Genomic DNA, 211246 nt, shown 5'->3' on the forward strand with positions numbered 1-211246 from the left:
TCTGATTCAAACATTTTTCATTTGGAAGTATAAAATTGTCTCCAAAGATGGAAATGATTGATGTCCAAGAAATCACTAAATTGATTGCTCTAGTTGGTATCCAAATTGTGGTGCAAATAGTCTTACTGAAGCCACAGGAAGCTTGCTTAGCAGACCTCCACTGTAAAGATACAGCATGCCTGGGCAGATATGTGTTAGAATGCCTGCCTTCCAGAGGCAGAGTGCTTATATACAACCTGCTTCCTGTGGAGCCACTTACTCCACATAGGGGTAGATGTGTTGACTGGGGAACACAGCACACAGAGGATTATCTGCTCCTGCTTTGACTTTAAACTGCTGTGCAAAACACTTTCCTTCCCTGTGAGCTGTGGTATCCACCATAGTGCATGGGTTCTTTGCATGTGATACCGACCAACAGTAATCCCTCAGTGGCCTACATTTTTCTAAGTACCTACTTGGTGGCCTGTCTTTCTTCTGACAAGTTATAGGGCAAGTGCCTGCTGGGAGGCTCTTTTGGGTCAGTAATAACAGAGATGTTATGAGGGATGAGTTACTTGCTGTTGGTTGCTGGCCTGTGCTAGGCACAGTGATGGACTCACAGAACAGCTGTGCCTCCTGTTTATGCAGAACCATATCTCCAGCATCCAGGACTATGCACTGGAGAATGGTTTTTTTCCTTTGCTGTTGTTTTAATTTTTTTCTTCCTAATATCTATTGTAAATGCCTTTTTGCTTGAATTGCTTTTGAAGTATTCTCCTGGCCTCTGATTCCAGCTGGTGTCTGCTGTAGGATACCTGCGCTCCAAAGGCATCATCCACAGAGACATTAAGGATGAGAACATCGTGATCGCCGAGGACTTCACAATTAAGTTGATAGATTTTGGCTCAGCTGCCTACTTAGAGAGAGGCAAACTATTTTATACTTTTTGTGGGACAATCGAGTATTGTGCACCTGAAGTTCTCATGGGAAATCCGTACGTATCACATGATCCTGGAGTTTACCCTCCTCCTGTCTTGCGTTGTGCCCATAAATGTTGTGATTTTAGGAAGAAGTGGTTTCAGTTTGGGGTGCTTTATTGAGTAACGAGGGTAATGTTCTGGAAAATCAGTGTGCAAAAGGCAGGAAGCTGGAAGATGGACAATAGGGGTCGATTCCACCATTTCAACTTTTGATTGGAGTTTGATGATTCAGAAAGTTAGAAAAATACAAGATAAAGAGGAAGGTCTCAAAAGCTGGAATGCTCTGAGTGACTCCTATAACTTGCTGTACTTATTGAATATCAGGAATAATTACTTCAAGGCGTTATCTGTCTGTTTATATAACAGTGGGTTTCTTTATGTAGCAGTCCTGCTATCTTGGAACTCACTTTGTAGATCAGGCTGGCCTTGAATTCACAGAGATCCTCCTGCCTTTGCCTCCTGAGTCTGGGATTAAAGGCATTCACCACCACCGTCCAGGTTATTTATTTTTATTTTGTTCATTCATTTATTTATTTATTTATTTACTGGTTTTTTGAGACAGGGTTTCTCTGTAGCTTTGGAGCCTGGAACTAGCTCTTGTAGACCTGGCTGGTCTGGCACTCACAGAGATTCACCTGCCTCTACCTCCTGAGGGCTGGGATTAAAGGCATGCAATACCACTGCCCAACTTTATTTTTATTTATGTATATGTGTGTTTTGCCTGCAGGTGTGTCTGTGTAGCATGTTCAGCCTGCAGGTGTGTCTGTGTAGCATGTTCAGTGACTGCAGAGGCCAGATAAGGGTTTTTGATTCTGTCCTGGGTAATGTTTTGTCAACTTGACACAAACTAGAGTCATTTGGGAACATTAATTGAGCAAATGCTCCCACAAGATTGGCCTGTGGTCAGGCAAGCATGTGGACCACTTTCTTGATTAATGATTAGATGGGCTGGATGGTGCTACTCTTGGCCAGTGGTCCTGGATACTATAAGAAATCAGCCTGAGCAAGCCATGATGAGCAAACCAGTAAGGAGCACTCCTCCATGGTCTCTTGTGAGGGTTTGAATGAGATTGGCTCTTCATAAGCTTGTGTTTGGATACTTGGGCCCCAGTTGGTGGAACTGTTTGGGAAGGACTAGGAAGTTTGGCCTTTTTAGAATTGCTGTGTCACTAGAGGCAGACTGAGGTTTCAAAAGACTAGCATCCTTCACACTTAGCTCTCTCTATCTCCTCCTTGCATCAGGACGATGTGAGCTCACAGCATGTTGGGTAGCTTTTGCTCTTCACCATTAGGTACTCTAGCCCTCTGAAACTGTGAGCAATCAAAAGCTTTCTTTTATAAGTTGCCTTGGTTATGGTATTTTATCATAGCAATAGAAAAGTAACTAAGACACTTCTGCTTCAATTCTTGCTTCCAGGTTCCTTTTTGAGTTGTTGTCCTGACTTCTCTCAGTGGTAGTTTGTGACCTGAGACTTAAGATGAAATAAACCCTTTCCTCCCCAAAGGGTTTGTGGTCATTGTGTTTTTATCACAGCAGTAGAAACCCTTAACTAATAAATTGGTGCCAGGTTGTAGGGTATTGTTGTGACAGACCTCATCATGTGTTTTTGGAAGGATTGTGGTGGATTGGACTTTGGACTGGAAAGACATTTGAGTATTCAGAGCTCAGTGAACTGTTCTGTGGGAGCTTGGAAGTTAAGAATGTTGAGAATCATGCAGACAATGAAGGCCTAGCTTAGGAAGTTTCAAAGTAAAGTTTGAGAATTCTTTAAAAACTCTATGGGGCTGTTTGATAATTTGAATAAGCATCTGGTTCTGGTCAGCTCGAGCTAAAGAATCAGCAGTGATTAAAAGACCAGTACCACCAAAGTGAAACATTGGCTTTGGTGGGACAGTCTGTTCAGATGGGGCTGAAGAATCAGCTGTGATTAACAATAGACCAGCATCATTGAGGCTAAATCTTCTGGAAGATTCCTCAAGGTCAGTACACAGAAGCTGTGGTTCAGAGGGGACCAGTGCTGACTTCTGACCTTGGGCCAGCAGCCAAACGTGGCAATATGTAAGAGTCTCCCAAGTGGTATTGGTATTGAAGACACGAAGAAGTCATGGAGAATGGCTGAAGCTTGGCGCCTTAAGAGATCAGGAGAGGCCATTGGTGAAGGGCCAGCATTAGTTTTAGTTAAAGCCCTAGGAGTAATTTGGAGAGAAAGCTGTAGGAGAGAAATTGAGGCTTGGCACCATATGGCAGGGTTAGAGTCCCAGAAGAAAGCCCAGATAGCTATTATTAAAGGTGAGGTCTATGTAGAGTGGAGACCCCAACATTTTAGAGATGCTAGTACCATAGGATGGTCTTCAAGGATAGCAGTAAGAGTGGAGTGGAGGTGAAGCAAGCTGGGTGTGCTGTGGGTGCCAGCGCTGGAGAGGAACTGTACAAGCTCTTGGGAGCCCAGAAGACCGTGAGTCCCAGACATTGAACACGGAGTTAGTTATACTGTTGGAGTTCTGATTTTCTTTTGATTTTATTGAGACTACTCTGGTTCTTTCCTTTCAGTGTAAGAAAGTCATATAACTTATTTTTTGTTTTACAGGAGCTCATGGCTAAGAGACATTGGGATTTTAGAGAGATTTGCATATTTTAGGGAGATTTTGAATGCTTTAAAGAGACTCAACTTTTAAGGACTGTGAGACTTAAAAGCTGGAATGTCTTATATTGTGATATTGGTATTAATATGAGAACTTGGGATAAATAAAAAAAATGTTATGGTTTAATAGTAATGTTTGGTGTTTTAGGTTAACAAATAGTCAGTTGTCCTGGCTAGTTTTTTTGTCAACTGACACTAGAGTCATTTGGGAAGGAGAGAACTTCAATTGAGAAAACGTTTCACCAGATTGGTCTTTGGAGTATTTTCTTGATGATTGATGTGGGAGGGCCTAGCTCACTGTGCAGTGTGCTTCCCTAGCTGAGTGGTCTGATTGCATAGGAAAGCAGGCTGAGCAAGTTAGTCAGCAGCACTCATCCTGACTAGCTTTCAGTTCCTGCCCCACATTCCTGTCTTGGCTCTCCTGATGCTGGACTGTGACCTGTAAGACAAACTCTTTCCTCCCCAAGTTGCTTTTCATAGTGTTTATCACAGGAATAGAGACCTAACTGAGACAGAACCTCTTGGGCTGGAATTACAGACAGTTGTGAGCTGCTCTGTGGATGCTAGGAATGAACCCAAGTTCCCTGAAAGAGCAGCCAGTGCTCTTACTGTGGAGTCATCTCTCTAGTTCCAGCAATCAAAAGCTCAATAATAGTGTTGGGTGGCTATTAGAAGGCCCAATAGGAAGATTGAGAGCAGGAGGAATGATGTGAAGGAACTGTTGGGGCTCAGATTCTTGGCTCTGAGCTCGGGGAAACAGGCTCTGGGGATAAAGGCTGAGTTTGTTGCTCTGTAGTTGGGGAGTCTGTGGGCAGCAGGAGCCTGACCTGAAATGACCTCTTTTCTTGGGACGTGAGAAAAAGAATTGAAATGAAGCTCATTGCCCACATGTGTAGGGACTGCATAGAAATTGCTGATAGTGGTTTGTGCTGTCCATGCAGGGATTGTGGTCTTTGCTACACACTAACAGGTGTGTCTGTATAAAGTAACTTTCCTTAGTCTTTTCACACAATGGTATCTTCCTCTTCTTTATGCACAAATCTTAGTCAGGTGTCTCAGGAAGAGTGGGTAGTTAGAGGGACAGAATGTTTAGCTCTGTGTGGTCTTATAGAATAGTGTGTTGAGTCAGTAGAGAGGCATGGTCAAAACTGGATTTCACATTAGGCCTGATCAGGTCCTGGTTGTCTGCTCAACCACCATCCTACCTTGTGTGAGAAACCTTCAGCAGTGGGGTTAGGGGTGACCAGGACCCAGGCCTGTGTCTTCTCAGGGCACCTTTTCAAGTCACAGTCAGAAAGTGAATATTGATTTAGCTTTCATTGACTCCTGGAGCTTGGTCTCCTTAATCCGCTGTAGCCACCCCCCCATGCTGGGCTGGCCCTTGTGTGCAGCAGGACGAGGCTGTGTGCTACTAGCAGAGAGTGAAGGGGGCAGGGAAACTTTCCCTTTTGGAGTCTCTGTGTGTTCAGAGCTACCATAGCAAGGTGTTGAAGGGACTGTAGTTTCTCTTCAGATCTGATTTGGTTGTCCCTATTCCCGGTGAGTGTCCTGCTCTGGTACCCTCCTGTAGTGGTTGAAATATAGGCAACATTGAAGAAGAGCTACATGTAAACTGGCTCACTCTGCATGCTTTGTATGACTGGGTGTTCCACACCCAGGCTATGACGCTTCCATTTCAGTACTTAGCCATCTGCGGCAAGTGCCTTCCCCATGTGTCCTGTTTACACTGTGCTTTCTGCTCCCTGGCCATCCTTTACAGTCAGGTGTGCTGGTCCTACTTGTGGACCTCTCGGTCAGGACCTTGTCTCATTCTGCATGCTTCCTTCCACATTGCACACACATGTCCATCTCATCAGGCAAAAGGCTTTCTGAATCCTGATTCCAGATTCTTTCTGTAAGAACTTTTTTCTTCCTTCTTGTTTTTATATTGTTCTTCCTCAGGGGTCGGCAAACCATAGGCAACCTTTAGACAACTACCTGGTGTGGCTGGTAGCATGGTGAAGTTAGGATAACACCTCCCCTCCTCCCCCAGGCCTAGTCTTCCAGGCGGCCCTAGTTCCTGATAAACTCCTCCATCCTACCGTTCATTTCTCTGACCCCTCAGCTGTCACTAAACTTTGTTCTCTTGTGTTCCTCCTGTTTGATTTGACTTTAGGTGCCCCTTTCCTCTCACCACATGGTCTTTCCGTAGGGTGTACCACCACTTGTTCTGATGTTGCCTGTGGCCCCTGTTGGCCCTTACTGCCACCAAGTTGTGACTTGCTCTCTGGTCCTCTACTCTCCCCGCCTCTGGGAATCATCCCCCCTTTTCCGGGTCAGTTAGAGTGTCTCTTGCTTGAGGCAGCCCTGTGTGGACTGTGAGAATGCAAGTCTCTGACTGGGGTTGGAAAGCTCTGACATTCAGAGTGGGGCTGACTCGGTGAGCTTTGTACTGAGTGCTCTTGGTTCCTCCTTGCAGCTATAGAGGGCCAGAGCTGGAGATGTGGTCTCTGGGGGTCACTCTCTACACGCTTATCTTCGAGGAGAATCCCTTCTGTGAAGTGGAGGAGACCATGGAGGCAGTCATTCACCCCCCATTCCTGGTTTCCCAAGGTGAGCATGAGCTCCAGGTGGTGAGTGATGTCATTGCCTGAGAACTCAACATTTTGTTTCTGTCTCCTCTTTGTCTATGCTGATTAGTTCTTTTATCATTTTTATTCTAACATTTTGATCTGAGCATAATAATTTTAATATGACTCAAAACATTTTGGTAATTTTTATTAGTGTCCCTTGGATCTTAAAGGCCCTCTTGAAAGTGATATTTTGCAGTCAGTAAGCTTGTCTGTGGGAGCATCTATGAGATCAGGCATTTAACTTAAGCCAGGAGCCACATTTGTGAAGGAGGGTGGTGTCAGTACATGGGGAGACTTGACCCTCAGAAGCTCACATAGAAAATGTCAGTCATACCATGAGCCCTGTGAGCAATTGTGACAACAAGTGGTAATTTGTGTCTGTAATGAAGGCCCAGGGGTCAAGTGGACTTTGGCTTTCTAAGCTTGGAGCAAGTACCTCAGGAGCCTGGATCCTGGAGGAGCTCATGGAGTGGGCAGATGCAGTCAGGTGTCAGCTGGAGCCCCTTCTACTCTAATATCCTGTGGTCCCACAGCACTCACTCACTGGGAGGACCCACATGATGACAGATTTTCAGTCTGTGTCTTAGCCTCTGCTTAGGTCAGACACCTCTGTCTGTTCTCAGAAGTCCAGATAGGGCCTGAACCAACAGATGACCATTCAAAGTAGCAGGAGCTGAAAGTCTTGAGTAAAGGTGGTGGCAAGTTCAGTTCTCAGTGAGGCCTCTTTTCAGCTTGTGGATGGCACCTTCTTGCTGTGTCCTCATAGTGAAGATGGAGAACCAGTCTTTTCTACCTCTTCGGACACCAACTCCAGTCTTTCTCCCCACTCACAGCTTCCCCTAACACCTCCTAGCACCCCACTGCTCTGCACCATCTCATTAGGGGTGAGCTCTTCAACACACAGACTTTGGAGGGACATATCAGCCACAGCAGCCTGGAAGAGGATTTTAGAGCTTCACTAGTGGGTCCCTGCGATGCAGCTGTTTCTGTGGTGTACTGCTCTGCTCCGTGGCTGCTCCATGGCTTCTCATTACACAGCTGGGTTCCTGCTGATGTGGCCCAGAGGCCCTGGCCAACGCATACACACACTTGGAGGAGACAGGGCCCAAATGCAGATTGAGGTTGGGCTCCTGCTAGAGCTCAAGCTGCCTTCCCTCAGAATGATCTGGGGTGCTTCAGTTGCCTGCCACCTTCCCTTGTATGTCACTCTCATCCTCAGCCACTCACAGCCAGAGCTCGTGTCATCATTAGGGTTTCCATTGCTGAGATAAAACACCATGACCAAAAGCACCTTGGGAAGGAAAGCATTTCAGCTTACTAGTTACACATCACAGTCCATCATGGGGGGAAGTAGGAATGAAACTAAAACGGGGCTGGAACCTGGAGCTGCTGCTTGTTAGCTTGCTCCTCATAGCTTGCTCAGCCTGCGCCCCTTCCTTCCCTCTTCCTTTCTCTCTCCTTCCTTCCTTCTCTTATTTTATTTGAGGCAAGGTCTCTGTGTGTATCCCTGGCTATCCTAGAACTCTCTTTGTAGGTTGGCTTTAAACTCACAGAGATCCGCCTGCCTCTTCCTCCTGAGAGCTAGGATTAAAGGCGTGTGCAACCACCATCCCGCTTCAATCTGCTTTCTTCTACCACCCAGGACCACCAACCCACGGGTGGCACTATCTACAGTGATCTGAGCCCTCACTTCAATCAAGAAAATGTCCCACAAGCCAATCTGGTGGTGGCATTTTCTCAATCGCAGTTCTTTCTTCCCGGTTAACTTTGTTGTTGTTGTTGTTGTGGGGGTGGGGTGGGGTGGAGGGTTCGAGATAGGGTTTGTCTGTGTTGCATTGGAGCCTGTTCTGGAACTATATAGGCTGGCCTCAAACTCAGAGATCTGCCAGCATCTGCCTCCCAAGTGCTGGGATTAAGGGTGTGCGCTACCATTGTCTGGTCCAAATAAATTTTGTGTCAAGTTGACATAAAACTAGCCAGCACACCTTGAAATCAGACCACCTGAGGTTTGATTGAGCTGGATCTCAACTTCCACGCTTCCATTTTGGAGGTGATAGATTTATAAAGGTATTCTCTGACAATACCAGGGCAGGCCCTCAAGCCCTAGGACTCCAGGCTGCTTCCTTGCTTTGTGAGAGGTTCTGTGAAGCAGGACACCCTGAAGTCTGAGATGTGTTCCATTTGACTTGGCTTGGTTCCACCTGTGTTCTTTATGTCCTTAGAACTTATGGCTCTTCTGTCTGGGCTGCTGCAGCCTTCCCCTGAGCAGCGGACCACTTTAGAGGAGCTGATCCTAGACCCCTGGGTGACACAGCCTGTGAACCTTGCTAACTACACCTGGGAAGAGGTGTGTCGGACCAACCAGCCAGGTGAGAAGTCTCAGCCTCCCCTCCTCCTGCCCTTTTGTTTGGGATGGGAAGGTGACTAGGCCTCCTTCCGGGATAAGGCTTCTTCCACCACACTGTCCTAGTTACATATACCAGAATCTGTGGCTGGTCTGAAAAATGGGGCTTGACTGTGTAGAGACCCTTAGGTGCCACTTGGGTGTGGCTATGGACCTTAGAGGGAGGATAAGTTCTTTTAGTAACCTTGGCCGGGAGAGATGAGGATGTAGTAGTAGAAGAGTCAGCTGGTTGACTAGTCCCAAGAGGGGTCAGAGTACAGATGCTGACCATGATGCTGAGGGGCTAGACGGGGCATCATGTCTCTTCAGAAAAAGACTCCCTAGCTTCAGAGCTCCTGAGGAACCAGGCTGGAGATTAGCGCGTGCATCTGTGCGCACTCATACACAGTATCTCAGCAGGATCTATACCTCTAGAATATTACCCTGTGGTTTCAGAATCCACTGCCTATCCTCCCCCAATTCTGTTGTTCCTAAACAAAGTATTTTAGAATCTTATTGTTATGTTTTCTTGACCCTTTAGAAACTGGCCTGTTGTCAGCTGCAAGTTTGGAGCTTAGGAGCAGGAGTCCAAGTGAAGTGACTCACACAAAGGATTTCAGTGGACCTCCTGCTCCCAGGGAGGCTCCTGGCGACGAGCACTGCCTGCATCCCGAGGATCCATCTCTGTCAGTCAGCTGAATGAAAGCTCTCTCCTGCTATTTTCTACTTGATTTGGGAAATTGTATGGATTTCAGGGCTTCCTACGAGGAGAAAGAAATTGTGAAGAACTGGGATGAATTCCCCTTCTACAGATTTCTGTGCAAGTGCTAAAACAAGCTTGCAATACTATATATATATATATAGTATTTAGGTTTTAGGTTTATGAAAGACTTGTAATTCATTTTTTTATAACCTTGAAAAAAAGCATTCTAGTGTTCAGTTACTTTGTATTATTAAAGGACTTTAACTTGTGAGCCTCAGACATGAGGAATATTTCAATTCTCTGTTTTGTTGTTTTGTTCTTTGCGTGTAAGCTTGTGAGACAGGATCTTACCACTTAACTGTGGCTGGCCTTGAAGTCCTAGAGATCTGCCTGCCTCCTGCATGATAGGATTAAAGATGTGTGACACCATGGCCAGTTCTTTCTATCTGAGAGTGTGTGTGTGTCTTTCCCACTGACTTGGTATCTGTGACAATGGTGTAGAGTCCATAGAGTTGGCTAGACAAAAATGACCAGAATATTTTCTTTCTTGAACTTTTTCCAAATTAAAGCTACTTAATTAGTTAAGTTACCCTGTCTAGGACTCTATGGGACATGAGAGGTACTGGTTTTCTTCGTTTTTCCATTTCTGTACCCCACTTAGCACGGCTAAAAGAGCAATCTATCCTGGTTTACTCTGGGACTTTAGGCCTGTCAGCCATCTGTCAACCCATAGTATCCTCCCAGCACTTTCAGACATCCCGTGTCTGGCCCAGCTCTACTTCGTCTGTGTGAAAGGCTCTCGGTGAAGGGTGTCAACTCGACTGTGACTGAGGGTTTCCAGGCCCAGTCTCCAGAAGTTGGTGACATTTTAGCTTTTGATTTCAGATGAGCTGTTTCTTAGAATGAAACAAATGTTTTTCCTTGTAGTCTTTATTACACATAGAGCACAAGATATTACAGATTTTTTTTCAGACAGTGTAGTAGGGCTGAGGATGCAAAATGCAGCTTTCTAAGAACCATTTCTATATTAGAAAAAAAAAATAAAGCTTTTTGTTATAGTCTGATGGCTTATGGGTGTTCTTTGCAGGAAAACAAAACCAAACAATACAAAAGCTCTCAAAACCTTGGAGACTAAGGTTCTGAGTTGGCAGCTGATAATTTTCCCTCTTGGAATTTCAAAGTTTGATTCAAGATGCAAAGTTTTGTGAAGACTAAAGATCCTGCCAGACTTTGACAGCAGCCCTGTGTTCTAGCCATCACTTTGTTCCAGTGCTGGCTGACTGATTCAGGTTCCTAGATTATTTTCAAGAAGTTGGAGTGGCATAGGGTTTTCTTAGGCTTTCAGTGTGAAGGCCTAAATGATGTTTATTTAGTTAGAAAGTTAAGACAAAAGAAAGTTTTACGCAGATTGCAACTTTCCTGTCCTTTTATACAACCCAACCCTTCTGTCAAAAGATATGTTTAAATACTTCAGCCCTAGGTCAGTGTGTAGCACAAAGCAGGAATATGTTTATTGATGTATCAGCCTGATCCCTTTTTTCACACAAGAAGCCAATAAACCAGGAAGAAATAAATATAATAATGACTTACGAGTGGTGGGATTTAGGCAGCTGTGAGAACACAGCTTTTTATCTCTTACTGTTCTCTCTTTCTAAAAGGTTCCCAGGCTTTTTGCCCAAACAGGTCTAAGATGCAAATTTAATGCATGCAAATTTGTATGGAACATTCTAGTGCCTCATCTTTATGGGAAATCAGACCTCTGTGCTAAGAGAGCTCTGTTGTTTATAAGTGAAAATATGCCATTGTTCCTATCATTTTGTTACTTGGGCCATGTATTTTTTTTAATGGCAGACATCTTCTCTGTGTGTACCTATGTGAGTTTATATATGTATTACATACTGGGTTGTTACAGTTGGGTGTCCTCTGTAACTTTGAGGCTAGGTCTCTCCCTGTACCTGGACCCACATTTCTTTTTGGCTAGATTGTCACTCAGTAAGTCCCGTTGATCCTCCTGTGTCCTTCCCTCTCCGTGTTGGGATTAAAGGCATGCATGGGGTCACACCTGGATTTTTATGTGGGTATTGGGATCTGAACTGCAATCCTTATGCTTGTGCTGCTAATTGCTGAGCTAGCTCTTCAGTCTCTAAAGACTGGCTTCTTTTGGTGTGTGTAGCCAGGTATTCACGTTGAACACAGAGTTAAAAAACAAAAACTTATATGGGCATGTGTGTCATTGTGTGTGTGTGTGTGTGTGTGTGTGTGTGTGAAGGTAGACATTTGTGGAGTGAGTTTGTTCTTTTACACTTTTACATGGGTTTCTAGGATCAAACTCGGGCATCAGACTGGTGTGGCAAGTATCTTAATTGCTGAGCCATCTTGCTGACCCTAAACATGCATTTTAAAACAATACAATTTACCAAATACCTTTATCTAGGTCTGGATCCAGCTTACTATTTCAGGAAGAATTTGGGGCTGTCCTGAGAAGTTATTGCTGTATTACAGTGTCCACCAAAACCAGTATTCACTTCAAAGGTGAGCTTGGGAGCATGAATTTTGGTTGCTCCAAAAGAGATTCCACTGTGGGTGTAGTTAGATGAAATATTATTAGCTACAGAACAAAGTCATAATCAAGGCATTTACCGGACACATTGATTGATAGGGATAGAGATAGGAAGGTGACTGCAAAGACATTTACCTACAGTATTTTAGGTGTTAACTAATTATATGATTAGCTTTTGGATTGGTGAGAACCAGTGGTGGTCTAAGAATATATTTTAAAGGCCTTCATAGTCACAAAACTGTTTAGTTGGACAGTGAATGAATTTCAAAAAGGCTAAAAGATAATCCATGATAATTTGATTCTGGTCTGCGACATCCTAACTCCACAATTACAGTTAGGTTATTTGACCTTATAGAATCTTCTTTAAAAATTTATTTACGTTTTTTTTCTTTTCATTTTACATCTCAACCACGGTTCCCCGGTCTTCCCTTCACCCAACCTCCCACCCACTCCACTCCTCAGAAAGGGTGAGGTTTCCCATGGGGAGTCAACGAAGTCTGGCATATCAAGTTGAGGCAGGACCAAGCCCCTCCTCCCTGAATCGAGGCTGAGCAAGGTATCTCTCCATAGGGAATGGGCTCCAAAAAACCAGTTCATGCACTAGGGCTTATAGAATTTTTAACACCTGCTTCGTTTTTGTGTTCCGTCTCTCCCGGCGCGCCTGTAAGTGTGGTTTACGACAGGAAATAATGGTGTGAACTTAGCTTCTCCCGTACTTGGAAGGGCAGTTGAGAAACCCCTGTGGTCTTGCTTGTTCCTGGCAGAGCACAGCCGAGGGAAGCTGCATCTGCATGCCGCGGCGCCGGGAAAGAGCCCAGGGGATTAAAAGCTTGGCCGCGGAACAGAGGAACGCTGGCTCCAAGGATTGCGGCGGACACAGACCGGAGGACGGACATTGTGGGCCAGGAAGGACCGCCCCTTCCGGCGATCCAGTTACGTTCGCCGCTGGGGCTCCATGGCTGCTCTAGGAAGGCGGGTGAGATTGCCATAGGTCCGGGAGTCACAGCAGCCGCGGGCGGGACGTGCAGGAGGCCCTGCCGCAGGTTATTTGTGACCACGTCCGGCCGCTTTGTGGCAATAGCGCTCCCGGGTGGTGTGTGCATAGACAGCCTGGTCCTGACATGAGCCACTGGCTTCTATGGAGTTTCGGCTAATGTGGCGGCTATGGGCTTAGGAGACCTGGACCACCATGGCGGAGAGAAGGGAGGCGGGTCGTGCTAGAGAGGTTTTGGAGACCAGTCTGGCGGCCATCGGATGCCTAATTTGTTATGTGTTAGTTAGTCCCAGACACCGAGAATTGACAGACTCCTGCCCAGGAATATTTTTCCTTTAATGAAAGGTAGCATCGAAACAATTATCCTTTGTTGGAATAAGTTTAGGTAGTGCATCTGTCTGGTGGCTTGTCTGCGGTTCAGAATTTTCAGCCAAATATTAATGAATAGGAGTCCTCCATAAAGCTCAGAGTATTGGCTGTGCCGGGCTCCTATATCTTCTATAAGTGCTGTCATCTATATGTTAATTTCCTTCTCTGGAGACCTTTTAGGCCCAGGGGTTTTACAGATTGTTTACCAAAACCGTTAGCTTTTATGGGCCAAGGTCCAAAATACTCGCGCCCTGTGATCTTGTGATAGTTATTATCCCGAGGTGGAACTAATTCTATTTTGGCTCTGTCTTACAGGTTCCTGACTGGCACCGACTAATGACCTGCTCCTGGACCTGTTTGTCCAGGCAGACCCCTCATCTCAGAGACCGTAAAAGGATGGGTCCTTCTTTGTTTTGCAAACTGACTACAGTACCCAGTGGAGAGAACCTTCAAGAGTCCTCCTGTGTTAGACCGAAAACGTATGTGCAGGAACCAGAGTATAGGACACATATTGTTCGGTGTCTTCATGAGGAGCAGAAGACTTTTGTGGATCCTAAGTCCACGGAGCTTGCAAACGTCATCAGTTCCCTCCAGGACATGGGTTTTGATGAAGCCCACATTAACATCTTGCTCAATATACAGCCAAGCGTCCATCCTCAACAGCTGCTGGACATAATTTCAGAATTTCTACTCTTGGGATTGCACCCAGAACCTTTATTTATGGCTTTGAAGAAAAGTCCACAGTTACTGAAACTGTCTCCATTGCAAATGAAGAAGCGGTCCAGTTACCTGCGGAAGCTTGGCCTTGGAGAAGGTAGATGAAGCAGCAGACTTTGTAGTGTGAGAGGAGTCGGAGTTAGTGAAAAAAATAGCCTGCCTTAGTCCAGCCTTCTGATATTGTGACATGACAGGTCATATACAAATGTGTTAGGTTGCATTCCTAGCTATCCTGGGATGCATGTGGTCTGTGGGCTAAACACACCTTAGTAAGGTGAAGTGAGGTTGGAAGGTTCTCCGAGGAGATGTGTGATGGGCCCTCTGCAGAAGGTGTTGTAAGAGGTATGGGGGGAGATTAGTCAGGAGGAGAGAACCAAGGCCAAAACAAGTCCCATGTGTTCTGTTCATTGAGGTCTCGAGCTCCAGAACAGTGGGAACATGAAGTCTGTTTTTGGATGCTTAGAGTTGCTATGTGGTAGTGATATGTGTATGCATATGGGTGACCACTGCAAAAACATCCTGTACAAAAATTTAGACCTGGTGGTGCCAGGTTCCTGGAGAGCTGCAGAGTGGCCTCCTGCTAACTGTTGTCATTCCTCTGGAGAAGGGAGATGGAAATCTCCAGTGATGTCTACCCATTTGACCAGTTTTTATTTCTTTTTATTATTGACTGTTCCTGGTAAGACTTTTACCACCCAAGTAGGGGAGGCTTAGAGTCCACTGTTTGGTACCTCTGTAGGCCTTCTCTAGAAGATGAGCAAAAAAGAAAAAAAGGTTTTCCTGTAGTGTCTTCTGAGTCTAAGCTCAGTATTGAAGCACAGCTTGAGAGATGAAAGCAAAGTGCACACCTTGGCTGGGCGTGGTGGCTGGGCATGGTGGCACGTGCCTTAAATCCCAGCCCTTGGAAGCCAGAGGCAGGCGGATCTGTGAGTTCTAGGACAGCCCCAACTACAACCCTGTCTCAAAAACAAAACAAAAGAAACAAAAAACAAAAATAGCTTGCCCTTTGGAAATTCCTCTTCACACAGCAGTCAAGCAGAGACAGTGACCAACTATGCTGTTGGGAAAAATAGTTAATAGTCTAAGTAGTTTTTAAGTTTCCAGCTATTAAATTTGCCAATATTCCTAAGAAAATTGGTCCAACTACTAAAAGAAGACCATTTACTCCACCTGTCTGGGACAGCTCCTGTTTATAGCAGTTGTCTGGATACAGTTACTAATGTGGCTCACGAGAGGACACTCGGAGGCCAGGTTAGGGATGTAGTGTGGGCTGCTGGATCTGAGAGGACGTGTTTCCACGGTGCTTTATAGAAGGCAGAGTCTGAAGTCAGCAATCCTATGAAGGGAGGTGATCCTTCTGTGTGTATTGTATCTGTGAGTGTGTTTGGTAGCACAAGTTCCGGGGCTTACATGGATGCCATGAGACAACTTTGAGAGTCAGTTGTCTGCATCCACCGTGTGGGTCCTGGAGACTGAACTCAATTTATGAGGTGTGGTGGCGGGCGCCTTTACCCACTGACCGACCCGTCTACCAGCCCCTAACTATTGTTCAGCCCTTGGCTTTCCAGAATACCTGAAGTTACATGCTTTTCTTTTCTTTTCTTACTATCCTACAGGGAAACTGAAGAGAGTGCTGCACAGTTGCCCTGAGGTTTTCACCATGTGCCAGCGGGACATTGATGGTGTTGTGAGGGTCCTCAAGGAGAGGTGCATGTTCACAGCACAGCAAATCACTGAGCTTTTACACAGGTGCCCAGGAGTTCTTCAGGCGGACCCCAGTGAACTAGAGTACAAATTCCAGGTGAGAATGAGTGACTAGACTCTTGACTTCAGATTTTTAAGTTGAGTAAGGTCAGCTTTGTGGACAAGAAGCCTCTGAGTAGAGCTCAGAGCTTCTGTTCTAGAGCAGTACAGCTCAGTTCTTTTCTCCCCCCAAAGCAAACCTGTCATTCTGCTTTACTTCCTTGACAGAGAGGGACCTGGCCCCATTCCAGGTCCAAGTAGGTACTCTGAAATAACTACTATTGAGAAAGCTAAAACTTTCCCACCCTTAGAGTGAGTGGGGGTTTGGAGAATGTGACAGCAGATGTGACAGGTAAGGTCAGAAGCACCTGTGCAGCTGGGAAGGGTGGTACACTCCTTCAATCTTAGCTCAGGAGGCAAAGGCAGGTGAACCTCTGAGTTTAAGGCCAGCCTGGGCTATGTAGAGACCCTGCCTCAAAACAAACAGACAGACAAATGAAAACCCTTGTGCCAGCATGAGGACCAGATTCTGGGGACCTGTCAAAATTGAATGTGCAATGCCCCAGCACCCCTGTGGGGGAGTTGTGGGGTAGAGACAGGCGAATTCCTGGAGGCTTGTAAACCACCTAGGCTGGCCTTTGGCCTTCACAGGCATTCTGTAACATACTCAAATAATTGTGCACTCATACATTTTTTAAAATTCCAAAGCATCTTTGGGTTGGATTTTTCTATACTCATAATTTTTGTTCCCCTGTTTAAAGAAAACTTAACACACCCATTTGTTTTCTGCAGCATTTTTCTCAGCATGAATTTTGAAATGCTTTGAAAACTGTCAGACTTCACACAAGTGTTGGTATTAGAGAGTAGCTACAGGCAATTCTTTTCTAATGTTTTTGGACCAAAGTTTGTTTTGAATTGAACGATAGGCTTTAAGGTTCTCTACATAAATTCCTAAACATCTTTGTATCTTCCAGTATGCATATTTTAGGATGGGACTTAAGCATCTGGACATAGTCAAGAATGATTTCTTACAGTATTCAATAACCAAGATCAAGCAGAGACACATGTACCTGGAACGCCTTGGACGGTACCAAACCCCTGATAAGAAGGGACAGACACAGATCCCTAACCCTTTACTGAAGGACATTCTCAGGGTTTCTGAAGCTGAGTTTTTGGCCAGGACAGCACGTTCCTCTGCCGAGGAGTTTGAGGTTTTTAAAAAGCTCTTGGATAGAGAAGAAGAGGAATCTGAGAGCCATGCATCGGAGGAAGAGGAGGAGGAGGAGGAGGAGGAAGATGAAGAGCAGCTGTGATGGAGGATGGGACAAAAGGGTCCAGAGATGCCGGAGATCATTCCCGTATTCTCAAAGCTTTGGGGCGATCACCTGGATCTTCGAGCATTTTTTAATACTAACACTGGTCATTTGATAGAAAAAAGAAAGAAACTGTTATGATCCACTGTAGATGTAGGTACATCAAACCAAATAGGAGATGCTTTGTTGCAATCTAGTGGCTTCTTTGGAGGCCCACTACATCCTAAATAAAGGACTCAGCTGTTAAAATCCAGGGGATGCCACCCATCCAAGTTTGGTATCTTTTTCTCTGTTGAAATACGTTGGTGTTAATTCTGAAATCGTGTAGAGAAAGAGGTGCTTTCCGGCTCAAGAGTCGCTACGTGTTTCCTTGTGGTAGTAAAGGTAAAATCATGAGAATGTAACATGAGGGTAGTATGTCATAGCACTTTATTTTATGAAAACAAGTAGCAGGTTTTCCACAAAATAGTCATGTTTTTAATCCGACATTTCACGGCCCTCTAACGCGTTCAGTGTACAGCAGAGTGAAAGGCGTTGGTTAGTAATGTGTTTAGTTTTGCAGTCTTTGGACTAGCAAAACCTTCTTCTCATCTGTGAGATGCTGACCCTTCCTGCTTGGGCAAGCTGGCCTTCATGTGGGTTCCTGGCTAATAGCCACTTCAAGGCCTGGTTCTTTGGCCCTTTAGCCTGTGCTGCCATAGTGAACGGGCTCAGAACCAGCACTTCAGGGGCTGTGGGTGGTCTCTGAGGGACTTCCCTTCTGCCTTCTCTGTGATAGATGGAGAACACAGACCCCAGGTCTGATTTTGGTTTGTTGTAGGGATCTTTCAGATACCCTGGCATGGATATCACCCTGGGGAGCACAGTGAGTGTCTTGAGTGCTGTTCAGTACTGGTGCTGGCATGAGGTAAGCTCTGAGGAGAGGCCTGGTTTGATGGAGCTAAGGCTCAGAGGATTGAGGCCTCCTAGGAAGTTTTCCTTCCTCAGGAAACCGCACAGGGCTGGTGATGCAGAAAGCTTTTTTGATGGTAGAGCCAAAATCAGAAATGCTTGGTAATATTTTTTTTTCTACTTAGTGACATTTAATAGTCATGTGAAATCCCTCTATGGGTCTTGTGTTTCCTATATAGACAGAACCCAATGCATACATGGGGATGCCCTGGTTCTCAAGATATCTGACAATCTTTGGAGATTTTTCTGTGTGTCAGGGCCCTGGGATCTTGAGAGTAGACGCCAGCAAAATACCCTCCCTTGCACTGCACATGAATGATCAGGTCCACAAAGCAGTGTCCCAGCTGAGAAACTGCTCCAAGACCTGGCCCAGTAAAGTACTGTGACCGTACCACATTTGGATGGTAAATGGGCTTGACATAATTACTTCTGTCTAAAGTAGAGATCTTGCTGGATCTGAGGGGTATTTTGTGAGGGATCAGCACCAAGGCGCGGAGGCTTTGGACTCACCTAGAGCCTGACTTCAAAGAGAAGAGCATTCACAGAGAAAAGCCGTCATCCCAAGACTCCCATGCAATCAGAGGTCTGTGAGGCAGGCCAACCCCTGGCAAGGCCCTGTCTTTGCCTGTTGGACTCGTGACACAAAGTAAGACACAGCAAGCCGTCCTGTCTACCTCCAGCAGCCCGAGGGCAGTAGAGAAGGGAGATGCCTCGTGGCTGTTCTTGGCCATAGACAAAGCTCTTTGAGAACAGTGATGCTCGTTCTTTGCTGCTCACTCTTCTACTTTGTGGCACTGAAGTGACCTCCACTGTCCCTGAATGTAGGATATTTGGCCTTGGGCTCCATCAGAGCTAAATAGAATGCTAACCCTGAGCTTAATTAGGTGTCTGCTCATCCCGTGTTTGGATTAGCAAACGGTAAGCCCAACAACTCATGATTGCGTCTTCATTTTGGCCCCCAAATAAATCTTTACACCTTGTCAGTCTTCTGATTCTATTGTGACATTTCCCAAATGGACAGTGACTGTTTTGGAAGGACACACATCTGCTTCCGAAAGACGTGTGAGAAAGCAGAGGCATGTGTGGAATGTTACCACAACTTCCTCAGCATCAGCAAGTCTGTCTCCCCTGGGAAACACTGGAAGGATTGTGTGCCAGCTCCACACTCTGCCTTCAGTGGGCTGGGTCCTGTCTGAAACATAGGCTCCAACTGGAAGTGGGAATGTGGCAGGGTTGGCCTGGTGGGTGAGGCTCCTGAGGTCATTACTATAAAGGTTTCATCTACGTTTCCAGCGATGTCACTTGGTCTTGCTAATGCTGTAGCTTCTGTAGCGGGATGGTGGCAGGTCTCACTGTCGCATGGAAGTTGACATAGATGTTTGTGGAGCTGGTCTCTGAGCCCTGTCTTTGGCCCCCCAGGTCTCTGGAGACAAGCCAGTGTGAGTTTTTGACATGAAAAGGAAAAAATTGCATAATGCACAGGCTCAGCAATATTTGGTAAAAATAAATGTTTTTCTTCAAAGTACGTTTTTATGAACTGAGGAGAGGAGGCCTCTGGTTGGTACTGGATCTCCAGTCAGGTAGGCTCTGTTCTCGAGGGATCTTTTTTCCAACCTCACTACAGGAGAAGGCAGCTGCTTAGAGCCTTGTTGAGAGTAGAGTGGAAAACAGGCTGGGTGAAGTGTGTTTGTCTTTGTTGGCCAGACCATCTTGAGGCACGGATTACAAGACGCCTTGGGCCCTGTCTCCAGGAGCCTGCCCGCCCTGTGCCACTCTGTGCTCCCGTCAGTTGTGAACAGAGTAGCGCTTGCTGCTTTATGGTGGATGCATAGCTTAGGTTTCCGAGCAAGGATCTTGGCTCCTTTTCTTCTGTGACGTTCAGGGGTCTTCATGCCTTGATGGCAGCTTGTCCTTCAGGAGATGTCTTTCTGTACAGAAGACCGAGGTCTAGATCTAAGCCAGGTACTGCCAACTGTGGCCTACCGCTTGTTTCTGTGGATGAAGAGTTAATGGGATACAGCCATGCTGTCTGTCTGAGTTGGGTGGGTGCCAGAGAGGTCACGCCATCTGAAAACGCATTTGTCTGCCCTGCCAACTCCTGAGCTGTAGACCAAGTGTCTAAACTCTGTAGTAGTAGTGATTAGCATTTCTTAAGGTCAGTATAAACGAGAGGAGCAGGGTAGAGCTCCTCTGTTTCCATGTGGCCCTTTTTGCATCTCTTGTGAAAGCTGAGTCTTTTCTTCTTGAGGTTTTGAGGGTTCAAGAGACACTTCTCTGATGCTGGAATCTGGGGCGGTTTCCGAGCATAGAGAAGCACCACTGACCAAGCCTGCTAACCCAGGTAATTTGCACACTCACTGCTCACAGAGGTACTGGCTACAGCTGCACAAACAGCAGCCTGGGTTAAGATTGCAGATGCTTCAGGGCTTCCCTTGCAGGAATCCTTGGGTGTGCGGATCTGGTTGTCTATCTTCTAGAAATCTGAGGACAGAGGTCTTAGGGGAGACTGACTACAGCCAAGAACTTGTCTCCTGTCATTTTTAAGTTAGGTTTCAGACCTCATTTTTCTGCATCTTGAAAATTCTTGAGGTGGGCAGTGTTACCAGCACCTGCTGACCCTTTAGAAGCAGGAGCAGCAAACAGACTCCTTTTTATGCCCACTATCTTTCTCTGGGGGCAGCAGGCACTGTTCCCCAGGGGACCTGTATTCATTCTTGCATCGCCAGAATTCCAGCTGGCTGTGATGCAGAGGGTGGAAGTGAGAACACAGGAACCTCTATGAGGACACCTGGGTTCAGCCCGTCCTTTAAATTTGAATCAATAGGCTGCTGGTCCCCTGCTGCCTTCTGGTGATGGCATTGGGTCGTTTTCCTAGGGCAGCCTTGAATGGTGTTTTGTGTGAGTGTGTCTGTCTGTCTGTCTGTGTGTACGCGCGCGCGCATGCGTGCTTCCTGTCTGTTTTCCCTGTTGCTCTGGAAATAAGTGTTCTATAAGTCAGTCTGTGGTAAGTAGCTGGGGATTATTAATTTTTATAAAAATGGGCATTCTGGGTGAGTTCTTAAAAGATACATTGATATTTCAAGTGACGTATTGCAATGTAAATATTTTAAAACCAAATAATGTCTGGACTGACTCTTGATCTTCGTGGGTTTAAATTGCTCACAAGTGTTGGAGGTGTTTTGTGTTTGCATTCTTGGAGGCTGAGGTGAAAGGTGATGCTGTGGAGCGGACAGGATTTGAGTGTTGTCAGCTGCTCTTCATACAGGGTTTTCATAGTAGAAACGGTGAGGATGCAAAGGCCCTGCTGCTTGATGTCCGAGAGCCTGCTGTTCTGATGCCCCGATCACCTTTGCTCATGTCCTATCCCTTACTGTGAGCATTTTTCCTTAGGATGAGCGTTGCCTGGAGCTCCTTTGTTTGTGGTTGTTCTTAGGCCTTTGGGTGACATTTCTCCTTCATGTCCTCCACTGTAGAAGAAAAAGCTGACTGCTGATGTGGCTAGTTTCCAGATACGCCTCTCTCCCAACACAGGAAAAGTGAACTGTTCTGGCTCTCCCAAGGGAGGGGAGTAAATTTTCTTGGGCCAGCCAATCTGTTGTTCCCAATTATGTCACATCAATAGGAAGTCACTGTGGGGCTGAGTTTGGGCTATACATGGGTCTCCACAGAGTAACCCAGTATTTTCCAGACTGTTGTGGAAAAACATCCAATGCCCTTTAACATCTCACAGTTTATACATGGGGAGGTGGGTGGGGCATGCTGGAGCAAGCAGGCAAAGTTTCTTTCATTTCAGGGATATTGGTGCTTAGAATCCCAGGATCCACCCTAACCCCCCAATGAGAGGCTGCATTTAGGATCACCTGGGTGTTACATGACAAGGTTCCCACCCTATTTCACCAGTAGAATGCCATTCATAGGGTTGGGGGTACTTCCTTAGAGCCTTCCCAGCACCCCTAGGGTTGTTTGGCATCCTTGATCCTTCTACCACCCAGGCCCACTGCCCAAAGGGGCCAGGTGATTCTTGTGCCTCGCTGTAACTGATCTGCCGAGAGAGAGAGAGAAAGAGAGAGAGAGAGAGAGAGAGAGAGAGAGAGAGAGAGAGAGAGTTGCCCCTCCCCCTTAAAGTCTCATTTCCACCTGAAAGCAGATTCATATTCACGGCCAGACCAGGTTGTATCTAGAGGGAGGCTATAGTAGGGAGTTCTGGAGCCTTCCTGGTTGGGTCTGTAAGAGCACAGTGCTGAGTCTGTGCCATCAGTGTCTGGTAAAGGACCTCAGTGCTCAAGGTGCTGGGTGTGATGGTGTCTCCAGTTCTCAACAGATCTTGGTATGAAGGAGAGTGTTCCTTAAGATTTCTTCAGTGTTTGACTGTTACTTTGTTTCCTGAAATAATGAAGAACACCAGTTTAGTGAAAAAGAACCTTGTGCGCCTTAAACCCCACCCTTAATCTTCTCTGTTCCTCATCTATAACCCAGCCAAGTCCACATACAGACTGCCCGGCATCTGCCCTCTCAGTCTGGTGGATGCATATGGGGATTGAGCAGAAGTACCCTGGCATTGTGGGAAGAGTGTGGAAGGAAGCAAGCAAGAGCTGCCCTGGGAGGTAGTAACACACTCAGGTCAAGCAGCGCTCCTGGTGACTGCATGCTGCAGCTGCCTCTCCTCAGATTTAGTTATGCAGAGCAAGGATGTGACATGTGGCTTCAGGTGGTCATGGAGATCATACCTGAAGGTGGACTCTCATTGTCGGAACATGATGCTCTCAGTAGAATGTTGTAATAAGAGCGGTGGGGCTGCGTCCCCAGCACCCCAGCCGCCTGGCTAGCTTATGCCCGAAATAACAACACACAAACTGTATTCATTTAAACACTGCTTGGCCCATTTCTATCTAGCCTCTTCTAGGCTAATTCTCGCACCTGGACTAGCCCATTTTCTTATAATCTGTGTAGCCCCGGTCTTACCGGGAAGATTCTAGCCTACGTCCATCCTGGGTCGGAGCTTCATCGCGTGTGTCTCAGAGAGCAGAGCTATCACATCTGGAGAGGGGAGCATGGCGTCTCTGCTCCAGAGAGCAGAGCTGTCGAGACTGAGCTCACTTCCTCTTCCTCCCAGCATTCTGTTCTGTTTACTCCACCCACCTATGTTCTAAGCTATGAGGCCAAGCAGTCTGTTTATTACTTAACCAATGAAATCAACAGATTGATATATGACACTCCCACATCAGTAGAACTTTGAGCAAGATCGTAAACAGCGATGCAGCTTGTGACTACCTTAAACTGGGGGGAAGCTTGGCTGTGAGTGGGTGTAAAAGGATCTTCTAAACTTGCGCTTATACACTTGGGTCTGTCAGTAACATCCTGTGCTTTCCCATCACAGCACCGATTCTCTGTCTGGAGTGACGGCCTCCGGACACCGCTGGGCCTGTCTGTGCCCCCACACGTGCGGGTGTGGGCATCCGTTTCCGAGCAGGGTACAGCCGCACGTGAGGTGTTTGGGCAAACAGCCTGGCTTGCTCCAACCCTGTCACTACCGTTACCCACGCACCCACAGAACTGCACGAGGCAGCCTGGCCCCAGGGGTACCTGCTTGGGGTTTCCTGAGGCTTGTGCTCTCACAGCGCTCTTTAAAGCAGATGTCCTGGTGAACTTTGTAGACTTTCTTATACCTGTTGTCACAAGGAAACTCTGTGAAACCAGACGCCGGGAGAGGCGTCTAACTGTTTCATCTAGGCTGGACAGAGGCAGAGCCCACTATTTTCTTAATACAGTGTTACTGGGGGTGTACGTAAAGTCTAGCGTGCATAAAGATGTATTCATTTCAGGGTACCGTTTCACAAATGCTGACAAACCCAAGGTGGTGAAAGGACTCACTGAAATTTCAGTGACAGGACATTGCTGGGACAGGCCACTTGTCCTGAGGCTTTGGGACGGTCTGACTCAGTGTGCTAGTTAGTGTTTTGTTTATTTGTTTGCTTGCTTGCTTGTTTTGTTGGTCAGCTTGGCACAAGATAGGGTCATATGGGAAGAGAGAACTTTAATTGAGGAAATGCCTCTGTCAGATTGGCCTATAGTCTGACAAGTGTGTAGGAACCTTTTCTTGACTAATGGTTGATGTGGGCGGGTCCAGACTGGTGTGGCTAGTTTAACCCTTGGGCAGGTGGTCCTGATGGTATAAGATAGCTTGTCCAGTGAGGTGTGGGGAGCAAGTCAGTAAGCAGGACTCCTTGTGCTCTCTGCTTTAGTCCCTGACTCTATGTTTCTGTCGTGGTTACGTTCCTGCCCTTCGTAAAGACTGAGATAAACACTCTCCTCCCCAAGTTGTTTTTGGTTGTTCTTTGTCACAATAGTAGAAAGCAAATCAGGAAACCCACTCTTCTGTTCTATGAATGTTTCAAGAACACAGTCATGAAGTCTGGCCCTGGAAGCCTCAAAGGCAGGCAGTATGGACCAGGAGGCCTGATGAAGCCTGCCCATCCCATTTTCTAATTAGCTATGCCAGCAAGCCTGTTTAGCTCCCAAGTCTCCGTTTCACGTGTAGCGGGATATACTCATAGATCTTCTCAGCATTCCATGGGAATGGGACTGTGCTTGGGCCTGTTAGAGTTTCTATGTCTGAGCCATTGAAAAGAAAACCAGGGAGCTGGCAGAGAAGCTCCTGCCTGCACTAGTTGGGAGGCCCGTTTGGAGGACTTCTGGCTGCCAGGGAACAGAGGACCTGGAGTTGACCTTCAGCTTCAGCTACCAGAGAACTGGAGGGGAGAGGGGGCATAGCTGAGAAAAAATCGCATGCCCTGAGAAGAGGGGAACGTGAGAAGGCAGGCTGGAGCATTTGCTGGGAGTAGGCAGTGGTCAGTGTTGAGGAGGCAGGCTCGAGTTGGAGAGGCAGAGGCAGCTAGAACTTGGGGGTGCTCTGGAGTAGAGGGATCCATGGGGGCAGTCTGGAAATCTGCCATGAGAGGTGAGCTGTGCACACACAGGCCTGGAGTCCTGAGCAGCAAGGCCAGACCTGAGCCAAGAGTGCTAAGATCTTTTTTGACTCCAGGAAGATAGTGCCACAGAAGAGGGTGAAATTAGCCCTAGATAAAGTTTCTAAAGCCATCCTAAATCCTCAAAAGGACCAAACTGTAATTGAAGCCTGCCTTGCAGAAAACAAAACAACAAAAATCTCTTTCTTGAAAAGAATTCAAATAAATTCACCACCCAGTAATATGAAACTTATAATGTTCAACATCTGATAAATTATACATTCAAAAAAATCATAAGAACCAAAAATCAAATGAGAGGAAACTCTGAAGTATTTGCTACCTGTTTGTCCCACATGTTCAATAAGCTCAAGAAAAATATCAGCAAAATGAAGAGAGAAGTGGCTGACAATGATAAACACAGTGTCTGTGTTGGGGCTCAGTAGCACAGTACTTGCTGGGCAGCCTTGGGTTTAATCTTAAGACTGAAAAAAAACAGTGACCCCCCCCCAAAAAAAATCTAATCCAACAACCATCAACAAGTATCTGAAGTTGCAGTTGAATTGTTGAATTGGATTGACAACAAACTAGATGATGCAAAAGAGAAGGTGTGTGGCATTGAACACATAGCAATGCAAACTACCCTACAGGAAGCATAGATATACACACATATACACCATTCACAACACTAAGACAATGGAAAGATCTACAGTGACCCGAGGGACAATATTAGTTAAATATATTCATAATCGAGCTCTAGGAGAGAAGAGAAATGGAGGAACAAAGAAGATAAGAACAATGGCTCAGATTTGACAAAAGCTAAAGCCCCAGAAATACAATATTAACAAATTCCAGAGAAGGAACCCTTTAATTCCAGCACTCCAGAGGCAGAGGCAAGTATATCTCTGTGAGTTTGAGGCCAGCCTGGTCTACATTAGCTAATTCCAGGACAGGCAGGACTACAAAGAGAAACTCTACCTCAAAATAAGTAAATAAATAAATACTCAGGGAATAAAAATAAACACTATCAAAACCAAAACACATGATCAAGCTGGCCAGAAACAGCAATAAAGAGAAAATTTAAAAGGCGCCACAGGGATGGAGAAGACATGGGTGGTGACAGGGCTAAATTTGTCAACTCGGTTGCACCTAGAAGCACACGAGGTAGTGAAGAGCATCCTTGGTTGTGTCTGGGGGTGTTTGTTTGAAGAGAAGGCTGCCGTGATGTGGATGGTACCATCCCACAGACTGTACAAGTGGATAAAGGAGAAAGCCAGGGAACCATGCCAGGAGCTCTTCCACTTCACCTTGACCTCCACCATCATGGAATGAAACCTCTATAACCGCGAGCCAAAATAAATCCTCCTTTTTCATTGTGTGTGCCAAGTATGTTGTCATAAAGATATACTTCTAACCTGGAGCGCTGAAACAAGAATCAGAGCTGTCAACTAATCATCCTATACTTAGTAAATATGCCCAAAGTGAGGCTTAGACAAAAGTCTTTCAGACCAGCGAGAGCAGAGAACCATCACCTATGAGTCTGTGTCCTCAGACATGTTCCAGTAAGTTTTCCAGAGAAGGAAAATTATACCAGATGGAATCTTAAGTTACACAAAGGAAGTCTCCTGCTGTAGATGGGAGTAAGTCTCCTGTAACTGCAGTTGTATGCAAGTAACTCAAGGTAAGTGGAGACAAACTGAAGCTGTGCATTGAAAATCCTAGAGTGACTACGGGACAGAATGAAACAATTCTAATCGGTGACCAAGCCAGAGAAGAGGAAAAAGCAATAAGGTTCAGATGGAAAAAAAAATATAAATCGATACATAGATTTAAACCCAGCCACACCACCCATTATGATAATTGTAAAGTGATTTAAACTCTAGTAAGACCAATCAGAAAAAAATATAAGCAAGACTCATCTCTGTTAGCTAAGGGGAGTCTCTTCAAAGATACATATAGGTTACAAGAACAGGACAGAAAGTTTGCTGAATGAAGGATTCTCCTCACATGACGGGGGCATCTAACAGAGGCAGGCTCTGGTGTGACCAGAAGAGCTGGAAGCTGGAGGGCTGGTAGGTGCAGACATCAGATTGCCATTGTGGGTCCAGGGTCAGTGGTGGTCAAGGCTGCTTCCCCAAACCCATACAGATTAGGACCTTTGACCTCTTCCCTTTCTGTCTAAGCCTGGCTTTGCTTCAAGCTTGGGGACACTTTCTGCCTTTTCCTTCTGTTCTTTCACCTGCTTCCTCCTCCTCCTCCTCCTCCTCCTCCTCCTCCTCCTCCTCCTCCTCCTCCTCCTCCGAGCATCCAGAGGGGCTTGAACAGCGTGGTCACACATCACCGTCTGCACAGAGCCCTTTAGGATCTCTGCAGTTCATGGGGAACAAATGCCACAGTCCGTCTGAGGGTCTCCAAGATCCCAGGAACCCCCCCGTCTTCTGCTCCCAAATTATTCTCTGCTCTGTTGGCCTCTGTTCCTCAGACATATTGGGCACCTTGCAACACATGTACCTGGTGTCTGGAACATTATTTTCTCTCTGATAGCTCCACCTCCTCCATGTCTGTTCAGTGTCCCTCTCCCATGAAGCCTACTCCTGTTCCCTTTATTCCTTGTTCTCCTTGTCTTACGCTTTTCTCTCTCTCCCTTCCTGGGCACTCTCTGATTTCTCCTATACTGTGAAGAGATGTGCCTTTGCTATGGCTGTCCTCATCTAGAGCACAGGATCTGGCTCCCTGAGTGCCTGGAACAGCCCAGCACAGCAGGCCCTCAGACACCTGACCCAGAGTCATGAGTGCTATAGCAGGTAGGGTCTCAAGAGATGAGACAAGTAGTCCTTCCTCCTGGTCCAGGTGGAGAAACCGCGGCAGGAGTGATTTGCTCACTGCCACATCACGCTGGGGTAGCAGTAGAGCTGGGACTGGGGCTCTCATGTGCTGATTGATGTTCGGGCTTTAAGGGAAGGAGGAGAGTCAGGTCCTGGGACTGTGTGAGGGCTTCCATGCATGGGACTCAGCCTGTGTTCTCTTTAGTCAGTTCTTGGGCTTCATGGGCTGGACAGACAGTTCAGACAGAAATGGCCCAAGCCAGTGCCTGCAGTGTCTGTCCCTCGGGGGGGGGGGGGGAGGAGGGGATAAAGTCACAGCACCAGGGCACAAGGGCAGAGGCGGAGCTGACTTACACGTGATGGCAGACATCTCCTTCCCAGACAGGAAACGACTTTGTCTCTGAGAACAGCCGTGTGCAGGGGCGAGGCACTTTTTCACAGGCTGTGTGGCACAGAGGAGAAAGAAAGGCCAGCCTTGAGGAGGAGGCTCTGTTTCTGTCTCTCAAGAGAGACCTTTGCCTGGAAAGAGCCCTGCAGCCTGTGTGAGCCTGGGGATCTGTCAGCTACTTTCTGGACTTGGGGCCTTGCCTCAGGGCGCTCAGTTTCAGCAGGTTGGTTTTCCTTAAGGTTCTTGTGGCCTCGGAATTATTTTATGTCTTTGTGGGAGCTTCCAACACTTTTGGTTCTCAGTCCAAATATGTTCCCTCTCATCATCAGTCCAGTGCCTGAAATGTTTCCTTGCAATCACCACCCATTCCTGACTTCCTAGGCTCTCTCCTGGGCAGTGCCTTGAGTAGCCCCATGCACCTTGTGGTTGGTTCATGGTCCATCCCTCAGGTCCCACATCCACCATCCTTCCTACCTGGGCTCTTTTGGCTCCTGCCTTGTAGTCTCTCAGATTGGAAGCCCTTAAGTATAGCCAGTTTGTATGCTCAGCCTCCCAGGGCCAAGTCCCAGGTCACTGTGTCAGCTGCCCTGAGGCCAGTAGCCAGCTCTGACTCACCAAGCTCACAGTGTCTGCCTTTGAACCCAGGTCTGCAGTCACAGCTGTGGGCATTGGCACCTGGCACACAGGTGCCTCCATTCTGACAGGCATCTTCTGAACAGCTACCAAGGGCACCTGGGAACAGGAAGGCAGTGTCAGCTTCAGGGCCTGGGGAGGCCTGCTGGTCCTGCAGGCTGCATCTCCTGGTAATCTGGCCCAGTACACAAGAACAGCTGTCATCAGCGTTCTTGGTTTCAAGTTGTCCCATCTTTGTCTAACAAGAACCCTTTCAGGTGAGTGAGCACAGTTCCGCCAACTCTTATGTCTGACACAGTGGATGCTGGGCTTAGTCTATATCTTGCCTGGGTCTGAAAATTGCCTTTTTCCTGCATTCGTGGAAACATGTGTGGAGCTGACACTCAGCCTGAGCTGTCCTGCCTAAGGCCTTTCCGGTGAACAAAACAGGATATTAGGCTTTAAAGAATGAAGCAAACCAGGTATGGTGGCACACGCTTGTAATCCCTCTTGGGAAACCGAGGCAGGAGGATCACAAGTTAGAGGCCAGCCTGGGCTGCGTAGAGAAACCCCATGATTATCCAGTGAGTCTGTTTTATTCACTCCCAAAGCAGCAGGGTATCTTCAATACAGAAACAAATCCAGACGGTGGTGGCTCACACCTTTAGTCCCAGTACTAGGGAGTCATACACTTTTAATCCCAGCACTAGAGGGAATATAAATGGGAGGAGTGAGAGTTTCTGTCTGCTTAGTCTGCAGTCACCCAGCCTTGGCAGAGGTGAGACTTCTCTAGTGGCTTGGCTGCTTTGCTTGTCTGGTTTTCAGGTTGAACCTCAATATCTGCCTCTGGGTTTTTATTGTTCATGTTACAAACCATCCTCCCAGTGTGCACAGGGCACACACAGGGTACACACTGGAGCTGGTACAGGTGCCCCTGGGCTGGGGAGAATATTGAGTTCAGGGATCAGTGGCCCTGTGGTTGCAAATGTACCCTCTGGTACTGTAAGTGCCCTTACTAGGGACAGGTGTCCTTGGAGGGCAGAGTTTTCGCGTGAGGTGACCTTGAGGGTCACACTCCCACAGGTATTCAGGTCTTCTTTGGAGCTGGGTGAACACAATCTAGACCCTGATGTGACTCAGAGGAGAAAAGAGTTCTGGGTCCTAGGCGATGGTGAGATGGCTCAGAGGTTAAGAGCACTGGCTGTTCTTCCAAAGGTCCTGAGTTCAATTCCCAGCAACCACATGGTGGCTCACAACCATCTGTATTGAGATCTGGTGCCCTCTTCTGTCCCACAGGGATAAATGCAGGCAGAATACTGTAATAAATAAATAAATAAATAAATCTTTAAAAAAAAAAAGGATTCATCCATAAAACTCTCATCCATAATCCCTAGAGGGATCAGAGGGAGGACAGAGCAAGAGTCTGACGATTGAAGGAGCAGGCATCTGTTTGTGCTGCCGACTGCTAGCCCAGAGGTCCGGAAACACACGCTATGCTGTGTGGGGAGAGCAAGCTGATCAGATGGTACAGGCTGAGTAGCCCTACAGGTTGCCAGATTTGGGAGGGCATCCCTCAAGGCAGGACTTGCTCAGTGGGTACTCTTCACTGATTTGCCTGACTCAGTACCTCCTCTCTGAAGTGAGGCTGGGTGCATCCCCAGGGCAGGTGAGGGGCGAGGTGTGGGTGGCTACTGGGAAGAGGCAGGATGGACTCGTCTTTCCTGGGTTGGCCCTGTTCTCCTGTCCCCCTCACTCATGACGCAGGGGACTGTTTTCCAGATGGGGTGCCCAGCTGCCCCTTGGGCAGAACCTGTGCCTCCTAACTTCCCACTGTGGTGTTCTCACTGTGGTAGCTATGAAGAATAGCCAGCTCCCGTCCCCTCCAAACATGTGACTTACTTTCTGGGTCCTTGCTGCTGTTCCTGGATAGCTGGAGGGCCAGGCGGACCTGCTCAGGGGCCTCCTCTGTGTTCTTGAGCGGCACCGGAGTGGTGGGTTCTAGGAGAAGCTAAGGGTGACCACATGGCCCTTGCTTCATGCCTAGGCCCATCCCTGCCAGCTCACCCATTGATGCTACACACTGGCAAAGAGCACTGTGGTCCCAGCCCTGTCTCCCACTGCCCCTCTGAGAGACATGCTTTCTACTTTCCAGAGCTGCCTCCTAAGGGGGCTCCTTGTCATGTGGCTGGCTGAGGTGTAGGGCTCTCTCGCTTTCCCAGGCTCAGGTTCTCCCTGCTTCCTGGGTGGGTAGGTATATTTTCTTCTTTTTCAGCATTTTCAGCAGCCTGGACTCTTGGCCCCAGCTGCAAATCACCTCTACAGAAATTAATCTGCCCGTAGGCATTGCTGTTGCCCCGTGTCTGCAAGTCTGATGACCTCTGCCTTGGTACTCCACATCTCAGCCTGCCCGCCAGCAGGCTCCCCTCTCTCACAAACTTGGCTTGGTGTTGTCCTTTTGTCATGGTCCCCCTGCTCCCCACTGCCCCTCCCTCCCTCCCTACTCATGCCCTCTGCTCCCCACCCTCAAACATTCTCAGTCACCAAGGAGCTGGGGAATCCCATGAGGTTCAGTGGCTGGCCTCTCACAGGCGACTGACTCCTGGAGTGCCCTTAACTTGGTCAGCCTTCCCACTGTGGATGGCAGGCTCCTTTCCTGCTACCCTAGAAGTCTAAAACCTTACACACGGTCAGGATCGTGATTGCTGGTGGAGCACTCACAGGCTAGTGCAATCTAGTTTTAAGGGCCTCAACATATTTTACGCCACGGGCAAGGGCAGTGAGGCCACTAGGGTTGATTACCAAGTTGGTGCCAGGAAGTTTGCAATACTCACGTGATCTCACAATGACTGATTTGCTGGGTAAGCCACCAAACCTGGCACTCACTCTTGCTCTTCCGTCTACAAGCTCTGAGAACCTGCAGACAGGGTAGAAGGGTCAAGGGTTGAGCACAGCCTAGGAACCCAGGGCCGGGGCTAGCATGTGTACCTGGGCGGCTGAGTTGGTGTTTCAGGGGCACTGTGGTCATTGAGCAGGCGCAGCTCTGGAAGGCGCACAGGGGCCGGTCTGTTTCTGAGCATCCGTAGATGGTGTCCTCCCTGGTGCCAACGTCTGTCAGTGCCATCCCTGGAGGCTGCAGAAAAGGAAGGAGAAGAAGCCACCAACTAGATCGCCTGGTGTCCCTGTCTCTGCTGCAGGAAAGTGGCAGCTCACACCCGGCTCTGCTTAGGCAAGGGCAGAGAGGGGTACAGGTTGCCCAAGAAGTGATGTGGGAGTCTTCTGTTTTGTGTTGATTTCATTGGTTAAATAAAGAAACTGCCTTGGCCCTTTAATAGGACAGAAAATTAGGTAGGCGGAGTAGACAGACAGAATGCTGGGAGAAAGAAGCTGAGTCAGGCAGTCGCCATGATTCTCCGCTCCGAGATGGATGCCCATTAGACTCGTCCCGGTAAGCCACACTCAAGTGGCAATACGGATATTAGAAATGGGTTAGATCAATATGTAAGAGTTAGCCAATAAGAGGTTATAACTAATTGGCCAGGCAGTGTTTAAAAGAATACAGTTTCCGTGTAATTATTTCGGGTAATGCTAGCCAGGTGGCAGGACGCAGCCCGCTGCCGCTCCAATCACAACAAAGAAGCCTGTATCATCTGCTATATCCTTTTTAAGCAGAGGCCATGCATTTGTGCTGCAACAGACACGCTGGCCTAGAAGGCCAGCTCCCTGACACGCCCTGGCAGAGCCTTCATCTGCTAAGCAGATTGGATTGACTCACAGCCTTGTGAGTCAGCAGTTTTCCTGATGGGCAGCTTCAGGCCTTGTCACCCTAGAGTGTCTTTCTGCCTCCTCCTTTATCTGCCCCATCCTGGCTCTGACCTGTTGTAATGACAGGCTCACAGTGAGACCCCACCTGGCTTTCTACCTGGCAGGTTTGCCTGGAGCCCAGCTAGTAGAATGGCAGGGTTGGGACTGAGAATTAGCATCGCAGATAAGCACTGTATCAGTGGCTGTAGTGTTCACAGAGTAACCTCCTGGGCTGGGAAGAGGAAGGAGGAGGGGCCTAGGAAGACTTCCATTGCCCTGCTCTTAGGTTCGGCTGCCTGTCCTCTCACTGTGCTCAGCCCCGCTGAAGCTTTTCACGCACCTTGTGTGAGGTTTGAGAATGTAATAAAGGGCACGAGGGACACTTATGGGTTCCCGCAGGGCGCCCTGTCACCCTTGGGACCTGAAAGTCCCACCTCAGCTTTTCGCTTTTGCGCTTCTCTGTCCAAATGTCCCTTCCTATCCTCCCAAAGCCACCTGAGGTCTCTGGCCCCTCTTGTGCTCATGTTCAGTGACTCCTTTTGGGTCAGGCCTGGTCCTCTTCCTTGTTGCCTGCTTGGTGGCTCTTTCAGGATGAGGTCCTGCATTTGCTGCCAAGGCTGCCTGGATTGGATTGGTGAAGGCTTGACAAACATGTATTTCCAGATTGCTAACCTTGTCAATTGTCCTTTCTTACCCATGGGTAAAAAGTCACCATTCTTGTGCCTGTGCCTCTATTCCCAGGAATGGCCCATGCCAGTTGTCTATTCTGCCTCCTCTGGGCAAGGACACCACACCCCAAGAACATCAGGCAGCAGCTGTGGGTCTGACCGGCTCCCAGCCCCCTCCTGTCAGAGCACTCACAGGTGATGATGTAGAGGTGGGCAGGCTCGCTGTGCAGCTGGCCCTGCTCCGTGCTCTGCACAGCCGTAACTGAGAGCTGGTACCGCCGACCTGGCAGCAGGTCCCGCACCGTGTAGGACACCAGCTTCCCGTTGGGGATGTAGCGGCTCTTGGTGCTCTGACTGGTGGTCACATTGATGACATAAGCCTCCAGTGAGATACCTGGAGCGGGGGCGTCCCATACCATGTGGGCAGAGGTGTCTGTGACTCGAGAGGCAGTCAGGTTCGCTGGAGGCAAAGGCCCTGAACGAGGAATGGACAGAGGGAGAAGGCAAGAGTCAGGTCAAAGGGCATCTGGCAAAAACATCACCTAAGATCTGAGAGGGATCAGGAGCTGCATCTGAAACCAGCCTTGGTTACTGGTGACACTGTCACCCTGGGAGAACATGGGGAACTTGTAAGCAGAGGGCTTCTGCCTTGGGGAAGAAATCTCGGGGAGGTCAAGGGCTGGGCTTATAGTATAAGGACACTTTGGAAAGGATAAAATGTCAGGAGGGTGACAAGTGTGACAGAGGACTGCAGGGAGAAACTGTGCCTGTCTACTTACGGGTCCACACATTCAGTGGTGCTGAGGCCAGGCTCTCAGTGGGGTGTTCGGCTCCCCCAGGCCCACTGAGGGTGGTTAGCCGCACAGTGTATCTTCTTCCTGGCAGCAGGTCCCTGACAGAAGGGGGCAAGGAAGAGAGGGACATATAGGGGTCTGTGGCTAGTTCTGTGTGACCAGGAATGGGGTATTTTGCTGCTAGTGGCTGAGGGCACCTCCATGAGGGGCAGATCAGCGGTCAGCCCTTGAACTGTACTGGTCCAGGGTTGGGAGGTTTCCCCACTACCTAGTGAAATGAGAGAAGCATCTGGACATAGCCACAGTGTGGTCAGAGGACAAATGTTCAGATGGGAAGTCCACAAATGGGACAACCCAAGAAAGTCTGTGTGGATCCATGTAATGGCCATGGTCTGGCTTTTAGAGCAACCTTCAGAATGCTGGCAGGGCAGAAAGAAACCTCACTCTAAGTGATAGGGGTCTCTGTTTGCTGCTTCTGACCACAGAGGACACGGGGGTCACAGTTGTTGCCCCCCTCCACTGTTGCTAGACCCATCGCACCCAGTGATGTAACATCCAGAGAATTCAAAAGCCAGTGCCCCTCTGCCAACTTCAATTTTCTTTTCTTCCTATTTGGGGAGCCAGGCATTAAGGAGCAGGGTATTCCAACACCAGCTGCATATCCAGAGGAGATGGGGAAAGTGACCATGCAAGCCAAGGGACAAAACACTTAAAACCAAAACAAAATGGAAGAGGAGAATCAGTCCTGGAGTTCTGCATCTCCTGGTTCAAATGCGCAGTTTTAGTAAAAACAAAATCACGATAGAAGAATGGCACATTCAAAGAGAAGAGAAGCGGTCAGGAACTGCCTAAGAAGACATGATGCAGATCTACTGACAGAGACCCAAGCAGCTACATCGGAGGTAAGGCCAAGATGGAAGGGGAGATGTGCCGCAAGACGGGAGCACAGTCTATAACAAGTGGACTGAAGAGACAGGCGGTCTGCAGAGAGATGAAGAAAAGAACCCAGGAGGCCATGAACAAAGACAGCCTGTCCTCAGCACAGCTGGACAGGTTTGCAAGAAGGAACAAGAAGCTTAGGAAAGAGGTCTTGAGAGGGCTGGGAAGGTGGCTCAGTGGGTAAGAGCACTTGTTCTTGCAGAGGGTCTGGGTTCCATCCCCAGCACCCACATGGTGGCTCACAACCATCCACAACTTCAGTTTTAGGAGTCCTCTCTGGTACAAGGTGCACAGACGCTTGTGAGAGCAAAACACTTATCCACATAAAATTAAAAAAGGTAAATCTAAAAAAAAATAAAAAGATTGTTTGGACAATTCTGTGAAGGACACGCCTACAAACCTAGAACAAACCTGGATTTTAGGGCATTCTTATACTTTCTGGGGTACTTGCAATGCTGTCAGAGTACTACTGTTTGTAGTGGCTTGGGGCTACACGAGGTAGGACAGTACACACACACGCACATGCACATGTCCCCAGTGAGGCTGGCTCACTCAGGCCCCAGCCCCACTCAGGTGAAGGATGGTAAGTGTATGGATACACAAACAACACCTTGAGCCCTGTGTTCCTGAGGCAACTTCTCTTACCCAAATGTGAGTCGGTCCACACTCCTGTCCACCTCAGTGGACTGGGCCACTGAGGCCTCAGGGTAGAGGATGGACACTCGAACCCTGCTGACAGTAGCATGCTGGATCCTGTGGAGAGCCCACTGCACTGAGATGGCATTGGCTGAAATGTTGGTGACCTCAAAGTCTTCCACAGGGCGGGGTCCTGGAGGGCCACAGGATGCTCAGTTGATGCCACATCTCCTGCTCCTCATTGCCCAGCCCAGTGCCTGCTCCTTTCTACCTGATCTCTGATCTACCCAATAGGAAGGGCAGCCCTCACACAGAAGATGTCCACTAAACCATAGGTAGGGACAGGTTCCTCCCCTGGGCAGCGGTGGCCAGGACACCAGGAACTCACGGGTGCGGGTGAGCAGCGCTGCGGGCCTGCTGATGTCATTTTTGTTGTTGGTGTTTCGTTTGACGGAGAAAACAGAGATATTGTAGGCACGGCCGGCTGCTAGTGCTCGCAGCTGGTGAGAGGAGCGGCTCCGGTCCACGAAGTCTGTGCGCCGGGAGGATCCGTCCGAGGAGGCGTAGGTGACCGCGTAGCCGTCCAGCACCTGTCTGGCCATGGTGCCCTCAGGTGGGCTCCAGGAGATGGAGACCCCACTCTCCTCCACCCTCTCTACCCTGAGAGCTGTTGGTGGGAGGAGCTCTTCAGAGTTGTCACCAAACACAAAGAAGGTGCAGGGGTTAGACTTTAAGCTTGAAAGAGCAGCTCCCCAGTCAAGTCACCTAGATTGGTTCTGGGGCTTGGTCACCCAGCCCATTGCTGGCAGGGAGACTTCTCATTTGGGCTGCCATGACCCTTGGAAGTCTGTGTTTCCACATGTGTGGCTGTTGGTACCACCTCCCTGCTCTCAAGAAGGGGACCTAGGTCAGCATCTGTCTGCCCATCTTTCCCACTTGCCCCCTGGCCTACCTTCTGGCCCCCTTGCTCCTCCATCCTCCTTCCCGGAGCTCCTGGCCCTCACCTTTGGTGCAGTCCTTGCCTGTGTAGCCCACTTTGCAGGTACAGCTGTGGGACCCGTTGCTGGCCAAGCAGTAGCCGCGGCCCCCACAGGGGCTAGAGAAGCAGGGGTCACTCACTGGGGGGGGGGGGAATAGCAGTGAGAAGGGGAATTGTTTTTTCTTTTCTTTTTTTTTTTTTTTGTACCTAGGCCTTTTATTGCATAGGTGACGTAAGCCGGGGAGGAGTGGGGTGGTGTCATGGCATCTGCTGTCTCTCTGTGCCTTGTATAGCTAAGTGCTACCTGCCAGGCATTGCATAGCCTAAACAGTCTTGGCTCTAAGTCGGTGCTCCCATCCAGGAGGGGCTCTGTTTCAGGCTGAGATAGAGACCATTCTAGAATGGACTAGAATGCTGTCCAGTAGTACTCTGGTGCTGGGAGCAATGGTGAGCAGGGATAAGCTGCTACCAGTACCAGTGCCAGGAAAGGCCTGGCTGAGGGACCTACCATGTGCTAATAGGGGAGAGAGTTCTCCCCAGAAATGACAGTGAGTGTGGGTCCCTGGGGCTGTAAGCTCGGCCTCTCCAGGGACAGCAGAGCCAGTTAGGGTGGATGTGGAGCTATGGACTGAGCCTGTCATCCTGGAAGTGGAAGTGGAGGAAGGTGAAGGCAGCAAACAGGGCCACCAAGGAGATCAGAGGGCTAGGGAAGGGCCCCCAGTGGGCAGAGAGGCCTGAGATCCTACCTGTCTCGCAGTGGTAGCCAAAGAAGCCCTCTGGACACACGCACAGGTAGGCCCCACCACCGTCCTCACACCGGCCTCCGTGCTGGCAGGGGCTGGAGGCACAGGCGTCCACCTCTGGAGAACACCCAAAGGGTTGGCCCGAGCTGCAGGGAGGGACTCTGGGGGAGGGAGGAGAGTACAGCGGGAAGAAGGGATAGGGGGGAGGCAAGGAGCAGTGGCCAGGAGAGGGGTATGGTGCACCTGTGGGTAGGAGGGGCTCTCGGGGATCCCTCCCACCACCCAGTTTCCTTCCTCCCTCCAGGTCACCACAGCCTTGGGGGGTTTCTTTCCCTGGGTGGCTTGTCCAGCAAGAGGATGGCTCCTGACTTCCCTCCGATCTCCTAGCAGCCCTGGTTCTGTGGGACCCACCTGAAAGAACCCTACCTGTTTCGCAGTGGACTCCAGTGAAACCTTCAGGGCACTGGCAGATAAAAGCTCCTGGGAGGTCCCTGCAGGAGCCTCCATTTCTACAGGGCTGTGCTTGGCACTCGTCTGTCTCTGCATAGACAGGGGATGGTACTGGCTCATGCTGGAGCTCCCTGCATGTCCCCCAGGATTCTAATTGCTCCCTGACGATCAGCAAGGCCCTGAGGTCTCAGTCCCAGGGGTCCCAACTCTGGACCACAGCCTTTCTTCTGTCACTAACACTTGTTCCTTCTTGGTTGGTATATTGCCTGTCTCTAATGAAGCATCCCTAACATCCTTGTGGCTGCTTCTGTCCTCCATGCTTGAATGCGCTCTAGCATACAACTGGGAACAGCTCCCAGGCTTTGCCCTTCCAGAAGCCAGCGTCTCTGTTTTGGGGCTTAGCGCCCCACTCAGGCACGAGGGATGCAGGTCTCATCCTGTCATATACTGGTCAGGCCTCTGCTCTCTCCAACATGTCCATCTCCTCTGCTCCACCCCCAGGCCTGAGTCTGATTCCTAGGCCAAGGATTTTCAGATGAGCTCTCAGTCCCCAGGGCAGGAGGGGACAGAGACGTTTTAAAATCTATCCTGACCATAAGAATGATCTTCCAGAGCCAGAGGGGATGGGATGGTTACTTAGGCAGAGCTCTGTCCAAGGGAAGGAGTGGTGGAACGAGGCAGCCATGCTGGGGAACCCCAGTGTCTTGAGCAGACCTCTTACCTAGCTCACAGTGGACTCCTTCATACCCTGGGCTGCAGAGGCACTGGTAAGCAGCGGTGAGGTCCTGGCAGGAGCCTCCATGCAGGCATGGCTGAGACCGGCACTCATCTATTTCTAAGGAGAGATCCCAAGAACAAAGCAAGGCAGCCATTATTACTCTAGATGCAAATGGTTAGAAAGTAGCATCGAGGCCCGGGACAAGTTTACAGTACCCCTTGATGCTTAGGCCAAATCAGGGTCATCTGTAGAGGTCTCATGCCCGGCTCTTAGCTACACAATGACTGGGGTTGCTTCTGAACCACTCAAGAGTCTCCCAGAAAACCTGCTGGACCCACAGCCTCCCAAGCTTGGCAGGAAATGCCTTATGTCTGACCTTGCTATTTCTGTCTGTAGCAGACACACGTGAAACTAGCATGTTTCGGGGACAGTTTGTAGCTTTAAAACAACACCTGCTGCTTTTAAATCGGAAGTTGTGCTCCTGAATTTGAATGTTCGATCTGAGAAAAGTCTAATGTCACACTTGAGAAGTAAATAAATGGTGGGGGCCGCAGAGACACTTCAGCGCTTAAGGGCACCTATTGCTCTCACAGAGGACCCAGGTTCGGTTCCAGCACCCGCATGGTGGCTCTGTAACTCCAGTTCCAGAGGATCCAGTGTCCTCTCTTTGCCTCCTCGGGTACACGCATGGCGTACACACATAAATGCAGGCAAAACACTAACACACGTAAGGTAAAGAAATCTAAACATCATTTTAAGAAAGAAATCAATGGTGGTGACTAGCAGTGCTGGGACCAGAAGCCAGAGTGATACTTCCCATCGGCTTACAGGTCCCTCCCTGCTGTACGACACCCAATGTTTGTCATTTCTTGGTCTCTTTAAAATTATGTTTTAAACTTACTTTTGGAGACAGGATTTCACTATGTAGCTGTGGTCAGCCTGTAACTCTTTTTGTGAACTAGTCTGGGCTTGAACTCATAGATCCTCCTGCCTCTGTCTCTGGAGTATTGAGATTAAAGGCGTGTGCCACCATTCCCAGGCCTCAAATCAGTTCCTAAACTTTTTTGAATTACCTGAACAAGACATGGCTTTGATTTTGTTGCTTCTGAACTTTGACAGAGTGCCATGATTGGCGTTCTTTCCCACTTAACCTTTCATTAGTGGGAGACCTCCATATTGTGTGGGTCCCTGTGGTTCACTGCTGCCTCTGCTGTTAATGCTCCAAAGTTGATTGTATCATACTTCTTATTGACGAACACTTGAGTTGGCGCTAGAGATTTTTTTTTTCTCTTTCTGGTAACTACAAAGGCTGCTGCTGTAAAAGTTCTCCAAATAACCTGGTGTAGATAGGTGAGTTTCTCAGGTTTACTATGTTAGGACATAGGCTGTATTGGTAGTCAGCTCAACAAGCAAATTGCCAAATCATTTCCAAGCGTTTCTGGCAACTTTCTAGTCCCTCTAGTGACGGATAAGACAATTTGTTGTCCATGTTCTCACCAACAGGCTTCCGGACTTCTCAGATGTGGCCAGCAAAATGCATCTAGCAGCTTGATTGGCAGTTACATTTCCCTGATTACTGCAAAGTAAAATGCTCATTTCCATGTCCGTTGGCCTCCTACAGCTCTTCTTCAAGTAGTCTTGAAGTTGGTCCTCTGTCTGTCTCTGTCTTGAGACCTCTCTGACCTATCTATAGTCATACATACACATCCTCTCGCTTTCTGTTACTTTCTTCAAAGCTTTAACTTCCTAATTTTTACATACCCCAATTTGTCCATTTCTTTCTTTCGCATGTTTTTTTTGTGGTCCAAGGAATCTTTCTGCCTTCAAGCAAAAAAGATGTGAACCAATATTTCCCACACAAAAGTGATATGTAAGTCTCTGTCCCTCCCCCAGTCAACCACTGTTATTAATGACTGGAAACAAATGCTGTAATCATCAGATGCATACCACGTTATTCTAGCTGTCTGGAACATTTTCCCCATCTGCTTTCTCTGCACCTTTTAGCCTTAGCTTTCACGTAATTCTTCTTACACACGCAGAGGCTGTGGCTCCGAAGCTGCTGCGCACAGCACCATTCTACAGCATTCTCCAAATGTTCCCGGTGAGACTATGGGAACTGGACTGTCCTACAGCCTGCCTCATTTCCTGTAATCTCATTCACCTGTGGGCTGTGTCAGCAGCTTCTCTGGTAGCATGTGCTTAGGGTTTTCTGTGCACACAGCTGACCCCTCCTTTCCTTGCTGATGGCTAAGCCTTCTATGGCAGCGTCTCACCTTAGCAGGACCTCTTGGACAATGTGGGAAAGCCATGGCGGGGTGGCCTTTCCCTGTGGTGGGCATCCTTCCACCATTAATCTTTGTTGGCTGTAGAGTTTTCATGGATGCTCTTAATCTGACTGAGGAAAAAAATGCCTTTCTGTTTTTAGTTGGTGAGGAGTTTGTTTTATCATAGCTAAGGTCTGCGGGGAGATTGTCCTGGAGCAAATGAGAATCACATGGTTTCTCCTGTTTCCTAATATTGTGAATGTGGATCAACTTTCAGATGCTGTGCCAGCCTTTGCTCCTGAGATAATCCGATTTGCCGAGAGAGACATTAGTCTTTTTTGTGATACTAGGTTTGATTTAGTAATATTTCATTAAAGTTTTTTGTCTTTATCCTCAGGAATATTAGTCTATTATCTCAAATTTTATAATGCCTATGTAGTTTGGAATTAAGGCAATACTATTCTCAACAAATAGTCTGTCATTTAGAAATTATTTTTTCACAATTTATAATTCACTTAAATTATTTTCTCTCTGATTTGCAGTTTGTATAATTTTGTTATGCTGTGATTGTTTTTCCTACTGTGTCTATTCTGTTGGAAATCCAGTTTAAACCAGCCTATCCCAGTAATTATCATAATGTTGCATTTTCAGTTTAGAGTCTCTATTTTGTCATTTAAATTTCTTTTTTATCTCGTTCAGCTGGATCCTTCCTTTCTTTCTTTCTTTCTTTCTTTCTTTCTTTCTTCTTTCCTTCCTTTTTTTTGTTTTGTTTTTTTTTTTTTCAAGACAGGGTTTCTCTGCGCAATAGTCCTGGCTGTCCTGGAACTTGCTTGGGAGACCAGGCTGGCCTTGAACTCACTGAGATCCACCTGCCTCTGCCTTCTGAGTGCTGGGATTAAGGGCATGCACTACCATCCAGCTGTTTCTTTCTTTCTTTCTTTCTTTCTTTCTTTCTTTCTTTGTTTTAATAGTGTAATAGTGGCATTTTAAAGTCCTTGCTTGTGAGTTCCAATATCTGGGGCATTTGTAGACCTGTTTTAATAATTTCTTTCCTAGATTATCTGTTGTGATTTCTTGTTCCTCCAGCATAGGGTAAACACAGTACAGACCTAAGTAGGGCATTTCTTCCCTGGGCTGGAAAGCTGTTCTCTGCCCTGCAGCCTGCAGGCTGATCTGCCTGCCTCTAATGTTACTGGGTCATTCACTGTTGCTGGAGGCGTCTGGGGGTTAGTTTAAATTCTTGAGGGCTGGAGCAGGCCTCTCCTGATGGGTTTCAGGTCTCAGGCTTGTGGGAGAATGGGGTGGCTGTCTTCAGACCTGTGCGGGTTTCACAGGCATGTGGCAGGCTGTGTGAAGACTTGCTCTGGGACTTCGGCATCTCTGCCATCGCCGCACTGGGCCGGCCCTACGGGATTTGCCCTGCTTTGTGGCTCATCTCCCCTTCCCTATCACCCCTACTCAGGGTGGTTCCCTGTCCTGAGAGAAAAGTGCCAGCAGCCTCTCTGACATAGGAAAGGACGCTTGACATTCTGGACCGTCAGTTCTGAGAGGTTCACAGGCATGAGTCTACAGGTCTCATGGTGTTTACCTCCAGTTCAGCCAGGGTGATTGTCTGTCCTCACCCAAGTGCCCCTGAAAAGAACGTTCTCTCTCCCCTCTGACACTGTTGTTGAGAAGTCTGATGCTGAGGTGATTCCTTCACCATGCTGTCCCCCCTGGCTAGTCAAGGTTTTACTGTTACCCCCATGATATTCTGACATCTCTGGCTTGGTGCTGCTGCTCCCCTCCAGGCTCTACACTTTCTTTGGTACATAACCTGCTCCTCTTTTTTTTCTGGGGAAGTTCTCCTGACTGTCTTTCAACTTACTGACTTATTCTTCATCAATATTTACTAATAAATTACGCTGGTTATTTTAACTATTGTGGTTTAAAATCTCATCTTTCTACTTGATTTCTACTGATCCCTTTGTACATGGCCAACGCCATATGACCTTTTGCCTACTGTCACTATATACGGTGCAATATAAAATGTGTACAGTGGACGAGTATCCTTTTATGCTGTGTAGCCATCTTCTCTATTTCTGTCTCCACTGATAGCTGCCCCATGGACCCATGGACCCATCATGGCTTTTGGAGGCTGTGCTTCTCAGGATCTCTTTTCCTTGCTGGAACCCTCTTCTCTCCAGGGCTCCATACCTGGCAACATGTTCGGGGGGGGGGGGGGAGTAGAACTGAGAGAGGCACCATGCAACTTGGGAGGGCAGGATAGATGCCTGAGGCCAGATCGGCCTCTTCAGAACTCTTTATCTTTGTGGGGCTACACAGTGGGTGGGCTTCTCCAGGCATTTGGGAAATGGTAATTGTCGTAAGTGCTGTCCCAGTGTAGGTGTCGTGAGAACTGCCTTATAATCACACGGTTCCTGATGGCAGATGCCATGCCCTTGCAGCCATGGTAAGAGCTTCACAGGATGACCCTGGAGAGGATGCTGCTTGGAATAGCATTCCCTCAGTGCATAGGTGAGGGCTAGGATTTTGCTTAAATGCAGCTTGATTCTATAATTCTGGGTGGGGCCCTGAACTGAGATCTGCTTTCTTCGGACCCTGCGCTTGGATTAACTCTTGACCTCAGCTACTTTGTCTGCAGTTGTGGGTCTGCAGCTGCTGTTCACTCTGTTCACGGTCTCTCCGAGGACAGGGATGCTCTAAATAGGACTAGCGCAGAACAAAGCTGATAGCAATCACCTGTGTCTCCACAGGATGTACAGCCTCCATTTACAGAGGAGGTGGGGGAGGGGCTTGCGTGCAGGCTCTATATAACTGCATATGGCTGTGAGGGAAAGGTGTTGGCCCTGCCCACCCATCCCTGAGGGCCCACAGAATCACCAATGCACTGGGGAGGCTGACTCCAGACACCTTGTGGCTGGCAGACACGCATGTGGCTGAGAGCAGTCAGGCTGAAGCCACGGTCACATGTGTACAGGGCCACTGAGCCCATGTGAGTCCCATTGAAGCGCATAGTCGCATGCTTCACCTCCTCAGGGCGACCACAGTCCACCTCTGCAAGAGAACATCAGCATTCCCTGAGCGTCAGCATGTCCACTTAGTCCAGTCTCTATTCTATCCATGTGACCAGGGAGGCCTGATGTCTACATCACCTGCTCAAGGGGACAGGGCTTGGTTTCTGGGGGCTGACACCTCTGAAACTGATTCTCCCTTTCCCACAGTAGTTTGAATGAGAATAGCCCCCATAGGCTTATAATTAAACACTGGGTCCCCAGTTGGTGGAACTGTTTGGGAAGGATTAGGAGGTGTGGTGTTGATAGAGTTTGTATCACTGGAGCCAGGCTCTGAGGTTTCAAAAGCCAATGCTATTCCCAGTTAGTTTTCTCTTTCTGCCTCATGCTTGTGTATCAGTAAGCTCTCAGCTACTGCCCCAGCACCATGTCTGCCTGCTGCCATGCTCCCTACCGTGATGGTCATGGACTCACCCTAAGAACTGTAAACTCCCAATAAACCTGTCTGTAAGCTGCCTTGGTCATGGTGCTAGGTCACAGCAGCAGCAAAGTAACCAGGACACCCTCCCTACCCTGCCCAGCTCTTAGGGGATCTGCAAAAGATGCCACGCTCCCAGCCCACCCACCTGGCTCTCACCTGCCTGACACCGGTGTCCTGTATACCCTGGCTGGCAGTGGCAGAAGAAATCTGCTCCTAGATCCTCACAGGTACCCCCATTCATGCATGGGCTCCGGAAGCAGGGGGAGGGGGCTGCAAGAACACAGAAGACCCTTTTCACCATGTTTCTCTCGAGGTCCTCGGCGTTGTACGGAGGCATGCATTGAATAGAGGCATCCCGCGTCCTGTACTCAGCTCACCGCCTACCCCTCCCAGCCCAGTTCTGCCCCTTGATCCAGTTTTCCCATGTGCCCAGGAGAGGATCTCTGCCTTCTGTCACCTTACCTATCTCACAGTGACGCCCAGAGAAGCCTGGAGGGCAATCACACTTGTATTTGCCAATGTAGTGAAAGCAAGTGCCACCATTGTGACAGGGACCAGAGGCGCAGGAGTCTGGCTTTCCTGGAGGCAGAAGATACCTATCACAGTCAAATGTTATAGACACCAACCTCTCCAAGTTCCCACTGTCCCAGAAACAAGACTTCAGGAAGGTGTTCCTGAGAAGCAGGTGTATGGCGGTCAGGGCTTGGCCAGCTGGATTCTGGCTGGCTCGGCCCTCGCTCAGAGCATGTCCCTCACCATCCACCCCTGCCCTGGGGCCGCACCAATCTCACAGTGTCTCCCGGTGAAGCGATAAGGGCAGGTGCAGTGGTACTCATTGCCTGTTTCTTTGCATGTGCCCCCATTCCGGCAGGGCCCCGAGCTGCAGAGGTGTGGCCGGGCTATGTGCAAAGACAGAGAAAGACGGTGAAACGTGGGTCAGCCTCCTTAGCGATACAGAGTTCCTGTTACTGTACTCTGCTTTTCCAACCCTTTGGTAGGTACTGGATGGGCCTGAAGTCAGACCTGCTTCTCAGCTATGCCCCAAGACCCAACATAGCAGGAGCTAAATTAGCCAGGTTTAAACAAAGCGTGGGTGAAGCTCACAGGCTGTAAGCCCTAACCCTGCCGGTTCTCTCTTTACTGGAGAATTGAGCCCCAAGTCACAGCAGACACATACAGGACCCTTCCAGAATCTACTCTGGACCCCCAGCCACAGAATTCACAGCTCTCTGGGATATCCTTCCCAGAGACCACACCCTCTCCAAGCTAGGCTTACAGGGACAAGTGTCTCTGTCTCATCATTTCTATGCCACCTTAGCAAATGCACAGGTCCCCCCTCAGAGCAGATGGGGTTTCAGGGGTAGCCCTCTCTGCTACTTCAGGGACGGAGGCAGTTGCGAGGGTCTCAGACACCCCTGGTACACAAAAGGGGAGGTGATATGGGCGGCTCCTCATATATCCACTATGGTCTTGGCTCTCCCAAACAGCCAGGCTGTGGGATGCCCATAGCACCGCATCAGGTTACAAAGTCAAGGGGATGTCTGAGATGCTTGGTTTGTGAGAGTGTGTGTCACCGTGTGTTATTGCACGGAAGGGAAAATGGTGGAGATGGCAACACCTCCAATGCTTTATGGAAGAACACTTAAATTCTAAGTGGATAAATGTAAAATGTCTGCATCCTCTACGTTAAACTAAATTTAACAAAATCGGAATGGAAAAAAATTTAAGTTCAATATAATCATTCTAAAATCTATTTGGAAAAATGCTGAGGGGAAAAATGAAGCCTCTTGAGAGGCATGCAAACCAGTGACGAAGTGCTGTGACCAAAGTGACGAAAAAATTAACTGTCAAAGACGGCGAGGCACATGCTGCCCTAGATGGAGCAAAGAGCTCCTTGGAGCAAAGAACCCAAGGGAATCTCCGGGGAAAGAGAGAGAATGATGAGACAGCACACCAACAGCTGTGGGCTAGCGGGCTTGCGGGCTGGGAGCTCTCCGTGGTGCTGACGGCGGAGACAGGGACGGCGCACGCCCCGCCCCCTCCTCACCCGGACCCGCCCCGCCCCGCCCCGCCCCCAGCGGCGCTCCAGAGCACACCCCGCCCCATCCCTCACCCCACTTCCCTCCCTGTCCCGCGTACACGTCACCTTTCTCGCAGTGCCTGCCGTGGAATCCACGGGGACACTCGCATGTGTAGGAGTCGTCGTGGGCATCACAGGAGCCTCCATTAAAGCAAGGGTCTGAATCGCAGGGTGACGGCAGAGCTGGGGGAAGAGGGGAAATGCTGTCCTGGAGCATGGGTCTGCTAGGGTCACCTTGACATCCCTTCTGGCTGAAACCAAGGCCTCTTAAAATATATTCTGCGTGAGTTGCGTCTGCATTGCTCACCTTAGCCCTAAGGCCTCAAGCTCCCCGCCCCAGTTTCTCCTGCTCTTTGATTTTAGCAGCATTCAAGCTTCCTATCCAACAAGGTATCTCTGACCCATAGCACTTAACCGATCAGTGCCTTTACACTAATGGTAGTAAATGCATCGGTCACACAAAATTGTATGCATTAAGGGCTGAGGGACGGTAGCTTGTGGTACTGTATCTTTGTCAAAATCTTTTCCCCCAGGGAGTGAAGGAGACCCCTGCAACCCATGCAAGTGAAGCTGTCGTCATCTCTGTTAATCCTGGCTGTGTGGCATCACCTGCACCTTCTCCTGCTAGACCACTGTCCAGGATCCCTGGTGGCCTGCCCCTAGCCACTCACAGTGGCTGATGTTGTGGTCTGTGTGGCAGACGCAGAGGTAGCTCCCGCCGTACTCCATGCAGTAGCCTCCGTCTGGACACTGCGTGTTCATGTTGCAGGGTGTGGCTGTGACTTCTGCGAAGGAAGAAGCTCCTTCAGTGCCCACTCACTCCCGAGGACCTTGTTTCCTTGACGAAGGTGCTCCCCCACCTCCAAGACCCAGTGACCCTGCTAATGATATCCAGGGATCCGGCAGAAAACCTACCAAATTCACAAAGGAGCCCGAAGAAGCCCGGAGGACACTGGCAGAGGGTGGTGTTGGCACCCAAGCACCTGCCTCCGTTCCGGCACTCACAGTCATTGGGGATTCCTGCATGGGGACAAGAGAGAAGCTTCCATGGGTGAAATCTTCTCTCTCTTAACCCTGGCCAATCCTACGTCCCCCCCCCCCTCCCCCGCCAAACAAAACAACTGAGCACACACACACTCACACATTTTTTCCCTCGTAGAGTTTCCTGCATGTATAACCCAAGGGAGGATGTTGCCATAGGCAGCCCATCCCCCACTTCTCCTGCCCCAGCCCTGGGACACAGCCCCGGCAGCCCCAACATACTCTCTGTGCAGTCCAAGCCCATGAAGCCTTCAGGGCACTCGCACACGTATCCCGGATCCGCATCCACACAGGTGCCCCCGTTCTGGCAGGGGTTGGAGAGGCAGGGGGAAGGCACTGGGTAGCTTCCTACGAGAAAGACAGTGGTAAGTAGCAGCCACTTGAGAGAGACGAGAATGCCGGGGCAAGAGCAGCCATGGCTGCTGGATATGGAAGAGAACCTGGCCTCTGTGAGTTCTCACATTGGGCGTCTCACATTCTGTTCTTCTGAGTAGATCTATGTTTTTGTCTTAGATCATTTTCTTCTGTCTAAAGAATTTCATTTAACATCTCTCTCTTTTTTTTGTTTTTGTTTTGTTTTTTGAGTCAGGATTTCTCTGTGTAGTCCTGACTGTCCTGGAACTCGCTCTGTAAACCAGGCTGGCCTCTAACCCAGAGATCTGGCCGGGATAAAGGTGTGTGCCACCTCCACCCGGCTTCTTTAACACTTCAGGAGAAAGGCATGCTGTTGAATGCTTCTGCAAGCAGGTATTCATCTCTCCTCGGTTCTGGAATGTAGTTCTGTAGCACTAGGCTGGTGATGCTGGGCTTGCCTGGCTCCTAGTGAGCATCTCCTGTTGTTCATGCTTCTCTAGACGTGAAACACTTCTGTTGACTTATGTTTAGAAAATGGTTTGCTTTTATTTATGATTACATGTATGTCACATTTGTTCAAGTGTCAGAGGCCAGACGAGGGTTTCTGGAACTGGAGATGTAGCTGGTTGTTAGCACCATGGATGCTGGGAATGGAACTCAGGTCCACTAGAAGACCAACAAGAGCCCCTAACTCCTGAGCCATCTCTTCAGCTCCATCCACTGCTCCTCTCAGCGGCTTTGAAGATGAGTTCTTTATCTCTAATGTCCAGAAGACTGGTCATAGTGAGACTCTGTAGAGTCACGTGGATTTCTTAAAAACCTGGGATACAATTATCATCAAATTTGGGAAATTTTTGGTTACAACTACTGTTTGTGTAACTCCCTCCCTCATCTCCTTCTTCTTCTCAGACTTCAGATTCTGATGCCAGATGTTCACGTTATTTAACAGCCCCTGGTGCTCAGTTATTTTTTTCCAGTCTTACTCTCTGCATTGTCTGTTGTTTCTATTTTCTCTCTCATTGGCTTTTTGTTGTTGTTGTTCAGTGTCTCACCAGCTGTTACTACTACCAGTTGGACTCTAGAAATTCAGACACAGTTTTCACTGCTAGCAATGTTAAACATATCTCCTGTTTCCTTGCCTTAACAGTCTTGAGAAGATTAATCCTATTTTTATTAGTTGATTATTTGTGCCTAGTAATTCTTTCATCTGTCTGTAGGTTACTTTACTTCTTTGAATTCATACCTAATGACTTCACTGAGGTAATTTTAGGTGTTGGTTTCTGTCAGATTCCTGTTATTCTGTGGTAAATCTGTAGGATTTTATTCTGCACACAGTTAAGGCTTGGGGTCCGCTGGTCCTTTTGCATTTCCTTCTAAGGTTTACTGGGGACAGGTCCAGGCCGGTATAGTCCTCTAGCAGCTTCTTCCTCTCTTCCACAGTAGCTCCTGCTCAAGAGAGGCTCTGCTCCACCCTGGCCCAGGGTGTGGGCTCTCTGAGCTCCACAGCTCCTTGGATTTCTCCCCAGCCCTGTTGAGCCTGAGGAGCTGCTGGGTTTCCTGATTTCCAGTGGTTTTTTGCCAGCCTGCTAGAATCCCTGGCCCAGACCCGCCAAGTCAAGACAGGGGGCCTCCTGCTGCCAGGATCCTCCCCTCCACCAGAACTCCGACTGCTCTGCTCCCACCTCCCCATTTAAGCTGCTGTTGTGCTGGACTGTCCTCCTCAAGTCAGAGGGACTGGTCACTTGGGCCACACGATGGCCTGGAATAGCCCAAGCAGGATCTGGGGGAGCAAGGATAGGGCTTCTCTAGGGTTGATAACTCTGTGCTGTGGTCTAAGGGCTGAAGACAGCAATTTTATAGATTTTGTCTGGGTTGCTAGCTGTTGATTGTGAAAGGGGAATTTCCTGGGTAGCTAACTAGCAGCAGATTAGATAATCTGATTTTGTTGTTGTTGTTTTTTTTTTTTGTTTGCTTATTTTGGTTTTTCAACACAGGGTTTCTCTGTGTAGCTTTGGAGCCTGTCCTAGAACTCACTTTGTAGACCAGGCTGGCCTTGAACTCATAGAGATCCACCTGCCTCTGCATCCCCAGTGCTGGGATTAAAGGTGTGTGCCACCACTGCCCAGTGACAATCTTTTTTAAAAAATATATAATCCTGACCAACTTCTTGTAGTTAGACCCACTGTTTATACTTGTAAGTTTAACAAGCTTACTGTACTAGTATGTAGAAGTCTCTATTCTGTTTTGATTTTTTTCCCACCCCACCACACTTTTTTTTTTTTTAAAAAAAAACCAGTATCATTATGTTGCTCTGGCTGGCATTTTAACTTTTGGGCTCAACTAATCCTCCTCTGTCAACATTGTTTTTTGGCATAAAACAATATTTCTTTACAAAAATAGAAAGCAGTCGGGCGGTGGTGGTGCACGCCTGTAATCCCAGCACTCGGGAGGCAGAGGCGGGCGGATCTCTGTGAGTTTGAGGCCAGCCTGGGCTACAAGAGCTAGTTTCAGAAACTACGGAGAAACCATGCCTTGAAAAATACAAAAAACATAACAAAACAAAACAAAAATAGAAAGCACTTGCCGGGCAGTGGTGGCGCACACCTTTAATCCTAGCACTCGGGAGGCAGAGGCAGGCGGATTTCTGGGAGTATGAGGCCAGCCTGGTCTACAAGAGCTAGTTCCAGGACAGGCACCAAAGCTACAGAGAAACCCTGTCTCACAAAAAAAAAAAAAAAAAAAATAGAAAGCACTTGCCTGTTTTCTGATATAAATTTAGTTCACTACACCGATCTTTCTATAACTACTCAAGCAAGGCAGTTATTGAACCAAATAATGGGGATTTGAATACAGTCAGAAAGTGAGGGCAGGGTGCCACTCCTGCTTTCTGCTCTCAGGCCTTCACCAGGGCCTGGCCTGGCCTCTTGCTGTGGCATCTGACAGAAGCCATCCATCTGGGTCTTCCTTGTGGGTAAACTGTGAACCCTAAAGTTAGCCAGAGACAGGGTTTCTCTGTGTAACAGCCCTAGCTGTCTAGCTGTCCAAGAACTAGCTCTGTAGACCAGGCTGGCCTCGAACTCACAGAGATCTGTCTGCCTCTGCCTCCCTGAGTGTTGGGAATGAAGGTGAGTGCCACCACAGCCCGGCCTTTTATCGCATTTTTACACCATGCTTTGCAATCTCTAGTTGGCTTTGTCATTGATCTACCAAGGCACAGCCAACATTTAAAACATGAGGTAGGGTAGAAAAGAGCACACTTGGTCCCATGTGGCAAAGGCCAGTTTTCTGTCTGTTCCCTACAGCTCTTCAGTGCCAGGAAAGAAACAGTGCTAAAGAGCATAGAATCCTGAGTTGAAAACACGGACTTGGGAATGGTGTCATCTGCTCCTGCGTGTTCTAGATGGAGACCAATGCTCAAGGAGGAAAAGACCTACCCAACCTGGTTGCTTCCTGCTCTGTCCATTTGGTGGCTCTGGAAGGGCTGAGAAGGGGGGGGGGGCGGGAAGGAAGGAACCGGGAGTGGCTAAAATGACAGCCACTGTACAAGCTGCAGTCACGGTGGAGGGGGATGTGGCAGCTACCTGTCTCACATCGAGGTCCCTCGAAGGGCTCCACACAAACACAGCTGTAGTTTCCAACCAGGTCAACGCATGATCCTCCATTCAGGCATGGGTTGGAGCTGCATTCATCCACATCTTGGGGCAGGAAAGATATGGGCTTAGCTTAAGCCAGACTGTGACCATATTGAACCTCAAGAAGGGAGCCCTCCCAAGCACTACCTGCCACCCAGAGTCCCCGACCTCCCATCCTGTGTGTAGGCCACTCACCTGTCTCACAGGTGGCCCCAGTATACCCAGCCTGGCACACACATGCTGCGGAGCTGCTCTCTGCCTGGCACTGGCCGCCATTTTGACACACTTTGTTGTCACAGGGAGACTGGGCTACAAGTAAGGATGAGTAGACAGGGTATTGGAGGCCTGATGAGCAGAAGTGCCTGAGGACAGGCACTGGGCCTCACCCTTGATAGCTATAGGCTCAATGAAAGGGGATCCTGGTTTGATGTGGGAGTGTCATATATCAATCTGTTGATTCCATTGGTTAAGCAATAAAGAAACTGCCTGGCCCTGATAGGTTAAAACATAGGTGGGAGGAGTAAACAGAACAGAATGCTGGGAGGAAGAGGAAATGAGCTCAGACTCGACAGCTCTGCTCTCTGGAGCAGAGACGCCATGCTCCCCTCTCCTGGGCAGATGCACGCGATGAAGCTCTGACCCAGGATGGACGTAGGCTAGAATCTCCCTGGTAAGCCACCTCGTGGGCTATACAGATTATAAGAAATGGGCTAGCCCAGGTGCGAGAGTTAGCCTAGAAGAGGCTAGATAGAAATGGGCCAAGCAGTGTTTAAATGAATACAGTTTGTGTGTTGTTATTTCGGGCATAAGCTAGCAGGCGGCCGGGGTGCTGGGGACGCAGCCCTGCTGCTCTTATTACTACACTGGTTGTCTCTGGGGAGGTGACAGGCTGGGAGGAAGCCTGGCTAGGGCAGTATCCAAGGGTACCCAAAGCTCTGTATGAATTGGTTCTCATTCAGCAAACCTGGAACGGAGGAGGGGCATGGATGCTGGACAGGATGTAGGGAGAATGGAACCAGCTTCTGCCATGCATCCAGAGTGCTGCTGGGACTTGGGGCTTCCAGCCTGTCTCAGTGGCTAAGGAACGGCTGCTGCCCAGCTCGGCTCCTGTCCTCTGGGGCCGTTCTCACACCTCATAGGCTGAGTCCTCCCTGGACAGCATGGTAGCATCCTTCACCCTCGTCTGCACAGTAGCTCCCACACCTAGCTCTGCTGTCGCAGGGAGGGCAAGTAGGGCCTAGCCCCTGCTTGAGGAAAAGCTCTTTAGCCCGGAAGGTGTTCGACCAACCATGCTCTGGTTTGGGCTGGAACAATGTAGCCTTGTCCACAGCGGACAGCTGAGGGGTCACTGCAAACTCCTCTTCCCAAATGGAAATCCCATCTTTGTCTGCACCAAAAATTACATTTCCTTTTCATTTCTTTCACAAACTCGTTCCTTCATGTATGTGTGTGCGTGCTCATTCCTTCATGTATGTGTGTGCGTGCGTGCGTGTGTGTGTGTGTGTGTGTGTACAATCTTCTTAGTGTCATTCAACTACAGTTTTCTCAAGGAAAAATGTGTGTGTGTGTGTGTGTGTGTGTACCCTGAAATTTAACATTTAGCTTCTTGTGACCATGAATCTTGATAGGCTTGTTTTTCTAGACCGAGGTATTGAGATGGAAGCTATTTGAACACACGTTCTGAATCCTATGTTCTTAAACTGTGCATTGCCAATCCCATATGTGGCTGCAAAACTGAAACAAGATATTGTGAAAAATTTGCAACAGCAAAGTACTGCTGACTGCATAACGAGAAATTCAAAATGAAATGCATCCTGGCTCTGAGGGGGGTCTTGGCAGTGTGCACTGTGTTGACTCTCAGCTTCAGGGCTGCCTTAATGCTGAACACAGCGTGTACACTCCACACCCCACCTGCCATCGTGCAGGGCAAGACCAGTGAACAACCCTGCCTGAAACCCCTCACCAACCACACTTTTCTTCTAGTGCAAATACAATGTCTTATGTAAGCAAAGGCTTTCGGTGCTTACCTACTATCCTTCCTCAGCACAGAAGTATCAAATTATAGTATTATCTTTGAGTTGTGGGATCTTAGAGAGAACTCGACTTTCTTTTCTTTCCTTCCTTCCTTCCTTCCTTCCTCCCTCCCTCCCTCTCTCTTTCTTTCTTTCTTTTTTTTTTTTTGAGACAGGGTTTGTCTACAGAGCCCTGGGTGTCCTAGAACTCACTATGTAGTACAGGCTGGCCTTGAACTCACAGAGATCTGCCTGCCTCTGCCTCCCTATTGCTGGGATTAAAAGCCTGAATCACTATGCCTGGCCTGAGAGTTTGAGTTTTTTTTTTTTTGGTCAGGCTTGGAAGTTGCCAATTTAGGGTAGGATGGCAGGATGGCTGACCAGTAAGCTCTAGGGCGCATCTTATTTGTCAATGGATGGATACAAGTACCTACTAAGGCACCTGGATCTTGAAGATGGGTTGCAGGAATCCATCTCAGGTTCTTATGCTTGAGTGGCAAGTGCTTTGCTGAGCCATCTCTCAAACGCCATGAATTTTGGCTTGGGACCAGGGCTGTTTTCAGCATTGCTGATGGCACTAAACATACTTCTGTCACTTTGTACTATACATTTATGTGAAGCAGTATTCTTATCATCGATGATTATAAAATCAAAATATTCATCAGCTCTGAATTACTGAAGATGCCCTGCATTATCAAATACTCAGCCACAATTTAAATTTTATGTAAAAATAAATAAGCACATATACCTTGTTAGTATTCAAATTTGAGGGCACATTTTCTTTCCCTCTCCTTATTTTTTGAGAAATGGTCTCACCATGTAGCCTTGGCTGACCTGGAACCCTCTATGTATACCAGGCTAACCCCAAACTTATAAAGATCTACTTGCCTCTGCTTCCTAAGTTCTGACTTTAAAGGAATTCACCACTACTCCTGGCTGCTTTCATCTTTAATCAGTGGTAAAAATTATATGTATATTTGGTAGTTTAAAGATAAATTTCAATATGATTTATCATCAGTAAATGTTTGATTTATATAGCGATTTTGTGTACCTATATATCTGGAAGTGCATAAAAATTTCTTTAGCAAAAGGTTGGTGCGTAGAAAGAGTTTAAGGATCCTCATTACAACACTGTAGTAGTATTTTATAATGATGGCTAGATGATGTAGGACACAATGGGGGTGAAAGGGGGTGCCTGTTTGGCTGAGCTGGGTCGGGTATGGTGGTCACAGTATTTGACATTCAGGGGCTGCCTTGGAATAGCCCACATGGTGATGCTGGAGGCTAGAATGCCCACTTTCTGGGACAGTGCAGAGCAAGAAGGAGGGCTCTCAGGTGGTACCAGTGGACAGTAGGAACCCGGAGCGTGAATCTATTGGGGGACGCTTCAGATGAGCTGGAACTGTGAAAACAAAGAGCTCCAATGGTTGGAAAGCAACAGTGGAGAAGCAGCAGGACCCGACCCTGCACCTGCCCAGATTGTGGCAGCCTTGGAGGGAGCAGTTGGTTCAGGGCCAGTGTGGCAGAAAGCCTGTGCTCTGTGAGCATGTGCCTTACCCTCCCCATCTGAAAGCTATCCCATCTCACCCCGGAAATCCTCCACCTTCTCACACCCAGAAGACTCCTGACTCTGACCCCGGCCAGTGCAGGACCTGGGCTCTCATCTATTCTGAAGCATTGGGGACAGGAAGCCTGTGTTTGCTACACTCACCCATATTTGCTCCTGCCCACACCATAAGACATCGGGCTCCTGCGCTCCCTTGTGACAGAACTCTCTAGGCTGCCCACGCTGGTGCCAAGTCCTTCTGCTGTCCTCAGTCTCACTCTCCCCTAGCTGTGTGTCTTGTGTCTTGCAGCTAGCAGGGTCGGTGCCTTCTTACCTGATTCACAGGTGAGTCCCTTGAAGCCGACGGGGCACTGGCAGCTGAAGCTGTTGACACCGTGGGTGCAGGTCCCACCATTTTGGCATGGGTGGGAGGCACACTCGTTTACATCTGAAACATGGAGCAGGCTGGGGCCTCAGTAGAGGAAACTGTGAAGGAATTGCCAGGGCTTTGGGTAGGGGTGGGGGACAGACTAAGCCCCGAACCCAGACAGGCCTTAACTTAGAGTGGCTAGGAGCAGCAGCAGCAGCAACAGCACTCACTGCCACATGGCCATAGCCTTAGACCTCCATCAGTTTCTCCATCACAAGCAAGGAGACCTTGGCCCTCAGTGCCACCGTCAGTATCCCCTGAGCCTGGCGTGATGTCGTGCAGGGCAATCAATGGGCACCTTGTCCCTACCTGGGTGCCAGTGACTCACCCAGGTGGCATCTCCGCCCTGTGAAGCCCGCGAGGCAGGAGCAGGTGTAGGAGGGGTTGCCTGTGACGCAGTCATCGATACACTTGCCGCCATTGAGGCACGGACGCAGGGCCAGGCACACAGAGGCTGCGGACACAGGAAGGAGCCCAAGCCTCAGGCCACTGCATCAAGAATGTGGGCAGGAGAGTCACCTGCAATGGCTACGTCTCCCTTCCCTCCACCAGAGGGTCAGTTTAGTGACCATGACATTGGTGACCGTGCATCTTTGTGTTCGGTTTCTGGGTCTTTGAGCTGGACCCCAGTTTGCCTGCAGGTACCCTTGCCAGGGTCTCTTGCTGATTGTTCTAGGCTTAATGTCCTAGGCTCTGACTCTGGCTTCCTGTGGAGACAGACATCCCCAGAATCACCTGCACCCACAACTCCTCTTATCTCTCTAATCCTTTCTACTTCTACCACGGCCACTTCTAGGGCTGCTCAGCTACCCTCCTGGTTCCTACACGTGTAAAATGAGAAGCTGTCACAGCCAGTGTGTATCACAGCACAGGCTCTTAAGAAGGCCTCCCGGGGTTCCCCTGAGACCTCAGCAACCCCCAAACTCCATTCTGTAATTTCTGGCTGGGCTCCTGAAATAAGAGGTTAATCACAAATAGGCAGGAGATGAGAAAGTCTCAAGGACTCCAATCGCCTATTGCTAGGAGGAGGACTCCAGGGAGGACTAGTGGTCCCCCACACTCTTCAGACTGTGGTGTCTTCTGATCAGGGAGCTTACCTTTCTGTCAACTGGGATGATTTAGCAGCACTGTGCTCACCTGGTCTACTTGAAATTTGGCTGCTCTTTGCAGCCATGGCCAGAAGCTGGGTTTGCTTAGGAGTTAGACTTCCATGCACCAGGCGCCACCTCTAAGGCACCGTTCGCCCTCCCTTCTGAGCAATCTCACGTTTCTATAACACCCCACAATTGCCCCCGGGGCTTGCAGCATAGCTACATCCCTGCTCCTAGACGCAGCACAGTACCAAGGCATCTCTGCTGCTGTTTCTTGTTCCGTCTTATCCCATAGACCTGGGGGCGGTGCTCTGCAATGGGGGGGGGGGCACCTGGAAGGATCTGGTGGGATGCTCTCCTGAGAGTCCCCCTCCAGCTGAGCTGTAACAGCTTCAAAAATATGGTCTGCCCATACGTGCCCCTTGCTCCTCTGCCAGAACCTAATACTCCAGCCTTTGGCAAGGGACCTGACCCAGCCCCCACTGCAAGCAGCACCCACAGGCCCACTTGACTAGGCCAAGGTCCTAGTATCAGAGCTGACTGCTGGCCAGGAGCAGGGCTGGGGCTGCCCTGGGGTTCTGCCTCCTTAAGTGTTCCACTTGCTGCTCTGGGACTGGGATGGCATGGAATTCAGCTCAGCTTCCCAGGCTGGCCTACTATGTACCCAGCATGTCAAGTGTGTGCCAACTTCCCCCTTCCCAGCCCTGCATGTCCTGAGTACACTCATCCTCATCTCCCCTCCACCCCACGGTCCCCCTGACCTGTGGCTGCTCTGTGTAATTTCCCAGCTGAGTTCTCTTCAGGGGACTCAGTGCCGAGGAAAAGCACCCTGTTCTGTGGGCTCATCCACATGACCAACAAGTGTGTGTGTGGGTCCCGGCAGGGACATGTCTTCAGCTTGGATTTAGGAGGGTTTGTGATGAAGGGATCTACTGGTCAGTCAGCTAGTGTTTTGACACCTCTGCATTGTGGACAGGGTGTTTCTGGATATGGTACCTTCTAGGGACCACATGGTGGTAGAGCTGGGGTTCCTGAGTGGGTGCATGGTCAGTCTGTGCTACCAGGGTCACCTGACTGCTTGTTCTACTAGACCAGAAGGACCATACGAAGCTCTGGCTTGTCAGTACCATCAGGCCTATGGAGGTCCCGGTCTCCCTCCCCTCACCCCTGAGATGGAGGCAGGGGTGGGATGTGGGCAGAGACCCTACTCTGGTCCTCTCCCGGAAGACCCAGATCACCTGAGGCACGGGACAGGATGGGCTGTGGGGCAGGGGTGGGTGGATGGGGATTTAGGGAGGTGGGGGATAGGTTCTAGCCCCTGAGCCCCACCCCTACTGCCACAGGGTTCCTCAGCCCTCCCCTCCCTGAGCCTCTTACTTGTATGGCCGCAGCCCCCCACGCGCACCTGGGCATCATCGATTCTAAACGCCCAGCGCCCGGGCACGCCCACGTTGGTGGTGGTCTCCACCTCAGCCATGTCTGCTGTGCGTGACCCAGGGATGTTGAAGTAACGGTGCCCATCACCTGCGTTGAAACCTGCCTGGGAGCGGGGCAGAGAAGGAGGCAGGTCTCCTTATAGTCACTGAGGCCTCTCTCAGGATGGCCAAGTCAAGGATGGTGGAGGGATGGCCTTGTAAACAGAGGACACGGTAGATGCTGGGGTCTGCTGACTTCAGTAGTCCCTCCAGTCAAGCGTGGTACTCGACTTCCTCCCTAGCTTCCAGCACTCACACACTCAGCATCTAGGCCTCACCTAGGGCCCATGGAAGTTTTGCCCCAGGAGAAAGTTGGGGACCAGAGGTGAGTGGAGGAGCATGGCTTTAGGGATGGGCACAGCCCTCCTGACACATTTGGGACAGAGACCCTTATCAGGGAGGAAGGGATAAAGGTACCAGGGGCTCTTGTGGTTCTGGGCACTGAGAGGCCTGAGGGACAGAGTCACCGTGGCTGCCACAGATTGATCTCTACATAGAAGTGGAGGGGAGCAGGTATCTGCTACAGTGGATGTCTGCCTACCGCTTCTGCCCATGGTACCTTGGCGGGAAGAGCAGGGTGGATGCCAATTCTAGCCTGGCCTACCTGGGCTGCGATGCCTCCCAAGCCATCAGCATCACCCCCGCTGCTGGCGTGTGTGCCTGTGGTCCACAGGATGGCCTCGTAGTTGAAGATGGTGAAGGAGAACCGGCCATCGGTGATGAGCACTATTTGGAATGTGTTGACCTGCCAGGAGAAGGAGCCAGCTGTGACTGGCTGCATTCCCTGTCCCACATCAAAGGCCATTTCTCTTCCAAATGCACAGTCAAGCAAGGTAGGATCATGGTAGTTTTGTCTATCTCTACAGCCTACCCGAATGTTGAGGGACAGGGCCAGAACACCTGGAGCAGACATGGTCCCCCGCTACAAGGGGCTCAGGCTCCTGTAGAGGCTGAAGCACTCCCTCAGCCAAACCCACAAAATCTCTGTGGTAAGAACAAAAACGAAGAGGAAAAGCAGTTGCTAATATTAGGGTTTTTTGGACCTTTACTCCATGAATATTGCTGAACAGTGTACCCCAAGAAGGTATTTCAGACTGGGGTGAAGAAATGATCTTGGGACATATGGGAAACTGAAAAAGGGCAAAGCTAGCATCCTGCCCCGCTTCACACCATGCATGAAAACAAATCCCAAATCCGTATTCTTTTTTTTTTTTTCTTTTTTCGTGACAGGGTTTCTCTGGTGCTTATCCTGAAATTCTTATAGACCAGGCTGGCCTCCAACTTACAGAGATCCTCCTGCCTCTGCTCCTGAGCAGGGATTAAAGGTGTGTGCCACCACTGCCCGGCTCAAGTACGGTTTTAAAACAAACATCATAGAATTCCTAGAAGAAAACCCTGGGTAATATGTGTTGCATCTCAGAGAAGGACTTCTATGATGCTTATTAATAGCAAAAACCAAAAGAAAGATGAATACATTTATGGACAAAAGTCTCTGAGTGGAAAAAGTGTTGTTATATTAAAATGTTTGGAGACAGTAGCAAAAAAATGTATTCATAACATACAGCAGATAAGACTGCTGTTATCCTTCATATTCAGAAGAACATAGAACAATAAAAATGGACCATAAGTATTAAGAAAAATTGGAAGAAGGCATGAATAAGTACGTTAGCTCTAGCAATGATACTAGAAAAAATATCTAACATCTGTAGAAGCCAAAGATGTCTAAGTTTTAAAAAAGCATTCCTTGATTTGCCTGCAGTGTTAGCAAAGAAGAAAAATGACAGAGCGCTTATCTGGGATGCAGAGAACGGGCACCTTCAAATGGACGCCGGCAGGAGACCCTGCAAGGGCAGCAGCCTGTTCTGGAGATGTGTGTCGCAGTAGGATCTCGAAGGGCCATGCATAAGGCACTGGTAGTATGGGAGCCCCCCTCACAGCCCAAGGTTGTCTCAACCATTGGGAACAATAGAGAGCAGAGCGGGAATCATTCTCATATAAAATTTGGCAGGAGAGAGTAAACAGACGGATGATAATGCTTTGTGTGGGTGGCGGGAAGGGTGACGATCGCAAAGGTCAGTGGTCGGGGCTGTAGAGCAATAAAATACACAGATCCACCTGGTGTTGATGAGCCTTCCCAGCAGGTGCTACCTGGACAGACTGCACTTCTGAGCATATCCCAGCGCCTGCTGTCTTTGTTAGGGGCCCGTATAAGCCCCACAGTGTTGGCTTGTCTTTCCAGAGCTGCTATCCAGTGCTTGGGACACTACCTGCCACCCAGAAGGTGCCCTTACCAAAGCCCTTTTGAAAGGCCACTTGCATCTCAGGTTTTCTTTCTGTGTGGCTCAGTATCCAGAATAGGCCTATGTGTAGTAAGTGCTGGAGAGTACCCATCTAGATGGGTAACAGCAGCCAACCACACTCACCAAAGACAAACGGAACAGTCAGGTATGTCGGCACACACCTGCAGACCCAGCACTCTGGAAACTGAGGTGAGAGGGTCAGGAGTTGAAGGTCATTCACACCTACGTAGTGAGTTTGAAGCCAACCTGGTTTACATGATTACCTTACTCCAAAACAAAACAAAACAAAAAACCCCAGCAGTTGTGCTGGTGGTTCAGCCGTACAAGTGCTCGCTACACGAGTGTGAAGATGAACATCCAGCACTAGTACACACTGGAACATGGCCACACTTAAGCCTGTGTGTGCACATAAGCATAAGTGCTGGGGTGGTCGAGACAGGGGGATTGCTTGAGTTTTGCTGGCTGCTAGCCTAGCCCAAAGTTTACCGCTAGCCCCTGTCTAGATGACATAAGGGATAAAATGACACAGAACAGGACATCCAATGTCTTCCTCTGGCCTGTCCATAGGCGTGCACACTTGAAGATACATGCGTGATATACCTCTCTCTCTCTCACGCATGCACGTATGCACGCGTGCACACAAAACAAACCTACAAGAACCAAACAAACAAAAAATATCCCGCCAAGAACAGACCCTCCCTCCCTCTGCCCCACCCTGGGACTGTTCGAGAACCAAGCCATTCCAATAGAAATCCTCCTAGCACCTATGCAGCTCCCTCCTGCCAACTGCTTTGCTGGGCCTGGAAGGGCGAGGCTCTGTCCTCCTCCACCCTGGCCCTGTGATCTCAGAAAAAGGTGACACAGCCTTAAGCCCAGAGTCCTCTCTGGCTGTAGACCGTCTATACCTGGCCTGCCTCGGCAGGGTCCCAACTACACAGCCTCCCTCCCAGGCCACACAGCCACCTGGACTCACGGGGGAAGAGGAGCTGCCTCCAAAGAAGGTCACGCGGTACCAGGTGGCAACAAAAACCCAGGTAGCAGAGAAGTCCGGGAGCTCAGGAAAGTACCGTCTGATGTCCTCTGTGGCTCTCTGTAGCGTGGCTGGGTCAGTGGCCTCCCGGTAGTAGACGTCGCCTGCACGTCGGTTGTCCACATCTGCCCAGAAGGCTGCCACCACACAGCGGTCTTTGGCAATGGGGAAGGCCACAGGGGTGAACTGAGAAACCTCCTTCAGGAAGGAGATGATCCCGTTATTGTTCACCTGTGAGGCAGAAAACCAGGACAGGTATGGACTGGGCATTACAGAAGGTGGTCAACCCAGCGGCGTCTCAGTTGCCCTACCCCCGGCATCCTTAAAGAGGGATCCAGCTGGCAGCCCCTTACCCCTGGAATGGAATCATGTGGTCCTGCTCTATCCTCTTGTGCAGGTCTTATGCTCAGGGCCAGGCTCTGCCCTGCTGCTAACAACCCAGGTGTATCATACTCTAGCCAGAGGCCTTGGGAGGTGGGTCAGCATTCTTTCATTGAGCCAAGTGCATGAGAGTAAACAGGAGGCTCAGGGGCCAGCATGGCTTGGAAAGTCATGCCGTGTGTTTGGACCTCAGGATGGGCAGGAGGCTCTGGCCCCAACTCTGCAACTCACTAGCTAAGCAGTCTGCGACAATTTAGCCTGCCTCTCTGCATTCTGGCTTTCTCACCTCTGAGACTTGGCTATACTACCTGCCATGTGTTAAAATCGTTAAGTCAAGGGTGCAGTTAAGAGGGTAGAGACCGTGTGAATGGATCAATGCCTTTACGCAAGAAGCCCAGGGTCCCTTCTGCTACATGAAGACACAGCAAGACTCGCATCTATGAACAAGAAGGCAGGCCTCACCAGCTATGGATTCTGGTAGTGCCTTGGACTTCTCGGGCTCCAGGACTGTTAATTCATTCCTATTGCCTCCAGGTTGCACAGTGTAAGATACTTTGTTATAGCAGTCAGGTGGACTGCAGCTAACTCTGACCTCACAGGGTGTCAGGCAGTGGTGCCTGGGCATACTCTGGGCTTCATTCTGAGGAGACCTGTACTAGCACTATACAGCATCATTTATATCACAACATTATTAGCAATATCTAAACATTGGGAGCAACCCAAGTGTCTACTGATGAACAAATGTGTCAACAAGACGACATAGCACATGCAAAGAATGGGGCATTGTTAAAAGGGAAAACACCTTGACATGCGATAATGTGGATGAAATTCAATAGCATCCCGATGAGTGAAATATAAAGATAAATACTGCGTGAATCCATTTACTCAAAGCCTCCAGATCATTAAACTCACAGAGGTGGAAGGAAGATTGGTATTTTTCATGGGCTAAGGAAGGGGGCAATGGGGAGTTGTTACTTAATCAGTATAGGGTTTCAGTTTTGGAAGATACAAAGATTTGCTTGGATGGGTGGTGGCTGTAGGGAGGGATTAAGGTCCTGAGTGGATGTGTATTGTTGGCATGGACAACCCTGATGCCTCAGATCCATGGAAGCAGCAAAGGCTTCCTTGGGTCTGAGTACAAATGTTGACAATGTGTGCAGAAATGTGCGCTCGAGATATTTACAGCCCGAAGACTGCTCTCCTACAGAGACTGCTCCTACCAAGATGAGCTAAGCCTGCTTCCTGCTCAGCTGTATACAATAACCTCAGCTCCCTGTCTATAATAGACATGCTGAGCTTCTAGGGTACTGCAGCTTCTCCATCAGATAACCCAAGCCGTATGACCTCAGCTCTCTGTACATGCGTCTGTGGTTCTGTCCTTTCTTCAGTACCTTGTCCCTAGTCAGGGTTGTGAGACCCAGGCTGTGGAAGAGCATGGCAGATGGTAATGGTTAACACAGCCAATTAAATGCCCGTTAACACTGCTGAACTGTTTATACCTAACATTGAGGCTGTATATTTTATTACAATAAAAACTGGGAGGAAATGGTTGTGATAAAAAAAATCTTGATGATAATTATAAAAGAAGGTATTTTCAACTGGGAAGTGGTGGTGCATGCCTTTAATCCCAGCACTCGGGAGGCAGAGGCAGGTGGATCTCTGTGAGTTCGAGCCCAGCTTGGTCTACAGAGCAAGTTCCAGGATAGTCTCCAAAGTTACAGAGAAACCCTGTCTCAAAAAACCTGAAAAAGAAGAAGTATTTCCAAAGCCAAATATAACAAGGAATCAAATACATATAATAAAGTAATGAGATTTCAAAATAGATTTGATGCAATTACAGAAAAGCAGTGGACTGAACCCAAAATGTCAGTTAAGAAACTCTCTGGTTTGAGCTCAAGGATGATAAGATGGAGGAATCAGAATAAAGGTGAGAGGCACACAAAAAAAAAAAAAAACCAGCACAAACACCAGAGAGAAGGAAAGGAGACAGACAGTGCGAGAGCCTTCCAGGATGGATGAAGGACGCGGAGCTGTACATTCAAAAACCTCAGGGATCAAGTAGCTGGGAAAACAAAAAATAAAGCCACACTGAACCCGTGCTAGAAAAGTAGGAAACCAACTGCAGGAAGCCATTCTGAAAGAAGAGAGCTAACAAGTCAGGGGCGGCTCATGCGCAGACAGCTGACTTTTCCTGGGAACTATGGAAGCCTGAGAACAGTGGAGTTACGTCTCCAGCACACCAGAAGACAACAGTGCCAACATAAAGCCCTAGACTCAGAAGTTACATGAAGGCAATTCACACAAGCAGTAACAAAGGCATACCTAGAAATATAGACCCATACTTAAAGAAGTTGGGTCAACTTCAAGTTGGCAGGAGATGTAAGGTCAGAGATTCAAGAAGGAAAGAAGGAAGAAGCCAGAGCTTAAATCCAAGTGGACAATGATCAAAAGGAACACTGTGGTTAATGAACTAGTGAGGAAATCTACAAATTAAAACTCAAGACAGAAAAAGCATAGAGACTGGAAAAGGCATCAAACTGAGGTCCCCTCAGGCCACAGCTGTTTCAGTGGGGAGTAAAGGTACAAGGGGGCCTATTAATGACTCCTGATGTATTAAAGGTTATCTGTACCATCTGGAGAATCGTTGAGACCCCAGGGGCTGAACATCCTTGATGGAGAGAGATAAGATAGGGCAGTTAAAATACTCAAAATATGATGAAAAATATTAAGGATGGACCAGATAGAATGGTAAGGGGCAGAGACAGAATCAGTTGTCAGTCAGAGGGAAGGAACAGCATGAGGGATAGAGATGAAGACATCTCTTCCAGCCACACAATACGTTAAAATGAATTAGAGGTTCCAGTGAAGATAAACCAGATGCTAGCCAAAGGACAGCTGGCACGGTTGTATTATCATCAAATAAAAGAGACCATGAGGGCAAATGGATCACTAGAGGTGAACATAACTTCACACCCATCAGGCAGATGCAATGGCTTTACACCTAATGGGGTCTCAGTAGATGAGAGGGCAAATGGGAATAGGCTACTTCGTGACCACGGTGGGGCATTTCAGAATGTCCTCTGGTAAAATGTTTGGTCAAGAATATGTGGGCCGAGGAGTAGCCTGACGGGGGAAGCGTTCACTGTGGCCCTGAGCCTAGACTTTTGCTGGAAACAAGAATGCCAGTCCCTGTCGGCTATCGGCAAGGTCATTTCCTTGGATTGTGTTCGCAGAGCGCAGCCTTGAGAGATGAAATATTGTCCTCTTGGGGATGAAGAGCAGGCTTGCGGTAAGAGCCAAGCTTCTCAGCTAAGAGAGCAAACCCACAATGTGCGAGGCATCCACTTGGGCCTTTGCGCTGTCCCCAGACACTCAGTAAAGTAGTGCAGACAGAGGGACGCTTTACGAGGCTCACACGGCCTGTTCTGGATGGACAGTTACATGGAGATATGGACGCGGGATAAGTTACTCATGGTTATCAAACTGGGGTTTTGTTAGGAAGATGTGACTTACATTAGAAACAAATTTATTTATGGTTAAACTAATTTTCTTTTTCTTTTCTTTTTTTTTTTTTTTGTTTTTTGTTTTTTTGAGACAGCGTTTCTCTGTAGCTTTGGAGACTGTCCTGGAACTAGCTCTTGTAGACCAGGCTGGCCTCGAACTCACAGAGATCCGCCTGCCTCTGCCTTCCGAGTGCTGGGATTAAAGGCGTGCGCCACCACTGCCCGGCCAGTTAAACTAACTTTCATTAATCTAAATTACAATTGAGGGAGAAAATCCCCAGTACACATATATAAGGAATGCTGAGAGCAGGAGAAACAGTCTTCCTCAGGGAGGAGCACACCAGTTGCTCATCCGGTACCAAATGGTCAGCCCTCAAAACTTAGATACAAAAATCATTACAGAGGCTGAGCAGGTTGTAGTTGAGTATTTAGGAATATTTATGCATATATATATATATGTAACAACAATTAGTGAAAAAGAGAGGCCACTAATTTGAAAGAGAGCAAGGAGGGGTATGTGGGAAGGTTTGGAGGGCGTCTGAACCTGAAGCTCTTCATCCTCTGGGATTGGCCATACCCAGCTGTAAAAGAAAACAATCTCCCATTCGCAACAACATGAGCTGAGCCTGGATGACCCCAGGAGAAGTGAAATAACCCGGGTCCAGAAAGACAACTGCCACATGAGTTCATGTGTGGAATCTAAAAACACCAAACCCACAGAGCAGGGAGTAGAAGTATGGCTTTAAGACCTGGAGAGTGGACTGGGCGTGACAAGCAACAGCTGAAATGGTATTCTAGTCTTTATCATTTCGTTATGTAAGTGCTCCAGTCCAGTGGTGCTGGCTGCATTAGAAATACAGTATCGTTTGCTTGACACTAGATTACCTCCCGCCTGTGGAAGCCCACGTGAAGGAATGCTCACGGCAGTCATTCTCGACATACCCCAAATCGCTGCATCGCATAAAACCTGAATACATATACTTAGGTCATTTTGCCAATTTTACTTCAATAAAGCTGCAAATTTTAACTAAAACAAACCCCAGAACAGCCCCGACTGTCAAGCACTGTAAAACACATAAATATCTCATAGTCTGTTCTGCCAGCCACACGGTAACGACAAGGAGCAGACAGTGCCATCAGGAGCAGGGACGAGCCACCCTGAACACAGTGAGGGAAGGAAGGTGGCATTTGCTTGTGGCTGGGGTAGACTGTGGAGGGGCCTTGTCAATGCTGTGTGCAGGGGCTGGACAGGAGTGGCTGCCCAGAGGTGGGGTGCAGGTAGAGTGGGCAGCTCTGGACCTTTTCCGGAAGGGAAGACAAGCAGGGTCTGCGTTACATTTCCTTGTTCTTAGCACACATCAAGAATCCCTTTCTGACTGTTCTAGAGAAAAGACGTAAGGGTTAGAGGACGCAGATGACAAAGGCAACTCTGCCTGAGAGGAGGCCAGTGTCTTTGGGACTGGACTTGGATGACCAATGGAGATGGGCTACCTACAGGGTGTGGCCCTGCTGCACTGCCCCTCCCCACAGCCACTCACTCTTTCAGCCACTTCAGCTTCCTGAGTTTTCCTTCCTGCCTCAGGGTGTGAGGTTTGCCATGTGTACAGAAGAGGCCTCTGGCCTTTGTGGTCTCCTATGTTCCACCCCAGACTGCTCTTCTTCTCAGGGTAGGAGCAGGACCAGAGCTGGGGGTGCGGGTGTCCAGGAAGGAGGCAGAACAAGCTGGCGCTGTTCCCCTGCCAGGACAGGGCAGTACCAGGACCACAGCCAAGCAGGTACTGGGGCCCAGATGCTGGGCTGGCAAGCTCGCTTTCCTGGGCAGAGCTCCGTGGGCTTCCTTTCTCTAGATGGAGCCCATGAATCTCTTGTGGAGGTACGTAAGGCCCAGGCCAGAGATGTAGGGAGTGTTTGGTAGCCCTCTCCTTCAGGTCCTGAAAGATGTCAAGTTTATTATAGTTTTTCTGTACTTCAGTACCACTTTGTGAAGCATGCAGTGCAGCATGGAAAACAAGGAGAATGAATGAGACTTGAGTCCCTGACTGATGCCCTTGGGAACTGTGGATGCCAGGCATTCCTACGTGAGTAGCCATCATGTATTGTCCTGGCTTCAGAGGTGACTACCAGACAGTCTGCTGCTTGGCCACTGGCTCCTCAAAAATCCAATCATGAGTCCAGATGTTGTCCCAAGACCCATTTTGATACTCATCCAGACACCCGCAGAAATGCTAGCTCCCCCAGGGAGCCTGCCACCCTGGGCAAGGAGGGGACCACGTTCTCTAGGGATCTGCAGACTGAGGGTGCTACTACTACATGCCTGGCTTTGGTTCACAACCATGGCCTTTCCCAGCCCTTCCCTGAAAGTTAGGCAGGGCCTTCCTGTTGGCCACTCCCAGGTCTCCTCTGGGACCTGCAGCTTTGGGGTCAGTTCAGGAACATTGTCTTCTCTTCGGGCTGAGCACCTGTTTGTTGTTGAGATTAAACAAGGCTGCCACCTGGATGTCACATCACAGTCCAGCGTGGGTGACAGAGGTCCCAGGAGGAGCTTTCAGGATGATTGCTGGTAAAGTCTGCAGTGGACAGAGGTGAGTACAGATGGCCCCTGCTCCCCAGGGGTGCCCTCCCCTCCTTGACTGTAGCTAGCTTTACCAGGAGCAGGCTGAGATTTCCCCTGGGGAAGATTCCTTGTCAGTAGTCCAGCTGCCCAGCTGCCTTGGGAGGCCGGGAGGTCTCAGGAAGCAGCAGTGACCATGAACACTGCGGGAGGTGGAGGAGGCGGAGCATCCTGGATGGCGTGGGGCTGCCTACAGGCCAGCAAATCCACACTCTCCGGTTGCCTCCCCCCAACCCCCATTTCCCCCCCTGGCTCCTGCCGGAAGGCAGCCCTGGCTGAAGGAAGCGGAGAGGCAGGGCTGTTGGCATTTCCGACTTGTTTGAAGTCAGGAACGTGGAAATGGCCTGAGAGACTAAGTGCAATGTGGCCTGAGCCTGGGCCAACACCCTGGAGTCCAAGGCCAGAGGCTGCTCTGGGTAGGGGCTCTGGCTTACCAGAGAGGCTGCTCCAGTTATGCAAACATCAGATCAGAGAGGGCGTCACCTGGGTTCCTTCCTTCGCTCTCCCAGCCCAAATAACAAAGCTCTCCGGACCCCAGACTTTTGACACTTGTTTTGATGACTGTAGGCATGTCATTCATTTCCTGGCAGCTTTCTGGGTAGTTAAGATTCCTTCTGCAGGCACAGTGGGGGCTGGTGTCCTGGGCAGCAGGCAGGGAGGGCTGCTGTGTGAGCATCCTTTCTTCTCAGCCATGGAGGGAAGGTCTCCCCACCCCACCCCCAGCAAAACACCTTGGTACAGGGTTAGGCATCATAGAGCTGTATAAGTGGTTGTGAGAGGTACAGGAGAGTCACTAGGGACAGTCAAGATAATGTCCAGGAGGAGGGGTCCTTGGAGCTGCGGTCTGTGCTCAGGTTGGGAGGGGTACATCCTTTCTCTTGCCCTCTGTCCTCAGTTACCACTGTCTGATGATGTAGAACCTGTACTTGGTGTAAGTTTGTGACTGAGTGTGGTCAGTGATGCTCTCGCTCATGTTCTGTCTCCAGCTGTCTCAAATTGTCCTATGTAAATGGGGCCATTGTGTCACCTTCAACACACCTGGCCAGATGCTCTTTAAATTTCACGTTCAGCAGGGCCAGAACCACCCACCCTGGACATGCCCGGCCAGCGAGTTATGACTGTACCTTGCCTGGTGTCCAAACCTTCTTTTGTGTCTGTCCCTGGCTAGGCCACTTGCCTCCTGTACTCTCTTGAGACTTTGGGCCTTGATGGCCTTCCAGCAGCGCTGTGGCATCCATGTCAGAGGTAGACTTTCCAGGTCAAGCCTGTGGCCTCCTGCTTCCCTCACAGAGCTGGGACTTCTTGGTACAGTGGTCCTTCCCCAGTACTCATCCCCAGTGGGCCTCTAAGGCTCCTGGGCCTGCTCTGCTTCCTATCCTGCCATCTAGCAAAGGTGGCAGATGTCTGCCCAAGGTCAGTCTTACAGGCTCAAGGGGTTATGTCTGACCCTTGACAAGCTCCATACAAGCTCAGAGGATAGCGTGGGCTAGGCAGACCTTGGTGTGGAAGTTCAGGTCCAGGGGTCTGTCTAGAAGCTGCCTCAGTCTCTCTCTTTGTACTCCCAACCAGGCATACAGAGCCTTTAGGAGACACAAGCATGTACTGATTCCCAAGTGCAAGGGGGCAGGGCTGTGGTTGTATACAGTGGGGCTTAATAACGGAAAGCTGGTTGAGCAAATAATTTGCCCTGATTTGTAAAGAAGTGTATTCACACACACACACACACACACACACGCACACACGTCAGGCTGGGAAGATGGCTCAGTGCTGCCTCAAAAGCACAAGGACATGAGTTTGATCCTCAGAACCCACATTAAAAGGCAGGTGTTGTGGCATGCTTGTCATTCCAGCACTGGGGAGGGTAGAAACGGGATCCCCAGGGCTTTCTGGCTAGGCAGCCTCACTTGCTTGACCTGCTGTGTAGACAGCTTTCCTCATCACAAGCACACCAGTAATGTGTTGTACAAAGTCACCATAATGTTGTTGGTTGATGAGAATTTTTCAGCTCTACTTATCACCCTGGAGGACGATTTCTGACATGATTGCATGGATGCATATGTACACACATCATGCCTACATAGCCACATCGGGATCCATTATCACAACGCATACAGAGATGTAGGTACTGCGTGTTTAAAATGATCCATCCAACTCAAACCTGACACAAAGCCACCCTTTATTTGTGCTTTCCTCCTCTCTGAATCTGCAGTTGTCATCTCTCACAGTGATGCTCACTGTCCCATTTAGTTTTGTCAACTTGACACAGCCCAGAGTCATCTGAGAGGAAAGCCCTCACTGAGGAATTACCTAGACCTGAGAGGCCTGTGACCCCATGTGGAGATGCGCTGTCTTGATTCCCAACTGATGCAGGAGGGTCCAGCCTGGTGTGGGCAGTAGCAGGACCACACCAAGGCAGGTGGTCCTGGGATGTATAGTGAAGCTGGCTAGGCACGAGCTTGCAAGCAAGTAAGCCTGAGGATGAGCCAGCAAGCAGCACTTCTCCATGGCTCCTGCCCTCATGGCCCTTAATGATGGATTGTGACTTGGGAGCATAAGCTAGATAAATCCTTTCTTCTTCTAAATTGCTTTTTTCTTTGTTAGTGTTTCATCACAGTCACGGGAAGAAACTACGACATTCACATTATCCTCCGTATGTTTACCCCTCCATTAGTCTCAGAGCTACAAACACATACCTCAGTGAAGCACAAAACTACATCCGGAATTCCGTTATTTGTTTACTATTCCTTTTTAGTTTATTTTTTCAGGCCTATGTACAGTCAAAGTACTTCATTAAAATTACTTTCTAAAATTAGTACTGAAGCAACTATTATAAATATAAGACATCAGTGGAAGGAAAAGAGAAATAAAAGATGCAGAAATAATCCAAATAAAACTATGAGTAAAAAAAAAAATAAAACAGTTGAGGGCTAGGAGATAGCTCATTCGGTAAAGAGCTTGCTACACAATGAAGGCTTGAGTGTGAGCCCTAGAACACACATAACAGGGCTGAGTATGGTGGCTCACACTTATAATCCCAGTGCTGGGGGAGAAGGAATGGGTGGCTCCCTAGGGCTTCCTGGCCATTCAGTCTAATTGAGCTGGTGAGCTACAGGCCAATGAGAGACCAGGGTTCACTCTGGTCCACACACACACACACATGCACACACACACGAACACGGATGCTCACTCATACTTGTGAATGTGTACACACAAACAGATGAAAAAGCTAAAATAAAAATACATTGAGTCAGGCATGCTAGCAAATGCCTGTAATCTTAGCACTAGGGCAGCTGAGGCAGGAGGATTACTAGTTCCAAGCTAGTCTAAGACATATAGTGAGATCCTGTCTTGAAAAACCAAGGGCTGAGGATGTACCTAAGTGACGGAACATTTATCTAGCATGCCCAAACCCTGTGTTTAATCCTCAGAATTGAAAACAAGGACAAAAGCAAAACAAAGGCCACTGAATAATATGAATAGGAGGCCTGCAGATCAGACTATCAGTGACCGTGAAAACACAGCAATTAGAAACACCTCAAGACCTAGCTATACCAGTGGTAACTCTTGGGCATATACCCAAAGGATGCTTCATCTTATTGCAAAGACACTTACTCAACCATGTTCATTACTGCCTTATTCATAATAGCCAGAAAGTGGAAACAACCTAGATGTCCCTTGATAGATGAATGGATGAAGAAAATGTGGTGCATTTACACAATGGAGTATTACTTAGCCGTTAAAAAAATTACATCATGGAATTTGCAGGCTAATTGACAGAACTAGAAAAAAAAAGTCATCCTGAGTGAGGTATCCCAGACTTAGAAAGACAATTCTGGTAAGTATTTGCTTATATGTAGGTATTAGCTGTTAAGTCAATGATAACCAAGCTACAATCTGTAGAACCACAGAGAGTAGGTATAGAGTAAGGGGCTAGAGGGCACAGATACTTGTTTTAAAAAAAAGGGGAAATAGAATAGATAAGTATGATTGGATATGGGGGGGCTGGAATAGGAGGATAAGGTGAGGAGGGGAAGGAGAGAGGGGATTGAGAATGAGACTACAGAAAGAGATAAAATTAAGAACAATTTGAAGGATAGTATGGAAACTTAATACAGTAGAAAGCTTCCTAAATACACACACACACACACACACACACACACACACACAGAGAGAGAGAGAGAGAGAGAGAGAGAGAGATATTTCATTTAGATTACATTCATATATATATGTAATCTAAATATATATATATATATATATATATATATATATATATATATATATATATATAGTGATATATATAGTGATCCCCAAATGATGGGGAGACAGAATCTCAACAGGACATCTCTTTGTCACCAAATGAAGCTTCCAGTGCTGGGATTGGGATCCCTAATATGAGCTATTGGCCAAAGGTGGCCCATGGGAATCCCCAAACAATCCAGGCTATTGCCAAGACAATAAGTTGCTCTCCATAAGCTGACAGCAAGGCCCCATTGTTGAAGACAATACCTGCCCAACTCATTGGACATAGAGAGTTCGAGCTGGTGCCTACAGAGAGCCTTCATCTCTACATGCTAGTGTCTTTGGTACAGGAAGATAGTCTGCATTCTCCCAAAAGAGAAACGTAAACATCAAGCCAGCCACAAACCCTTCGATCTACGATGGTGTCCCGTCTGCAACAATAATGCTAGAGCAATGGTGGCACAAACCTTGTGGGAGTCTCCAACCAATATCTGATTTGACATAAGGCCCACTCCATGAGATGGAGCCCAAACCTGACACTGCTCGAGTGACCAAGAACCAGAGACTGGATAGATCGATACCCAAGGGACTTAGGATAAAACCAAATACTACTGGTCTAAAAAAGTTGTAGTGATACAATGACTCCTAATAACATTCTGTTACAAGCACAAATCAGTTCCTTGCTCAGTCAGCATCAAAGAAGCTTCTGAAGAATATGGGAACAAATACAGAGACCTACAGCCAAACATTACACAGGGAGTGAAAGACTTTGGAACGTTTGACCCTAAGTAGAATGTCTCCATCAATTCTCTCCTTTCAGAGCTCAGGGAACACCATAGAAGAATAGGCAGAAAGAACCAGAGGAGATGGAAGACAGACAGACAGGCAGACAGACACACACACACATACACACACACACACACATTGTGGGATATTTGATCACACTGTGAACCTTGAGTTTGCGTTAATTAAATAAAACCTTGGGTCAGGAGGCAGAGCCAGCAACTAGTTGGCAGGAAGTAGGCATAGAGAATTAGAAGGAGTCTGGAAAACAGAGAAATGCACAGGAAGTAGTAGGGAGGGACTTTGGTTTGGTGGTCTTTGGTTTGGGATGGAAGGAGAGGCTCTCACTTGCTGGATAAGGAGGAAGGCCAATTGGCTGCTTCTCAGGCCTCTCTGAGCTAGCAGGTTTTCACCCCAGCATCAGATTCCGAGGTCTTTATTGGTAAAATAGAACGACAGAGACTAAGTTAAAAACTACATCTTGCTGCATGCAGTTCTGGTGGAAAGGGGAGTCACGCCTAGGCTTGGCCTGAGCAGCAGGAGAGTGATGGTGGAGCTGCAGTCAGTGGCTGAAACAGCAGTAGATTCAGGTGCGGTCGCTGGGCCAACAGTAAAACAACACACGCAAAAAATAAACAAACAAAAAACAATAATGAAAACAAACCAACACCCTCTAAATCAATATGACCAGAGCTCACATGAACTCAGAGACTGAAGCAGCATGCACAGGGCCTGCCTGGGTCTGTACCAGGTCCTTTGGGTTTATATTATGGCTTCCAGTTTAGTGTTTTTATAAGATTCCTGAGTGTGTGAACGAGTGGGTCTCTGATTCCTGTACCTTCTCTTGGGATCTTTTCCTTCTGTTTGCCTTTCTTATCCCACTTCAATGTAATAGTTTTTTTTAATTATCTTATTACATTTTATTATTATCTGTTAAGAGCTTGTTCTTTTCTAATAAGAGGCAGAAGGGGAAATGAACCTTTTGGGAGAGGAGATGGGGGAGGAACTGGGAGGAAAAGAATAAAGGAAAGTCATAATCAGGATGCAATATGGATTATATGAGAAAAGAACTTATTTTAAATAAAAGAAAGAAAACAGAAAACAGGAAAATGAAAAAAAGAAAAGAAACATCCCAAACCAGGTCAGGGAGAGGGCTCAGAATTCTGTCCCTGGAGCCCACATGGTGGAAGGAGAGAACCGACTCCTGCAAATTATCCTTTGGCCTTCAAATGTGTGCTATGATACGCGCCCATTTTCGCAAATCAATAACATGTAATAAAAAAATTCTACTGAAAATAAAGGGCCCAGGGGAAGGGACTACCAATGATAGAAGAACATTTCAGTGAGCTCTGGGCAGCAGCACACAGTAGGAAGTGCCCACAGTGAGTCTTCAAATGAGGGCAGCAAAGGACAGAAGAATTCCTTGAAGATAACAGAAGTTTCTCAAATTTCATGAAAACCATATAACCACAGGCTGTGAGTATGTATGTATGAACCTTGAGCAGAAAGGTTAAAAATACCACAGTAACACACCTGAGAATCAAACCACTGGGAAGCAGGGGCAAAAGGGAAATCTTGCAGTCAGAGGGAAGAAGACATGTTAGACCCCATCCAGCCACACGAGAATGGCAGGAGCCATTCTGTTAGAACTGTGCAAAGTCAGTGGAACACTTCCTTTAAAAATGGAATGTTCAACCCAGAATTCTACAGCCACACTGCAGACACAGCTCTCAAAAGGAAGGTGAACAAACCCATTTCTCAGACAAGATAATTTATGCACATCAAGTGAACACTACAAGAAATGTCACAGGAAGTCTTGCTGGAATAGTGTGAAATGGGAAGGCACTTTTACATAAGGAATGAAATCTGGAAACAGCAAAGCTGGGTAAACAGAAAAGACTGTCTAATTTTAAAGTCTCTATAGATGACAATTGGCTGTTTACAGATAATATTAGCAGTGTATTATTTGGGCTTCTTACCTATGTGAAACTATGGCAATAGCATGCAGCAGCATGGGGAAACAGATGGATGCTATTTCAAGGTCCTGACATTGAATGCGAAGGAGTGCAGTTCTATCTGAAGATAGAATGTTGGCCAAAGGGGTCCCATTTGCTCCCCAACATTCTAGACTAAGGCTGTTGCTCACTCTCCATAGCCTGATGGCAAGGTCCTACTGCTGAACACATAACTTACATCATCGAAGATGGGAAAAATTGAGCTGGTGCCCATCTAGGATCTTCACCACTGCTGACTAGTACTGGCAGTTACTCCAAATGCTACTAGAGGAGAAAAGTAATTAATTTCACATGTGAACAGTAAATCAGGAGGCTAAGCCAGCCATACTGGTAACCGTTATCAAACGCAAACACTATAAAGGCTTCCGTTGAAAAAAGAGAGACTGCCAGGCTGGATAGAAAACATCCAACTTCACGCCCTTTTGCCCTTAACAGGAGAGAGAATGAAGGCCACCATCGGCATGGTGCTGTGAGCATTCTGGAATTTGGAACGAGAAGTAGCACCTGCTCTGGCCAGGCTGCCGCTGTTTGCGCTATCATTTCTATACACCTGCTGTCCTGGCCTTTGGGGTTGGGGTTCACATCTTAGCCATAAGACAAGTGTCAGAGCCACATTCAGAGAAGTAAAGAGGCAGTGCTTGGCAGTGAGGGGCCTGTTCAGGAAAGGCCTCTTAGAGGAGCCAGGCAAGTGCGGGAAGGGGAAGAGACACGGATCTCATTGGTGCTCTCAGCTCTGCTGTGTCTACAAGTAGAGAGGGCAAATGGTAAGGAAAGTTAGGAACTGGGCATCCAGTGAAGATACACTTGCAGGGGACAGAGCCTGGACTACAGTGACTGCAGATTCTGAGAAGTGGTCTAGGGAGCAAACAGGACTTCAGTTTGGGTCCCCCTGTGGGGGCACAGTAAGAAAACAGCTGGATACGTCTGAGCCCTAAGTTCAGCTTCCTCACTTGCACGTCTCACTCACAGACTGGTTCTACTTTCCCAAGTCTAGCCCTCTCTGTACAGGACCCCTGGCTACCAGCTCTGGCCATCTAGAAAATCCTCTCTAACCCAGGCCCAAGTACAAGCATACAAGGAAACCCTGGCATCAGAGGGAGAAATCACTGTCTTCTATGCCAGAGCCAAACCGAGGCTCACAAGAGGAACAATAAGTCAAAGATGACAAAATTGCATGTAGAATATGAAAAGAGAAGAAGGAGGAGGAGGAAGAGGAAGAGGAGGAGGAAGAAGAGGAAGAGGAGGAGGAAGAAGAAGAAGAGGAGGAGGAGGGGGAGAAGGAGGAGAAGAAGAAGAGGAGGAGGAGGAGGGGAGAAGGAGGAGGAGGAGGAAGAAGAAGAGGAGGAGGAGGAGGAAGAAGAGAAGGAGAAGGAGAAGAAGAAGAAGAGGAGAAGGAGGAGGATGAGGGGAGGAGGAGGAGGAAGAGGAGGAGGAGGAGGAGAAGGAGAAGGAGAAGGAGAAGAAGAAGAAGAGGAGAAGGAGGAGGATGAGGGGAGGAGGAGGAAGAGGAGGAGGAGGAGGAGGAGGAGGAGAAGGAGAAGAAGAAGAGGAGAAGGAGGAGGATGAGGGGAGGAGGAGGAGGAAGAGGAGGAGGAGGAGGAGAAGGAGGAGGAGAAGAAGCCGCCGCTCTGGCCTGGTGTCTGCAGGGGAGAGATGGACTGTGCTCTAAGGGTAGGAAGGTCAGCACCTCTGATGGTGTGGAATCAAGCCTTGCCTCAAGGGTGTGAGAACTGTTGTTCTGGTCAGCAAGAGTTCGAGTCAAGCTGACTATTAACTGTCTTTCTCACCTTTGGGCTCACCCTCTCACCTCTAAATCCTTGCCGTTTTCCCACCCCGGGCTCTATAGTTCATGCACTGCCTCCAGAGTTTTCCCAGAGACCAGTATAGTAAGTAGTTTCTCAGGCGCAATGGTCAGGGAAGATCAGAGCCTTAACATGGCTGGAGGATGGGTGGAGACGGGTTCCTGGAGTGCCAGCACCCTGTTGGCTCCTTCACCCTGCTCGGGCTGGATACACAGCTGGGAGGCCCCTGATGACACTTCAGTCACTGTACCACCTTAACAGACTCCCGGCCCTTGGAGGAGCCCAGCACCCTGAAGGACGTGGCTCACATGGCTCTCCCTTAGAAGCGGACAGGTTATAACTGCTACCCAAGGCCACAGCGGGGGCTCCCAGTGCCAAGCGAGACACGATTCAGGCCCGGAGGGCCATATTGCAGCTTCAATCTTTACTAAGTGTCTGGCAGTAAAGGTTCCAGCCAGCAGGCAGGCGGTGGGCAGCACCCCAAACCCACCAGGAACTTCTTACCTCAGGAGCTTCAAAAAAACCTCAGCAATAACGTGTGCGCTCAGTAATTTCCGGGCCAGCTGCTATGGCACGAGGAAGCAGCAGAACATAAGGTCCTTCCCAGATAGGGGCCACCCTCAAGCTAGATCTGTCATGCTGGGAACATGTCTGCATTTCTCTAAGCCAGTCTCATGCAGGGCACTTCTGATTCCCACTGGGATGTGGGGTAACACAGAAAATTGGGGCATGCGTTCTTTCACTCATTCCTTCAACAAGCCTACTTTTAACCAAGCTGTGAGGGCAAGGAGAGCTTCTGACGCCATCTCTTGCTACGTGGGGTTGAATGAGGGCCAGAGCAGGGGCATCCTCTCAGCCTGAGGGGCCTGGGGACACTCAGCAGACACTCTGCTCTTGAGCCAAGGCCTCCTTTGCTCCATATAACCTTGACAGTCACCTACCCACATGCCCTACGGGCTGTTTCGGGCTAGATAAATGGGCATGGCTTCCTGAAGAATTCCACTTTCTTTTCCACTGAGCAGAGGGAAAGGCAGGGTACACTGTGCACACTGTGTGCACATCAGCGGGTGTTTTTTTTTTTTTTTTACAGTGTATGTTTTGGGGAGAGGCTCCTGTAGGGTGCATGTTTTCCTAGGAGCCAGAGGTTGGTTTCTCATGTTAAGAGGGTCAACCATTTCAATAATATTTTCACCTGTGATGTGGGAGTGGAAAATTCAAGGCTAGCCAGAATGCTCAAAGAACATATTGACAGGGATCTGTTAGGATGAGTCTTCACGTTCCTGAGATGTACAGGCGGCCTCTTTCTGCTGGAGAGTCCCTGAGCACAGTTCTTCCTGTCTACAGCTTACAAGTCCCAGGCCAGAGGGATTTTCAGTGATGGCTGCCTCTCCTCTCGCTCCATGCCCTCCCTGTTCATGTCACCAGACCCTGCCACCAACGTGAGGAGGCCATTCTGAGTGGGCGCAAGAAGGCTGTGGAGTGCCACCATGGTGGACTGTGTGGGTTGATGCTGGCAGCTGTGGGGATTGGTGTTTTGGAGATGGTGGTGGTGGACAGGCTGGTGGACAACGTTTCATGTCAGGATGAGAATGCAGACTATGTGGCTGGTGATGGAGGCATTGCTCAAGATGGTGGGGATGCCAATATGGGGCTGAAAGAGGCAGTGCTTGTGGTAGAGGTGAGGAGCCAGTGGTAGTACTGATAGTGGAGGTCGTAGTGCTAATGGTGACTGGCATTGTATGTGGCAGAGGCTGTGGTTAAGAAGATGGTGTTTTAACTGTAGACCAAGTTGGCTCAGATGTTTCTAAGCTGACTGGGTGATCGGGTGATTCAGAAGACTTCAGGACTAGCGCTAAGTGGTCACTTCATCACAGCTCATTACCCCACCCCACCCCCTCCCCCGCTGTGCACAAGTGGTCGGCTCAGGGTCAGACCCTGGGAACAAGGAGACTCAGGCTTTGTTATCCACTGACACCTTTCCTGCATCCGTGTTGGGGGGTGGGAATTACCTTCGGGAGTCCCATTTAGAGGGTCTGAGCCTGGATGACCAACCTTTGGACTAAGAATGGGAGAGAGGCGTAAACCCCTCCACACTGCCCCTAGCTGCCAGCCCTGCCCAGCGCAGGTCTTCTACAATTAAGCATGTCAAGCCAGAATTCCTTCTGGCTCTGGGCCTTGGGTGTTAACTGCATGTGAGGCTGAAGTGGCCCAGAGAGGGCTGAGACCATCACAAGCCAGATGCCCCACTGGGAAAACTGTGACCAGAGGCCATATACCCACTGCCACATAGCTCTGTGAAGGAACAGGAGCGAGGGTCCCCACTTGGTAGCTCTGTGGATGCCTGGCGAACAACTCTGCCAATGTCCCAACAGGTCGGGCCATGAGCCGGAGGGGCGCGCCGCGCTCCTCTGGCCTGGCTGTCGCCTAGGTGCCCTGGCGGCTGCTCGCCCCGCCCTGCCCACGCCTCTCCAGCCAGCCGCTGTCCGGCCTTGGCGGCGGGAGAGAGGAAGCGCTGTCCTCATTCCACCTCTGGCTGCTGCGGTGCCAAGATGCTGGCTGCAGCAGCAGCGGGAGTTGGGGAGGAGGGCAGCGACGCCCTCCCTGGAGCCCCCTCGAGCTCGGGGTTACTCACGTAGAGTCCGGAGTGCTCGGCGCCGAAGAACGGGAAGGGCACCGAGAGGGGCTGCAGCCCCGAGCCGCCGTCGTCCTGCTTTGGGGTGACGGCGTCGCCGCGCTTCGTGCCGAAAGGGTAGAAGTCGGCGAGGGGCACCGCAGAGCGCACCCCGCGAGCCCCGAGCCCCAGGGCTGCGGCCAGCAGCAGCGCCCATGCGGCGCCGCGGCGCATCGCCGGGCTCTGAGGGCGGACCAGGGTGCTCGGGCAGGTGGCCGCAGTCACCGCACGGCCAACTGGCCGCACCGTCGCCTGTCGGCTCTCGCTAGCTCGCTCGCGCTGCACTCTGGGCGCAGCGCTGCCTAGGAAGGAGCGAGGCAGGACCGCGGACCGCCGGCCCACCTCCGGTCCCAGAGTTTAAATAGTCAGCCTTGGCGGCCACCCGGGAGGGGCGGGAAGAGGCGGGGTCATGCAAATAGTGGCAGTTTTAACTTGCTGGTCTTGGCGGGAGGGAGCCGGATCGAGGTCTCCCCGTTTCTAGGCTCTTAAAGTCGGACTAGTTCTGGGTTGGTTCTCCCTCCAGCCCCGAGACCCCCTAGCTTCTGGAGCTCCCTTGCAGTTGGGCATTCATGAGGTGAGGGACTGCCTTCTCTAGGCACCAGCTTGGGGCTTGCCCACCAGGGGCGCCTGGGCTAATCCAGCAGTTCTGAAGCTGACTGGTTGCCCTAAGGCCTGATTTTGGACAGGTTTCCTGAGTGTCCTCTGGGTCCCTGTCTGTCCAGAGCATCTTTCCCTGATAGAATGTCAGTCTGGGCCCACTTTGTCCTGCAGCACTTAGATGAAACAAGTGTGCCCACCACACCCCAATCCTAGCCTAGGTCACCAACTTTCAATGCCAGATGAAGCCTGTCCTAGGGTCTGTTCCTTATCTGGTTTCATTGAAGGTGAACCTTGGGCCTGGGAGACTTGAAGACTTACACAGCTTTCTCCCTATGTAAGGGTTTTTTTTTTGTTGTTTGTTTGTTTTTATCTGAAGGGATCAGACACCTATCACAGCTGGAAAGTATCAGGGAGACCTGTGGGATAGGCCAGTATCAAGGCCCAGGGGCACATCAGTTGCTATGGTGCCTTAACCTTCCTTGCTCATCATGAGAATTGCTTTTTAAGTGGCTGTCCTGCCTTAGGAGTGCAATCTAATCCATTTCTGTGTCCCCAGAATCACTACAGGGATTTGACTCCTAGGGCCTCAGTCCCCACCTTCTTGTCCACTCCCACATCCTGCTATTGGGTGACGTATAGCTATAAGCCAAATCTGGGATCTCCAAAGGCAAGATGATTTCTCTCAAAGAGAAGAAGAAGATGAAAAAAAAAAAACCTGCAAGAGTAACAGCTGCCATTACTGAGATTCTGGGTGGTTTTATGCTGGCTTTGCGTTTTCCGTGTTTCCTGAAATCTCTCTAACAAGCGTGTGCTGTCTTTCAGTTAGAGCAAGGAACATTACATGCTATTTTTTAAGATATAGCAGAGAGTTCTATGTGTGTCAGTCAGTGGTTCCTAGCTTATACAGATTCTGTTCTCAGCAGCCTTACCACTGTGATGTCAGGGACAGGCACTAAATTTAAGGACATCTTTGTTTGCAATGGCAAGAGCCTGAAAGTGACCAATTCCTTCCATCCTAGCCTAGTGCCTGGCTTGCCTTGCTCTTGCCCATACACCTCACTTTGTGTGGCGATCCCCTTTTGCAGAGGGATAAACCAAGGCTGGAGACGGGAAAGGTTCACCTCTACAGTTAGCTATAGAAGATCAGCCCCTGGTGACAGAGGTGGCGCACGCCTTTAATCCCAGCACTCAGGAGGCAGAGGCAGGTGGATCTCTGAGTTTGAGGCCAGAGTGAGTTCCAGGACAGTCAGGGAACTACACAGAGAACTGTGTCTCTAAAACCAAACCAAACCAAACAACAACAACAACAACTACAAAAGATCAGCCCTTGGGCCAGGCTCCTGGATTTAAGAGTGCTTTGTGGGAAGTTCCCTGGCTTCACTGACCAGGCCAAGTCAGTGTCATCAGGACCAGGCCTCTCAAGGCATCCTCTAGCCCAGAGCTTCCAGCCGGCTTGGTCACTATACCCGGTACCCAAGAGCTCTATCTAGCCTCTTTGTTGGGTTCCGCGCCTGCTAGGAAGCTCCAGTCTCCTCTCTCACATGGAAATGCAGTCCCAAGGGTGGAAGTTTAGGGGAATACAGATTAGCCTTCCTGCCCCTGGGACACTAAACAGAATCTGTCACTAGCCAGCTCTGCTGTCTCCAACCGTGTACAGCTTTGCTTTACCCTGAGTGCCCGGCCCCACCTCAGCCCTGCCACCCTTCCCCCACGTAGGTGCCTCAGAGGGTCCCAGCAAAGCCCCACGTCTGGATTTGGGCTAGGGTCAGCTTGGGAACTTCCGGGGTGCCTCAGGACTCAGCACACTGCCATGTACACAGTGTTGTTCAATAGATCCCTTGATTGAAGACCATCCTTCCAGGCATGGAAAGCAGTGGGCAGCAAGTGGGGTCCGGACTGCTTCCCACAAGAACCCCCTGACCCGCTGCGGGGTAGAGGACACAGGCTGATCTCAGAACTGGGCTTGTGGGGAGGTACAGCTGCAGGCTGGGTCCTCCGATCTCCATCAAGAGAGGTGGCACTGACCTCTATCTCCAACTGGGTGCCCTGTGCAGACTTTCAGTGAGGCTTGGGAGACAGCGTTTGGGGGTGGAGTGGGGCTAACACAGACCTCACTGTTGTTGCTGGGCATTATTTCACACACACACACACACACACACACACACACACACCCCACACAAAGACCCACGGGCAAAAATCGAGGGGAAAATAGTTTTTTTTTTTCAGGTGCTAAAAATATTGTCAGGAAATACTTTTCAGCAACGTGCTGTTTTAGGTCCCCCCCTGGACTCAAGGGCGCCTTTGTCTCTACCACAGAAAATCCACATTTATCACAACCAAAATCGTTTTATCAAGCAGGCTCATGTTCTCAGGAAACTTGAGCCCCCCAAGAGGCCTGTGACACTTTAATTTAGGGCCCGACTGTGTGTGCCTGTTTTGGTGGGGGAGCCCCAGAGCCACCCACCAGATGTTCAGGCCTTAGGAAACCGTGAAGGTCAAGATGGGGAACACTATCGTTGTTCTGCTTGGTCGGGGGGATTGGGCTAGTCAGCTCGTCCCACACAGCGGGCCTGAGGCTGCCGCCCACCCCTGCCTCTTTCCGCCTTCCCTTTGGATGTAGCTGGAGAAACCCACGCTCCCCTGCAGCAGCTCTTTCCATCACGCGGTCCAAACAGAAGCTCCCTCCTCACTAGTGACCCTTGACTGTTCCAGGATGGGGTGGGAGAGGCCTCAGGGCCCAGGGCAGGTGGGGCCCTGCTCCTGAGGAGAAGCACATAGTGTACCCACAGGTGAGACTAGACAGTCCGCCTAGACAGAGGGGAAGGACGCCATACCTGCAGAGCATCTGCACGTGGGGCCTGCCAACCCCAGTGCCCATGATGTGACCTTTGCTATTGATGCTCAGCATGTGCTCCCCAAATGGCTACAACTTGCTTTGTTTCAAGCAAATGGGAACTGAAAAGGCCAACGCAGGTGAGGCTCAGGCAGAGCTTTCCCACCTGCTTGAGTGGGCAGTGATGCAGGAATTGGCCTATGGGAAGCTCCAAGTCCACTCGAGGTACAGGGTGGCCAGGAACACGTGCAGATGCAGGCCTGGGCTCCACCAGGTACCTTGGAGGCCAGCTCCTTCAGGGACAACTCTATTTCCTGCTTCCTGAAAACCTAGGCAGCTGACACAGGATAGGCCTGTAGACCTGGAGAAACCACAGCTGATAAAGTCACGCTGCTGGGATATTTTTTAAAGGCCTTGGGAAAACTCCGATGACATCGTGCCAAGGAAAACATTTGGGAAATAGCATTCGGAGCAGCGTGCCCCTTACAACCATCCTAAGTGTGTGTTCTGGAGGCGGGAACAGCTCAGGTTTCCCCTCTGAAGGAGTGGGGTTCGGATCATGTGCGGCGGTGTGATCTTTACTTGCCTCCTGCGAGGTTTTATTTTCTCGTATAACAATCTTCCTGTCAGGTACGGATCACATATTCCAGATGGTCTCCAAAGACTGGATCACCCAGGAATACTGCAGGAACCTCGGTTTGTGTGACAAACTCCGTGATGCTCTGCAGTGACCAAGTTGACCAGTGACATTTCTCAGATGCATCGTCATCGTCACACCGCACGGGATGTATTTTTAAGAAAAACGTCAGCGTTTTAGACATCTCAAATAAACAGGGCATGTCAAGTGCATCCTGCTCCAGCATAGTCAAGAGGAGCCTTTGCCTCCTGCTCCAGCTCTGACGCTGACCAATCTTGGTGTGACACTGAGCTCTCAGTCTGGGCCCAAGCCCTTCTGTTCTGTTTGTCTTCTCCCTACACTGACCTGAGAGGCTGGTAAGGCCAGTGGTTCCAGACTGGGGCATCCCAGGGGTGGGCGTGGCCGGAGCCCCCGGGTCAAGAGAATAAGGATGTTAGTACCCTCAGTATGTCCCAGATCCTTCAGTGGAGGTTGCACGATGGCATGTGTCTGTCAGATTTTGTGTTATCTCTGGTAAGAACCGGATCAATGCCTGATTCTTGGCCGTCTGTGTGTATGTGTACCTATTTGTCTGTCTCTCTACTGTGTTCAGAGCCCCAGGAGATAACTCGCCTGTATTTTGTGCTCCTCAACCCCTGGAGGGGATGAGCAGGCAGAGGCTCATCTCTGGAGCCACACATGGGTTCCAGGTCTAACAACATACGTGTTAACTCCAGGCTCTACGAGGAGCCCTGGGGCACCACTGTGGCAGGACCAGGCCTGAGGGCCACTTTCTCATTTTCATAGACATCCAGAGAGCCTGTACAGATTGCTCAGGTTAGGGGCAGAGCTAAGGCACCCATCTGAAGTCAGCACCTCTCAAATGGATGTTGGGATCCATCAGACTTCGTACAGGCCAGGAACCAAATGTGGGCGGTCCAAAAAAAAAAAAAAAAAGAAAAAAAGAAACTGCCTGCTTCCCTTGGAAGTGGGACTGGGTATTTCTAATACTGAGGTTTCATAACCCTTTCCTCCCAGACTCTGGGGAGGACAAGAGCCAGAAGGCTGGGTCCCCCACCACCTGCATAGCCTGAATCGTTCACCCCAGCTGCCTCCTTCGTTGGCCTCACCTCTGCCTGTCCTCTTTAGTCTGCGTTCCTGTGCCTGCAGCTCCACTGGGCAAGGCCCGAATGGAATAAGCTGTGGGGTCCTGGGTTTGACCAACAGATAGTTACCTATCTGATCCTGGCCCAGCTGCAGCTTCCTCACCCCCACATGCTGGTCTCAGAGCGTGGCTGGGAAAGCCTTTCACAAGCACCAGCCCTCTGCTCAGGGCAGGAGTCACCAGACTCTGACACACACAAATGTGCACACGCCTTCGAAAATGTTTAGAGAAATGCAATATATTCTTTAGAAAAATCCCTTTTCCCCAAATACATTCTTTTATGTTGAATAAGTAACAGCAATATTCCCCGCAGTGATTCAAATACTCAAAGCGCAGCATTCTCGAAAGCCCTCATTGTACTCAATGTTCTTCCGAGCACCCCGTGTAAAGGCCCCAGATCACCAGGGAGCACCTTGGCTGGACCACAGCGTCTTTCACTTTGGTGCTGAAAAGTACCCAGACCCCTCACTGCTAAAGCATGTCCTCAGCTTCCAGGTACATTTACAGGATACCTCCTCAGCTGGCAGCTTCAATCCCACTGATGTCCCCGGGATACCAGTGAGCCCTGCGAGGACAGGAAGAGGCATTGACACTGCACGTGGGCTCCTTGAATGAGCAATGGAGGAGCTCCCTGGCCTCCTGTGCCAATCGCCAGCTTCTGGGTCACTCTTGGATCCTTGAGCAGGGAGAGGTCAATACTATTCCAAGGGAACTACAGCCAAGGGAAGGAGGAAGGTGAGGCCCAAGTAGAAAGCCCCACTTTCTCAGTCCTGGATGGGTCAGGCCATCCACTCTCAGTGTTGGCTGGTGCCTGGAAACCGTAGGTGGGCATAGAGCAGGCCACCTTTGCCATCGCCCGCTTATCCTTTGTCCAGGGAAGCCACTGCCAAAGGGTCCTTGTGCTCTTCCTTTCAGAGCCTCAGGATCTTTCTTCACACGGTCTTCAGTGAACCAGCCTGCTTCCCACCTCGGCTGCGCAGGGTCTGGTTCCTAAGTTCAGCCAAAGGTCTGACAGGATGACTGGTTTTAAGTCTGGCGGTCTTGGAGTCAACGACAGGCTGTCATACACCTCGGCCACAGCTACATGACTGTGACTGGATGAGCTCCAGGAGCTCTGGCCTTTCCTGCCCCATGCCAGCATCCTTGAAGATGCTTTGGGAGGTTTGAGCAGAAGCACAAGTCGTGGGGCAACCTGCACCCTGTGGTGTAGGCAAGCATTTACCAGGCTCACAGATCACCTAGAGGTACTGGAAATGCCATTTACAATGCCAAAGAGCCTGGGGAAGAGAAGCCATTCTGACCACTGCTGAATAGGAGAGAGGTTTACAGATGCCATCAGGTGAGGCAGGAGCAGGTTCCGGCAAAACGATGGCCTCGGTGTCTCCATTGCACCAGAGCAGGATTCCCTACTGGCACTTGCCAGCACTTTTTGTGTGGAAATGGGAGATGCTGGAACAGCTTCTTATCTCCCATGGCCAGCAAGTCACGGACTTGTAGCTGAGCCATTTCCAGCCACCTGCCACGGCACCGGGACTGCAGTTCCTGGATGTGGAAGAGTCTGTGGCCTCTGGATATGGGGTGTGGCCGCTGGCCTCGCAGGACACTGTGTTTTTGGCTCTTGCCAGTGGAAATGTTTTCCATGTGTTTCCCTGTGTTTACAGATCTGAGGGCATGGAATGCAGCCCGTGGTGAGGGAGCTGGTCTGACAGGGCCCGGTCACCAGTGCTTGGCCCAGTAGCAGGGCCAATGTGGGAATGGATCCCCGGGCTGTTATGGGCTGAGGGGTGGTCAACGTGCCTGCTCCTTGCAGCAGGAAGGAATATTAAAGAGCAGTGACCAACAACGTGGTCCAGCCCAACCTATGTGTTCTTCACAGGCAGGACTTCTGCAGTCTGAGGAGGAGCTGAAGGAATAGCATGCTTTGGTTGGTAGCTGCCTGTATGTGCATCTTCTCACGACACACCAATGCTTGTTGAGCTTGCCGCCCCCCCAAGTGGGCATAGCACCAGCTTCCCCAGTAGCACAGGGCTCTAAGCCCCCCCCCCCCCAGAGCCTGCTGTTCCGGCTGGTTGCTGCAGGCCACCCAGCACAGGGAGGTAGCGAAGGTACTGCAGTGGAGGCCATTGCTTAGCTCAGAATGTCTAGTCACTGTGGGCCTGCTGCTGTTGCCGCCATCCTGCCTCGTCCAGTTGCTTCTTCAGGCTAGCCACCTGGGGACACAGGAGAGCTTCAGTCAGGTGGGAAGTGACCCATGGAGAGTTACGTCAGGAAGGGCTTGGGGAGGCTGCAGCCCATAGCTCCCAAGGGAGTGTGCGTGGGCTAGAAACAGTGGGTAGACAGGCAGAAGGACTCTTTTCATCGGATTAGGCCCGCCATGATGGACATCGGTGAGCATCCTATGAATAGTGAAGGGGATCGTTTTTTCTGTTAAGGCCAGAAATATACTTAGAATGACTGGGTTAAAATAAGCATTGCTAGTGGGGCACGAAACTAAATTGACGGTAACGCTGGGCCGTCACTTGGCCTCTCTGTATCTCCGTTTCCTTTTCATAAAATAAGGGGTTTTGACCATCAGTGGTTCTAAGGTTCTTATGACTCAGTAGTTCAGCTATGGGCTGCGGCAGGCTCAGCACACAAGTACTTGTGTGCGTGCACTGTAGGCACACTCCTGAGGCTCTGTGCACACATGTACTTGTGTATATGCACTGTGTGCACACTCCTGAGGCTCTGTGCACACATGTACTTGTGTGTGCACAGTTATGTACACTCCTGAGGCTCTGTGCACACATGTACGTGTGTGCGCACAGTTACGCACACTCCTGAGGCTCTGTGCACACATGTACTGTGTGCACACAGTTATGCACACTCCTGAGGCTCTGTGCACACATGTACTGTGTGCACACAGTTATGCACACTCCTGAGGCTCTGTGCACACATGTACGTGTGTGCGCACAGTTATGCACACTCCCGAGGCTCTGTGCACACATGTACTGTGTGCACACAGTTATGCACACTCCTGAGGCTCTGTGCACACATGTACTGTGTGCACAGTTATGCACACTCCTGAGGCTCTGTGCACACATGTACGTGTGTGCGCACAGTTATGCACACTCCTGAGGCTCTGTGCACACATGTACTGTGTGCACACAGTTATGCACACTCCTGAGGCTCTGTGCACACATGTACTGTGTGCACAGTTATGCACACTCCTGAGGCTCTGTGCACACATGTACTGTGTGCACAGTTATGCACACTCCTGAGGCTCTGTGCACACATGTACGTGTGTGCGCACAGTTATGCACACTCCCGAGGCTCTGTGCACACATGTACTGTGTGCACACAGTTATGCACACTCCTGAGGCTCTGTGCACACATGTACTGTGTGCACAGTTATGCACACTCCTGAGGCTCTGTGCACACATGTACTGTGTGCACAGTTATGCACACTCCTGAGGCTCTGTGCACACATGTACTGTGTGCACAGTTATGCACACTCCTGAGGCTCTGTGCACACATGTACGTGTGTGCGCACAGTTATGCACACTCCTGAGGCTCTGTGCACACATGTACTGTGTGCACACAGTTATGCACACTCCTGAGGCTCTGTGCACACATGTACTGTGTGCACAGTTATGCACACTCCTGAGGCTCTGTGCACACATGTACTGTGTGCACACAGTTATGCACACTCCCGAGGCTCTGTGCACACATGTACTTGTGTGCGCACAGTTATGTACACTCCTGAGGCTCTGTGCTCAGATGCACTTTCCCAACCCACTAAGCTGCTCACGTGCTGATGCTCTCCCCATGACTCAAAGGACAAGTGTGGGGCCACCACTGCTAGCTGCACACAACAGGCAGTCTCTGCATGTCCCTCATGCCTGTTCAGGGTCATGGCTACCTCTGACTGGAATTATCCTCTCAGGGGGCAGGGCAGTGGAGGTCCAGAACCCACATTCTACCACTCATTGATCTGTGGATGACCCATGGAGCCACTCATAAAAGGGCAGACATACAGCGTACGCTAGGAATCAAGGCTCCCAACAGAGGCCATGTGGTTACCCTTGGGGTGCCATGGGGGCAGGGGCCCTTCCTTTTCCCTTATGCAGCCCTGCTCAGAGGACAGGGGCTGCTGGCCCTACCTGCCTTTCCAGGACCATCACCCTCTGCTGGTGTATCTGCTCACGGGACTCTAGAGCCTGTGTGGCCTGCAGCTGGGCCTCGTGGAGCCTCTCGGCCTCAGCTGCCATGTCCCGTTGGTGCTGGGCAGCCAGCTCTCGGAGCCGCTGGGTGTGGGCCTGTTCCAGCTCAGCCATCTGGGCCTGGAGTGAGAACACAGGCACTGAGGGCTGCTGGGATCCTGGGGTCAGGTCCAGTGGGATGCCCCACCCTACCTTTGGGGCTGCACTTCCTGTCTTGGCCCCACTGCTTTCGGCTGGGGTGCTGGCCCTGGCCCAGAACCAGCAACAGACCTGGAGCTGGCATACATACTCAGCCCTCAGGTTTTGAGTCCAGGCCACCTGCTAAGGGTTTTGCTGGGCTGGAGCCCAAGCCACAGGCCCCAGGAGTGGGCCTTAAATCTGTGTGAACAGCATCCCAGGTTCCCTTGGAGGTCACTGAATTTTGATGATTATTCATCCTCCCTGAAGGTAGTCAACTGGAATGGGGGGTGTCCCATGGTGGAAGGGGAGACCGAACCCTCAAAGGGGCACAGGTTGGTATCAGGCCCTGGGCTTAGAAGACATATATGGCTCTATCCTCCAAGCATCGATCCTCCATTCTGTTTCTTGTGCCATTCAGCCTGGCTCACAAAGGGCCGCACCAGTCCCTCCACTCCTAAAAGACTGTCCCTAGTGCTGACCCAGTTCTGTCTGGAGCTCTGAAGGGGTCTCTGGTGGATTTCACTGTTGTCTCTCAGTCTCAGCTTGGCACTTGTCACGGATAGTCACCTGTCTAGCTGCCTTTTCTGTACGCGTACCTGTACACATAGGTGACATTCACAGGCACGAGATACGTGTGGGCCCACCCCTTGAGGGCCATACCATTTGAACCTGCCCCAGGTTTACCCCCCAAGCTTGCATACCATAGAACACCATTGACTCAGCTCACCTGCAGCTGCTGGCTCTGCCGCAGGGCCCCGTCTACTTCCTGCTGTAGGCTGCTCAGAGACTGGAGCAGCAGCTCCTTCTTGGCCCCCAGCATTGCTGTGTCCTCCTCCTTCCTCAGGGTCTCCTGCTCTGCCTGCAGGGAGAGGGAGGCAGAACCGTGGTGGAATCTAGGGTCTTTCTGGAAGAAGTGCAATATTAGGTCAGACATCCCTCTGGAGAGTAAAGGGCGCTTCTGGGACGGAGTCCAAATCTCCTGGTGGAGTCGGCAACGGTACTACCCCCTGTCCAGGTCTACTGGCATCTGCAGCCACAGTAGGAGTTAAAGAGAAGGGGCAAGTGTCTGCCCTGTTTTGGACCAGCAGAAGTTCCTGTAGTGATCTTTGGTAAGGGATGTGGCATTTGAAGATCTATGTCTCTACTTCTTACAACACTCCCTCAGGCTTCTTGAGCCCTACATGCCTCTGTGCCCTTTTGCAATGCACAGGACCTGCTAACTGCACAGCCAAAGCCATGGATTTGACTATGGTCATTGTCACAGTGCCAACAAGCCTGTGTCAGAGTGGCATAGCTCTCTCTGCCATCCATCCTGGGACAAAGCCCTCTTAGTCACTCACCCCCAGCAGGGTGGATACAGGCTAGGAGGAGTAGCCTGGAGGTTAGCTGTGAGACATAATCATTTTCCATGTGGAGGTCAGGGATCCTTTAATGCTGCAGCTGGGACCTCAGGAAGACAGAGCTGATGAAGAATCCTCTCCTTTGAGATCAGCAGAAGCCTACCTATTCAAACCAGTAGCCTGGAGTGGCTGCATGGTGCTCTTGGAAACCTAGGGGATCCTGGCTTTATAGTCTCACCGGGCCGGCCATCACCAAGGCAGGATCAGAGCCAGTCTGCCTCTGTGGTCACTGCTATGCCCGCCTGCTGCTGGCCTGCTGGGGTCATGTTCCGTGCCATGCAGTGCCCTTTCCAGTGCTAGAAAAACCCACTCTTGTCATCTGGGGCCTGGAGCCCACGCGAAACTCTCAAGGACCTTGGGATATAGTGATCTGTTTGCACGGGCAAGGTTATAAGGTCAGGGTCTGAGCCCTAAAAAAAAAAATAAAAACTTTCTTCTTCAGCACTGGGAAAAGCAAAGAGTTCTCTCCACTGAAAAGGGAACCCTGTTTCTTTAAAAAAAAAAATCTAGCTACACTGCTAGAAATGCATGTTATAAAGAGAAGAGAAAAGTGAAATCCAAAATAAATAATGTTCACATCCGGGTTTCCCCTCCTGAGACACCAATAAAGGGTTTATGGGTTTGTGGGCCCCTCACAGCTGACCTCCTGCAACTAATTAGCTGTTCCTGCCCTCCCCCTCTCAGGCCCCAAGGACCCAATGCTGGCATTATGCCCATAGCTTGCTCTGTTACCCCTAGGCAGTGCCACCTCCCCTCGCCCTAGCAACCTCCGGGAAGACACGATCCTACTCCCCACCCAGGCTCAGGCTGGGAATAGCTCATCTTTCCCTCCAGCAGCTACAGGAAGACTCCGGTGACTTTATCCTACTGATGCCACCTTCCCTTTGTGGGAGGGCAGGTGGCCTTTTACGGAAAAGCTGGTTGGTGGCTTTTGTAACTACCCTGGCCCTGCTGGCTCCTGTACCCTGGGCAGGCTGGGGTGGAGGGTGAGTCAAGAGGCCTTGAGAGGGGCAGCCTACCTTGGAACCCATGCCTGAGGCCCTCAATGTCTCAACTCAAACATTCCTGGCTCCGCTGTTTTGCAATGCAGACCCCAAAAGCCCCGAGTAATCAGGTTGCTGATGCTACTTGGCCAGCCTGGGATATTTTTTTTTTTTTCGAGACAGGGTTTCTCTGTAGCTTTTTGGTTCCTGTCCTGGAACTAGCTCTTGTAGACCAGGCTGGCCTCGAACTCACAGAGATCCGCCTGCCTCTGCCTCCCGAGTGCTGGGATTAAAGGCGTGCGCCACCACCTCCTGGCCAGCCTGGGAGATTCTGTCCTTCCCTCCGGTCTTCCACATGCCATCACCTCCTGACTCCCTGGGCCTTTTCTGTCTTGGAGAGGGCAGCGAGGGTATCAGAGCTCTGTGATCACAGACTAGCTCGGTGCTCTGCGAAGCTAGCTTGAATGGGCCGTGTGGCTGTGTCCTGCTCCTTCCTGCTTCTTTGTAGCACAGTGGACACCGGGCTGCAGTATTCTGTCTTGTACCCTGACTTGAGCTGAGCAATGACCATCCCTAGCCCTACACAGCATCAACACTGCCCCGGTCTCATGGCCTGCCTGTCTGCTCTGCTCTATGCGAGTTCAGTGGTACTTTCTATGAGAAATGTGGTGTGTGTGTGTGTTGGGGGGGGGGGGTTAGGCTATGAATATGGAGAGAGGTTTGCAGAACTGATACAGCACATGACATCCTCAAAGTTGGGTGCTATTTCCACTGTGAGCAGGACCCAGGGACCCAGGAGGTAGCTCATTTTGGGGGCAGAGCTGGCCACAAAGTCAGGGGTGGTCCAAGGAGGGTGTTTCACCTCCCTCAACGACAATCAAGATGGGTGCATTGCCACCACCAGAGGTCTCTACAAGGTGCTTGGAAGCTTCGAGGCCGGCTCTGAACTTGGCACCATTGCCAAGGCAAATGCAGACACTGAAACCTGCTGGACCAATCTTTCTTTTTCCCAGCATCCGCTCTATGGCCATCCGTGGATCTTCCCCCACTTCTTGCAACCCTTCCCTCCGTCTCTGGGAATCTTTTCCGCCTCAAAACCAATACCTGTATGAGGCGCGTGCGCAGCGCCGCGAGCTCCCCCTGTAGGCGGGCCCGCTCGGTGCGCAGGGAAGTGGTTTGCTCCCGTAGGGCTCGCCTCTCTGCCTGCTGGGTTGTTGCAGTTTCCCGTTCCCTGCGACTCTGCAGGAGCACCTGGGTGGAGAGACGCTGCATGTGTGTGGGCCAGGGATGGGGATCCTTGGCCTCTTGGAGCCAGGCAGTCTGTCTGAGGACGGTCTTGGGCTCAGCTTATTGTTTTCCCCCAAACCTGCTAATAACCTCTCCCTCTGGAGGTGCCTACTGTATAGCAAGAAAGTCAGTCCTCTCACTCCCTGTGGTGTCCTTCCAACGGGGTTTCCTGCCTGTCATCTGGGAAATGGATGTTTCTGGGTCACTACAGGACTTCACACTTGCCTCTGGCATCTGCCTAGGCTTCCTTTTTTTTTTTTTCTTAATGAAAACATTTAATTGTGGTGGATTGCTTACAGTTCAGAAGTTTAGTCCATTATTTTCTAGGTGGGAAGCAAGGTGGCGTGTGGATAGACATGGTGCTGAAGAATGGCCTGAGGGGTCCTACATCTTGATCCCGTCGGCAACAGGAAGTGATCTGATTCACTGGGCATTGCTTAAACTTATACGAGACCTCAAAGCCAGCCTCCACAGTGACACACTTCCTCTACCAAGACCAACAAGGTCACACCTCCTAATAATGCCACTCCCTTTGAATGTAAAGTATTTTTTTGTGGTTTTTCGAGTTTCTCCTTGTAGCTTTGGAGCTTGTCCTGGAACTTGCTCCTGTAGACCAGGCTGGCCTCTAATACATAAAGATCCACCTGCCTCTGCCTCCGGAGTGCTGGGATTAAAGGCGTGGGCCAGCCCCTAGGCCTCCTTTTATACTGAAGAACTTTTTAGGTATTCAGATGCAGCGTCTTGCCACAGTGAGCAGGTTCATTGCCTCCTGGTGACAGGTAGACCCTTTCCTCCTGGGGTCCCTCCTCCTGAGGTCCCTCCTCCTGGGGTCTCTTACCTGCTTCAGGGGCTCCAGCTGCCTCCCCTTCTCTCTAAGGCTCTGTCTGTGCCTGCTGCTCTCTTCCAGCGCCTGGCGCAGGGTGTCTACTTGCTCCTAGGAAGAGAGAGAGAGAGAGAGAGAGAGAGAGAGAGAGAGAGAGAGAACACCTGAGAGTCGTGGCGTCTGCTGGAGAGCCTGCAAGGACATGGTTGAGGATAATGTGCTGTGCTTTAACTCGTCAGTGGACGGTGCAACAGCAGAGGGATGGAGGACTCTTTAGATGTCCTTTGGCTTCATTAGGAAGGACAGAACAGGGCTGGAGAGATGGCTCAGAGGTACTGAGTTCGGTTCCCAGCAATCATATGGTGGCTCATGACAACCTAGAATGAGATCTGGGGCCATCTTCTGGCATGCAGGCATACATGCAGACAGAGCACTTTACATATAACAAATAAATCTCTTTTTTAAAAAAGGACAGAGCAGGCTATCAAGCACCCTAAACCTGTTCCTTGGGCCCCAACTGATGGGGAATTGAGGGGTGTGTAGGTATGTGTTCATAAGGCTTGTGTATATGTGTGTAGGTGCTTATCCCTATACATGGGGAAGCTAGAAGGATGTTGTACATCGTCCATGATTATTCTCCACCTTAGTTTTTTTTTAATTTATTTTTGTTTTATGTGTGAGAGTATTTGCCTGCACGTACATGTGTGTACTGCACGCATGCCCGGTGCCTGAGAAGGTCAGAAATGAGCTTTGTTTGACTGGATTCCCTAGAACTAGAGTTATGGAATCACCATGTGGGTGCTGTGAATCGTATATATACTCGGGTTCTCAGCAAAGGAAGCAAGTGCTTTTAACCCCCGAGCCATTTTTCCAGCTCCTCCTCAATTTTTGAGACAGGGCATCTTACTGAACCGAGAGCTCCTTTATCCCACTAAGCTGATTGGTTAGTGTGTTCAGGGCTCCACCTGCCCCCTGCTCAGTGCTGAGGTCACAGACACACCCCTGTCTACTCTGTGCTCATTCACCTATCCCATCACGCTGGCCACCATGGTTTTAATATTCTCCAAAATTTTGTTAGCATATCTCAGATATCATCTACCTTGTAAACAGACAAAACCAAACCAAAAGTACCCAGCCAACAAACAGCCGTCAAGCCCACACAGACATAAAGATGCACATGAAACTGATTCAAGCAAGCTGTCTTCTGCTGCACCAGAGCCCAGCCCCTCTAGCGAGCATGTACACAAGGGAGCCCCAGCTCAGCTGGTAGAGTGCATGCCTAGCATGCATGAAGTGCCACGTTTGATCCCTAGCACCACACAAACCAGGCACGATGGTGTTTTCCTGTAAAGGAAGTACTAGGGAGATGGAGGCAGTAAAATTAGAAGTTCAAAGTCACCCTTAGTTAGGTACTGAGGCTAGCCTGGGCTACGTGACTCTGAAAAAAAAAACCTACCAACCAGATAAACAAACAGAAACTACTGCAGGGCACACAGCAAATCACAGCTAGGGGAAACTGAAGAAGCTCAAACACCAACTGGTCACGCATTCCACATTCACAAAGTAGAAAACAGAAAAAAAAAACCCAATATAATAGAGATAAGAGTTGATAAGAGTTGAAATGCATAGATGAGATGCAAACGAGAGAAGAGATAAAAGTTGATTATTTGAAAAGACAGACTTTGAATAAGGCAGATTAAGAATAACAGACTAGCAACGTAATGGTTAGGGACAGCAGGGTGTATGGGTCCAGCCATACCTCCACCCAGTAAACCACTGTACACATGCAGGCATTCATGTAACATATTTGCACCTGTGTGTAAGCCATCTGAGGTTGAGGGTGTTGAGCAGATGTATATACAGGTTCTTGGCATGCCTAACTCCCAAATGACAGCGACTGATCCAAGAAGTGGCAGAGACAAAGACTGGCCCGGAATGGAGATTAGCGTGCACAGCAGGAGCTGTAGGGTGGAGTAGGTACCCTGTCTTGAAAAGCTGATTCCCGTGCGGTTTCTATCCCTCCATTGATAGACAAGGGCAGGAAGCGCAACAATTCTTTTTACAGCATGAAATATTCTTAGCACAGATAAATCCAAACAAATGTGACATCATTAAAGGATTACAGCTGCAAACATTTGACAGCAACCGTGGCCTCATGTCTGCGGTGTAAGCCCCGGCAAACGTGCACCTCCAAGGCAGGCCAGGTGCCTCCGGACTGGAACCCAGAGCTTGGTCCTGAGGCTTCCGTATGCTGGCAGGAGAGAGAGAGAGAGAGAGAGAGAGAGAGAGAGAGAGAGAGCGCACAGTGGGCTGTGTAATGCCAGTGGAGTTGTTCAGGGTGTGCTTGCCACAGGGGAGGCCTGGGCAGGAGTTCAAGAACTCTTCAGGCACTGCTGGGACTATGGGGCTGTGACCTGGTGCCACAGAGAACATCAGTAGCCTCTCCACTGGGGTATGAGGAATGTGCATGGGGTGGGGGCGGCAATTCTTGGTTCCTCTGCTCGAAATCTTATCCAGATGCATGTGTCCTGGTGTTGAATGGATGCATGTCCTCATGCTGCAGACATGGCTGGACATACATGGCTGGACATACATGGCTCCCTGGGGGTAGTCCTATGTGTCCTGTTATTCTGCTGGGTCCCTAGGACAGTCCTCTGTGTCTGCCATTTCGCTGGGTTCCCTGAATAACCTTTGTGTCCCATTTTTTCTCTTGGGTCCCAGGATAGCCATGTGTGCCTTGTTGTTCGTCTAGATTCTCAGGGCAGCCCTGTGTGCCCTGTTGTTCTGCTGGTCCTGGAGTAGCCCTGGCAACGGGAAGGAGTTGCTCTCAAACAAGAGTTGTACTGTTTGCACAGCACAGCCTACCATTTAATTAGAAAAATATGTTTTTAATTAACTTTTTCTTGACAAACACATTGGCTTATGTGAACCAAGTGGTCGGGGGGAGCAGGGCAGGGGGGAATCAGTCCGTGAAAGTGAAAGAAGTTGTAGAAAATTCAGGACTTGCTTTGGAATATGCCCTAGGTTTGGCAGAACCAGGAGGGCACTAGGCCAGCCCTGTGGGGGCCGGCAACTACCCAGCTGTGGCAAGGGGGGGCGGCACGAGGAAGCCATAAGGGTAGCCATGTCCCCAGGTCTCCAGCTGGCCAGGAACAAATGGTACTTTTCTAGGGTTACGGGGAAAAGATGGCATAATGTTGATATGTTCTGCTATAAAAGCAAAGTGAATGCTTCATTGAATCGAGAGGTGATTATGGACAGGGGAGAACAGAGAGACACAGAGCTGCCCCCTGCACCTTGAGGGTGGGAGGCCCCAAGGGGAGATCTCCCAATCCCAGGTAACCTGGTTCGTGTGGATGAGGTGGTCCCCTGTCCCCCTCAGGACTCCACCCTGGCAAGTTTGAAGCAGAGGGCACCTCTATAACAGTGTTGCTGGGGAAGCAGGCCTTTGTCTCTTTGTTCCCAGGATGGAGGGTCTTTGGAAGGGGGAGACACTACTCTGATGCAGGCCATCAGGGTTTCCTTCACCAAGGGGGACGCTGGAACCTTTCTCTGCCTTTCCCTTCAGCCTAAGATGTCAGGGTGGAGTCACTGACTTCCCTCTGGTTCTGCCCCTACTCTGATTTCCAACAATAGCAGAAGTCCGCTCTTCACAGCTAGGCAAAGTTAAAAACAAAATCTGGAAGAGTGGTGTTCAGAGGGGTTAGGTTTGAGGCCCTCTCACTAAAATGAGTTTTGTTTTTAAGGTGAGGTGGGGCAGGAGCCAAAGTTCCAACGAGCAGAAAAATGCCAGTCACAGCCCAGGGTACAGCGAAGACTGATGACCCAAGTTCTGGATTTGGGGGAATGGTGATAGGAAGGAGAAGTGGGGGTCAGGGGCCAGGAGTCTAACTTAGGACCCAGGATCAGGAGACCTGAGTTTAGGACGAAGCACTGAAAAGCGAGTGATAAAGAAAAGGGTTTTGTTTGTTGTTTGGTCTATTCTTGTACTGGAGATTGAGCCTAGGGCCTTGTAAACGCTAGACAAAGGCTCTACTACTGAGCCATATCCTCAGCCATTTTCCTGGACTCAGGATTTTACCATGTTGCCCATGCTGTCCTTGAACTCCCTCAGTGTTTTAGTTCGATGCCCTTGAACTTTCAATTTTCCTGCATCAGCATCTGGAGTGGCTGGGGTTACAGTCCTGGCTGAGATGTTTCTGAAGTGGGAAGGATGTGAGCAGAAGGCAGGGAATTCCGCTCTCCTGGTGGAGAAGGCTCACAGCAGACAGGCAAAGGAGATAAGAGGGGCTGTAGCAAGCCAATATTTTGGTAATTCACACAGCCCTGCCTGGCTTGGAGCTTTCTTGTCATATGAAGCAGGTTGCCTTTGAACTTGTGGCAATCCTTCTGCTTCTGCCTCTGGAGTGCTAGTTTCACCACCACACCCAGACTTGGCAACGTATTTGGATTTTAAAGACAAGTGAGCCTTCTGGCTTCTACCTTAGAGAGAGCCCTAAGGAAAAAAAATCTGCAAAGTGTCAGTCACATCTTTAAAACACACCTGAGATGCTGCTCAGAGAGCAACAAGGAACCTGAAGTCTAAGAGAAAGCAGATCCCTCCCAGGGGAACAGGGTCACATGGTGCTTCCTCACCAGTGACGTCATCTGGAGTGGTCCATTGAAACCACGTACCAGTCAGGTTCCGAGGGACCCTTGCATCACCCCGCCATGCTGAGATCTATGAGGTCGCCTAGCAAGGCACTAGGTAGGGGGTGTGAAGTCTACACATTTGTGAATGGGCTAGCTTGTTGCTCAGCTCCATCCTGTCACATAGGAGCTTTGAGCTGGGATCAGAAGAGGAGCAGGAACCATCCTGAGTTGCCTAGCTCACACTACCCTTCTGTGAGTCAACCCAAGAGGGCCCATGGTTGGGAGTCCGAGCCCTGGAAGCTAAGTGGTACTTGGTCCAGGTCCAGAACCTCAGTCTTAGAATGGCAAGGAGCTGGACTTGGCCTAACAAGCCTGGAGGGCCTTCTCCAGGGCCTTTGGTGGGGATTCTGCCAGCTCTCCCCTGGAGAGGCCCTCTGTGCCAGTGCTGTCTCAGGGAATGGGCTTCCTGCACGGGGGAATTTAGATCATGAGCTCATGGTCACGAGCTGCAAAGACCCAGGAAGCTGCTGGCCAAGTGCAAGTGCAGGCTGTAGTGACTAGAAAGCTTGGGTCTGCAGCAGGAAAGGATGTGGGAGCTCAAAACACAGTGTGGGATGTGGTGGCAGGTGTCCACTCTAGAGGACAGACAGACAGATCCTCGGTACCAAGACACAGGCAGAAGGAGTCTAAGGAGACAAAGATTCACAGGGCATTGCCCGGCAGTGGGAGGACCCCCAACCACAACCAGCGATGATCACCCTCGAGACAACCCTAGAGAAAGACCTGAGAACTGAGGCCGGAAGAAGATGAGAAAACAAAGAATGAACTTCCTTCTTGTGGATAAGAAGAAAGCTCAGAGAAGTGAGCACGGATGCACTCCGAGGAAAAACCGTGTCTCATCACGTGACACTTGTCAGGGGGGTAAAACCCCTGAAAAGGGAAGGATGGATAGAAATAGCTGGGAATGAACATAAAGGGCAAAAATGCAGAAGCTTAGCTGAGCAGATAGCGTAATGAGGGCCCCGTTAGACTTGGGTCAGGTACGACTGAGGACACAGTATTTAACTGGAACGGAGGCCACTCTCCTCCATACACTAGTGTGGGACACTACCTTAGGAGGAACATGCCATTGAGTCTGTGCTGAAGATCCACAGAAGCAGCTGATAGTGACACAAAGAGGAGCTGGACAGATGGCTCAGCAGTTAAGAACCAGTAGCTGCTCTTATAGAGCCCCTGGGTTCAATTCCCAGCACCCACGAGAAAGCTTACAACCATCTGCAACTGTAGTCCTATGGGATCCGATGCCCTCTTCCAGTGTGCAGATACATATGCAGACAAACATTCATTATGCATTAAATAAATAATAAATAAATCTTTAAAAAATAGTGACAAAAAGTCATAGTAGACATAGTAGACATCAACACCCTTCTCTTGGCCTGGGGAATTCAGGAGAGACATCACATTGGCAGAATATCAGTCTTTGTAACTTTGTAAAGGTTTAGAAAGCCCCCTTCCAAGTGGATAACCCAAAAGCGATAAGCTATTTTCAGCTCTGCTTGGAGAAAACACACACAAGTGAACATACATGTAAAATAAAACTGACCTAGCCCAGCAGGCCAACCAACCCTGGCTTCTCTGATCCCTCATCTCCCGAGTACACAAATCCTGTCACTGTTTATCTAAGCCATTTAACTGCAACCAAGGCCATTGTCCCCATCCATCGATGTGGGGCTATATTAGGAGGAACATGCTACACACACACACACACACACACACACACACACACTGCACAGCGGCTGTGCCTAGAGGGGTCTTTTTGAAACCTCCTGGGCAGATGAGGAAGCTGTTCCTGGAGGCAGGAGAGGCTCTCTCTTCTGCTTTCTGTCTCCCTCTTTATAGGCTGAGGGAGGCCCCTGCCCACCTGACTGCTCTGTGCAGAAGTCCCCTGAGGATGGCTAGACTCCCCTCCGCCCCCATGATCCCCGTGTGGAGAGAGGGAATGTAGGCCTGAGTGAGACTGGTGACCAGTCTGGCCTAGCAGTTGCCTCTTCGGTTGAAACTTAGAAGCCTGTGAACCCATGATGTTGAAAGGCTATTATTCACTTGCCGCTCCCTCCTCGGAGAGATACTTGGGGACAAGTGACCTGCAGTTTTTACTGCGTTCCCCCGTTCCCACCCATGGTTGCCAACTTTATCCTTCTGGCAATCGACCCAGGGGATCCCATTTTCCCGATACTTGGTGGAGGCCTTCCAGCTGGGTGTGTTCTTCCCTACACATCTGGGCCTGTCCAGAACATTTGGGAAGGCCTCAGCTGAGCTCTGGAGTCCCGCCCCTGACCAGGGGAAGCCCAGCATTTTCTGCATTCCTTCACCTGTAGTCCATGGTAGAATCCCTTGACTTGAGCGGGCGGAGGGAGGCCAGAGCCAGGTCCTAATCTATGGCTTGACTGCTCCCTCTCTAGGGTTTCTAGGCCCCATATCCTCAACTAAAATGGAAACTCCAGCAGCTACCCATAGCACAGTACCCAGTATAGGAAAATGTACTTGAGTCCCACGCAAACCTTTCTGTGTCTGAGTGTCGCAGAATAAGAAGCAGCCCAGGAGCAACAGCCAAGGGCCCCATGAGGATCTCAGAGCCAAGCAGGACCTCCTCGTGCCCGCTTGTGGGACCTCAGATAAATGGGTGGACCTGGAAGGCAGGAATCCAGTCCTAGCTCTGTCCCTTGCCAGCTCTGCCCCCATCAGAAGACCTCAGTTTCACCAATCTGTACGATAAGGTCTAGGACCACCTCAAAGGTAACTGCGCTGGGGATGGGCCCAAGACCCACGTTCTGATGACCATCTGGTTTGTCAGTAGCAACGTCACAGGAGTCTTACCTGCATCCTCCGCCTCTCCTGGCTTGCAGCTCGTGTCCTTGCCAGATGCTCTGCTTCCAGCCTCTGGAGTGCCTCCTTCTGCAGGACCTGAGTTGCCTGGGCGCCATGCAGTGCACTCTCTGCCCTGCGTTGGCCTGGGGGCAAAGCAGTGTGGCTTGAGGCTCCCAAGCTTGGCAGATCTATGGGGTAACTGCCACTCGGTACTGCCCCTCCCCAGCTCAAAGACGGCAAGTAGATTCAGTGAGTTGAGGCAAGGGTCACCGGGGTGCAGGGATGGGAGAGGTTCCCTTTCTCAGCCAGGGGTGCTAAGAGTGGTCCCGGGGCCTGATCGTCTGACCTTGGGTCACTGCTCCCTGTACTTGTCTTGCTTTCTCTACCTATCACCCTTCCCTTCTTCTTTCTTGGGCTCTGGGCTGCCACTCCCCCACATACCACATACCGCCTTTTTTAAATGGGAGCAGTAAGTTTAAAATAGTGAGGGGAGCCCCAGCAAAGGGCCTCTCTGAGGAGGTGACAAGGGGAGTCATGTGACTTTCTGGAAGGGAGGGTGCCATGTAGAGGAGGGCACAGTTGCAGCTGGCCTGAGGTGGAAGTATGGGGGGGAGGGGATGGTGAGATTCAGCAGGTCCCAGAGGTCTCTGGAGTCCACCCCTCTAATAGGAAATCATTACTGAGAAAGGTGGCATCGAGTCATCCTGGGGACTGGGTACAGTCCCAGGTCTACCCCAGAGCCCTCCTGAGACCATACACCAAAAGTGGCTAAAGGAAGGGCCATGGAAGGGCCCCCTCATAGGAAGGAGAGATCCACCTTCCGCTGCATCTGCTAGGTCCCTCTGTAGCTGCTCCACACGGCTCTGTAGGTGGATGAGCTCGCTCTCTGCCTCTCTCAAGCGGCTGCTCAAACTGGCAACCTGGATGCAAGAGTTGTCCTAGGCAGAAAGAAAGAACTCAGCAGGGTGAGTTCTGGCAGGCAAGAGGGAGGGGGCAAAATATTTACTAGTGAGCTGGGTGGCCAGGCAGGCATCTTCTGATCTAGCCCCTAACATATGGAACAGAGTTGTGAAACCATAAGCTGCAGGGAAGCCAGCTATGGTGGATGGCTGAGTTTACACACTACCTTTGGAAGGCATAAAGGCTGGCTTTGGGCAGAGCCTGAGGAGCCTAAATTTGGGGTCATGGATATAAAGTGGGGGAGCTTCCAGGGGTGGCCATAGAAGGCTGGAGCAGTAGGCTAAGGATTAGAGCTGAGAAACTTGCCCCCAGATCTAGCACTGTGGGAAGGGGGAGCCCACAGAGAAAAGGTAGACAACCCCTGTGGTCTCTGTGATTATGGTCTGTCCCAAGCTCATCTGTTACCAAGGAAGTCATAAGGGGACAGCTACTGTGTCCCTGGTGGAGTCCTGGCACCAGGGGCATTGGTTACTAGGAGGAGAGAATGCCTCCATGTGAGAGACTGTGGGGAACACTCAGGTGTCCTGCCCAGGTGTGTAATGCAGTGTGTCCTCAGACTCTAGAAGCTTCAGGAATGTGAGCTCCAGGGCACTTTCTGCTAGCTACCCTGAAGGACAGAGTGACCTGTGCCATGTGAGGCAGTTGGATCTGAGAGATGGTGGCATTCCTGGTGTTTGTCTCCACAGGGCAGTCTGAAAACTGACCACAGAGTGTTTCCCAGCATCTCAGCAGGCCCAGAAATGGACAGACACATAGACAGAGGTCTTCAGTGAGTGATTAAACTCCTCCCTGCCTCCCAGAGTCCCTGGGGGTATATGCCCATATGGGTGTGGAAGACCCGAATCCCTTTTACCCGCTCCTGCTGGGCTTCTTGAAGCTTTTGCACCAAGTCCCTCAGGGCATCCCTGACAGAGGCCACATCTATGATCTGCGAGTCGGGGTCTCCAGGTACAGGTGAGGACCATCGGGATGGAGAGTAAGATCTAGTAGGGGTACTGTCCCTTTGTCGTCCAGGGCGAGTCTGGGAGCTGCCTGCAGGCGGTGAGAGCCCAGGGAATGTGGGTAGGAACAGACACATAGATATCCTGTCTGTAGGAGCTGGGAGCAAAGCTATGGTAAGCACAGACTCCTAAAATGGTAAAATGGAAGCACAGACTCCTAAAATTGTTGGAACTGCTCTGGCCTCCTTATTATGTGGGTTGTAAGGCCTAAGGAGAGGTTGGGGTACTCAGGTTGGGAACAGAACAGAGCCGAAATCACTGACCTGTTGTGGGAGAATGGGACCTCTCAGGAGAGGCCATGTGGCTTTGGCTCCAGAGCCCTAGGCCACTGCGGAGTGTGGAGCACAGTCGGCCCAGCTGGGCCTCTGCATTGTGCCGGGCACCCTCAGCCTGGGCCAGCTCCTGCTCCAGGATGTGGACCCGGCTACAGGCATTGTCCAGGCTGCCCTGGAGGCTGTCCGCCTGGCTGCTGGCCTGTCGTAGCCTCCTGGTGAGTTTGCGCAGCTCGGCCCGCAGGGTCTGTTCAGCCCTCTGGCTCTCACAGAGATGTCCCTGCAGCTGCTTTGCTCGGGCCTCCCCTGCTGCCTCGACTTCGGCCAACTTCTGCTGTAGCCCTAGAATCTGTAGGAAGGACGTTGGGACTCAGATGTAGGATCCAACGTCTAGGCTGGTTGAGTCAATGGCTCAGCCAGGCCAGGAGGAAAACCCTGTTCTACATACCCCTTGAAGCATCATTTCAAGACAGGTTTTAGCTAGAAGGCACCCTAGCTCTGTCTCCTAGTGTTTAGCAGGTGGGTAACCCAAGCCAGGTTAGGACTGCCACCTCAGCATCATGGTGTATCTGTTAGCAGCAGAGAGTTCTGCTGGCAGCTGTCTGCAAAACTGCAGCTAGCTAGGACCACAGACTGGCTGCCCTCTCCTGCTAGGGCCCCACCTCCGCCACTCTTCTTCACCGGCTGCTTCAGAGCCCAGTCGTGACCAAAGCATGCTTTGTTATGTTTCTTGCCATGGGACAATACCTGTGCTCCACATACTCACGCATGCACGAGCTGGGAATGCACAGGCGTGGGGAAGACGGAAAGGCAGCTTGCCCCTTCCCCTGAGCCAGCAAGGGGAGCCTGGCCTCATGTCCCTTTCTGGGTGACTGCATCCTAACAATGGCCCTATTCACAGAAGGAGGTGTGGGGCCGAGGTCATTCTGGGTCGCCTGAGCTTGGGAGCTAAGCCCCCACATTCTAGGCATGACTGGTGTTCAGGATGGCCAGGCATGCAGTTCGGGTACGGAAGCTGGGGACTGCTGGGCTCAGAGGCATGCGGTACCTTTAGTACACTGAACTACAGTCCTGGGCTGTGATTAGACAGTGTCTTGGGAGCTGGCCTAGGGGCTGTGTGAGTCCAGGGTGCAGGGGTGTGTGTGCAAGGGTTGGGCATGTGTGATGTGAGCAGGCAAGGTCTAGGCATTAACTCCGTGTCCTGAGGCCTCCCTACCTGGCTCCTGCCCAGGACTCTGCCTAGCACCTGGGCAAGACTCGGCTCTTTCCTAAAACAAATCCGGGGAAATAAATGAGTTACAGCTTAACCAAACCCCTTGCCCTCAGATCCCTTTTGCCCGCCCCTTGCTGCATATGGTCAGGTTATCACGGGGACAGCGGATGGAGACAGAAATGGACATCAGGCCTCTTTCCACCAGTCCCTCTCATTGCCTCCTGCCTCCCCCACAGGTGTTCCCATGGACCTTGTCTCAGTTCCCGTTTGTACCAGAGCTCGGTGGTCCCCCTAAGAAGGGCAAAAAGCCTTCCTACCTCCTTCTGGGCACCGTCACGGGCAGCCTGGGCCTCAGCTACCTGCCTCTGAAGCTCCAGTGCCTCCTGCAGGTTCTTCCGTCGCTGCTGTGCATCCTGAGAGACTTGGGCCCGCAGCTCGTTCACCTCCTTCCTCTTTCTCAGGTTCTCAGCTTCCAGTGTCCTTGTCTAGGATGTAGGGGCGGTGCTGAGGGGTCAGGAACCCAGCAGCCCCCATAGCCCCTGCCTCTTGTCACATGGTCTCCGTTTAGGAGCTGTCCACATTCGAGGGGCCTCAGTTCAGGTCAGAGGGCTTGGGATCTAACCTCTCCTACTCTGCAGACATACACGTGGGACTCCTCTTTGGGGGTGCTGACTTGGGAGGGTGGGAAGCAGCTGTGTGTTGGTTATAGCTCCTCCTAGGGGAGTAGCTCTGGTCAGTGTCACTCTATGGCTATGAGACAGGGACAGGGGAGGAGGACCTGGGGCAGCCTGGTTGGGTGGAGGTCCCCTCACCTGTCTGTGGCGCTCCTGGAGCTTCCGGCGGGTATCCGTTTGTGCCTGTTCCAACTCCTGCAGCCTGGTCCTCAGCTCGCAGGCGTCCTTCTGAGCTGCTTCTTGGGCCTCCTGAAGCACCAGCAGCCTTTGCTCCTGCTCCTCCTTGGACCGCTTTAAACTAAGCAGGCCACAGGCTGACTGGACACTGGGCCCAGAGCTCGTCAGACAGACCCTCCCCAGGGAGATGCTATTCTTTGTGTGTGCCCTATGCGCTGCCCTAAGACCTGACCTCTGGAGGGCTCCCGTTACCCTTGACTCAGAGTCTATCCAAGTCTTAGTACCAAGAAGTGCACCCCTGTCCACTTTCACTTCTCAGCTCCTCTTTAGCCCCACCCTCTTTTACCTCTCTATCAACCCCCAAAGACCCCTTGTCCGGCCCAGCCTCCTGAGCCACTCATAAGGACTCCAGTTCTCTCACCTGTTAAGTCTGCTGAACGGGAACTCCTTGAGGACAGGAACAGGTTGGCTTGGTCCTTAGCCTCCCCGAATAAACTAGCATTTGTAGGCATTTTAATCTGGGTACCTGAAGGTTGCTTTCACTGTCTTTCTGACCCAGCTCACAGGTTACCCTGCCCTGCACACTCTCACTATGGCCTGGCTGAATAGCAGGGCTGTAGGCTCTTCCCATAACTATTATATAGGGTACCCGTCATACCCTGTCCTTACCTGGCCTTCTCTTGTTCAGCCCTGTGGATGGTGGCCCGCAGCTTGGTGTTGGAGTGCTGCAGCACATCCTTCTCTTGAGCCTCATCGTCCAGTGCCCGGCGGGCCTCCAAGGCCTCCCTGCGGAGCCCCTCACAACTCGCTTCACTGTCCTGAAGCTCTTGGCGCAGTTCAGACAGCCGTTCATGGGCGATGTTCAGCTGGGCCTGTAGCCCCTCAGCCTATGGGAGAAATGTGCTCTAGTGACCAGTTTGGGGACCCGTGGGTGCACAGGCAGCTGCTCCAGGGACCAGAGAGGGTACAGGATTCTGACTCTAGCTGGATACCCCCCCCCCTCCCGCAGTCACCCAGCATTTGCAAGAGAAAGCAGGTGCCCAGGGTACAAGGCCCAGATAGCTTTCGCCCTGACTGTTCCTGGAGCTAGCTCCATGCTATGTTCACCCTGTAGAATACTGAGATGTGGATTGGGGTTCAGCAGGGCCTTCCTGGGGTACAGTTTTGTTTACACATAGCTTTTGACTTTAGATATTTTTACCTGCTAACCTGGGGCCTGCTCCTCCCTTTTGATACCTATATAGGTTTTGGGTCAGCAGCCCGGCGCTTAGCACCAGCAACTACATAGTTGTGAGCTCAACCATCCTCTCCAGCCTCTTAATAGTGAGGGAGACAGGGGAGGGGGAGGGAGAGCTCAGACACCTGCGCTCTTTGAATTCTCTAGCAGACTCAGGGCTTCTCAGGCCAGGCTGCTCCATTGCTGAAGCAGGAGGCGATAAGCATCATAGGAGTCTCCAAGGCAGGGGCATGGATACCCTCAAACATAAGGGAGGCCACTTAGTACCTCTGTGAACTGACCCAGGGAAGGCAAGGGGTCACAATGTAAGTTCCCATCTCCTGCTGGCTGGCCCATGGCCCAGAGGATGACCCTGTCATTCTGGAATTGAGGATAGGGCTTTCACACTGCAGGGGTACTAAATCCTGGTTTCCTGCCCTGGGGCATAAAGCATCTCTGGGCACCCACGTTCTATATGGAAGGGTCCAGAGAAGGGCCAGTCCACTCTTAACTCCCAGGCTATGGGATAGGGACTTGCTGAGGCTTCCCAGTCCCAACCTACAAATCTGACCAGAAGCCTCAGAGAAGGCTCCATCCTGGCTCTCAAGTGTCCCTGGGGAGGAGGTGGAGGAAGCCAGCAGGGACATGTTGAGAGAGGAAGCCACAAGAACTCAGTGATGTTGAGTTGCTGGTTTGCCAAAAGCAAACCCCTCTCTGCGAGCTGTTTTCACGGGACATTGTCCAGGCCCCCGGCCGGCCCGGCTCCAGAGTACGCCCGCTGTTATTGTTGTTCTGTTTTTGGGAAGGGCCAGGGCCTCCCCACTGCTCCCCACCCACCCCCCACATGTGGGAGCCACAACCGTGCAGAGCATTTTCCGCTGAGCTCAGCAGAATCCACCCAGAAGGTCAAGGACCAGAGAGAGGGCCTGTCCATCATAAAAGGAGCTGCACTCATTTCCCGGAGTAGGAGAGATGAAAATAAGCAAAACAAATGGGGGAAGGGCCCCCCTGCTGCCAGGACACCTCCTCCCCCGCTGTCCAGCACCCCCACCCACCGCCTCTTGAGGACATCCATCCCTTTTGCAGGAATTTTACAGCCAAATCGCTTAATGTGATTATAATAATTATTTCTTTACTAGAAGTTGTATAAACAGTCTCTTTTGAAATTTCCTGCAGGGAGGCAACTCCAGAGCTCTGCAGGGAGGAGGGCAGCAAGGCAAGCAGGGGAGAGGTGACAGCGGGGTAGCCTGTGTGTGCATTCATGCATGCATGCATGAGTGAAGGTATTCATGTGTGCTTTGTGCACACCCAAAGGATATGTGTGCATGCATATAGACGTATGTTTACACATGTATGATGGGTGTGCTTCTAAGTATGCATGTGTGTTTGCTCTTCATCTACATGCACATGTATACGCTCCTCGATGTCTGTGCTTTCGTATGCAAGCCCTGCAAGTGTGTGTGAATGCCTTAGGTGTGCCTATGCACACTGCTTAGTGTGCACATACCAGCGTGTATCTGTGTTCATAGATGTGTGCTGCCTTAGGTTGCACGAGATGTGCACATATGTGCATACAAATCGGAGGTTATCAACATGTAGGCTTCCATGTCTGTGTGCATATTTACATGTGTGTGAACCCCAAGAAGGTCTGTGAGAACATGCAAGCTCCCGCAGTTGAAAGTGGGGGAATTCTGAACCAACCTGACCCCCCGGGACACCTTTCTGCAATCATTTCTCTTTTCCACTCCATCCCCCCACCTTTTCAGACTCCCGTCACTCCTTATCACTTTCCGGGGGGCTTCCTTACTGAAAACTTGACTTTGCTGTGAGGTTCATATCCTTCATCTGACCAGAACAAAGAGCCCCCCTCCCCTTGATCCTCCTCTTTCTGCCCCCAGTTTTGAAATTACACTTTGCTTCTCCATGTGGTCGCTGACCAGGCCTCGGCTTTGAAATCTGTTGGAAGGAGCCCGTTCTCTTTGGGGCCAATATAAACAGCCCGTCATGTTCAGTCATGCTCTCTTCCTCTCCCGGGCTCTTGGCTGGCCCCTTGGGGTGTGCTTGGGGAGGGAGAGCCCCTCTCCTCACCACACCAGGCCAGCTGCCCTGCCTGCCAGCCTTGGCACACAGCCCAGAAGCTGTGAGGCCGCTTTGTCCCCACAGGCCCCACCTGGGTTCTGGCTGACCCCCCTCCATCCTCAATCCACATACCCTCCTGCCCTTGCCTCTCCCAGGAGTCCCCAAGTCCTGTCAGAACTCCTCAGAAACACCTTTCCATCCGCAGGCCATCCGCCGGCCTGCTGGGCCCCTGCCTGGCCTAGCCCTGGCCTCTTCTGGCCCCGCCCAAGACTGTCCCCCATCCTGTTGTGATCATGTGACTCCCGGAGCCTCTGTGTGAGGATCAGGGCCCATGATGGTCCCTGAAAAATCCCACCACCATCCGACTTCTGCCTCTCTGCCCTGCATATTCTAAACTCAGCTTCACGCCTCCCCAGCACCATGCCTCTTGTACAGGCTCCCCATGGCTGATTAGGTGGATAGATGTTTAGATAGCATCTCCCACCCCTGTGTCACAGTGGTCCCTCAGGCAGGCTTGGGAAGCCATCGTACAATGACAGCTCCCTGTCTCTGACTCCTGGTCTCTGAACTGTGTAGAGGTGAAGGTTAGGCTGGGGAGAACCTGGAGCCCATGCCATGGTTCTTATCAATTGTCCACGGCTAGTATCCCTGGGTAGCCAGCCTCTGACTATCCCAAGAGGAGCACAGATGCTCTGTGGTCTCCCTGGGAGGAGGCAGGACCAGTGGTAGCCATGACTGGGCCTCACATCTACCTGCAGCCAACTACAGCAGCTCTGCTTTCTCTTAGCCGTGGCTCAGTTCTGTCCTGTCAAGTCTCTCAAAGCCCAATCTATCACTTTGGGCTAGAAATGATGCTAGGCCATAGCTCGCTTTCCCCAGCTGATGTCAGGAGCCAGGTACCACTTCACCCCTCGGAGAGATGCCCCTGGTTGCCGAGCCAAATGGGGAAGTCCGTTTGACTCTTGCTGGTCTTGTGGCATCTTCCTTTCTCCTGCATCCTTACCCTCTCAGGACCATCTCCTCACCTCTCTCCTCACACTGCTCCGCTCGGCTGCTGTCTCCCGGAGCTTTTCTCTCAGAGTTTCGGCTTCTCTCTGGTGGGTGGAGATAGCCTCTTCCAACTGGACCTGGAGAGTCCTGAGCTCTTCCGTCACGGAGGTGATGGTGTCCTGGGGATAGAGGGACCACTGGGTTTCTGGGAGGCTGGTCTGCGGCCCGACTGCCAGGCCATGAGATAAAACACGTGGTATAGATGCTCTGAGGTGAGGCCCATGCCCACGGCTCTTCACTTTCCTTCTGGGATTCCCAAGCCATCAGCTCGTGGCAAGTGAGTGGACAAGGCCTGGCGGGGGAGGGAGTGCAGTGGCTCAGGTGTCCTTTTCTGTTTAACAGTCCTGTTTAGCCCACTTTATATGGAGCCCACCACTGGGGTCCTGCCCTCAGTGGCACTACGTGGGCAAGCAATGGATCTGGGGCTGAACCTCTACCCCGGCGAAACTTTCTGCTACTCAGGTCACCCAGGTCTGGCTGGTCCTGGGGCATTCACTATGGTCAATGTCGGGTTGGCATGGAACGGGACTGGACACTGCTCACCACGTACGTCCCCGTCCACCTGGTACCCAGTTTCCTGAACTTTCCAGTGGGTAGGTGGCAATAGGGGACAGCTATCATCCTACCATCTATAAATAAATGTGCTCTAAACGTATGTGTCCTACTTCCATATGTCGAATGCTGCCATCATAGCCTGGCAGCTGTGCTGTGCCAAGGAATCAGTGCAGCAAAGGTCTGCTGTTCTGTTGCACCCACCACAGACTATTTCTACAGACCGCTGAGCACCCAGAGAAGACTGAGGTCCTCTAGGCACCAGCTCCTGGGTTCAGTCTGAAGCAGTTCCTTGTCCAACGATGTTACTCTCCTCACCTTGACAAGGCCCAATGTCCCTGGTTAGGATTCTTCCCCACTCACTCTGGGCCTCATCCTAGGCCTCATCCAAGTTCTTGCCCAGGACTGCAAAGTCTCATATTTGGAAGAAAGCATTCTTTCCCCGTGATAGGCTACTGTGCCTGATAGGCTGGGGATAGAGACATCTAGGCAGGTGGTGTCAGGGCCCCTCCAGAACCTGCAGTTTTACAGCGAGGCACCAGTGATCTGTGGAGGCCCCACCCCCACACCTGCATTCTGCAGGCCACCACCTGGGGTTAAAGCTACCATCTGGGGTAGAGGCTTCCATCTGTCCCACCTCTCGCTCTGAGCCTTGGCTCCTGCTCTCCTTCTCAATGGGCACGAGTCACCTAGGATGGGCCAGGTCAATGGTTTTGTGCCCACATGGTCCAGAATTGCTTGCTCAGTGAGGTTGCGGTTCCCTATGAATCTTGGGGACCAGCTCCTGGAGGCAATGATGACTCAGGCCAGTAGGCCCCTCCACCCATCAGTGGCTCAGTGCCATGTCACCCCACAGCTGGGGTTCTTTGGCTGTACTTCCCCTCTCTCAGCGGGTTTTAATTTCCATTTTCTAAGCCGAGGTGGCAAAAGAACCCTTAATGAGCTCCCAGAGGAGCCGAGCTGGCTGGAAGGCCTGGTCCCTAGCCCAGGGGGAGATTTGGCCAGCGTGAGAGAAGGCTCCAGAAGCTGCAGAGGCTGGTCTATGAGGAGGCAGCAGCTCCCTGGGTCTCAGGATGCTTTTCTGCCCAGAGGGCAGAGATTGGTAAAGGTGCAACTTGGAAAGAAGATCATAGCCATAGACTCCTCTGGGACCATGCCAAGGAAGTGCTGTCCAGCCCTAGTGAGGGACTGGGGGTGAGAGAGGACAGAGCAAGAGGAAAAAGAGCCAGGGGAAGCTTCTGGAGCCTGGGTACCACTTAGGTTGTCCTCATCTGTGATAGGGGGTCAGGATATGTGTGCTGGGGTGGGGGGGGGGAGTCATATCTAATTGCCACACCGTTTCCTACTGCACAGCACTGGGGACCAGCCCCTGCCTACTTCCACCAAAGCTACCAGACATCCTCCCCAAGGGTCTGCGACCTCTGTGCACCTGCCTCTTTCTCCAGCTGGGTGATCTTCTCTCATCGCCCATGTGGGTAACAAGAACAGATCTCCGACAGTCAAAGACTGGCCACAGGAAGATTAGTAGAATGCCTTCCCACAACTGGGCTATATTAGAACTAGTTTGAGCACAGCAGGCAAGGTTTGTGCTATATAGACCAGAAGGTGGGGACATAGGCCTGGATCTACTCCTCTCCTGGCTGTTGCCATCCAGTATATGGTCCAGCCTGGCCCTCCTGTCAGTCTATATCAAGTCCTGGGAGCACCAGGCCAGAAGAGTCTCAGTGCCCGTAGCCAGCACAGGCAGGGGCCAAGGCATAGAGAGCCATAATCACTTGGCTACTTCTGCCTTTGAGATGGTGGTTTCTCCCAGAAGGAAACTTGGAGGCCAGGGAAACATGAGACTGAGGAAGACACAAAGAGGAGGGTATACTTCTAGAAGCAGGTAGAATGGGGGTATTTTGGGGGCTCTGCTAGGACTTGCTTGGCCCTACAGGACCAGGCAGTCATCTGTCCCTTGCCTGGGAACTGTCGTCAGTGGGGCTCACCTCAGCTTGCGCTTGCTGGTGCTGGGCCTCCTGGCGGGTCCGTTCCAGCTCTCTGTTAGCCCCAGAGAGCTCCTTGCTCAGCAGGCTCTTCTCTGCTTCCTTCAGAGACATCGCCTGGACATGAGGAGACAGAGAGCTTGTGAGGGAGCTGAGGAGTCGGGGAGCTCAGCAGAGCTGCTAGGGCTCCCTGTCTGAGGCACAACAGAATGAATGCCATGTTAAGTTTCCTGTCAGGCTTACCAGTTTTTGTTTGCAAACCCTGCCACTGGGCAGGGGTGGTCCTGAGCTCAGGCCTTTACTGGCAACATACTCCTTCACCCTACTCTCCCCTTTGGGGGTTCAACAATCCTTCATGCCGCTCCCACTTTTCCATGGCCAGAGGTCTGGTTCTCACTGGACAGACTGGTGTTTCATGATTCCCTATCGTCCCGGTTACTGCTTCCTACAGTGATCACGAAGAAGCTGCTGATGGCACTAGACCCCAAGGATGTCTGTCTCACCGAGGGTGTGAGCAGGACACAGAAGCCAGACTTGGGGAGACCCAGCTCCCCGAATGGCAGGACTGGAAACAGCCTTCAACCATGTCCCAGGCGTATCATTGGTCATGCCAGGCAGAGAAGTCCCAAGAGCCTCGGATACCGGCACAGGGAGAGTTCTGGTTGGTGAATCCAGACAGGCTAGGAGTGTGATGGGCCAGTCCCACTGGCAGCTGCACTCAAACTGGTGACCTGGCTTGTCCTGAATGAGATAAAACTACAGCAGCATGCACAGCACATTCCTGATGATCCAGTCCTTCCCCTGACTCTCCAGTTGTGGGTCACGGTACTTCTCACACTCGCGGCGAGGCTGGTCAGAAGTAGGGGTAGCGGGAGAACACCCCCTTAGCTTCCAGCCACCATACATCTAACCCACGGCAGCTAGGATGGGTTGCATCACTGAGGAATTGAAGAATGACAGTAGTCCCTGAAGAAGAGGTGGCAAGGCAGGAACGCCACTCTCCATGTTTCAAAGAATTAAAAAGCAAACAACAACCCTTTGCTCCTCACCTATCCTCTCCCTGTCAGAACGCATGCTTGCTTTCTTCTGCCTCATTCTGGTAACCCGCCCACCCCTGGCCTGTGAGACCATTGAGACCTGGGGCCTTGATTTCCCTTCTTGCTAATGGACATAGCAAGAAAATACTTGTTGAAATCATAAGCAAAACTTCATGAAGGACAGAGTGTGACTTTCACTGCAGTGAGGTGAGCAGGCCACGGTTCAGGCCCAGCAGACTACAAGAGTGGAGAATTTAGGGGAAATGGTCCTTCATAACCAGTTGTCTTGTTTCTTTGAGGCCTGGTCCATGCAGACTCTCTCTTCTTGCCTGAGGTCTCCTGAAGATTGCATTATGGTTGAAATTGTCAGTTTCTTCCAAGAAGTGTGGCGTGCAAGTTCTGCCTGCCAGATCTTCCCCACCGGGCACTGTTTCTTCATGTTGACATGAGGGGGAGCAGATGGTGTGGGCAGAGGGCCAGGGAGAGGCCCCTGGCTGCTGTGGTGACCACTGCCCACATGCCTGGCTTTCTGGATTATAGCATTGGAACACAGTGTTATTGTGGTCTTGCTGTGGGTCCGGGGAAACCATTGGAGGCCATCTTCTCTGCTTGTTCTCCTCTTATTGACGCTCCTCTCTTGGTGCTGTTTCTGAAGCCAGGAAGCTTCAGTCAGATGGGAATAGGTGGTGTGGCCTGGTGTGGCCTGGTGGGTGGTCTCAGATGGCAGTGAGGGTCTGTGTTGGGCCTTGACCACTGCCCCAGATAGGTTGCTTCTTTGAGCATCTTCTCATACACCCATGGGGATGATGTCACTGGATCCTTCACAGGTGCAGCTTTTTCGGCTTTAAGTTCTCTGTGTCCTCTCTGAATTCAGCCTTGTTACCCAAACCCCCTTCATATTACTCCTGCTTGGAAACATCTATGTTTTCTATTACTTGAACCTGGTGCATAGGGCCTTCAGGGCTCCTCTGCAGTCCTTGCCATTCAGTTTGCACAGCTCCTGGTGCCCATATTGACACATGCATCCCAGATACTACTGAATGCTCTCATCCAGCCTCTTGCTCCCATTTCCATACCCTGCTCCTCTTGCAAGTCCTTAGCTTCCTCTAGTATGGGGCACAGTTAAAAATCACGGCTCCCATGCCCAGAGTGTACATGGGCAGGAGACCAACATTCTCAATTTCCTACTAGTCAAATAAGCTTATGAGGCTAGAATGTTGACAATCAGTTCATTAGAAACACAGTCTTGTCACAACCCCTACCTCTTCCAGCCACCTACATTCTGTCCTTGCAATTTGTGATCAGTGCAGAGAGATTATCGTCCTTGCTCACTGTGATGGCATGCTTGCGTGTGTGTACTTGTCTGCTCAATTTACTCAGCAATGAATTCTTGAGGATGGCCCAGTTCCTTGGAAAAGCCTGGGCTCAAGGGTAACCCCGTGTCTAGACTTGTGGCATGGAAGAAGGCTCAGGTTGGATGAAAGTTGTGCGGCTGGACCTTGCAGATAACGGGGTGACTGGCTGATCAGGTGAGAGAGTTGACAGACACATGGATGAAGAGTTGGGCGCCTGGGTAGATAGCTGAAAGCATGGCTACTGAAAGGGCATCTCAGTGGGTAGATCGCTGGCTGGCCAGGGAAACTGACAGAGGGATGGCTAGGCAAATTAATGGTCAGCTATGTGGATGGAGAGCTGTGTGTGTTTCTGGATGGCCATGGATGTAAGCAGAGGTCAGTGAGCATAGAAAGAAAGATGGATAGTCAAGTAAGTAGAAGGGAGATGGATGAGTGGAAGGACATTCAAGTGTGTGGATGGGCAGGTGGATGGATGTGCGAGGAAATATATGAATATATAAGTGTGTGTGTGTGTGTGTGTGTGTGTGTGTGAGAGAGAGAGAGAGAGAGAGAGAGAGAGAGAGAGAGAGAGAGAGGGGTGGTTGGTTAGATGACAAATGAACGTGTGGCTGGATGGTTGATATACGGGCATGTGAATGAACGGATGGGTGTGTAGATGGCTGGGTGTGTGGGTGTGTGGATATCTGTTCAGCAGGATTCCCATGGCAGCTCAAAGCTGTGGCAGCCTGGAAGGGATGCATCTGCATGGATTGCCACAGGTAAGGACCCCAGTTCCCATGCCACCATCACCTGCTGCATCTCATGCTCCAGCTGGAGGAGGCTCTCATCCCGCTCCTGCTTCAGGCTCTGAATTTCTCCCTCCAGAGCCTCCCTCTCAGCTGTACTTCTTGTCACCAGTTCCTTTTGCCGTTCCATCCACTGGGCAGCCACCTCCTTCTCCTCTGCCAGGGATAAACTGAGGGTCTCCTGGCCAAGGCAAAGGGTAGGTTGTGAGGTCAGGACTGGGGAGACAGGTAGACACTTGAAGCTCTGAGATTTATCAACCTCCTAGCCCCAAAGAGCTCGGGATCGGTGGTCCAGCAATCAGTTCTCCCTTTGTCTTCTCTACAAGATCCCCCAGATCTTCCCAGAAGCTGGGAAGAGCCTCTCTGGGTCTCAGCATCTGCCATCCCATAGTAATCTAGCAGATCTTAAGATGTTCCTGAATCTCTACCAAATGTCACTGGTACAGGGGCATGGACATAAAGATGGATGAGTATATAGATAAATGGCTGGCTGGCTGAATGGATGGATAGATGGATGGATGGACAGGTAGATGGATATACATATAGATGGAGGGATGGATATATGGATATGTGTTTGGATAGACAGATGGGTGCGTGTCTATATGGGTGGGTAAATGTGTGGATGGATGGATGGATGGATGGATGGATGGATGGACGGATGAATGTATGGATGTGTGGCTAGAAGAATGGGATGGAACAAACAAGGCCTCCAGGAACACATGACCCTAGTGGTACAGTCTGACAGATGTGAAACTGTTTGGTCTCTATAGCAGCCTGAAGCCAGGATAATGGATCTTCAGGCTCAGTTCCTTCTCTGAGCAAGAGCCTACTCAGCACATCAGCTGCCCCTCCCCCATACCGTGCAAGGCCTTCCCTGCCAGGTCCCTCCCCCTGTTCTTCCACCTCTGCCTGTTGGGAGGACATGGAGGACACAGCAGACCTTCTCCCTCTGCAGCCGTGCCAGGTCCTCTCTGTGGGCCAGTCCCTGGCGTTCCAAGGCCAGCTGTGCCTCCTGCTCCTGCTGTGCGGCCTGCTGCTGCAGCTGTCCCAGATCCTGCTGCAGCTTTGTCTCTCGAACTTCCCAGTCACCTCTCAGCCGCTCCATTTCCACTGTGAAGTGTCAGGAGTGTCAGATCACGGTGCCCTCTATCCTTTGAAGACACCCACTTAAGAGGTAGTTGCCTGCTCTTCTAGCACATGGTGGGCAGTCCAAGCAGGGACAAAAATACTGGGAAAGGGTGCAGGGCAGGGAGCCACTATACCATCCCTGTGACTGCACCTCAGGTCTGAGCTCAGAGTCGGCCACAGCCACAGAGCAGAATGGGCCAGGCAGCCCCTGTACATCCCACACAAGCTCTAAGCCCTTGGGTATCCCCTTACAGGACCCAGGGAGGGAGAACAGCACCTATAGGGACTGAGTTCACCCCTACAGTGACTTGGGGGTCAGAGAGGGTCCACCCACTGCCGCACCTTGCAAAGCCCTGCGAGCCAGCCGAGCAGCCTGGGCCTCTCCTTCTAGCTGCTCCTGCTGGGCCTGCAGCTGTGTTACCAGCTGCTGAGCCTCAAAGAGGCTGTTCTCCAGAGAGTCCCTCTCGGCCCTGTGGAGAAGCATCAGAGAGCGGGCACGTCACCCACATGGTCCCGAGGTGTCTCCTAGTTTGAACATGTAAGAATCAGTTGCACTCTACACAAAAACACGTTTCGGGCCAAATTAAAAAAAAATCAAATTCAGAAACAAAACAAAATAAACAAGTCATCGCAGAATAACTCTGAACTGTAAAAATAGAACAGATGCGGAAGATACTTTAATCTTCTTAAGCCTGCCACGAAAGCCACAATTAAAGAAAAAATAAAGAGGCCAACAGATCTGGATATGCTTAAAGGAGGAAGGGGTGGTTTTCCATAGGAGAGATTCCATACATAAAGTTGGAAGGAAAGGGCAGGTAATGAAACCCATCACTTCGACTGCTAACTTAAGAAGCTGGTCTTTAAAAATTAAAAAAAAAAAAAGATGACAAGGGGAAGAATTGGAAGAAAACCTGTATGTACTATATAAACATAGGGGTAAGCATCCATCCTATGTAAAGAGTTCTTGATAATCATTAACAAAGTCAGCAAAACGAGAAAAGTAACAGTTACAAAGAACGCTTCAAACCAAGACAAAAGCGCATAAAACGTACTTTACCATACCATGAGAGAGCAGAGCCCAGGGAAATTCAAAGTACAGCCAGGCAGCGTCATTAACCACACACCAGATTAGCAAAGCACTGCAGGCAACATGCCTAGCGGTAGCGCAGCAGTGGTGGGGGAGACTATGAGTGCTGACTTCACCCAGGGCAAGACAGGTTGCTCACCATGGCTTTACGTGGGGCGGGAGCCGGATTTGATTGGAATGCCAACCAACGGGAAACTGTTGTAGGCATGGTGGTGCGTCTAACGCATGCAGCATCACACCCTTGGCAAGGGAGGGGTCACCCTCAGAACAACCAGCAGAACTAGAGTGTTGCAGGCAGTATGATCCACTGTGGGAAATGCAGCCCAGCTTTGAAGGCAGAGGCCACCATTCAAAGGTACGTCTTGGAGCGAGGTGTCCCGCCCCACAACAGTGCCCGCTCCCAGGGGGTGGGGGTGAGGTAACTGCCAACAGCTTGACTTCCTGACTGTCAGCTGACAGCGATGTGTCAGCCCAGAGCCACCAGCATGATTTGTTCCTGAGCTTTGGTGACACCACGAGCACCCAATTTAATGTGCATCATAACGCGACATCAAGGTGTGCTCTCAATGGGCGAGGGAGGCCACTGCCCCTGACCAGTCTGAGAGTTTCATCACAGCTCCTGTGTTGTCCTGGAGAGCACCAGAAGCCTGCCAGGCCTTTCTGCTGTGGGAGGGAAAAGTTCTCTGGGCCCAGGCTACAAGCTCTAGAAACCTCAGAGTCGGCCTCGCCATAGCCTGCCCCTCTTGTTAACTACACATTTTCCACTCTACGAGGGAATATGTCCTCTGCTGAGGTGTTCTTCTCAGCTGTGTATGGAGAACATCCTTCCTCTGGGCTGCCTTGAAGGCCCCTCCTAGAACTGTACCTGGTTTTGTCTAGGGGACGTGATCTCTGACCCTCTGGTGTCTGTTTGCTCACCACCTGGGAATCTGAGTGTGTGTGCAGTTTCTTTTCCCAGAGTCCCAAGAGCATCTCACTGTGGTTGAGCTCACGAGTGGAAGCCTGGTGTTACAAGGGAAAGGCATATGTGGAGTGGGCCAGCTGCGCGGTGATGTACAGGTGTATATATCACATATATATAGATGTAAACCTGGCCCATCTCACTGATGAGCTGCTAGTATTCTGTGAATGGAGAGAGGTTTGGTTCAGGCATGTCCCCAAGTGGCCCTGCCACTAAAACCAGCCATCATGGTACATTGGTGGTTCTCAGGGCTGCCATATGCAATGGCTCTGGGTCCAGAGGTCAAGCCTGGAGCCAGGGGAGTGTGGGGGCGGGGCCCTACCCATGGAAGACTCTGACCAGGCTCATGGAAGTCAGGACCCACTCAGCTCTTGCCCACCTGGGAAACTTCCCCCAAACTTGCCATTTGGATGTCTGCACCAGCCTTTATTCAGAAAGTTTGGTTCTGAGAAGTTAAAGTTCCCCATGGCCCTAGTTTCTGGAGTTCCCGGAGGAAGCCAGCCCTCCATGGCTGAATAAGCTCTAGAGAGAGAAAGCACCAACCAGCCTTGGGTCCCTGCAGAGGCTGTGGGACCAGTCTAAGCCACCACTGTTCTTGCCTCTGTGTTCCCACTCTAAGTTTTGGATGTTGTGGGCTTCCCCGACCTCCACTGTCAGGACCATGGTTCCCTGGGTGGACCCTTCTCCAGGCTGCACAGTTTTATCTCTCTGGTTCCCAGAACTGTAAGGGAATAGCCACTGGATAGAAGTTCAGGCAGACTCTCTTGCTACCTCTAGGTGTCTCCCTGGGAATGAAATCTCGGAGGCACTCAACAGACGGAGGAGGGGAAGGATCTCTGAGGTCCTAGAAGCTTCTAGACACAGTCGACCTGAACTCCTCATTCTTCAGGAAGAAATTGCATATCTTTCTTCTACTGGTCTGAACTGAGTTTCTGGTCTCATAGGGTTGCTCCAGGGCACCTCATCTAATACTGAACCATCTCAAAGGCCCAGTGCCTCCTCTCTGTACAACCCATAATACCATATACTGACAGCAGACATGCCCTGCCCTATGCCACTATGTCTATGTAGCACCCCTGAAATCATAACCCCATGGGCTGTCTGAAGGCAGGATCACGAGAGGTGTGCCCCGACTAGCGGTCTCACTGGTACCTCAGATCGGCTGCCTCCTTAGTCACAAGCTCACTATGTCTTTCCAGGGCTTCCTGCTTAGCCAGTAGTTGGGTCTGCTCCTCCGAAAGAGTGTTCTTCTTGTGGAGAGCTTCTTGCAGAACGTCCATCTGAGCCTCCTGATCCTGCAGGCTCTGTGCCAGCTGCTTCTCCAGGGCCTGTTTCTTGAAGGTGACCTAGGGGAGGAAAGAGGGACCGTGGGACAACGAAGAGAGTGAGCTAATGGGAAGACGCTGCGGGAGGTGAGAAGGCACAGGAAGAGGAATGCTATGCAGAGTGGCATGGAGGTGACCGTACAGAAGGTGGGTAGACATGAGAAGCATCAACACCCATCAATTCACGTATGGACACTCATCAAATTGCATATGAACTTTCCAACAGAGGGAGTGGCCACTCTGAAACCTTGGTGCACTGTGACAGAACTGGGTGTTTCTAGGTGAGAGCCAACTGTCAGTCTCAGTGACAACCTTTGCTAGACTGTGAGTGCCCAGGGAGCTGGACGTGTGGTGTAGGGGTACAGACGCAGCACAGGGTGGAGCCTGGTGTTTCCACTAGGAAGCTCAACAGAATCCAGACAAGACCTCTGGGAGCCTTGCAACTGCAGAAGCAGCAATGTCTAGAGCAGCGGGGCTCTTGAGGCAGGGAACAGCCACTTGGGCCTCTTCTCTCCTTGAGGCATTTGCTGATTTGTAGTTTGGGTTGGGACGATTCTGAGGAATTCAGTTACCAAGAACACCCCAAGTCTTATTTGGTTCCATTGTCCACAGAGGGCTTGACTCGAGTTGTAACTGTGAGCCAACTATGGGCCACTCCTGCAGAGTAGGAGGCAGGATCTAGCTCAAGGAAATGGGTTACTAGGAACAGGCCACAGTCCCTTTTGTCATTCCCTTGCTTCCTGACTTCTGTGACGTAATTGTCACTACTTCTTTCTCTTTTTCGTCTTCCACATTTTTATGCCAACATGATATTCTGTCTCAAAACTGGCCCAGAAATGTAAAGCCAAATGACCATGGCCAGAACCCCCTGGAAATCAGGGTCCCAAATGCAAGGCACTCTTAAATGTCCTTGTCACTCTTTTATTGCTATGAAGAGACATCACAACCAAGGCAATTCTTATAAAAGAAAGCATTTAATGGGGGCTTGCTTACGGTTCAGAAGCTTAGTCTAATATCATCATGGCAGGAGCATGTGGCACTGGAGAAGGAGCTAAGAGCTACTGATCCTCAGGCAGAGAGAGAGAGAGAGAGAGAGAGAGAGAGAGAGAGAGAGAGAGAGAGGAGACTGGGCCTGCTATGGGCTTTTGAAACTTCAAAGCCTGCTTCAGTGACATACTTCCTCCAACAAGGCCACACCTCCTAGTCCTCCTAATGCTTTCAAACAGTCCCACTCCTTAGCTACTAAGCGTTTAAACATATGAGCTTATGGAGGCCATTCTCATTCAAACCACCACAACTAATATGTCAGATGCTTTGCCACAATGACAGGACAGTAACTCACCCAGCAAGGCAACCCAAACATGGGGGTCCCTTGAAACAGGGCCTGGTCAAGTGAAGATTAGCATGGAAGACAGCACGTATTAGCTCCTACCCCACCCTGCCCGACTGGGCTTCTTACACTCTGATGCTATTGGAGTCACCTGGAGGGTAACTGAAATCCATATTTCAAAGTCTTACTGAGGGAGGGTCTGACTCAGATGGTCACAAAGCTTGCGTTGTTACATACTTTGAGATCCATGAAATTGATATGAAATGGATGGAAGGCCTCAACCAAGGCCACATGAAAACACAAAAGGCGAAATTTTGTCCTTAGGAAAACTGCAGGACATAGGAAATACTGATTGTAAGATAAAGAAAGCCTGGCCTGGTGGCTCATTCATATAATCCCAGCAGTTAGGGAGATTAAGGAAGGAGGGTTGCTACATTTGAGGCCAAGGTGGGCTACATAGTGAGTTTCTGGCTACTGTTTCAAAACCAAACCAAAACAACAAGTCCACCACAACAAACAGAACAATGATTAAAAATGTAAAAGAAATTTGTCAAAGTTAAATCTTTATGTTCTTCAAAAACACCATTAATAAAATGGAGCTGGGTGATAGAGCACACCTTTAATCCCAATACTTGGGAGGCAGAGGCAAGTGAATACCTGTGAGTTCAAGGCCAACCTGTTCTACAGAGTGAGTTCCAGGATATCCAGGGCTACACAGAGAAACCCTGTCTCAATAAACCAAAAAAAGAAAAAAAGAACAAGAAAATGGAAAGATAAGGCACTAGCTGGAGAAATCATTCACAGTACATCTGTCTGACCAAGTACTTGTATAAATATATATGAAAAACTCCTATATAGACCAAAACACAAAATCTACATTTACAAAACACGCAAAATCCTAAAAAAGACACAAATTCAACAGGAGCCTGAAAATGTGCCCAAAACACCACTAGTTACCTTGGAAACAGGAATCAAAGCCTTAGCATGTAGAGTATCACACAGAGAAGAGCTTAAAAAGTCAAATGGGTGATATAAAATGCTGACGAGGTCAAGGAGCAGCTGAAATGCTAGAGCCACTTCTGAATCAGCACACTCCTTCCCAATGATCCCCTCATCTTCATTCTTTGTATTAGCTCAAGAATACTGAGGAATGAGTATACAGAGGTTTTCACGAGTCTTGTGTCTCCTGCCCAAGCCAGAAATAGCACAGGTGTGCAGAAGCAGTGAGGAAGGAGCTGTGTTTATACCTACCACAGCGCGCAGTTATGTTCAAAAGCAAAGAGCTATGCTACATGCACTTACATGAATGAGTCTTACAGGGTGTGTGAAGAGAGAGAACCTTGGTACAAGTGACCCACACAGCCAGTACAGGGTACTCCATGTCGGACAAGAGGCTCCTGGGACTTTAAGAATTTGAGCAAGAACTGGGTAGCCTATGAGGGAAGCTTTTGGACTGGTGACTGGTCATCCACAGGGCATACCATTGTCAACTCATTGTCCTGTCTGTCACCAATACTACATACTGATTATACCTTACCCAAAACGGGAACATTATAAGAATAAGGGCCTGAGAATGGGGAGAGGTCACACTGTCCCACATGAAACAAGGATTCCTGGATGTCACCAGAGGTCTGAGACCCACCAGAGACACAGTTTCTGCACAAGATGTATTGTAAAAGACCAAAATGGCTTCAGACTCAGTCCACACTGAGTGATTCTCCTATAGCTCAGTGGGTGAAGAGTACTGTGGGATAATGGTCTTGTATCCTGTAAAGATTTGTCACTTGTATTGGTTTAATAAAATGCTGATTGACCAGGCAGGAAGTAGAGCAGGAAGTATAGGCAGGGTGGCCAGACTAGGAGAATTCTGGGAAGAGTAAAAGCTCAGTCTGCAGTCACCAGCCACATGCAGAGGAAGCAAGATAAGAATGCTGTACTGATAAAAGGTAACAAGACACATGGCTAAACATAGACAAGAATTATGGGTTAATTTAAGTTGTAAGAGCTAGTTAATAATAATTGGCCTGAGCTAATAGGCCAAACAGTTTATAACTAATATAAGCTTCTGTGTGTTTTGTTGGGGCCGAATGACTGCAGAACTTGGCAGGACAGAAACTTTTGTTTACACCTGAGTTCAACCCCAGAGCCAATGTTGAAAAAAATCTGAGTATTGTGGTATGTTCTTGTAGTCCCAGCACTGGGCAGAGACCGAGGAATCCCCCATGGTCACTGATCAGCCTGTCTAGCTTAGTGAGCTCCGGACCAGCAAAAGATCCTCTCTCATGAACAAGGTGGAAGGGGCTGGAGAGTTGGCTTAGCTGTTAAGAGCACTGGCTGTTCTTCCAGAAGACCCTGGTTTGATTCCCAGTACCCATGTGGCAGTTGACAATTATCTGTAACTCCAGTTCTAGGACACCCTCTTCTGGCCTCCACAGGCACTGCATGCAGGTAGTGCACAGACGAGGTCAAAACCCTTAAACACTTTAAAATAAAAAAAAAAAATTTAAAAAGAAAAAAAAAACCAAGATAGATTACATCTGAGGTTGTCTTCAGACAATCAACACGGATATATGCACTATGAATGCACACACATGTGTATGTACATCTGTACACAAACATAAAACAACCCCCCAAAGATATTCAACAACCAAAAGACAGGAACTAAACAAAAACACAGATGTTTAAATGATGAGTGGGAGGCGAGTTCAACTGTGAACACACAGACCAAGTCCCAGGGGCCAGAAGCAGAGCCCCATCCCAAACGTGGAGAACAGGTCTGACTCAAATCTCCCTTCTACAAACTCCCTTCCCCTGCTCACTGAAGCTCCCACAGGGATCACATATGCCGCTGGTGGCTCCTCCATCCTGTAGGTCCTGATAACCTCAATTCAGGCCCCCATGCTTGTGTACCCAGCTCTTTATCCCCTGTGCCCTCTCTCTACCCCTTTTTAGAGGTACAACCAGCAATAGCAAGACAGATGTGTGACTGCTCACTGCCTGGTCTCACCTGGTTCACCTGCTCCCGAAGCTGGGCACTCTCCTGCCCAAGCAGGGCCACCTGCCCCTCTAGATGTCCCTGCTTTTGCTCCAGGTGCCCGCAAGTCTCCTTTAGACTTCTCCGCTCAGCCCCAAGGAGGCCTAGCTGCTGCTCTGTCTGTGCCAGCTGCTCCCTGACGTCGGCTTGCTCCTGTTCCAGAATCTTCTGCTGCTCCCGAAGCTGGTCCCGCTCCTGTTCCAGCTGCAGAGCAGGCAGGAGGGCATTTAATCTGTGGACCACAAACCTCTAGTCCCCACAAGCCATGTAGGCCTTCCATGGAGATGCTGCGACCCCTACTTCCAGGTTGGCCAGCATCCGTGGTTAGGGTCTGCTTCCCATCTCTAGCACCTACCCTTGGGATGGTGGTCTCAGTCCATGTAGGAAAGCGTTCTGAGGGATGGATGACAGGACAATCCCACAGAGAAGGTTCAGGGGCACCTTGGGGAAACTGAGGCTTTGGCTCTTGCCTTACCTGAAGCACCAGATGGTTTAGGGTGTCTTTGTCCTGGGAGAGCCTTTCCACCAAGGTAGTCATCTTGGCCAGTGAGTCCCGATGCTCTATGCCCTCCGACTTCAGCCGTGCCACCATCATTTCCAAATCAGCATTGCTAGATTCAGCCTGCAAAGGCATGGTGGTCACTCAGAGTTGGCTCTGGGGAGAGGCTTCAGATTCCTCCCAGGAGAATTAAGGTTCTGACTAGAGTTGGTGACTGGTGGCCCAGGGAGGATTGGCTAGAAGACGTGGCCAGAAGGGTTGGGAGGGCAAGGTGTCAAGGGTGAGGCTGGTGTACAAAGGTGGTGACCAGGAGCCCTGGTAGTGGACCAGGCTGTGTGGGTAAGGACAGAGGCAAGGACGATGTGTGCTGGGACACATACCCGGGCCAGGGCATCACGCAGGCTCCCCCTTTCAGACTCCACGATGTCCCTCTGCAGCTGCATTGAGTTTAGTGCCTCCCGGGCTGTGGCCAGCTCCTTCCTGAGCCCAGAGACCTTCTCTTCCAGCTGTTCCAGGCGGCCCTGACTGAGGCCCAGGGCCAGAAGGCAAAGTCAGTGGTCTCTTCAGAGATGCCCCCACAAGACTTATAGGCAGGGAAATTCTAACAAACCCCTTTAAGCCCAGGGAGCCCCAAAGCTGCATGGTGCCCCCCTTGAGAGCAGCCTTTGGCTGTGTGTCTGGGTAAGGTATAAACATGGGAGGTTTGTATACATAGGGTCAGGCATTGGGCTGATAGAGGTGTGGGGATATGGGCTGTGTGATACCCTGCCCGCCCCCTGCCCCTGACACATTGTTGGTGTCTCACCTGTGGTCTCACAGTCTAAGAGACCCTGCCAGCCTGCAGCCCCTCTAGGACCCACCTGGCCTCCAGCTCGCGCAGGCTCCGCTCACTCCGCTGGATCAGCTCGGCTTTCTGCTCTGCCCGCAGCAAGAGGCTTCTCCGCAGCTCTGCATTTGTGACCTCCAGCTTCTGTGTCTCTGCCTCCCGAATGTCTGCCTTCGTTCTTAGCTCCTTCATTGTCATCTCCAGGGCCGCTTTCTCCCTGGGAGCAGGAGCAAAGGGAGAGGCTGCCTCGAGCCATGCTTCAGGGGGGAAGCCCCTGAGGCCGGCAAGATTTACTGGAATGGGGAGGGTGGTCAGGGGTGAGTGGATATGGATCAATAGGGTATGTGTCCGTAGAGGTTGGGGCGGGTGCAGATCCTCAGGGGTCTCAAAGGCAGATGGAGTTCAGGGAAGAACAGGAAGAGGAGTTGACACTGTGACCCAAAGCCTCAGGCCCTCACTAGCTGGCTGAGATGACCTGGCTACTCTCTGGCTAGACCAGCCTTCCCCTTCCCTTGCAGGAGCTTAGGGTCCAGCTCTCTGCCACATAGGCCAAGTCTGGGCAGTCGTCATAGATCTCTCTCTGCACACAGGTAATGTCCACCCCATCCTTGCAAACCTCCACCATAGAAGCGACACCTCCCTGGCTATTATCTACCCAATCTGTCCCTCAGCCCTCGAGTCTACACGCTTGTGGGTCCTGAAACCGCTGTGCAGTGGCCATGGAAGTCTGGGTGCTTAGCCACGCTTCTCTTACCCCGTCCTCTGAATATCAGATCCCATTTCCTGAAGGTCATTTGGATCTGACACTGCATGGGCCCATTGTGTCCAGCTGATATCCTCCCAGCATGCCCCCTGCCGCTTCTGCTCTGCTCCAGCACCCCACAGTCACCCCATCCCACGTGGCCTCTTGTGGCCTCTGCTTTTGGAGATGTGGATAGACCTCCTTCTGTGACATGGCCCTGCCTGCCCAATGGGCTCACCGAAGTCTCCCTATAGACTGCCCCACATAGTGCTGCCTTCCCTCTGGGAAGGCCTCCCTGCCCTCTGTGATCTCATTACTGCTGCCTTTGGGTTTCAGCCCCTGAGTAAGGCTGCCCTGATCTGCCCACCCCTGTGCCCTCCTGCTCTGTGTCTCCCCAGGGCAGACTGATTCATATTCTTTTTGTGTGTCACTACACCTAGTGTAGTCTGCTTGGACGAGATGTGGAGGATGTGTGGTCTGTCCCCAAACTGTGGTAAAGGGGGCATAGTTGTCCCTGCTCCCTGGGACATTGGACATCTCCTTCAGGAAGGTTTCCAGACTCACGGCTAACACCTGGTTCTTACTCAGCTTGCATCCAGTAGATCCCAGAGATTCCCTGTACACTCCATGGCCCTGCTTCTTTCCAGCCCCAGGTCTAAGAGTCCTGTGTAGAGAGTATCCTGCACTCTATTGTGGCTGCAATGGAGCCATGGGAGCCACAGGGTATGTGGAGAGTGGGGGTTCTTTTGGCCATGGTAAAGGGTCACCGGTAGAGAAAGGTCATCTAGAGGGGAGTCTGGGGCAGGGGTGGTAGGAGGACAAAGGCTGCATGAAGCCAGAGCTTCTGGGGATGGGATATGGGCCTGGGCCTGCAGAGAGCTTAGGGCATGTGCAAACGGTGCTTTTGATGTTCAGGGAAGGGAAAAGCCAGATCAGGTATAGTATAGGGGTCACGAAAGAGGGAGAGGAGCTACCCAATCCAGGCAAAGGGGGTGCAGAGTGAGGGGTAGCCTGATCACCAGAAGGTCTTCCCTGGAGATATGGCATTTTCTCGCTCCTCCTGTGAGAGCTCACAGTACTGCCCCGTCACACCCTGCCACTCCCATCACCTTTCCAGGAGATGGATAGATGATTGGCAGTGCTGTGCCTCCTGCCTTTGTGCCTCCAGCTGGCCCAGGAGATCCTCGTGCTCCTGTGCCCTATCCTGCAGAAGTCTCTGTGAGGCCCGCAGCTCCTGCCGGTACCCAGACAGCTGCTCCCGCAGCCTGGCTGCCTCCTCCTGGGAGGACTCCAGCCTCAGACACAGCTCCTGCCCGGGGTAAAAGAATCATAGTGAGCACCAACGGCCATCCAGAGCTCCTCAATTCTCTCAGAAAGGCCTCCCGACCCCTGAAGCCCCTTCCCAGGCTTTGGAGCTCAGTCAGGGGCAGGCTCGATGGAGACCTGGCCACCAGCCCCACCCCCAACCCCCCCGCACCAGGGCAGGTTGTGAAAAGTTCCATAAAGGTCAAGATTTGTGGCTCTGGTGACCCCGTGGACCGTGGTCACTACCTGCTCCCTCTGCTGCCGCCTCTCAATGGCGACTTGCACTGCCTGAAGCGCAGAATCCAGGCGGCCTGGAGAACCGCTCAGTGTTGGGGACATATGCCGGTGGGGTGACACAGAACGAGGGGGGCTTCTCAGTCGTCCCTGCACCTCCCTGACTTCACTGCTGCTGCTCCAGGTCAGCTCTGGACACATTGCGTCTGACTGGGCCACCTTCAGGTCATACAGAGAGGAGAGAGTACAGGGCCACCATTAAACAGTACCTTCTGGATGAGGATCAACAAAAATCGATGCTCCCAGAGGCCTTCTGCATCCAGGAAGACCATCAGGCAAGACCATACCTCCTTGATGCTGGCCAGGACACGGTGCAGGGCTTCAACCTCATCCGTCAGTTCATCTACCACCACTTGGCCCCCACTGCGCTGGGATTTCTGTGGACAGAGAGCCCTGAGTCGAGCAGATATGCCCCCATGGCAAAGCACCCCAATCTCCCACCCCACAAACCAGTCTCTGGATGTCCGCCTTGAGTGTCAAGATGGATCCCTCTCCTTCTTCCTTCTGCTTAGAGAGCTTCTCTATCAACAGGGTCTGCTCTGAAAGTCTGGAGAGAGATGGGGTGATGATAAGGGGCCCTGAGGGTGCTGTGGGCCCATCAGGATTCCTCCCAATGGTACAGCCTCCACACAGTACTAAGGCTATGCCTCAGTCCATGTCCTGACTGGATGCTTTCTCTGCTATAGAACGCTGAAAACTTTTGCTATCTTGAAGGTCAGCTGTCATGGCCCACGCTCTCACTCCGACTCAGATCTGCAGCCCCGTGTCAGAATGCTGGGTGCCATCACCCGGAAAAACTGCAACCATCTTAAGTCCATGCCTTGTGGGCATCCCTGCACTAACCAGCCAGAGCCCAGGGCCCACCTGGCTTGGAGCGCCACCTTCTCAGCCGCCCAGTGGCCCTGCATCTGCAGCATTTCCCTGGCCTGCTCCCTCAGCCGCTGCTCCAGGTCACGGGTCACGCTGCTGGCTGTCAGCTGCAGGTGGGAGTCGAGGCTCAGGCAGGCCACGTGCAAGCGCTGGGCCGTCTGGGCCATGTCCGCCTGAACGTCAGCGAGACCCCTGGAATATAAGAGTTGTACCTTGACTGAGCCTCATGACGCTGCTGGGAGTTTAGGACCCAGGATGTTGCAAGCCAGACCTCAGAGTTTAGGACCCAGGATGTTGCAAGGCAGGCTTCAGAGGGAGAGGCAGGTCACATGAACAATGACCATCTTCAGGAGAAGCCCTACTGTATGCTATGAATTGGCTTATATATCATAGAATCACCATGACATATATATATTTGGATGGAGCCAAAGAGGAGTGAGCAGGGATGAGTCTGACCAGAAATGAAAACTTTGAGTAAGACACTGGCTTCTGGGCCTTTATTTCCTCCTGTGTAAATGGGGGTACGATTGCATGGAGGGTAACTGGGCATGCCTAGGATCGCCACGAGGTGTTCAGAAAGGCCTAGATGGATCCCCGAAATCCTGTGAAAGCCAGTGTCCGCCCTCCCACACATGTGCCAATGCCCTGCCCTCATTTCCCCTTCTCTCCTCCTCCCTCTCTCCTCCCCAGACGTCTGCCTTCCCAGGGGGCAGCCAGAACCAGCACAATTGCAGCCCTGGAGGAGCCAAGTCCTACCACTCAGGCGCCATGGGGTGGGGACTTCTACTTACCTCTCAGTGGATGCCCGGAGCTCAGCCAGGTGTGTCTGCAGTGCTTTGGCTTGTCTCCACAGGGGGAGGATGTCCCGAGGCTGTCTCAGACCCAACCTTTTGGTCTGATAATAATAAGAGGTTGTGTTTACTAGGCCACATCCCTTCCCACTCCTACCGTGGGCTGCAAGGGGAACCTGGATCACCTATTAGGTGTCCAAGCCTCATATCCATCCCATGGGCTTCCCAAGGCCACATGGGAGACACTGCCATGTCCTCCAAGAGAGGACTGTTTCCAGATCCTACCATGGCAGCAGGGAGTATTGTCCCACAGGAGAGGGCATGGCAGGGCTACTGAGAACCAGGTCTCCCCAGAACAGAAAGACTCCCCCAGGTCCTGGTGCTGCCCTCTGAGGGACGAGCTGCTCCCCTGTCCCCTTAGTGCCATGGGAGGTCTGATGCTAGGGGGTTCTACAAGATATGCAGGACCCGTGCCCTGCAGGGGCTAAGAAACTGAGCAAGAGCACCCAGTAGAACCCTAATGCAGCCAGCAGCAGAGGAGTTAGCAGAGAAGCCAGGCAGGAGGAGGAGGAGGCAGCTGGTGATGGTGAAATACATGCCCATCATAACATGTGCCCACAGCCTTTAACAAACAGTGGGGACCAGAAGGCTCTTGGAGTCTATATGCTACCTTCCTGTCATCATATCTCACTGTGTCCTGTATGCTGACCTCTGGGACCTACAGAGTTCTCTGTATCAATTGCTCCGTTATAGCTCTTTGCAGGTCCCTGCATGATTTAGCTCTACCTAGGACTCTTCAGCATGGCTTTCTGATGGACACTCTCCATACACCTGTCTAAAAGCCACACCTCTTCCTGTGTGAGGCCATTCCTGACTCCAGCAGACCCTGCGTCTGAGCCCTCTGTGGGTCCTGATCCCAGGACCACGCTTCTGTACACCTTGGGACCCAGCAAGGAACACTTGATTGTGCTCTGTCTCATCCCAGAGATGAGACGGACTGGCTCCTGTCTCATGGGAGCATGAAATTCTAGACCTTTCCTCTTCTTGACAAGGCTGAGTGGGCGAGCACAGGGAGCGCATGCAGCCAGGACATGGTGCAGGCGAGGAACCCAGCACCAAGTAACTTCTTTCTAAAAGGAGCAACTTCATCATCTGTTTCTGTACTCTGGGGAGCTGAGCAAAGGGGGGGGGTCTTCTCAAACATGTGGACATCCAAAGCTGCACTCAACACATTAAAGCTGAGTAGACCAGAGAACAAGACCTCTGACGTGCCACAAGCACACGCTTACACTTTCATCCTGTTCTCATATGCCAGCACTCACAGAGCCACAGACACGCAGATTCACATGCACACAAACATACACCCATACAAACATCACACCGCAACACACTGTACTCAAACAGCTCTCAGAAACTCACTCACATGTCCTTACACACCCAGATGTCATTCACCACAATGAGCTCCCGCGTGCACACTTACCACACGCCCACACATGCACATATACACAATACACTCATATATCCACATATACAAGTCTCACGCATGCCATACACACAGGCTTACACACACACACACACACACACGCACGCATGCACACACACACTGTCTTGCAGAGAAGCTGCCTGTCTAAAATGTTAGAGCAAATAAACAAAAGAAACAGCTCTTCCCTGTGTCTGCTGTGCCTGGAACCACGGTGAAACATCATGTAGCCTAAATGCACACAATGTAGATTTTTACAAACGCACAAGCCGAAAGCCCATTGCAGTGTGGCCCGAAGAATACTGGAGCCCCTAGGCCCCCATCAAAAGCAGTTAAAAATCCTTTCTGGAAAAATCCTGCATTCATCCCAGTTTCAAAGAATTTTCAGGAAGTTCCAAGGAAAATAACCAGCTCCCTGTTAGAGAATCAAAGATCACCAGTGACATAAGGAGACAACGCTGAGGTCAGCAGAAACAATCGGCTCAGACTCAGGCGAGGGCAGGTGGTGGAGCATCAGACACCAAGCACCACATAGCTGCGTGGGATCCACACCAGCCAGGGAAGGGGATGTTTACAAAAGACTCAATCTATTCGCCTAAAGATGAAGTCTACTGTTTGTATTTTAAGTCACGGAGGCAGAGCCCAAGGCGATTGAAAGTTAGAAGGGACAGTGATGAGTAAGAACGTGAGTCTGAAGAAATTAGTCTGGCTCAGGGTAACTTAGAATAATTCTGAGCACTAGAGATGGTGTAAGATTGACACAGACCCTTGCTGGCATGAGAGGAGGGGGAGGTGGGCATAGGTAATACTGAAAGGGTTAACGGTCCTTTCTGGGCATGAGGAAGGACAGAGGCTGGATAACCCTCAAGCGGAATAAACAGGAAGAACCCACACTGGGGTGTGTCATAGAAAGCTGCAGCCTGCCAAAGTCAAAACGAGGTGGGAGAAGTCGCCTGAGCAAGGAGACCAACAGTCTTGTGTCGAGTTAGGGTCAGGGGAGGTCATAGCCTTGTTGGCAGCAGCAAAGAGTCCAGAGGCAGAGCCCTTCACAGGCCTGAGAGGAAGGACCTGACCCATAATGAGCAAAGTCAAGGTGACTGTGGACACTGCTTGTATAACACTGGGGAAAGCCACTCAGGTGGGTGGCACGAACCACACCCAGATACATAATGTGGGCAGGGCAATGGCTGTTATCAGCCTCAGCAAGCCTATTCCCAGACCTTCTGGGATGGCAGACCCGGCTCTCTGGTGCCTGCTCCTCACACCTTAACTGTCACGGATATCCTCCTGCAGAAGTGGTAACAACAGGTGTGTCAACTGTAGTTGCTGCCAGTAATGACAGGTGTGGGACAGGGGACAGGGGGCAGGGGGGCCTCTATGGCTGCCTTTCCTGACCTTGGAGGGCAGGGCAGTGATGGCCTCTCTGACATGGATTTGTTTGAAGGGACTTATGAGGACCCAGGCCCAGGGATTTCCCTCGGCTCCTGCTTTCATACGGAGAGCGTCTAGCCGGGCGGTGGTGGCACACGCCTTTAATCCCAGCACTCGGGAGGCAGAGGCAGAGGCAGGCGGATCTCTGTGAGTTCGAGGCCAGCCTGGTCTACAAGAACTAGTTCCAGGACAGGAACCAAAAGCTACGGAGAAACCCTGTCTCGAAAATCAAAAAAAAAAAAAAAAAGATGAGCGCGTCTATTCTTCAAGTGACTTCAGAAGGGAAATCTTGCCACTGGTGAGTGCAGAGCACTTGGATGTGCATCCATACCCCACTGGAGCAGGGCTATCTAAGGACTCCTTTGGCTTCAGTTGTAGAGTGTCACCTCTCCAAGACCACACCCTTCTCAGGAGGTCCCACGTCCACTGACAGATCAGTAGACCAGACCCAGATACCTCCCAAGGCCTGTAACCTTATTCCCTGAGACTCCACTTCGAGTGGACAAGACTCTGGGTCTCTGGTGGTGTCTGGCTAGGAGCTTAAGATCAGCTGTGTGACACAGGTCCTTTAAGCAGCCTCTCTGTGCGGCCAACAATGTCCCACATCAGAGCCAGGAATGACCCAAGAACCCTCCAGTCTTATTCTTCTTTCCCTAAGGGGAGAGGGGACCGAGCTGTCCCTCATGACACAGACTGCTGTGACCAAGCAGAATGGATGGTGAGGTCTCCTCCCAGGAGGGATTGTATGAAGCCAGCATCCCCCTGACTGCTCCTTGCTGCCCACCTACCACTGTTGGCTGCAGGCACCAAATCAGACAGGCAGAAGCAGGGACAGGCTCTGGGGACCAGCGACATACCTCCTGCCGCTCCAGCTTGCCCTGCAGGCGGAGCAAGCTGTGTGTTGTTCTGGCCAGCTCCCTTGCCAGTGTGTCATTGGCCTTCTGCATGTGCTCCAGCTGTCCCCGCAGGAGGGTGTTTACTTGGGAGAGGCCCATGCTCCTAGATGGACAAAACCCACAGCTTCATGTGTGGTGACTTCCTAAGGAGGCACACAGAGCCCAGGGGGTCTAAACCGGGGGTCTAAACCAAGCACTTAAACGGTGCCCTGAGGCTCCCGCGCTTGCTCAGGTGCATGCCCCTGCCTGTGCTCCCAAGTGGCACCGAACACCTGGAAGGAGCCCCACATGAAGCCAGCATCAGAAGAACTCTCCCCAGGGCCAGCTCAGCATCATCTTTCCTTCCCGAGACTCCTGTTCTCCCAAGTTCTCCCTTACCCCCAGCCACTCCTTTCCCTGTAAGAAATTTATAAGGTACAGGAGGCTCAAAGGGAGCCTTGGAGGGGCAGGCTGGGAGGATCTGGGCACCTATGGGAGACGCTAGCCATCCTGTCAGTTTTTCAGACATCAGGCTCCCCAGGGGCTCTTCTTCCCCCTCAAAATGGGTTTTCAAAATGCTCTTCAGCATTTTCTCCCTCCGCCAGATTCCTAGAGGATAAGCCAACCACAGGATGTTGGTGATGGCGAGATCGGCTCAAGTGGGGCTCTAAGGGCTGTTTCTGGGACTGGGGTGTGGTGCATTCAGGCCAAGTCTGAACAAAAGGGCCTGTTGACATCAGAGAGGCTTGGAGCCAAGAGTTCTGCAGTTGTGGTTGGCGTGGTAAGGGGAGCTAGAGAAGGGCACCCAGGATTGTGTACGCCAGTGGGTCATGGTTGACTGTGGTAACCCACCAACAGTGATAACCAAAGCGTCCTGGCATCACACTCAGGGAATGGGGTCAGGGAGCCTCTAGCAATGGCTGTGCCTTGGGGAGCTTGCCCATGAGCCCAAACCTATTCCTGCAGTGGGTGGGGAGGAGTGAGCAGATTTCCCCTCAGTTGCTCTGGGCCTGACATGGATGCTCCCGTGTCTAGGGGGTGGGAATATATACTGAGGAGTGTGGGCAGAGGACGACAAGGCCATCTCTGATGCCAGCTGTCACTTGTAGATGGCCTCTCTTAAGAACCCTGGCCCCAAATTTGGGATATTAAGGCTTCAAGCCTTTCTGATGTCTTTGCTCCCTGTATTCAGGGGTAAAGATAATCACTATTACAGAGACTAGGAGGCGTCTCACTCACCCAGCAGTGATGAGAGGGCTCTCAGCTCTGTACTGTCTGTGCCCTGGCATGTGCCACAGGGAAGGCAAGGGCAGGGAATCTACAGACTGCCCTTTCTCTCCCCTCTCGCTCTCCCTGGCCCTGAGGGATGAGAAGCTGTATGTGAGGATATGGGAATGGTCTCCGGTGGAAAGCAAGGGAGAGCAGCATGGTACCCAGCTCTGCTTGACAATGGCCCTTCCTTCCAAGGGTCCTTCCCCTGCGCCAATTTTCACAGTCAAAAGTTAACTCAGAATAGCTTTGATGGGTTGGCCAGTAGCTGTGAGGCAGAGTGAGGTCTGCCACCTCTGGGATGATGGCCACACTCCTGCAACCCCGATAGCCTGTCCATTGGGCCTCACCTCTGCTGTGAGGCCTCCAGCCGGCTAAGGGCCTCTTCCAAGTCCATGCTATGCTCCAGCTCTGACTTCCGAAGCCGGGCCTCAGTGGTATCCAGGCGGGCCTGCAGCTAGGAAGGAGTGTGAACCCACCTGGTCCACCTCTCTTTAGTCATCCAGGTAGGGCATCTTTGACATAAAGCTCACTCTGGGCAAAGGCAGGAGACAGGGCCTCCCAGGGGCCTGTTCATACCCTGTTTCTCTGTCCAGTGCCTGTGGCCCACAGAGGAGGGGGAAGGGAAGCATACTGGTTGAGCGGATGATGCTTGGGTACTATTAGACTTGGGAATACTATGGAAGTGGTGGGACCGTAGGGGGCAGGGCTCCAGAGGTCCCTGGAGACACTTCACCCCTGGTGGCTGGGAGCAGGGACAGCTGAAAAGCATGGGGCATGAATCTGGGCCCTCTGACCTGGCCTATTTCCCAAGCTGTACCTCCACTCTCAACCCCCATTCTTAGGAGGTGGGAACTAACTCACATGAAGCCAAGTCCCCTTGTTACCAATACAGAGCATTATCCCAAGGGGTTAGGAAAGTAGGCTGGGAATGACGCGGGAGTTGGGAAGGCATACCCAAGGCCTACTGCTCAGAACCACTTGGCCATTACAACAGTGGGGATCTGAACCCAGGGCCTAGGAAGTCATGGGGTCCAGGAAGTTCTGGGAGGAAAATACAAAGAGTAGCAGGGCACAGTGATGGGACACAGGACTGGCCGATGGCCAAAGACCTGTTTCTCAGCCACCAGCAGTGTGACAGTTGGGATCAGAGGACTCCAACAATAAGGCATTGTATTGTCATCTGGGGAGGACATGCTGGACACCCCTCGCCCAGTTCCCCCCGCGTGCTGGGGAAGTAGTTTGGGGCAGGGTCTCCTGGCACCCCCATCTAGCTGGCTGAGCTGAGCTCTGACTCATAGCTTATTAGTTTACTCCTCTTTGGAAGGACATCTGCAGTTTCTATTCCCTGAAGTTCCTTCCCAACACCCCCCCGCCCTGTGCTAGAAAGATCCCTACTCCCAGAATGCACCAGGGCAGAGGCTCACAGGAAGAATAGCCTCATGGAGCTCCTGAGCCAGTCTTTCTTAGAGGGATTCTAGGGATGGAGCTAAAGAAAACAGCATTTCCCATGCTTGGCGGAAAGGGCATCAGAAAACTGGGACCCAGCAGCAGGTGGACACCTTAGGGCTAATGTGGTTGTACTTGGAGGCATGGCCAAGGCATGGCCAAGCATGGCAAGCCTTTGGTTTGTCACAGTTACATGCCATAGGACGAGCAGATCCAGGGCGGGGCTGGGCCTGGGCATGGTTGTAAGGCATTAGTGTGGTGGTTCTCAGCCTTCCTAATGCTGCGACCTTTGAATACAGTTCCTCATGATGTGGTGACCCCACCAACTATAAACTATTTTCTTAATATTTAATGACTGTAATTTTGTTACTGTTGTGAATCATAATGTAAATATATTATGTGCAATATATCTGCGATGCACCCCCCCCCCAAAGGTGGGCACAAGAACCATTGTGTTGGGGAATACTGGCCAGGGCCGGGCCTTAGTTTCCTCATCCTGCCTGCCACACAGAGCTCAGGCTAGGTCTATAGATGGCCCAGTGGTCGATCCTAGGGAGTCAAAGCCCCCACTCTTCTCCCTTACCATGTCCTATCCTTCAGTTCTGCTTCTGAAGCTCTCGTGACTCGGAAAGGATAATGTGTACAAAGGGCTCTGGTCTGGACAACGCCTTCGCTTTTCTGTTCGAGTTTCTTTATCTTCATAGAAAAGGCATCCCCTAGCCCACAGGCATCCCCCAAACCTCTGGTTGAAGCCTCAGAGGTCACCTCTCACTTGTCCCATTCCGAGGCCTGGTGGTAAGTAAGTGCATGAGAAAGGGCTAGGGGCTGGAGCAGAAATGTTTGCCCACAGACTCTGCCTGGGGGCTGACGCCAGCCCTTCCTGGCACTTTCTTCTGTTCAGAAGCTGGCTCTGTGATTATGATTGACAAAGCCTTAGGACCAGCGGGTCATCATTGACTGGGTCACGCCACAGAGCTCCTGGAGCAGACATACTTCTGAAGGGGACATCGGCTTCACGTGCTTATGTCTGGCCTCCATCTGTTGCCCAGGTCCTGAGACTAACTGACGGCCCCACCACTATAATCACCAGTTCTGGGAGGTGGTCCCTAACAAGGGCTCTATGGGGAGCACTGGACTGCAAGTACCAGCTGCACACTCACCCTCTGGCTGACCATGTGACACCTGCTAACCAGTTCCTCCCGCTCAGCATCTGCCTGAGCCAACAGGTCCTCCAACCGGGCCAGCTCCTCTTGCAGGAGTTCGCTCTCCTCCTGTGTATGGGTTGTAGTAGCTGGCAGCTCCCGCAGCCCTGTGGTGAGCACAGCATTAAGATCAGGCCAGGGCCCTCCTCAAACACCCTACTTCTAGGGCCTGTACCAACAGGAGAGGGCTTCCATGAGGAACTTCACTTCCTCTCCTGTTACTAAGCACCCTTCCTACCCTTATTGCCTTTGGTAAACATCTTTAACCTTCTCAGACTCATGCATGGCCAGGCCAAGTCCCTACCCATCAAAACATGTGTGGGGACACTGGGTACCACCCATCATGTCTGGGTCCTGAGCAGTAGTGGAAACGCTGCTTTTTGGGTAGCAGGACCCTATCACCAGAAAGATTGCTTTTCCAAATATGCAGTGGTGTTTCTCTGTTCTTTCCCAACAGTAGCCCGGGGCCATCAGAAGATTAGACAGGCCCAGATTATGACACAAAGCGGCCATCAAGAACCCCAGCAGAAGTGAGTCATGAGCTCAACTGGGGGTCAGGGAGCTTGACTCCTATTTGGCCTCCATGCAGGGATGGATGGACTCCTCGGAGCCTATTCCTGCAGTGTGATGGTAAGGTGTGTGGGGGGCTGGATGGAGGGCAAAGACAAAGTCCAGGATGTCTGGGCTCAACTTAAACTGAAATGTCAACCTTTAGGATTTTCACTCTGGCGGGGAAAAAAATGAAGATGGATAAAATCAAGACACAATGACAAAACGGTGTCACAACACAGAGATCACCCCCATATGATAACAGCCTTGTAGCTATCTGCATGACTCCTGGGGACCTAATGGCGAGATTGTTTACCATTTGGGAAAAATGGGGCTAGGAGAGTCTGGCATGGGCAGCAAGGGCCACAGACAGTCCTAACGGTGTGGCTCCCTAGGGCCAGACCCCAGTGTACGGCTCTGAGGTCCCACAGGTACCTGTGCAGCTTCAGCACTCTCACCTGAGAGTGGCTCTTCCACCAGGCTGCTTGACACGATCTCTCGGATTCGGGCTGGCACAGGGGTGGGTAAGGCCCGCTGGCTTTCTCCACGGACAGTCAGTGCCCGGTCCTCCTTGCTGGCCATGGGGCTTAGGATGGTGTCTTCCAGCTTCTGAAAAACACCCAGAGCTCTGGTTCATGCAGGCTCTGAGCGACTTGCAGGCCCCTCGCGCAAGCTCACTGGGGTCAGTAGGTGACACCACACCGTCACTTCCATGTAGCAAAGACTCCTGGGGACAGCAAAGTGGGGCGTGGCTGGCCACCCAAGCCACATGCCTTAAGTCTCCCCATTTGTAGGCTGGCATTGTGCCAGTCGCAGGCCGTGCTTTGGCAGAAATGAGGTGATCAAGAAAATGGCCGTTTGAGAGGATTCCTAGCTTTGGTCCGCGCAGCTCACCTCTAAGCCTTTTTCTAGCGCTACGCAGATTGGGCTAAGTACTGGGCCAACTCAGACTAAAGGGCGGGCACTTTCTCTAGTCACTCAGTAGAAAACATGAGGCTTGGGGTTGACTGACCGCAAGCGTGTGGCGCTCTTTCCCAGCTATCTAAGCAGCTTGCTGGTCACTCTTCTCGAGTTAGAGCAGTCTCCTGTCTCCAACCCTCTGCTGTTGCAACATCAGAGCCAATAAAAAGCTCGTTCTGGAATGGTTTCTTTGTCCACATTGTGGTCTTTAGCATGAGCAACATGGGCTGGGCTGACTGAATGAATTAGAGACAAGACCTCAAGCTTCTAAGTCTTAGCAGAAGTGGAAGCGGCTGCATTGGAGGGTACAAGGAGCCAAGAAGCCTGACACCTGGAACTATGAGCCACTCTAACGCCGGGCATGGCAACTGAAGTGTTCAAGACAGCAACTGAGGGCAGAAACCCAGAAGTTAAGAAAGCTAACAAGAGGCGCTGGTGAGATGGCTCAGAGGTTAAGAGCACTGGCTGTTCTTCCAGAGGCCCTGAGTTCAAATCCCAGCAACCACATGGTGGCTCATAACCATCTGTAATAAGATCTGGTGCCCTCTTCTGTCCCACAGGGATACATGTAGGCAGAATATTGTATATATAATGAATGAACAAATCTTCAAAAAAAAAAAAAAAAGAAAGCTAACAAGAAAGCTAGAACTCAGTGAAGAGCTCGAGGGTGGAGCCTAGACTTGGTAGACTGCAAGCCCCAGAAGAATTTCGGAGAGCTGCCGAGGGTTCCAGAGGCAAGTTGGGGTACCTAGAACAGAGGACACCGGCAGGTAGTCTGAGCCCAGAGCAATGGACCTTGGTCTCAAGCACGCAAAGCAATAAACTTCTGACTGAAGGCTTGGAGCCATAAGCATTTGGTCCCAAGACCTCTGGAAATTGAGGCCCTAAAACTCAAGGTCATCAATACCATGGGGAGCAGCTTCTTGTCTACCCATGATTCCTACCTAGACATGGTCGTTGGGCTCTCAGATTCTCAGCAACATTTTCTTGTAGCTGTGAGGCAGAGTGAGGTCTGCCCCCTCTGGGATGATGGCCGCACTCCTGCAACCCCCATAGCCTGTTCATTGGGCCTCACCTCTCCTGTGAGGCCTCCAGCTGGCTAAGGGCCACAGTGGGACTCCCCAGATCCCTTTCCCACCTAGAGCTCCTTCAGGTGACTCTCAGCAGTCTCCTGACTTCTATTTTCCAGCCCCCACCGACAACCTTTTCTATCTGGAGCCCTGCTGGTTCTGCCTCTCAGGCCTGCGTTGGTGGGGAGGTCCTGCTTCTCCAAGCGACCCACCTTTCTTACCCATACCTCCCCTTTCTACTCGGAATCCTGAACATCTCTGTGGAGATAAACCAGGACTTTCACTTAGTCCTCCTAAATATAATGACTGCCCCCCCCCTTTCTGAGACAGGGTTTCTTTGTGTATCCCTAGCTATCCTGGAATTCCCTCCATAGGCCAAGTTGGCCTTGACTACAGAGATCCGCCTGCCTCTGCCTCCTAAGTGCTGGGATTAAAGGCCTGTGCTCCTGCCCAGTTGACTCCTCTCTTAGGTTAGTCAGATTGGAGTCACCCCAATATCCAGATTCTCCAGGGCCCGGGACAGGGCCCGTCCTGGTCCCCCAAGGATCCTGCAAAGGTCAAATGCTGCAGATGAGTGAGTTCAGGGCCCGGCTAGTCTGCCCCTCAGGCTGGGCAAAGGCTTACTTTCTCAAGGTTTTGCACTTACTCCCCTAGGTGGTCTTGGAAGGTGCCTCCACTTTGCTTTCCTCCAGAGGACCTCCCAGTCTTGCTCTGAGTGGGTGGTAAACAAATTTCCTTGGGTGCAGCAGCTCCACTGGTGAGGAACAGAGCTCTGCTTGCTACATCTTCCCAAGACCACCAAGGCCTCGCCTGCTTTTCTAGGAGTTGGAAGCACCCAGTCATGGCTGTCCTGTTTTGCACAGGAGAAACCTAAGGCCTAGTGGGGCTAGCAAACAGCACCCCAGGCCCCCAGATTAAAGACGTGATGCTGGCTTTATTTAGAGGTTCCCTCCAGGCCGGAAGGACCCTGCCTCCCCTCCCTCCTCTCCCCGGAGCATCAACGGCGCCACCCGCTAACGGGAAAGCAGCGGTGCAGCACAAACTTGACTCATTCCTAACGTTTACAGAGGGTCACTTATTAGCCGGGACGTCCCGAGAGGCGCTGGGGGCGTAATAGGTTCCAGCTGTGGCCGGGTGCCTGCGATGGGTCGACGCCCAGCCAGAGCAGGAGGGGTGCGGAGGGGGAACGGGAGGGGCGCGTCCCTGGCAGCCCGCCCTTCCCTCCCGCCTCTGGTCCCTAGCGCGCGCGGGAGGATTGCAAGCGGGGGCCGCCCCGCCTCCACACAAACGGCTCGGGGGAGGGGCGCGGGGCTCTGCAACATCGTGCAAGGAGGTCTGTGCTGACCCGGGCTTGAATCTCGTGGGATCTTACCCGGGACCGCCCTCTTCCCCATCCCAAGTCTGGCCCGTGGTGGGGAGTGTGGCTAGGGGAATTTCCAGCGTGTGCCCCACAGACTTTGTCCATGTTGCCACCAGCGTCCCCCCAGGCCTGGGTGGGTAACCATCTCGAGGACCAGGATCTTTCCTATCCAGCCTGGTTCGGGGGAAGGTTCTAGCAGGACCTGGAGAGCCTCTTGGGGGGGATCCTCGGACTGTGGGAAGGACGCCAAGGTTTGGCAAAAGGGACTTCCATGGTCACTTTCCTAAAAGACATCAGATTCAGATGAGCTGGTTCACGTTTTCTCTTTCCTATTGCCTCTCACGTTTGCTCTTTCCTATTTCCTCTCAGTGTGTTCCCCAACTCAACCTATGCCGAAGACCCCAGGGAGGCCACTGCCCCTGTAGGGTGCCTGTGGGTTTGTTTGAGACAGTGGGGACAAACTCCATTGTCTCCTATTCTTCTGTGGTTGTGTGGAGGGAGTCCCATCAAGGGGACTGGTCTCTTTACCTCACTCTCTGAGTCAGAGCAGAACTCCCTTCTAAGAGAACTGAGGAGGGGTCCCCACTGTGCCATCAAATGAAAGGCGACCACGGATATATCACGCCATCATCTGTGAAGTGATGGAGATGAAATTCAGGCCATCCTGGATTTCAGGGCTCCAGGGGCTGAGTGAAGGCTGAGGTTCAGGTCTGGAAGGGAGGGAGACAGCACCAGCTGCCTACACCCCCGATAAGAGCCCCAACACTGCCCACCATCCCTGGTCCCCTGGGAATGCAAACTGCTCAGATCTTCTTTGTAAACTGGCCTCCCCATCCTCCTGTGGCCTAGGAACCCCACACTGCACTTTTGCCCTTGCCTAGAGACAGACTGAAATGGGGAGTTCTGGGGGTGGGGGTGGGGTATACATCCTCCCCCATTCTTGAACTTGACTCAAACATTGTGGGGGGACAGCAGTTGTTGTAGATGGGGGGTGGGATGAGGTCAGGGGCAGGGCTCCAGCCCTCCGTGTATGTTCATATCCAGGAAAGGAGCCTATCACAAGGATGGGCTCCAGATTAGGGCCCTGTCCTATCCTCCGAGGCTCCTGCCCCACAGCCATGACCCTTCCAGATTTGGGATGGTGATCACCCTGAAGGGGAATCCAGGCGACATCCAAGCACAACCTACTGCTAAGGACCGGTGGGGAGCCCAGACTCAGAGGAGCATGGCCTCTTTCAGCTCTCAGGGCTCTGCCAGGGCTGCTGTCTAGGTTGGGCAGGAGGAGGAGTCAGAGTGTGTTCACTGCAGGAGGCTTCTTGAGCAGGGTTTGGGGGGCCTCTCAACTGTGGCTTCCAACAGTAGAGGCAGAACAGAGCACACAGGGGCAGGCACCCCAAGGGGTCCCAGCAGGTAGCCTGGCACCTTCTGGGATGCAGGTAAAGGATAAAAAAACAAGACAAGGCAAAACACACAAACAAAACCCATTAAACCCTCCAGGGGTGTAAGAGGGCTGACTTCTACTCTCCCATCTGAACCAGAACCAAGCAGGGACTGCAAAGGCATGCGTGGGAAGCTCCCACTACCCCGAAGTTCCCCTTGGTGGACTCCCTAGGGTCCTCTTACAGCGCCAGCAGCACTGCCCCACTCCCTGAAGACCAGCAGGGTCTTCCTGTGGCAGGGCTGGTGTGACAGAGAGACAAAGGGGGTCAATAAGCAGAAAGGGCAATGCACGGGAGCTCATTCACAGCCTCTTGCTCATGACTGTGGTCACAAACAGAGGGACAGTCTAGGTGCTGGTACCCCAGGGTAAGAGCAGAATGGGTTTAAAAAGGACCTTGGCCACTTCAGGTTTGGAGAAAGGCAGAACTCGCCCATATCTTTTAAATAAAGAACTCAGTAGCAAGCAGGACAGCCCCCCCCCCCCCAAGTCTCCGAGGGAGAGGGCATTCTACAGACGAGCCCAGTGGGATGCTATCTCAGGCCCTAACCTAGGCAGCAGGCAGAACGTGGCTGGGTGACAAGAGTCCTGGAACCGAGAGCTATCCTGTATCTATCACAGTGCAGTACAGGGGTAGTTAGGCTTGCTGCTAATGTCTGCATGCTGAGCTCCAACAGTGCCCCTGTGTGGCCCCATCCAGTACCGCAGAAGGGCTGCAGGGCCTACCCAGCTGCTGGAACTCCGGCTCCACCATGAAGGACAGTAGAAGACGCTATGACAGTGTGTGAGTTGAGGCAGGTTAGATTGTTTGTAGTTCCTTAGTGCTGTCCACTGTCCAGGAGCAGACGTTTTTAAATCAGTTATCTCGACTTGGAAATTCTGCCCTTCTCCCTCTGGGAAAGCCTGGGCTGGGCAAGCTTAGCACTGCTGACAGGGTCTATGTTAGGACCGAGACTCAACCCTGGGTCCCCAGATACCTGTGAGGCTAGTTTTCTGGATAGCCAGGTCTCTGAATAATCCTCTGCCTTGTGTGCACCTGGTTGGATGTCCATGGACCCTCCTGCACCCCCATCAGTGAACTGGCCTGGTCAAGAGCAGGCCCAATTGTAGGCGCAGAACACTTTGTTCTCCTGCAGAGGGTTTGGTCGGTACTGCTGGACTTGGTACCTGTAATGCCTACTCCTGTGTCTCACAGGCTGGCATTACTTCTGTTTTGATTGACACCCCTCACTCCCACCCCTGACTGTACCTGTCAAGCTGGGGTATGGGCATTGCCCCTGGAGCAGACACGTCTAAAGTCACGAGGGGACTAGATGTTGGCGCAGGGGCTGAGGATGAAGGGGACAACGTATCCTTCTACCCCTATCACAACGCCTGCCATCCAAACAGGCTCAGACAGGTTCCCAGCACAAGTAATCGGGAGCCGTGTTGGAATGGCCAAAGGGATGAATCACTACCTACAAAATGACTCACAGCAGGGAATGCTCAGCAGGATGGAGATGCTGTCTGTCTTATCTGCTCCTCTGTCCTGACACCTGCACAGGCGTCCTGAGGAAGACAGCAGGCCTGCAGAGCATGCAAAGGCCCAAGATAAAGAGAAAGGGGCAAGAAGTAAGGAATCAGGAGGAAGCAGAGAGAGGGGAGGTGGGATAGACATGGCAGAAAACTTGAGTGTCATTGTCAAGGCTTGGAATGTTCTGCTGAGGAGGGCAGGGTCTGTCTCTGCAACATGGGTAAGAGAAGTCTGAGTAGAAGATGTGGTCCATCTGGTCAGTGCAGAGGCACTGGTGTCTGAGCATGTGGCCCTGGGAACAGAGCTAGTCGATGTGTCCTTCCCTAGCTGACTTGTGGTTAGCACCGTGGCCAGCCCACATTTGGGCTACCATCAGCTCCTGTCCTTGATGGCCTGCTCTTCTGGGACCTCACACCCTTGATCTTAAGAGTGAGGAGTGACTTTGAAAGGGGAATATGAGGGGGAGTGGCTAGGTCCCTGGGGATGAGAGCTCTGGATCTTTCTGCCCACCCCAAGACATCTGGTGATCTAGTACTTCGGTCCCCGGGATATAATCAGTAGTGTTTACACAGGGAGTACCCACAAATGCCCCAATGAGGGGTTTGGTGTGGCTGCAGGGCTGGGGCCAGCATGTACCCCAACAGGGTGCTTCAGCTCTCCCCGACATCATGTTGTGAATTTCCCCGAAGGAGCCCTTTAAGTCAGCGTCAGGTGATGCCCGAGTGTTAGCAGCTGTTTTGGGGAGACCTTGGATTTAGCTAGCCACTCAGAGGGCAAAGGGCTGCCTACGATGGTGTCTGACCTGTTTTCTCCTGTAAGGCTAGGCCCTAGCACTACCCCTGGGTAGCTGGTATTAGAACAGGCGGGTCCAGAGCATTGACAAATCGGCTGTGGTCAGCAGTTAAATGAGTGGTGGATGAGAACAGTCCCTACAGCCAATGTCTTGCTTTAGACACATGCGTTTGCAAAAGAGAGTGGGAATGAAAAATAGTGGAGTCGCTGAAAAATAATTCAGGTTCCTATGTATTTAGCCCTGGATCCCTCAATTCTTCTAGCACAGACCCCACAAAAATGAAACCAGAGACCCAGGCATTTGAGCCTGTATCCCAGTGATGCTTTTAGTGGTCCATGGAGGAATGACTTAGTGAGCAATGCATGGTCCATCCACAGGAGAAACTGTCCCTCAGCCATGCTATGACCTGGGAAGACCTTGAGAAGACACTATGCTAAGTGAAATAAGTTGACAGACAGTTCCGTCCACGTGAGGTTCAAAGACACAGAGACAGGGAGCAAGCTGATGGCTCCCACGGGCTGGGAGAGCTGGCGTTTAATGAGAATGACAATTTGAGAAGATGAAACTATTTGGGGGCTGTATAGTGACAAATGCCTTTATAAGACTGGCCTGTATGCAAGTCTTGTGGGGTGTTGTCTGGATTAATGATGGATGTGTGAGGGTCAAGTGCATTGAGGACAGTACCACCCCTGGACAGGCGGTCCTTCATTATATAAGAAATCAGGCTGAGCAAGGCCTTCTTCCCCCAAAGCCTCTGCTTCAGTTCCTGCCTCCAGGTTCCTTCCCTGACTTCCCTGAATGATGGATTACAGCAATAAGATGAACCCTTTTCTGTTGTGATCCCACTGCCCTCACTCCCCCTGACTGACAGTGGAACTTCCTTGTGGTTTGTAATTGACAAGGATGTTTGTGTTCTTTCTGGCCGGTAGGTCTCCACAGAAGGAGTAGAGATATAAAAGGTTGCTGGGCAAAATAAAGGTTGCTGTTCTTCCACCTGAAAAGAAGCCTCTCTGTCTCAATCCTGGCACCCCCAGCAGTCTTGGCTATCCAGGCTGAGCTGGCCACAGCACTTTCCTCCCCAATATTGCTTTTGATCATAGTATTTTATTACAGCAATAGGAACCCCAACTAAGACTAGAGTCAAGGAGAAGAAGAAGCAGGTGATTCTCAGGGAGACCCCCTCACCCTGGTTAGTCCAACACTTTCTTGTACTTAAGAAGCATGTCTTAAGTTCTGGACACCTCTTTTTCAGACCCTTTGGGAAGCAGAGGTGGCTGCTCTGTCTGCTTCAGGTCCCATGATATTAAAAAGTCAGAAGCTTATGAGCCACTACCCTGGTTCATGTCTTGCTGCTACGGTGAGCCTGGCCCTGGTATAGATAGAAATGGGGGTCATTTAGCTCATGGAGCTGGAGACAGGGCCTCTGACGGGTACTGGTGAGGTGCCTGGCTATCGCTCAACATGGCAGAAGCCGTTGTGGTGGGCATATGTGTGAAAGAAAAGAGTATATGGGATATGGAAGGAAGGAGCCAGAGAGTGCAGGAGTTGGATTTGCTGCCTTTTTTTTTTTTTTTTTTTTTTTTTACACAACTCATCCTGGAAGGAAATGGGGGCCAGAAAGAAGCCACCAATCCCTTCTGGGGCCAGTGCCCTATGACCTAAACACTTTCCACTCTTCATTACCGTCACCCCCTAGACTTCCAGCTCGTGAACCCTTTGGGGGCACATTCAAACCACACCCAAACCATAGCAACAGCTTTTGCCAACAAATATGAAAATTTATAATGGACAAGTTCCCAGAAAACTAGAACTTAACCCAAAAGAAACAGTTCGAAAAGTTCTATGCCGTTAAAGCAACCAAGTCAAGAGGGGGGACTCTTCCCACACCACTCATATCACCTGGGTCTGAGGGGACTCAGGAAGCTCCATCTCCTGGTGCACAGACAAGCCCCTCATTTCATATGCAATTTTAGGGGTCTTTGAACTCACCAAGTCAGTGGGCCCGCCCGTCAGGATCAAGCTCAGGGCTCCCAAGCCTGGTCCTTGTCCCCAGTTCTAGCTCTCAAAAAGCCTGGGGGGCTGGGGCTCTGGGGCACTGTGCAGAGGCTGTTGTGGGAGGGTGTGCAGATGAGGCAAGGGAAAGGGGACTCTGGCCAGAGGAAGAGGGATGCTGAGGAGCCCTTCCCGTCTCAAGAAGCAGGTTGAGGTCAAAGACCATGCTCCTGGTCATATAGGAGGCTTCCCCCACTCAACCTCGGTCCTTCTCTGGATCCCACAATTTCCTGTATGTAGCCAGAGGAGCTGGAGGTCCCTAGAGTCCTGCTACAAGTCTGATATGCCTATCTGGGTATCTCATGGCGCCTTCCTGCTGCATGCTCACCTGATGTAATTGCACAGAGATCTCAATCACAGCTGTGCAAATAGCGGGTGTGGCCTGGCAGACAGAACAGTCTCACCAGGCTCTTTATGACTCTTAGGTGACAGCTTCCCAGGGACAGTGGGATTAGGTGCAGGCAGAAGCCCCCATCACCCATGCCCAGAGGTGTTTGCATCACTCTGGGTTTCTCCCTCAAGTACCCTGGCATACACACGGCCACTCACTTCTACCTTGAAGCCTCAAAGGAGCCGACCAGGTCCTTACAGGGTGATGCTCAGATGTGCTGGGCTGGGAGTAGTTTGTGAGCTGTGGTGTGCTGACCACTCCTTCTGAACCCGTCATCAGTCTTGCTCTCAGGACTCAGCCTGAGACCCTGCCAGGTAGAGCATGCAAGAGTGACCTCCAATCTCTTGTCTTGTTGCATTAGCTAACCTATTTCTTAATTACACTTATTGATTTGTGTGCGGTGTGTGTGTGTGTGTTTGTGTGTGTGTATGTTTGTGTGTGTGTGTGTGTGTGTGTGTGTGTGTGCAAGCCATAGGGTATGTGGGGAGGTCAGAGAACAAATTTTGGCATTTGGACCTCTTTACCACGTGACTCCCAGGGATCAGACTTGGGTCATCAGACTTGATGGCAACGGTCATCACCCACTGAGCCATCTCCTCCACCCCAACTGGCTTTAGTACTCTGTGTCACGGTCTGTCCTATGTGGGCAGATGTGTATGCCTATGTTGTGCAAAGGTGCTACTGTGTTATTTAGCCACTTGTCACCTTCTGTGCAGCTACTCCTTCCAGGGGATCTGATGCACTGTTTACCTAGGACCACGTCAACACCCTGCAGCATGGCTTTGAGGGGCTGAGAGCCAGATTAATGAGTGCTCTGAGTCAGCAGGACCATCTGGGGCACACTGCGATCCCCAGGGGATGAGCACTGCCTGGCTGGCGTGGTTGGATGATGACAGTGAAGGGCAAGCAGGATGTGGAGGCTTGGGATGAGGGACAGCAGGACCGGCAAGTAGATGAGCTTTGAGGAATGGGAGGTGGCAAGAGGACGGGGATGTGGGGATGGATGAGTCCATCAGTGCTGTTCTGCAAGCAAGTTCCATGATGATAGAAATAAAACTTCTGCAGCTGACAGAGTGGGCATTGGGGGTCCCCTCAAATTGAACTCTCCCTTCCAGCTCGGCTCCAACTGCTCCCATACCTGGCTACCAGAACAGAGGAGCGCCTATTCCCTCCACCTTGGTGTGCAGGCTGCAAGCCCAGGGCTCCAGGGGGCTGTCCTTCTGAGCCGCTGCGCCAGTCCAAAGGTCTGCGCTTACATGCTCATATTCACTATGAGCACGTGCTGCGCATGCCCCTGGGAGGTGCAGCAGCCTTCCCTGCAATGTCCTATGGAAAATTGCTCTCAAGACCTGCTCTCCAGGGGTCACCAAGGGCAGCCACTTCACTGACCTGGATCACGGTGGCCAGCCCCAGCTGAGACTGCTCAGTGCTGTCCCCGTCTTCAGGGTTGCTGGAGGTGGAGCTCATCCTGGCTGAGAGCAGAGCCCCTCAGAGAAGCAGTGCCTGGACTCCTCAGCACGTCTCCTCCTTGTGCCTCCCCACACCCGTGTGCAGTTCCTGGGGCCACTCACTATGCTGGTTCTGCCCTGTTGAATTTACTTGCTCCTGGGCACCCAACTGCCCCACCTTGATTGTGGAGACCACACACCAAGCAAGCCCATGAGTGTTGCTGCGGCAACCAGGACGCCGAGGGCTGGGTTTCCCTGGAAATAGGAGTAAGGGCTTGTTGTGAGGATGAAGGAACACTGTTGGCCGAAGCCGTTTCCCTGGAGACCTGGAGTGAAGCTGACCCGAGGGCGGGACTAGCCTCTTCCTAGAGCCCCCATTTTCTGTCCAGAGAGACTGTTTGTTTGCTGACCACACCCGAAGGTGCAGATTGTTCTCCATTCAGGGTCACAAACTGACTTAGGTAATGTGCCAAAGAACTTTATGATCAGTAGTGAGATGTGTGTTATGGATGTCTAAGGATGGGGGGGGGGGGGGACAGAGCAAAGGGGGCTCCATCTTCTACATGCTTCCCCCTTGGAGCCTGGCAGGTTACCTGCTCTGCAGTGTGCCCTGCTAGACTGTACAGAATCACATCTCTCACCGGTTATCCTGTTGGCACAGGTCTGCTTCATACTCTTATCGGCACAGATTCTCAACCTACTTCTGAGACCTTTTGAACTTTGCTGCAGCCTCTCTGTTCATCTGTGCTGTAACCTATGCATATGCATGCAGATAGAGAGATATATTTACTGCATAGTACGTGATAGCAATGTTAACATTAGTAATTAAAATTGGAATAACAGAATCTGCCCTCCCCTTGGATGGGACGACCAAGGAGGGTGGAATTGTATGAAAAATGTATGTTATTGAAACTGCTAAACCTGTGTACTTATTGTTATTCAATAAAATTTGACATGGAAAGCTCAAATATGTTTTCTTTGTGTGGGACACACGTGCTTTTCTGACATCGCAAGCTCATGGCAGTGAGGCATCTTCAGAATGTCCTAGGACTAGGAGGGCTGGTTCTCAATTGGGGCCACCCTGTTCCCTATTCAGGCATACTGTCTGATCTCCAGTTTCAGTCTCTAGGTCCTAGGATGCACTCTACAGCTATCACCTTGGTCTGTCCTCCTCTGGGCGGTCTGAGAGGACCTTGGCAGTGTTCACCAGTTCTCCCCTCTTGGCCATGCACAGAAGCCCAAGACCCCGCCTCTGCATCCACCCCTGATGCTCTGTGTGGTCCATGAATGTAGCTTCTGGTATAGTACTGTTAATGGCAAGGAGAATCTTCATGGTCAGCTCAGAGCATACTCTATAATGAACCCTGTGAGACTGGCCATTGAGGATAGCGGGGCTCAGCAGGGTCTCGTCTAGTCCTGACCCTCCCTCCTAACAGACTGGACTGTTGGACCCAGTACCCTGAATCTCCTGTCCTGAAGTATGGGGAACGAGTTCCACCATAGTTGTCAAGGACAGGCTCTGGCCCTGTTGTCCATCCTCCTAACATGTGGCTGATTTGCTTCTATCTGTGGCCACCTATCTGGCAGGCTGTTCGATACTTCCGTACTCGTAGGGAGACTCCTTTTCAGAGGGGCGTTTGTTATCATTCCTTGCTCCACACCTGAAACCTCACCTGAATCAGCGCCAGGACACCGCAAACCCTGGATTTCCAGTTCCTTGGTGGACAATTCATAGCTCTCTGGTACTGAACATGAGCATTGCCACGGCTGGCCTCAGATCTGCATAGGCACAGACACCCTGGTGATGGTGGGAGGTTAGCCTTGGTACCGAACAGGGTTGTAGTGAACCAGAAGAAGTCCAGTGCACAGGGCACTTCCTCCAGAACCTACAGGGCATGCACTTCTGACAGCAAAGGGGCTGCACCCTGGTCAGTCCAGCCTTGGCTACCCTCGAGAATCACTCCCTGTGAGCAATAGCTGCCGCCTCTGGACCTGTGAGTTCAGCACGTGTGGTGTCCACCCTGTCTCCGGGGCACAGAGCCACCAAAGGGACAGAGACGGCCACAGACAGCAGGTCAGATTCCAGAGCACTTCCGGCCAGACAAGCTATCCTGGGGCTGTGAAGCAAGGACAGGACATGGCATTCCTTTGTGACCTCCACCCTCTTCACAACAAGAGTTGTACCCCACATGAACTGTGCTCAGAGGATGTCAGAGCCCAGCAGGGCTAGGCATCAGGGCTCCTTCAGAGACTGAATGACACTATCCTCATTCTTGGCCGTTGAGTGAGGTGGAGAGGCCAGGACAGGGTTGGGGTGAGGCTCTGGGTGCCCAACCTTCACACAGAAGGTACATACAGGTTCCCTCATGAGGACTTCCAATGTCCCTTTCCTACTCCAGAAAGGTTTGGGTCAGGGTGGCAAATTATGACATTCATAGTGCCAGCCGATGGCATAAAGAAGAGAGGGATACAGATAAGGATGACCTGAGGGCTCCCCTGGGCAGAGGAGAACCTTGCTCTCTACCCGCTCAGTGCTCACCTGGCCCGTTCAAAGGATGGTGGTTGGTGGATGATCTTGGATCATGACTGCCAGGGTGGCTCAGGGACCCTGCCCTCTGTCACCCATTCTCAAGGAATACCAAGATACTACCAAGAAGAGACTGCCTTTAGTGACAGGAGAGGGTGTGGGGCTGCTGCTCATTCCCAGTTTGGCAAGGACCACGGCGTAAAGAAATGAGGAAGGCCCAACTCACCGGATCTGGTCGTGACTTCCTGGATACAGCCAGGCAAGCCCGGCTGTCAACAATAACAGATAACTTGAACTTCATAAACATTGAAGCGCTTCATACCTCGGGGCAATATTAAGAAAGAGAAAAGACAACCGCCAGGATATTATGTGAAAAAAAAAATACTTGCAAATCGTCCATCTGACAGAGAAATAAAATCTAGAATATCTAAAAATTTTCAAACACTCAGCAAATACAGCACAACTTAAAATTGAAATAAAGGACAGGAATAGATATTTCTCTGTTGGACACATATAAAAGGCTCGCGAGCCTACAAAAATGTTTGACCTTACTAATTATCAGGGGAAAACTGTCCCGACAAATGTCACACCCATTAGGGCGGCTGCTGTTAAGAAAGTAGAAAAGTATGTTGATGAGGAGGTAGATTAACTGGAGGCCTTCAACGCTTCTGGAATGTGCAATGGTGAAGCTGACTGAGAGCAGCAGGGTACTTCCTCAAAAATCAAACACACGCCACGTGATCGAGCAATTCCACATCTGGGTGTGTACCCAGAAGAACAGAAAACAAAGATGGAGAGATCTGGCCTCCATGTTCACAGCAACCGAGCGTCTGCTGGCGGGTGAATAGATAAGCCACATTTGGCTGTGTGAACAGCTGGATGACTGCTTCGTGTTTAGCGGAAGGGACGTTCTGACACAAGTTGCGGCAGGGATGGACCTGGAGGACGTCAGGTTGAGTGAACTAAGCCAGTCATAACAAGACAGGACTGTGCAGTTCCATCTCTACGAAGCTCCTAGGGCTGTCATATTGACAGAGGCAACCGTTCTCCCCATGCTGCTGTAGCTGACGAGGTGTGCAAGGGGCTAGTGTCTCATGGTGACACAGCTTCTGCTCCAGAAGACAAGAGTCTAGCCGGGCATGGTGGTGCACGCCTGGCTGCTCAGGGGTGTCCCCGTCTGACAGAGGCAGAGGCAGGTGGATCTCTCTGAGTTCAAGGCTAGCCTGATTTACATAGCGAATTCCAGGCCAGCCAGGGATACACAGTGAGACAAGGTCTCTAAGAAATGAAGGTAGATGGTAGTAGTGGTGGCTGTACAATGTGAACTTTTTTTTTTAAAGATTTTATTTATTTATTATGTATACAACATTCCTTCTATGTATGCTCGCATGCCAGAAGAGGGCACCAGATATCACTACAGATGGTTGTGAGCCACCATGTGGTTGCCGGGAATTGAACTCAGGACCTCTGGAAGAGCAGTCAGTGCTCTTAACCTCTGAGCCATCTCTCTCTCAATGTGAACTTTTTAATGTCACTTTAATGCATACTTTAATATGGTTAAAATAATAGACACTATGCTTATTTATTCAATAAACCCCTAAACCCAAACCCAACAACAGCAAAAAATCTTTCTCGTGAACACAGAGGCAAAGGGAGACCTAGCAGAGACGGCACCCACAGATTCTGAACCCAGAATTGGCTAGCTTCTAGTTTGTCCTGGGCTGATTAGGCGGCCCTGGGTCAAGCAGAATGGCCTTGTGTACCCCAAGTGTTGAGGTGCCCCACGTTGTGTTTCCATGGCCTGAGAGGTCCCCCGACACTCCCTTTTACCCTTATTCTGGTACCCCTCCCCTTTGTCTATCTTTTGTGTCCCATGCTCCCCTGAACAGGTGACACAGTCCCATACCCCCACCTGCTGAGTACCGGGGCTACTTGGACCCCTATGTAACTGAGCAGCAGGCAGAGCTCACAGTGTCCCCTTGGGGCAGCTGTGGGGTGATCGTGAGGACATTCTGAGGGTGGATGACAGTTGGTGATCCCAGTCTTGGGTCAGTAGAGCCCTGTTGAACATGTCCCCAGTAAATCACTAGACACAGAAGAGCTGCACATATTATAAGTTTCCTACATAGGGTGTCAGAGGTGCCTGAGGCGCAGATCATCTCTCTGATAGAGGCCCGAGGTTAAGTAACAAAGGGGGCGGTGGAGAAGGTGAAGCAGGGAGACTGTACTGACACCCCTGAACTACAGGGGTGGGAGGAAGGAGCAAGGAAGAATGCAAAGGATGGATGGGAAGATGGTCTACTTGTGTGGCCTTGACACCTCCTCTGTGTGGACAGACACTGGGCAGGTGAAGGAAGAGGTGGGGCTGAGCCTCCCTTTCTTGCAAAACCTTCCCACCTCGGGCCCTGATGCTCGCATTATCTTTCCCCTGACTAAGGAACGAAGGGAAAGGAGAGGCCAGCATGGTTTTGTTCTACGGCTTGAACACTTTGTGGGGCATGCTCTGGTGTCCTAGCTGTGTGAGGGAAAGAAACACCCGGAAAACAGTAGCTCCAGCTCCTGTCTGGAGCCTCTCGGACATCCGTTGGTGAAGCTAAGGCTCCTGGGAGCTACCGTCCTGCCTGTCCCTCGGTCCCCGTCTGCCAGCCCTAAGCTTGGATTCCACTGCTCCAGTCCCAGCAAACGCACACAGCGGGTCAGCTCCAGGCTGTCAGTTGAGCAAACCCAGCCTTGAAGACATCTAGCAGACTGATCTTCCCCGTAGTTCCTCCCTTACCTCCTAGGACAGTGGTTCTCAGTCTGTGGGTCATGACCCCTCGGGGGTCAAATGACCCTTTCACAGGAAGTCACGTATCAGATAGCCTGCATATCAGATACTTACATTATGATTCCTAACAGTAGCAAAATTACAGTTATGAAGCAGCAGCAAAAATAATTTTACGGTTGAGGGGGTCACCACGACATGAGGCATTATATTAAAGGGTCATGGCACCAGGAGGTTGAGAACCACTGTCCTGGTATGCCTGTGGACATCTGCCTTCTCCTGAGATCCAGCTTGGTGACAGACACAATGGACCCTGCTCAGCTCTGCTCTTAGCTGGGTGGCTAGGGTTTCCTGGGCCTGCTTCCATGCTGGAGCTCACGCTGTTGACGCCATCTTGTCCTCCAGACCATTCCCAGCTCTTTGTCCCCAGCTTCTGCCCTTCCTGAAGTGTGTTGGCCTCCAATACTTGCTTATCCCACAGATGATGACCGTGGCGTTCTCATAAGCACCCTTCGGTGGGCTGTGGGACTGGCATGTGAGCCAACAATGACTTCAGCTGCTGTGAGCGTTAGGTCACTAAGTTGTAGACAGTCCTCTCTCTTGTTCTGACCCTTCTCAGTGGGCACACACATGCTCCACCTCATGGAGTGGGGGCAGACTGAGCAAATAAAACGCAGGTCTCTCACCATTCCGTAACAAGGAATGCTTATGACCTTCTCGCATGTCCAGCGTGAACCTCAGAAATCCCGACTTAGCTGGGTGCTGTATGCAGTATCAGTTATCCAGGCCGGAGTTAGACCATGATGCCACGTAGCAGGCAATGGGTATAGCCTGTGAGAGAGGTCTAGGGTTTGTTCAGCATGGTGAGCCCCGCTGTTCCATCTGAGATCCTGAACTACCCATCTCGTTGTGGTCAGTTGCTTCCCCAGGAGAGACCTTGTGTCAAGGGTCTCTGGGTAGTCAAGAATCTACTGGGCATTGTCAGAGTGCGAAGGCAGCTGGGAGCACATATCCTGTGATCTCGCATTCTTGGTCAAGGACTCTGAGACCAGAAAGGACAGTGACTCCCTGTGGATCACGCAGAGGGCCTCTGAACACATGCGCCTGGGAACCTGACTTTCTGTGTCCATGTCTGAGTTTTAACAGGTAACAGCCTCTCTGGGCATAGGGATCCTGTCAGACCACAGAGTTCCAGAGAGAATAAGCACAGCTCACAACAGAGGAGGGGGTCCATCCCAGAATATACCACTAACGCCAGTAGACCTCAGTGGCCTTTCTTAGGGTACCAGGCGGTGCCTGCCTTCTCATGGGCTTCCCTGTGGTCATTGCTGCAAATCCTGGAGGTTGGCACAGAGCTGCTTAGTAGAGAGTGGAAGTGGTGGCCCGGGAAGTCGATGTGGCCATGTAGAACTGGCGGAAAGGCTGTGAATGCAGGAGCCAGGTAGCTGAGTCCTGGTGTGATGGTATGTGCCCTCAGGTCACTGGAGAGGCAGCCAGATGACAAGGACCTTAGGCAGACCTTGCTCAGTGGTAGCTGAGTTTCCCTGAGTGACTTTAGGAGGCTTCTGTGAGGTTGGGTGGGGATCAAGGCTAGGAAAGCCCAGACTTTTCCAGCACACTGTGGCAGCCTGAGAACTGGCCACTTGCAGTGACAGAGCCTGTGTGGCCCTCACGAGGAGATCATGAGGACTGGGAACTTTATTTGGTGGCCTTGGATGCCACCTCAATATTCCTCAGACTGAAGGCAGAGGAACATGAGGTAGGCGCTCTAGAGGATGGGGCAGAGGCAGCTTGATGCCACGGAGGCAGCTGTAGCTAGATCCAGAAAAACCCCACAATGCTTCCTAGAGTCCTCTGAGGGAGCTCAGCCATTTTTACCCTGATTCAGGGCTTCCAGGTTCTGTGCCCAGGAAGTCAGGTCTACTAGGGAGACCTGGTAGCCCAGGGGACTCACAGTGGCTCTGGGCAACATCCATGCAGAGTCTACAGCCATGGGCCGTGTGTAAAATGTTGAGGCTGTGTGGCGCCCGCACCTCATACTGAAATTCATTCTATGCATCCATTTAGACTGGAGGGTCCCCTCCCTGCCAGCCACTCCCAGAGCGCTTGGGAATTCCCGAGGCACCGAATCAGTGTGCTTGTCCCTGTGCTACACTGAGAGGGTGAATCGATACATTTGTGGTTGGCCCCGTCACCAAGGTCTTGTGAAACCCATGGGCTCTGACAGCTACACTGACCATCTGGCTTCCCTGTCTCCTCCATTTCCCCTATTTTACATACTGTTGCACTGGGGTATGAAGGGTGCTAGACTTGGGCCCTTCCTGTAGGTCCCTTCAAAGTCAAACACAGCCACCATCTCCACCTTCCTCTCTCCACTGCCTGCTTGCTTGTGATGTCTTTAGACATCCAAGCAGAGCCCAGGTCACGCTCTTCTTCCCTGGCCACCTCTCGCAGGGCTGACCATTCGGTATCAAGACCAGACGGAGAGCACGCGGAGGAGAATGATAACGACACCGCCCCAGTCATGGGGAGCTTTCACTATCCTCTAGAAGAGCCAAGGAAGGAAGGACCGAATTTTGGCCTGCTGGGCACGCCAGGTTGCAGAGGGGGAGGGGCAGCATAGAGGGTGAGAAGCTTAGGCAGCACCTTGCTTGGGGGTGGTCCGGTCTCCTAGGTGGCTTGAAGGGACTTGTGTGAGGTTGTGTGGAAAAGCCCAGGGTCGCAGCAAGGAAGGAACTGTCTGGCCTGGTGCATCAGAGCTGGGCTATCTAGGGCTGCAGGGCCTACCTCTCACAGACTGCGGTGCAGTCGGGGAACTGGGTGGGGCAGAGAAAGCAGTGTGAAGGGCAGAAGCAGCCCTCTGAAACCTGCACAGCCTTGGAGAGGGTGAGCTGTATGCTGGGCAGCCCAGCATCCAGAGCTGCACTAGGCTGTAGGGAAGCCTATCTCTGTCACGAAGGCTCACAGGTCGGAGCCCCTCAGAGGCTCTGAGCAGCCACTCCAAGAAGGGTGGTTTTCCTATCCTATCATCTGGTAGCTCTGACTTAGTGCAGATGGCTGGGGTCAGAGGTCATGCATGGTGTGGCTGCAGAGATGGAATCTCTGTGACACCCATGGGGCTGTCACCTAGTTGTCTGTTTGCAGACTAGAAGCTGAGCTGCTACCTGTGCAACTGGAGCTCCTCTAAGGGCCAAGGGTCGCTAGGGGCGGCTCCCTCCTGCCTGTCTGGACTTGTGTGACATTGAACAGGGAGGAGACAGTGGGCAGGGCGCTGGCAGGTGGCTCATAGGGTAAGACTTTCCAGCCATGAGGTGGAGTCAGAGGCCGCTTCTCTCCTAGAAGGCAGCAGCTCCTGGCCAGGTGCGTGCTAACTCTTCTCAGAGGGAGGCTGGAGGGATGGGACAGGCACCCCGAGGGGCCGAGCTGGCCAATTATATGAATGACAAATGGAGAAGGGATGATTTACACTGGTATCTGGGGAATGCTTAGGAGGTACTACCCAGGTCAGGCCTGAGTCTTGTTCCTCTCGCAGCCGCCTTAGAGAGGAGAGGACCCAGACAGAGTGGGGAGGGGGGAGGGAGGCATGAAGCATGAGAGACACCTGCCCTCCTCCAGGTTAGGCCACTGTGTTTTGAACCCAAGGTTCAGGAGGGAGTAGGGAGGGAGGAGAGTAGTAAGCAATTGGGCCTCCGCCTCCCTGGACAGCCCCCTGTGATACTTTTAATTGTTAGGTACTGACTCACCCCACTTCAAAGGCCTTGGCCTTGGTTCAGCTATTTAACCTGCTGCACAGCGCCTGCCCCTCTGGAACTCTGCCTGTGGAGAGCTGAGCCCTACCTGCAGCCCTTCACCTCACCTGGGCAGGTACCGCTTCCTCCTCGCCAGTCCGCACCAGCTGAAGAGCCGTTCCCAAGGGCTCCTAGGCCCTGCTGACTACTGCTCAGGGATGCCTGCCCCCTGTGTCTTTGCTCCAGACATGACCGAGCAGGTGCCCCTGTGGCATCACTACCTGTTGGCCATCCAGTCGCGGGAGTCACCCCGTGTCCAGGACTACCAGAGAGCAGAGAACATCCTGCTCACTGTGCTGGAGCGTGTCCATGCCTTGGACCCTCGCTTCCTTGTCGACTATTCTCGAGACCTGGAGGCCTTCCAGTTTGCGCTGCGCTCCTCAGAGGACCCGCTGGATGTGGAGGTGCCCCTGGGGGTGGACGCCGAGGCTCTCCTGGTTGAGGAGTCAGAAGCCACTGAGCCAGGGGATGGCCCTGCAATCTGTCGCCTGGGTGTCCTCAAGGAAGCATCTGGCCTGGAGCCATGGATGACTGATGATGTCTTCAGCGCCTCCTCAGAGAGCAGAGACAAGTGCTGTGGACACATTGTACCCAGTAAAGTACTGTGTGTCCTTAAAGATCTTCTGGTGGCTGCTATTGTACACTGCAAGCACCACAACCTCGTCCCACCAGGTAACGGGGTGGGGAGTGGGGAGGTACTCTGCACGTATGTACAATATGTGTGTGCATGTATGTGTGTGACCACTGTGTCGGAGGGCTCAGGGTTTGGACTGGCCCATGGGGTCTGCATACAGGTTCCTGTGTGTGTGTGTGGTGTGTGTGTGTGTGTATTCGCTGTGCATATGAGTACAGTGTGAGTTTCATTGTGTGTTGGGGGCCCATGTGTGTGTGTTTGTGTGTGTGTATTCCTTGTGCATATGAGTACAGTGTGAGTTGGCATTGTCTGTTGGGGGCCCCGTGAGCCAGGAGACTTGCTCTGGCCCCTGAACCCCCAGACTCCCTGAGAAAACAGGTTGTGAATCACATGTGACCTGTTTCTGCATGGTGCTTTGGGGAAGACATTTTAACGAATGTCACTTTATAAATGTCTGAGAGTTTAGGACAAGCTGTGGTTTTGCTGGCTAGCTTGCCACAAAGGGTCTCTGGCAAGGTTTTAGGAATTTACTCTGCTACCTGTTACAGTCTGTGCTGGTGATGCTTAACGCCTGTCCCCACTTCAGCCTCGGTCACCATCGGTCAGACTGTATGTGAGTCAGGATGCAGACACATGCTAGTGTGCATGTATATGCGTATGTGGAGGTGTGAAAAGACACGAGGACACATGTGAATGCGTACATGTGAATGTGTGCCTCTATATATACAGGCATATGTGCATGCCTGCTCCAATTTAGGACTGAGATGCTAACTGGTACATTAAGACCCAGACTGGGTATTTTCAAATATGGCAAGGAACCCAGCCTCAGTCTCTTGTGGGACATCTTGTTTATATAATCCGGGGTATCGGAGCTTCAGGTAGGTCTCAGCATGACCAGAACTAACCAGTCTCTTTACACAAAGGTGACTTCAATAGTAGGTACAGCCTGTGATAAGCAAGAAGATTGGGGACCTAAGTGAAGACACTTGTCCTCTTGGGTTCAGGTATTGAACGTCAGGTTGATAGGGCATTGGAGGCCAAAAGAGAATGTCCTGTTTTTCTTGGAGGAGACAGACACATGATGGTGGCAGATGCTATTTTCTCATATGTTTGTCTTCCCAAGTCAACTTCCTGGTATTTATACTGTGTCGTCAGCGAATGGGTAGTTGCCTCCCTTAAGGGCAGTAACATGCCTGAGATCCCTAGTGTGTGGAGTCTGGGCCTATCTGCATTTCCAGGGACAGTGGAGCCTGGGGCAGTGGACTGCTGTTCCTTCCCAGGGCCCTGGGAAAGGGTGTCTAGCAGAGCCCACAGCTGGGCACCTAGGTTTCAGTCTGGGCTGCAGGACTCAGGAAGCCCTTGGGCTCTTAGGCTTCCAACATTAGGGGTCAGCTTCTGCAGGCAGTCCCTCCCAGACCTGCTAGGCCAGGTGTCCTGGAGCAGACTGACCTTCGGGTGGCTAGAGACTGTTATTAAGCGTCTGGTGTTTTGCATCTCATTGGGCATCTTACATGGTCATCTCTTGAACCCTCTAATTCAGCAGGACCATTCCTGCCTTTTTGCTTGACCTAACACAGTCATTGCACTACCAGCTGGACCTGGCTTCTGCAGGCCCCACTCTTTTGCTGAGGCACAGACCTATGGGGTAACTAGGAGATTTCCAAGTTACATCAAGTTGCATCAAGGACAGTGCAAACCTCTAGGCCCCACATGCATAACCAGATTGCCTCCTGACTGAGTAAAGAGACCCCATAGCCTAGGCCCATTCCTGCTGCTGTGGCTGAGCTGGGCCCATGGGACATTCCAGGCATTGCTTCCAACACATACCTTAAAAGGGAAGCTATTGCTGGTGACAGGGTTCAGCCATCCACTCCCTGGAACCGGTGAGACCAGCCAGGCCTGGCTTAGAGGTAGCCTGCTGAGAACAGGTGTGGCTGGCTGTCTTCCAGGTTGCCATTTCACAAATAAAATGTGTGACTAGAGGAAGACAAGGAGACATTTAAATGCTGAGCCAAGAGGGTCCCCTCCCTCTTCACGGGGAAACTGAGGCTCATGCAGGATGGAGGATTCCAGAGGTTGCCTGCAGATCATGGGAGCTGAAGGGATACACAGCAAGGCCCAGCTCTTTCCTTGCAATGGGGACTCTGTTACAAGGCTTGGGCTGGGGATTCTGTTTTGAGCACACCCAGCTCCCAGACGATTGGCTGTTCTGGCCTCTGACCCAGGTCCCTCAATGGACATAGACAAATAGCGCTGGGGTAGGAGGGGAAACAGTTCCACCCTGAGCCTGTGTGATGGCGTGGGTGTCTTTGTTATCCCCCTCATTATCTCTGTTGCTGACTTGTTTTGAAAGAAAGGGAACGCTGAAGTAGAAGGCTCCTGGATACACCAGCATCCAGCCCTGTCACTCCTGAATGTTCCCTCTTAGGGGGCCTAGGGGTTCATGATAGGGACATGAGCTCTGGGTGAGGTCTCAGTAGGGAGAGGAGAGAAAAGTCTCTCAGCCATAATGTGTCATTCATCAGGTAATGGAGGTAACCAATTCCTGGAGTGTTAAGTAGATACAGACCTCATCATACAGAATGTTCAGGCTGAGCCTGGATTTCTGGGTCATGGCAGCCTGGAAACGGGGTCACCTAGTACCTCCTCTCAGGATACCAGGGCCTTTCCCAGCATGGGCAGTTCTCTCCCATGCACTTGATCCTAAGCTTTTCCTGTCCTTTGTTGCCAAGTCCCACCTGTCTGGTAGGAGGACCAGCATGCATGCATGCATTGGTGGCTCTGACCTAAGCTGTTAGGGAGGCTCTTGGTGTAGGGGATGCGATGGGCACAAACTCACCAGCTCCTCAGCAGAGGTCCAGCCTGGGATTGATCCCCCTAGCTTTGTTACTACTCAGGTGAGCTGGGTTATCATGTCTGTTCTCCCTGGCCACAGCTGGCTGGAGCAGGGATATGAGTCTGTAGACACTGCAGGTGACACTATAGCTAAAGGCTGTCCTTTGGAGTTATCAGTGTCTAGCGGGTACAGAGTCCCTGGAATGGGATGCTAGGCCCAAAAGCACCCTGTTGACTTTCCTTAAAGACTGGAAAGGTTCGGAATGAAGCAATGAGATGTCTTTATCACAGCCATCTGCCAAAAGAGCTGGCTCTGAGCCGCCCAGGGAGGCAGGGGAACTCCACCAGTCCTGCTCCTCACACTGCAGCTTCAAGCACCATACATGTCCAGCGCTTCTCCTTGGGACGTAGTCTTTCTCCTGTCTCCAGCCTGGACACTGAATGGAGCTGACTTGAGCAGAGGTGCAACAGACAGGGGGCAGATCCCACAGGTCCAGGAGGTGTGAGAAGCAGGCTCAGGCAACAAGACTGAGGGAGGGGCCTAGCAGACAGAAGGCTCTTGAGGGAAGGTGTTGGTATGAAGGATGCTGTGACATAGCTCAGCTGGCATTGCTCCATGCGTAGGGTTGTGCAATGGTTCCTATGGAGCCGCAGATACCGGGAAGGGCAGTCATGACAGCAGGGAGGGTGTCCCAGACCAAAGCAGGGTTAGGCCCAGAAGAGGGGAGCTAGATTGATGGCAGGTTGTTGCAGGCTCTCTGAATGCTGCTAACCTGAAGGAAGGGCAGCTGCACCTGTCCCTGCTGGTGTCCAGTGGCTGGAGGAAGATCCGCTTCAACGTTGTGCCTGTGGTGAGGAAGAAGCACAGGGTGCCTGCCTTGGAGCGGGCCCAGTTGAAGCCTGGATTCCCTGAGGGCATCTTGAGAAGAATTGCCAGCCACGGGGTGGACCTGGTACCAGCTAATGCCCAGCACTGGAGGTAAATGCCACTCTGGACCTGAGGGAAGAGAGAAACACCTTGATGCTCCCTGAGCCTCATGCAGGAGGATCTGAGGGATTCTTGCCTGCTTCTGCCCTGTGGACATCTGTGTCATGCTGAGGTTTCTAGAATCTCTGGGGCAGTTCTAGAGTTTAATGAGTCACAGGGAGCTTTGGGGAGGACATGGCTGGGACATCTTCTGCACAGGAGGTGACCAATAGCATAAAGCTGTGGTGAGATATCAATGTGGAAGGTGGTGTGGGAGGGGGTCTTTCACCAATAGCCAGCTAAACTCTAGCAGAGAGGTTGTCTAAGGTCCTCACACAGCGAGGATGCTCCCACAGCAAGGATGTTCACAGTGAGGATGCCAATACATGAGAACACCCATACAACAAGGATGTTCACACAGTGAGGATGCTCACACAGCGAGGATGCTCATACAGTGAGGATGCCCATACAGTGAGGATGCTCACACAGTGAGGATGCTCACACAGCAAGGATGCTCACACAGCAAGGATGCTCACACAGCAAGGATGCCCATACAGTGAGGATGCTCACACAGTGAGGATGCTCACACAGCGAGGATGCTCACACAACAAGGATGCTCACACAGCGAGGATGCTCACACAGCGAGGATGCTCATACAGTGAGGATGCCCATACAGTGAGGATGCTCACACAGTGAGGATACTCACACAGCAAGGATGCTCACACAGTGAGGATGCTCACACAGTAAGGATGCTCACGCAGTGAGGATGCCCATATAGTGAGAACACCCATACAACAAGGATGCTCACACTGATAAAAGTAACTTGGGCTTGTTAATACCTTTCACTTGAGGTGGCATTGTCAGATTTACAGAGCCCTTCTCAGAATGTTCTCCCACTTGAGATGTTTAGTTATAGATGTTTCCTTCCATGTGCCGGCCCTTATCTCCAGCCCTGACTTCTTTAAGTCCCCTGAAGCCTGTGAGTTCAGTGAGGGCTACTTGCTACCAACTCAGTGTCTGTGAGAAGGTGAAGAAGACAGAAGCTCAGCCAGCAGGACTCAGGGCCTGGGATCCATCCAAGACTGACATCCCTGGCACCCCCCTATAAGACCATAGTGATTCTGCTGGGGGACTTACAAAATATTTCCATGCCCAAGGTGCTGCCATCTTGGAACCGAGTTGCTCCTTATAAGTGACATTTATAAGCTGCTGTGACATTCTGAAGCTTTTGCAGAGCTCTGTGGGTCCCATACCCTGCATCCTTGCTGAGTAAGCACCAGCCCACCAAGGCAGATGAAGGGTGGGGCCGAGTAGAATATGGCCTTCCTGTTGCCCCACCTCTGCCCACCCTTTAGGACTAAGGCTCACAGGGTGTGGAGTCTGGTTCAGACCCAATGCTGGTTCAGCAAACACAGAAGTGAGGGCCTGTGATGTGCTGGGCCCTGTGCTAAGGGTCCTAGATGAAGAGCCTCACATATTCTCCACCCTCTGGCTCCCATGGTGGGCAGGGGACTTTGGTTTCCCTAATACACCCTGGAGTGGAGCCCACACCCCCCTGCCAGCTTGGAGCGCCACCAAACCTCAGTCTAAATAAAGGGTGGGCTGGCTGAGGTCTTCCACAATCCCTGCAATCTTTGATGGGGAGTCTGAACCACAGATGTTCAAGCTAGCAAACAAAATCAGCTGCTAAGAGAGACATAGGTCATGGAGCCCCAGGATGGCCACAGTAAGAGAATGACCCCCCTATGGGACTCACGAGGTTCTAGTATTGGGGAGCAGCCACCGCCTGCTTTTTCTTTTGGGTGGTACACAGGGTGCTGGGCACTGTGAACCCCAGACCTGACAGGTGGGTCTGGCTTTCAGGATCTCCACTGGCTACCTGCTCAGCCGCCTGCTTGGTGCACTAGGCTCCTTCCCTGGTCACCGCCTGGACAGCCTCTCCATCCTCGACCGGGTGAACCTAGAGAGCTGGCGAGGTAGCAGCCAGAGCCCCGGCCTAACTTTTGACCACTTGAAGGTAGGCACGGTAGCTCACCACCTGCCTTGCTCTGTTGCTCACATCTGTGACTAGACAATAGAGGGCAGGGACCCCCTGGGTGTGTCCCTCACACCAGCTCCGTGATGAGCAGCCACAGGTACTGTGAGGACTCCAGGTTCACCTGAGGAAGAGACCACAGCCCACGAGGTCTCGTAGGCATGGCTGTAGAGTGGTGCCATGGTGCTGGCCCCATGCTGGCCTTGGCCATTCCTAGACAGGTGTCATGGGAGGACTTGCAACGGAAACGTGACTGGGTTGGGCCACACAGGGCTGGACCTCTCCACGGCACGATTCCTCTCGTCAGATTCCCCTATGGATTGGCGCCAAGTGGGTACCCATGGGAGCACTGGCTCCCTTCCTATGCTCCCTGGGGCAGGACAGTCACATCACATCTACATCCTGCTATGGATGAAGAACAAGTAAGGTTCCATCACCCCTAGCCCACGGGGCAGTGAGAAGCAAGTGGGTAGAGCTGTGAAGTCTTGGGATCCCCCCCCCCGGGGTGTGTGTTCACGATAAAGAGGACCCTCTGCTTGGTCCGTGTTGTCAGATTCTGGCTCTGGGGAGTCAGTCTGCTGTCTCAGGCCTCTGCCCAAGGTGGGGATCTGGTTTCCAGTGGCCACTGGGGTCTGATACACAGAGAATCCTAGATAAACTGAGAGATGAGGAGGAAGACAGTCTGAGGACCCAGAAACACAGTTGGGTAATGGGGGTGGTAATCTAGTAAGGACCTTGGAGCAGAAAGGAGGAGGCGGAGGAGGAGGGAGAGGAGGAGGACTTCTAATGCCCTTAGGGCCAGTCTACAAAGATCAGTGGAGGGGCATGGAGGAAGCCTCAGGAAACCCGAGGGAGTTCTGAAGTTGACCAGAGTTCAGCAAAGGCTGAAAAGGGAGGCCTAGAGGAGAGAGGGAGGGGCAGAGAAGGTGATGGGAGCTCCAGAAGCTGCTAGGGTGGCAGATACCAGAGGAACTCAGCATTGGAGATGTTGAGGAGGGTTGGCGGATGTGAGCTGGCGCAGGGCTAGTGGACGGCAGGTGGTGGGAGCCGCTCCAGCCGCCCCTTGACAGGTCTGACTTTGTGTCCTGCAGACAGTGCTGTTGTGGGCCTCTGTGCTCTTCCCAGCACCCGAGGACTGGATGGACCTGCAGGGCGCCGTGTACCGTCTGCTGGTGGTGCTGCTCTGCTGCCTGGCTACCAGGAACCTGCCCCACTTCCTGTACCCGGAGCACAACTTGCTGCAGGACAGCGGCCTGGACCTCGGCACCATCTACCAACGTGTGGAACACTTCGCCAGCCAGCCCGAGGAGTCCTTACGAATCCATGTCACCCACCTGGGCCACAGCCGTCCACCACGCATTGACAATGGAGTCAAGGCACTCCTGCAACTCCCTGCCAGTGACCCTACCTACTGGACCACTGCTTACTTTGATTTTCTGCTTGATAAGGTGGGTGCAGTTGTTTCATGGGGGGGAGTGGCTTAGAGTCCTGGTCTTGAACCCTGACCACTCTCTCCCAGGTCAGGAACTCAAGGATGGCTGTGGTAAAACCAGAGTTCTAGGAGAGGCCCCATGGGTGTAAGGTTCTCTCTGGAAGTAAGGGCAGAGTGCCTGAGATTGCGCCCGTGTTCCACAGAATTATCTTAAACCACCCAGAAGATGCCCAGAGCCCTCTCTACTTTGGGGCTTTGACTTTCCCTGGACCTTCTGGGCTCAATTTCCTGTGTATTGCTGGACTTGGCATTTTGAGAGTCACACCCTTTAGGACCTTATGTTCTCTGGCCTGCTGTTTCGGGGTGTCTACAAGCTGTCCCTTCTACACCTATAGAGCCCATTGACCCCCAACAAAGGCAGGAACTCGTCCACCCAGGCCCGAATACTGCCTCCAAAGCATGCCTGACATTTCTCGGTCAGGAATGTGCAGGGAAAAAGCCTTCAACCACTGTTAGTGGGACCTCCCTGGGAGAGGGGTCATTCCTGTGTCAGGGATACATTGTGTGAGATAGGGCTGTTGGAGGACGGGTGCTGGGATGGTCCACGTGCCGGGGTGATGGACCAGGTGGACACTCACAGGTAGGGTGGTCAGAGAGGATGTCTGAGACAGGTGCAGCCTGGCTGCCTGTGACCCTCTGTCCCTGCCCACTGCAGTTCCAGGTCTTTGACATCCAGGATAAGGACAGAATCTCAGCCATGCAGAACATCTTCCAGAAGGCCAAGAGCATGGGAAGCGACCATAACTGAGCTGGGCGGGCAGGTCCAGTCTCTACCAACCTGCAGAGCTCCCTGGAACTTCTGGGAAGGAAATGGGGAATCAGAGATATTTCTTTGAGTGACTGGTGGAGGGACTTGGTCCCTAAGGACTCATGTGCAAGGGATGGCTGTGAGACTCCAGCCTGGCACTGTGGTCTTGAGGCAGCTGCCATGTTCCAGACTGGGACTGTGGTGGGTGGTTGTTTGCTTCCCAGAGACCCATGGATCCATCCATTTGACAGTCAGAACAGATATTGCAGGAGACAGCAATGGGTGTTTGCTTTGCCTCTGCTCCACACAACTCCTGGGATTGAAATACTGTGTGTTCATTGTTGAATACATTCATGCCCCCGTGTGCCCTGTGGAGAGGACTCCCCGCTCTCTGTATCTTTTTGCAAATATAGACTCCTAAGATTCTGAAAGCCTTGAGTGCAAAGATGATGTCATTTTAAACCTTCTCCACCCTCAGGTAGGGATTGTCCCCCTGGACAGATGTCGTTACTCTCCAGGTCAGAAGGAAATGGAGCTAGAAGAGGGACTTCCACAGCCCCCCTTACCCCTATACTGGTCTGACCTACTGCTCTGTCTCTGGAGGAGTGTCTCCTGTTCCCAGAATCCCGTGATTCGTGTCTTCTTATTAGCTTGAAGCAACTTCCCTGGAGCCCCAGCTCAGAAACATCTCTTCTCTATTGTCTTTGGCCCTTGGTGACATTTACTCCTTGACTTCAGAACTGCAGACTGCACCCCAGGCTCTGAGGAGAGAATCCAGGTCCTATATGTGGGCAGGTCATCCAGTGTCCCAGTGTCCTCCAAGGACTGATAGCATTGTCAGAGTATAGCTATACAATGAGCAATGCTCAGAGCCTCTGCATGTTGTGGGACCAGGGCCTGAGCTATCATCAGCACAAGGGAAATAGCATGTTGTCTCCAGAGTGGGACTGAAGTCGACCCAGGCCCACCCTGGCCACCTCCTTGGGGATGAGTACAAGTCACAATGGCTGCACTTAACAGAGATGAGAGTTTATGAGCACAGGAAAGGCCAAAAGGACACAATTTTTTTAGACATGGTCTTACTATATATAATGCATGGGACTCTCTAAATAGGCCAGGCTATCCTCAGACTCTTAGAGATGTCTGTTTCTATCTCCTGAGTGCAGGAATTAAAGGTGTGCACCACCACACCCAGGTAAAAGTTTTTAGAATTATATTCTGCATATATATTTTGCTTATACTGGTGTGTATAACAATGTGTGTGTGTGTGTGTGTGTGTGTGTGCCTGCGTGCACGTGCATGCGTACACACATGAGTCCATGGTTTATGTGTGAAGGTCAGAGAACAACTTGGAGGAGCTGGTCCTTTCCTGCTCCTATATGGGTCAGTCCAGGGATGAACTCAGGACTTCACCCACTCAGCAATCTCATCAGTCCTCGAGGGAATATATTGAAACTATCCCTAGTCCACTTCCCTTTAGATAGTCTACCCAAACACATCCAGAAGGGTGTAGGAGCAGAATGCAACACTCCTTAAAGTGTACCTCAACGACCCCAGTAAGAACCAGGTGGACTGCAGTGAGCATTGGGAAGATGCTGTGGTAGACATGTGACCTATGGTAGGACAGGATGACAGGGCCTCTGGAACGTGATCTGTAGGCACCAGTACAGGAGGCATACCCTCTCTGGTCTCATTAGAAGGGAGGTCGAGAAATGGTGTGTTGGAAGAGGACCGTGTAAGATCTAGGTCTGGCCAAAGCTAACCCTTCTGCTCTGGGCACGAGGCTGACCGTGGGAGAAACGCTACAAAAGGGTTCTGTGATGTTACCATGCAGATCAGGGCCAGGAAGGCTCGCTGGCAAGTTCTCCAGTGCCTTACACAGGTGTCCAACTTTTGACATTTCAATATGACAGTATGGTCTACAAATGAGCTGGGTTCCATTCTCGTGGTCCGTGGGCCACAGGTTGGACATGCTTACAGGCTTACAAAATGCCCTCATTCCATAATTCAATCAGGGCGAATCTTTGTACCTTCTCAAGGTCAGCCACACAGGCAAAACCCTTGGGCTCAGAGGCCCAGCATAGGCTGGGACTTTGTCCTTCCTGCTTTGGTGCTTGGTGACCTCACTGGATCTTGAAGATTCTCTGCACCTCACCTACAAATGCCCATCAACTAAGTGACTATGATGATTATCACTTCTGAGTGGGAACAGTACACACATGGCTTCTACGGCAAGTTTGTGTTGTAGTAGGACCACAGGGTCAGTGATATGTGGAACCCTGCAAGCCCCAGCAAGGAGCCGAGGCCCTGGAGCAAGGGATTGTCAAACACAACAGGAGGAGCCCGATGCACCATGTGACCCTGTTCCCACTGCCACAGGCCCCGTGTGCCTTGGCAGGGGTAGAAGACGATGAATGCAGCATGGATCTGGAGGACAAAGGATGCGGTCTATCTGGGGCCAGTCAAGCAGGCCGAGGAACAGATAAATTACAAGAACAGTGGCTTGTGCATCTCTGTCATCACGCCTGATGACCAGACCTCCCCCTCACCTCATGCTGGCCTTGGTGACTTCTCTGAGCACTCAGAGTCCTGGAAGGCAGCAATGAGGAACGGTTTTCCCAGAAACAGAGCTTCAAGACAAAGAATTATTCCTTAACTGAAGAGACAAGAGGCCCATGGGAAACACGCAGAAATAAGGAAATTACAGGGGTGAAGGTGACTGCAGATGACATCCAAAGTAAGTCCTCAGGAAAGCCCAGAAGTCCTGAAGTTAAACAGTCTTCATACCCCACGAGGACTCACGGGACATGTGGGCATCTGGAGATAGGGACGCCCCACTCACAGTACCTGATGGGAAAAGTCTCCATACCCCATGAGGACCCACAAAGACGTGTGGGCACCCGAAGGGAGGTATAATCGCCTCCCTCTCAGTACCTGACAGGAAACAAATCAACAAGTGTGCAGCGCTCCAGAAGAACTGTCACGAGCAGCCTGACTGCTTCTGGAGAAACCTGCCCTGCTCAATAAGAGTGGGTTTTAGTGCATTTACACAGAGCTAAAATAAATACACAATAGTCTCTCTGATCTCAATAGACACAAATTTAAAAATAAAAACCGAGTGGATAGTTTGAATTTCCTCCAAATATTTAGAAATTATAAAACATAAATCAGAATAATCTATGGTTCTAAGAATAAGTCCCAGGAAAAAAAGTCATCAAATATTTTGACTTGGGCGGCCATGGAAACACTGCCCATCGAAGCTCGGAGACAAAGCTGAGGCAGCGCTTGGAGAGAGGACTTTAGCTGGAAACGTCTAGAAGAGATGCTGCATTTCCAAATCAACTTCTTACGCTTCCGGTGTAGGAAGCAGGAAACCAAGAGATGGGCAAGAATTACCAAAATCTCAAAGAAGGGCCGGTGAGATGGCTCAGCAGATAGGAGTGTCTACTGCCAAGCATGGTGACCTGAGTTCAATTCCCAGGACCCCCACGGGAGGAAGAGAAAACCAACCCCTGCCAGTTGTCCTCTGGCCTTGACACATCATGGCATACGCACACACACACACACACACACACACACGTACACAGGCACAAAGAGAGAGAGAGAGAGAGAGAGAGAGAGAGAGGATAAATAGAATGTAGAAAAGTTTAAATGAGTAAATTAAGACCACAAGAGATCAAATGAGGAGCACAGTGCAGTAGACATGATCAGAGGACAGACGACAGAGAAAAGGCAGGACAAGCAAACACTGCAGTTTTGAAAAGACAGATAAAATCAATATTTCTGGCAAGGCTGATGAACAGGAAAAAAAGGAGAAAATACACGCCGCCAATAGAGAGGATGCTGAAAGAAAAATCGCTACAAATTCGTAGACATACGAAGTCCATGAAGGGACGCTGTGAGTGACTTCGTGCTAGCACACTTAGCAGCCGAGATGGAAGCTAACATGCCATGGGTAGTACAATTCTCAAAACTGACGCGGAAGGAAGATGACATCTAAAGGACCCATATCCAGTCAGCTCTCAGGAGGCTGAGGCAAGCAGAGGGCAAATTCGAGGCTAACTCAAGCTATGTAAGGAGACCTTGTCTCAAATGGAAAAAGGAGGGAGACAGGAAGAAAGGGAAGGAGGGAGACAGAAAGAAAGGGAAGGAATGAGACAGGAAGAAAGGGAAGGAGGGAGGGACGGAAGGACTCACACGTGTTGAAAAAAGTTTTAAATTTCTCTGTTAGGAAAGTTTCCATCCGTACGTCCTGGGTTGCTGAATTCTACTAAACACATGAGGGCGAGAAAATATTTCTATTTCCAGATAAGCTTTATCAGAAAATAACAGAGAAGAAAGTGTTGTTTAAATCATAACCATAATACCTAAGAAGTCCTGCACAGTAGCTAAGGGTGGGAATGTTGTGAGATCCCCGCTGACAGCAAAATCAGTAACTGCGGTAGACAGGAACTACAGAATACCTGCTCCTGGTATCATTTATAAACTGAATACACACACACCAAATAGATAAAATTTTTAAAATTCAAATATTCAACACTTTCTCTAAGACTAAAGTTCTCCTAACCATTTTTTTTTTTTTTGCAATGGCTTTATGATCCTCAGCAAGGTGAGGAAGAAAGCCGGCGGAAAGGGTACACGTTTGAAAAGATGTATCAATGTCCTCATTCAGAGGCAACTTGATTATCTACTTAGAAAAGCCAAATAAATATACAAAGAAGTCATTAGAAGTATGAGCCTAGCAAGGTCAGTAAATGTAAGACTAATATAAAACACCATATTAAAAAGAAACAGTTGGAAATGAAAAAAAATAAATACCATTTATAATATCAGTAAACTCCTTAGAAATAAATTTAACAAAAAGATATATGCAAGACCTCTACAGTGAAAATCTGAAACATTGTTTACAGAAATTTAAAGTCATCTAAATTAATGCTCATGAATTCAAAGTTTATGGTATTTCTAAGATTCCTACTCTTTATCCAATCAAAATTCCAGAAAGCTATTCTGTAGAAACAGACAAAATAAGCCCAAGATTCATGTGAAAATTCAAAGGTTTTAGAATGAGAAAATTCTCTGCGGGTGGGTGTAAAGAGGAAGAGAGAAAGAGAGATTGCAAGATTGCGAGATTGCTTTGTATTCAGACTTACTGGTGGCTTCACATTTTGAGATAAGGTCAATTGACTTAGGACCAAAAAAGCAGGCAGAGTAGAATAGACGCCAGAAATCAATCCACAAATACGTAGTTGATGACATTTGCCAAGCTGGCGGGTCAACTGAATGGAGAAAGCAAGGTTTGTTTAACAAGCGTATCGTTGGGACAACTGGGTACGGCTATGGATAAATGCACTTTGCCCCATGTCCACACCATGGAACAAAGGATAGACCTACCCTGTCACTCCAAAAGAAAAGACAGAAATATCTATAACAGCCTCAAAATAGAGAAGACCTCTGGAGCAAGATACAAATAGCTGAGATCACAGAAAGAAAACTCATAGGACTTTGCCAACATTAAACAGACCCGCTCTTTGGAGCCATCAGTAGGAAAATAAATAGGTGAGCCATAGCACAAGGAAACTCTTGGCACACAAACATCTGGGTCGAGGATACATTTTCTTTTTCTTTTTTCTTTTTATTGTTATTATTACTTATTTCTTTTTTTAATTAATTAATTTATTTATTAAAGATTTCTGCCTCCTCCCCGCCACCGCCTCCCATTTCCCTCCCCCTCCCCCGATCAAGTCCCCCTCCCTCATCAGCTTGAAGAGCAATCAGGGTTCCCTGACGTGTGGGAAGTCCAAGGACCACTCACCTCCATCCAGGTATAGTAAGGTGAGCATCCAAACTGTCTAGGCTCCCCCAAAGCCAGTACGTGCAATAGGATCAAAAACCCATTGCCATTGTTCTTGAGTTCTCAGTAGTCCTCATTGTCCGCTATGTTCAGCAAGTCCGGTTTTATCCCATGCTTTTTCAGACCCAGGCCAGCTGGCCTTAGTGGGTTCCCAATAGAACATCCCCATTGTCTCAGTGTGTGGGTGCACCCCTCGCGGTCCTGAGTTCCTTGCTCGTGCTCTCTCTCCATCTGCTCCTGATTTGGACCTTGAGATTTCAGTCCGGTGCTCCAATGTGGGTCTCTGTCTCTGTCTCCTTTCATCACCTGATGAAGGTTAATATTCAGGAGGATGCGTATATGAAATGCAAATCAAGACAACTTTAAGATACCATCTTACACCTGTCAGAATGGCTAAAATAAAAAACACCAATGATAGCCTTTGCTGGAGAGGTTGTGGAGAAAAGGGTACACTCATCCATTGCTGGTGGGAATGCAAACTTGTGCAACCACTCTGGAAAGTAGTATGGCGGTTTCTCAGGAAATTCGGGATCAACCTACCCCTGGACCCAGCAATACCACTCTTGGGAATATACCCAAGAGAGGCCCTATCAAACAACAAAAGTATATGCTCAACTATGTTCATAGCAGCATTGTTTGTAATAGCCAGAACCTGGAAACAACCTAGATGCCCTTCAATGGAAGAATGACATACATATTAGACTACTGCTCAGCAGTAAAAAAAGAGGATACATTTTTCTAAAGTCTATTATGGAGCTGGAGAGACAGCTCAGTGGGTTAAGTAGTCACCAGGCAAGCATGGGGACCTAAGTTTGGATGGCCAGCAGCAGCATAAGGGCTGGGTACAGCTGTGCACACCCATAATCCTGGGAAGGGGCAGAAACAGGTTTGCTGGGCAGTCAACCCAGCCGAAATGTGAGTTCTGGGTCCAGTGAGAGTCGCAGTCCCAAAATTAAGGTGGAGAAACACGGTGGAAGACATTCCAGAGTTTACCTTTGGCCTTCATATGCACCTGTGTAGACAAGTGCACCCCACCACACACACACACACACACACACACACACACACACGGGAACTCAGTGACTATTACAAACCGGCAACACAAAGAGGAACACATACTGAGCGAAATATTTGAACTGACACTCCTCTAAAGAAGGTTTGCAAGTGGCTAGCAGCACAGTCTCCAGGGGAGGGGACACTTTAACTCAGTTAGTTTGACAGTTGCTTAGAACAAAAGGATGCCAGTCACCTGGGCAAGGATGTGGAGTGACCGAAGCTCGTAGGCACAGTATCTCCTAGTCGAGGTAGCCTGCAACTGAGATCCTTGTCATTTTCTCAAAATAAGTGAAAGCAAACACCACACGAAGCCTTGAATCAGGAGGCCCCTTCTGCTGTGTTTATCAAAGCCCCACACTGGAAATGAATCAGGTGTCTGTCGTCACTGGCAGGTCAAGAGACAGAATTTCTACAGTGCGGTCATGCACTCAAGGACAGTCAGGCACACGTGTGCATAAGGTCCAAGATGCTGGGCAGGCTTTCATCAGAGAATGTGTGTGGTCCGGGGTGCCACAGCTGATCTGCAGGACCAGAGCCAGGGGATCTTCCACTGGGTGATTCCTGAGTCCATTCTCAGCCAAACCACTTGTGTACCTTAGTGTGCCTGCCTCTCGGGAGATCAAGTCAAGATAGGACAAAGGCCAGACTCCAAGTGATCACCTGGCCCTGGGTATTCTGAGCCCTGAGCTCTTCTGAATCCTCTCCAAGAACCCCCTCCTTGCTCTGCTCTAGGCCCCTGTGTGGCATTGATCACAACTCTGCTGTGACTGTGTCTGGTGTCTCTTAAGACTGTCCCTTCTGGTAAGCAGGAGCCACAGGGCTCTGTTGGCTCAGGAACCTATCCCACAACTGTGACCAGTTGTACTAGGGATGTGGACATAGCCAGGCCAACCATTCTCTGCCAGGGGGTGCATACCTACTGGCAACCTGGTAAGAGGGGGCTCTTCAGCCTTGGTAAGAGGGGTGCCCTCCAGTCTTGGTAAGTGGGGGGTTCTTCAGCCTTTGTAAGAGGGGCACCCTCCAGCCTTGGTAAGAGGGGGACTCTTCAGCCTTGGTAAGTGGGGGGTTCTTCAGCCTTGGAAAGAGGGGGCCTCTCCAACCTTGGTAAAAGGGGTCTCTGAGTATAGCTGCTGAGTGTGCTACAGGTCTGAGTATGCTGGACAACTGAGCCAGAAGTGAGGTTTAGGAGACAGTGAGAGCAGGGAACTGGGCCTCAGGGGTCCCCTCAGGTGAATATCAAACCTCCGTGGGGAGGGCCAAGGATGTGGGCCTTCGTGGTTATGAGTTTTGTTTCTGCGTGTTTGCAGGTGTCTTGTTTTTATGAGAGGGGTTCCTTGTAGGTTCACTTGAAGACAGCATTATGAGAATGTGTTTGGAGACTGAGTGACATCTGGAAACTGAAAGCAGTATCCTTAGACCCGGGCAAGGATCTGTGTGTGGGTTCCAGAACAAGCGAGTCTCCTCAAAGGGCCACACTGGGGCCATACAGGCAGCTGAGGGGCCCCAGTTCTCTCTTCCACACCCAATTTGACACAGAGAAGAGGCGTGACTGGCACTTTATTGATTCTTCCCAGAGGGCAGCGGCCTCTACACCGCAGCGCTATTGGATGGTGATTACCACTCTGTGTAAGGTCCCATCTGGGGGGGAGACGGGCAGCTTCACGCTGTTCCTTCCCACCTCGCCAGGCTGTGTCAGCAGCTTTGCGTCCCCAAGCCTGGTGGCCTTGTACTATCTTTTGGTTCCTGTGATACTTCCAGCCGCTTCAGGAGTGCATAGTCCGGTGAAAGTTTGCTCATAGCTTGTTCTTAGGACAATGTTGCAGGGCTTCTCTCAGGGCCTTGGCCAGGAGGTCCACATTCTCCGTGGTGGCATTGGAGCCCATCAGGCCAATCCGTAGCACCTGGCAGGCATGGAACAGAAAGATGTCAATCTCTGTTTGTAGCCCCTTCCCCAATAGGAGCTGGTCAGGGTAGGGTGTATTTACCACATGGGAACACCATCCATCTGGTATGCAGGAGGGAAGTGGTTTCATGCATGCCACACAGGGGCCAGAGCCAGCCTTCCCTTCTGTCCCCAAAACATAGAGAGCCCATGGGTGGGACCAGGGAAGGTCCCTCAGCACACAGAGTGAACCTGGTAAAGCTGATGTGTGACTTTCCTATTGTGTGGAGAGGGTTGAGGATATTCTACCTGAGGTGCTGTTCTGGGCCCTGCAGTGACCCACACAGGTGGGGAGCTCAATACAGGGTGTCTAGTGCCTCTGGTGCTCCAAGCGCCTCCTCACCTTCTCCTCAGAGGGCCCAAGGCCACCAGAGATTTCAATGTTAAAGTGGTCCAGCACGTAGCTGACGATGTCCCTCCAGTTGTAGCCAGCAGGCACCGTCACCGTGGTGACTGTGGGTAGCCGGATTGCCTGCAAGAAGTGCCAGGCTCAGCCATGTAGGAGGAGGAGGAGGAGCCTCTATGATGAAGCTCAGGTTTCTGGACCTGCCCTGGCTTTTAGAATCCAGAGAAACTTGCCACTTGGCTGGTGGCTCCTGCAGGGAGGGCTCCCTTGGCAGGGAACAGGAGCCATCTGGAGATTGCCAAGGGCCTAAAGGGGTTGCCCCCAGCTTTGGGGGGCTCAAGTCCCACTGAAACATGGCACTTGGTCTCAGCAATCGATGGTAGCCTCACCCTCCCCATTGGACTAGTGTCTGGGTCAACTGGCGGGCTCCCCCTTCCTTTGGCCTCCTCACCGGGTCCTTCACAAAGAGCTGCAGGCCCAGCTCCTGCAGACGTTTATGCAGATACGCTGTGGCTTCCCTGTGCCGTTGCCAGGAATTCTCCAGGCCCTGCGGGAGGGGGGGGGGAAGGTGGCCATGACCAGCAGACATGGTGGAAGCCCCCCCGGCCCCAGATGGTAGGACCCACAAGGCTTTGTGGCATGGGTATACTGAGGTAACTTCTAGAATCCCAGGCCCTGAGGAGACAAGAGGGTCTAGGCTTGATCAACTTGAGAATAGCGGATATTTTCTGGGTCTGAGAGGGAGAGAGGTGGGTGCCAGCCTCCAATGGGTACCCAGTGGGCTCTGGGGAGATAGGCAGGACACATTTCAAAGTATAGGCTGCACTAGGGGAGGTTGGGATTGCGGGCCATACAGGTCTGGTGTGATCAGTCAGGTCCTATTTATTCTGACCATGGACCTCAAGGAAATGTGATGCATGACCTCTAAGAGCTAGTCCTGCCCACTCGAGACCCACAATCACCTCCAGGTCACATCTTTCCAATCAGCTCCTGCCTCCATTGGCCACTGGTTCTGCTCAGCTCCTTAGCACAGCGATCATCAGGCAAAAGCTGCCGGAGTCCACTGAGCTAACCTCTTTCCCAACACTCTTCCTTCTTCCGTTTCAGGGTCTCAGTATGTAGACCAGGCTAGCCACAAACTCTTAATCCTGCATCAGCATCCGGAGTGCTGGCATTACAGGTAGGGGCCACCATGCTTGGCTCCCCGTGACTTCTTTCCTTTCCCTGTCCATCTCAACCCTAGCCCTTGCTCCACAGGGATGTCCCCTCAGTTCAGAGCCTAAGCCAGGGTGTAGGTGACCATTTAGATCACGGGTCACCACATCTCTAACCCACTCCTTATGCAGCAATTTTTTTGGGGGGTGGTCCTAAGAACGCAAACATGATAACCATAGCCCAGGGCCTCATCATGACCTCTGTGGCTAGCAATGGTCAATGAAGGACATCAGGACCCAGAGGAATGCCGTCAGACTTTGGTGGGTGTTTTCTGTCCTGTGACCCTGCACAACCAACTGGGCCTGTAGCCCACACTTCACCTCCATTTCCTGAGACTGGACTCTGTACTGGACACAAGCCCTGACCCAGTCACACCCAGCTGGCCTAGAACCTGCACATGCCTGCAGTGTTCCAACCCCTTCTTGACTCTCCTGAGTGCTGCGGTGGCCCGGTGTGCCCCCAAGGTTTAGGTGGAAACTATCTTGGCTAGCGATACAGAAGCCACAAGGGGTGCTGGCTTGTGTCTGACGGTGGGGTTTATAATGAAACCTAAGATCGCTGGGCATGGTGGTACCTGCTTGTAATCTCAGAACTTGGGAGGTAGATGCAGGAGAATTGGGAATTCAAGGCTAGCCTGGAACTCAGATACATAGTGAATTTGAGGCCAGCATGGGCTACATGAGACTTTAATTTAAAAAAAAAGTCAGAAGCCAGAATAACCTTTTCTTACTCCACCTGGCTCTCTGGCCCAAGTGATGCCTCAGATACGCTAGGATGGAGTTAAGTGTAGAACCTGGCCTTGAACTTAGATTTTCCAGTTTCCAAAAACTATCAGCTGAGTAAATCTAACTGTAAAGCACTCTGCGTGTGGCTTTCCGTTAGAACGACACAAGCTAAGATAGCCATTGATTTACGGAGCAGCGGCTGCACACACCCCGACCCTGAGACCCCTCTCACCAACCTACCTCTCAGAGCCCCCACTCTATTTCAGGGATTCCCCCTCTTTCAGCCTGCCCTGTGCTCTGCTTGGTAACTGAAGGGTCAGATGAGGGTGTCTCTGTCTGTCCTGGGCTCTGTCTTCCCAGTCTTTCCATAGTGCTCCACCCTCCTTGCCGAAGAAGCCATTCCTTCCCTGGCCCTCCTTAGAAGAACTCCGTCTTTCCAGTTACACTGCAGCTTATCCTACTGGGAAGCCTGGGTCTGTTGGCAAACAGCTTCACTGCTGTCTCAGGAACCCTCTTGCCCCCTTTCTCCAGAGCAATCTGAGGGACTCACGGGGAAGGAAGAATCCCACAGGTGCCCAGTCTGAGGTGCACACAGGTTTGAGGGCCTTCCTTCTCTTCCCTTTCTCTTTCTCCTCCCTCACCCCCCACCTCCTTGGGCAGAATTCCCTCTAGTACCTGCTCTGAGATGAGCGCCAGACTCTCCCTCAAGCAGTATAAGCTGATGACAGGCGTGGTATGGTGAACTCTGAGGAACAACAACAACAAAAGCCTGGTCCAGTATCATGGGAGGGGCTGGGCCAGGAGCTGATTGTCCCATCCCAGCATCTCAGCCTCTATGGCAGGAGCCAGTCGTATCTCAGGGACACTTTCCTGTTTCAGAGTCACAGAGTCAAGGATACCAGAGAGGGAAGGCCAACATAGAGCTTGGCAACATGAAGGGAAAGGGGAGAAATACAGAGTGGATCCCCTTGCTACCAAGATTCTATGTTCCCAGGAAGCCAACATTGGACCCTTTGTGCCCACCAGCCTAGCTCCTTCCCTGTTCCTCCTTGGGAAGAATTCTATCTTCCCAGTTCTGGTTCCCTGTCTTGTGTTTAATACAAGACCCCTTGGGATTATGACCAAGATAGTCTATGGAATCTCTGGTGAACCTTCCAAGAGAGGTAAACTGAGGCCTGAACTAGGAGGATATAGCGGAACCAGGTGTAGAAAGCTGATGGAGGACAAGGATTATGGAAATGGTAGCAGAGGGTGTTTATTGAACCCGGGCCTCTGGGCCAGTGACAGGTGAGGCCAGCATAGGAGTTTCCCACTAGAGCCTGGCAGCTAAAGGCGCAAAGGCATGAGATGGAGAACTGGCTGTGCATGGCTGAGAGGAGGCTGATGCACAGCTGGCACAGGGCGCAGCCACCCTGTTACCCTCACCCCTGGCCCTGCCCGACACTCACACTCTGGTCTTGCCCTCACAGCCCCACAGCTTGGCCAAATACGTGATGTCCATGTAGAAGGAGACCGGCTTTGTCTTCCGAGAGTAGACCTTGTGTCTGGGCAAGAGAAACTCATCTGAGTACCCGTCCCTGGCTTTGGGCTGTCCTGTGCCACAGATGGGGTGCAGGGGCAGAAAGCCTATCATGGAGCTTGAGCTCTCAGGAGCTTGTGAGCGTGTTCAGGCTTCCCAGCCCTATGTGATCTGAATGGATGTGATTGTCACGTGGGTACCTAAGCCCTCTGCCCCCACCATGCTTAGTCTCTTCATTCCTTCCACTTCTGCCCACGGGTTTGTCCTGCCTCATTTCTCAGGGAAACTGAGGCCCAGACTTGGGTGGCACACTGCTTTCCCAGGTGGAACTTTCTAACCCTTCGTGCCTCTCCGGATGAGCTTCCTCCCTCTCTAACCAGCTCTCAGCCCCCACTTTCCCTATGGCACCGCTGGTGTCTGCCATGACAGCCAGGAAGAATTCCTGACCATACCAAAACTGACTCCTTTGGGTTGGGACACCAAGGCTGGTTGTGGCTGATGGTCATAACCCACTGGGGTCTCTCTCTCTCTCTCTCTCTCTCTCTCTCTCTCTCTCTCTCTCTCTCGTGACCCTGTCTCTCCTTCCAATCCCACTGGCCTGGCTCGGGATCTAGACTGCAGGAACCTGAGATGATGGTGGAACTGCAGAGTGAAGGATGGTTTGTGCCTGTCTCTGGCAGTTCCTGTGCCGGCTCCAAGGAGCTGATCTGGGGGTGGAAGGGTGGGTGCTGGGTTCTGAGTATTCAGACACATTGGATCAATCACCCCTTAGCCTGATACTGGGCGCCTCCAGAATACCAGCCTCTGATCCTGCCCACAACTGGGCCTGGATGTGTTCACCCCTGCCCCCAAACCCCCCTGCTCCCACCACCCTTATCCCAACTACCACTACCCTACAAGCCAGTTTTGAACACATCTTGGCTTTTAGGACATCCCAGCAGGGTGATCAGGGAGAGGTTTTGACATGGAACCTTTCCTTTCCACCCTCCAAGGGTCAGGGATACCCCATCTGCATCCACACCCCAAGGTGAGGTGGGGACCACTCACTTGGCCTTATCACTGAAGGAGATGAGGGAGATTCCTGGTGGGGCATTCAGGACCTTCTGGGAGCCAGAGTACAAGATGTCAATGCCTAGGACGGGGATGGAGAAGGGGATGTCTGAGATCTCACAGAGGAATTTACCAAATAGGTGTGTCTGTCCAGTCCAAACCATGTTCTGTGACTGGAGTACCAAGTCTCCACTGATAGTCAGAAACTAGGAGGCATATGGGAGAGTCCTGGCTTCAGGTCTCAGATGACCCCAGGCCGGAGCCTCTTGGCATGGCTTCTCTAACCCTGTGAACAGCCAAGCCTGGGCAGCATAGCATGGCATTCAAGGGACGGCGCCGACACCCGTGACACTGGACTTGCTGCATCTGATACACAGGGTCCCACCTTTCCTCCTCCTGTCTGCTCCTACTGCAGCTGGAGTGCCTCCCAAAGACCCCCAGAGTAGCAGCTGACTCCCGCTGTATCCCCACACCCTGTCCGGTGGCCTGGCAGATACTCAGGCTGTCGATTCGCTTCGGAGTCTGTGTGGGATCCAAGGCTGTGGTGGATGTGTTGCTGTGCTGCCCCCAAAGGCGTATGTGTTGGAAAGCTTGTCCTCAGCATGGTATGGGAGGGCTGGGGCCTCTGAGAGGCCCAACCTATCGGGAAGTGATTGTGTCCCTGGTTGTCTTCGGGAATCCACCCTGCCTAGTTCTTAGGAAAGGGGCTGTTATGAAAGAGCGAATCTTTCACTTCCTGGTCTCTGGCTTCTCATCCCACCCTGTGATGGCTTCCCCTTGTTTACTGTGTTGCTGTCTTCCATGAGGTGACGCAGCCAGGACCCATGCCAGAAGCCCTGCCACGCTGCTTGGACTTTCTGCCTACCTAGCAAACATCAAGCTACAAAACTTCTTTTGCCAGGGCCTGTGGAGACGGCTGTAAACTCAGTTACGGTCCAGCAGTGGGCCTACAGGAACTGTCAAACTGAGCCTTCTGTAGCCTCGGAGTCTGCCAGCATGTGTGACCTGGAATATGGGAGCAGGTCATGCTCTTACCTTGTTGGTCCATGTAGATGGGGACCCCGCCCAGCGATGCTACAGAGTCTACCAGGAATAGGCACTGGTACCTGGAGAAATAATGGGCATTGAGGCAACACAGTGAATTAGAAGAGATTCTGGGGTGGGCTGGAGAGATGGCTCAGTGGTTAAGAGCATTGCCTGCTCTTCCAAAGGTCCTGAGTTCAATTCCCAGCAACCACATGGTGGCTCACAACCATCTGTAAAGAGGTCTGGTGCCCTCTTCTGCCCTTTAGGCATACAGACAGAATATTGTATACATAATAAATAAATAAATATTTTTTTTTTTAAAAAAGAAGAGATCCTGGGAGTTCAGAGTTCAGCTGGGACTAGGTGTCTGGTGGGGTAGGGGGGCGGGGGGCAAGGGTGGAGCAAGGGAAGGGCAGCAAGGAAACAGGAGGGGTCCCTCTCACTTCCTACATGGTATTCCCTCCCTAAAGCAGCTCCTTGAAACCAGAAGCAGCTGTAGGGTTGAGCAGGCATCTATATTGGGGCTGGGTGGCTGGGTCACAACCCAGGTGGCTCTGTTGCAGGACTTCTCAGAGAATGATGGGAGTCAACCAGGGTTCCGAGTGCTAAGAGCCGGTGCAATCCAGCAGCACAAAGGTCTGGGCCTCCCTCCACCAATAGCTGCACACTTGGCCAGCTGCCACAAACGCACAGCCTTTAGAGGCCAGAGTCCACCTCTAGTAACAGCCAGTTACGTTCATTCTCTTCTATCCAGATTTCCTCATAGAACTATGTAGGCACAGCCATGGGCAAGGCTTGAACCCCATGGTCTAATTGGGCTTCCTGCATGGGCAGGACTCTGTGAGGGATTCTTTCAGTGGGGTCCCTGCCCGCATGGGCTCCACGTCCCTGAGGCCAATGGTGGATCTGCATGGCAACCCTCTACGGCTGTGGAGAGGTCTGTGGCCAACACTACAGACAGCACTCCCGGCTTCCAGAGGGGCTACTATGACCTGGAGCCGTTCTCCTGTAAATCCCTGTGTGGGGGTGGGGAAGAAGTGCAGGCAAGGGGAAGCTTTGGTGCCTGGGGAAAGCAGGCTTTGAGATGCACACACACTGTGGGTCATCCCAGCCTTTGCTGGCCATGGGCCCCCCAAGGTCAGTACCACCGTGGTGGCATCTGGCGAGAGGGTGCTTGGTCCAGCCCTTGTATCCTCGCCAGATAAAAGCTGAGCACATGCATTCAGCCTGGAGCAAACTCTCTGCTGTCGTGGGACAGTGGCAGGAAGGAAGGCAGAACGGGAGAGTTGGGATACCTTGCCACCACCATCCCCGCAGCTTCCTGCCAGCATCATCCAGCCAGGTTATAAGTTTTGTTCCATCCTGGTACTGGCACCCTAGGCCAGACTCACCTACGGCAGAGCTCCCCAAAGCCGTCTAGGGGTTGCATCACACCAGTGGATGACTCCCCGTGGGTCAGGAACAGCAGTACTGGTTTGTGCCGGGCCAGGCCCTGAGGGAGAGAGGTGACAGCTGTGTGTAGAGCTGATGGGGACCTCTCCCTGGATCAGCTGGCCCCTTACAGAGGGACATCGGCGTGTGAGGATCGTCCACATACGACCAGCTCCCTCCAAAGTGGAGCAGGCCAATGTAGCAAGCAAGAATGCGATGTGCCTCACTCGCTTCCTGTCAGTGTGTGCTGATGGAGGGAACCGGGTGGAAGGCTTTGCCAAGAAGAAAGAGTGACTGGCATCCTCCCCAGTCTTCAGGTAGGTTGGGACTGACCTGACCTCGCAGGGAGGGGCTGGCACCCTGGATTTCAGTACCAAGTTGTGCCTCCCTAACCCCACACAGCTTGCAGCCACACTGGCCCTGCCCACAGGACTGCGTCCCAGACTTCATTTTCAGTCAGAGGGAGGCTTTCCACCTGTCTCTAGGTACTGGCTTCCTTCTTGTGGCCAGTCCTAGACACTAACACCCAAGTCAAGCAAGCCCCAGGTCTCAGCATCTCAGCCCAGTACCTCCCACCATGACTCAGTTTGCAGTACCTCCTCCACCTCCCGCAGTGTGTAGTGTTCTCCAGGTTCCTTGATCATCTGGTGCACACGGGCTCCTGAGGACAGGGGCAGAATGGGTTGTGAATAAGAAACAGGGTGGGGGACCCCGTACATGCTGTCTCCCAGGTGGCTGGCTATTCCATAGAGGGAGTGGGGCATGCTCTGGGAAGGCTGCTTTTTGCGTAGATGCAGCGCTGTCCTGGCCTCCAGGGCTTTGAGAAGTCCCTCCTCAGGCTATGCACCTGAGGCTCTTGGCAGCCTCACCGTAAAGATGGCATCTACAGAGGTCACTCTGGGCACAGCAGATGGCATGGGAACCCACCTGACCCAGGTGTAGTTCCCAGATACCCCATGCCTTTGGGTGGAAGACTGAGCAAAGGATAAGAGGATGATGTAGGTCTTGACCTTGCGGGTCTGGTGACACCAGTAACCAAGCAGCTGCCCTGCTTCTTGTCTATGCCACGTGCACCTGCTCACAACAAGGGTCCTAGCAGGGGAGGGACCTGAGCCACTCAGGTCTCAGTGAAGGGCAAACAGGAGCCTGGATGACCAATGTCTCCTTGAGTCCCTAGCCCTGTCCTACCCTGGCTACTTATGAAAATGGTGGCCGAGGGCCTGGAGAGATGGTTCAGCTGTTAAGAGCACTGACTGCTCTTCCAGAGGACCCAGGTTCAATTTCTAGCATCCATGTGGGCAGCTCACAACTGTCTGTAACTCCAGTTCCAGGGGAATCTGGCTCCCTCACACAGACACACATGCAGGCAAAACACCAATGCACATTTAAAAAAAGAGAGAAGAAGTCGAAGAAGAAGAAGAAGAAGAAGAAGAAGAAGAAGAAGAAGAAGAAGAGAGAAAGGAAAGAAGGAAAAACAAATGAAAGAAAGAAAGAAAGGTAGATAGATAGATAGACAGACAGACAGACAGACAGACAGATAGATAAAGGCAAATGGTGGCCTATCAGGAAGCGGCGGGAGCTCCATACCCTCCTGGGCCCTCTGGCTGTCCATCAACACTGTGGTCATAATCTTGTGAACCATGCAGGCCATTTGCAAAGGCCGGGGTCTACCAGGAAGTCTGGGAGCACACCTGTCCTCTTCCATCTCGGACAATAAAGGGACAACTGTCCCTAGGTCTACATTTTACAGATGAACAAGGTTCTAAGATTTGGGGAGGGTGTTAGTCTCTGAAATTCTAGTCTTCCTGAGGTCCTCTAGAGCTCAGCCCGGGGGGTCTCCCAGCAGCACTTCATCCATGCATTCCAGAAACAATCTTGTTCTAACTGAAATGTCAGTCTGCATTCATCTGCTGGGGCAGGAGAATACTCTGATGCCTGCCTCAGGGAGGAGGCATTAGGGCTACAGGAAGGAGTGCCCAACAGGATGGCACAGGCCTGATCTGTTGGAGACAGCTTCTGGATTCCCTCAGGAGGCCAGGCCACTGGAGGGATAACATTGGAGGCGGAGGAGGAACACAGTGTTATAGACCGCTCTTTCCCTTACCAATGCGCTCAGCGATCTCTGCAGCCCGCATTCCCCAGATGCCGTTGGCTCCCACTAGAAAGGAGTCCCCAGGCTCTAGCAGGTTGAATAGGGCAGTCTCCATAGCACAGTGTCCCGAGCCACTGACCACCAACGTGAGGGGGTTCCTGGTCTGGAACACATACTGGATGCCTTGCTTGATCTCGTCCATGATCTAGACAGTATGCACACAGGTGAGACCCTTTCCTTTGCCCGTCACCAAGTGATCACCACCCCTAAGCTGAGGCTGTTGCCGCCAAGGCCTACCTGAAACATCTCTTTCTGCATATGGCCAATCATCCTTAGCCCTCCGGCTGCCAGCACTCGAGGAGCCAAATTGGAGGGCCCTGGACCCAACAGGAGCCGCTTAGGAACTGACAGGGGCTTGCTCAGGGCCTCTGGGGGTGGCACCAGCAGCTGGTGTGAGCCCATGGTCCGTACCCAACCTGCAGCTCTGCTGCCCAGCGTCACACTGGTCTTGGTCAACATCCGGAACATTTCCCAGTTAGCTCTGCGCTGGACTCGGAGGCGAGGCCTGGCTGGTGAGTCCCTGTTGCTCCTGCCCTTTTATTGTCAATTTAACCCTGATCGATGTTTGTCCTTCAGGATGAACTCCCGGGACAGTGGAGATGTTGAACCTTCTGTAGGGGGCGGGGAACCTCTGCTGTCCCGTCAAAGAATAGCAGTGTGACGTCACACCCTGCTCCCTCGGTGCACACGCAGCCCAGTCAAGAGTTGTGAAAGTTTCTTCAAGAATCAGAGAACAGGTGCCTGAGGCCTGTAGGACTGAAATATTGTAACTACCACCTGAGCAGCCAGGGTGGGTGGGGCTGCATTCCAAATCAACTTCATTCACTTGGTGCATGGTGTAGGACTGCCCTCTGCAGCGGGGTTAGTCTCCTCAGATGGGGTGGGATTTGAGAGTTCCTGCCCCAGTCATGCTGGAAAGCTGACTGGATTAAGAAAAAAAAAAGAGCACTCGAAGTTGGGTATGGAAAAATGGAGGGGCTTGAAGAAGAAATGGAATTGGAGGGGAGGGAAAAGGGTGGATTTGGTCAAAACACATTACACACATGTAGGAAATTCTCAAGTAATTAAAAAAAGAATCACTCCTTAGGTCAGAAAAATCAATCAATAAATCTTTTAAGAAGATTCCAAAGACAAGACACCATATGTTTTGTTTTTTATATGTTGCTAACTAAAAATGGTTCATTGCAGATATATGTTTATACTGATGGGCAAATCTGTCCATTGACTCTCAGAGGTTAGAGAGGGAGAGAAAATAAAGCAACAATTACAGAATCTTATAATGCCTTAACTACAATGTTTTGTTCATATTCTGCCTTCCAGTGAAGGAATATCTTTGTCAAGAATATGTGTGCATGTGTGTGTGCATGCACTTATGTGTGTATGTGTGTGTGCATGCACATATGTGTGTATGTGTGTGCATGCACACGTGTGTGTATGTGTGTGTGCATGCACATATGTGTGTGTGCATGCACATATGTGTATTTCATTCACATTCATAAAACAGGGTATGGAGGCCCAGAAACCGTATGTAGCTTGTGGACCTTGGCTTGACTGATGGGTAGGTGGCATTTCAACAGATGTGTGTGTGTGTGTGTGTGTGTGTGTGCGTGTGTGTGCGTGTAGATTCCACCACACCCTCCCTCTCACCCTGAGACGCTAACCCTGCATGAAGCCATGGAGATGACATGGAGACATGGAGACCTCCACCTCCTTCATGCACTCACCAAGACACTACATGGAGACTGTCACCTCTCACGGTCCCCTCCACGCAGTTACCCACACGACTATACCTCACACAGCTCATGCATCCACACATCAGCTCTCACACTCACGCACAGACACAGACTCATAGATGTTCCACATGCTCACCCTTACATACGTGCCAACTCACATACACCAACTCTCACACTCACACACTTGCACAACCACACAACAGCTCTCTCCTCTCCCTCACACGAGCGCATTAACTTCTGTATTCACACCAGCTCTTATACACACACCAATTTAAATGCATTCTTACACGTACACACCCTCCGGCTCACCTGCTGCAGACATGCTGAAATCTGATCTATTGGGCATAAGGACTTCCAACAGCCCCCCTCCCCATCGTGCCCCGTCAGAACTCTCTGGAATCAAGTTTACACTCACAACCAACCAGCACGGGCAGAGCTCTCTCTGCTTGCCAGGACAACATTCAGAAAGGATAAATGAAAACTCGGATTTCTAAGGAGGAGGAGTCACCCTAAACTGAGGGTCCTGGGAAGTATAGAGGCTACATAATCCCCCTTCCCTGCTTTGAGGAAGTGAGGCCCTGTCCCCCTTATCCCAGCATGAGAGGAGGTGGGGGTGCAGCCGCTGTCCTCTGAAGACCAGGTTTGCTGACAGCAGTGGTTATTTCTTCACGGTGCTCAGGAGCCAGGCTGTAACCTCACAGGACCCGAGGCCCCTCTGATGGGGCAACCCTAGGCTTTGACAGCTGAGGTCACATATATCCAAACACAACAGAAGCCAGCACAGTGGCTCCAGGAAACACTGGTGCCCCAGGGACCTGCTCCCGAGCTGGACAGAGCAAAGGGTACAGGACTGACTCACAGGCATCAGGGTCATCCTCTTCCTTCATCCCAAGTGCACTCAAGCAATCATCATCAATACCCTTATCATCATAGAAGCCCCTGCCTCCTAAGGGACAGCACCCCCACTCAGATCAACTCCTGCTGTAGCTTCCAGAGAACCTACTCCAGGTCTATCAAGCCCCAATCCCAGAGACTTCCTGGACCACTGTCTTTTGTAGCTTGTTGGGTCTTGGGTGGCTTTATCCCTGTCATTTCTGTTAGGAATATTTCTTAGGACGAGCCTCTCCGCCAATGCAAATAATACCAATCAGACCGAATTAAACCGAATTAAAGATGCCCATGTTTAATGCAGTTCTCCCGGGTGGCACCAGGAAAGCATGGTGAGGAAAAAAGAGAGAGAAGGGGAGACCATTTGTTCATTCTTGGGGGGGGGGGCAGTTTAAGTAACCTGTAGGAGTGGTCTTGACCTTCCCTGGGGAGAGTTTACCATTTGGTGGGCCTTCTTGACCCTCCCTGGGGGGGGTCACCATTTGATGGGCTTTCTCAGAGGTGGAGTTTGGACTAAGGCAACTCCCAGGGGAGGGGGCTTGAAATGGAGTTTCCTGCCCAATATTCCATAGGTGGATGCCGGGGCCTGGGATGAGACCCATGACTAAATATTTCAAACAATTCCCTCGCATTCTTCGCTGCCCATCCAGCAGATACACCCGGGCTCCTGCACACAGTGGTCTTTCTGCCTGGAATGTTTGCCCCTTTCTTGGCTCTACTCCCTCTTGGAATCCTGGGAACTGTCCCTTGCTGGAACTTCTGCGTGCTTTTGGATAGCCTTCTTCAGGCCAAGGGCACCTCCTTCAGGCTACATGTGTAAGCGTGACACCATGCATTGACCACCTGCCCCTTCCTACCAGGACCCCCTGGTATGCTCTGCACAGCTCTGTGTGCCCAGGATGGCTCTTGGGAGGCACAGAAAATGGAGGGACAATTTGAGGGGTGCGCTTGCAGCCCCTCTTGAGCCGGGAAGGTGTGCACTTTGATCAGGGCCGAAGCAGGCTCACCTGTGCCGACAGAGCCAGGAGCCAGAGGAGCTGTTGCAACCCAGGGAAGGCGTTGTCACAGGCCTCATACTGATTGGGAGCTGGGGCACTGACAACAACAAACATCAGAGCAGGTAACGACCTCGGTTTCTATGGAAATAAGGGCCACCTGGGCCTGGCAGCTCCAACTTCCACGTCAAGCTGGAAGACGCATCCTGGAATGGATGTGTCAAATGGGAACCAAAAGTGTGTCACCCATGGGCCTTGGCCCGCCGTGACCAAGGGTGTGTCCAAGGGTGGGTGTGTCAGATCCACATTAGAATCTGGGTGACTGGGGGGGCCCCAATAGGGTCCTAGGTCTCCAGACAGAATCCCCAGGGGGTCCAGCCCTTGCCACTCGGTACCGTGATCTGAAACAGTGAGGACAGCTGCTCTGGCCTGCAGGTCCAGAATTTGCACACTAAAGTAGTGTGCTCTGTGACCCTAGAGTGTGCCACGTAAGTTATAATGTCGTCATACTTCTCTTCCAGGCTGCCCGCTCCTGCCAGTACCTCCGAGAGGCACTGTTCTGGGACATCCAGGCTGGAGTGACCGATGTGACCGAAGAGTTCATTTCCCTGACAGCCAGCATAAATGCATGCTGCAATCAACAATATTTAGTTATCAGTATATAAAAACAAAACATGCAATATTTTGTCTTTGGAATCTTGTGAAGATTTATTTATTTACTTTTCTAATCTATGGGGGTGACTTAATTACCTGAGAATTTTATACACTCATGTAATACCCTTTGATCAAATCCATCCCCTTCCTCTAAGTTCTAATTTCTCCCTTATTCAATCCCTTCCAAACCCACAGCTTTAGCTGGAAGGGGAACTCATTGTCTATGAGCCAGCTGAGGGCTGAGCAGCTCTGCAGAAGGCGAGGGTCCAGACCCAAGATGCCCTCTTCAGGTCAGGACCTGCATGGCAGGCTTTTGTCTTTGTCAGGTGTGTGCCCCTCAGAATTGATTCCAGCAAGCAGCTCCTGACCTTCCCGCCAGCCCTGGGTGTCTATTTTGGAGGGTGGTGATAAGCACCACAGGTCAATGTCCTGGCACCTGTGGAATTTGACACAGTTTTCTCACCCGTACTTGGTGTTCAGGACACGATGCATTCAGACATGAAATGTGGACACACATGCCCGACTCAGCATGGGAGAGAGGGCAGTGGAAGGTCTGAAATCCACTTAGATAAAGGAACACAGATCTTTTCTGAACTGCGGTATCACAACCTGACTTAGGGTCTCAGGGTGGGTATCAGGGGCCCAAGGGTGTGGGATGGAGTTAAAGGAGAGGCAGGGGGTGGTGGTGATGCAAAAACTGTTACAAGACAACTTAAACCTTCAAAAGAGACTTGTGCGACCTGTCTCCCTCCAGGCCCCGTAGCTGGACTTTTGTTCAGGGCGTTGCTCCCACCCATGGCCTCTTACCCCACTATCCTGCCTTGTACAACCCTTGCACATCTGGACCCCAGAAAACCTTCCTATCCACATCTGTATCAATTCTCTCTCTTCAGAAGGTGTCTTGGGTCACAAGGCAACTACAGGTTCAAAGTAGGAACCAAATCTCCCTCTTGGACCCTATCTCATTCCTTATGCCACCCCTGACAGCTTAATGGACTTGGGGGCACGCCTCCCTGGACAAGGAGTAGGGGGTCTTCCTTAGGAATCTTGGTACAACCCACAAACTCTGAAAGCTTGGGAGCTGGAATATTAGGGGTTTTCCAGGAGGCCACCAGCATTCCTTTCCTGGCCTTACTGGTCTAGGCTTGTTTCATGGGTGTGGCACAACCTACCCAGGTAGAGTAGGGGTTCCTAGAACAGGAAATTCTCCACCCTATCCTCAAGACCCACCCAAATCCCCCACTCCAAGGGCTGTGAAAGGAGGCTCATTATGGGCTGGGAAAGTGTGGGCTGGCCTCCTGGACGCGGTGGTGTAGGGAGGGCCATGAAGGGTCATGTCAACCCTCCAGTCTGAGATCTAGACACAGTGTCCTTAGGCCTAAAGCAGGAAGAGACACTCAATTCCTGAAAGTTTGGTGGCCAAGAACCACAGAAGATGTTTTTTGCTGGATCTCCACCCTCACCCCACAGTACATCTCCACTCTTTTGTGGCCAGTGATATAGACATATACTGGAAGGCAGAATTTCCCAAGGTACCTTCCAGGTAGGTAGGCTGGCTGTCTCAGCCAAGTAGCCACATCCACAGCGTGCCCACACATGCATGGAAGCCAGCATCCCAGTGCTGCCCAGGAAATGGGAAAGTCCACACCAGTCTTGGTGGTTATGGTCGCATCCCTCAATATGTGTTCTAGTCCTGACCCTTGACGTCTCTGATGGTGACCTTGTGCTTAGGTTTTCCAGATATGGTAAGATGGGTTGTTCTGCATGGGTCCTGATCCTATGGCAGTAACCATATAATAGAAGGGAATTGGGCATGCACATGCGCACACACACACACACACACACACACACAACACAGAGACTTACATACACTCACAGATATACAGGAAGCCACAGACACACACAGCAACATGCAATGCCAACTCAGAAGCCAGGTGAAGGAGACACAGCCTAGGACAGTCGCAATCACAGAAAGTACACGAAGCAGGAAAGACACTGGTCTGGAGCATCAGAGACAGCCTGCAGACACCTCGATCTTGGACAGCTTGGCGTGTCTCATCACAGCCACGGGGGACATTAGCCAGAGCTAGAGTCTGGTCCTTCCTAGGGTTTTGTCATCAACACCCGTAAGCATGAGCTCAGGTGCACTGCGGCTTGCCTCCTGGGTGTCCATCCCAACCTCCACCCTACCTGGGTTGTCAGGCCTCAGTGGCTGAGGTCTCCAGGGTTTTTCCGTTTCATCTTAACTCACAACTCACATTTAGCTGCCCCTCTGAGGGCCACCACTGTTGTTCTCATAGCCTCTCACTGTTCTTTTCCTTCCCAGATCCCCTCCCCCAGAGACTTCTGAAACTTTGAGACAGGGACACAGGGAACACACAGGGGTGGGGACAACTCCTCATTGCAACTCTTGTGTTTCTCACAGACCTCTGAGTGCTATGCCAATAGAAAACCACAGTGAGACTGGACAATGCCTCATGGCTGCCTGCCAAGTAAGGGCAGGCTGAATAACCAGATAGGTGCTCTGCCACGCCCAGCCTCGCCTCCCGAGCAACTCCCCTCCTCCCCTGTTTCTGTGGAAAGGTTTCAAAACTTTTTATGGGGCTGTGAAGGCTTCTAATCCTGAGAACTATGGCCTGGCCCTCCAGCCCTTCTGTGCCTGACCATTTGAAACACTGAGGGACACTGTCCAAGAGTCAGAGAATCAGATGCACTGTCTTAACCTGCACTGGGATCTACAAGGTGTGTGTGTGCGTGTGTGTGTGTGTGCATGTGTGTGTGTGCGTGCGTATATGCATGCGTGTGTGTGTGTGTGTTTGTGTGTGTGATGGCTGGTGGTGCCTCAGGAGCTGGGTGCTGTCCCAGCATCTGAGGGATTTTGAAAGATTGACAGATACTACTTGAGGGAAGATGCTGGGACTCATTGTTCTCTGAGCTTCCTAGCCTCTCCTGGGATCTTCTAGTCTTCCTTTGGGTCCTCTGCCTTCCCTGAACTCTCTTGACCTTTCCTAGACTCCACAAACCTCCCCAGGCTCCTCTGGTCTCCTATAGGATTTCTCCTTAGTCTTTCTTGTTTCCCTTGGACCCCCTTTTTGGCTCCCCGGTTCCTTCCTAGGCTCCCTGGTTCCTTCCTAGGCTCCCCTGATCACACTGAGACCCCTCTTTTGGTTCCCTGGTCCCTTTCCAGGCTCCCCTGGTCTTCCTGGGATCCTCCCCCCACATCATTCTTTTGGCTCCCTCTTTCCTTTCTAGGCTTCCCTGGCCTCCCTGGGACCACCCCCTTTTGGCTCCCTGTTCCTTTCTAGGCTCTCCTGGTCTCCCTGGGGTTCTTCTGTTCCTTCCTAACCACCTGCTCGCCTCTGGTCTTCTTTGAATCCCCTGACTCTCCCTAGATTCTCCTGAGATTCTTTTAACCCTTCCTGATCTGCCCTGAGACCCCCTGTCTACCCCGGGCTCTCTTAGGCTTCCCTTGGGATCCTCTGACCCTCTTTTGGGTTCCTCTAACTCTCTTAGGTTCCCCTGGTCCTAGTACCTCCCTCCTTCCTCTGTGGCTTGAACTTTGTACGCTTTCCTTGTAATAAGTCACAGCTGTGAGTGGATTGTTCTCGCCAATTAAAAGATGTGTACATCTGTTCTCACAGTCGGGTAAGACCCTGAGAAACACTATGATTCTGTGCCAGGAGACTAAGGCCTCAACAGAGCCGGCACCCATCTGGCACCCACGTCAGCAGGGGTCCTGAGAAGGTCAGAGTGCCGGGTATGGCAGTGCAAGACAGTAGGGCTCAAAGGGATGCCCGGGGGAGCAGAGGCTCAGAAGTCCATGCTTGAACTCACCCTACCCAAGGAGCTATCAGCCAGGGAACAGTAGAAGATAATGTGTGCTCCCCCTCGAAAACAGCGACACCCAGTGGCCACACTGCAGCAACTGTGTGTACCACACCCCTTTCCTCACAGGCTTACAGCCTCCGTGCTCCCTCTTTTTTCTTTTTGTATTTTTAATTGTTTTTATTGCAGTATACATTTTTCTCTGCTCCCCTACCTTCCTCCCCTCTCCCCTTCTACCTTCTCCCGTGATCTCCACGCTCCCAATTTACTCAGGAGATCTTGTCTTTTTCTCCTGAAGAAAAGTTCCAGACAAATACATGAGTTATAGGATATTTTGCACAGGCTTTTTAAAACCCACCGTGACGAATAGAGGAAAGAAACGGTTTGAAGAGTTTGTTTTTCTCATCGTTTCAGAGGGTTCAGCCCACAATCAGCTGACTCAAGTGTGTCTAAGCCTGTGGTAGACAGAACATCCTAACCACCACCATGGAACAGAAGAACCTGCTCACACTGTATGGTGGCTGAAGAAGCTGAGAGACAGACAGAGAAGGACCTAGGAAAGGAGAAAGTCCCCTAGGAACATGGCCCTGTTGACCGCCAAAGGTTTCCATCAATCATCAATGGATTAATCCATTGATTATGTCAGAGCTCATGATCCAAATTTTTCTCAGTGACTGGGTCTGCTAGCGAAGGACACAGAAAAGTCCAGAGAGGACCTGCACCTACGCTAGCCCTGCACACAGAGAGCCTTGACCATGGCATACAGTCGCAGATCCTGCAATTGACTCACTAGTGTCAGCCTGGACTCTGACCTTCTACGTAAGGAATGCTGAGCCCAGTGGCAGTGGCCTCTGGCAGGCACAGTCTGTGAGCAGACAGAGGTGTGAGGTAGTGACAGGTGACGTGGCTCCTCCCTCACCTCACACTGACCCAGCAGGGCCAGGGTTTGGCAAACAGATATCCGGAGTCGAGTAAGTGGGACAGAGAAGCAGTCACTCGGCCTTCACTCCTGGGGGGAGGAACAGCCTCTAGAGAGGAGCAAAGGCGATTGGGACACGGGCAGCAGGCCAGGATCTAAGCCAGGAATACGCCTTCATGATGAGGACTGTCAGGAACAACGGGCAGACCGGAAAGGGCCTGCAGGGGCTCCGGCCTCCAGCAGAGTCACTCCAAGTAGTCCAGGTGGCTTTGGTGGGTTCAAAGCCCTGGGGAGGGAGGGGCTTTCGGACATGGCTGTGGGGTTCAGATGCCTCCTGCCCCTCACTGACATGGCTATGCTGCAGTCTCCCAGAGTCCTCTCTTTCAGTGTTTTACCCATCATCCCCTGGCTTTTGTCAGGGTATGGTGGTGTGAATGTAACTGGTCCCCATAGGCTCACAAGGAGCTGCACTATCGGGGGTGTGGCCTTGTTGGAGTAGGTGTGGCTATGTTGTAGGAAGTAAGTGTGTTTCAGTTCACTTCCTGCTGCCTGAGGACCAAGATGCAGGGCTCTCAGCTCCTTCTCCAGTACCACGTCTGACTGCACACTGTCATGCTTCCCACCATGGTAATAATGGACTAAATATCCGACCTGTAAGCCAGCCCCCAAAAGATGTTCTCCTTTACAAGAGTTGCTGTGATCATGGCGTCTCTTCCCAGCCATAAGGACCCAGGGGATTTCATCACAGCGACAGGACAGAAACGGAGACACCTCATCTTCACATCACAGACATCTTGAGGAAACTGGATCAAAGCTCCCCATCACTGGCCCACAGTTTTGTCTTATCATCCACAGTGGACTCCCCACAGTATCCGGTGCTCACCAAATCTTGGTTCACGCCTGCTGGCTCCCCGTAGCTCAAATGAGTCTTTGACTCGGTTTCATCCGTCTCTCACATTTCCCACACAGCCTGTCTGAGGAAGGCTGAGTCTTCCTGCTGCGTGTCATCCGCCCCACTGGTGACAAGTGCGCGGGGATTCCTGTCACCCCTACTTTGCAGTCACAGCCAGATCTTGTGCAGTGTGGATAAGAAGATACTTGAGGGTAGGAGCCCTAAGACAAGTTGGCAAATGGACCCAGGAGTAACGTTCCCCTGGGATAGGGGACAGATATGCCAGTGTAGACAGGAGAGGAGAGCCAGGCCTGAGCCCATGGGCTTCAATCTGTTCCTTTCTGCTTCAGTTTCCACGCTAGGGAGAGACATCGAGCTATGAGGTGTCCACTTGAGTCAAAGCCCGAGATCTATAAAGTCCTCTGGCCCAGGGGAAGAATCAGCCCCGCTAGGAAGCAATTCACCACAATGCCTGGTCAAGAGCCAGCTCCAGGATGGGGGCAGGTGTGTGGGCGAGGCTGGGATAATATTCCTGTCCTCCATCCTGCTGTCCTTGGCCTCCAGAGTCAGCCTCCTCTCTCACCACCAGAACCCAGACCTCCTGTCTCAGAACTAGAAGACCAGAGACTCATCACCATCCAGAGGCTGAGCTTCAAGCCCTTACACCACAGTCTGAAGTCACAGGATCCAGCTACCCTGCATGTGGAGGACATCCTTGTGTGGCTGCTAGAACCTCAGACAAGGCATGTTGGCTGCCACAAAGCAAGGCCCCAGACCCTTTGAGAGAGACCTTGGCTCTGTCCATTTAGAAAGAAATCACCACAGAACTCCCACAGGAAGCAGAGTTTCAGAATGTTCTAGACCAATCTCTGTGTGCCCTGTCTCCAAGTTCTACAGGTCCTGCTTAGCCACACCTCATAGTTTCTAGAAGAAGACCTCCTACTTGTCCTCCCTGCAGGAGAAGACACTGATGTCCAGCACAGGGCGGTGACCTTCCCAAGGGCATCCTGAGAATGGGGTAGCAGTCAGCTAGGGTAACCTGGATAGTACTGGAGTGCAGGCTAGACCTCTCCACTTGAGACTCAGGGTCCTGTGTATGTCCTGACATGCCTTTGACAATGCCTTGGGGTTTCCCATCCCCAGGAGGTCAGTTTCCAGTCACTGTGCTGAGACACCCCCTCCCCCAGGAGGAAATTTGGAGAGTGGGTGGCAGGCCCAGTGGGATGTACTGCTTACAGATTTGACTCTCTTTTTATCATGTGTCTCCATATACTAGAGTTCATCCCTTTACTCGGGTATCACACTGGACAGGCTACGTGGAGCCTTCTGACTCAGTGAGCTCAGATCATGCCTTCACTGGATCCCAGCTGGAAGGTCTTTCCGGTTCTCCTCTGCTGTTCTCGCTCCAGGACATGCCTTAGTTTCCAGTATTCCCAGTGAGTCCCTGACTCTGACCCTTCTTACCTCCCCTGCCTTTCTCCCCTTCGCACCTTGGGGTTGTACTTGGGCAGGAGAAGGGGACCAGAACTGGTCCTGGAAAGCAGTGACCAGGGACACCTGGAGAATGTTTTGTGAACCACAGCGCCATCGGCTGTGGGCTGGTCGCCCTTAGACATCCTCCCGGGAAGCAAACAGGAATCGATCTCTAAACTCCTTCCTCTAAGGTCAGCCTTTCTTCTGCCAAGATCTAAGAAAAGACTTGGTTCCAGCGGCTTCTGCTGGCAGTTGGGTTTTGCATTGTCACCGTCTGAGCCGTGAGGTTGGACAGGATCCTTGTGCATGGCGTGTGGGTGAAAGTGGCACGAAGTGGTACCCAGTCCCTTTGATGGAGCCCTAGGTACTTCCTGGTTTACACACAGAGAGATCAAAGCTGGAGAGACAGAGCTCTTCCCGAAGCCAGGAAATACCATCTGGAAGTGGGGATGGGGAGGGCTCAGGTATGCCTTTCCTGGGGGTTTTCCAGTGTGGGCTCTGAGGAAAATCACTTCCTGGCTCCATAGAAGGGGCTAAGAGGAGGTAGGGCCAATAGCTCATTATAGATGGATTCCGAATTGTCAACACGACCTTCCACAGGGCAGGTGCTAGAGGCCATTCTGACCAGTGGACCACAGAGGATGGGCACAATGAATCCCCTGGTAGCTGGGCTTCTGAGGATGTCTGATGGAGTCTGATTCCTGTCTACAGATGAGGAGGCCAAGCCTATGGGGAGGGGATGCACCCATCTTGTCCTCCACCCTCGGCCGTGCACAGCAGCTTCCTCTCTCTGTCATAAGTTGATGCAGCATGTGTGTGTGTGACATTTATTTGTTGTTAGATTTATTCTGTGACTTACAGAATCCCGTTGCTGGTGTGTAAAATCTGCCTTCTGCATGTTCATGTGTCAAAACGTTTTGAAGGTCAGAACTGCACCCATCTCCAATTTAGTAAACGTTAAGGAGTTAAGGATTTCCTCACTTTTGCCTCAGACCTCCTCATCACTTTTTTTTTTTTTTGTAAAGGAAACGGTTGTCAGTTGCTGCAGTCACCAGCCAGTGTGGCGTTGGCAGGAGGAAAGCAAACGGATCGATGGAGCAAAGTTTCACCAACAGACGCAGCACCACGGGCAGGCCCTAAGAGAGGAGTGACGCTGTGACAGAGAAAGGCGTCTTCAGTGAGGGGAGGGGCCGAGCTTTGTCATACCGCGTCTGTGACTCTGACACCGGAGCTTATGGATGGGTTGCCAGAAGATGACACTGAGGACGTCTTTGTATCCTCGGGGACCAATGGTGCCCCCCCCCCACACACACACACAAGAGGCACTGCGACTAACCATAAAGGGAGAAAGTTGGGCTTCGATACATTGAAAACTTGCTCACCCAAAGCATCATCAACAGAATAGAAAAGTTACAAACTGGGCTGGCAAGAAGCTAGGCAGGCAAAGGCGCCTGTCACCATGCTGGAAGGAGAGAACTGACTCCTGGGAGTTGTCCTCTGACTGTCACATGTGTGCTGTATGTACACATGTCCATACACACACAGAGAGAAACATACCGATATATGTAAAAATGTAAGACAAGAAGGTGCCAGCTCTGTGTACCTAGAGGAAGGAATGTGACAGCTTTTTCCGAGTGAAACATTGTTGCTGCTTAGGAAGTTTGAGAGAATAAAGACATTAGCAAAGCGACCAAACTCTAGATCAACCAGAAAAGACACCAGCAGCAACCAGAAAATGCAGTGGCAATGATGGGAATACCAGGTAGGAGGGGGAACAGCCAGTAAACAGGAAAACACACACAAAAAGATGCTCGGTCAAAATCAAAATTCGGGGCTGGCAAGATGGCTCAGCAGGTGAACATGTTTGTCACCAAGCCTGGTGACCTGGGTGTGATGCCCAGAACTCACACCACGGAAGAAGAGAACTAACTGCTTCAAGCTGTCCTCGGACCGCCACACACTGTGTGTGGCGTGTGCATGCACTCACACACACAAGTAATAAATGGAAGAATTTTAAGCAAAATGGAAAATAAGATGCTGTCTCATTGCCCATGGATCTGACCAGGCCCAGGTGGCAAGCCGCTGGCCAAGGCTGAGTACCACACACCAAAGGACCAAAGAGTGAAGATGTGCTTTCCAAAAGACCCAGTGGTCCTGCTTCAGCAGGAGAGCAGTGTGCACAAGGATGTTCATTGCTGTGTTAGTGAACATCCCCAAATACATCAGCATGGAAGAGTCCCTCGGCAGAAGACTGGGCAAAGGAAGTGTGGGTACTCATGTTCTTAGCACAGTACCCAGATAAATTCCCCACGCAAAGCTGCATGGTGAGTCAAACAGCCAACCACTCCCCTGCCACTCCCCAGCCACTCCCCTGCCATGTTTCACTGCAGACCATGCAGTCTGTCATTTCAAGACTTTACATCATCATAAATATGTAATAAACATTATTTAGAAACCACAAGCTGGTAGAAATATTGATAGCCCAAGTAACTAGTGAATGCATTATATCTAGAATTTGAATCTTGCAATTCAGACATAAAAAGACAAAAGTCCAGGCGAGGTAGCACATGGCTTTAGTCCTAGCACTCAGGAGGCAGAGTCTGGCAAATTTCTGTGAGTTCCAGGCCTGCCATATTTATTTGGTGAGACCCCAGTTCAAAAAAAGTTGGGGGGGGGAAGAAAAGATAGGTGTTCAACCTTCTGCTTACAATCAGCAAAACCTGGAGCAAGCCTTTCACAAAAATAATATTCACACACAAATAAAAAGATGTATATGAAAAGGTTCTCAGTTTGTTGGTCACAAAAAATTCTCAGGCTTATTAGGAAATACACCCTATGGAATGGAAAAGTCACCATACGGACAAAACCAGCAAGAATGTGCAGCACCTGGAACCTTCCAGAAGGGGTGGACATTTTGATTTTGATTGAGCATCTTTGTGTGTGTGTGTTCCTGTTTACTGGCTGTTCACTCTCCTGCCTGATATGGCCATCCTTGCCATTGCGTTTTCTGGTTGCTGCTGCTGGCTTTTCTGACTGATCTAGTGTTTGGTCACTTTGCTAATGTGTTTATACTCTCCAACTTTCTAAGCAACAACAATGTTTCACTGGAAGAGAGCAGTCCCATTTCCTTCCTCTAGGCACGCAGAGCCGGGACCTCCGAGACCTTCTTGTCCTCCCGCTTGAGAAGAACAAGCACTGTATGTGGATGGTGAGAGTGGCCAGAACAGGAGCTTAGCTTTAATTTTTCGGAAACCCACTGTCAGTCATTTCAGTTCCATCCATTCATCATTGCCATGCATTTACTGCCTCATGCACTTATTAGGTACCTCCTTTTTAGAAATTGGCATGTAGTAATTGCATGTATTTATGAAACACAGCATGCTAATCTGATGCATTCAAGATTTAGCAGTCAAACCAGGGCAGTTAGTATTTTCCTCTGTAATATTTATTCTTTATATTTATTATATGTACATATTCATAGTATATACACACAAATATGTGTAGTATGTATATAATATGTAACACATATATGTATGTATGTGTATATATATATTCATATACATGTATGTATATACACTTTTATTACAGCTGTCGGTTGAACCCAGGGTCTTGGGCATGAAAGGCCAGCATTCTACCCCTGAGCTGTATTCCCAACCCAACATTTATAGTTCCTCTGCGTTAGGAACACTGGGCCTCTTGTCTTCTAGTTCTTTATACAATATACAATAAGTCATTGTAACCTATAGTCCCACATTGTGCTGTGGAGTAGAACAGTGGACTTTCCCCTTCCCTTCTGTGTGAATGGTCACCCTGCCTCGCTCTCCCACTCCCCCGTGCCTTCCTGGCTTCCGGGAATGCTGCTCTGTGATTTCTACCAAATCATCTTCAGCTTCATTTATGAATGTGAACACGGAGTGCTTGTCTTTCAGTGTCTGACTTGTTTCACTTAACAAATGGCATTTCGTCCTCTTTTTTGAAATTATATTTAGCCAAGGGTGACCTTGAACTCCTGCTCAGCATGCCCGCTTTATGCTGTGCTGGGGTTTGAGCTCAGGATTTGGGGTGTGCCAGGCAGACATTCTACCAAAGGAGCTTCATGAGTTTCACCTTATTTCCTCCCCTCCCTCCCTCCCTCCCTCCCTCCCTCCCTCCCTCTTTCCCTTCTTTCCTCCCTTCCCTCACTCTGTGTCAAGCTTGGTTGTTGGTTACTATTAGATTTAAATGAGTCAGCCATTCTCAGCCCCCCCCCCCCCGCCCCAGCTTCTCCGAGGGCTTATGGCTTGCTTTCTCCTTTCTGGAGGGGCTGTGTCCCTCTGAAGTGTTAATAAGAATCTCACTTTCATTCATTTCTGAAGGACTTTCTTTGTTCCTTAAACCCAGTAAAAATGTCAACTTCCCAGAAGTTGAACTTTTTTCTCAGCTGTGCTCTTATTATTATGGGCTCAGAAACCAATGCCCTGTGTAGTTTCTCTGCTGACATCTTTTGAGGAGCAGCATGATTAGTTAAGATGGCATCAGTGCTCCTGGGTTCTAGAGACTGCCTGAGCATGTCAGAGAACTGCAGCTGGAAACACAGGCTACTGCAGATGCCATCAGGACTGCGGACTCCCAGAGAGGGGAAGGCTAGTTACTAGTACCAGCCTGGAGGCTCAGGGATAAATCCATTGCCACATTGTGGAGGAAGAGGCTTAAGATCCAAAGCTCTCTAGCAAGAACTGAAGTCACCTGAGAAGGACTAAGCAGAGGTGGGTTGAGGAGGCCCAAAGGACCTGGGCTACCACACTCTGGCACCTCTATAGTGTACTCAGCACATCCCAGCCACTCCACAGGGTACCCAACACACCCCTGCCCCTCGAAAAGGTAGCCAACACACTCCAGCCCCCAACAAGGTACCAAAAACACCCAAACCCTCACAGGGTACCAAGCACACCATAGCCTCTCCTAAGGGTATCCAGCATACTTCACCTCTCCATGGGTTCCCAGCACACCCAAGTCACTACACAGTCTACAGAGCATACCCCAGCCCCTCTATAGGGTATTGAGCACACGAGACTCCCTCCACAGAGAAACACAACAGACCCCAGCTCCTCCTCAGTGTTCCCAACATATCCCCAGCAACTCAACAGAGTATCAAGCACACCCCAGCCTCTCCACAGGGTACCCAGTGCATCCATAGGGTACCCAGCACACTCCAGCCTCTCCACAGGGTTCCCATTGCACTCCAGCCACTTTAGAAGATATCAAGAACAACCCAGCACATCTGGAGAGTACCTAGCATACCCAGCCCATTCCACTGGGTACCCAACACAATCAGCCCCAAAGGGTACAAGGAACACCCCTGTCCCAACACAGGCTATCCACATATCCCACCCCATCCACAGGGTATCCAACACACCTCAGCCCTTCCACCAGGTTCCCACATGCCCAGTCCTTCCATAGGGTACCCAGAACACTTTAGTCCCACTACCGGGTATCCACTCACCCCCATAAGGTACACAGAACACCTCTGTCCCAACACAGGGTGTCCACACACCCTATCCCATCCACAGGGTACCCAACACACCCAAGTCCCTTGAAAGGTTACCAACATACTTCACCCCTCCCAAAGTGTTCCATGTACACCCCAGCCCCTCCACAAGGTATCTAGCATCCCCCCAGCCCCTCTTCAGATAACCCAACATACAACAACCCCTCCACAAATTACCCAACACACCCCAGCTGCTCCACAGATTACCCACACAGCCCAACCCCTCTACAGGGTACCCGCACACCCCAGTCCCTTCACAGGTTATACAACACACCCCATCCAATCCACAGAGTACCCAGCTCACCCCAGCCTTTCTACAGTTTTCCAGACACCCCTGCCCCTCCTCAGGGTACCCATACACCCCAAATCCTCACCAGGTTCCCACACACCCAACCCTTTCATAGGATACCCAGAACACCCATGCCATTCCACAGGGTACCCAGGCACCCCATCCCCTCCAAAGTGTACCCAGCACACCCCAGTCCCTCCACCAGGTACCCACACTTCCAGCCTCTCCATAGAGTACCCAGAACACCCCTGTCCATCCACAGGGTGCCAAGCACACCCCAGACCATTCAAGGGTACCCAGTACACCCTAGCCCCTACACAGGCTACCTAGCACTCCCCAGATCCTCCACAGATCAGCCAACAAACCCCAGTCCCTCCACAGAGTAACAACACACCCTAGACTCCTAGACTTCCACTGGGTATGCACACATCCCAGGCCATACATAAAGTATCCATCAAATGTCAAACAATTCACTAGGAACCCGGCACACCTCAGCCCCTACACAGGCTACCAAGCATACCCCAGCCCCTCCACCAGGTACCCACACTTCTAGCCTCTCCGCAGAGTACCCTGCACACCCTAGCCCCTCTACAGGGAACCCAACACACCCCCGCCACTCCACAGGAAACCATGCATACCCCAGGCTTTTCACAGGGTACCCAGCACACCCCAACCCCTCCACAGGGTACCCATAAACCCTACCCACTCCAAATGGTACCCAGCATACCCTAATTTCACCACAGGCACATCCCAGGCCCCGCAGGGTACCAAGCATACCCCAGTCCCTGCAAAGGGTACCCAGCACACCCCAGATCCTCCCCAGGGTACCCAGCACACCATATCCCCACCAAAGTTGAGAAAATGCCTCCATGAGATCCAGCGGTAAGGCATTTTTTCATTTAGTGATTATGAGGGCCCAGCCCATGGTTGGTGGTGCCATCCCTGGACTGGTGGTCCTGGGTTCTATATGAAAGCAGGCTGAGCAGGCCAGGGGAAACAAGTAAGGTCTTCCATGGCTTCTGCATCAATTCCTGCCTCCAGGTTCCAGCCCTGCTTGAGTTCCTGTCCTGTCTTCCTCCAATGATGGAATATGAGCTGAAAGTGCAAGCCAAATAAACCCTTTCCTGCCCAACGTGCTTTTTGGTCGTGGTGTTTTGCTGCAGCAATAGGAATCCTAAGACAGATTTCATTAATCAAGGTTTTGTTAGGGACTATTTGTTCACCGAGAACCCCCGATGTACTCAAATCTAGTCTTCATGTTTAAAAAGATTCCCATTTCTTTTTCCACTGTGTTAAAAGAGAGTTTCTTCATTATTCGGTATAATTTGGATATTCAGTATAATTTGGATAAAAGGAATCTATTCTTTAAAGTGACCAGACCTTATTTTAAAAACTTCTGTAGGAAACTCTATTTGGGGGTTGCTTATATTTTAAATCCAAACTCTTACACAAACTTTTTTTCCAAAAGGAAAAGCTATAACTGGGTCCAATCAGTTGGAGTCTTTCTTTCTTTTTTTATTTTATTTTATTTATTTATTTAGTTTCGAGACAGGGTTTCTCTGTATAGCACTGGCTGTCCTGGAACTCACTCTGTAGACCAGGCTGGCCTTAAACTCACATAGATCCGCCTACCTCTGCAACCCCCTCCCCCCAAAAAAGTGCTGGGATTAAAGGCATGGGCTACCCCTGCCCAGCTAGAGCTAGTCACTTTTTTATGAGGTCATAACTATAAGGTCAAACTGGTCAAACAAGCAAAAAAAAATCAAAACAAAAACAAAACAAACACCAAAAAAGAAACCAAACCAAACAACATCCTCCCACCCCAAAGATTATTTTAAATATGCCAAATATAAAATAGCTCAAAGAGAACAAAAACTCTAACTACACAGGGAGCACAGCCTAGGAAAAGCTGAAGAGAAGGGCTGGCCTGCCACAATGGCCGGCAGTGGGGCAGATGCTCGGAGCCTAGCAAGCAAGCTAGTCCTCCGAGGTCTCCATTTCCCTATGAACCTTTGAATCCCTAAAGGCTTTTACTGTTCAGTCTGCGAGGCCTCATCCCAACCCCACTGAGCAAATGAGAATCCTCAGAGCTCCTCAGGCTCGCTGGCACTTCAGAAATCTGTCGGACCAGCAGCCAGACACTCAATGCAGGCAGGACCAGGCCCAGGCTGCGGTTTACAGAGCCCTGCGGCTCTCACGCCTGGTGGGGCCTGCCTCGCAGTCGCTTAGAGCCGCGGTCCCGGTGCTCTAGCGAAGGGCGGGGCAGGGAGTCTAGCAAGTACCAAAGACGTTACCATGGCAACCAGGCCTCCTGTGGGGCATGGCTTGAGGGGCGTGGCTCGAGACAGAGCCTGGTGGTGGTACCGGCTGGATTCGCCAGCCAGCATCCTTTCAAGCTCCAGATACACAGGCTAAATCCAAGTCTGGGACCTCACAGCTAAGCTGTCTTCTTCACTATGATTGTGTTTTCCTTGATCTCTACGTTTGTTTTTTGGTTTTTCTTGCATCCTAAGTCAAATACTATTTCAGCGTCTTCATTGTCTATACTCTTAAACTCCAGGGATCTTTCTGAGCTCCGCCCCCTTCTCTGCAGGGTGCAGGCCCACCTCCTGACCCGCCTAGCAAGACGCCCAGCTGGTCTTCCCTTAGGCTAACCTGGGTAAGACCTCCCATTCGAAGGTCACCTAATCCCTGAACGCTTCCCCCTTCCCCCCAGACCTGAGCAACAGCTGTCTGGGTGCCTCGGTTCTCCCCATCCTTGGGCTCAGCTTGGGCAGAACCTCCATGTTTTACTTTCTCTTGGTCAGCAACCTCTGGAGGGTTGTTCTTTTCAGACTGGGAGCTTGGGCTCTTCTGATGAGCTCTTATTCTGACACGTGGTTGAGCCTTTAAAGTTTTATTAATTTCTTTTATATTATAATACAATTACATTATTTCTCCTTCCCTTTCTTCCTTCCAAACCCTCCCAATACTATGCCACCTCTCTTTCAAATTTATGGCCTCTGTTCTTATTAAGTGTTGTTGTTGTTGTTGTTGTTGTTGTGTGTGTGTGTGTGTGTGTGGACATCACAAAGGGAAGTCAAGGCAGAAACGCAAGGCAGGAACCTGGATGTAGGAACTGAAGCAGAGGTTACAGAGGAACACTGCTTAATGGAGCACGCACACACACACATACTGCTAAATACAAGAATACAACCTGTTTAGTCTGTATGTGTATTTATGTTTACAGATATGATCATTTGGTATCGAATAAACACTTGCTATATTCTTTCCTGGGGAAAATTATTTCTCCCACTCCTGGCGTTCTTAGTGGTCTGTAGTTCTTTTGTAGGGTAGTGGCCTCCAGGGTACACCCCACCCCGTCCATATTAGCCTGTGTTGTTTTTGTGTTGTTGTTTATGTTTAGGAAATCATGAGTCCGGCTCAGTGAGAGGGAAATCATGCCTGGTACCAGACACCTAGTCAACTCTCCAGGGCGAGTGAAGTCATGGATCTTGGAGGAAAACATTCAACCACCACTTTGCTAAAACAGTACAACCCAGGACTACACCTTCTAAGTATTTGTTCTTATTCCCACCTCTCATTAAGGAAACTTCTCTTCACAACAAATGGAGAACCTTACAGAAACCCACAACCAATCAAAACGCAGAGTTGTGGAACTCTGCCCCAAGGGATATATCTACAACATAACTTCTGTGCTTAAGGCTCAGAGATAATGGCAGAAGAGGGGTCAGAAAGATCGTAAGAGACAGGGGATCGGGGACTTAGTTCTGCGACTAAGTCTCCTATAGATATCAGATGCTGTCTCCACGGCCCCACCCACGTGGCTGCCCAAGCATGGGTTGAACAAGGACAACAACAATAGGGATATTGAAGTAGGCGGAGAAGAACCTTCATGTCTCAACCTACACAAGGAACTACAGACCAGCAACTAAGGGATGCTGAGTGTTTGAACCTCATGGCGTACGATCATAGACCCTAGACACCAGGAATTTTATATGATTCAACATATTATCTGTTCATCATGGTTTGATTTTTATCTAGATGTCTGAATCTCTAGCAAGACATTTGAAACTTTGCCTTGTTTTATTGGTAGACTGTTTTAGCTCTGTAAACTCAGAATACTACTAAAGAATTATTTGCCTTCGTCAGTACTCTTAAGTTTGCTGGTGAGGAAGTGTTATATCGGAACAAAACTTCAAACTTCAAACAGCAGACAGAGGGAGATTACTTATTTAAAAAGTGAAATAAAGATTGCCACCCCTCGCTCCCAGCAGGTTCTGTAATCTTGCCAACCTTAAAAACCCAGAAGCAAGGTTACCTATTCACAGGACAGATCATTACAATACCTGTCTCTAAATAATTCATCAAAACATTCTGGTGTGCTAGGTAGTTTTGGTTGACTTAATACAAACCATAGTCATCTGAGAAAAGGAACCTCAGGTGAGAAAATGTCTCAGTCAGACTGGTTAGTGGGCACATCCATGAAGCACTTTTCTCGAACAATGATTGACGTGGGAGGGCCCAGCCAGATGTTGGCAGTGTCACCCCTGGGCAGGAGATTTTGGGTTGTATGAGAAAACACTCTGAGCAAGCCATGAGTAGCAAGCTGTTAAGCAGCGTTCCTCTGTAGCCTCTGCCTCAGTTCCTCGATCCAGGCTCCTGCCTTGAGTTCCTGCCCTGAGTTCCCTTCATGATGTACACGGAGATAAACCGCTTTTCTCTCCTTATTGCTTTTGGTCACGCTGATTGTCACAGCAACAGAGAAAGAACTAGAACATCTGGCCATTTTTCTATATCATCGTATGCTGTCCACACATACACACACTTGTTGGCCGCTTTGGGGATGTCACCCCACTTCGTCAAGCCACTTGATGACGAACATCTGCTCCGTTTTTGCATCAACCAGGGCACATATTCTTGTCTACTCAGGGAAATCTTTGCATAGAGAAGAGGCACAGAGCGGGGAGCAAGGGCAAGCACAGTTTAAATGCAGATAGATCTTGACAAGCTTTCTCTAGGGGAATGGCACCACTGGCGTGTCCTGGAGTCACAGTGACAGACAGCTGGCTCTGCTGAACGTCACTAGACCTGCTCATCCCCAGAGGCCATATAGATCTCACTGTTTTGATCCGAATTTCTCTGTGATGGTCTTTTTGCCTGGAACTCATCTATTTTCTTTATGTAAGAGGCCCGTCTCAGTGTTTGTCCATCTGTCTGGGGAATTACATGTATTGTTGTTTTGCTTGCTGTTGACCTGAGCAATCTTTTCTTACAATTAGGAAATTCTTGTCGCCTTTGTGTGTGTTGAAATGGTCTTTCTGGTGTATGGTGACCTTTTGGATTCTGTTCTTGGCTGGGTTAAATAGATGTTTAGGCATTTTTTTTCCCTTCAGCCCATCTATCTTCTTTAGAGTGTTCAGATTACACGCTATAGCCTGTGTTCTCTACTCCATCCAACTCCCTAAATGATCTTGCCAGGGATTTATCACTGTCAAGTATCAGGTGGAGTCCAGCTTGATATCTTCATACAGGTCCCACCCACTCCCCCAAACGATACCTTCATCATACACATCTGATGTTCTTCATGCTCTCATCTTTGTAACTATCAGAGTTTCATAACGTTTAGGTGTTTTTGAGACAAGCTGTCTCTTTGTAGCCCTAGCTGTCCTAGAGAGCTGGTTGTGTAAACCAGGCTGAACTAAAATTTACAGTAATCCTCCTGCCTCTGTTTCCCTAAGGCTAGGATGACATTGCATGTCCTCCCAGCTGGCTTGTGATTTGACATATGAGTGGCAATTCCTCATTAGGATTTTTTATTATTATTTTTCCCATGTAAAAATCTGCCGTATTTTATTAGGGAGTCTACTGCACCTGTATTTTGAACTTGTGGGAGTCCTACCTTTTCACACCACTGTACCTCTTCACTAAGCTTTAGTGGACTTTTACTCTTTTTTATAGTCACAAATAACTGCATCAAACTCTCTGTCATTACAGCTTTCCACTTGTCAACCAAGCTTTCTAGATAGATCATTACATCATCTGACAATAACAATTTTGCTGCTGCTTTCCTGATATTTTTATCCTGTGTTTAAACAGGAAAAAAAAAACTCTGTGTTTTTCTTTACAGCCAATATCTCTGGAACTGTAGGGGTGAGATCATTCTACATCAAATGGTTCTTCAGCTTGCCTGCCACCGGCCAAGTGTCCCGCAGCTCAGCTTAGGGATTACCTAAGCCAGAGTGAATCCCCACAAACTCTGACCTGGCTGTAAACCAGGGGCTCCCGATTCCTATCTAGTGCTTTGGTATTTTCTCTGACAGTTCACAGAATTCAGAGCAACCTACAGGTTCACTTATGTGTTATTAGGACGTGGTAAAAAGCCAGGTAAAGAGGTCATAGGTGAGTCTAGAACAGTCCTGGGTTCAGAAGCTCCTGCCCCATGGACGAGGGTGTGCCATCCTTCTGACTCACGGATGTGCTTACCAATCTGTGAGCTCCCCACTCCTGTATCTTAGGGGCTTTTGTGGAAGCTTCCTCTCTTGATCTGTCTCGGGTGCCAGGACAGTGTACCTTATGCAGGGTGGTTTATAAACAGAACATTCTTTTTCTTCTTGGTTTTGGACTAGAAGTCTGAGATAAGAATGTCAAAAGAGTCATTGTGTCAGATGAGAACCTGACCCTCACGTGTGGGGATTTCCTCACGGTGGAAGGTACTTCCTCGATCTTTCTCACGTGGACATCATATTGGTTACATGTCTCATCCCTGTGGCCAAATGGCCAACTACAGCAATTTAAAGAAAGGAAGATGCAGAGAACGGTCGTCTAGTTGTGACATCTGTCATCTCATTGTTCATGATGCTTAATTCAGCTGATCTGACTGACTAGGTGGCCTCCCTCGCTACTCTGCATGTCCCTCTAGAAGGCTTGGGCTCAGCTGAGTGGGACAGCCTTCCCTGACAAGGAAGATGTTTCTTCAGTGCAGGGCATGTTATAGGCTGTGATCTCTCTCTAGAACCGCCCAATAAGCTAGGGAGAATAAAAATGTTGGTCTGGCTTACTGTTTGAGGGAATACAGGTCAGGGAAGGCATGCCAGTGGTTGGCTCTTTCGTGACTCAAGTCCGTGGCCAGGTCTCAGTGGATCCAGAACCTAGAAGCAGACAAGAAACAAGGCAGGTTCCCAGGCTCAAGGAATACCCCAGTGGATAGTGATATTTATGTTTTCATAACTGAAGCTTGCCTGAATATTAGAAAAGCAAAACAACTAAGCCACTAGAAAAGGCTTACCTCCACCAAGGCAGGGCAACTGCAGACAGAGAGCTGAAACTCTGTCTCCTCCCATTTTATATTCCCCTTTACTGCTGGGATTTAAGGCGTGACTCCCTAGGACTGTAATTAAAGGTGTGAGCCACCACCACCTGGATCTGTTCCTGCATTGATCTTGTGTAGCCCAGGGTGGCCTTGAACTCACAGAGATCCATCTGCCTCTGTCCCCCAAATCCTGGGATTAAAGGTGTGTAACACCACTGCCTGGCCTCTAGTGGCTTAGTTTTACCCTCTGATCTTCAGGCAAGCTTTATTTGTTAAAAACATAAGTAAAATATCACTGTACCAGTGTCCCACTTCCTTTAGCTAGAACCCTCTTTCATTGGGTTCTACAACCTCCCAAACCAGCTTGGGAACCAAACATTCAGACAGACACACCTGTGGGGGCATTTCATGCTCAATGGTACCAAGCGAGAATCTCATTCGTGAGGGCTCCTCTCTTCTGACCCAATTCCCTAAGACTTTCCCCCTACTCTCTTGTTTTATCCAAGATAGGGGTTTCTTTGTGTAGTTTCAGCTCTCCTAGAACTCACCTTGTAGACCAGACTGGGACTGGCCTCAAACTCACAGAGATCCACCTGCCACTGCCAAGGGCTGGGATTAAAGGGGTGAGCCACCACTGTCTGGCAAGATTCCACCTCTTAATATTAGCTCACTGAGGGTTAAGTCTATCTGGATGACCTAAGAGAATACCTGAAACAGGTGTTAAATAGGGTGGGGGCAACATTGAGTCCGTTGTCTTCATCAGTAGGTGTGATCCGCTATTCACTCACTTTAGCCTCTTTATCCTCAAAGATAAGGGGCTGAGGTTGAAGGTTTCCAGCTCCCAGCATGGCTTAAGCTTTTCATGACAAACCTAGGGCCTGAAACTATTCAAGAGCCCACCACATTGTACTCACTGGAGCAAAAGACATTCCATTGTCCTGGAAGGCTCAAGAAGAGAACCCAGGTCTTGGAACCAAAGATTTGATCGGGGAGAAAACTATAGAACAAAAGATGGTTCTATACTCAATAAGTTATAAGAATTTTAGAATGTTTGATGGACAGAGATGGATATGAATATATTCTCATGTCACATTTTCTTCTTTCTTCTAATTCTCTGGGTTGATATTTGAGTTGAAGCAAGAGTGCTCATTCTTAGGCTAATAGGAGTTATTTTCTGTCTCACTATTTTAAGTCTTATTTACATGGTTTTTGCTGTGTGCCCAGACCCAGGCTCAGCATTCATATGTGCTAATTCATTTTGCTTCTTATGCAACTGCCTGAGGGTGGCCTTTTCCCATCAGCAGAGAAGGACTAGCCCAGGGGCTGGCACCTGTGGAGGTTACACAATTAATGGAGGGTTGGGTTGGCTTCTACCCAGGTTGTTCCAAGAATGAAATTGTCCAGTGAGAACCTGCACAGCTTCTCTTTTCTCTAGTAGAAGAGGTCAGCCTTCCCCAAAGGAGATATTTATTTTTGTACTGGGCAATGAAGCCAGGGCTTTATCCAAGGTAGATAAAGATTTGCTTAGCTACATCCCCTAGGCTTGACCAACTCAGTCCAAAGATTTAGCCATGGTGTGGCATGTATTGTAGAGCTGGATTCTGCCCAGTCATGGTGTTATTATGGTGTCAGCATTCTCAGAAACCCGGCAGGGGTCACTAGGGCCTCTCCACCAGGCATCATTGTCGTTCTGACTTCACAAAGGGGTTTTATGGGCAGCCTCCTTTTTGTAGGTATAAGTCACTTTTGTCAGCACCAGAAGGTTCTCGACTATTTTTATGATTAAAAGAGTGTGACAGGGCTGGAGAGATGGCTCAGTGGTTAAGAGCATTGCCTGCTCTTCCAAAGGTCCTGAGTTCAATTCCCAGCAACCACATGGTGGCTCACAACCATCTGTAATGAGGTCTGGTGCCCTCTTCTGGCCTGCAGGCATACAGACAGAACATTGTATACATAATAAATAAATAAATATTTAAAAAAAAGAAAGAAAGAATGAAAGAGCG

The 211246-nt window shown here is 50.8% G+C and overlaps 6 protein-coding genes and 1 long non-coding RNA gene across 12 annotated transcripts in view; 4 read left to right on the forward strand and 3 right to left on the reverse strand.

Moving 5' to 3' along the window:
- The window catches only part of LOC121433463 (PAS domain-containing serine/threonine-protein kinase-like), a 35369-nt gene extending 26008 nt beyond the window's left edge, over positions 1-9361 (forward strand). The window contains exons 14-17 of the mRNA XM_041631891.1: positions 774-973; positions 6060-6193; positions 8436-8582; positions 9138-9361. Coding sequence (XP_041487825.1) covers positions 774-973; positions 6060-6193; positions 8436-8582; positions 9138-9295 — 639 coding nt within the window. The 3' untranslated portion in view covers positions 9296-9361. The remainder of the gene's footprint in view (positions 1-773; positions 974-6059; positions 6194-8435; positions 8583-9137) is intronic.
- A 3450-nt stretch (positions 9362-12811) lies between these two features.
- Positions 12812-17695, forward strand: LOC121433341 (transcription termination factor 4, mitochondrial-like). Of its 4 annotated transcripts, none has more exons than XM_041631706.1 (4): positions 12812-12835; positions 13538-14036; positions 15556-15740; positions 16657-17695. In XM_041631706.1, the coding sequence occupies exons 1-4, from the start codon at positions 12815-12817 to the stop codon at positions 16993-16995; spliced, it is 1044 nt and encodes a 347-aa protein (XP_041487640.1). In that variant the 5' UTR covers positions 12812-12814; the 3' UTR covers positions 16996-17695. The 4 variants fall into 4 exon arrangements, with proteins under 4 accessions (XP_041487640.1, XP_041487643.1, XP_041487641.1 ...); XM_041631709.1 differs by having other exon boundaries at positions 12824-12902; XM_041631707.1 differs by lacking the exon at positions 12812-12835 and adding an exon at positions 12846-13353.
- A 4325-nt stretch (positions 17696-22020) lies between these two features.
- Positions 22021-79390, reverse strand: LOC121433465 (sushi, nidogen and EGF-like domain-containing protein 1). The gene is made up of 31 exons (XM_041631892.1): positions 79178-79390; positions 61155-61442; positions 58486-58626; positions 57784-57946; positions 55644-55769; positions 55220-55333; positions 51523-51636; positions 51277-51390; positions 47564-47689; positions 47216-47320; positions 46972-47085; positions 46367-46483; positions 45003-45119; positions 44683-44799; positions 44377-44490; positions 43609-43782; positions 38465-38578; positions 37720-37833; positions 37297-37410; positions 36576-36689; positions 35960-36256; positions 35581-35764; positions 33982-34094; positions 33396-33677; positions 31719-31863; positions 31565-31647; positions 30633-30731; positions 28737-28853; positions 28088-28175; positions 23530-23612; positions 22021-22329 (listed from the first exon to the last, which is right to left on the reverse strand). Exons 1-31 carry the CDS (start codon positions 79388-79390, stop codon positions 22304-22306), a joined length of 4230 nt encoding a protein of 1409 aa, XP_041487826.1. The 3' UTR covers positions 22021-22303.
- On the forward strand, positions 67568-83299 carry LOC121433466. Its single transcript, XR_005972317.1, has 3 exons — positions 67568-67677; positions 77890-77984; positions 83280-83299. It is a non-coding gene; the product is annotated as an uncharacterized LOC121433466 (long non-coding RNA).
- Positions 83300-86571: 3272 nt separating this feature from the next.
- On the reverse strand, positions 86572-148652 carry LOC121433538 (putative ciliary rootlet coiled-coil protein 2). Its single transcript, XM_041632003.1, has 32 exons — positions 148575-148652; positions 138067-138217; positions 137018-137166; positions 134759-134865; positions 133122-133263; positions 129354-129457; positions 128557-128754; positions 128143-128239; positions 127980-128069; positions 127645-127851; positions 127203-127402; positions 125386-125568; positions 124906-125050; positions 124502-124648; positions 124000-124230; positions 119490-119683; positions 116632-116759; positions 116102-116271; positions 115166-115342; positions 111988-112101; positions 109423-109566; positions 105772-105989; positions 105064-105223; positions 104569-104736; positions 103030-103387; positions 102619-102797; positions 101623-101743; positions 100815-100948; positions 93321-93416; positions 92300-92446; positions 89540-89671; positions 86572-86640 (listed from the first exon to the last, which is right to left on the reverse strand). Exons 1-32 carry the CDS (start codon positions 148650-148652, stop codon positions 86572-86574), a joined length of 4938 nt encoding a protein of 1645 aa, XP_041487937.1.
- Positions 148653-157216: 8564 nt separating this feature from the next.
- Positions 157217-166755, forward strand: LOC121433332 (protein mab-21-like 4). The gene is made up of 6 exons (XM_041631691.1): positions 157217-157284; positions 157656-158384; positions 161935-162160; positions 164012-164165; positions 165275-165631; positions 166331-166755. Exons 2-6 carry the CDS (start codon positions 157871-157873, stop codon positions 166421-166423), a joined length of 1344 nt encoding a protein of 447 aa, XP_041487625.1. The 5' UTR covers positions 157217-157284; positions 157656-157870; the 3' UTR covers positions 166424-166755.
- Positions 166756-174870: 8115 nt separating this feature from the next.
- On the reverse strand, positions 174871-185241 carry LOC121433333 (serine--pyruvate aminotransferase, mitochondrial). 3 transcript variants are annotated; one of them, XM_041631692.1, is made up of 11 exons: positions 184974-185241; positions 184689-184881; positions 183181-183245; positions 182545-182645; positions 181163-181233; positions 180125-180209; positions 179007-179102; positions 178234-178303; positions 176070-176165; positions 175616-175744; positions 174871-175231 (listed from the first exon to the last, which is right to left on the reverse strand). In XM_041631692.1, the coding sequence occupies exons 1-11, from the start codon at positions 185202-185204 to the stop codon at positions 175124-175126; spliced, it is 1245 nt and encodes a 414-aa protein (XP_041487626.1). In that variant the 5' UTR covers positions 185205-185241; the 3' UTR covers positions 174871-175123. The 3 variants fall into 3 exon arrangements, with proteins under 3 accessions (XP_041487626.1, XP_041487627.1, XP_041487628.1); XM_041631693.1 differs by lacking the exon at positions 176070-176165; XM_041631694.1 differs by lacking the exons at positions 175616-175744; positions 176070-176165.
- Positions 185242-211246: the final 26005 nt, after the last annotated feature.

The sequence above is a fragment of the Microtus oregoni genome, unplaced genomic scaffold (assembly GCF_018167655.1).
Source record: "Microtus oregoni isolate MIOR12 unplaced genomic scaffold, Mior012 000038F_ref0000394, whole genome shotgun sequence".
In the NCBI taxonomy this organism is placed as follows: Eukaryota; Metazoa; Chordata; class Mammalia; order Rodentia; family Cricetidae; genus Microtus; species Microtus oregoni.

What these genes read in the sequence shown, in the direction of transcription:
- LOC121433341 (XM_041631706.1), top strand. Translation starts at nt 12,815, where the DNA reads ATGGCTGCTCTAGGAAGGCGG. An exon ending in TGGCTGCTCTAGGAAGGCGG is followed by an intron (nt 12,836 to 13,537) that starts GTGAGATTGCCA and finishes TCTGTCTTACAG; the next exon opens with GTTCCTGACTGGCACCGACT. An exon ending in GAAGCTTGGCCTTGGAGAAG is followed by an intron (nt 14,037 to 15,555) that starts GTAGATGAAGCA and finishes ACTATCCTACAG; the next exon opens with GGAAACTGAAGAGAGTGCTG.
- LOC121433465 (XM_041631892.1), bottom strand. Translation starts at nt 79,390, where the DNA reads ATGCGCCGCGGCGCCGCATGGGCGCTGCTGCTGGCCGCAGCCCTGGGG. An exon ending in GGGGGGCTGCGGCCATACAA is followed by an intron (nt 55,770 to 57,783) that starts GTAAGAGGCTCA and finishes CTGTGTCCGCAG; the next exon opens with CCTCTGTGTGCCTGGCCCTG. An exon ending in TGGGCGTCACTGTGAGATAG is followed by an intron (nt 44,491 to 44,682) that starts GTAAGGTGACAG and finishes GTGTTCTTGCAG; the next exon opens with CCCCCTCCCCCTGCTTCCGG.
- LOC121433538 (XM_041632003.1), bottom strand. Translation starts at nt 148,652, where the DNA reads ATGAGCTCCACCTCCAGCAACCCTGAAGACGGGGACAGCACTGAGCAG. An exon ending in TGGAGCATGAGATGCAGCAG is followed by an intron (nt 112,102 to 115,165) that starts GTGATGGTGGCA and finishes CCTCATGTCCAG; the next exon opens with GCGATGTCTCTGAAGGAAGC. An exon ending in GTGACGGTGCCCAGAAGGAG is followed by an intron (nt 103,388 to 104,568) that starts GTAGGAAGGCTT and finishes TCCTTCCTACAG; the next exon opens with ATTCTAGGGCTACAGCAGAA.
- LOC121433332 (XM_041631691.1), top strand. Translation starts at nt 157,871, where the DNA reads ATGCCTGCCCCCTGTGTCTTTGCTCCAGACATGACCGAGCAGGTGCCC. An exon ending in GCTAATGCCCAGCACTGGAG is followed by an intron (nt 162,161 to 164,011) that starts GTAAATGCCACT and finishes TCTGGCTTTCAG; the next exon opens with GATCTCCACTGGCTACCTGC. An exon ending in TAACTTTTGACCACTTGAAG is followed by an intron (nt 164,166 to 165,274) that starts GTAGGCACGGTA and finishes TGTGTCCTGCAG; the next exon opens with ACAGTGCTGTTGTGGGCCTC.
- LOC121433333 (XM_041631692.1), bottom strand. Translation starts at nt 185,204, where the DNA reads ATGTTCCGGATGTTGACCAAGACCAGTGTGACGCTGGGCAGCAGAGCT. An exon ending in CATCTACATGGACCAACAAG is followed by an intron (nt 180,210 to 181,162) that starts GTAAGAGCATGA and finishes TCCCCGTCCTAG; the next exon opens with GCATTGACATCTTGTACTCT. An exon ending in AGCTCTTTGTGAAGGACCCG is followed by an intron (nt 175,745 to 176,069) that starts GTGAGGAGGCCA and finishes CACTTCTTGCAG; the next exon opens with GCAATCCGGCTACCCACAGT.